At 45.3% G+C, this 288,358-nt stretch overlaps 2 protein-coding genes across 3 annotated transcripts; one reads left to right on the top strand and one right to left on the bottom strand.

The window, feature by feature from the left end:
• Positions 1–33,423: 33,423 nt before the first annotated feature.
• TMEM130 (transmembrane protein 130) lies at positions 33,424–66,727 on the bottom strand. The gene is made up of 8 exons (XM_066577836.1): positions 66,652–66,727; positions 63,876–64,181; positions 60,756–60,927; positions 59,174–59,334; positions 56,744–56,828; positions 54,390–54,592; positions 48,676–48,797; positions 33,424–34,249 (listed from the first exon to the last, which is right to left on the bottom strand). The coding sequence occupies exons 1-8, from the start codon at positions 66,725–66,727 to the stop codon at positions 34,058–34,060; spliced, it is 1,317 nt and encodes a 438-aa protein (XP_066433933.1). The 3' UTR covers positions 33,424–34,057.
• A 12,958-nt stretch (positions 66,728–79,685) lies between these two features.
• On the top strand, positions 79,686–236,703 carry TRRAP (transformation/transcription domain associated protein). 2 transcript variants are annotated; one of them, XM_066576375.1, is made up of 71 exons: positions 79,686–79,772; positions 88,045–88,206; positions 88,951–89,000; positions 89,196–89,306; positions 91,444–91,548; positions 91,633–91,716; positions 92,848–92,904; positions 93,297–93,422; positions 94,122–94,199; positions 95,627–95,715; positions 99,858–99,954; positions 100,045–100,183; positions 101,275–101,353; positions 102,198–102,432; positions 103,949–104,270; positions 104,352–104,449; positions 105,613–105,807; positions 108,874–109,065; positions 112,659–112,824; positions 112,901–113,157; positions 115,772–115,972; positions 121,942–122,093; positions 124,479–124,678; positions 125,247–125,464; positions 125,586–125,783; positions 126,525–126,785; positions 127,024–127,185; positions 129,073–129,169; positions 130,576–130,697; positions 131,239–131,409; positions 133,471–133,539; positions 137,560–137,679; positions 140,966–141,085; positions 141,314–141,484; positions 142,100–142,281; positions 142,367–142,565; positions 144,692–144,820; positions 144,924–145,190; positions 145,586–145,792; positions 147,109–147,264; positions 147,352–147,486; positions 147,615–147,725; positions 148,929–149,075; positions 151,900–152,113; positions 157,360–157,485; positions 159,824–159,970; positions 160,149–160,351; positions 163,337–163,458; positions 163,970–164,183; positions 165,887–166,066; positions 169,535–169,681; positions 169,796–169,915; positions 172,118–172,405; positions 174,641–174,778; positions 176,128–176,240; positions 178,547–178,682; positions 186,467–186,658; positions 190,301–190,496; positions 190,626–190,891; positions 192,999–193,099; positions 196,116–196,317; positions 198,499–198,663; positions 202,333–202,423; positions 205,283–205,482; positions 206,216–206,477; positions 210,113–210,338; positions 215,078–215,295; positions 226,502–226,686; positions 231,133–231,336; positions 234,132–234,326; positions 235,438–236,703. In XM_066576375.1, exons 2-71 carry the CDS (start codon positions 88,107–88,109, stop codon positions 235,720–235,722), a joined length of 11,511 nt encoding a protein of 3,836 aa, XP_066432472.1. In that variant the 5' UTR covers positions 79,686–79,772; positions 88,045–88,106; the 3' UTR covers positions 235,723–236,703. The 2 variants fall into 2 exon arrangements, with proteins under 2 accessions (XP_066432472.1, XP_066432471.1); XM_066576374.1 differs by having other exon boundaries at positions 130,576–130,712.
• Positions 236,704–288,358: the final 51,655 nt, after the last annotated feature.

Raw genomic sequence — 288,358 nt, 5'->3', positions numbered from 1 at the left:
AGTTATTTATACTATGGGACTTAAGAAAAAGTTTTTGGTAAGAAAAAGTTAAAACTTAACCATATCATGAAATGCCCTGACAACCATCCGCTATGCTGCCATGCTGGGAGTTGTAGTCTTAAAATGTCCACGCCGGCTGACTTTCTAGGGACTACAGGTTTGAGAATAAGCACAGGAGGAGCGGACATATATTCGGGGCTCTGCTCAACAGTATCAGGCCATGCATCAACTCGGGTTCAAAAGTATCAGGCCATGCATCAACTCAGGTTCAAAAGTATCAGGCCATGCATCAACTCAGGTTCAAAAGTATCAGGCCATGCATCAACTCAGGTTCAACAGTATCAGGCCATGCATCAACTCAGGTTCAACAGTATCAGGCCATGCATCAACTCAGGTTCAACAGTATCAGGCCATGCATCAACTCGGGTTCAACAGTATCAGGCCATGCATCAACTCAGGTTCAACAGTATCAGGCCATGCATCAACTCGGGTTCTGCCAGTATGGGCACCGTGGCGGCTGCAATGTGCCCGATCCCTGATAGGCTTTGTCACACGTAATCAGGACACCACTGCGTCCTCAAACTGGTTTAGTGAAGGAATCGGACAACTTGCCAATGCAGCAGACAGCGGTGAGTGAAGGTATACGGCACAGCGTCTCTCTACAAGTTCTTAAGGACCTCAGTCCCTGTAGGTGCAGGAGGATAAGCCAGTAATCAGTGTTTCAGCCTTAGGGCTTATTCAGATGAACGTATTTGCGCAAGTATTTCCGCACATTAAAAAGACGCACGTATAACGCGACCAAGCAATGCATTTGATTTAATGGCGAATGTGTTTTTTCCGCGCAAAATATTTGTGCGAGAAAAAATAGAGCCGTCTGTATCTTTTATACAAGCCGTGAAAAAGATAGGTCTTGCCTTATCTTTCACCGTATTACGTAGAAAGCTCCCATAGACTTCTATGGCAGCTGAAAAAAAAGGAGGGGGAGGGAGTTACCCTGTGTACAACACTGGGGTAAGAAGACAGCTGACCATTATTAGGCATTTTATTGCCATTCCGATGGTTTATTCCAATCGTTGCTTGCCATCACTTCAGCGTGTTTTTTTTACATGCGCGCTGCAGCACACAGTGGGCATGACTTTAAAAACGCCAATTTCGATCGTGACTCGAGCTTGGTAAAAAATTCATTCATGTGAATATACATTCCATATGGATGAAAGAATATACGCATACGCTCGTGTGAAGGAGCCCTTAGGCACGAAGTGACACCACACTGCACCATCAGTGCCCAATATGGCGTCAGGACTCTCACACTAGAGATAAAATCAGCGGATTCACGCAGCCCTAACCACGGTCAACATAAAACAGTGACCAGTGTCTCATTACCAAGAACGAGGGGGAAAATTTACTTACAACGTCACTTTATACCTGAAGAGTGCCTTGTGGTGAAGTACAACACAATTTTTAAGAGCGCACTCCTTTTTAAGAAATTTGGCGCATGTCTGTCCAGTGAGAATGAGACATCTATATCAGCTATCAGCTGGTGCAGATTTCCACTAAAATTTATGCCAGTTTCTCACATGAATTCTAGTAAATTTGATGGACCCTTTTTGAAAAGCCCAACTCACTTTTTGAAAAGTGTAGAGTGGCAGAAAATGGATCAAAAAGTCGAAAACTTTTTCACAAGCATAACTTTTTAATGCCAGAAATCTGGTGCAAAGAGGGGTATTCTGGGAGTTTTACACCTTGTACTATTGATGACGTAAAGTCTCCTGGTGCAAGCACAGAGTCATGACTGATTCCTGGGATGATGTCACATTGTGACATGTTCTTAGCAGACTGTTTTTGTGGGGTGGCAAACCACCCCACAGAAAAACAGTCTGCCAAGAAAACATCACACTATGACGTCACCCTAGGAGTTGGTTACGACTCTGTGCTTGCACCAGGGGACTTTACCTTTACCGTTACTATTGAAGACACAACCTGAGGATACAACAGTTGGTAGGTGGACATCCTGATCTCAGCTCCCACACTTCTGGTGTTCAAACTGGATGTTGACAGCTCCATTAACTTTGCAGTTGGAAGTGTAATAGAAGGCATAGCATCCGGCTCAGCTGCAATAAGTGCAGAGGCTGATCCAGAGGGGACCTGCGTTGATCAACTATCAGGATAGCTCATCAATAGTACAAGAGATAAAAGTTTCCAAAGTGCCCCTAAATTCCTCCTATGTGCTACTTTGAAACACTGCACCATTTTGGAGAAAATATCCCTTTGGAAACTCCCTACCATGGGGAGAACTGTCAGTTGAGTGGTTGCCCTTCAGGTTGACTCCCTGGCTTGGCTTGATTGGCAGTTCTCTCCTTATACTCTATGTAAATATTAAAGGAGCCTGTCAGTCAAGTAAAGCCAGGTGGGTAGAAGCTTCTCCAGGTGTCTGGCACCTTTTAAAGCTATCAGTCACATTTAAGTGATTCATGCCATGCAATGCTCATTTGACTAATATGTGCGCTAATGTATGCCAGTTGGCTGCCGATGGTTAGGGTAGCTTGTAGTGATGAGCAAACTTTACAAAAGTTTGGGCAAAAAGTTTGACCTGTCCATTATGCAGCCTATAGGTATATCTGGACCTGTTTGTTGCGCTGCCTATAATTCTGTTGATATTTTCAGCAGCCTACATGTGTCAGGACAGCTTCTCTGTCTTGGCAGAAATAAACAGAGAATCTCAAGACAGACTGAATGCGGTATCAAAGTTGAAGGCTGCTGTCATAGTTTTTATGTATTATGACAAGTAAAGTAAGAGAAACCTTCTCATTAAAACTCCTGGGAATGTTTAATTTAGTATTTATAGTCTTATTTTATTGCATATTTATAACATTATTTTTTTGCATAATAGCTTTAATTTTTTAGTAAGTTTGTTTTTGTAAACATTCCTGTATTAGTTCCAGCATGAATTAATGTCACCTCCACATTAAAAACTATTTACAGATATGATAGAAATTGTATAAATTATTTTGTTTCATTTTTCCATTGTTACTCAACTATTTGCTCATGCCGTTACTTTAGATTAGTGATTTCCAAGTCTTGCCCTACAGGTGTTGCGAAATGGCAACTCCCAGCATGACCTGGCAGTTTGCGGCTGTCAGAGTATGCCGGTGGTTGTAGATTCACAATGGTGGACAGCCATGGCTTTATAGGACCCACAATAAGATGCACGGCTTATTTATAAATAAGGCAGTATATTGTGCCTCTAGTTTGAAGACATGTCTGCAAGGAGTCCTGCAGGAATTTGAAATTCCAATGAGCCCCACAGTTCCTCTGTTATTCTTGCTGGAAATATATGAATAAACTGACAACTGGGCATTGCCATTCCTTTTGTCGAAGTCGTGTGTCCCTGTATATTCTCATACTATCCAATAGTTGTCAATATGAGACTGTGTAAGGGCACACCCAAACAACAAAGGCAATGCCCAGTATTCATATACTGTATTTCCAGGAAGGATATGGTACAATAAAGGGTTCCAATGCAAGTCCTGCCGAGCCCTTGAAATCGCTGTTTTTGCATGGCACATGTAGTATGTAAATTAAGAATAAGCTATCCAAAAGGTGGTCTCTCACTTGGACTAGTCCAGGCTCTCTCTCATTCGTTCAGCCATAACCCCACCCCTTGCCTAATGAATGACATCTCCATCTCCATAGGTGCCATATGTTCCACTCATTGCCCATGCGCCTATTCTGAAAAAGCATTACATGCACAATGTGTAGAATGCATGACATCTCCAACTCAAGAGTACTGGAGATGTCAATCATTGGCCAAACGAGGGTGGAGAGAGCTTGGACCAGTCCCAGCAAGTGAAACGCCCATCAGACAGTTTGCATTTAATATGCATTGTGCAAAAATGGCAACTTTGGAACCTTGGCAGCAATGTGAGGAGAACTAAAGGTATGGTTAGAGTTCTCTTCATATCGCCCACATATTGTTGATCCGGGGATTATTCCAATACCCAGATTGGGGTGGGGAAGGTTTTTTTTCCCCTTCAATGGGGAAAATTGGCTTCTACCTCATTTGGGAGGTTTTGCCTTCCTCTGGATCAACATTGGGGAGTAATAGGCCGAACTGGATGGACATGTGTATTTTTTCAGCCTTACATACTATGTTACTATGTTAAGATTTGTTTAAGGGGCATGAGTTACTAAGAGGCTTTCTTTTAATTAGATGTGTCAGTAGATCTTTTCCTATGGGCATCTCATTTGTTTTTGTATACCCTTTGTCTGCAGATAACAGTACTTTACTAGTGATTACTAATGCTGAGGATCTACTACCCAGGATCCCCGACAATCAGCTGATTGCCTGGCCTGCTGTCAGTGCGGACAGAACTGGAAGTGGAAAACTTGTAAAGGCTTGGGTAGGTAATGCAGGCACCACTCTTACTGAATTCAATTGGAGCCATGCCTGCATTACCAACCTGGACCACTGCAGTATTCACGTCCAGCTATTTGCTTCCCTCTCTGTCCACACTGACAGCGGGCCGGGAAAATAGCTTATCTGTGGGATACCCAAGCGGCAAACCCCTGTTGATCATCTACTTATGACCTATCCTAAGGATAGGTCATAAGTGATAAAATATTTTTAACTTAGCAGTCGCAAATACAAAGAAACAGTCTCTTATGGAGTGCGCACAGCTTAATGGTTATGGTCTCTTACCGGGCGCTTAGCTTATCAGTTACAGTCTTCACAGGGCACTCACATGAACAGAACAAAACAAAGGAACAGAATGCACCTAATGACTACTAGCCTACAGTGCCGACCTCCAGGTAGTGGTCCGGACCCTCCTCCCTTTACTAGGAACACCTACTGAAGAGGACCCTTTCCAGGCCACACTAAGCCATAGTACACAATCCAAGAGGCCAGGGCAAATGATCAACACCCACAGGATCACAGAATATTTGCCATGGCTCACTGATCCTACTCTAGTCTCACAGGAAAGTGCCCTTGACTCTCATATTCCAGTCTGTCCTAGGGCTCATTCACATGGGCATAAGTGCATTTCAGCTGCGTAAATACGCTGTATATTCATGCAACCAAAATGCCCTTACACTCCATGTCTTTTACCCGTTCCGGTGTGTTTTTGTGTTCGCAAATGCACTTCATATTAGTGCATACAAAAGAAAACGTGCAAAATCTCATTGATTTTATGTATAAATACGCAGCGAAAAGCAGGTTTCCTACATATTTATGCGTGCCCATTGATTTCAATTGGCTTGTACAGTGCGTAATACACACCACAGTATGCAGAACCAATGAAATCACTGGGTTCTATTCACTGCCTGATACGTGGCGCAAATACGCTCATGTGAATGGGCCATTAGTCTTATTAACACTGTTGCAATCACTGCCACTATGTCACACCTATATGCCACAAGGTGCACAAAGCAACCCAATAATAAACTCGGACTCCGTATTATTAGGTCTGTCTGCTTCTGATCCCGAGCGGCAGACCCTTGCTGATCAACTATTAACGAACTATCGTGTAAACTCTCAGGAAAGTCCCTTTAACGCGACTTCTTCTTCATTGCTGTCTACTCCTAGTAATGTTTTATTAAGTATTTTCTGGCTGTGATATAGCAAATGATTTAATGCTATTGCTTATGATGTTGTTGGATATCTTAAAATATTTCATTACAAAGCACTTTTCAAAAGAAATGAGCCTGCCATTACTGGGAATATGATCCCACCACCAGAGAATAAAACTTTGTTTAGTGGAGCAGCGGCGTCTGCCCCTGTGGCAAAAAGCGGTACTGAGAACAAAATAATTTAAAGCCATTTCAAATAGCTCTCATAAGGAAAAGAGAAGAAGACGTCACGTCTTACACACATCCAGCCTGCGGGAGCGTAAAATCATTACTTTTATATGTATAATATATGTTGTGTTTTAGGAGAGTAAGAGGGAGAATTAAAGAGCCACTGCACAATATAATAGGCAATGTCACCTTAAAATAAGCAATAAGAAAACTGATTATTTTATGGCGCCAGCAGCGGTTGCCAGAAGCATTTAAATTTTTTTTCCAGTCTGCAAGAGCTAAAAAACCACAGACACGGTGCAGTCTCTGTGGGACTCATTAGCAACATGCCGCTGCTGCATGAGCAAGTGGTAGTGCCAGCCTCTGGGTACACATGCAGAATTTAGCTGGAGCCCCGTCCGGGGAGAAGCCTGTGATGACAGGTGATTCAGTTAGGGGAAGCTCCAGAGACAATGCATTACAAAACAACTTGTTAGCATCTTGATCTTAAACTGGATGGTGACAATCACTCAATGCAAGGACGGAGGATTTGTTAGAGGAGGCCAGGCAAGCACAGCGGGTGAGAAGTATCAAATAAAGTGCCAGCGACAAGTAGTGGACTTGCCTATTGCAGATCATTGAACTGCTGATAAAAACTGCAATACCAGATCTGCCCATGGATATAGGTGGCGCTGTTTATGCGGAAAAAGAAGCAGACCCTTATTTATAATCTTAGGCAATCCCTTTAACCTGTCAGCAGTCTTGTCACTGTAAAGCTGCCCCCATAGGGCTATCCATCATGTTCTATGCAGTGTTCTGTGCCCAAAATCTGAGTAAGCATCAGCCCAAAATCTTAGGGCAACTTCAGATGAACGTATTTGCGCTGTGCATTGCACCCGTGTAATACGCGGGAAACAGAACCCATTGTTTTCAATAGGTTTATTCACAATCCAATTATTTTCATGACACATTTCTCGCACGCGTCAATCAGGCGGTGTTAAGAGCTCCCTAAGTTGCTGCATCATAAAAGCCTTAACTGCCCCTCAATCTCTTCCCTGGCTCCTGATGTCGGAGCTTGTAGCACTGAAATCCTGCGCATGTGCTGTGCGGCCCCTATGTCTTCCGGCGCATGCGCAGTTCAATACATCTGCTTCATCTCCAGGCTGGTGTGCACTGCAGCAGAAGACATGGAGAGCATGCCACATAGCGCATGCGCAGGATTTTAACACAGCATGTGCTGACATTAGGAGCCAGGGAGGTGGCAATTGAGAGGAAGGGGAGTGCAGACTGGCGACTAGGGGAGCTCTTGGTCCTGCCTAATTGACTCGAGACTCGGAATCTTCAAATCCAGCTGATCAATGTAATCAAGAGAGAGCAGAAAGGGTCCATAGTGAAGTACTGCAGAAAGTGAATATCCCATGCAAGGTTTCTATTATATTCAAAAGAGGTTAAAAATTGCAAGCAATGAAATATACAGTAGTATCGCCACAATGTGAAGATCCTGGAACTCGTTGTCCAACTCATACTGCTGCTTTCTCAAGAGGACTAATGAACATGCTTCAAGATAAGTGACTGATAAGAGCTTGGTTTACTAAAGGCCCTTGTACACGCAACGATTATCACTAAAGATTCGTTCAAACTGCCGAAAGTGAGTGATAATCGCTACGTGTAAATACGGACAGTCGTGCACTATTCGTTCACTTGTCGTTAGTTGCGGGTTTTTAGCCGGCATAAAAACCATATTTCAGCCACTTAAAAGGTGTTTCAATTGAATGGATTTCGTTCAGTCTTTTGAGCGTCTGCAGGATGATTTTGTTTGCCTTGCATACACAATGAGTACACTGTTTACTCATGCCGCAGGAAGACGTTGGAACCTGCTGGCCAGATAATCCCTCACATAAACACACGTCCACCTGAGCAAACAGCTGCTACTCAGTTTACTTTAGCTAATGAGGGAAAATGAGATGATTAAGTGCGAGTTATTGTATTCAAAAATATTATCAATTCGTTCAATCGTTCAGTCGTTTAAGCTATAATCGTTGCTTGTAAAAGGTAGTTTAAGGCTCCTTCATATAAGCATATTTGCACGTGTGAAATCTACGCACACGATATGCAGAAAATAAAAACCCTTTGATGGCAATGGGTTTGTACATGCTTCTCTATTTTGTGCAAACAAGTGCAGCATGCTCTACATTTGTGCGCATTTGCGCACCAAGGGCCCCAATAGAAGTCTATGGGAGGTGTACAGTACATTGCGCAATACCACTGGAAAGAGAATCAAATAGGAAAAAGGTTTGTTTGGCTTACCTTCTCAAACGGGACCTCCAGCTGCCTGATAAAGATCCTCCACGGAGCCCAGACTTAAGCCTCCAGCTTCGGCAGACCAAGGGATGTGCAACAAAAGTTTCAGTAAAAGTCGTCTATAAACCATGTCTGGCACCTTGGAGGTTGTCATGTTTCTGTTTTAAAAGTAATATTAACCCTTTTCAATCCACTGTCTGACATCTGAAGACATTATGATTTAAGGCTGTAGAGCTTCGATGTTGAAAGATGTCCGTCGTGGTTCTCTTACTGTATATTGCCAGCCTCTCTGCTGTCGGAGCCTAGCCAATGTGTCACCTCATGCAGTACTGGCTTTAGCCAGCATATAGCGCCATTGTATAACAGCAGAAAAAGAGTAAGCCCCCTAAGAAAACCAGGATGCAAATTGGATTGGAAAGGGTTAATAAAGAAGATTACCCCATGTGAAGCCAACTTTCACTAAAACTTTTGTTGCACACTGGAAAGAGAACACATCTGGAACTCATTAGACTCATTAGACTGTTTTATCACAACGATTTTGCCAGGATAAAACATCGACTAAAAATTGCGACCATCTGAAACATTGGTTTCCAATGCATTTAGTCAGAATTTAATCTTTTGCCAGAATACGCTGGCCGTTCCCATAGACTCCTATGGTAGCCTATGAGAGCCATCAGAAAAGGGAAGGGGAAGGGAATTTAGCAGCGGGTCACGTTGCTAAAGTTCCTCACCCTCCCCTTGCCGGCAGCTCCCAAAGGCTGGGGAGGGAGGGGAGGAAGTTTAGCACGACTATCTAAAATAAGCTCCTGCCCCATCTGCTCCCCTTGCCAGCAGTCGGCAAGGGGTGGTGAGAGGAAGGGAAGGGGAAGGAAGTTTAGCAGAGCTGAACTCTCTCCCCCCTCAGTCGGTGGTATTTTGGGCTGTGGCTTATATACGCCACACCCAGCCATCTGAATGGGTGAAAAAACAGGAGATGCAGCCGCAACTTGGTCGTGGCTGCCTCTTGTTCATGTGATTTTTGGTCGCGATTCGGGTAGCCGAAAATCGCAGCACCCGTGTTAAAGAGTCTAAGACCATTTAAATCAAGCCGTGTCTGTCTGTCACGCGCAAATAAACATGCCTTGTGGGTAAAAAAAGTACAGTAAAATTTCCGATATGGACTCAAAAAAGCATTGTTCGTTCCACAAAAAAGCAGGGCTGAGGTGCGCACAAATAGTATACGCCGGTTACCACTTTGAGATAAGGAGGCAGTGCAGATATATTTTATCTGACTTTTGTACTCGAGCCTATCCATCTTTTTTCAGTTCCTGCTGCCCTACTGAAAAGTGACAGGATTTTATACATTTGTATCAAAAGCCCCTACAATGATACAAGAGGAAGCAAAATACAATCTATTTTATTTTATAGCTATTTTGTGAAAAAAAAAATATATATATACATATATGTTACATAATCAATTGTCTAGTGGTAACCTATTGATGGTCATCAATAGTAAATTGGTGGGGGTCTGTCATGCAGCATGCCTGGGCTGCTGCATTGAGCTGATTTCTGCAGGAAGCAAACAGCTCTGTTCTCACTGCAGTGGCCAGGCTTGGTATTGCAGCAAAGTTCCCATTCATTTTAATGCCTGCAGTACCAAGCCTGGCCACTATAGTAGAACAAGGCTAATTGCTTCATGCAGAAATCAGCTCAAGCAGGAACGCATCGCACCTACAAACAGCTGATTAGTGGTGGTCTCCCACCGAGCTACTATTAAGGACCTAACAGTAGTTTACAACTGGACAACCCCTTTAAGCTCCTTACACTAAAGAAGAGAACCATGCGAAAACATTCCAACATTGCACATAACAGCTAATACATGAGAGTTGTAAAATCACTCACAGAAAATTAAAAGGGCCTTTTTAAGAAAATTAAAGCATAGGGAAGAAAGAGTGGATCTCACCACAACACAAGGAACATGACAGCGAGGCAGACAGCTTTCTTACTCTTCCATGGTGAAGACACAGGACGGTTTTACCTACTTTACTCAATTATTAATAGCAAATATGAAAGGATCCAGCAGCTGAGAAATAACCCAGGCCGTCACTCGGCAGAATGATGATGAAAGACTGAAAACAATTCTTAGAATTAAATGCTGTTTCTTGAAGAACAAACATCAGAACTGCCTGGCTGGGAAGCTGTGTCTTCTGTCGCTCCCCATCAAGCCACACACTGAGTAATTGGGATTGGAAAACTTCAGACTTGGCAAAAACTTTTAAGAAGATTGTGGAAGACGAAAAGAAAATTGTGAAATCCGATCAAATGAATTTACTTTTCTATTTGAAGCTGTATTACCTAAATATACATTAGGATTGGAAATCACCGTGATTAAGGATATCCTACAATTTGTGCCCACAGCTCATGTTTAAACCATGTGTCTCCATGGCTCAGAGACGTAACTTGAAGCTCCTGGGCCCCAATGCAAAACCTGTAACAGGGCCCCCAACTATAATGCTTTATTCATGGTACTGGGCTTCCTATATGGAGAAGAGAGACCTAATGGGCCCCCCAAGGCTCCTGGGCCGGGTGCAACCGCATCCCCTGCATCCTCTATAGTTACGCCCCTGCCATGGCTACAAAGCACAACTATGTGAGAGCAGAATATAATTACAAGGGTCCATTCACAAGTTGCTTGGAAGTTGTGTTTTTTTTTTTTTACAGCAATTCTCATGAGCCTACCCACTAGTGATATGTTTTCTTGCGATGCGAGAGCGAGTGAAAACGCATGATTATGAAACCACTGCTTTTCAATGGTTTCATACTCATTTGCAATTTTTCACACAAGTCTCACAGCACTAAGAAAAATCTGTGATATTGCTCGATGTTCTCAATGGGGCCGACGGGCTGGCCCCGTTGAACACATAGGGAGTACGTTGCGGACTTCTGCCACATCTGTGACAGCTGTGGCAGGGGATTCCTTCATCCCCGCGGGGATTGGGGACTATAAAGTAAAGAAATGGGTTTTTTTTTAGCTTTTTACCTCCATAAAACTAAAAAACAGGAGAAAACTATTTATGAAAAAAGTGTAAAAAGTAGTCCAAATGTCACAAAAAATTCAGCAACAATAATTTTGGTAGCTGAACAAAAAAAAACCAATAAGGCCGTAAAACCACCATATGGGTAAAATCCCTAAAAAGTGTCTGGTCCTTTAAGACCGAAACACCCTGGTCCTAATGGAGTTAAATTGTTAGATCCACACTGGGGAAAAAAATGACAGCCCGTGTGAATGGGTCTTATGCTGCAGAATTTCAGGAGGGGTTTAACCTTTTCAAGTTAGGAAGTTAAATTTGCATCAAAATCCGTGTACAAGGCCTCTGACACACTTGTCATGGTCCCATTTGCATAAATTTCCCAGAGATGCAAGCATGGGCTTATAAGCCTCCTCACACTTACTAGGTACTCTCCCTAAGGAGAAACTATTCCCTTCCAATACTTAAGCTTAAAGGAACGCGACTTCTTTCATTATTTAGGTGCATTTCGTGACAGGCAGAACTACTCCCAGCCAGCAGTATTAGTATTGTGCACAGGTACTAGCATCATCCTTCTCTTTGGTGTAAAATGTATTTACCGCAGTCCATAAATAGAGGTAAAGTTTATCTAGTTAACTGCGTGCCGCTTGCAGAACAAGTAATTATGCATAATTGATCATGTATGCCGCAATTTCTTCCATAGTGTTAAAAATGTCTCCTTACAGAGGAGGTAACTAAAAACAAGGACGAATTATTAATACTTTTCCACTTGGACAAAGGCCCAACCTGCTCAGATAAAATTATGTTCCTACCTTCTGGCTTAGAAAAGACTTCTGTAAACTTTGTTTCGAGCGGGCTTTGGCTTTACGCATCCTGTAAATTTGTAAAACAAATGAGCAAATATGTAGAGTTTATTTACTGCTTGTAGCTCTTTTGTGTATTAGAGTTTTATGTCTTTTCATAAGAAGCATACATCGGTGCAGAAAAGTAATAGCACAAGATGGAAAGTCTATTAGTCTTCATTCAGTAGAGAATTCAAGTCTGTTTGCTTGGATAGAAATTGTTTTGGTGCTGTCAAAAGAGGATACACACAATGGCCTAAGTAAACCCAGCGTCTGGCTACAAGCGCCAAATATATTACGAGGCGCTGTGCTTCTACATACATTTGTTTCATCTGGAAAACTTGCTTCGGCTAGGAGCTGCAGCATGTTTTTGCTAAGATTTAGTTTCAGTTTCAATGACTTTATGTATCAGGAGAATAGAATAAAAAAACTCTGGTCCTTAAAAGGTCTTAAAATTAGGTGAATACAAACTCAGATGAACAACAATACATGGCAAGTTACACTGTGTTACTATTTATTTAACAATAAGTAAACCAAAATGCAGAAGCAGTGTGTGAAAAATTAAGTACACTTTTACTGCTTCCATAGAAATTAAAAAGGTAAGTAACAGCCGGGTGCTGCTGAACAAAAGACCTTGATTAATTGATCATCAATAAGTGTGACCACCTTTATAAAAGCGGAAGTTTTGGCAGTTTGCTGGTGTGGAGTATTCAGGAATGTGTTAACACAATGCCAAGGGGGAAAGGCATCAGCAACAATCTTAGGGTGCATTCCCACGAACGTATATTGGCTCGGTTTTCACGCCGAGCCGATATACGTTGTCCTCGTGTGCAGGAGGGGGGGGATGGAAGAGCCAGGGGCAGGAACTGTGCTCCCGCCCCCTCTCTGCCTCCCCTCCGCCCCTCTGCACTATTTGCAAAGGGGAGAGGTGGGACGGGGGCGGGACTAATTCTCGGAACGTAGCCCCGCCCCACCTCCTTTCATTGCAAATAGTGCAGAGGGGTGGAGAGGAGGCAGAGAGGGGGTGGGAGCTCAGTTCCTGCTCCTGGCTCTTCCATCCCCCCCCCCCCTGCACATGAGGACGACGTATATCGGCTCGGCGTGAAAACCGAGCCGATATACATTCGTGGGAATGCAGCCTTAGAGAAGCAATTGTTGCTGCCTATCAATATGGGAATTGTTATAAGGCCATTTTCAAACAATTAGGAGTCCATCATTCTACAGTGAGAAAGACTATTCACAAGTGGAAAGCATTCAAGCCAGGGTGGACTGTGCAATGCTCAGAGAAATTGCAAAAAAAAACCAAGAGCTACATCTCAGACTCTTAGGCACTCAGTTAACCAAATATATTCGTAGGTTTATGTCAAAAACTGTACAAAATGTGTGTTGCAGCCGTTCGGAGGTTCCCACCTTGCTTTCAGGCCAGACCAGTGTTTAGCAGTATTCCTACCTCTTCTGGAGCTGAGGGGTGTGGTGGTTGCAAGAGTAATGTCAGTCATCACCTGGTGCTGAATAGCTCTGCTCCTATTTAAGCAGTGCTAGTATTGACTCCTGTGCTGGTCAACGCTTCAGTTGCCGCTGGACAGCTACTGAGGAAACACATTCTGCTTGAAGCTCCTCCGTGCTAGCTAAGTTCCTATATCTGTTTTGTTTGGTTATCTGTTTCCCTTTCTTTTGGTTCTAGGGCTCCCTGATAGGGACTTGTCAGTGGCCCAGGTACGAGTGCGGGTCCGCACCTACTGGAGCGATCGGCCCGCCGAGTAGGCAGGGCTCCCTCCCGGGTAAGGGGTTTATAGGGAGAGGTTTTCCCGTAGTTTTATGTTTCTTTTGCACAGGTGTGCTTTTTCGTTTGTTTTGGATATTGCATGTCCGGTTGGATGCAACAATGTGAACCGCATATTCAACCAGTGATGGCCACCAGCTATACAGGCCATGGTGAAGCTAGTGGTGGATTATATATGAAACCCAAGTGACAGCTGATATATATAAGCTACTTAAAAATTTATTGAGTCTCACTATTTACTTCTTAACTTTCTTTGCTGAATCAATTCTTCCTTCTATTTATGAAGCCACAAAAATCACAGTATTAAACATGCATGAGAGACTAGATAAACACTCATTAAATGAAAAAGAAGAATTTAGAACACTCAGTAAGGCAGATGGCGACTGGATTGCTGTATGCTGGTACAAGCTGGTATATTATGTACCATGTAGCATCTAAAGTGCATAGTTTATTTTTGTAGTCCACTTTAATTGGACTACAAAACTGTTGATTCAACCTAAAGGAGCTTGAATGAGTCCTCACAACTCCCCCATATCCATGCATGGTAGGTTCGGCAGAGTGTGCATGTGTTTTCAATGGGGAGATGGGAATAAAAGGTGTCTTCTAGCATCTTATTCCCTATGGAAATGAAGAATCTGGTGTGTTAAACCCAACATGCCCATCCTTCTTACCCTCTAAATCTGCTGTTGGGAAGAGTTGGAATGCCCTTATTAGATAGTCAACCTGTACTGACGAAATCGATGGGCTCAGATGACTTTTATCTAATGGCATGGACAGGGGCGTAACTAAAAGCTTAGGGGCCCTGATGCAAAATGTGAGCTGGCTTCCCCCCTCCTCTATCTGTATCTGTACCCGTACCCATACCTAAACCATGCTGCACAGAGACATAACTTGAAGCTTCTGGGCCCCAATGCAAAACCTGTAACAGAGCCCCCAACTATAATGCTTTATTCATAGTAATGGGCTCCCTATATGGAGAATAGAGGCCTTATGGGCCCCTAAGGCACCAGGGCCCGGGCGCAACCGCATCCCCTGCACCCTCTATAGTTACACCCCTGGGCATGGGTATCTCTAAAGAAGAAAGGAAACATCCAGTACAAAAAAAGTTTCCTAATATCTATTATGAAGGTCTTTGGCATCACTGATTAATATCTCTTGGAAGTGGTGATTTTTCTAGATTGCTCTCAAATAAATTTCAGATATTGTCCTCAACTGGCATCAGTGGTGGCAGGTAACATCTTCACTCACAGAAAGATCTGGCCTTGTCATCCAACTATCAAGAAGGACGTATGGTGGCACATATTGACCTGCCTCGTCAATGCTTCCACTCTTTTGCATTAAAATGGGAGGAATAAAGTGTGAGTGATATATTTTATTTAGTATCACGCGTTATTGAAGGGGGAGGCTGGAGATAAATAATCTGGGTACAATAAACAAAGCTGGCTAACAAAAAAGTGGCCTTATTGCCTTTCATTTTTATAGAACAGTTTAGTAAATGAAAGCTGAGCTCTGATTGGTTGTCATTACAACAAGGCCAGATTAGAAGATCAATGAAGTTGTCATATACACTACCGTTCAAAAGTTTGGGGTCACCCAAACAATTTTGTGTTTTCCATGAAAAGTCACACTTATTCACCACCATGCGTTGTGAAATGAATAGAAAATAGAGCCAAGACATTGACAAGGTTAGAAATAATGATTTGTGTTTGAAATAACATTGTTTTTACATCAAACTTTGCTTTCGTCAAAGAATCCTCCTTTTGCAGCAATTACAGCATTGCACACCTTTGACATTCTAGCTGTTAATTTGTTGAGGTAAGCTTGTGAAATTGCACCCCACGCTTCTAGAAGCATCTCCCACAAGTTGGATTGGTTGGATGGGCACTTCTGGCGTACCATACGGTCAAGCTGCTCCCACAACAGCTCAATGGGGTTCAGATCTGGTGACTGCGCTGGCCACTCCATTACCGATAGAATACCAGCTGCCTGCTTCTGCTGTAAATAGTTCTTGCACAATTTGGAGGTGTGTTTAGGGTCATTGTCCTGTTGTAGGATGAAATTGGTTCCAATCAAGCGCTGTCCACTGGGTATGGCATGGCGTTGCAAAATGGAGTGATAGCCTTCCTTATTCAGAATCCCTTTTACCCTGTACAAATCTCCCACCTTACCAGCACCAAAGCAACCCCAGACCATCACATTACCTCCACCATGCTTAACAGATGGCGTCAGGCATTCTTCCAGCATCTTTTCATTTGTTCTGCGTCTCACAAACGTTCTTCTTTGTGATCCAAACACCTCAAACTTGGATTCATCCGTCCACAACACTTTTTTCCAGTCTTCCTCTGTCCAATGTCTGTGTTCTTTTGCCCATCTTAATCTTTTTCTTTTATTGGCCAGTCTCAGATATGGCTTTTTCTTTGCCACTCTGCCCTGAAGCCCAAAATCCCGCAGCCGTCTCTTCACTGTAGATGTTGACACTGGTGTTTTGCGGGTACTATTTAATGAAGATGCCAGTTGGGTACCTGTGAGGCATCTGTTTCTCAAACTAGAGACTCTAATGTGCTTATCTTCTTGCTTAGTTGTGCAACGCGGCCTCCCACTTCTTTTTCTACTCTGGTTAGAGCCTGTTTGTGCTGTCCTCTGAAGGGAGTAGTACACACCGTTGTAAGAAATCTTCAATTTCTTAGCAATTTCTCGCATGGAATGGCCTTCATTTCTAAGAACAAGAATAGACTGTCGAGTTTCAGATGAAAGTTCTCTTTTTCTGGCCATTTTGAGCGTTTAATTGACCCCACAAATGTGATGCTCCAGAAACTCAATCTGCTCACAGGAAGGTCAGTTTTGTAGCTTCTGTAACGAGCTAGACTGTTTTCAGATGTGTGAACATGATTGCACAAGGGTTTTCTAATCATCAATTAGCCTTCTGAGCCAATGAGCAAACACATTGTACCATTAGAACACTGGAGTGATAGTTGCTGGAAATGGGCCTCTATTCACCTTTGTAGATTTTGCACAAAAAACAGGCATTTGCAGCTAGAATAGTCATTTACCACATTAGCAATGTATAGAGTGCATTTGTTTAAAGTTAGGACTAGTTTAAAGTTATCTTCATTGAAAAGTACAGTGCTTTTCCTTCAAAAATAAGGATATTTCAATGTGACCCCAAACTTTTGAACGGTAGTGTATATAGTATAGATAGGGCAGAAATGCAACAAAGGATGTATTTCCGGATAGCCCTGCAGTCTTATTATCGGAGAATTATGATAGCTTCGTATTTTAATGATATAATGAGGAGGTCTAATGCTGAGCTGCCCTCCAGTATTGACGTGTAGCTTTTCTTTGCCGTCAGTAGTGATTCACTTACATGCTTTAGTATTTCATGTTTTAGCTAAGTCTAATATTGTTTATTTAGCACAAAGATTTCCATCCCCACAGTACAGCCCACAGATTCTCTTTCAGGAGCCAACGTTTAGCTTGTATAGTTACAGTATGTTTTATCATGTTTCTCAGTATCTACACGGAACGCTAAATCTTGTTAGCGCCAACTTATTCCATAGCGCTTTCGAGTAATTTATTTATTACCCCCCACCGAGCTGGGTACTCATGGAAGGCTGAGTCAACCTTGAGCTGACTACCTGAAAAATGCGGGGATTGAACTCGCAACTTTCAGGTGGTAAGCAAGAGCTGATGCCAGCTGGCTGATATACGCTGTGATCTGATGCATTGGATTCCAATGCATCAGATCACATGGCCATATTCCTGAGACGTAAAAGCGCCCAGCCAGGCCAATATAGCGCGGGGGGGTTTTACGTTGGGCCCAAAAGATAGTCCTGGAACTATCTTTTAGACCGGAATATGTTGGCTGCTGCATGGGCCCCTATGGGAGCCCATGGCAATGGCTGAAAGTGGGAGGGAGTTTAGCAGCATGGCTGCTAAACTCCCTTCCTCTGCACTCCTTCTTCCCCCTTGCAGGCTCACCTCTGCTCTCCTCCCTGCTCGTTCTTTGCAATAGGAGGGGCGGGGGTGGAGCTAAGCACCGTCCCATCCTGCCTCCTCCCATTGCTGGCTGCGGGCAAGGGGCAGGACGTTGGCGGAGCTAAGCTCCCGCCCTCTCCCCGCCTCTTGTCCATAGCCATCAATAGAAGGAGGCGGGACAGGCTGGCGCTTAGCTCCGTCCCGCCCCCTCCAATTGCAAAGAATGAGCGGGAAGGAGAGCAGAGGTGAGTCTGCGATGGGAAAGGGGCGAAGGCATGGTAGTCTCAGCGTATATGCCCTGGGACCCGCAAACGTTTATCTCTCCCAACGTAGTGTATATTCACTGGTCGCGAAAACGGACGTGGCAAAGAGGCCTTATGCAGTGATTGTAAATTATTTCTCGTTTGAATGAGCCAACAATGTATCTGCCTTCATAAACAGACTGCACAAGCGAATGAGCAAACTCTGACATCATTCACTCATTGAAATGACCAATTGTCAGATCTAAACTGACCATTTGATAGTTATGTCCTGTGCAAGTCTGCCAGGCACAAGTCAATGTTCTCTGCGCTGCATGAGCGATTAGCTTGTATTTTGCCCACCGCTTGTCCAACACTCCATTAGTCTATGGACTTCTGGCATGTTGCCAGGAGGTTGATATTTCATCTGCGGGTTCTCAACCTCCAGGACACCTTTAAAGGGGCATTCCAATGAGAATTTTTTTTATTTCATTATGTAGCTAGTCCCTCAGTATATGTAAGTATGCTACTATTACCTTGATTAGTAATTCTTTTCTATCTGAAACTTCTCAGATGGTCATGTGATCTCATTCTGACCAATTCTTTGCATCTATGTGTTCGCAAATTAGTCAGTTTTGCAGTTTTGTATGAAATTAAATGGACCCTATCACAGGAGCTCTTAAGAGGGAAACACACTCTTATCACAGTTATCACTGATGATTACAGGCCCCTGTCATGCAGTTATAATAGAGAAGATCACAGCTCATCCTCCTGACTGTATACTTATGGTCTGTAGCTTATTTATGTGAATACTGAAGGTATTGGTACTGTCCTCTATGGAGGCGGAGATGGTACAGGCTATAGCTGGTCTTGATGCATCATGGGATTAATAGCACAGAATAGTGAAAGCAGGAAGAAATCTCAGCATCTCATGAGATTAGGATTACAGATGTATTGCAGTGTATTATCTGACCGACCATAGGTTTGTTTGTTCAAGTCCCTTTCAAGGACATAGAAAAAGTAAAAGTACTAAAAACTTAGCAACTACATATCAATAATGACCTGTAAAATAAACGGAACATGTTTTTTAACCCAGATAGTAAACATTGTAAAAGAAAACTGAGCCATCATGCTGATTTTGTTCATTTACCTCCCCAAAAAAATGCAATAAACGTTGTCAAAATGTCATGTGTACCTCCAAATAGTTCCAATAAAAACTATAGTTTGTCATGGAAAAAACAAGTCCTCACAAAGCTTTATCAATAGAAAGATAAAAAATTCTGGGTCTTTGGATGCAGCACTGCTAAAAACAAATTATTTTCCAAAAAGGGCTTTTATTGTGCAAAAATGGAAAAAACTGAAACAAAATATGTCATTTCATAATGACCCACAGAAAAAGGTTGCCATTGATACAACATGGTGAACATCGTCAAAAAAAAAGCATGGCAGAAATGAGGTATATTTTCACCCTGTCCCCCAAAAAATAAGTTATACAATACATTATATGTACTCCAAAATGGCACCAATAAAAACTACAGCTCAACACATAACGAAAAAATCCCCATATTTCTTCGTCAACGGAACAATAAAAAAGTTATAGCTTTTGAAAGTGGAGATGAAAAAAAAAATTTAAATCACCCCATCTTTAGGTACCAGGCTTGGTCATGCTATGAAGGGGTAATGTTGTCACCTTTGGACTATATATTTTCAATAGAAATATCCATGGCAATAAGATAACAAAAAGGTGTCTTGTTGCTGGGACTCTCAATGATCTACTGTAATCTACCTGTCAGGAAGTGTTCAATTTCCCTGCAGCACCCCCACAGGGAAGATGACGTATTACACCACCCCTATTAAAATTTTCTTTGTAACATACAGATATGCCAGGTCCCCTAGAACAAGAGATAATCTTTTTAGCCATTCTTCCCTCTTGCTACTAGTTAAGATGGATCTTTTCTATTAACTCAGAAGTACCAAATAAGGTATTTGAAAATGTTTTTTTTAAACGAGACAACCTCTTTGAATTACAATAGATTGTATTTAACTATACTGCATATAGAAATAAAACATCGACTATCTTCCGTTTATTTGAAGCATTCAACCTTTATTTACTTGGGAATTATAGAGGTTGTCCTATATACATGTGTTGCTATAAGTGGCCTATAGCCCCTTTATTAAAAATCTGTTTTTTGCCTCAAAGTCAGACTAAGAGTGAACTCTCGTTCTATAACCATAGTTAAACAATGCTTCATTTCTTTTTCCATGCATTCTTTTCTGTGCATGGTTTCCAATGGTAACCAACCTCATATTTCTCCTTTTTACTTCAGTTTGCTTTTGTTTTCTATCCACAAAGGACATTCATGAGATACGAGAGCAGCACATGGGAAGGTCTATGACAATATTTCAACAGCAGTATTCAACAGGAGCTGTAGCTCGATACACCCCGACACAACCTTTGAAGCTCTGCTCAATGCTTCTACAGAGATGCGCTCCGTTACTATGGCAGCTCTTGTGCTAAACCTTGAGAGATAAAACTAGTTATGTATGTTTATGGAATTCATATATCTGTGAAAGAAATAGACCATGACACAATGGGAATGTATGATGCACTCATTACATATGCTCAAAGCAAATAGCTTTATGAGCTCAACCTACAATGTAGCTCATAATGAGGCATCACTTCTGGGCCAACTTTTGCAAAAAAATGGGACTCAAAAGTTTGAAAGCAAAATACAGATTTGAAGAATGGCTGTGTTTTCAAGCTCTTGCATCCTGAAATGTTTTCTAACAGATCTGCTACAGTAACATTTGTCCTTATTAATAAGGAGGAAGGGCCGACTTAATTATTTATTCTTGTGATTTATGTATTAGATCTATTTTCACATGAAACTCATATTCAATCAGTATTTTAACTTTGATAAAACTGTATATATGGTTCATTTTTAAGGTTGCTTGTGGCAGTTGGGGTTGGGGTAAATTCCTGGTACCCATATCAGAAGTTGGTTCCCAGGAAGCAACACACATGGGCCTCTTGGCTTTTTTGAAGTCCACTATTGTTGTAATTTAATAGAGCTTGCTATATATGTAACTCCTAATAAACTCTATGGCTGCTGCAGGTTTCTTGGACCTTTATCAATGTCTAATCCATTTCTTGGGCCCATTGTAAAGAAATGCAGACCAACCACACATTATCATAGTCAGTAACAAGGAACATTTTACCAGTTGAGTACAACAATAAGCAACAGTAGAGGAAAAGGGGTTTAGAGGAGATTAGGGAATGGGGAGGCTAGTGTAGGTAATGTGGTGGGAAGGGAAGCTGGTGCGGACTAAGTTAGCTATTTCAAGCTTCTGCCTATGGCTTTTTATTTAAGAATGATGAAGGATACTAGGTCACTAGAAAAGTTTGGGGAAGTAGAGGGTTGGAGAAGGTTGTGTGGAAAGAATTGGAGAAGCTGGAGTGGAGAAGATTGGAGAAGGTTGAGTGGAGAAGATTGGGAAATGTTGAGCTGAAAAGATTGGGGAAGGTTGAGTGGAGAAGATTTCTACAATGGCTCCCATTGTGTTCCTCTAATGTATAATTACACACACTCCCTTTTTGCCACTTTAAAAGAACAGCGGAGCATATTTACTACTGGTGCTAAATCAGAATTATGGAGTAAGTTCCCTTTTTTTGGTACAAATCAATTTAGAAAAATGTACTATTTATTTGAACCAAATACAACAGATGTTTTGACTCTTGCTCTACTTTTCAAAAGTGTCTGAAAACGTGGACGTGCCTTATTGATGGACCAGGATTTAGAGACACTTGTGACATGCAACTTTTGGTCTCAATTGGTCTCAATCTCAGTCCAGGAGCTAAGTGCCATATAAAGTGACTCCACACCTCCAGACATATATAAAGATGCAACAGACTTATCAATATTGTGAGACATTTGATAAATTTATCACATTTTAAACTCGAGAAGAGAAAGAAAGCATGCTAGAAAAGCGGCATAAAAAATTCCCTGTTAACAAACTTCTCTCAGTAAATGCAAAGTCAGCAGCCAACAAACACTACTGATCAATATTTTAGAACACCTAAATTTTTCCAGCTTTTTATATTTATATTGTTAAATGTCTCAAATGGAAATGAGCAAGCGTACGCGTTAAGGCAAATTACTCGAGCGAGTATCGCCATTTTCGAGTACATGCCTGCTCGTCCGAAAAGATTCGGAGGCCGCCAGGGGTGAGCGGTGAGTTGCGGGAGTGAGCAGGGGGGAGCGTGGGGGAGAAAGAGAGAGAGAGAGAGATCTCCCACCCGTTCACCCCTGCTCTCCCCCGCTGGCCCCCAAATCTTTTCGGGCAAGCAGGCATGTACTCGAGAATGCCGATACCCACTTGAATAATTTGCCTTAGCGAGTACGCTCGCTCATCTCTAGTCTCAAATATACTTTGAAATTAAGGCATAGAACAAATATGCAAGTATAAAAATAACGGAATAATAGAGATGAGCGAGTATACCCGCTAAGGCACTTTACTCAAGCGAGTAGTGCCTTAGCCGAGTATCTCCCCGCTTGCCTCTAGAGATCTCTCTCCCCCCCGCTCCCCGCCGCAAATCACCTGTCACCGGCGCCGGCCCCCGAATCTTTAGAGACGAGCGGGGAGATACTCAGCTAAGGCACTACTCGCTCGAGTAATGTGCCTTAGCGAGTATACTCGCTCATCTTTACGGAATAACTAACTTTGCATCACCAAATTAAATCTAGATTTTTGACTCTTCAAAGTAGTCCCCTCTAGTCAGGCATTCTTTCTAAAACTGCATTCAGATATTGTTCAGAAATTTCTTCCCAACATTCCCACACTTATGTCTAGTTCATCCCAAATAAGCACAATGGGGTTAAGGCCTGGAGATGCACAGGCCATTCCACTGTTTGCAGTCTACTAGCTTCTTCTTGTCTTCTTAGGTAGTTTTGACATAACCTAAAAGTATGTTTTGAATCATTGTCTTGCTGTAATATGAACCCCTGACCAACTAGGTGTAGACCAGAGGGTATTGGATCAAAATGTTGTTATATACCGTTTTGTCCAGTTTAACAGTCACCCTGTGCATGTTGCCAACTCTGGATCCAGCAAAAGAGCCCCAGACCATCACACTTCCTCCCCCATGTTGGATAGTTGATGTCACACACTCAGGAACCATCCTTTCACTGACTCGATGGCCTACAAAAACCCTGCATAATGTAGCAAAGATGTCAAATTTTGATTCATCAGTCCATAACGCCTTCTTCTACTCTTCGGTAGGCCACTACAGCTGCTGCTTGGCTCAGGCAACTCTTGTTTTATTTTGCAATCTTAGCAGTGGCTTTCTTACTGATACTCTGCCTGACAAACCTGCAGATAGAAGTCTTCTCTTCACAGTTGAAATCGAAACGTGTTAATGTTTTGTTGCATTAAGCTGTTCTTAAAGAGTTTGGGCTGTAAGACACTGATCACGCAACTATTGACTCTCAAAAATGTGTCATCTAATCTTGTAGTGGCCTTTGGTCTGCCTCTTTCTGTCAGTTTTCTCCATTTTTCAAGTGCCTTTTGATGGCATAGGAAACTGTACTGACCGCACCTTGGCTTTCTTGGCAATTTCTCTATAGGGCAGACCCACACTTCTAAGAGTTATACTTGTCTGTCTGTCTTCTTTTTAATTGCCTTTTTCTAACCGTTATAATAGCAATTTGCTCTGTTCTGGAGAGCAAAACGATCCAAATCCTGCCTCAGAGGGAGTTGTAATGCAGTCTGTTCCAACACTGGTTATATAGAATCAGAGGGTTTGAAAGTAATCAACAAAGGTTGAGACACCTATAGGTTTAAATTGCATCCAATTTCAAACCATAAGTTGCTTTCTGTGTTGCACATCTGCCCTTGATATGTTCCCTGAAAAATGCTCTTTGGTTAAAATCATAAATTCAGATTGGCTTAAACCTTTGAACCATTTCATGTTATTTGCTGAACTTGAACTGTGTTAATGTCAAAAATAAGTGGAAAAATTGAGGTGTTCTAAAACTTCTGACCAGCACTGAAAGCAAAGCTCATAGGCAGAGCTGTTTCACACATCATTCACACATATGTATGTACATTTTTTGGGTGGTTCTCAAAACTGAAGGTATGTGCGATAAAGTAGTGACCGTGGGGACGCTTTAGTAAGCCTCTTCCCAGCTTGAAGTTGCTGTTTCCTTGTAATAAATAGCATTTTAAAATGTTACTGGACAGCATCCCTATAATAGAGCTACCTGCAGTGCAATAATAAACTGAGCTGTACTTACCAATCCGCTGCCATCGGGATCCAGTGCTACAGCCCCACTGTGATTCTGGAATTAGTTGTGACAGTTGCCATTACCGGAAGTCAGGTGATCACTGCAGCGCCACATTCCCAAACTCCTAGCATCATGGAGAACAAGCAGTGACCCTACAGCCTCTCATTGGCTGCTGCAGTCACCTGACTTCTGGTGATGGTAGCTATCACAACAAACACGAGGACCAGACCACAGCGGGTCTATAGCGTTGGATCCCGGCAGCGGTGGAGCGGTAAGTACAGATCAGTTTATTATTTACTACAGGCAGCCCTATTTAAAGGGTTGTTGTATAGTAACTGGACAACCCCTTTAACTGCACAGTAAATAGAGATACAATATATTGAAGGGCTAGTGTCCCTTTAAGAATAGTCCTTTTACCCATGTCATATCCCCTTGAAAAGACATTGCTTCTTACGTGTTCTAATTCTATTTATCCCAGACACAAATGGCGTTAATATCTGTTAAATATAGTTATTGTATTTGTCAGTCACTGATGTGACATCTGCTAATAGCTGACGGTGATTAGGTTCAATTAAACTGTGTCTAGACAGTATTGATGTGACAGATCGTACACTGTCATCCTCACAACTTACAAGGCGAAAACAGGATCAGAATGTAACAAAGTCAGGATGAAAGGGATATAGTCAACAAGTCTTGAAGATATTGGAACATTTTTGTTTACTGAAAACAGAGGAAGTTTCATACAAGTGAACAAGTAGGGTGTTCTGAAGGAAGGCATCATTCCCATCCACAAAGCTCTCCTCTGAGCTGCACCACCCTGTGTTTCCTCTCTCTCCAACATATAGGATAATAATATATATATATTATTTAATGAATGTTATCAATGTCTATGGAGCAAGTTGCGGAAGCCAGCCACCTCTTGATGATCCAAATGATCAGCTGATGGACGGGGATCCCGAATACGGGTTCCTGTACACGAACTGCTGATGACATATTCATAGAGTAGGTCATCAGTTGAAAAAAGGGAAGAAAACCATTTTAAGAACGCAGAAATAAAAATAAACAAGAGAATAATGATTGAGCAGTTGAATTTTTACTTTCAAATACTCGAGCGAGCATTGCCTTTAGCGAGTATCTCCCCACTCGAGACGGAAGGTTCGGGTGCTGGCAGCGGGCAGGGAGCTGCGGGGGAGAGCGGGGCGGAACGGAGGGGAGATCTCTTTCTCCCCCCTGCTCCCTCCTGCTGACAGACGCTACTCACCGCGCCGGCACCCGAGCCTTCCGTCTCGAGCGGGGAGATACTCGCTAAAGGCAATGCTCGCTCGAGCAATTGCCTTTAGCGAGTATACTCGCTCATCTCTAATTGTTACCTTGTGAACAATATCAGTAAAACTCTGTTAATATCGCTACTGTTTCACATAAATGCAGATCATGGAATATAACACTTTTTTTTAGGGGTTAACACTCCGCTACTATCAATATAGTCTATTAGAAATGAAGGTTACAGATTACACTCACAATGTTTCTTTGTTTAAGGCTTGTTTGCTACCCCAGGTACTGTTTAACTTTCAAATATCTCAGTCCGTAAACAGGGACTCGGGGATTGGAACCTTAGCAATAGTCTGATTTTGCAGTGTAATCTCTGTCTCTCCCTGCAGTAGGCTTGCTGGCTATCTTTTTTTAACTCTATTGGTCAGCACATCTATAGTCCTAAAGTCTGTTCAGAGGCTAACCTCACTTACAGCTTGTTGCGCAGGTGTTGCCGCTTCTACCAACCTCAATGATCCTACAGTGTTGTCTAAGGGTCAGAAGTGCTACTCTCCACTCTACTTTTTCCTCTTGCTGGTGCCTGTAGGTTCTACTTTTTTCCAGGCAGTAGCTTCATTGCTCCTCTGGCTGGTGCCTTCTTCCTTTTCAGAAGTTCATTCAGCAAATTTTCCAACCTTCCTTTCAGTCTCTGCTCTGCTACTACAGCAATCACTGTCCTTTTTATGGCAATCAGAAAGTGTCCATTGAGCATGCTCAGTTCCACTGCAGAAAACTTTGAGGTAAACTTTGGCGCACAAGGTGATTTTGACAGCATTTTTGGTACATCTCTCTAGTTTGTCTCCAAGACAACATTAACATCTATGGGGTGAGTACTAGAGATGAGCGAGCATGCTCGGATAAAGCAGTTACTTAAGCGAGCATCGCTTTTCTCGAGTAATTGGTTACTGGTCCGAGCGTGCTTGGGGGGGAGGCAGGGGTGAGGGGCTGGCGTTTGGGGATAGCGGGGGGAAGAGATAGAGATCTCTCTCACTCTCCCGCGCGCCGCTCACCTCCACCCCCCGCAGCCACCCCCCGAGCACGCTCGGACCAGTAACCAGTTACTCGAGAAGAGCGATGCTCGCTTGAGTAACTGCTTTATCCGAGCATGCTTGCTCATCTCTAGTAAGTACCTTACAACATAGGTAATGGCAGAGATGAACCCCTAGTTTCTAAAAATCTTATGGTCCTGTTTTTTTGGAGAAGTATTGTGTTACTTAAAGGGGTTTTGTAATTAAAAAAAAAACAATCTATACATACCTATTCCTCCCCCGTCAGTCTTTTTATCGCATCTTCTCCTGGCTCCTGCAGTCCCCCGGGTCAACTCCAGCCAGCTGATTCTTCTTCTTCCTGTGATGAAGTGTACATTACCTTCCAGCAGGTCAATGTATGCTATGTCACTAATGACATAGCGTTCACTGCCTAGCAGGAAATGCCGACTCCAATGCTGCGCTATTGCAGAGACTGTGTATGCAAATTGTCTTGTGATAATAGTATATGAACACTCGCGTCGAGACAGCGTCCTTGCACACTTGACAATAGCCTGCATTCCCTGCTGGGCAGTGAATGCTACGTCACTAGTGACCGGGTACACTGACTTGCCGGAAGGGCAATGCGGAGAATGGATGTTTCAAAACAGGAGGATCCGGCTGGCTGGAGGTGAGGTGACCTGGGGGACTGGAGGAGCCAGGAGAAGATCAGCAAGGAGAAGATGTGGTAAGAAGATTGCCTGGGGAGGAATAGGTAAGTATAGATTTTTTTTTCTAATGACAAAACTCCTTTACTACTTAGAAGTTAGTGCCCCAGCTATATACTGGCATCAGGGTCTCCCTTAAAAATCTTCTGGTAGTATGACTAATGATGGGTGCCTAAAGGTACATTTACTGTAGCGTGCATAAGCCCCAATAGCTATCCCACCAACTATCATTCCTGTGCTTTCACACAGAAGCAATAGTCATGCAGAGAACGCAATATAGAGCACTGAGTAATAAACTGGAATATGGCGCAAACTCCCACATGGTGGATGTGGTAAAATAGAATGCTTTTTAATTGAAATAATGCTAGCAATAAAATGTGTTTCGAGGCCAAGATGCCTCTTCATCAGTTGTGCTGAATGATAGACTAAATGAAATGTGTTAAAAAATAAGTTAAGAAGAGGAAGGGACCAGAATCCGTAAGAAAATTAGTGACAATATTTACAGAGGATTCTTGGATGAATGGCTGGGATTGGAGCATCCAGCGCTAGCTGTGATTGCCTGAGCGGGCTGTCACTCAGCCAATCAGAGCAATCTCTTGCTGGAGGCGGGGGATTTGAATCCCCGTCACTAGCAACAGATGCTCTGCCGGCTTGACAAGTGCCCAGCAGCCTGCCTGGAGCTCTGGAGACCAGCACCTGCAAGGTGAGTATTGACTTTTTTTTCTTCTCTCAGGTAGTGTAGCTAGGGTGTTTAGCGATCCCAAAAACGCAGTACCAAGTTGTGCCACGTTTTTGGCAGCGCTTACACCGCTGTTCATTCATTTCAATGGGTGACACAGGGACGAAAACGCTTGTGTGAACAGCCCCATTGAAATGAATGGGAGCGTTGTACAGCATTTAGCGCCGTGCTGAAAAAGCATACAAAAATGTGGTTTGGTGTGTTTTTTTGGAATGTATAGAATGAATGAATTGGATTTACATTGATTTCTATGGAAATAATTGCCTCGAGTTTCATTAATAGTTCAGTATAGGACTACTTAGGTCCCAGTTTGCTGAACTTTTTCCATTGATCTGGTTACTGGGACATAAAAGATTGCAAGTCCCAGGCAGTCTGGAGAGAACACAAGTCTGCTGTGAACTTCTGACTGCTTGCTGACAAAGGCTGTATGTTATTACCAGGTACGGTCCTGCCAGGTATTGCTAGGTGAGCAAAGTACTGTGTAGTTGGTGCCCAGCCGGGCAGGTGTTTTATTTCTGTCTATGTGGTGCAGGTGGCTGTTTCCCAATGATTTTCTGTTGCTGGAAGAAAATAAAGCAGGATGGACTTTATACAGACTATGTGAGCGACTGTGTCCTTGCCGATCCCCACTCTCAACCCAGACATTGCAACAATGCATATGTACAAATAAATACAATCAAACAGAGATCTAAGGCTGGGTTCACACAGGGCATAATTGAATTCTGCACAAGGCTCCTAATCCCGGAATTAGCAGGCAAAGTGGAAAAGATTTTGCAAAAATTTTATCCACACGCTGCGGTCAAGCGGCACGAAAACTGACATGCGGCGCAGAATTCAATTCAAGTGGAGGAGATTTTGCAAAAATTTCATCCACACGCTGCGGTCAAGCCGCACGAAAACTGACATGCGGCACAGAATTCAATTCTGCAGCATGTCAATTTATTTCTCATTTCCGCAGCGGCCTCTCTCCTCTCTATGGGAAGAGAAAGCCGCAGCGGAATGCCGATGGCGAAACCACTCCAAAACCTGCGTCTAGAGGCCGCAGGTTTTGAAGCTGCACTTATCCTGCCGAAATCTCGTGTTTTTTCGGTGCAGTCATTCTGTGAAAATTCCACTGAAATTCTGTCCCATGTGACCCCAGCCTAATAGGACTAGGAAATAATCCATAGTATTTAACATGCAACAAGTATAAATGGTACAATGTACAACAACTATATGTACAGAAGTAACAAGCGTAAAGGGTACAATACTTGCTGCGTGCTACGTGCTAGCGTGTTTTATTTAGTCTAGCATTCAGCACCACTAATGAAGAGGTGTTTTGTCTGGAAACACATTTTATTGCTATCATGTACCAAGTTTTTCCTCAGTGCTCTATATTGCATCTCATGCCCCCTTCGAGTGAGGCGATTACCTGGTTGGTAGCACCTCCCACCTACTTCCAACTACTTTTTCTACTCCAAGCAGGTACTTGGGCTTGCTTTACCTTCTTTCCATATCTGCTCTTCAGAGAATGGAGGTAGAGCATGCTGGACATCTATAACTGTTGCCTGCCTCCCTTCACTGCAAATAAGCAGTTATTTACCGATGAATGACTCTCTGTTTACTCAGGCCGATAGTAGAGAATCAGGCCCTCCCACGGACGGAGGGAGTTTGGGCATCCACATACCTATGGACGGAATGAACGGACAAGACAAGGCCCTAGCATCCGCCTACCAGCAGACGAGGGGGAACGAATAGGACGAGGCTTGGGTGTCTGCCCATCAACGGATGAGTAGGACAAACAAACATGGACCGGGTGTCCGACTACTAATCGGACAGGTGTATCAAACATACGAACAACTGAACTAAAAAGCAAGCAGACAAAATATGAGACAGACTAACGGACGACATGATGAAACAGCACAGCATGAAGGCATCAACGTGACAGACAGACTGGATCCAGAAAAACCAGACATAGGCAAAATGACCAGCGCTCCTGACGGGGCGCAGTTGGATTATATAGTGTTATGATATCTCTGCTTGGTCAACCAGAGAAACCACCTCCTAGACAACCAATCAGAACATGCACTACACGGGGCGATGCAGGAGGTAAGAAAAGAGGAGAACCCTAAGATATTCCCAACAGCTGACACAAGAAACCTCAGCAGCGACGGCACACTGCAACATTTCTCTTCTTCATCCTCGAGAACCTCTCTTACTAGACGGAAAGACGATTGACTGGTTGGACTATGACGAAACGGACGGACAGTCCAAATTGCCAGCCAAACACAACGTGACATAGGTTAGATTTCCTTTGTAAATGCATTGCATTATTTATACTTATCCTGAGTTATCTTACGCAAGTGAATACATAGTGGGAACTCATGGGGCTGCTTGGGGTAAGAGGGTCCAGTCCCTTGTTGTTGGGTGGTGAGATCCTATATGACTCCCATCTCCAGAGGAACTGCTTTATTAGCTCAGAAAAGTTTGGAGGGTGAAAGAACTACCTCGTTATTCTGTCCTGGGTGATCGAACTTCATATTTGCTATATACACCACTTAGAGTATCTGCCCAAGAAAACGCTATATGCCTTCCAGATGACAAAAATGAGAGCATTTTTATAGTGCACAAGGTATTATGTGATTCAGTATGAGAATGGGTTTTCTGCAAGTACAGAATAGAAGACTTCCATCCCAGTACACAGGGAGCCATCTGCTGGTCTATAGGGTAGTGCACATTTGTAAGCATCCAGCAGAAATCCCATTCTAACACGGCACAAATGACCTTCCCTCATTTTTAAAGGAGACTTCACTGGCAAATGTCTAACAGTGAATGGGGAAAGTGGGAATTTTTTTGCAGAATTCATTTTTAATTTATGGCAATTTTTGATAGAAATCAAACATAATTACAGCATCTGACTGTAGACTCTATATACAGTATCCACAACATGAGAAATACACAATAAAGGTTCACATTATGAGATGTTCATTTAGAAATGCATGGGTAAAGCTGAGGATGATAGTGCTGGGGCATCTTGGATTCCCTTGCTTAACCCAAACCTCAATAGAAGCTTCACATAAGCTTTGTTGAATTTCTCCCTAAAGAAGACGTGCTACGTGTAAGCAATAATGGTCTCCAAGACTGATGCTCTGGACCAGCATGATGGTTAGCACTACTGCTGCTCGTAGTACTGGGTTCAAATCAGGCCAGCGACATTGGACTATATCTACATGAAGTCGGCATGTTCTCCTTGTTTTTGCAGGGTTTTCATTCCAAAGACATATTGAAAAGTTAAAGGGAACCTATTGTATAATGATAATATTTCCTACCAAGTGATGCTTGGGGAGAAGTTTTCCTAGGGACCCTTTCCTGCAAGGCTCTAATTATGGTACAGCTGCACTTCCTACCTTCAATTAAAGGGCTTTTCCCAATATAACATTTATTACCTATGCACTGGATAGGGATAAATATCTGATGGCTGACGACTACTCGGACCTTCAGCGATAATGAGACCTGTTTGCCTTGAACCCTCCATGAGAATGGAGTGGGGGTGAACATGCATGACCACAGCTCCATCCACTCTATGGGATGGAGGAAGATTGACGAGTGCATCGATCTCCTTCCCTTCCGTAGCAGTGAATGAAGTGGACAGAGATCACCGAGCGGATTTAGCTCTGCCTATCCCATAGAAGTGAATGGAAAAGCGGTCAAGCATGCACACTACCTCTCCATTCGCAGGAGCATTTAGGTGCGCATTTTTTGGAATCACTGGGAGTTCCAACAGTGGAACCCTCAATGCCTAGATATTTATCCCCCTTCTTTAATAGGAAAATCCCCTTAAGGGCTCATTTACATGTCTGTATTTTTGGTCCATGTTTTGTCTGTGTATTCCGTAGAGAGCCCACTGACTCATGATAGCCAATTGGGCTATTTACACATTTTCACTAACAAAAGTAGGGCATGCAGTATGTGGCTGTCCGAGAAAATTAGACATTACACAGACGGCATCCATGAATTTTTGGACCAAAAACAGCAATGGCCCATGTGAATAAGCCCTAAGGGGGGATGATTATTGTATTCACCCTGCGGAAATCTGTACAAATGGCCCTATTATTCGTATGTGTGAGCAACAAAGGAAATCGGATTGTGAACCCCATGAGGGGCTGTGAGTGATGACAAACACTATACTGTGCTGCCAAATATGTTGGTGCTATATAACCAACAAGAAATAAAAAAATTCTACTTTGTTGGAGAGAATACAACAGAATTCTGTAGTAAGAAAAAAGAATGTAATCAATTATTATGTTTATGACGCTTTTGGCATCTACTTCACCAGTTGAAAACTGTCTAGAAAAAGAGGGTCGCTTGGGCAGAGTGGTAAAATGCATCAAAATTAATGTAAATGCACCCAGTCATGAAGAGGCCAAATAAAGACTAATTTCTAGCATGCCCAGAATATTGTGGTAAATTTCCCATGGGTGCTGACACCTATGCTATCAGGCTGGACCCATGGCATCATGGTCTTACATTCCTGTTAATCCAACGAGTGACTATTTTTGTAGCATGCTAGATCAGCAGGATATCTGTGCCAGATTAATGGAATTTGCATTATTTGTTCTCCCCTGGTTGTCATAGAATGTCATTGGCAGAGAAGATGGATATGTGAAGGCTGTGGTAGGAATAGAAGCAATGTTTCACCTCGTTGGAATATTTAATCTGCTTGACTGAGGTTGACAAGTGAACCGGGTGTGATCGTGGAATCCAAAAAAGTTTCTCGGTCAGCATTCTTCTCAGAATGCTGTGTGTCAAATAAGCCAACAGTCAGTATTAGTTGATTTCACTGTACTCCTAACTGCTATAATTGGTTGAGGGCTGCGGAAGGAGATGGCAGGACTCTTGTGGAGGGGCGTAGCACGAAAGGCTGCACAAATGTGCCATTAAAGGACGTTGCTCCATCATCTAGGGGTAGAGTTGATATAAGGATGTGTCCCTGAACAAGTTTAGCAAGGAGAATAGAGTGAGCCCTGGTAATTCTGCTAAAGCTGTTGTGGAGAACAGTTCCTGCGTTGGAAGCTGTGTTGGCAAGTTGCCGCTTTCTACTTCACCCAAGGGCTATCATCTACTTCAGCGTACTCAAAGTTGTAGTGTTCTAATTAGGAGCCGGAGTTGTCGTGTTTTAGGGCGCCCACCCACTGGCGTTTTTTTTTCCTTTGCGTTTTGCGTTTTTTCTCAAGAGCAATTAGTTTTGAATGTGTTCCTGTCCACTGGCGTTTTTTTTTCGGTCCGTTGCGTTTTTTAACATAGGAACTGTCAGTTGCATATGTGTCCTTATTTTTCTCATAATGCACCCATGAATGTCAATGGAAATGGCGCGAAAAAGCCGCGAAAATGCCGCAAAAATGCCGCGGAAAACGCGCCAAAAACGCGCCGAAAACGCTGCATTTTTCACGCACGGAAATCGCAAACGCCAGTGGGTGGGCGCCCTTAAAGACCCATTAAAGTTTGTTCAACAAGTGCTTTTGGTATGTCATAGTTCCTGCCTCGTTACACACCAGGATCGTCAAGCATCCTTGCAAAAATGGCCCTAAGGCCCCTACCTAGGACAGTGATCTCTACTGGATCTCTATCATCCCCTCCAGGTAAGCACACAATAAGACTTGTTGGAGGAACCTGCAGCGTCTCAGGCTCCAGTTACAGGTGGACGGTGTCTCTTTATGGACCCTTCTAGTATACTGAATTCTGCTATGTTAGCTGAGCCCATTCTGACCTTTTCCTACTGTACATTCTAATGTTTATGGCATTTTATGGATAACTTTTCTGTAAACATTAATTTGTAGTCAAGCATAGGCAATGCAGTTAGTGCATTAATCTCATTGGGAGGAAATTTATCAAAACTGGTGCAAAGGAAATATGGATATCAGATTTCAACCCTAAATAGTTGCTATAGGTACCCTCACCGCTCATCCTTTGCGCTAGTTTTGATAACTACCCCCCATTTTGTGCTCCTATGTATGTCTTATTGAATGCATTCAAAAACATACGGTTCCTGGAGTACAATACTGAGCTGTACAGCGAGCACCGAGCTTACAGTATTAAGGCAACACTATAGGCAGCACCATATTAAACCCAGATCACAGAGTGTAGCTCCTCGTGGGCGTGGATGATGGATGTAGGAGGGGCTGTGATTCTCCACTCTGTTCTCCTTCCTCAGAAGAACTTTCAGCAGTGCAGTAAGAGCAGCATAGGTTTCCAGCAGGAATTTCCTTGTACTCTGGGAGAGCTTCATACTTCTCACTAACTGGAGAGAAATCAAAGTCTGCCACCTAGAAAGAAAGAAAACAGAAATACCTTTTTAAATACAAAATAGCATAAACTTTGTTTTTTTGTTGACTCTATTCATGGTGAAAATCAGGACTGTTGCCAAGCTTGACCCACAATCTCTCCTTTATTAACACACAAAGCTAGTTCTGGGCAATTTTGACTAAAATTAAAATCTTGATTTCTTTCCCCGAAATTTTCAAAATTTTAAGCTCAATTTTTTGATTCTTTGCTAAACACGCTAAGGCTCTGTTCCCATCTGTGTCAGAGGATTCGTTTGGAGCCTCCAGTGTATATCTGGTACAAGCTCATGGAAAAACTAGTGCAGCATGCTGTGCTACTTTGTCCAGAAAAAAGATGGACGGCATGGCAGAAACCCACCAAAACTCACTATAGTTAAATTGGTCCGCTGGGCACTGTTCCGGTCAGTAGTGTGCCAAAACCAACACTTTAGTTATCTTTGTTATTTTTTGGCTGAGGCTCAGCCGATCAGTGCTATGCTTGATTCCAGCAAAAGTCCCGGCTTATTAGTGTGCCATCCTGCTTACTCTGCTGTACCCTATCTCCAGTGGGATGATATTAGCCCCACCCACAGTCACGGGGCTAACATTGATTTTAGGATTTTGAAGAAATTCAAATCTTACTTCAGTTAAACAGCAAATTAATAAAATCCATTTGACTGGGATTTGATGGGACAGAACGATAGGACACACACGATGGGATTTGAATTGCAGAATCCGTGATCGTCACCCGCACGGACAATCCGCGGTATTCCACACATTACAAAAATAGAACATTCACATGTTCGTTCACACGAGTGAGCAGTGATTGCAATTTCTGCAAATGGAAATAAAATGGCAGCATGATCTATTTTTGGCCAGATTCTACATAGACATCATCCTTTGACATTGTGGATAGGTTGCGAGTTACCAGCGTCATTGCCTATAAACGGTGCAGGAAAAACAAAGGTTTGAAAAAATCTGTACTGAGCATGACCGATGGCGAGCTGCCGCGGGCATCTGCAGTACAGAAAAATACAGGTACGCATGGTTTCCGGCCCGGGACAGGCAACTAGATGGTGGCAGTCATTTATACCGTTACATCTCTTAATGTACAGTATCTGGCTGTTAGGATACATGCTGTGCAGATCTGTGTTCTCTGTGTCTTGTTCTGTCCATCTCCTTTGTGGTATGTCTTCATGCGGTTCAGTTTGGTTTCCTTCCGTATTTCCATGTCTGAATTTCATCTGATGTTCTGTTTTGGTTTATGTCTGAATTATGTCCTATATGTGTTCCACCCATTCATTAGTTGTTGGACGCTCAATTCGTGTGTGTGTGTTTGTCCTACCGGTCGTTAGTGGGCAGGCGCCTAAGCCTTGTCCTATCCCTTTCGTACGTTGGTAAGTGGATGCTAGAGCCTTGTTTTGTCTGTCCGTCTCTAGGTGTGCAGCGCCTCTTGTGAACAAGGTCTTAATTGTGCTTTGCTGTCTTGTTTGTATTTGCTCTGTTCCTGCTTGATACTATTTTGGGCGAGACAGTGGCCCCTAGGTTCCAGTGTGAGGCCGTCCCTACTAGGACGATTGCCCCGCTTGTAGGCAGTGTTTCCTTCTGGGTTTCAGTTGTCTTGCTAGCGGAGGGACTCGAAAGACAACGAGGACCCTTGTGGTGGGTCCGGGAGTTATGTACCCGTGCCAAATTACTAATACCTTGTAGTTTAGGTGTTCCATTTGCTTATGTGTATTGGTAAGTGTTTAGGCGTTTGGTGGCGGTTTGCATGGACGTCCGTTTATCTGTTGTAGCATTACAGTTCGGATGTTGTTGGTTGTTTGCATGCACGTACAGTTTGCTGTTGTTGATATCCTGCGTGTATGCATGTCCCATTCTTTCTCCCCTTTCCTCTCTCCAGTCTTTGTTTGGGTTGCGTCTGTGTAGGTCATTGTTTCACGGTCTGCACGGATGTAACAAACATGAAAGAAAAGTTGGCTGAAGTGTCCAATTCTGACCATTTCGGGCAACCATCAGTTTAAATTTAATGCCAACGATCATTCAAAATGGCTAATGGCAGATCTTCATCTGCTGAAAATGTGATCGGCAATGTTGGAAAATTCCCTCACGGTCAGCCAAAAGTACATGTGTATGGCATGTTCAACTGAATCCAGTCAATCAATTGCTATTCATATTGTGTTATCCCCAGGGAGCCTGCATTTTTTTTTTTTAAACTGGCTCCCCAATTGTTCACTTTTAAGGAGTATTCCAGTTACACAGCATTTTTTGTCGTTTTTTCACATCCACTGGACGGGTGAAAACTGTTAGATCAGCAGGGGTCCGACTGCTGGAGCCCTTACCAATTCTGAGAATGGGGTCCCATTTCCCCCATCATCTTCATTTCCGGGTGGCTTCTCCAACTTTAATGAGGCTGACGGAAATAGTCGATTGCTTTGTACTCGGTCATCTACGTCGGTCCTGCTGAAAATGAATGGAGTGGCACAGCGCTTGCATGACCTGCACTCCATTGAGTCACCTTTTTGCTGCGCGGGTTGCAGTGAGGAGGACAGGGGAAATGGGACCCCTATTCTCGGGACTGTGGAGGTCCCAGCTGTTGGATCCAGACCAATTTCTAAGTTTTCGACCATCCAGTGGATTGGTGAAAACTTGACAAAACGTTCTGTAACTAGAATACCCCTTTAATTTCTAGTCTGGTGAGATGATTCAAACAAACAATACCCATTATGATAAAAGAATGACTGACTTTAGCACTCAATCTTTCAGAAGGGCGTTTAACTGTCCGTCACCCTCTGACGCCCCACAGCTCCATTGAACCACAATGTCAGTATCATAGCGAAATCCATGATATTTTATGTTTTGCAGCGTGTACTTTTAGGAACATACTGTACCATTTTACAGTAAAGCTTTGTTTCTGGCCTACTGGAACTGAGGCAGAAAAAGGAGTAGAGACACTTTCTGTAAAATGCCATCTTTATTGCCACCCACATGAGTTGTCATCTCCAACAGATCCAAGACAAAGGATGGAAATCTGCAAACACCTCCCCCAAACTTCCATCACTCTGCAAGGCTGAAGTTTGGAACTGCCTGTGCTCATTATAGAACAAGAGGTCCAAGCAGGCAGCTGGGAGATTTGTTATTTTAGCAAAATCTGACATATTGCTTCTCCATTCAACGCCTTCACAGATACTAACAATCCCTCTCCGTACTGCCAGCAGACTTACAGTCACACAGAATATAAAAAGCCTGTTCAGAGCCTGGGCTATGGCGGCCCTGTAAGAAACAAACTTATCAGTATAGTAGAACTTCAAGCTATGGGGGAGGCGACTTGTGTTACCCACTCTGTTAGTAAAGTACCATATGTTAAATGGATGACAGAAAATGACCAGGTCCGGAGAATGACAGGTTCCTGCAAAATCCTTCAGACATTGGTGTATAGAACATTGCGGAAACTTTTAGACTACATTTACAACTGTTTGCAGATCTGGCATAAAATCCCAGACAAAATAGAGCTATTTCATCTTGGACAATTTCTCCCCAAGTGCTAGACGCTAAACAAATGTCATTATGGCCAATGGGGTCCGTAAGGCGTCATCTAACTGTAATATGCTGAATACGGCACTTCTGGGTTACTACTGTCCAGCTCCAGGGACAGAGTCAAACAACAGAAAAAAAAGCTGGTAGTGTAAACCTAGCCTTATTTACACCAGTAGCAACTGGATACAGGGGTGATGTTGGATACTAGTCACTGGTCAGACCACACAAGGAATATTGTGGACAGTTTTGGGCACCGATGCTCAAGAAAGACATATCAGAGTTTGAGTGGGTTCAAACATGGGCACCCAAAGTAATAAATGGAATATGTGGACTGCAATACCCAGAGAAGATATCAGAATCAGGCTTAAATTAGTTTAGAAAAATGATGTCTGATTGGCAACCTAATCAACAATAGCAAATCTACTTGAGGACGGTAGGAGAGGCTGCCCAAGGCACCCATGGTCACATAAACCGCCCACTGGCACCCACTTCCAATACTGTAGCAGGTAAAACTTTCACTACATACATGCACAGACTGTTTCCCATCTGGTCTGTTGCTGTGTGCACGCTCTCACTCCATATTCTAGCTATAGCACTTGTACTTTGAGTGCTGGAACCAATGGAATGGAATGAGGTCATGTTGTAAGAGAGCATGCGCAATGTCAGAACAGACAGGAAACAGCAGTCTGTGTGTGTGTGTATGTAGTGAAAGTTCTATGCGCTGCAGTATTAGGGCGCCCACCCACTGGCGATTTTTTTTTCTTTGCGTTTTGCGTTTTTCCTGCAGAGCAATTAGAATTGAATGTACTCCTGTCCACTGGCGTTTTGCGTTGCGTTGCGTTGCGTTTTTTAACATAGGAACTGTCAGTTGCATATGTGTCCTTATTTTTCTCCTAATGCACCCATGAAAGTCAATGGAAAAGCCGCGAAAACGCCGCGAAAACGCGGCAAAAAACGCCGCGAAAACGCAGCGTTTTTCACGCACGAAAATCGCAAACGCCAGTGGGTGGGCGCCCTTAGGAGGCAAGAGAGGGGCTTTATACTGGAGTACAGAGGGGGTCACCATTACTTAGTGTGGCCACAAAGGTGTCCCCATTACCTAATGTGACCATATAATGGGTCATCATTACTTAGTGGACTCAGAGGAGTCACTATTACTTAGTAGGGCCACAGCAGGTGCCCTATTACTTAGAGGGACCACAAGTGGCATGTTGTTAGTATGGGAAGGCACTAATTAGAGGTTGTGGCAAAAGGAATGTGCAAAGGCAACTCTTGGCTGGAAATATTCTCATTGGTGGCCTTGGCCCAGGGAGAACAACGAATACAGACGACTCCAAACAGATTACATCATCTGTGATCACTGGAGGTAACTGCACTGTAATCACTATCACTGTGTGAAGCTGTTATTTGAGTACATTATGGTAACTGTATTATGTAAAGGTATACTAAAGCTGAACCACAGCACAGTATCTAAGCCGCCATGTTCTAAAAGTTGTCTTATTATATATAAATTCATTTTTTATTTATTTAGTTTTTTTGGAGGGGTGGGGGGTGAAGTCATGTGAACCGCCCCGAGCCCATGGTCTAGTTAATCTGCTACCACTCCTAATAAATAAGAATGTAAACGTCAATCAAGGGATCTATCTAATAATCCATTTACAGGGTTATGACTATAACAGGGGGCCATCTTCTACATCTAGAGGAAAGAATGTTTCTACGCCAACAAAGAAGGGGGCAGACCCCCACATATCCGCTTTTGATGACCGATCCTGTGGGTAGACCGTCAATAGTTCACCACTAGGCAACCCCTTTGAATTCTTCCATTTTAGTTGTGAGACGTTTTGGCTTCTGGTTTTCTCGATAACTCACGAACAGACCTGCCATCTCTCTAGTCCGATTAAGTAAATACATTTATCTATTGTTTCAGGCATTTCTCACAGAGGTCTAAAGCTAATACTATACAGAAATGGATAAAGTAGCTTTACTTGAATTGCCTTTGAACATAGCAGGAAATGATGTCTAGGATTTAGGAATAAACCGTTCCTTGCAGATAATAAAGACACCTCGGTCACAGCTTGTGTGGGAAGAGCACCATAATCTTCCACTGTCATCCCAGGATGTGATCTTTGATGACTATTCCCCATTATTTTCTGTAGGTGAGTTACAATCCTGAGAGGTGATTGTATTCTATTATACAACCTACTGTATACCACTGAAGACCATTCCTAGCAGTCAGAAGACTTGATACCAGGGGTATGCAACTTTTTTGGTCCGCAGTCTACATTGTCAGATTGGCCCACGTAAATTTAAAGGGGTCAAGATCAAGAAAAAAAGGGCCAAGGATGGAAGGGAGCGGGGAGGGGAGGGGGGCAGAATGAAATCATTAAAAAAAGTATTTTTATCAAGCACTGGCACTCCGGAGCTCCCCGCAGGTCCTTGTTTGCTGCACTGCATGGATGACTTCACATAAGCGCACTTGACCCCTGCAGCCAATAACTGATCGTGGTGTCCACCAAGGAACCACTGAGGAAGATAATTGGCTGCAGTCCTCCTGTGTGTCGACGTGATGTCATAGCACAGTGTATAAAGATTAGTGAAGAATATTGGAGCAGCGGGGATTTAACAGGATATTTCTTTTAATGTTGATTAAAAGTATATTTCTAGAGATGAGCGAACGTATTCGTTTAGGGCGATTTCGCAATCGAGCACCGCTTTTTTCGAGTAACTGACTACTCGGGCAAAAAGATTCTCTCTCTCCCCCCCCCCTCCCCCGTGCTCCCCTCTGCAACCCCCCGCTCACCCCCGGCGCCCCCTGAATCTTTTTGCCCAAGTAGTCAGTTACTCCAAAAAAGCGCTGCTCGATTGCGAAATCGCCCTAAACGATTCTCTATAATATTCATATAGAACTAGTGTACTTTTAATCAACATGACCATCTTCGGTCTCTTTCAGTTCACCAACTACCAACAGGCTACGCCAAAAGCTTAGTTCTCCTATAACTTCCATCACCTCAGCATTCTACGCTAATATGACCTTTGGTCTACCAACGTACTAGGCCGGCAGCACCTATATTTCATTGATTTCACTATGTCTTTTGAAAAACATGGCACATCTGTTTGCCATTTCTGCTCCATGGATTTCCCATTAGGGGTGCTCTGCCCAGCTGTGTCCTTTTCGCATGAAGTGCAGTAGAAAGTGGGACATAATATCTGGTTATATTATTTATTAACCAATAACTCTATCGTATAGACCTTAGCGTCAAATAATATGATCTGTCTAACAGGTAGGGAATGGCAGACAGAAGGTAGAGAATGTAACAGAGATTTAGGGTAATGATTGTGGAGAGGACCTTCATGGAGGAGGAAGGGTCCACAGTAAAATCTAAGTGCCCCATCCCATGCCAACTCCTGATTTGTGCCCTCCAACAGCCACAGGCTCTGTTTGTGCAAGGTAATCATCTCTTCTCTTAACCTTTTGGACAACTCTCTTGAACTAGCCATATTCATGCAGTCAAACCTCACAGTCAACAAAGCCCTAGCCAGTCCAGGTATGTGATATGTTTTATTCTAAGCACACCTGATGCAACTAATGAAACGCTTGATTTGTTGCATCAGATGTGCTTAAGACAATAATAATAATAATCATCTTTATTTATATAGTGCCAACATATTCTGCAGCACTGGGTTTTCAAATGTCTGCTTTTATGACGGATTCTATTCAGTAGGTTGAATAATTATGAGACTCCAGTAGTCATTAAAAATGGCATTTTGTGCTGAATATGGAGAAACCAATTGTTATATTACTTCTGTCGTGCTATTTAAATTGTTCTTGTTTGATTATTTTTTTGCAAACAGCTGAAAGTTTGTAAATTTGGCAAAGAAACCTAATTTGCAATGGGGGTTAAATAATTTTGTAGAGTATAGACCCTCGTTGGCTATATAATGTGACCACTGCAACAATACCATCACTTCATCGCCACTAACAATACTATGTAGCATGGCTTTGATTTCCTAGTTATACATTTTATCTTCTTTTTGTTTTCTTTGTCGCTTTGTGACCCAGGGGAGATTTGCGTCATTCCAGTTTATTTTCATTCCTGCTGCTTTTCTATATGTGCGTACAAAAGTCCATTCTTCGCGGATCCTGTCTTCTCTGTACATCACACTAGGAGTGTAAATTAGCTTCTGGTACTGTGAAATATCCTTCTCATTCATTTTTTCCCTGAAACGAATGATGCTGGGTATTATACCTGCCTTCATCTGTAGCCAAGAATATCAGGACACTGTTTCATGAAACATCATCTGTAATTATCGGTAAAACCAAAATGTTCTCACTCAACACAACATGTCCTGAACACAATCGAGGTACATCTGTGGGGCGCAACAAAGGACGGGGACAAATAACTAGCAATCAAATTCTATCCTACGCCAATACTTCTCCCAATGTATCTGTTCAACCTGAGTATAGTAGCTAATTTTGCATTATTTCCTGTAGTCAATAGTCTTTGTGTTGGCTGAATGGTGCCAACATACAGAGAAACAAAGAAAATGGGATTTACAGGTAATAGTGAGTCATAGCTGTAAATTGTATAGAGACGGTCAATGGCTTTTGAGTATAGCAAGTAAATAAATGATGCATCAGGACAAATATGCACTCTATTGAATTGTGTTGATAGCAAAGGGAATAAACAGGAGATGACGTCTTCTAGATTCATATCCAGAGGCCCCTTCACAATTTACTGAGTTACAGGTCGCATCTAAGTGCAAAGACACCATGTTCTGGAAGTACGGGAAAATCATAGGCACAATGAATAGGATTGATTTCTTTTTTGGCTCTTTGAAATACAGAGATAGGGTGATGGAGAGGATTTGTACATAGAGATATGATCTCTATGAGTTAATGGAGTGCCTTTACATGCAAGATGCCTTTACATGTAAGATGTGGCCTGTGATGTCATGCTCATTCATCACGTTGCGAAAGTGAAGGGAATAGAGCTGCAATACCGGCACAACTGCTGCAAAATGTACAGCAGTATTGTCGAATGAAGAGGCTACAGTGCTCAACAGAGTGCCATAGCCTCTTCAATTAGGTGATTGGCGGGAGGGTCGGACACCACTGATCTCAAATCAACGACCAATTCTGAGGCTGGGTCATCAATATGTAACGATAGGCTATGACTGCAGGATATGCAGTGACCGAGAACCAGGCCTTCAGCCAGGGAGACAGCGAGGGACAAGATGGCAGAGGTTCACAGTGGCTCCACTGTCTCCTTTCCCAAAAGGCTAAAGTATCGCCCAGCTCAGTTACTAGCAAAGGAGACAAGATTTTAGCAGACTTGGTTACCACAGATCAGTCCTAGATTATTGTCGTGACCACCACCTCCTAGGAAGCATCGTCTGCGCTCCAGTCCCCGAAGGTGACAAGTCTCCTAGCAGAAGAGACATAACTGCGGCTTAGCCCTGGCAGGAGCATCAGTCCGTCTCTCTGTAGTGCAAATCCAATATATCTATATTTTGGATAGTGGACATGTGTAGTGGACAGTGGACCTGTTTTTATATGTTAAGCATTCAGTATACCAAATGACAGTACTTTTCCATTGTTGTCTGTTCTCCTACGAATATAGATATATATTCTTTCATGTATCCAATATATCTACTTCCTCATATCATGAAACCTTCCGCTTACTAAACTCTGTAAACAAAGCTAGCAGTTAGTAACTCTAGAAGAAGTAAAATCAGACATAAATAACCGCAGTCTGAAACAGTACCGCTTTTAGATACCGCAATAATAACACAAGCAGTTTTACTGGAAACTTATGCAAATAACACAGGAAATTTATGCAATTAATAGTTCAAGCTGTAACATCCAATCATATTGAAGGAACCACACGTGGGTCCAAGACAACCCACTCATCTCGTCCTGCTACCACATAATGGCCAATAACAGTTGACCGGAGGATGGAAGAATTTCAAGATGCTTATCCAATAATTAAACAATACATTGTATCTATGTAATCTTTGACCTGTCCAGGTGGGCAGATATGTTAAACTCTTTAAAAGAGGCTGCGCGCCCAACAATAAAGCAGAATTGAGGAAGCTTATACATGCTGAACCTGTGTCAGTGTGAAATCTTCTTATGCGCATTATCAATTCATAATTAATCAGGAAAGGGTGCAAACATTCCTAGTTGAGTATGCCGTGGACGCAAAAGGAAATCCATGACATCTCCTGTGCACACCTCCTTCTCTGACCACCAACTACTCTCTTCTTCTCCACCTCTTTCTGAGCAAGTGATGCCAGATATACTAATTTGTATCCTAGTCCTGTGTGATGAGAATTTTTTGCCAGTGTCAATTTGTACTGTTATTCCCTTATTCAGTTCAGCTACATTTGTGTATCTTCTATCTAGTGTTTCCCTTTTGTTATTGAGTCTATCCCATTTGGCCATGCTAAAGTGCTATCTCTATCACTTATTCCATCTAGGGACATTTCAGGGAAGCCCAAGAATCCTATTGCAGGGTCACCCTTTTCAGAGTGGATGCTTCCCTTGTTAGGAGGATTCAGCCACTTGTACATTAGGGATAGGACCCAACCCCTCTGTGTTTCTTCCCCGCTTGTCTATCCCGTTTCCCAGTCTCATCTAGTCAAGTATGGACTCTAACGTTTTTGTCAGACATGATATTTGTGGTCTGTATTTATTTATAGGTCTGGTCATAGAATGGTAGAGTTGGAAGGGACCTCCAGGGTCATCTGGTCCAACCCCCTGCTCAGTGTAGGATTCACTAAGTCATCCCAGACAGATATTTGTTCAGCCTTTGTTTGAACATTTCCATTGAAGGAGAACTCACCACTTCCCATGGTAACCTGCTCCACTCATTGATCACCCTCACTGTCAGAAAGTTTTTCTAATATCTAATCTGTGTGTCCTCCCTTTCAGTTTCATCCCATTGCTTCTAGTCTTTCATTGTGCAAATGAGAATAGGGCTGATCCCTCTGCAGTGTAACAACCCTTCAGATATTTGTAGACAGCTATTAAGTCTCCTCTCAGTCTTTTTTTTGCAAGCTAAACATTCCCAGATCTTTTAATTGTTCCTCATAGGGCATGATTTGCAGACCGCTTACCATCTTGGGAACTCCTCTCTGAACTTGTTCCAGTTTGTCTATGTCTTTTTTAAAGTGGGGTGCCTAGAAGTGGACACAGTATTCCAGATGAGGTCTGACTAAGGAAGAGTAGAGGGGGATAATGACCTCATGTGATTTAGACTAATCTTCTCCTAATACATTCCAAAATTGTGTTTGCCTTTTTTTGCTGAGGCATCATTCAGTTGACTCATGTTCAGTCTGTGATTTATTAGTATACCCAATTCTTTTTCACATGTGCTGCTTAGCCCAATTCCTCCCATTCTGTATGTGCTCTTTTCATTATTCCTGCCCAGATGTAGGACTTTGCATTTTTGCATGGTAAATACCATTCTGTTAATCATCGCCTACTGTTAAAGCTTTTTTTTGATCATTTTAAATACTCCCGCTCTCTTCCCAAGTGTTAGCTATCCCTCATTGCTTTGTGTTGTCGGCAAATGTGATCAGTTTCCCATCAATTCCCTCCTCCAGATCATTTATAAAAATGTTGAACAACACTGTGCCTAGGACAAAGCCTTGTGGTACCCCACATGATACAGTCTTCCATTTGGATGTGCAGCCATTAATGACCACTCTGTGAATCCACCTAACAGTTGCCTTGTCAATCCCATATTTGGTCATTTTTTCAATAAGTATGGTATGAGATAATTTGTCAAATGCTTTACTCAAGTCAAGATATACCGTGTTTCCCTGAAAATAAGACACTGTCATATATATTTTTTGCCCCAAAAAGGGCACAGTGTCTTATTTTCGGGGGGGGGGGGGCTTATACTCACCTTGTCTGCGGCATCCCTATGGTCTCCGGCAGCGCTGCGGCAAGTGTCCTCCCCGTCTGCCTGCTTAGCTTCTTTCTGGCGACGGGGCTTTGAATACCCAGCCTCCAGCAAAGTGAGTGCTGTGATTGGCTAATCACAGTGCCAGCAGCCAATCATAGCCAGCGCTCGATGAGCCAATGACAGCCATTCAGTGATGTCATCCACTGAATGGCTGTGATTGGCTCATCAAGCATCGGCTGTGATTGGCAGATGGCGCTGAGATTAGCCAATCACAGGGCTCGCTCTACTGGAGGCGGGGTATATCCAAGTTCTTGCATACATGCTGTTTAATCATTTTTTTCAAAGATCTTTCCTGGTAGAGAAGTCGGGCTCACAGGCCTGTAATTTCCTGGATCCACCTTCTTCCCTTTTTTGAAGATATTCCAATCTTCTGGGGCTTCTCCTGTTCTCCAGGAATTTTCAAAGATTATGGCAAGTGGTTCAGCAATTACCTCCACTGCTTCCTTAAGTATCCTAGAATGTAATTAATCTGGACTTTGAGACTTGAATTCATTTAAGTTAGCTAAGTGTTCCCTCACCATCTCTCTGCTTATAGATTGCCTGCATTCTTTTATTCCCCCAATAGCACAGGGAAGATCAGTTGATGTTACTTCTACTTTTTGAGAGAAAACAGATACAAAATAGGAATTTAAAAGTTCGGCCTTCTCAACATCATTCTTAACCAATTCACCATTTTCATCTTGTAAGCATCCAATAGCATCTTTGACTTTTCTTTTGCTTTTGACATACCCCCCAAATCGTTTTTATTATTGCTTTTTGATTCTATTGCAAGCCTCAATTCATTATAGGCTTTTCTAATTGCCCTACAGTTTATGCAGGTCGCATTATATTCTTCTTTAGATATTCCCCCTCTTTCCATTTGATAAACATACTTTTCTTTGTTTTTAACATGTGTGCAAGTTCTGTGTTCATCCATCCTGGTCTCTTTAAATGCTTCCCATTCTTCCTTCTTTTAGGGATGGTTAATGATTGTGCTTTGAGAATCTTATTTTACAATATTTCCGAACCTTCTTGGACATTTCTGTCCGTACGAATATCCAGCCATTGGATACTTGCTATCCTCTTTCTGGTCTCCTGTCTTAATTTATTTGGGGTCAAGTCTGATGTCTAAATTCTTTCATTCTTCATTTTCGTACCTAGGTTCACTATGCAGAATAATGTATGCAACGTTTTGATATCCAGTTGATAGAAACTTTCTATAGTTTTACTGTATTTGTTTTTTTACTTACACAATATAGATATATTTCTAAGAAGAAAAAGCCCCTCACTCAAAAACATCCCGGAGGTTGGACCTTAAGCAGTTCTGCCTGCAATGAGGCAATTGCTAGGAGAAACCGATCCCCTATGGATACTGTATGCAGCATTGCACATTGCTGTTTAAAATCAATGGACAACAATATAATATTTGGTTGTTCTCGAGTCCTCCAGGTCAAGAGTTAACAAACACACACATGCCGGCCAATTGGATAGAAATCCAGTTATTACATCAGTACATTTCTCGGTTGTTTAAAGACTCCAGAGTACTCAAAAAAAAACTTAATGCAAACCTCTCAAACATTCGAAGTCTATATCTCCAGGTTGGATTGAAACCTAGGACACTGATGCTACAAGGTAATAGTGCTAACTTCTGAGCCATCATGCTGCCTGTCTTAGGAGGCTCACTGTATTATGTTCCACAGTGATAGGACTTTTTCCACTAAATGCATTTAATCACGCATCCACAAGATAGGTGATAAATGTATGATTGCTGGGGGTCTGCTTGCTGCCCCAAAGTTCCCTGTGTGAATGGAGCAGTAGAGCACATGCATGACCAATGCTCCAGTCACCTCTTTGGAACTAGCTGAGTACAGTTTTCAACTATCTTTTTTAGGGCTTATTTACAGGAGCGTATATTGGCCGCTGTTTTTACGGCTGGCTGATATACGCTACCATTTGAGCTGTCTTCCCCCTCCCCTTACAGGCTCTCTCCCCCTCTCCTCCCCTCCGACTGTTTTCAATTGGAAGGGGCGGGGTGGCGGCAGAGCTAAGCTCCTGCCCCCTGTCTGCAGCCAGCAATGGGAGGGGGTGAGACGGAGCCCCCAATCCCGCCTCCTCCCATTGCAAACATCTGGAGAGGAGGAGAGATGCAGAGAGCCAGTGAGGGGGAGGGAAGGGGGAAGACAGCTCAGATGGTAGTATATACCGACCAGCCGTGAAAACTGCGGCCAATATACGATCCTGTGAATAAGCCCGTAGTCCTATAGAAGTCATTTGAGCATTGGTCATGCACGTGCACTGGAGCTCCATCCATGCAGAGAACTCGGGGACTACTTTTTTCATGATCCCTAGGAGTGCTAGCAGTTAGACTCCCCACCAATTATACATTTATCACCTATATTTTTATAGCTAATCCATACATATTGCACCCTTTTTATTTGCACTTCTTTAATTTTTGTCTTCTTTTAGGTAAAATAAAGTAAGTTATCCTGTGCGGGCGGCTGAGGACTGTGTGAATCGTTCCGGGGCTCTGGAGAACAGGGGAAGGACCTGGACAGAGCCTGCTGGGTAATGTATTCTGCTTGACTTTACTTTCCCATAAACTGTAAGTAGGCCTTATCTTCGAATTAGGGCTTATGTCTTAAGCCTCCCCGAAAATCCTGAAAAATCAGGCTAAGGCTTATTTTCGGGAAAACACGGTACTATGACCATATGGTGCAAAATAATAGCTAGAGCTACCAACAACTGATGAGCCACTTACAGCTGGCTGTAAGCCATATGGGGTTCCTACATCATGCAAATAACAATGTATTATACATTGCAGTTTTCTGATGACAAGATAGCTCCACTTTATGTTGCTTTGTGGACAATGTAGATCCCATCATCTGACAGCGAGGACACAAAACAGAATAACTTGGTGCTAAAAATGACCCAGTAACCTACCTCCACCAATGACTTCTGATGAGGGCTGTGATTGCTTGCTCTGAATAACGTATAGAAGATGATGCCAATAGCGATGGCACTGAAAGCACAAGACGGCAGCACAAACCAGACTGGGTGCACCCCTGCAGGAAAAAACATGGAATTAGATCAGATAGTTCTTTGATATCCATGAAAATTAGACTCCATGCATGTGAACATCAATTTAGTACTACGGACAGGATCAAATGCCTTCCTATGAGACCAGAGAATTCTTTCTGGAAGCTTGCTTCGTTCTCACAGGATGGCATTCAGTCCTGTTCTTCGCACTATAGATATGGCACCTGCATGAAGCCATAATACCAAGGGCACAACTATAGAGGGCGTAGAAATTGAAGCCACACATAGGACCTGAGAAAATAGGAAAGGGCTCTTTGTCCTATCTGCGGAAACCAGTAATATAAATGCTGCGTGATGTTGGGGCATTGGGGCCCAGCAATTTCAAGTTACCCCTCTGAATACTATGGTCACATACTTCTCTCAAGCATCAAGCCCAATAGACCATTCTATGATCACCTGTACACTTAAGACAAAACTGCAATTGAGCTGAGTGATAGCAAAGTGAACACCCCAAAAGTCACTTAATACATTTTGTCATATAGACAGGAAACAGCCAGCTTCAGGGTTAGTTTATTGGGAGAGCAAATGGGGCATTGCCAAGGAGGGGTCCTTGACCCAAGGCTATGCGCCACCTGATTACCTGCAACTCTTTTCAGTTGAACGAAAAATAAGTTTTTGCACGAGTCTAAAGTGCTAATTTGCAACAGCTCGTACTAAAATGTATTACAGATACCCAGAGCTTTGATCTCATTGCACAGAGCTTCGATGCCCTATTCACCTGCACTGCTAACTAGAAGAAATGTAGTGTCTGAGTATGCACCTTTATTGTCATATGGAGAGAGAGATAAGCTTACGACTTGACCCATTTAAAAACCAACATACTAAGCCTTAGTTTCCCCATCGGGGACAATAAAGCCAACACCATACACATTAGATTAGTTGGGTTCTGTTCACATAGGCATCATCTACTTACAGCTATCTACTGTGCATGTCTGGTCATGTATTATACATGACAGTGTTGCTGGGGGAGCCCCCACCAAATCTTTTGCCTAAAGGCATCAACATAGCTTGAAACGGTCCTGGCCAGCTTTAATACCAAAAATAGCTATGGCTGCCCAATTTCTGTAGAAACTCTTAAGTGCAACAGATAGAAGGAAATTGCATTTGCTGAAACACGTTCTTACATTCTGATAATGTATAGTAGTAGTATCAATAATAAATAGCTAATGGTAAGATTACACATCACCATGGTAACTTGTAGAGCTCCCGGGGTGGACACACATGTTGCAGTATAACAGATTTACTGAATATACAACCCCAAATCCAAGAAAGTTGGCACATTGTGTAAAATGTAAAGAAATGTAAAGAAAAAAAGAAAGCAATGATTTGGAAATCTCCTAGAACCATATTTAATTCACAGTAGAATATAGAACAGACATCAGAAGGGGAAAGGCAGACATTTCATTTAGAAATTGATGGAAGCAACACATCTCACAAAAGTTGGAACAGGGGTAACATAAGGCTGGAAAAGGAAGTGGTACTAATGAAAAAAAGCTGGAGGTTAATTTTCCACTAAGGGCTCCCTCACACAGGTATTTGCAGAAACGCGTTTTTCAATGCTGCGTTCACTGCAGATTCCGCTCAGTTTCAGCAGCACTGGCGTGCGTTATGCCAGTGTTTTGGCTGCGTTTTCAGCACTGGTAAAAATTAAATTAATACTCATCCAGCAGGTGAAGCCGCTATCCCCAGCGACGCTGTCGGGACCTTGTGAAGGTGGCAGATTGCTGTGATTGGCTGAGTCACGGAGGGACAGTTGAGTCAGCCAATCAGAGCCAGCGCCTGATTTGTCCAATCACAGCCATTCAATGAATGAATGGCTAGGATTGGACGCATCCAGCGCTGGCTCTGATTGGCTCAGACAACTGTCACTCAGCCAATCAGAACAATCTCTCGCTGGAGGTGGGGATTTAGAATCTCTGTTACCAGCAAAAGTTCCTCTGCTAGCTGACAAGTCCAGAAAGCGCCACTGGGGACAACGACATCACCTGCAAGGTGAGTATTGATTTTTTTTTTGTCTCAGGCAGCATAGCTAGGGTGTTAGTGCTGCCAAAAGTGGGGTACCAAGTTGTGCCGCATTTTTTGCAGTACTGAAACCACTGACCATTCATTTCAATGGGCAACACAGGGCTGAAAACATCCAAAAATAGAACATGCAACGCTGTGAAAGCGCAGTGTTGAAGACGCTGAGTTTTCAGCCTTGTGTGAGCAGCCCCATTGAAATGAATGGGTGAGTTGTACAGTGTTTAGCGCAGCGCTAAACGCTGTACAAAAACGCCTGTGTGAGGGAGGCCTAAGTGTTGCGGCAGGTTGCAAGAACTATTTGGGATTTTCCTCTCAGCTTTTTCTAGCACTGGTTGGAGTGTCTATGGGAGTGTTCTGCTACCTGTTGCACCTGCCTAGCAATTAGGGAGGGCTTTTATTCCTGTCTTGGTTGTGGGCCTGCACTGATTATTCTCAGTCTTCATCTGATGGTTGTTGGAATTAGAGCTGAATCTTGGTCTGCTGTTTTTCCCTGCTCATCTCAACTAAGAATTGTGGTTATTGGTGGTAGCTGTATTCTTACTTAGTTGTTTACTTCTGTTGCTGATAGGGACAGTGAATGGTCGAGGATTGTGGGTCGAGTGTGTTTTTCTTTGGACGGGACATTCGTTATAGGCAGGTTTGGGCTCTCATTCTAAGTCATATAGGGAAAGTTCCTCTCTCCATCTGTTATATCACAGGTTTCCTGTGGTGCTTTATGTTGTTTGTTCCACTGTGTGAACATAGCCCAGGAACTGTTAAGGGGATCGGTTTTATTACATCCTCATCAGACGTGACACTAAGTCACATGATGGTGTATAAAAAGACACAAAAGGGGAAATATAAAAACATACAAACAATCACAGAAAATGGCCATAAACTTACTGACTAAGGAGGGCAGATAGCTGCATCCTCTCATCAGGCAGGTAGCAAACTACCAAATAAGGGAGCTAATTACACCTGTGAGGGACACCGATGAAACAGCCACTCACACAGCCTCTTAATATAGAGGGGGGTGGCTGCTTGGTGTATACTCCCACACAGAGTGGATACAAAGTGGCAGACCTTCTGATACATTTAGTGCACTATGCGGACCAGCAACCTATCAATGATGCCATAATAGTTCGGCGGGTTGCCCTGCACCCCAAAATTAACCCACATTGGTACTGCCACCCTGGGCTCCCCCTGGCGTTTTAAAGCCACACTGCATGTGAATAATAGATAATAAATGCCGAACTATTGTGGCATCATTAATAGGTTGCCTGTCTGCATGGTGCACTACATGTATCAGAAGGTCTGGCACTTTGTATCTACTCTGTGTGGGAGTATGCCACAAGCAGCTACCCCCCTCTATATTAAGAGGCTGTGTGAGTAGCTGTTTCATCGTTGTCCTGCACAGGTGTAATTAGCTCCCTCATTTGGTAGTCTGCTACCTGCATGATGAGAGGATGCATCTATATGCACTCCTTAGTCAGTAAGTATATGGCCATTTTCTGTCATTGTTTGTATAAAAAAAAAATGTTAGAGAAGCCGAGTCTCTCAGTAGCAAAGATGATCAGAGGTTCACCAATCTATGAAAAACTGCATCTAAAAATTGTGGAACAATTGCAGAAAAAAGTTTTTCTCAGAGTAAAATTGTGAAGACCTCAAAAGATCCAGAGAATCTGGAGAAATTCATGTGCACAAGGGACAGTGTCGATGGTCAAGATTCGAGATCTATGGGCCTTCAGGCATCACTGCATTAAAAAGAGTCATGTTTATGTAATGTAAATCACTGCATGGGGTCAGAGATACTTCCAGAAATCATTATCTGTGAACATAGTTCGCTGTGCAATCCACAAATGTATGTTAATGCTGCATCATGCAAAGGAGAAGCTGTATATCAACACAATCCAGAAATGCCAGCATCTTCTCTGGGCCAAAGCTCATTTAAAATGGACTGAGGCCAAATGGAAAACTGTTCTGTGGTCAGATGAATCAAAATGTGAAATTATTTTTGGAAACCACGGACGCCGTGTCCTGCGGACTCAAGAGGAGAGGGGCACAGTACAAAAGCCTGCATCTTTGATGATATGGGGTTACATTAGTGCCTATGGCATGGGCAGTTTACACATCATGAAAGACACTATCAATGCTGAGCAGTATGTAGAGGTTTTCGAACCACATATGCTCCCATTCAGACAATGTCTCTTTCTTGGAAGGCCTTGTATATTTCAGCAAGACAATGCTAAACCACATACCGCATCCATCAAAACAGCATGGCTTCCAGAAGAAGAGTCCGGTGGCTGAACTGTCTGCCTGCAGTCCAGACCTTCCACCAATAGAAAATGTTTGGCGTATTATGAAACAAAAAAATCCGACAAAGTCGCCCCAGGACTGCTGAGCTGCTAGAATCCTAGATCAGACAAGAATGGGACAACATTCATCTCCCAAAACCCCAGCAATTAATCTATTCCCTTCCCAGACGTTTACTGACTGTTGTAAAAAGAAAAGGGTATGCTACACAATGGTAGACATGGCCCTGCCCCAGCTTTTATGAGCTGTGATGCTGCCAACAATTTGTAAATTTTAGTTTTTTCTAATGAAATGTACAAATGTCTCCCTTTCACCTTCTGATATGTGTTCTATGCTCTAGTGTGAATACAATATGGTGAGTTGAGATTTCCAAATCATTACATTCTTTTATTCTTTACATAATTTTTGCGATAAAGTTTAATTTAAAAAAACTTGCACTGTTTGTCTTCTGCAGCTTCTACATATCAATTTATATAGACACTGCAGTCGAAGAAGAGATCTGTCAGGGAGGCTGATACAAAGTACAGGAAATGAGCTCTAAAGGCCAAAAACTAAGGGCCCTTTTAGATGGAACGATCAGTCAAATTCTCGCTGGAGCGTGCAAATCTGATCAATAATCGTTTAGTGTAAACGGTGCAAGCTACCTAACGACAAACAATAATCCGTTTGCTTATCGTTTGTCATTCAGTTTGTGCAGGTATAAAAATCAAATGCCACGAAGAGGGGAGACTTGCTGTGATGCACATATTCAATAGAGATGGTGATATTCTTCAAATAAAGTTCACTTGCAATCCACGATGTTGCGTCAGAAGTAATCTGCACCAGCGTATGATCCTGTGATACCCCTATCACAGATGGTTCCATACCAGGTGTCCAACTGTGATGCTGATACTGGGGCAAATGAATCTACACAAGCCAGTTATTATGCGTCCTCCAAGTCATGCTTATCATCACAGTACTGATCCCTTCACTGGCCCAGAGTCCCAAGAAAGCCCAATCCACTGTTGTGCCAGAACACCGAACCCTCCACCAATATCAAGTCCCTAAAAAGTTGCATCGGTACCGCACCCCCCATCAATACTGACCGCAACCACTTTGTATTGTTGTGACAGTCACTTTCGGACAGCAGACAGCATCGATGACCATGAGGATATCATTAATATAGTAATGGAGTCAGATATTAGCACACGTGTGAATGCATTGTTCGTTGATTCTTTAGTAATGACATGAAGTCCATTTGTTACCTGTAGAAGTGACGGTGATGCTCTGATGTGCTAATAGCTTGCTGACTTCATTCTGGGCTTTTACACTCAAGCAGTAATGTCCAGCCGATCTGAACCGATGTTTTATAGTGCTGGTAGTATCATTCATCACCAGCAGGTGGCATTCCTCTCCATCCAAAGACACACAGTCAGACTTGATAAGCCAGCAGACCGTAAGAGGGGGACTGGGAGAAGAAGGATCATGTCATAAATGTATTCTCAGACATATATCGCTTTAAATCTTCCTGTGCTCTTAGACATCATTGCTAGTGAATGGAGGCAGAGCGGGCCGGGGATCATTCATAGAGGAACGACTGCTTGTTTACTGGTGCTGATCCATCATTCAGTTTTTAAGTTTTTATACAGGCAGAATGACAAACAAATTTGTCAGATTTGTGGCAGAGTGTCCTGTGCGATGGGAGTTGTACCTGAGAATGTCTGGCGGCACTCATGCTCACCTGTGTGAATGAACCGTCGGTCAGATCTAAGGCTCCTTTTACACGGAGTGATAAATCGTTTATTTGTCCCATGGAGTACTTGGAGGGGAACGGAGTAATTAACCAGAGCCCCCATGGGTTTGTTACAAACAAGTCATGCTACGCTAAACTAATTTCCTTCTTTGTCGTGCATACATTTAGACTGAACGATAATCGCTCAGATTCTCGCTGCTTACGAGAATCTGGACGATTTCTTGGCCCATGAAAAGGGCCCAAAGGGCTCCTTCCCGCGCATTAGTGGAATAAGTTATGCTTTTTAGCATGTGTTACGGCATATTTTACTGTACGTTGCCCACCCACAGGGCATGTTCATCTGCTTGCGGCAAACAAGACAAGTGGCTTGAAATGGCTACTTAGTTCCAGATGTGTCTGTGGTACTGCGCAGCGTATCACGCATCTCCTTGCGTATTGAGCGCACATTTGCATACCCCCCATGGGGATCTTTAGTGAACGAACCCATTGAAATCAATGGATTCAATTCTCTGCATATTGTGCGTGTAAATTGTGCACACGCAAATACTCCTGTGCGAATCTGGTCTTAGGCCTCATTCACACAAGAGCTGTTTTTGCGCATTATAAGCACGTGAAAAGATCGCTTCTATTAGAACCAATGGTTTTCTATAGAGGCAATCACATGAAGAAATTTTAAATGCGCAAAAAGCTTGCAGCAATCAAAGATAGGACATGCGACTGCAATACTCGCATCTAAGGTCCGTGGTGCGAGAAAAGATAGGACCTGACCTATCTCCGCTGCATGCTTCCATAGACTCCTATGGGAGCTTGAAGATACACACCACGCTCCTCTGATTGTGTGAACGGGCTAATTAAATGAGGTGGAATTCACCCGTTCACGCGATATTTAGTTCAGTATAGCTGCGATCTTTTCACGTGCCTATACTGCGCTAAAACAGCCTCCTTCACACGGGCAATGTAGCATCGCCACGAGAAAATCACAGCGATATCCATCACTTGTCTACAAAGTCGCATGTGGCACTACGCATGACTTTGTAGCACCACATGGGAGGATTTTCGGGAAGGGGGGCTTGAATTATAAGCCCTGCCCTGAAAATAAGCCCTAACTGCAGAAGAAAAAGAAAAGAAGTATACTTCACCTAGAAGCATTGTCCGCTGCAGCTTCTACCCGGGTGTCCGGTAATGGTGTTCTTCATCTCTTATGGCCGGGGAGTGAAAAATCCCTGCCTTCTGGAAGCGCTGGCTGTGATTGGCTTAGGCTTAGCTAATCAGAGCCAGCGCTCAGTGAATGGCTGTGATTAGTTCATCAAGCGCTGGCTGTGATTGGCTAAGCGTCAGCCAATCAGAGGCAGCGCTTCCAGGGGGCGGGGATTTTTCAATCCCCAACCAGAAGAGAAGAAGAATAGTGCCGGGCACAAGATGCGGCAGGGCTGACAGCGCTTCCAAAGTGATGAATACTTTTTTTTCTCTGCAGCCAGGGCTTAGATTAGGGCTTTAACAGGAGGATTTCCTACTGTCAAAATTGCATTGCGTTTTTGTGCGATGCGATGCAACAGAGAAGAAGGCTCCATAGGGAAACATGGGCTACAAACCCTCACGAGTCGCGTGCATATCGCGAGACCCGTGAAGTTCTTATGTCGGGATGTCGCATGCTACAAAACATCGCATGTGTGAAGTAACCCATAGGAAAGCATGGGCTTCACATACATGCGAATTGTAGCAATGTGACAAAATCGTGCGACTTTGTCGCCTGTGTGAACGATGCCTTAGAGTGTGGTGCTGGTCTATTTTTCTGTGGCCCACCCAGTATTATGAAGTGGGTACCCCCAGAATTCACATATCATATATCATCCTTTTAATCCTTACCTTCCAACAATATGTAGAGACACACTGACTCTGTGCCCGGTGGTGGTCTCTCCAGGGCTGGTTATGGTGATGCTACTTATGACATCTAGAGACAAAAGAATACCCCTGGTAAATTTTCCTAATAGCAATCAACAAGAACCATGTAATGTTACATTCTTTTAATCCAGGATGGGGTAATCTGCAATTACACAAAACCAATCTAAGCAGAAGACTGGATAGAAGTAACCAATTCTGAGACTCTTCTAATTAATGAGTAAAGTGACAGTAATTTATTTAAAGGGGCTTTGCAAGTGTAAAAACATTGGAAGTGGAGAGATAATGGGCTAAGATAAAGAAAACACCTATACTTAACCTTATCAATGGCCCCACCAGTGCAGCACCGCCACTGTGGTCCCAGAAGAAATTGCACTGGTCAGGTGCTGTTCACCACTCATGTGCCGCTTAGCCGATTACTAGCCTCAGCAGTCAGGTGAGCGATAAGCAGCACTTGACTCCTCCAACCACTTCTGTGACTGGACAGGCAGGGACCACTGTGGCAGCGCCATTAGATAGGCAAGTATGAGTTTTTTGTTTTTCTCTTACTGAAATAAATCCCGCCTCCAAGAAGCAATCACTCTCAACTGGTTCTCAAGTGCTGCTCAGCCAATCAATGCAGTGCTCAATGAGCCAATGTGATGTCTGTGATTGGTTCATCAAGCGCTGCATTGATTGGCAGGGCATGGCATTGATTGGCCATATCATAAATCCTCCATAACGTGATGTCTGTGATTGGTTCTTCGACCGCTGCTCAGCCAATCACAGACATCACATTGTGGAGGATTCATGAATTGACCAATCAATGCCGCAGCTCAGACAAATTAATAAATCCTGCTTCCACACCATGATGGCTGTGATTGGTTCTTCAACCGCTGCTCTGCCAATCAATGCAGTGCTTGATGAATCAATTACAGCCATTGCATTGATTCATCGAGCACTGCATTGATTGGCTGGGCAGCGCTCGAGAACCAATCAGAGCCATAGCTTCCTAGAGGTGGGATTTATGAATTTCGTAACCAGGAAGTGATCTTCTGTAGGCGGCCGAGGACTGCAAGAAACGTGTCGGAGCTCTGGAGAGCAGCGAGAGGGACCTGGACCGTACCGGTTAGGTAATGTATTCCTTTTTTTATGTAATGCAGCTATGGCTTATTTTCAGGGTAGGACTTATTTTGGGGGAAACCGGGTAGTAGTAGTGTTAGCAATAACAGCAGTATTGCAGAGATAGAAGTAGATACAGAAAAAAATAGTCACAAAACCAGCCATTATCTTTTGCGGTCCTGACGCCATCGGCAAGGGGCAGAGAGTGGTCGGAGTTTAGCAAAGCCGCAGCCTCGGCTGTCTGAACGGGCATTAAAACGATGGTTGCAGCCGTGACTTGGTGACGGCTGCGTCTCATTCATGTGATTTTCGGCCGCGCTGTGGCCATGACCTGAAAAATCGTTGCACCCGTGTGAATGAAGGCTTACACTGCTGCTCAACTAATTCAGATTGGATGCACTTATATAACCACAAGTCCAGGACAAGCTCACCTGGTGGTTCCCACTATAAGGCCTCATTCACATTAGCATGGTTTTAGCGCAGTATAAGCGCACAAAAAAAATTGCGGCTATACTGCACTAAAAATCGCGCGAACAGATGATTTTTTACGCACAGAAAACCTGAACTTTATGCGCATGAAAATCGCCCATTCACTGGAGCAGCAGGTCGCTTTAAAAAAGTGCAGCTGCACCAGGAGGCGAGAAAGAAGAAGCTCCGCAGAGCTTCGGGATTTCCTCATAGCAAAGAGATAGCAGTGCTATGGGGAAGTCACCCATAGCCTCGATCTCTCTCTCTCCCTGCTATGGGTTAGTCCCCCATAGCCCTGCTCTCTCAACCTGCTATGGGGATCCCGAGGGATATCACCATAGTGCAGAAGAAGGGGGCGGGGCTAGAGAGAGGGCATGGCTAGAGGTCTACTCCCTGGGATTTCCCCATTGCAAGTTGAGAGGGGGCAGGGCTAGAGGGTAGTCTAGAGGGTAGAGTTTACAGCGGGACATTTAAAATGTGCTTCTGAGTTTAGGGGCGCCGCTGCTGTTTTGAAATCCCTCGATCAGCAGAAATACTCCAAATGACTTGTAATCTTCTTTTCCGAGCCTGGACACAGCTAAACTCCAGCTCCAGTCTATGAAGACTTCTGCGCAGCACGCATCAAAGATAGGTCAGGTCCTATCTTTTTACACGCATGTCCCATCTTTGATTGGTGTGAGTAAAATGCCTTCATCTGAACGTTTCTATAGGAAACTATTGGTTCTGATAGACGTGATTTTTTCACGCACCCACCACATTCCTCCACTGATGTATGGTACTAAAGAATATAAGAGAAGAGACAGACCAATAAACATGGCATAGTTGTACCTTGTAATGTCAACCTGGCCGTGAACTTCCCTGTTTTTTTCCCAGAATGCCTTTGGTACTTGGCATCATGGAGATGAGCAGTAACGTGAAGGGAAACTCTGAAGATTCCAGCTGAAGGATAGTTGTGATGAACAAAAGGATCAGATGTTGAAACTGTAGTCCTGGTAAAAACAAAAAAACTGGCACATTATATATAAAATGATGCAGGACTGTGCAAAAGTTTTAGGCAGTTGTGAAAAAGTGCTGCAAAGAAAGAATACTTCCAAAAATAGAAGGGTTAATAGATTCATATTATCAATTAACACAATGCAAAGTGACTGAACAAAAGAGAAATCTAAATCAAAGCAATAGTTGGTGTGAACATCGTTTGTCTTCAAAACAGCATCAACTGTTGTAGGCAGACTTGCACACAGTTTTTGAAGCAGCTCAGCAGTGAGGTTATTCTATACATCTTGGAGAACTGACCACCGATCTTCGGTGGATGTAGCTCGCTCAAATCCTTCTGTCTCTTCATGTAATCCCAGACAGAATGGTTAATGTTGCGTTCATGGGTCTGAGGGGCCACATCACTTCCAGGGCCCCCTTTATGCTGAAGATAGTGGTTAATGACATTGGCTGGATGTTGAATGGACACTTTATCAGAGAAACTGGCTCTCTCATCATTAAGACCCCATCATTAAGTCCCATGTTCCCTTTCCTCTTCACTACAGGTTTACTGCACCCCGTGCAGAGGGGATGAGATTGAAGGGGGCAGTTATGCATGAATAGCTGCCACTGCATTCACTTTCAATGGGACTGCCGGAGACAACCAAGTACAAGCGTTCTCCTATTTCCATCAGCCCCAGTGAAATGCATGTAGCAGCGGCTGTACCTGCATGGCCATCGCTACATTCATTCTGATGTCACTGCAGGTGGGAGATGCATGCCATAGGGACGAGATTCATAAATTCCACCTCCACAATGCGCTGGTTGTTGATTGGTTAATTCAGCGCTGCTCGCCAATCAGTGCAGCGCTGAATGAACCAATGCGATGGCTGTGATTGGTTTATCCAGCGCTGCATTGATTGGCTGAGCAGCACCGAAGAACCAATCAACAGCCAGCGTGTTGTGTAGGCAGGATTTATAAACTGGCCAATCAATGCCGTGGCTCAGCAAATTCATAAATCCCTCCTCCGCAACGCGTTGGCTGTTGATTACTTCTCTGACCACTGCTCAGCCAATCAATGCCTTGCTGGATGAACCAATCACAGCCATCGCATTGGTTCATCAAGCGCTGCATTGATTGGCCGAGCTGCGCTGGAGGAACCAATCAGAGCCATCGCTTCTTGGAGGTGGGATTTATAAATCGAGCAACCAGGAAGTGATCTATGGACGGTCGAGGACTGCAGGACGCCTAGTGGAACCCCGGAGAGCAGCGGGAGGACCCAGACTGAGCCTTTTAGGTAAGTATAGGGCTTTGTTTTGGGTAGGGCTTATTTTCTAATGATAATGTTGAATACTACAACACTCATTGTATTCTATGTTTTTATTGTATGTTTTTCAAAATACACTCCTCCCCCCCCCTTATTTTGTATTAACAAACCTGTTATGAAAGCTCCATCTGTAGGTGAACGCCGCCGTCTTAAAGAAGTCACTCGGGTCATGAATGAGGAACGATAATATCACATTGCTGTTTGTAGTCAAGAAGAAGCCATTTCTCCAACATGTGCTGTTAACATTTGCCTGTGACGCCGTGAGCTGTCCCACAACTCCTCCTGCAAACAGAAAGTATTGTTAGTAGATAACTAAACTTAACCCCTTAATGACCACTAATACTCCTTTTTACGGCGATCACTAATGGTCTCTAAACCTTCACATACAACTTTTTAAGGTGGTGACTTAACTGACTACTGACAGCCAGGCTCCTGCTCTAACAGCCAAGAATGGAGAAACCTCAGATCCTGACAGTTTAACTCCTTACATGCCACAATCAATAGCAACTGCAACATGTAAGCAGATAACAGGGGGCAGGGGCTCCTTCTGTCATCCATTGACACCCCCCAGTGCAATCGCAAAGTACCCATGGCAGCCTAAGACCTGCGTCACATGAACTACTTTGCACAGCGCAAAATTTGCACTCGCAATACGCAGTGAATAAAACCCATTGATTTCAATGGTTCATTCACATTAGTGTATTTTGCACACGCATTTCATTCGTGCAACAAAATACAAGGCATGCTCTATTGCAAATATTGAACTAATTACATTAATTGCCCTTTTCAATGAATGGGAGCATGGTTGCTCCCAGTTTCACACTGGCGAGAAAAACGTGCAAAATTTGGGCGTTGCGAAAAACACAAATCTCGCACAAATATGAAAGCCAGTCTTTTGAATGGGTTCATTCACAATAGCGATGTTTTCCCGCATGGCACCATGATGCGATGCTATGCGGCAAACACATTGCAGCATGTTCCATCTTCCTGTGATATCGCCCATTGTCTTCACAGCCAGGCCGGCCCCATTGAAAACAATGGGAGAACATCGCGATTCCTTCAGCCCCACGGGGAACTCCCTTCATCCCCATGGATGCGAGGCTGTCTTCACATAAGGGGCGAGGCTTTCATATGATGGAAAGTGCAATATCTGGTCGTGATTCACGGCCCGATATCATCAATACCCCGTGTGAAACTAGCCTTAGGCTTGAGAAAGGCCTTTGTGTCTGTCTAGTAACTCTGCCTATTAAGCCCTGCCTCTTGCGAGGTCTAATAGGCTGCTGTCGTAGGATTAGTAGAATGCACTGCATAAGTAATGTGACGCACTATACTAGCGATCAAACAATCCCATTTTTTAAGTCCTTTACAGGGACTTCAAAATGGCGTCTAAAGAGCTCAATAACATTTAATTTAAAGAAAAAAATCCAGTTAAAAAAAATAGTGATAACGAAAGTGGTAAAAAGAAAAGGAGGTGGAGCTACTCCGGTGTAGGAAAAAACAGCAGGGTGTTTTTGCTTTTCCTTTTCAGTTCTTTCAAGGGCTGGTTCTATGTGGTATGATAGAAGGAGGGGAGTGTATCAAAATTCTAGGTCCCGCCACATCAGAAACTGTGCAACCGATTACGGTTGGCCAGCAAAGAATTGTGCTGGTTTTTATCTATTTTTATGTGCACATTTTTCTAAAAAAGATTGCACCACTGTGTCAGTTTTTTGCCCTTTTTTCTTCACTCACTAGTTAAAAAAAATAGACATTTTCCCCACAAAAAGCCATTGTGTGAGTGCAGGTTGGAGAAATCAGCCAGGACTCTGGTCCAGCAGGAGGTTGGTGCAGCTGAGGGATCCATCTACTAAGGGATCTAGCAGCCAGGTTAGGATGTCTTTGGGTCTGCTACGTGTTCTCACCTTGGTGTAAGATTCTTGAATTGGTTTAAGGTTGGTCATACAGATGAGAAGCAGGTTGGCCAATACTGACTGCAAATCTTGTGTATTGGAGAACCTGGCAACTGGCCATGAAAGGGTTATGCCCACCACACAAATTGATTACAATAAACTAGGTTATGCCATCTTATTGTGACTTTCAGGACCCCCAGTGATCTTGAGAATGAAGGGGTCACACTGCTGGTTACACGCTGCACTTCTTCATAGTTTACATGGTGACGGCTGCATTCGCTTTAGGCTACAGTTGCTTCTGTATCCTAGGGGCCACATATGAAGACAGCCGCGGTATAAGGGCTCCCTCACACGAGCGGATTTGTGCGTGCCAAATTTGCGTGCACAATACTCATCAGAGAATAGAACCCACTGATAACAATGGGTTCGTACACTTCTGCGATCTTTGCAAGCACATTTCTCACACACGCAAAAAAGGACCTTCCCTATTTTGTGCGCAAATAGAAGTCTATGGGAGGTGTGCAGTTCACGCACAGATGCGTAGTAAGGTGCGCAATTCCGTAAAAAAAAACCACATCTGGAATTCATTACACTAAATAGCCATTTAAAATGGGGGCGTGTTCACCTGCTGCATACAAAAGAACATGCCCTCACGGTGCACAAAAGAATACAGTAAAATGCGCCAATGCACGCACAAACAATCCTTGTTCATAGCGCGTATACGTTGCGCTAAGGCAGGTGCAAAAATGCATACGCACAGATCTCGCGCAATTTTCTCAGCAGTGTGAAAGCGGCCTAAATGGCAAACCAACACGAAACCACACCTATTCACACGTTGTATCTTAGCTCACCTCCATAGCAGTGAGCGGAGCCAAGTTGCAATGCTGCGCACAACCCGTGAACAGGTGTGGCACTGTTTTTCAAAACAGCCCTGAGATAAGCGCTTCTGCCTGTTCATTTCCGCGATCGGTGGGGGTCTTAGCATCCAAACAGCCAACGATCAAAACTTCTGGCATGTCAGAAGTTTTTAAAAAGTTTAGTTACCCTTTAAATTGTCCTGAGGAGTGAAGGGCACCTAATATTGGTGGACGGGGAGAGAGAAGACATGAAAGTGTAGAGCTCAGTGGGTAAGAGCACATAGAGCGCTGATAGGCGAAGGCAGAAAGGAAGTCTTGCTATAGGACCCCAGGGTGACTTGTTATGCCACAAGCCAGGCCGAATTTGGATGTTGGATCTGGATCCAAGATCTTCATGATACCCAACTGTCTACACATGCCCCAAATATACTCCGCCACGTAATGTGGCCATCACTAGACACAGTATTGGACAGACATTGCCTACTTGTAATCTGGAGCTCTGTAGTGTTTCTTGCGATGGGTTCGCACGTTGAGCAGGATCTTTCGGTCACCTGGACAGATATAGGGTAGGACCCCGGAGATTCACCCCGCAGAGTAATAACGGAGCTGGATCCTCTCTGCGAGTGGTGCAGGAGCAGCAGAGGGCTGTAGACCCAATGGAAATGAAACAGTCCTGGATCCGCTATGAGACTCGTACTGTCATTTACTATCAGCAAGCTGGCATTCACAGTCGCCTGTGCACCCAAGGTTACGGGGCCATCCGAGGAAACCATCAGGAAGTACGATTCATCTAGAAGTCAATGGGGACACCAGTCATGATGGAGGATCACATTTGGTTGTCTAGTAATAATTGTAGTTTACCATGCACATAAGGTTGTTTCAGCCAGTAGTTACATCCCACCACCACCATCAGCTAAAATTCCATATTATTGCCTATCTGTGAGGAAAGCCTGAAATGGTTACAACAGCACTTTGGGGAACACAACTTGACTTTACAATGTACTAGACTGGACAGCATACAGACCCATAACAGCCAAACAGGCTATTAACTCTTTCCAATCCAATTTGTATCTTGGTTTTCCTGGGGGGCTTACTCTTTTTCTGACGTTATACAACGGCGCTATATGCTGGCTAAAGCCAGTACTGCATGAGGTGATACGTTGGATAGGCTCCGACAGCAGAGAGGCTGGCAATATACAGTAAGAGAACCCCGATGGATGTCTTCCAGCATTGGAGCTGTACAGCCTTAAATCATAATGTCTTCAGACGTCAGACAGTGGATTGGAAAGGGTTAACACATGCGATTTTCCACATGGAGTGATGACCGTCTGTGCTGTCCAATGTATTTGTGTCTGATTTTGCAGATATCACATAGGCACACTGTTGGGAATAAGGGTCCATTTAGATGAGCCGACTTCTCATTTGAATGAGCGAATGACGTCAGAATTCACTCGGGCAGCCCGTTTATACAGACAGATACATCGTTGGCTCATCCACACGAGAAATGATTCAGTCGTTCACATTCGCTGTATAAGTGACTGAGAACGACTGAGCGAGCGGGATTTAAACTAAACAATTAGTAAACGAGCCAACGATGATTTTTATGCCGGCATAAAATGCATGACAAATGAAAAGTGAACGATTTATCATACATTGTTTGTTTGCTGAGTTCCTTGTATATAGTGATATAGACCATGATGGTATAGGGCTGGGTATCTCCTGTATATAATTATGTATGTATACCCGCTATACCTACAAGATTATATGTGGTACATACCTGGTTGTACCGCATGGTCCATGGACTTCACTTTCCTCAGTCATGGCCGTCCGGCAGTGCAGCAACAGACTGCAGTTGAGACCAATCATAACTGCAGTCTCTCAGTGGAAGGGAGGAGCGCATGCTGTGTGTGTAATGTGTGGGAATCAAGATGGATGTAGTAGAGCTGTGTGTGTAATGTCCGGGAATCATAATAAATGTACAATGTAGCAGAGCTGTGTGTAATGTGTGGGAACCAAGAGGGATGTACTACAGCTGTGTGTGTAACGTGCTGTGCGTGTAATGTGTGGGGTCAGGATTAGAGATGAGCGAGTATACTCGCTAAAGGCAATTGCTCGAGCGAGCATTGCTTTTAGCGAGTATCTCCCCGCTCGAGACGGAAGGTTCGGGTGCCGGCGCAGGGGAGCGGTGAGTAGCGGCTGTCAGCAGGAGGGAGCAGGGGGAGAGAGGGAGAGAGAGATCTCCCCTCCGTTCCGCCCCGCTCTCCCCCGCAGCTCCCTGCCCACTGCCTGCACCCGAACCTTCCGTCTCGAGCGGGGAGATACTCGCTAAAGGCAATGCTCGCTCGAGCAATTGCCTTTAGCGAGTATACTCGCTCATCTCTAGTCAGGATGGATGTAGTAAAGCTGTGTGTGATGTGTGGGAATCATAATGGATGTACCATGTAGCACAGCTGTGTGGCGCATTGCAACACTAGAAACACTAGTACTATAATTTCCTAATAATTACTAGTGATACTATCATGAGCATGTGGATCGCAATTTTACAGCAGCCATGCTAGTTTGAATAAAAAACATTTTGCATCGCCATGAAAATCTCACGTTGGCGAGAGCGATATAGGCTGGAATTTCTTGGCCCGATATCACACTTGCCCATGTGAATGTAAGAAACTCGCTCCAATATTGCGCTTGCCAATATTGTGATTTTCATGGCGATACAAAGCGCTTTTGATTAAAAATCACATCGCATGTTTGGATCGCAAGTATTTCTCATTGACTTTAGCATATCGAACGGCAGGCGAGTGACTTGTGATGTCTTTAAAGATCCCATTGAAAACCAAGGGGCGAGGCGTTCCAAAGGAACATCCAAAGATAGACCGTGCTGCGATTTTCTTTTTTTTCCTCGCAGCATCACTTATGTGAATGAATCCATTCAAAAGAATCGATTTCATATGCGAGAATATCATTCGTGTGAATAAGCCCTTCCCTTTAAACCCTAGCATTAGGAAATAATCAATAAGAACTCAGGAACACAAGGGGCCAAAATGTTTTAGCAGGGGGACACTCCAGACTACTTCAGCCCTGAGTACCAGAAAATGTTGCATCATCACGCTTTATATCACTTCGATGTTACCCGCGTAAATATATGAATAGTATGACATGTCCGTTTTTACATTCCAGAGACGCACAGATTAGAGGTGACAGCCCCTACAACAGACCTGACCTGCAGCAAGCCATCCGGGGGATATCCATAGGCTACTTACATCCAGATGTGGAGATCCCAGCAGCTGTCAGGAAGAGAAGGCAGTGGATCGCAGGCGTGAAGCTGGAAGAGGCCATGACACCTCTATGTAGCAGCGAAGATGTAAGCAGCTTTGTGCAGTCACATAGTATGACAGCATCACCTTCCTATTTGTAGCAGGCTTTTATAGCCCTCTAGTGGTAGTAAGTGAAAGTGCAGGCACATTACCAAGTGCAAGAAGACTTGTAAGCCTCAGTTCACATCTTGTTTTCAGTGTAAGCACAACATGCACGCCTTTACATATAAAAATTGTATAATATAAATGGATTTCTAAGGACAAGACAGATACTTATATATTGTACTTTGTACATCTGTTTACAAGTGCTTATGTTGTACGCATAGGGGAGACATAGGGGTTTGGTCAGGGGCGGGTTTATCACGATGCATGATTATACCTCCGTCGCTATAAAAAGTACAGGGCCGGTTCAAAAAAGACAGGGAGCAAATTCAGCAGCATTTCTGCATCCAAAAAGCAGTCAAAATCTGTACCACTGGTGCGAATTTTGGCTAAAAATCAGCCGCGTACCCGCAGCTGATTATATACTATGTGGCGCTCCCCCTCACCTCCTCTGCAGGCTTCCCGCTGTCAGTGCTCCCCAGCTTCCGGTTCCCAGCAACCTGTAGTTGGTAAGGTGAGGCCACATCAGTCGACCAGCGGTACCGCACCTGATCGGGCCGCTGGGACCGGACGTTGGGGAACGTTGACAACGGGAAGTCCCTAAAAGAAGGAAGAATGGGAAGCATTTAAAGAGACCAGGATGGATGAACACAGAACTTGCACACATGTTAAAAACAAAGAAAAATGATATGTTTATCAAATGGAAAGAGGGGGGAATATCTAAAGAAGAATACAATGCCGTCTGCAGAAGCTGTAGTGCAAGTGTCAGAAAAGCTAAAGCTAATAATGAATTGAGGCTTGCAACAGAGGCCAAAAGCAATAAAAAAAGATTTTGGGAGTATGTCAAAAGCAAAAGAAAAGTCAAGGATACTATTGGATGCTTACAAGATGAAAACGGTGAATTGGTTAAGAATAGGGATGAGCGAACGTGTCCGTAACGGACACATCCGCACCCGGACACCGGCTTTGCCGAACACTGCAGTGTTCGCGCGTAAGTGTCCGGGTGCCGCCGGGGGGCGGGGAGATGCGCGGCGGCGCGGGCGGCAGTAGCGGGGAACAGGGGGGAGCCCTCTCTCTCTCCCTCTCCCCCCCACTCCCCGCCGCACCCCCCCGCGCTGCCACGGCGGCCCCCGAACTTTTTCGCCCGAACACTGAAGTGTTCGCAAAGTTCGGTGTTCGGGCGAAAAAGGGGCGGAGCCGAACGTGTTCGCTCATCTCTAGTTAAGAATGATGTTGAGAAGGCCAAACTTTTAAATTCCTATTTTGTATCTATTTTCTCTCAGAAAGTACATGGAACATCAACTGATCTTCCCTGTGCTATTGGACCAGAGAGATGGTGAGGGAACACATAGCTAACTTAAATGAATTCAAGTCTCAAGATCCAGATGAATTACATCCTAGGATACTAAAGGAAACAGCGGAGGTAAATGCTGAACCACTCGCCATAATCTTTGAAAATTCCTGGAGAACAGGAGAAGCCCCAGAAGATTGAAGATGGGCAAATGTTGTCCCTAACTTCAAAAAAGGGAAGAAGGTGGATCCAGGAAACTACAGGTCTGTGAGCCTGACTTCTATACCGGGAAAGATCTTTGAACAAATTAATAAACAGCATGTATGCAAGTACTTGGATGAGAATGGAGTAATTAGCCAGAGCCAGCATGGGTTTGTAACAAACAAAGGGAAATGTGGTGGATATAGTATATCTTGACTTTAGTAAAACATTTGACAAAGTATCTCATACCATACTTATTGAAAAAATGACCAAATATGGGATTGACAAGGCAACTGTTAGGTGGATTCACAACTGGCTGAGTGATCGTACTCAGAGAGTGGTCATAAATGCCTGCACATCTAAGTGGAAGAATATATCAAGTGGGGTACCACAAGGCTCTGTCCTAGGCCCTGTGTTGTTCAACATTTTTATAAATGATCTGGAGGATGGAATTGAGGGGAAACTGATCAAATTTGTTGACGACACAAAGCTAGGAGGGATAGCTAAAACTAGGGAAGAGAGAGAGTATTCAAAAAGATCTAAAAAATCTTGCACAATGGGCAGCAACCAACCGAATGGTATTTAACAAGGAGAAATGCAAAGTCCTACATCTGGGCAAGAAAAATGAAAAAAAAAAAAAAAACACATACATAATGGGAGGAATTGGGCTAAGCAGCACATGTGAAAAAGACATACTAGTAGATCATAGACTGAACATGAGTCAACAATGTGATGCAGCAGCCAAAAAGGCAAACACAATTCTGGGATGTATTAAGAGAAGCATAGAGTCTAGATCACGTGAGGTAATTATCCCCCTCTACTCTTCTTTAGTCAGACCTCATCTGGAATACTGTGTCCAGTTCTGGGCACCCCATTTTAAAAAAGACATAGACAAACTGTAACAAGTTCAGAGAAGAGTTACCAAGTTGGTAAGCTGTCTGCAAATCATGTCCTGGAATGTAATGCAGTTAATCCGCAGCACTCTTTTAAGGTTCGTAAGCCAAACAAGCGACCCTCTAGGTCCTTAATGCACGTCACATAAGGGAGTCTGAGCCATGGACCCACATGTACAATCCACCATTATCCAAAGGAAGTGACAGCATATCAGGCATATAAGTTCCATTGATCGTTTTATTCCTCCATAGTTCGCAACGTTTTGAGCCTCTTGGGGTCTTTGTCAAGCACTATACAGCACAGCTTCAGAACGGTTAAAGGGTCTAGGAATGTTTAGCTTGCAAAAAAGAAGGCTGAGAGGAGACTTAATAGCTGTCTACAAATATCTGAAGGACTGTCACAGTGCAGAGGGATCAGCCCTATTCTCATTTGCACAAGGAAAGACTAGAAGCAATGGGATGAAACTAAAAGGGTGGAGACACAGATTAGATATTAGAAAAAACTTTCTGACAGTGAGGGTGATCAATGAGTGGAACAGGTTACCACGGGAGGCGGTGAGTTCTCCTTCAATGGAAGTGTTCAAACAAAGGCTGGACAAATATCTGTCTGGGATGATTTAGTGAATCCTGCACGGAGCAGGGGGTTGGACCAGATGACCCTGAAGGTCCCTTCCAACTCTACCATTCTATAATTCTATGAGGTGAGAGGAAGCGCCACATAGTATGAAATCAGCTGTGGATATGCAGCTGATTTTCAGTTAAAATTCGCACCAATGGTATAGAGTTTGACTTTTTTTGGACGCAGAAATGGTACAGATTTTGGCACGGAAATTTCTGCTGTGGAGATTCCACCACATGTAAACATACCTTAAGTCAGCTTGAGGCATGCTGCCATGTGCAAAGGGGCCTCAATAGTAATAGTGTCCCTTTTATCTGCCCCAGTAATAATAGTGACCCCCCCCCACAGTGGCTTCAGTACTAATAGTGACCCCCACAGTGGTCCCAATAGTAATAGTGATCACCAGGGGCGTACCTAAAGTCCCAGGGGCCCGGGTGCCAAAGTTCAGCTTGAATTTTGTCTCGGATGCTCCGACTGGAGGTTCCAAAACAGACATGCAACCCTCCTTATGTTTTTTTTTCATTTTAGCTGCTGAATGGCTGCTGCGATGAGGCTCCCACCCGGTAATGGTGTCGTTCAGTTTTTAGAAATGATGCACATAATTGCATTTCAAATCGATTTTATTGATTGCCATATATAAAGTAATGACGTATGATAATAAATAGAGATGAGCGAACGCGTTCGTCCGAGCTTGATATTCGTGCGAATATTAGGGTGTTCGGGATGTTCGTTATTCGTAACGAACACCATGCGGTGTTCTGGTTAATTTAACTTTCTTCCCTGAGACGTTAGCGCTTTTTTTTGGCCAATATAAAGACAGGGAAGGCATTACAACTTCCCCCTGCAACGTTTAAGCCCTATACCACCCCCCTGCTGTGAGTGGCTGGGGAGATAAGGTGTCACCCGAGTATTGAAATCTGCCCCTCCCGCGGCTCGCTATGGATGCATTCTGACATGAGTTTAGGGAAAGCGCTATCGTGTTGGAGCTGCTATAGGGAGAGTGTTAGGAGTATTTTAGGTGTCAAGAACCCCAACGGTCCTTCTTAGGGCCATAAATCTTCTCTATATGCGCTCAATGGGGCCGGCGGCAGCAGCGCTGACCCCATTGAGAACATATAGAAGAGAAATCCTTCTTCTCTGGCACAGCTGTAACAGCTGTAGCAGAGAAGAACGATGTTTGCCCATTGAATTCAATGGAGCCAGCAATACAGCATGTTCCACTGAATGCAATGGGCTGCCGGCGATCGCAGGATGAATGGTCGGAAAGGGGTTAAATATATAACCCCTTTCCTGCAATTCATCCAGAAATGTGTTACACTAAAAATATATACCGGCGTATAAGGCGACCGGGCGTATAAGACGACCCCCCAACTGTCACCTTATACGCCGGTAATACAGTGGAGCAAAGAATAAAAAGCATTACTCACTTTTTCAGATGATCTGCGGCGCTCCTGCAGGCTGTCGCTCCCTCCTAATCCACGGCAGAGTATTCCTTTCTGCACGAAAGGCTTTAAATCCCTGCCTCCAGAAACACATGTGCCTTCAGCCAATCACAGCCAATGACAATGATGTCATTGAATGGCTGTGATTGGCTGTGTTTCTGGAGGCGGGGATTTCAAGCCAATCACAGCCATTCAATGACATCATTGTCATTGGCTGTGATTGGCTGTGTTTCCGGAGGCGGGGATTTCAAGCCTTTCGTGCAGAAAGGAATACTCTGCCGTGGATTAGGAGGGAGCGACAGCCTGCAGGAGCGCCGCAGATCATCTGAAAAAGTGAGTAATGCTTTTTATTCTTTGCTCCACTGTATTACCGGTGTATAAGGTGACAGTTGGGGGGTCGTCTTATACGCCCGGTCGCCTTATACGCCGGTATATATTTTTAGTGTAACACATTTCTGGATGAATTGCAGGAAAGGGGTTATATATTTAACCCCTTTCCGACCATTCATCCTGCGATCGCGGGCAGCCCATTGCACTCAGTGGAACCTGTTGTTTTGCTGGCTCCATTGAATTCAATGGGCAAACATCGTTCTTCTCTGCTACAGCTGTTACAGCTGTGGCAGAGGAGAACGATCTTTATGCTGACAGTGGGGGGGGGGGGCACTCTTGCCGCTATTGTGGCTTAATAGTGGGACCTGTGAACTTGAGATGCAGCCCACCATGTAGCCCCTCGCCTGCCCTATCCGTCACTGTGTCATTCCCATCACTTTCCTGAATTGCCCAGATTTTCACACATGAAAACCTTAGCGAGCATCGGCGAAATACAAAAATGTTCTGGTCGCCCATTGACTTCAATGGGGTTCGTTGTTCGAAACGAACCCTCGAGCATCACGGGAAGTTCGTTCCGAATAACGAACACCCGAACATTTTGGTGTTCGCTCATCTCTAATAATAAACCCTCGCAGGGGTGTAGCGGCACCACCAGTAGTACAGCATGCTGTGCTATCTCATCCAGGATTTAGTCATGCTGGATCTGTGTCAGAGGCTCTGAATGAAGTTCGACGCATTTGTGAACCTGGTCTATCATGGTTTCAAAGGACAGAATGCTGTAGTTGACGATCACAGTTAAAAAAAAATATGCAATATATTTTGTTGATTACCTCATCAAAAATTAAATGAAAAGTTGTATGAAGCCCAAAACGGTACCAATAAAAACTACAGATCAACCCACAACATACAAACACACAACTCCATCAACAGAAAAGCACAGAAGTAACAGGTGACAGAATGCAGAAACAAACCATTTATTTTTTCCAAGTATTGAAGCCTGTCCCTATTCTCTGGCCTACAGAGCGACTATACGATGTGCGCCCTTTTATGCGGGATCCATAGATGCCTTTATAACTTTGCCGCATGGCTCCACTGTCTAGATATCAGTCTTGAGATTTATCCTGCGCCACATGCAAATCAGCTTTGAACTGCAGCGTCCGAGGAGCAGGCCCACAGCCGAGGAGATGGTGGGGCAGATAAAGATCTCCGTCACGGGTGGCTCTACCATCTCCTCCCCTGGGCGTAGCTCGGGACCCGTCCAAGTTACTGCTGGAGAAGGTCACAGGGAAAGAGTAACTAACAGTTACTCTAAAGTTCGGTGTCACTCGTAACGCCACCATTCCGTCCTCTGCGGTGAATCCTGAAGTCGTAATGAATAGTCCACACACAGGGATAACTTTCTGGACAAACTGGGAATGGTTGGTAATGTCCATTTACTTAACTCCAATAAAATAACAGCAGTTCGGCACAAACTACACTTCTTGCAGGTAGTGTGACAGGGAGGATTCTTGGGGTAATCCAGACAATCCACAGTCCTAGTTATCTGTGTGATCCTGCTCCCGGCAACTGTCTTCCTCTCCTACTCTCTACTGGTCAACACTTACACTTCAGGTGCTTTCCTTCTCTCTCTGTGTTTTAGAGATGTCACCAGCATATCCTGGATAGGGTAGGCCCAGGCCAAGCTGAAGAATATCTCTCAGCTTCTTCCATTCTTCCCCACACAGACTGATGAAGGTCTGTAGGGTTCACTCTCTCGCAGACTTAGAATCTCTAGACTGACTCGCATTGCATCCTTACCAACACATATATAAACTACAGCCACATGGCATACAGCATGATACATTTCTTAGACATAACCCAGACATTTACCCATTCAGTGCTGCAAAGGTGCAATACACATCACAAATGCACACTACATATAAGACACTGACAATACAACTGCACAAGACAAATGTTTAACATAACGGAGGGGCCCTGCTAACTCTGGGCCACTACAGTACCATCCAATGGCGCCTACGCTGCTTGCGGTCTGGACTCTCTATTGTTTGAAAAACCCCATTAAATACTTAGTGATATCTGGCGACATTGTCATCATCAGTGCGGCGCAAGCAGCGAAGATGGAATAAATGACTACTTCAGCGGGGAAAGCTGCAAACGTCACTGGAATGGGGCGGTTCTTCAAACGATAGGGGAGGGAAAGAGCCCAGAACGGAGATAGCGATGGCCGCCATTAGACAGTTCAAAGCTAATTTGCATGTGGTGCGGGATAAATCTAAAGGCTAGTATCTGGAACGTGGAGCCATGTGACCAAGTTATGAGGGTATCTATGGATCCCGCATAACACCGCACATCATAGAGTCTGTCTGTAGGCCAGAAACTTCCTTTAACCCCTTTGTGACCGCCCCATAGACTTTTTACATCTAACTTTAGTGGGCTTTAATCCCCAGGGCCGTAAAAACACGCTTGCTCTGGGGATTAAAGCCCTGCAGGCTGTGGACGTGACAGCTCCATGCTGTCGGTTACCTGAGGTTGTGCACACGGACCAGGGAGGAGAACTGAGAGGTCTCCGCTGTGGGCCTATCTGATAGATAGGCTCACCTCAGAGAATCGCGGCAAATCGCAACATGCCGCGATGTGAATCCCATGAGCGGAGAATCACTATGATTCTCCACTTGTGGACAGTGGGCTGCGCTTTCCATAGTTAAGTCAATGGAAAGCGGTCACTGCGTTACCCGCGGTCGGATTATCGCCGCAAATAACGCAGTGACATATCGCCCGTGGACAGGAGCTTCTTAAGGGCTAATGCCCACGGACGGATTACTGCCGCAGTTCATGCGGCGTAAATCTGTTGCAGAAAAATGCTACTATTGGCTTCTATTGAACCTAATAGATCAGTGCCCACAAGCGTGATTCTGCCGCCGATTTAGGGCTCCTGTCCACGGGCGTAGGGATATCCCGCAGTAGATCGCCGGGGACCAGAGCAGGGGCTGACGGCTCTCCGCGCTGAGACTATTTGACAAATAGGCTCGCCGTGGAGAATCGCGGCAAATCGCAGCATACTGCGATTTAAATCCTGCAAGCGGAGAATCGCTATGATTCTCCGCCCATGGACAGCGGGGCTGCACTTTCCATAGTAGTCTATGAAAAGTGTTCACTGCGTTCCCCTGTATCTGGCACCCTGTTACCATGACAACCCAGTGACACAGAGGGAGCGTAAATCCGTGGCGGAAAAATGCTGCTATTGGGTTCTATTGAAGAGAATAGCTCAGTGCCCACAAGCGTGATTCTGCCACGGATTTAGGGCGCCTGTTCTTGGGCGTAGCGATATCCCATGGCAGATCGTCGCTGCGGGAGCCGCCGCCGGGGAGCAGGGCAGGAGCTGATGGCTCTCCGGGCTGAACCTATCTGACAGAGAGGCTCACCATGGAGAATTGTGGCAAATTGTAGCATGCTGCGATTTAAATCCCCCAAGTGGAGAATCACTGTGATTCTCTGCCCATGGACAGCAGGGCTGCGCTTTCCATAGTAGCCTATGGAAAGTGTTCACTGCGTTCCCCTGTATCTGGTGTCCTGTTGCCATGACAACCCAGCGACACAGAGGGAGCTCCCTCCCTCTGTGAAGCCTTTCCAATCCTCCCTCTGTGAAGTCTCTTCACCGAGCTGCTGGTCTCTGTAGCTCCCCGAAGGTGGCTGAACGTGTGTATAAAAGCGACCAATCAGCAGCTAGCACAGAGCTCTGGGTACAGCAGTGAGGGTGTGGATGTGGCTGCTGATAAGAAGCTCTGGGTGTTCCCTTCACCTCAGCCCGTCTCCACCCATCAGCCTGGTGGTGACAAGATACAAGAATACTAGTTGACACAGTGATTCCACATCCACAGTCGTTAGATAAAGTAAACAGATGAAAATATACAGCTTATCAAAAATGTGTACAGTTTGTTTGCATATATTTGACATATTGCAGTTGAAAATGTGAAAAAATGGTAATTTTTTTCAAAATGTTCCCAATTTTGGCGCTTTTAATAAATATACAGAAATTCTATTGGTCTATTTTTACCACCTAAATGAAGTACAACATGTGGCTAAAAACAATGTCAGAATCACTTGGTTATGCAGAACCTTTACGGAGTTATTCTATGTTAAAGTGACACATGTCAGTTTTCCAACATTTGGCTGGGTCATCAAGGCGTAAACAGGCTTGGTCACTAAGGGGTTAAAACTATACAAGTTTGATATCATCCACATAGTGAATGCCGTAAAAAAAAAAATCTACCCCCCAAAAATGGCACAATTGAATTTTGAGTTTTTAAATACATTATATGGTACATTAAAAAATACAGTTTGTCCTGCAAAAAAAACAACAAAAAACAACAACTCCTCATACGGATATTGAAGGAAAAATAGTCAAGTGTTGCAGCATCCCGTAGGGTGACCCCAGGCACAGGGCATATGTTGAGGAGCGGGGAGGTTAAGTTGCTGGCTTGTGGCACTTACCACGCTTCCTCCCGGAGGGACGCACGAAGCCATGGCCAGGGCAGCGCTGGGCCTCTTCCAGACACCCCTAGGAGAGGTATGCCGAATAAAAGGTAGAACAGGGATAGCAGTTGTCACAAGTGACGCCACCGTTCCGATACACACCATAATGACCATCGGCGAAGAATAAATGAGCCGCAGACAGATATAACATACCTCAGGTCCCTAGGAACGGTCAGGGCCTGGAACAACTTTATCACTTCTCTGGTGACGTCCATTCAGAAGAGGCACCTACCCCATGATTACATCACTGGGCATACCTTATAATATAGATGTCATTACTTATAGATTGTGATTCCGTGGGCGGTGTCTGGAATCTGATGCCATGTTCACACTTCTCACATGTACTGGGCTGTGACGGTTATAATGTATACACTTAATTCGTTTTTCTTTATTTGTCTGTTGGCATAGCAATGGCGGACAGTGGCTCTAAGAAGTCCAGGATGAGACCCTATTGCACCAATAAGTTACCATCCAAGTGGCGTCTGATTGAGGATCCTCCTGCGCCGTGCTGGCACCACAATCCTCTCCAAGACGCATTGTGCCGTACACACCCTCCAGCGAGGACAGACAAAAAAAGACTTCTTCAGAAGGTCAGTACTGAAATACAGGACTACAGGGTGCATTGTATGCTGTATCCACAGCGTTTTCTTACATGCCCTTCTCAGAAGCCGCTCTGGCTCCGATCCTAGCTCCAAAGTTTTTTTCTGACTGTTGAACTATAGTGCAAAGACATAACTGTTCATACTGAACTCTACAGATGAATGCACCATTTTAACTTTGCTTCAAACATTTCTTTGTAGATGAAAGCTGGAGTTTATTATAAACCACCACGTGTAGTCTTCTCCTGTATCTGCCATCTACTACATGGGCAAATTGAGAAGTAAGAAAAGGAACCAACACCATCTCCTTCCAGAGGAACCATAAAGGTGCTGGACAAGCTGTCTACTGCAGACAAAGATGATGACTCAGCCATGGATAGAAATATGGATCTATTTTCCAGGCGATGGAGACTTTGTGTTTTCAAGATCCTTAATATTATATTGCAGTTGAAAATGTGAAAAAATGATAATTTTTTTCAAAATGTTCCCAATTTTGGCGCTTTTAATAAATATACAGAAATTCTGTTGGTCTATTTTTACCACCTAAATGAAGTACAATATGTGGCTAAAAAACAATGTCAGAATCACTTGGATATGCAAAACCTTTACGGAGTTATTCTATGTTATAGTGACACATGTCAGTTTTCCAAAATTTGGCTGGGTCATTAAGGTGTAAACAGGCTTGGTCACTAAGGGGTTAAAACTATACAAGTTTGATATCATCCACATAGTGAATGCCGTAAAAAAAAAATCTACCCCCCAAAAATGGCACAATTGAATTTTCCCATCTCACCTCCTTAGAATTTTTTAAAGTTTTTCAATACATTATATGGTACATTAAAAAATACAGTTTGTCCTGCAGAAAAACAAAACAAAACAACAACTCCTCATACGGATATTGAAGGAAAAATAGCCAAGTGTTGCAGCATCCCGTAGGGTGACCCCAGGCACAGGGCATATGTTGAGGAGCGGGGAGGTTAAGATGCTGGCTGGTGGCACTTGCCACGCTCCCTCCCGGAGGGACGCACGAAGCCACGGCCAGGGCAGCACTGGGCCTCTTCCAGACACCCCTAGGAGAGGTATGCCGAATAAACGGTAGAACAGGGATAGCAGTTGTCACAGGTGACGCCACCGTTCCGATACACACCATAATGACCATCAGCGGAGAATAAATGAGCCGCAGACAGATATAACATACCTCAGGTCCCTAGGAACGGTCAGGGCCTGGAACAGCTTTACTTAAACAAACTCCAGCAGTACAAGACAAAGTAGACAATCTTCCAAGTGCAGCCACTTAGACAGACTTGAATAGGAGTACCTCCACACAGCGATCCCAGGCTTCAGGACGCCCATGTGTGAATTGAAGAAGAGTACCTCCACCCAGCGGTCCCAGACTTCAGAACGCTTGAGTGTGAACTATTGATGAGAGTACCTCTCCACTGGGCCTTGGGGAAAACTCCACTTACTTCTCTCTCATGCTCTCTCTCCAATTGGGGCTCACTCCTCTCTCATTCTAGATCAGGCAATCCAGGGAAGCTCTCCTCCTCTTCCATTCACTACATAGGTTAAAGGTACCGCCATGTAGCTGGCACTCTTTATTAGGAACCCAAAAAACATGGACTCCTTTCCCACTCTCACACACTCACATTTATAGCCTCACTTAGGCCTCATGTCCACGGGGAAAATCAGGCCGGCTACGGATTCTCCATGGAGAATCCGCAGCGGGCCCCTCCTGCCCCGCGGACATGAGGGATGAAAATAGCAATTACTCACCTCTCACACGCTCCGGATCTTCCCTTCTTCGCGGCTTCATCTTCTCTCCATCGCGGCAGGATCTTCTTTCTTTGGCTCGGCGGATGTGCACGGCACGTCGGTTGCGTGCCGCGCGCATGCGCCGGCCCGAAAAAAAAAGGTCCGGCCGCGACAGAGAGAAGATGAAGCTGCGAAGAAGGGAAGATCCGGAGCAGGTGAGTATTTTCTGATTTTGGTCTCCCGCGGATCCGGACGGCTTCCATAGGCTTCAATAGAAGCCCGCGGGAGCCGTCCCCGCGGGAGACCCACACCTAAATGGAGCATGGTCCGGATTTTTTCATGCTCCATTTTTAAAAAAATCACTTTTATTGACCTTCCGCGGGTATTTATCTACCCGCGGGTGGTCAATGCATCCCTATGGGGTGCGGATCCGTGTGCGGGTGATCCGCTGCGGATTTAAAATAATCTTTTGCCTGTGGACATGAGTCCTTAGACTACTGACAGGACATAGATTGATACATTCACAGGTAATCTGCAGGCTTTTGCAAACACTTAACCCATTACACGCTGCAGCTGTGCAATACACGTAACAGAATGACTAGACTGATTTGCACAGAGCATCCACATAAGACATGACATGTATGATATAATGGAGGGGGCCAGGAATGCTTATACTGGGTGACTACAGTGTCTTGGAAGATGAGGTTGAAACAATGAAAATTGCCCCAATTGTGTGGTGTATTTCCCAATGTATATGCCAAAAATAAGATTAAAACTGAGGCATAATGAAATTATTTTATTGCCTATACTTTTGCACTATTAATTATCTGATTATGACTAAAACCCGAGAAATCTTTACGAACTACTTCTAGAAACACAGCACTAATCAGCTCAACCAAGCTTTACTAAGGACTCAATGAACCAATGAGTTGAAAGAACGTATGATCACGCTGCCGTCGCATGCTGATGACGTCTGAAGACCATCTAAAGATATGGTCTTTTTGTAAATGTCCTTCCGCTCTACAATATAGTCCCTATCGTTACAGATCGCTATACCATAGCAGTTCCTTGTACCGGAAATGGACATGCTGATGATTTTCCTGCACGGCCGCAACTATTCCGTAATTATAATGTATCGGGTTGGAAGGTTTTAGTCGGAATGTACAGAAGGCCTCGTCGCTCGCGCAAAGGCTGCTGGGACGGGATGCTGGCCGTGTGCTGAGCGGGAGACGGCGGATGCAGCCGGTGTTCGGGGCTGGTGCTGGGGCAGTATGCCGGGCTGGTAACGACGGGGAGATCGTCAGGGTAAGATGTGATCGTGGAGGCTGCTGGAGGGCTACATGATGGGTATATATGTGCTGAGCAAGGGGGTAGGCCTGAACTCTGCCCATTACTGGGGGGCTGCGGGTATAACACTCCTGGGTTGTTGCCCTACAGGGCAGCATAAGGTATACAGCACTCCAATCAGATCTCAGGCTACAGCTGCAGATCACTGGGGGCTGCTGTTGAAGTCAGTGGGGTTGCAAAAATCCATTTTGCAACCCGTGAGTCACAATCGCAGCAACTTGCAACCCCATTGACTTCAATGGGAGTCTGAGGTTGCAGGGCTACACTGTAATCTGTGATTGCATGTCCAAAATCACCAAAGATCTGAGTGCTGTTCCCCTTATGGCAGGCGTAATCAGGCACATATTGATGGAGAGGAGTGGTGTGCAAGTAAAAGTAATGCATCCGTCGGAACCTACGGTCAGACGATCGGCATAAAATACCAAAAAAGCAAGCAGCACTTTTTCTTCCGCCCGGAATCCGGGCAGCTGAGCGGAAAGCGTCCGGAGCCGTTCGGCCACGGGGATTCCCCTTTACTGCTCCCCAAACTGAGCAGGAAAGTGGAACCCCCCCCAACGCAGGTGTGAAAGCACCATAATTTGCACCAATAGAATTTTCTGGCTACTTGTGAGGAGTTTGAGCAGTTAGCTATGCGGATGTCTTTTTATTGGTAGTACATGGCACATTAGGCCGGGCTCACATCTACATCGCCGCTTGTGTTCAGAGCCTCCGGCATAAAGTCCCCATGCGGTGTTTCATCTGGGAAAATGCTGGTCAGATGACGGATTCCGTTAGTCAGTGCAGTCGGATGAGCGCCATTCAGATCCAGCAAGTCCGGTTTCCTTGTGGGACTAGAGATGAACTGCGGTAATATACAAAGGTGCAGACGTGAATGCGCCCTTAAGGCCTTTTCACACGGGCTACAAAATCATGGCTACAAATCGCATGTGTGTGAAGCCCATGGTCTCCAACGGGTTCTTTTAGGCTACGAAACATCGATCATGTGAAAGAACCCGTTGGAAACCATGGGCTTCACATACATGTGTTTTGTATACCGTGTGAATGAGGCCTTAAGGGGTTGTACCATAATTACATGGTATCCCAATCCACAGCATAGGGGATCACTTGCTGATAGGTGGGGGTCTTACTGCTGAGACATCCACCAATCTTGAGAACGTGACGTAAGTGCCTTTTCTTGCAGTGACCTCACTGAATAGAGCATAGACTGAGCATAGTTGGAACGATGCTCATTTCAATGGTGCTGGCAGAAACGCCACTGTGTGTATCTACATGTGTTGGCAGAAGATAATGTTTAAAAACATATTAGTTAGGCCGCCTGCAGACGGGTGGGTCGGATCCGGCGGCGAGGATTCTCGCCGCGGGACCCGACCCGAGAGCCTGCAGAGAGCGGCGCGTACTTGCCCGCGGCTCCGGCTGTTCGATGTGCCGGCTGCCAGGCCGCTGGCGCATGCGCAGACCGGAGCCGGCGGCAGGTGAGTGGCGTTTCTGTGCGGGGCTCAGAAATAGGACATGCCGCGGTTTGTTTGCTGCACGAGATTTTGTGCGGCCAAACCTTGGCTGTCTGCATAGGATTGCGTTTGTTAACGCAATCCTATGCAGGCTTGCAGCGGCGTAAACCCCGCGGGAAATCCCGCTGCGGAATGTCCGCTCGTGTGCAGGCGGCCTTAGGCTGCCTTGAATAAGTGCACAAAAAAAGACGCATGCGCACCAAATACAAGAACAGTAAAAATGCTGCGCATTTCATGGACCAAAATTGCGCATGAGTCCTAATAATAAAGTGCATACTCCTCATGATAGGCCATGATCTGCTAAAACTACAACCACCATCATGCTCTGACAAAGGCCAGGCTCACATGAAAGGGTCGGATTCTGCATGCGGGAGGCCTGCATCGGTTTCGGTCTGTGACCCCCGCGTACCTGATTAAGTTGCCATGCATGACTGGTTTCAGACGGCTGTGTGCATGCTCTCCCATTCGTCGCTGGAAGAGAACATGCACGCGTATCGTTTAGATGGAGTTTGGTCTCTTAAGGAGAGCACCCAAAAAGTGTGCGGAGACGCCTAGGGGGTGTGTGGGTCGGGGGGGGGGGGGGGGTTGTCTCTCCACAAGGAGAGCACCCAGAAGGTGTGAGAAGACACCTGAGAGTTGAGTGAGGAGACTTATAAGGCCATGCATGCTCCTCTGGGTAATCTATGCAAATAAGGAAGATGGAGCAATACCTCTGCAGCGCCACCTATTGGATGGCAGCATTCCTTGGAATCGATGTACGACTCTTTACCAAGTCTGTAAAGCAATGATTGGGAATAGGAAACCAAGCCAGAATACCATACACAGACAGCTGTTTCTGTATGCTTTACTGGCTTGGTTTCCTATTCCTAATCATTGTTTTACAGACGTGTTACACAGTCGTACATTGATTTGAAGGAATGCTGCCATCCAATAGGTGGCGCTGCAGAGGTATTACTCCATCTTCCTTATTCCCATGTAGTTTATGAAGGCTCAAAGGTGATGACAGGTTCCCTTTAAAGGGGTTTTCTGGGATATTAAAAAAATCCCTTAAACTGGCTTAAAATCAAGAAAAAAATGAATCCCGTTGGCTTCCCATCTGGCACTGCAGCCCTGATTCCTGCCGCCAGTCATTGTACATGTGACTGCTCAGCCGCTCGTAGGCTTCAGAAGCTATAGAAGAACAACTGTTGAAGCCTGTGAGTGGCTGAGCGCTCGCATACACAATGACTGGCACGTGACCACCCGCCACTTCTGTGTGGTGGGCACTGGGGCCACACCGCTGGATGCGGAGCCGCCGGGATGGGCGATTAGTCTTTTTCTCTTCTTGATTTTTAAGTTCTTTTTAATGTTTTTTTTGACCCTCGTGTGTCAGTTATGTGATATCATTCAGGCTGGACAAAACCCAGGAGCCATTTACTTGCTTCTCACTTAGTTCAATGTTTTCTGCTGATCTGACTGTCCTCCGATGAAGGCCTCATGCACACGTCATGCGCGGATTCCGAATGTGGATGACCTGCGAGTCATTGCGTCAATAGGTTTGAAATGCTTGAGGGAGAGCCCAAATGATGCCTTCCCCCACCTTCCCGCCTGGTCTCCAAGCTACCTGTGAAGTATACGCCTACAAATCCGCAATGTAATTGCGGATCGAATGCTTCCATACAGGTCAATGGAGCCCGTCCGCTCGGCATCCGTGCTAAAATGGAGTATACCGCGATCTATTTTCCGCTCATGGAATCCGCATGTGTGCGTGAAGCTGAGGCCGCTCCATGCTATGGGCAACTTGAACAGTGGATCTACCGCGGATTCTGCAATTGAAATCCACCCGTGTGCATGAGGCCTAAGTAGGATTCACCCGGTTCCCACATAGTGGAAGTTGGGTTGTGGGAAGCCAAGATGTCCCTACTTCTTACATTGTGGCTGGCTAGGGTGTATTTCCGGGTTGGACTGTTTTTGCTTTGTTGGAGTTTGGATTGCGAATGTGTTACTAAGAGTCCTTTTTTTTTTTTTTGAACGAGTGACATCACTCCAGATTTGGCAGCATTAACCCTCCATAGCATGCAGAATCTGACCCAAATCTGAAAAAAAAAAAAAAAACCCGTTTCGGCGCGGACAACCCCTTTAATAAAGAAGTTAAGTTGTGATTGAATTGTTTTGTTTCTTTTATGAGCATTTGCAGTGGTATTGACCCAAAGTACAGTTTGACACATCTGTTGGCCTCCTCAAATCCCTTGTATCCTAATGAAGGGGTGTTGTGAATTACGTGAAGGGGTTTTCTAGGACTTAAAGTATAACTTTCAGAAAACTTTCAGACTGTCCTGGGGACATGCCAAAAGTTTTGATCGGAGGGGTCCAGGTGTTGAGATCACCGTTATTGGATTGATGGGGTCTCGGCAACCCAAACACCTCCGATCAAAACTTTGACACATCCTTCTGATGTACCAAGGGTTGAATAACCAAAAGAGTAACTGCAATTGGATCCAGGTGCTGCCACCCCCCCCCCCCCCACTGATCGCTCAAATGGAGGGTCTGCAGCACTCCCCTGATTGCCGTGGCCTTTTGGCTATCTTCGCTGCCTGTCAGCTCATCTCATACACTTAGATTCCTATAGACATTTACCCTTCCGTCTTCAGCTTACTGAGAGGAGCCAACTGGCGGCAAAGACAATTAAAGGGGCACATTTTGAGTGATCAGCAGTAGGACCCCATTGACATGTCAAAAAACTTCTAAAAAGTGCAGTTGCTCTTTCAAAAATTAAAATAAATAAATAAATCCGGCTCCCCTTGAGAAGAAATAATAAGGCTGCATTCACACAGGGCGGATTTGCCGCCCGCGGCCGCTAATCTCGGGATTAGCCAGCCATGTGGACGAGGTTTCTCAGAAACCTCGTCCACACGGGACGGTTAATCCGCTGCGGTAAATCCGGTTGAAAGCAGCATGTCTGTTTACTTTCGTTTTTTTGTTTATTTATGTTACAGCCGCGCTCTCCTCTATGGGAGAGCCGGCCGCAACGGAAAAGCATGCGGCCGGACCGCTTCAAAGCCGCCGCGGCTTAAACCGCGGCGGTTCTCCCGGCGGCAATCTCTCGGTTTTTGCTGCGGCCAAATCGCGAGATTTCCGACGAAAATACGCCCCGTGTGAACCCTGCCTAAGACTCTGGCCTCCCCCAGCTCCCTGCATGTCCTGCGCCGCAGCAGTGTTCTGGCTGCCAGGTCTGTGTCCTTGAAGGCTGTGGTCAGCCTGGATACGGGGACGTCGCAGACCTCGGCGTTTGAGTGCTGCAGCCTAGAAATGTTTTTTCGTCTGCTAGGCGCAGCATAGTTCATTTTTTAAGTTTTACTGCTGCAGCGCCTGGTATGCCGGCTCGTTTCCATGGACTATAGCCTTCCTATAGCAAACGCAGCCAACATGGCTAATGTGAATAGAGCATTACCTGTATGCCCATAGGAAAAAAGGATATTTAGTCAAACTTAGTATTTATTAGACTTTCAACGCATGGTGATTTTGTGGCTTGTTAAAGAAAAAATAAACTGCATGACTTTTAGGCCTCCTTCACATGGGCGACACCACATCGCTGCGATTCTCTCGCAGCAATCGTGCGACTTTGTAGCATCACGTGCGAGGATTTTCGGGGGGGGTTTGATATATAAGCTCTACCCCGAAAATAAGCTGTAACTAAAGGAGAAAAAAAAGTATACATCACCTCTTCAGCGCTGTCCGGGGCGCCGCCGCAGCTTCTCCCCAGGTCCCAGGACTGATCATCTTCTTCATCTTCTGGCCGGGGTTTGAAAAATCCCCGGCTGCTGGAAGTGCTGGCTGTGATTGGCTGACACTTAGCCTATCACAGCCAGTGCTCGAAGAATGGCTGTGATTGAACCAATCACTGCCATTCATCGAGCACTTGCTGTGATTGTCGCGGGCATATCGCCGGACCTGCGAGGTTTGTGTGTCGTTTTGTTGCATGCTACAAAACATCTCATGTCTGAAGGAACCCATAGAAAACCACGGGCTTCACATACGTGTGATTTGTAGCATCGTAGCAACGCTACAAAATCGCGCAACTTTGTCGCCCGTGTGAAGGAGGTCTTACACGGTTTTCATACTTCTATGACTTCTATGGGGACCTTTTGGTGCGCACATGCGTGTGTTTTTTTTTTTTTTTGTGTGTGACCAAAACGCATAGGAAAATACACCTGTGTAAATGAGCCCATTGAAGTCACTGATTTATCCTCTCGTGTATTCTGCACGTAAATTTTGTGCGCGCAAATACCTCCGTTATAATCTGTGGAAAGTGATTAAAATACAAATGCGTCCGTATTTCATCTACATTTATATCCATATTTACCTTCATTGGTATTATTTTCTGTTGGGGGGGGGGGGCAGATCTGGTTTTGGCCGTTTTCACATCTGCGTTGGATCCTCAGTTGGAGGTTCCGTCGCACATCCGGGTCAAAATACCGGAAGAAAAAGTGCTGCCTGCAGCGTTTTTTCTTCCATCCAAGAGCCGGCCAGCTGAGCGGAGACCAAACGGGTCCGGACCCCATTGTAGAAAATGCAAGAAGATCCATCCAATTGATGTCACTTTTTTTTTTTTCCCAAGAAACCCAGTTAATACGCATGTAGCATCCGTTTTTTTCACAATCATGTGAGATTTGTGCATTGCGAGACGCACAAATCGCGCGTGAATATAAGCCCAAAAGCAAAGATTCCCAAAAAAGGGGTTTTATTGGGGAAAAGTGGAAAAACCTAAAAAAAAAATTTAAGAATTTTTGGTATCGTTGTAACCGTACCGACCCTCAGAAAAAATGGATTGTGTCATTTATGCTGCATAATTAACGCGACTGTCCTGTGAATGGGTTTGCAGAAATCCACCAGCGCTGCAACAAATCTGTATAAAAGGTCATTTTACACGTCTTGATCTGAACTGCGCAACAAGCACCGGTCCTTGAGAGGCCCATTTATACCAGCCGATGATCGCTTAAAAAACTGCTCATCAGCGATCGTTTTAGCAATAATCAATGCGTGTAAAGCCACTGCTGGCTGATCATTAAATTCAGTCCAACATAAAAATCGTCCTTCACTTTTATCAGTGGTCCTCCACAGGGGAGTGCTGATAGCATTGTGTCCCCTGGAGAACAAAGGATCTGAGCGCAGACAATAGCTGCTTTCAGGGAAGGTTTCATTTGCACAACTAATTGGTATGTAAGTAGCTGAGTAGCTCTTAAAGGGGTTCTGACACTAAAAAAAAAAATTGTACTCCCCTTGCCTGGCCAGGACCGATCATCGGGCATGTCCCTTCCAGCCGGCATCTTCATCTGCGGCTTGTAGAAGCAGAGCAGGAGCGGTCAAAATGACCGCTTCCTGCTCTGCTCCGTCAGTCAGGCACTTCCGAGGTGAACGGATGGGCCGCCCACAGCAAGCACGTCACAAGCAGTGCTTGCTGTGGGTGGCCCGTCTGTCCTGGCTGAACTCCGAGATTCTGCACGTGCGCAGTGGAGACGCGGCCCGTCCTGACTCCTGTCAGAGGGCACCTCTCCACTGCGCATGCGCGCGATCCTGGAGCAAGAAGCAGAAGAACAGCGCCTGCCGGGAGATGACCCCCCTGATGTCAACAACAACAGGAGAAAAGGTAAGTATTATGTTTTTATGCTTTAACAGCCATTAAACCGTGGCTTCCCTTTGTCCATTAGGCAGACCAGGGAACAATGGCTGCTAAAGCATAAAAACATTATTCATGTCAGAACCCCTTTAATACTTTATGCAAAATGATCGCTCAAAGCTGTCACTCAAACTGTCGTTTAAGGATCATCGGCCCGTGTAAAGCGGCCTTAATACTGTTTCATCACAGTCGCTTCAGAACTCGTCCACACGTGATGTGCTGCCAAAAATGTTGATTCTTGGTGATGTATGAAAGGTGATCAATGATTGCGGTTGCTTGTTCATTGGGTGATGGCGGCACCTTTACAGGCCACATGATCAGGCAAACCAATGCTACTGCAACCATTCTTGCCCTATCGTCCGGCTGTGTAAAAGCCCCTTTACCTCTAAACACTAATGTACAGGGTAGGGGATAAATATTAGATTGTTCTAATGGTAAAGACAACTGTGGAAGGCAATGGCAAACCACTCCACAAAAACAGTCTGCCAGGAAAACGACACGATGTGACGTCACCTGAGGAGTCGGTCACGACTCGGTGCTTGCACCAGGGGCCTTTATTTTTTTTATATGTACGCAGTAAATGCAGATAATTTAGATGCAGGGTTTATAGTGTGGTCAGATGCCTCAGTTTATGTCAGTGAAGATGATGCAAGTTGCATAAAAACGGAACATGTAGGACAATATATTTAAGTAACAATGCAATAACGAAAAGGAAAAATAAATTCTCCTATAGTGTGTTGCCTATTAACCCTTTCCAATCCACTGTCTGACGTCTTCCAACATTCTGATTGAAGGCTGTACAGCTCCGATGTCAGAAGACGTCCGGCAGGGTATTCTTACTGTATATTACTGGCCGCTCCGTTGTCAGGGCCTCTCCAGCATGTCCCATACCGCAGTACTGGCTCTTGCAAGCAGATGGCGCTATTGTATAATGGCATAAAGAGAAACCCTAAATCCAAAATTGGATTGCAAAGTGTTAATAATAATGTAGCAAATTCAAATAGCTGTAGTGTGGACACATTGGTGGAAACAGATGTATTGACCTTTCATTGTCTTGCTTTGATAGGTGGGATGAATCAACTATTCTCACCGCATTACTAAAGACAACGAAAAAGATCAAGAAGAAAAATGGCGTTCGTTCCTCCGTCGGGGCCCACCGTGGTGGACCAGACTACATTGATGAAGAAATACCTCCAGTTTGTGGCCGCTCTTACGGATGTCAACACACGTATGTGTCCTGGGAAAGCAAGAGGAACTGCTAATATTATGGCCTCTCCCATCCTGTTGAGGATGGCCCACCTTATGGGACTGATCTAGAGTTGAGTGAACGTGCTCTGTCGAGCTTGATGCTCGTTCGAGTATTAGCATACTTGATGGTGCTCGTTACTCGAACGAGCATAAAATCGCGTTCGACCCCGCCCCAGCTTTTGGCTCCTCCCCGCTGTGACGTGCCTGTTTTGGCCCCTCCCTGCCACGACGCAGCGCGCGTCATTTGAAAATTTTTGGGAGGGGGAGAGGGGGAGGGAAAAAAAAAAAAAGCCCGGGACCCGGCGTCCCACATACAAAAATGTTCGAGTCTCCCATTGTAGTCAATGGGGTTCGTTACTCAAGTCGAGCTCTCGAATTTTACGAAAAGCCCGACTCTAATAACACGGACCCGAGCATTTGGGTGCTCGCTCATCTCTACACTGATCCAGTCAATTTTGTAATTATTGATCGCCAGCCCCTTGTCCCAGTACTCGGATCACAGATCTTTTGAGTGCCCAATTAGCAATGTTTTCTACTGAAATGTGAGGAAACTCCATCTTAAGGGTTTGTTCTCTATGGCCTATCTCCTTAGCAAAAGACTGGGTGCTGAGACTCTTAGCCATCAGCTCTTACCTCAAGAGGGAGATGGAAGTGGGGGGATATATATATTACAGGCCTCCAGTATTCTTCTCTATAACTTTTACTGTTTGTGTAAATGTTTCAGCCGATGAAACCAAGTTGAAAATGATGCAGGAAGTCAGCGAGAACTTTGAGGTAGGTGATACATACTTGCAAGTCACTGTATAGTTTTATACTTGAACTGTTTGGACTACAAGAAGTTCTTAAATGGCCCTAGACATCCCCTCCAGTTACCTGCTTCCTGGATGCTGTTAATTTGCTACTTTATCAGGAACAGTGATGCAAATTGCAATGAATTTTGTCAATTTTCATTTTTTCCCCCTCTCTCAGAATGTCACCACTTCCGCACAGTATTCCACATTCTTGGAGCACATCATCCCGCGATTTCTTACTTTCCTTCAAGACGGGGAGGTTCAATTCCTTCAGGAGAAACCAGCCCAGGTAATCATATTACTGGGGGCAATTGTTAGTAATAGATGGGCATCACTGGTTGGTAAATAATTGTGGGAGGGAACAAGTTCCTGTCCATCGCAGAAGAAGCGCTAGAATTTTAGGTTTCAAAGACCTTTTTTATACATATATTAGTACTAACTGATATACCCGGCTTCGCCCGAGTTAATTTGGTACTGGTGTTTATCTGGTGTTCACACAGAAAATCTTAGGAAGTCGTGGTTACTTTAGAGATACCGAGGAAAAACATATGTTCACCATTTTGCATAGCTCTCTGCGTTACCCAGGAAACACCACGGGGAGGTAACCATGCGACGTTTCCTTTATATAAAATGATCTCAGGAAGTGAGAGAATTAGATTACGTACGTAAATTTTGGACGCTAATTCTTTTGTGCTTAGAATTGAATAATCGAGTTGGGACCCATTAACTTTTTTCCTATTTATGACATAATCAATGCTCGTGCCAAATTTCATGTTTCTACGACATCGGGAAGTGAGAGAATTAGATTGCGTACGTAAAATTTGGACGCTAATTCTTTTGGTCTTAGAATTGAATAATCGAGTTGGGACCCATTAACTTTACCTATTTATGACATAATCAATGCTCGTGCCAAATTTCCATGACATCGGGAAGTGAGAGAATTAGATTCCGTACGTAAAATTTGGACGCTAATTCTTTTGCACTTAGAATTAAATAATCGAGTTGGGACCAATTAGCCTTTCCTATTTATAACATAATCAATGCTCGTGCCACATTTCAAGTTTCTATGACATCGGGAAGTTGGAGAATTAGATTCCGTACATAAAATTTGGATGCTAATTCTTTTGCGCTAGAATTGTATAATCGAGTTGGGACCCATTAGCTTTTCCTATTTATGACATAATCAATGCCCGTACCATATTTCAAATTTCTATGACATCGGGAAGTTGGAGAATTAGTAGTCAGTCAGTGAGGGCTTTCGCCTTTATATATAGATATACAAGCTTTTTAAGAAGATTTGGGATTTCACATCTTAATAGAATTGCAAAATGATGAGAGTATCAGTCTTGAGCCCATAAGATGTGGCGTATGTGTTTGGGTGTCTGACTAGTGTATGTTTGTGTGCGTGTATGTTGATAAATCACATCGGGCGCTGAGAGCTAAACTGATAAGATCTGATTACTGGAATGATGAAATTATCAGGTTTGAGCCCACTGGATGTGACGACTGCATGGACGTATGGAGTGACTTTGTGTGTGTGTGTGTGTGTATCTCACATCGGGCACTGAGAGTAAAACTGATAAGATCTGATTGCAGTTACTGTTCTGAAATTTTGTAGAATTGGTTTAGGAAATTCAAAAATTATTTGTCTGACTACCCATTATCCAGTGCTGAGTCCCAGTAGCCATCTTCCTGCCCCTAGTGGCCAGGAACAAAATTGTTGGAGGCGTATACAAGCATGCTGGTCCAATATCTCCACCATGGCCTATGCCAGATGATATTACGGTACTAAGCAGTCATCTGAATATATCTATGCTGATGCTTAGATACAGGTTTTGTTTTTTTTTGTTAAAACAAGCTTTCTCATGCCCCAAAATAATAAACCAGCTCATACTCCCCTTTCCCTTCTCCTTGCTGGTACCCCCTGGCGTCTCAGGTCTCCGCTCTGATGTTTTGTCTACAGGCTGCAGCAGCTTGTGTATGGGATGAGATGTCACTGGCTGCAGCAGTCAATGACCGAGCTTAGCGATTAATAGCGGAGTTATGTCATTGGCTGCAGCAGCCTGTGATGTCCTGTAAATGGGCTGCTGCAGACAGTAAACAGCACATGTGAGCAGAGACCAGAAGCAGCCAGTGGGGGAAATGCGGGAGAGGTGAGCATCAGCTGGTTTAGTATTTTGGGGCATGCGGAAGCTAGTGTTAAGAAAAAGCAGTAAGGGAATGCTAGTAGTGGGTGATCGGGTGACAGTAGTATGGCTTTTTTTAATGTTTTTTTTTTCCACCACAGTGAGCACTTTTCCACATTATAACTTGTATAGCCTCTTTAAGTTATGATTCTGTTTAGTTCTAGACCTCGCTGAGGACTATTTTGTTGATTTCAGATTGTACCAAGAAATGTTTTTATTCCCTTCTAATGTTTCGTGCAGCAATTGCGGAAACTAGTCCTGGAAATCATCCATCGGATCCCTACCAATGAACATCTGCGACCCCACACCAAAAATGTCCTGTCTGTCATGTTCCGTTTCCTGGAGGTAGAGTGATGCATTAAACTCTTCATTTCTAACTATGTTCAACCTACTTCTTGGCATGTAATGTTGGTTTATGTTTCCTTCTAGACTGAGAACGAGGAGAATGTTCTGATCTGTCTAAGAATCATCATTGAGCTCCACAAGCAGTTCCGACCACCAATCACTCAAGAGGTATGTTTGATATGGAAATATCAATTGCTCTGCCCTCAGCATTGTGAAAGTACAACTCCCAGCATGCACGAATGGGGCCTGCTTTGCTTTGATTCATTCAAAAACTGTTGGGTCAAAATACGCAGTACACCCCTTGATTAATGCGCTAAGAGGTCTAGTTTCCAAAATGAGGTAATTTGTGTTGGTCCTCCGCATTTTGGCCGCTCAAGGGGTCTACAAGTGCGTAATGGGGCCTAAAACGCCTTCAAGCAAAATGTCTGATCTGAAAGCCACCGGCTGCTCCTTTCAGTTTTGGCCCCGTTGTACATACGGACAGAAGATTAGGGCCACAATGGGTATATTTCTGAACACGGCACAAACGGGGGTATGCATTTTGAGGTGTAAATCCTCATTTTCATGTGCACTATAGAAAAAAATCCTCTGCTTAAAATTACGTATTTGCAAAAATATGAAATTTTATTTTTTTTCTACTCTAAATTCCATTAATTCCTGAAAAGAAACTGTGGGGTCAAAATACTCCTGACCCCCCCTCAGTGAATACACTAAGGGGTGCAGTTTTTAAAATGGGGTCATTTGTGGGGTTATCTATAATTCTGACACCTATGAGCCTTTGCAATCTTGGCTTGGTGTAGGAAAATAAAGTGTTCCTCAAAATGTTGATAATTAATGTTAAATTTGTATGTCTCCTAAATGGTTAAAAAAAAAAAAAAAAAAAAAAAAAAAGTTTTTCGAACGTGCATCCAGAATAAAGTAAACAGATGGAAATATATATCTGAGCAAAAATTTGTACAGTATGTTTGCACATATTTGAGATATTACAGTTGAAAATGTGAAAAAAATGACAATTTTTTCAACATTTTCCCAATATTGGCACTTTTAATAAATATACACATATTATATCGGTCTATTTTTACCCCCTAAATGAAGTACAACATGTGGCGAAAAAACAATATCAGAATCACTTGGATATGTAAAACCTTTACAGAGTTATGATACGTTGAACGACGCATGTCAGATTTCCAAAATTTGGCTCCGTCACTAAGGCGCAAACGGGCTTCGTCACTAAGGGGTTAATAGAATGGCTGCCTTATGCTGGCATGTATATGCTGATTTACCTTGTTTTTGCTTTAGATTCATCATTTTCTTGACTTTGTGAGACAGATTTATAAAGAGCTTCCTAAAGTTGTGGTAAGAGTTTTACTTTGTTTGGGTTGATTTTATTCTTTATGGGCCGGGTAGCTACTCTTTTGTCATTAAAAGGGCACTGTCAAAGGCAAGTGACATATCCATTTAATCATTCCGCCTTTTTTTTTTCCTTTCGCCCCCTTCTTTTCTTTGAACTTTCCTTTCCTCATCCCTTCGCTTTCCTTTCTTCTTTTCTTTCCATTTCTTTTTTTCTGCCATCCTTGCCTTCCCTGTGCACATATTTATGTCTGTGCTGCCTCACGTTAGGAGTTGGTGGGGGCAGCTCCACCTAGGACACGGCTCGTAGATCTTTGGCTTTTAGCGTAGGAGATCTGTTGGGCATGTGGGTTGATTTAGCTTTAGACTTCATTACATCGTTGCATCACTTATCCTAGAATCGCTACTTTGAGAATCCTCCAGTGATCCCAGAAAACACGGTTCCTGCTCCAGAAATGGTCGGCATGATTTCCACCATCGTGGTCAAAGTAAATCCAGAGAGAGAAGACAGTGAGACTAGGACGGTAAGTGGGGCAGTCAGAGTAATAATATAATGTTTATTTGTATAGTGCCATCATATCCCGCAGTCCTCCATGTTCCCCTCTTTATTATGTGATTTCATATAGAAAAAACTGAAAGGGGGAAAAAAAAATTGTGTAAAAATTGGTCTCTACCAGTTGCATTGGTCATCGGCATGGCAGTAAATGCTTATGTCCAAAGTAACTGGAAGAGACCGATCCACTTGTGGCTCCCACTTAACATTTTTGTTTTCCATTTGATGGGATTTAAAGGAAACCCGTCATGACCTTTGAGCCCACAAACTATGTTATGGAGCTCAAGGGTCAGAGAACAGTAGGTCTGGGGAGTTGTATTTTATATTCACTGGTCGCCACGCGCACACTGGTTGGCACGCGCACACAGTGACTCTTTTCAGCCCTCTCTGTTTGTGCGTCCTCCCATAGAGATGAATTGGAGAGTGTGTGCGCAGAGTGGGACGAAAAGAGAGTGGGTGTGTGTGTGGGTGGAGGGGGGGAACTTTGCACTGGAGGGGGCGCCTGGCGAGTACCAAACACTACTCCCCGTTCCTGGACCTTTTTAGCACCATAACATAGTTTATGGTGCTCAAAGTCATGCCAGCTTGCCTTTTAATAATAGCTCTGCCATTATGTATACAAGTCACTCATCTGCGATATACCTCAGCCCTATTGCTTTTCTTTTTGCAGCATACCATCATCCCGAAGGGCTCCCTTTCCCTAAAGGTGCTGGCAGAGCTGCCAATAATTGTTGTTCTGATGTACCAGGTAAGATGGACTCTCCAAGGAATATGAGGAGGCGCAGATAAGTTTATTATGTGGATGTTTAATTGTGTAAATAAATTTAAAGGGAAACGATCACTAGTATGTAGTGGTGTCTTTATATGATTTCTGGGGTTCAGCAATTTTGGTGCAACACATTCTTAACATTCGGTTGTCTACTGAAGGCTGTGTGATGTCAGGATGTTCATAAATTGCTGACCCAATATTGTTCAGCTGATACGTCTGTCTGTCTGTCTATATGAAACTTGGGTTGGCTGAGCGTTCGTCTGTTTGCAGTATGTAGAGTTGAGAAGGCAGCTGCCAGAAGCGCTGTCAGCAACTTATCCCCAAAGGGCACTAAAGGATTGGGTATTGAAATTCAGCACACCTGATCTTCCTTTCCCCAATATTATCTGTTGGTGGAGAGTCAGGAGAACCCCTTCCCAAACAATGGTCCTATTGAAATCTGAGGGTTTGGCCGACTGTTCCCTAATGTGTATGGTGGCATTTAGTCTTTGCATTTACACCACTGAATAGCTTCCAGATTCCTTACTAGAGGCAGGAACTAGTTGTGGCCACAAAAAATGCTAATGAGCATATCTTCACCCTCTTGACCAATCGGATGTATCTTTATGGTGGCAATAGATAGTAATTCATGTCTGAAAACGTCAATGCAGGTAGAATTTTCATTGTTTGAAAGACAGGGCTCCAGACGGAAACCAAAATGGTCACCATCTCCCAAGGTTTTGCAAATGGTAACAAGATTCTTAAGGTTTGTTGCCATTTACAATCAGCGCCGCCCACAGAGAGGATGTGCTAAGTCTTTTATTTTAACATTAATATAAATTAACATATATGTTTGTATATAATTTTGGTCACTGAATTCTTTATTTGGCTCCTCCATTTTTCAATTTAGGAGATGATGGTAATTCATTTATTTTTTTTAAGTTTGGAGCCCTTATATTTGTCCGCTTATAACATGACTTTCCAATTGAAAAACTGTCCGTGTTGCCCATGGTAAGCAGTCGCAATGTAACTTTCCACAACAGTTCAAGAAATGAAACTGAACTCTGGTTGCTATGGGCAACAAGGCCAGTTTTTCCTCCCTACATATTTGATAAATCAGGTGAATTTCGCGCTCAATGTGGAGTCTTTGCAGTGGCTCAGATGCATCTAAAAATACTGTAAGGGTCCATTCGGATGGTGTGATTCTTGCCCCCTGGTAAGCACTGCACCATGCGAGTAGACCTTAGTTATGCCCTAACGTCACAGGCTCATCAGTTGACAGATCACCTGTAAGCCGTGCATCTCTTGTAGGACACATTTTAATAGCGCTGTGAATAATTTATTGTATTTAACTTTGATGTCTTCTCTCCCTCATTTCAGAGTGTAGAATGTGTCTTGATGTGAAATCTGCTTTGATTTTCCTGCAGCTCTATAAATTAAACATTCACAACATGGTGTCCGAATTTGTACCGCTGATCATGAACACCATCGTCACCCAGGTGTCTACCAATGCTAGGTATGTATAACTCGTCATGCAGGCAAGCGGAGGTTAGTGAAGCCCGTAAGGTCATACGCTCATGGCAGAATAATGTAAGGTATAGTTCAACTGGCATCAGTTTAGTGTAGAGAAGTCCGAATTAATGAAAGGATTAATGTTCGTGTTCACCACCTGCTAACTACAAGTCGGGACTCCAGAGTCTAATGTCCTGATGTGAGCGGCCATGTTAGTTAAAAGCATAGAAAAAAATTACATTGAAATCTGCTCAAGGTGTGTAAAAACATTTTAACCCCTTCCTGCCACAGGATGTAAATGCATGTCCTGGCAAAGGGTTGCTTAACGGAACAGGACGTACACTTATGTCCTGGGGCATAGCGCGAGATCAGGACAGATCCAGCGCTATCCGGCAGCGGGAGCCGGTGTCACCGATAGCTGGCCTTCTCGGTTAACCCCTTCCCTGCCACGATCCATGTAGATTGCGGCATGTAAAGGGTTCATAGAGGGAGTGTGCCCCCTCTGTGACATAAATGGATTCTCACGATGAAATCGCGGAGAGCCCAACGGGTTGCCATGGCAACGGGACGCCAGCTACAAGTGTTCTGCATTGCCATTGCCTATGATCGCTATAACAAGTGATCATAGGCGTGATTGTACAAGTCCCCTATAGGGACATAAAAAGTTTAAAAAATAATGTAAAAAAAAAAAAAATGTAAAAAAAAAACACCTTTTTTGGGGTGCTTTTTCCTATATTAGCAAACATTTTTTTTAAAAATTAAAATCACATGTATTAAGTATCGTTATATTCGTAACGATGCATACAATTGAATACACTTTTTATCCTTCATGGCAAAAAGCATTAAAAAAAACCCTAAAAAAACTGAGGCAAAATGCTTATTTTTTTCATGTTGCCTCCCAAAAAATGCAATAAAAGTGATCAAAAAAGGCATATGTACCCTAAAATGGTACCAATGAAAACTACAGCTCGTCTTGCAAAAAAAATAAGCCCTCCCTGTGCTTCGTCCATGGAAACATAAAAAAGTTAGAGGTCTTTGAATGCAGTGATTTAGAAAAAAATAATTTCCAAAAAAAAGGGTTTTTATAGCGGAAAAGTGGAAAAACACACACACAAAAAAGAAAAATTTTGGTATCGTTGTAATCGTACCGACTCGTAGAAGAAATGTATTGCGTAATTTATGCTGCATGGTTCACGCTGTTAAAAAAAAAATCTATGGCAGAATTGATGTGTTTTCTCTCCCTGCTATCATAAAAAAAGTTGATAAAGGTTTTTTCAATATAGTCTCCGTACCCAAAAATGACACCAATAAAAACTACAGTTCGCCACGCAAAAAACAAGCTCTCATACGTCCGTGTCAACAGCAAATAAAAAAGTTACAGCTTTTTTAAAAATGGAGATGAAAATCCGCCAAAAATCGTTGCGTCCTTAAGCCCAGAATAGGCCATGTCCTTAAGGGATTAAAATAGTCCTAGTCTCCCCACTCAATCCTCTGCAGCAATCACTTCGACTGTCCCTGTTCCCTTCCCCCAGCGATGACGTCCCGTCACGGGGACATGTGACCACAGAACGGCTGTGCGTAACTCAGGATCGGCCTGTAATTAGCTGCAGCGCTCACACGTCCCTGTGACGGCTCATCATCATCACTGGAGCTGACACAAGAATGCAGCGGGGGTCCGGGGACCTGTGGGGGCTGCGGGTGTAGTGGCACTACAAAGAGGAAACGTGTTTACTGTTATGTATTCTTGCAGACAACCTGCAGCCTCTTTCTGATTGGCTGTCGGGAGCATTGTTTTGATTGGGCATTTCATCACCCAGCACCAGGTCTGTGATTGGTGGAGGAATTCCAGTCAGAGTAATTTGAAGCGTGTGTACGCTGTCAGTTGGCAGGGAGGAGGAGTTGAGACGTTGAAGGGAGAGCAGGAGGGAAACACTTTGTGTGGTAGTAGTGTGAGTACTAACAAAAGACCGCAAGAACCCCGATTAGCGCACAGATGTGGATCCTGCACTCATACATAAAATAATTTACCTCATGAAAAGCCGTAATATATTGAGGACCGCGCTCAAAGAAATAAACTCTGCTTTTGGTTTACGCTTATTCCTGGCGTCACAAGCTGATTGGTTGCCATCATACCCCGCCCGACCGACGGGCAGCATCATACTAAATTAGGACCGCCATACTAGCGACTTTACATATTTATTATTCTGTTGGTCGCTGCCGTCTTTGAGGTGGGAAAAGCCGCGGAGCCACCACCGCCGCCATTACCACAAAGCCTCGCGTCATGGGAGACTGGTTGAAGTATGGGTGTATTTCAATGTCATTTTTTCATCTCTCCTCATGTCCACGGGGAAATTCGGACCCGCACGGATTCCCCATGCAGAATCCCGCAGCGGGTCCCTCCTTTCCCGCAGACATGAGGCCAAGAAAATAGATTATACTCACCTGTCCGGACGCTGCAGGTCTCCCCTCCTTCGTGACGGATCTTCTTGCCTCTGCCCGGTGGATGTGCTCGCCACGCCGACAGCGTGCCACGCATCTTTTTTTGTAAACTCCTGCTTCCTGGTCCCAGCATAATAACAGCTGTGGGTGTGCTGCGGGACCGGACGGCTTCCATTGGCTTCAATGGAAGCCACAAGAGCCGTCCGTGCAGGAAAAACCACACAAAATGGAGCACGCTGCTGATGTTTTCCCGCACGTGCAATCTGCGCGCCAGAGAAAAATGACATCCGCAGGATTTAATTACCTGCAGGCGTCTAATGATTCCCTATGGGCGCGGATCATGCGTGCGGGAGACCCGCGCGGATTTAATAATTCTTTTTTGCCCGTGGACATTGGCCTACTTCTTTTAATAATTTCTCGTTTATTGTTCTTCAAAATATGATACAGAAATGGGTGGATTTTCGCCAGAACATCTGCAGAAGTAGATTGTTACAAGACGTTTTCACGCCTTCGACTGTAGAGACCAGTCGTCTTGCCCTTTAAACATTAAGGCTGGGTTCACACAAGGCGGATTTGCTGCGGATTGCCGTTGCATATCCGCACTGCGGCAAAACCGCTGCGTTTGCAGTGCAATGCAGCACAAATGAGTTTTGGAAAAAAGCTGTTCTCACAAGACGGATTTTTTTCTGCACTGCCGCAGTGCGGAAATGCAACTGCGGCGCGGTTTTAAAAGAAGCAGCATGTCCATTCTTCTGTCTTTTCCGCAGTGCTTTTTTGTCCATAGAACTCTATGGACGCAGGTAAATCCGCACCAAAATACGCTGCAAAATTTAAAAAAGCGCTGCAGAAAAAAACGCTTGCGGATTTTTCCGCAAGAAAATCCGCAAGCCAAAATTAACCTTTGAAGCGGTTTTGCCGCAGAAGCAGTTCTTCTGCGGCAAAACCGCAGCAAATCCGCCCTGTGTGAACCCAGGCTAAATAGTCATGCGGCATGGGATTTGGTCAGAGGTCTGTGTTACACGCGGATTTTGTCACAGTTTTGACCGTGGATTCAGCACTGACCTCGCCCTACTTCATTGTAGGTGAAATCCACTGTTAGCGCAAGAATGATCAGGATTTGAGCATTCACCCCAGCCATTAAGAAACCGATGCTTTGATACATTGAGCAACATGGATCAACACTAATTATGTGCTCTACTATCCAGGAACTAACCTGATATATATGCATAGACCTAGCACATGGGAAACCTACGACCTTATAACCAGTTTTGCTGCTTATTTCTCCTATTGCATTTCCCCAATTACACATGTTTCTATATTCATTTCAATAAGCTACAGACCAAAAGTATGTAGTCAGGAGGATGAGCTGTGATCTCCTCTATTATAGCCGTGTGCTCATTAGTAAGTATGATACAGATTGCCCGTGTCGTGTCCCCCTCTAAAGAGCTTCTGTGCTGGGGTCCATATAATAGTGTCATTTAAATATTATACAGACTGAAAACTGACTAGTTTAAGCACACACAAACCCAGGTGAATCTGAGCTGATCGGAATTGAGATCACATGACATCTGAGGACAAAGAGGCCAGGAATTTCTGATAGAAAGGTGTAACTAACTAATGTAGTAATAGCCGACTTGCTGGGGGCATAGTTACATAATGAATGAAAAAACTATTTACTGAAGTGACCCCTTTTAATCTTTGTTTCAGGCAGCACAAGTTGTACAACAAAGAACTTTATGCTGATTTCATCGCAGCCCAGATCAAAACGTTGTCCTTCTTGGCTTACATCATTCGAATCTATCAGGTAGGCTGCATGACTACAAGACCTCTGTTTTTGTCTGTATGTTTGCTATATCTTTGGAGCCCTTACGATACATTTACCTCTGTTGTATAGGATACAGTAGCAAAACATTCCCAACAAATGGTGAAAGGCATGCTGCAGCTCCTAACCAACTGCCCACCTGAAACTGCCCATCTTAGGAAAGAGTTGCTGATAGCCGCCAAGCACATTCTCAGCACGGACTTAAGGAGCCGTAAGTAGCTAATTCAATACCGCACTCTTCAGATTATTGGCGCACTCTTTCTTGAGGTTTTATTTAGTCTTATAGACCACAATCTTCTCTTTTAAGGCCTTTTCTGGGACTCCGATATTGGTGACCTGTTCCTAGGGTAGGTCATCCTTATCAGATAGGTGGATGTTTGATTTCAGGCATCCCTGCTGTTTGAAGGGACTGCAGTACTCGGGTGAGAGCAGCAGCCTCTTCGTTGACCTGTGAAGTCACTTCCATTGGTCAAATGACTTTTGTGCAGCTCCGTCCCATTCATGGGACTGAGATGCAGTACCAGATGCAGTCACAACAAAATGTACGGCACTGTGCCTGGTATACAACAAAGAGATTGTAGCCCCTTCAAACAGCTGATTGCCTCGGGGTTCTGGGAATTGAACCCCAATGATCCGATATTGATGACCTATCAACTAGATCGGTGCAGATTGATAGTTTGTGGGGTCTGAAATCTGGGACCTCCACCGATTCCCGAGAATGGAGGACCCGTGTCTCCCCCTATTTCACAGTTCAAGTTACAGTCTCCCATTTCTGTAGTGTATTGGGGAATGGAGCCGCTGGTCGCTCATGCACAACAGCGGCTCCATTCCTCTCAATGGTGGAGGCAGATTGCGCTGTGCTTGGCTAACTGCCTATGCCATTGAGAGAAATGGATCTGCTGCTATGCGTGTGCGACCAGCGGCTCCATTCCCCACTACACTACAGAAATGGGAGACTGTAACTTGAACTGCGAAATATGGGGGACATGTTTCCCCCAGTCTTGGGATTGGTGGGGGTCCCAGCGGTCAGACAGCACTGATTAATCAGTTTTCACCCATCCATTGGATGGGTGAGGGGAAAAAAAAAGAAAACTCCCATCGCCAGAGTACCCCCTTTTGAAAGAGGCAATGCTTTTTGTTTCTGTTAACTGTGGCTGGCACCTATAATCATAAGGTTCTTGGTTGGATGAGTTGGTGTATAAGCATATGACTTGCATTGGGCTTGGTGATATGGATGAGACTACGTTTTTTTCTGCTTGTTACAAATTAACCGATGACACATTGGCATATTTACCTTTTTAGAGTTCATCCCCTGCATGGACAAGTTGTTTGATGAATCTATCCTCATTGGTTCTGGGTACACGGCTCGAGAGACACTCCGGTATGAAGCAACATCCATTATCTTCAGTTGGGCATAGAAATGTTTTACAAATTCATAAAATCACCAGCAAATGTGAATCCTTCGCGTTTCTTCTTTTATCAACTTGTTAAAAATTCTGTTTTCTCTCCTCTTTGTGTTCACATCCAATATGGTTGACTTTCATTAAAGCTCTTAGTTTGGCAACCTTAAGCAGACCATATACTTCAGATACTTGTTGGCCAAAAAACCTTTCGACTGACTGCCCCTCCTTTGTACACATGCACACTGGGCTGAATAAGCTACTGTTAGATTCCTCTGGCGGCTACTTATCTACCATGAGAACAGAAGGATCAGGCATGTTGAAATTCAACATGCCTGATCCTTCTCTCATTGACATTGAGACTGACAAACAATACATATTGGATGGTTCGCCGGTCCCACCAAGATTGTGTTTGGTAGATTCTTCTAATGTCTCTGGGCACCTCTGGTCAGATTAGACATTACGAAGTTTGGTTATTTCAGAGCAGGGTATATTACAACTAGTGAGATTTTGTCTCAGGATTTTAGGAAATCTAGTTGTTTTGGAGATGTGGGCAGATACTAGCTATCACCAAACTTGGACAGCACCCTCACGGATGTTATTTCTTCTGGACAAATATCAGTAGTTCTTTTAAGATCATCTAAATAAGACAAACTTCCAAAAGTTGTACATTTCCTTTACTCTGACACAAAAACCAGACATTGTGATTAGCCAAGGAAGCCATCAAGGTCTGCTAACTCAACGTCTGATATTCCGGTATTTGTCCATTTTTGCAGGATTGTTGTTTTGAAAGTTTGTAGAATTGGATTCTTGTTTTCTCCACAGGCCTCTGGCATACAGTACATTAGCGGACCTCGTACACCACGTCCGTCAGCATCTGCCGCTGAATGACCTGTCCCTTGCAGTACAGCTCTTCGCTAAAAACATTGATGACGAGTCAATACCCAGCAGCATCCAGACTATGTCCTGTAAGCTTCTACTCAACCTGGTGGATTGCATCCGCTCCAAAAGTGAACAGGAAAACGGCAATGGGCGAGATATACTAATGAGAATGCTGGAGGTAAGGAATATTGTACTCCTTGGAGGCTCTCGTCATTCCTATGGCTGCAGAAATACTAAGAAAGCTGACATGGCCACTAAGATAAAATAATGGCGCAATTTAGGTTTTTTTTTAAAACTCTGATGTTTTTTGCATAATCAAAGTTATGCAATTTTCCAATATACTTTCTGTAACAATTCCCTGCTTGCTGTTAATCAATAGGAACTTTTCCTGGTTATTCGCAGTGGAGATGTGATGATCACATAGGTGCGCAGCTCGTTAGAAGATACAGCTCTCATAACTATTAAAACTTAAGCCGAGCAATAATTAACCTTCATTTGCTGGAAGAATCCCCCTTTAACACTAAAATATAGCCATAAATATCTAGTCAACTTAACCCTTTCCAATCCACTGTCTGACGTCTGAAGACATTATGATTTAAGGCTGTACAGCTCTGATGTTGGAAGACATCTGTCAGGGTTCTCTTACTGTATATTGCCAGCCTCTCTGCTGTTGGAGCCTATCCAATGTGTCACCTCATGCAGTACTAGCTTTAGCCAGCATATAGCGCTGTTGCATAATGGCAGAAAAAGAGTAAGCCCCCTAGGAAAACCAGGATACAAATTGGATTTGAAAGGGTTAATGCGTTTTTTCACTTTTTTTTGTAGATAAAGTTTAGTTATAGAATAATGAAATATTCTGCAACTTCCTACACTCTCATTTCTTTTGCTCACCATTTTAAAGATCTTTGCTTTCTTCTAGTGAATGACACAAAATAAAGATCTTGAAAATGTTGATGAATTTCAGTGCAAAGTGTGTTATAATGTGCCAAGTCTGTGAGCCTGTTATGGAGTAGCGTTATGCACAGCAGCCAATCTGATGACACAGAGCTACAGGGGAAGGGAGAGGCAGCAGCCGGAGCCAATAATAAGGCAATAGGCGTGTTTCAGACCACCGGAGACGCCCTGTAAGCACTGTGTACATACTTTAGCTCCAGAACCGAGCTCTGCCCAAATGGCGATGAGCTAAAAAGCAGCTTAGCAGCAAGATAAATGGCATCACTTTTATGTACTGACCTGCATACTAATTCTGAGCTTCTGACTATACAGTCACTGTCCTGGAAGGGACAAAGCTCTGGCTGTTGGGTTCCATAGACACATGGACTGGGAATAATGATACCAGGGCAACCATGACGTCCCTGGGAACATACTGGCTATTCTTTTTGGAACCAAATACCAACACATTAAAATTTTATAGCCCGGCTCTGTAATGGCTACGTTAATAGAGGGTTTTGCGGTAGCGATGGCTATTTTATGCCAGTCCGAGATTGACAATTCCTCGCCCAACTCCTCTTTCCACCTCCGCATATATCGGAGTTAATCCGAGGGTGCTGTAAAGTGAGAGTACAATTTGGCAGCTACTACTTTTTGCTAAACACCACTACTGAAAAAACCCTATAGTATTGCTTTGAAACTTTAAAATTTGCTATTCTTGGTGCGTTCTCATTTTAACACTTGACCTTGTCTTTCTCCCTCAGGTATTTGTTCTGAAGTTCCACACTATTGCCCGCTACCAGTTATCTGCCATCTTCAAGAAGTGCAAACCCCAGTCAGAGCTGTGTGCAGCTGATGCCATTCTAGCCGCCAGCGTTCCTGCAGCCACTCCCGCTAATGCTTTGCCCGCCGCTCCTTCCACTCCCCTGACCCAAGTCCCGCTTCTAGTGTTTGATAAGCAAGGCGAGAAAGACAAAGAAGACAAGCAAACCTTCCAAGTGACAGACTGCCGGAGCCTGGTCAAGACATTGGTGTGCGGTGTGAAGACGATTACCTGGGGAATCACATCATGCAAGGCACCCGGCGGTAATCTTGTTTTCTTTCAGTGATATATCTTTCGCTAAAGACCTTAAGCTTTGGTTTTTATAACTCTCCTTCTCTTTACAGAAGCACAGTTTGTCCCTAATAAGCAACTGCAACCTAAAGAAACCCAAATTTACATCAAACTTGTGAAGTATGCCATGCAAGCACTGGACATTTACCAGGTAGGAACACTAAACCTACAATCCATCAACGTCCATAATGTGGCCTTCAGGTCCTTTTACATGGGGCGAGTTGTTGAGCATATGATGCCCGACATTCGTCTCAGTGATGCTCACTCCTGTGCTGTTACACAGGAGTGAGTATCGTCGGCATCGCTCACAACATTGCCGGAATGGAGGTGGAGCGAACCGGGGAGTGTTCTCCCCTCTCCTGACTTCATTCACAGTAAGCAGAAAGTTGTTCAAAAGTGACACGTCGTCCAGTTTTCTACATGCAGAAACTGAACAATTCTCATTCAGCCGCTGCATGCATTTACATGGGACAATCATCGTTCAGATTCCCGCTGGAATCTGAAGGATTCTGAATGATGATCGGTTTGTGTAAAAGGGCCATGACTGTTAGTCTGTAGTATTTTCTGCTTGATCCTGAACCATTCTTATAGAAATTTTGCAGAGAACCAAGGGTTAATGTGCTAGTCTTTTGCATCTTGGGATGGTGGGCAGCTTAAGGGGTGGGTCAATACTTTTTTCTTACTGCATGTAGGGCAGAGGGGGGAGGTTCCTGCTGCAGCCAGTTGTCTTATAGCACAAGGCAGAAATTGGGGGAGATTTCAGGGACACATAGAGAAGGTTTCTTGATATATTTCTTAGTTTTAATTGTGATACGAGATTAAACAGGATCAGAGAAAAGGAGGAAATGTTTGGATATTATTTTATATGCAGTGTCTAGGTTTAGTATTCCTCTAAAAAAAAACAAAAAACACTGACTGTCATGGCGGATGGTCCTCTGCTTGGGGATCCTCTTTATCAGCCAGAAGAGCGTTGCCCTGTTGGAGCGCCTCCGGCTCTGGTGGACCAGCTTTTTCTATGCCTTACATGCATGAATGGGCTTCAATCGGCTAATAAGCATGGGTCTGGAGCTGCGGAACCCCACCAGTCAGATATTGATGGCCTATCCTAAGGCTAGGCCATCAATTTTAAAAGCCTGCCTAAGCCCTGAAATGGCATATCCCCTACCTTCTTCAGTAGGAGAAATTGCTAGGGACCAAATCTGAATAGATTGTGTACTGTGGCTTTAGTTTGGTTTGGTTGTTGCTCCTCTTCTGCTATAAAAGTTATAGTTTTTTATACTTGTGTTGTACTTCATGTATGTACTTCTTTTCCAGGTACAGATAGCGGGAAATGGGCAGACCTACATTCGTGTCGCCAACTGTCAGACCGTGCGGATGAAAGAGGAGAAAGAAGTTTTGGAGCATTTCGCTGGCGTTTTCACCATGATGAATCCTTTGACATTTAAGGAGATTTTTCAGACCACTGTTCCCTATATGGTAGAGAGAATCTCCAAAAACTATGCCCTCCAGGTAAGTGAATAGGCTGGCTCCTTTTAGTGTGTTACAAGGTACAGATGTAGCAGAGTTTAACTTGTCTGCGATCACTTTTTGCCATAAGTTATCTTTTCTTAAAGGGGTGGTCTCGCGAAACCAAGTGGGGTTATACACTTCCGTATGGCCATATTAATGCACTTTGTAATGTACATTGTGCATTAAATATGAGCCATACAGAAGTTATTCCACTTACCTGCTCCGTTGCTAGCGTCCTCGTCTCCATGGTTCCGTCTAAATTCGCTGGCAGCTTGCTTTTTTAGACGCGCTTGCGCAGTCCGGTCTTCTCCTCTCAGCACGAGCCGCTTCAGTGTGCTCCCCGCTACAGCTCTTCTGCGCATGCGCAGACGAGCTGTCACTGCTCGGGAGCGCGCTGGAGCGGCCATTCTGCACCATCCTCTGTTAGAGGAAGGTGCAGAAACTGGAGCTGCCCAGCGGAGAAGCCCAGCCCAGCCCAGCAGCCCCGAGAAGCCTCCCAGGTAAGTGATGGGTCGGGGGGGGGCTGCCGCTGCGCCGGGGGGGGCTGTCGCTGCGCCGGGGGGGGCTGCCGCTGCGCCGGGCTGCGCCGGGGGGGCTGTCGCTGCGATGGGGGAACTAGCGCTAGGCCGGGGGGGGCTGTCGCTGCGCCGGGGGGGCTGTCGCTAGGCCGGGGGGGCTGTCGCTAGGCCGGGGGGGGCTGTCGCTGCGATGGCGGGGCTGTCGCTAGGCCGGGGGGGCTGTCGCTGCGATGGGGGAACTAGCGCTAGGCCGGGGGGGGCTGTCGCTAGGCCGGGGGGGGGCTGTCGCTAGGCCGGGGGGGGGCTGTCGCTAGGCCGGGGGGGGCTGTCGCTAGGCCGGGGGGGCTGTCGCTAGGCCGGGGGGGGCTGTCGCTGCGATGGGGGGGCTGTCGCTAGGCCGGGGGGGCTGTCGCTGCGATGGGGGAACTAGCGCTAGGCCGGGGGGGGCTGTCGCTAGGCCGGGGGGGGGGCTGTCGCTAGGCCGGGGGGGCTGCCGCTGCGCCGGGCTGTCGCTAGGCCGGGGGGGGCTGCCGCTAGGCCGGGGGAACTAGCGCTGGGCTCCGGGGCCTTCACCTGGGCTGAGGGTCTAGCGCTGGGGAGCCGGGGGCTAGCGCCGCTTACCTGCTGCCTGGCGGTGGGCGTCTGGTCGGCGGCTGCGATGCGTCCGGTTGCCATGGAGACACAGCTGGCGGCGTCTCGGGAGCGCGCACGTCGGGCTGCAGCGAGCGACGGGGAAAGAGCCGGCGGCCATTTTGAGGAAACTTATATAAGTTGCTGAAACGCTGGAACGGTAAGTACGAACCAGCTAGAAATGTCATTTACAGGGGGGCTTAGTAATGTGTGTTTAATAGGGGGGACTGGGCAAAAAAAAAAATTGACTGCTTCCTCGAGACATCTCCTTTAAGAAGTTATAAAGCTGTTGCTATCTGATCTTAACAAAAGCTTTTGTAAGTTATCATAATGGTTAAAAGTCAAGTTAAACTCTGCTGTCTCTGTAGGTACTCTTATGCAAACATTGCTACCATATTTCAAGGGACAAAATTCATAATAGGGCTGCATGGGAACTTTCTACATAAAACGGTTTTGTTTTTACCAAGCCTTTGTGGCTCCAGTCTGATTCTTTGTTCCATGTTATCTACCTTCCCTTCTTAAGGCCCATTTAGACGGAACGAGTGTCGGGCAAACGATGCCCCACACTCGTCCCTGCACATACTAGCTCCCATGCACTTGCACGGGAGCTAGCATCGCTGGCTTACAGCAGGGTGGCAGGAGGAGATTTCTGAGTGATATCGTTGCGTCTATATGGGCCTTTAAAGGTTGTCTGTCATAAGGGTTTAACACCCATAGGCCCCTACAATGTGTATTCCACACTGAAATACATGTTGGTATCTGCACAATATGGGGGTCTTCACATGGCGTTATCCTATGTGGACCTGTACCAGATCTGCAAGTACTGGAGCCTTTATGTATCTGCGTAGTAACCACTCTCTGTACTGACATTGCACTACGGTCAGTCATTCGAGGGAGTTTCATGATCGAACGCCCCTATTTGCAATATGCCAATTATCTGAATTCTCTCTCTCAAAGTCAGCCATTTGGGATTACCGGCTTTATAACTTTTTAACTCCATAATTTGGCATAACTGGTGGCATAACTATCTATGGACAAAAAAGGACCTTCGTGCATAACATACTTTACAACTTATAAACTAACACAATGTAGCATCTTGCATTAGAAAGGGCGCCGTAATGTACATACTAATACACATACTCCATCCAACTTTATTTATTCGCTACTAGAGATGAGCGAGTATACTCGCTAAGGCACATTACTCGAGCGAGTAATGCCTTAGCCGAGTATCTCTCCGCTCGTCTCTAAAGATTCGGGGGTCGGCGCGAGTGACAGGTGAGCTGCGGCGGGGGGGGGGGAGAGAGGGAGAGAGAGATCTCCCCTCCGTTCCTCCCCGCTCTCCCCCGCCGCTCCCAGCCCCCCGCCGGCCCTCGAATCTGTAGAGACGAGCGGGGAGATACTTGGCTAAGGCACTACTCGCACGAGTAATGTGCCTTAGCGAGTATACTCGCTCATCTCTATTCGCTATCCTTCATATGGAGATACTTTGATTGAAGTTTCATAAATTTTCTGCAACTCTGTGTGTAACACATTCCATTTCCACCAGTGTACTTGGGAATAGTTTGGGGTGTTAAGTTCCTTTAATGACCTATACCCCTGCTGTTGGGTAATTGTAGTGTTATATGGGGCCACTGAAAAGATTGAGCTGCACTGTATAATATAGAGTCTTTTCTGTTTATTTTGTTTTTATATAAAACTTTCCTTAAGGCTTTTTTATGTTTCGTATCTTCGTAGATTTATTTCCGAAGATGGAAATCAGAATTAGTGACACTAATCAGCTTTGATTCTGACACAGAGCTGTTCCCTTGCCACAATTATCTTTGCTCTTTCTGGAATTTACTGTGGTAATCATAGGACACCGGGGAAACACGTCTTTGTTCAGGAATGTTGAAATTGAATGAATTTCTTGTGTTCTCAGATCGTTGCCAATTCCTTCTTGGCGAACCCCACCACGTCGGCTCTCTTCGCTACCATCCTGGTGGAGTATTTGCTGGAAAGGCTTCCGGAGATGGGTTCCAACGTGGAGCTGTCCAACTTGTACCTCAAGCTGTTCAAGCTGGTGTTTGGCTCGGTTTCCTTGTTTGCTGCAGATAACGAACAAATGCTTAAGGTGAAGAGATGAATCTCAGCACAGACCAGCCTTTTAATTAAGACTCCTGTTCTACACGTCAGGCCTGCTCTGAATAATGATTATGTTCATTTGGATAGTAGTGGAGGGATACGCAGCAGCTTGAGGAGTTTGGACTAAAATCAGAATTACAAACACAATAGAAGGATGAGTGTAATTGGTCAAGTTTAAAAGGGTTATTCCCATCTTTTAAAGTAATAGCCTATGACTAGGATATGTCATCACTTTATGATCGTGGGGAACCCCTACTCATCCTGTGAATGAAGGGGCCGCAGCTTTGCATGGTGGTGCTTCCGGCCAGCTGGTTGTGCAGGAACCTACAACACCGCCCCACTTAAATGGGATGCTTCTGCAGCTCCCCTGCACATTGGGTAGGCAAGGTGATGCTGTGCCAGGAGGACCAGTAAAGGGGATGCAGCACTATTCTCAGGACTGCTGGATGTCCTAGAGGTCTTAAACCCACCAATTATAAAGTGATGTCATTTATTCTAATATTTCTCCTGTCCTGATACTTTACTACATTGTACCAGACTGGTATAGGTCACAGAGAATTTGAGCTCACAGACATACTAGGAAAGGGGAGTTTTCAGCCTCTTTATATAAATAAGAATGTTTCTATTCACTGACAGTAAGCGAAGATCTTTGGAGAATGGAAAGGATTTGAAACTGGAATTGCAATTATTCTCATTATACAGTGATTACAGTTTAGTTATGTAATAGTAGAAATCAATCTTTGTCTGTGTGCCCTGCACTCTCTCTAGTCTTTCTCTCTGTGTCCTGCGCTCTCTCTAGTCTCCCTGTGTGCTTTGCACACTGTGTGTCCCGTGCGCTCCCTAGCATCTTTCTCTCTGTGGCCCATGCGTTGACCTCTCGCTCGCTCTCTCTCTCTCTCACTCTCTCTCGCGCTCGCTTCCTAGCCTCTTTTTCTCTCTCTCTCGTGTGCGCTCCCTAGTCTCTTTTTCTTTCTCTCTCTCTCGTGTGCGCTCCCTAGTCTCTTTTTCTCTCTCTCTCTCTCTCGTGCGCGCTCCCTAGCCTCTTTTTCTTTCTCTCTCTCGTGCGCGCTCCCTAGCCTCTTTTTCTTTCTCTCTCTCGTGCGCGCTCCCTAGCCTCTTTTTCTCTCTCTGTGTGTGGCCCACGTGCGCTCCCTAGCCTCTCTGTGTGTGGCCCGCGTGCGCTCCCTAGCCTCTCTGTGTGTGGCCCGCGTGCGCTCCCTAGCCTCTCTGTGTGTGGCCCGCGCGCGCTCCCTAGCCTCTCTGTGTGTGGCGCGCGCGCGCTCCCTAGCCTCTCTGTGTGTGGCGCGCGCGCGCTCCCTAGCCTCTCTGTGTGTGGCGCGCGCGCGCTCCCTAGCCTCTCTCTGTGTGGCCCGCGCGCGCTCCCTAGCCTCTCTGTGTGTGGCCCGCGCGCGCTCCCTAGCCTCTCTGTGTGTGGCCCGCGCGCGCTCCCTAGCCTCTCTGTGTGTGGCCCGCGCGCGCTCCCTAGCCTCTCTGTGTGTGGCCCGCGCGCGCTCCCTAGCCTCTCTGTGTGTGGCCCGCGCGCGCTCCCTAGCCTCTCTGTGTGTGGCCCGCGCGCGCTCCCTAGCCTCTCTGTGTGTGGCCCGCGCGCGCTCCCTAGCCTCTCTGTGTGTGGCCCGCGCGCGCTCCCTAGCCTCTCTGTGTGTGGCCCGCGCGCGCTCCCTAGCCTCTCTGTGTGTGGCCCGCGCGCGCTCCCTAGCCTCTCTGTGTGTGGCCCGCGCGCGCTCCCTAGCCTCTCTGTGTGTGGCCCGCGCGCGCTCCCTAGCCTCTCTGTGTGTGGCCCGCGCGCGCTCCCTAGCCTCTCTGTGTGTGGCCCGCGCGCGCTCCCTAGCCTCTCTGTGTGTGGCCCGCGCGCGCTCCCTAGCCTCTCTGTGTGTGGCCCGCGCGCGCTCCCTAGCCTCTCTGTGTGTGGCCCGCGCGCGCTCCCTAGCCTCTCTGTGTGTGGCCCGCGCGCGCTCCCTAGCCTCTCTGTGTGTGGCCCGCGCGCGCTCCCTAGCCTCTCTGTGTGTGGCCCGCGCGCGCTCCCTAGCCTCTCTGTGTGTGGCCCGCGCGCGCTCCCTAGCCTCTCTGTGTGTGGCCCGCGCGCGCTCCCTAGCCTCTCTGTGTGTGGCCCGCGCGCGCTCCCTAGCCTCTCTGTGTGTGGCCCGCGCGCGCTCCCTAGCCTCTCTGTGTGTGGCCCGCGCGCGCTCCCTAGCCTCTCTGTGTGTGGCCCGCGCGCGCTCCCTAGCCTCTCTGTGTGTGGCCCGCGCGCGCTCCCTAGCCTCTCTGTGTGTGGCCCGCGCGCGCTCCCTAGCCTCTCTGTGTGTGGCCCGCGCGCGCTCCCTAGCCTCTCTGTGTGTGGCCCGCGCGCGCTCCCTAGCCTCTCTGTGTGTGGCCCGCGCGCGCTCCCTAGCCTCTCTGTGTGTGGCCCGCGCGCGCTCCCTAGCCTCTCTGTGTGTGGCCCGCGCGCGCTCCCTAGCCTCTCTGTGTGTGGCCCGCGCGCGCTCCCTAGCCTCTCTGTGTGTGGCCCGCGCGCGCTCCCTAGCCTCTCTGTGTGTGGCCCGCGCGCGCTCCCTAGCCTCTCTGTGTGTGGCCCGCGCGCGCTCCCTAGCCTCTCTGTGTGTGGCCCGCGCGCGCTCCCTAGCCTCTCTGTGTGTGGCCCGCGCGCGCTCCCTAGCCTCTCTGTGTGTGGCCCGCGCGCGCTCCCTAGCCTCTCTGTGTGTGGCCCGCGCGCGCTCCCTAGCCTCTCTGTGTGTGGCCCGCGCGCGCTCCCTAGCCTCTCTGTGTGTGGCCCGCGCGCGCTCCCTAGCCTCTCTGTGTGTGGCCCGCGCGCGCTCCCTAGCCTCTCTGTGTGTGGCCCGCGCGCGCTCCCTAGCCTCTCTGTCTCTGTGTGGCCCGCGCGCGCTCCCTAGCCTCTCTGTCTCTGTGTGGCCCGCGCGCGCTCCCTAGCCTCTCTGTCTCTGTGTGGCCCGCGCGCGCTCCCTAGCCTCTCTGTCTCTGTGTGGCCCGCGCGCGCTCCCTAGCCTCTCTGTCTCTGTGTGGCCCATGCGCGCTCCCTAGCCTCTCTGTCTCTGTGTGGCCCATGCGCGCTCCCTAGCCTCTCTGTCTCTGTGTGGCCCATGCGCGCTCCCTAGCCTCTCTGTCTCTGTGTGGCCCGCGTGCGCTCCCTAGCCTCTCTGTCTCTGTGTGGCCCGCGCGCGCTCCCTAGCCTCTCTGTCTCTGTGTGGCCCATGCGCGCTCCCTAGCCTCTCTGTCTCTGTGTGGCCCATGCGCGCTCCCTAGCCTTTCTGTCTCTGTGTGGCCCATGCGCGCTCCCTAGCCTTTCTGTCTCTGTGTGGCCCATGCACGCTCCCTAGCCTCTCTGTGTGGCCCGCGTGCGCTCCCTAGCCTCTCTGTGTGGCCCGCGTGCGCTCCCTAGCCTCTCTGTCTCTGTGTGGCCCGCGTGCGCTCCCTAGCCTCTCTGTCTCTGTGTGGCCCATGCACGCTCCCTAGCCTCTCTGTGTTGCCCGCACGCTCCCTAGCTACAATTATAACGATAATGCTAGCAGTTTCAGTAATTCTTCTTGTCCCATTTCTCTTTTGCAGCCCCATTTGCACAAAATTGTGAACAGCTCCATGGAACTGGCCCAGACTGCTAAGGAGCCGTACAACTACTTCTTACTGCTGCGGGCTTTATTCCGCTCTATTGGGGGCGGCAGCCATGATCTTCTCTATCAGGAGTTTTTGCCTTTGTTACCAAATCTACTGCAAGGTCAGTGCCGTCCATATATTCTATTAATCCAGTTTACACTATTGACAGATGTCTGACCTTTCTTGTCATTTTTCAGGCCTGAACATGTTACAAAGCGGCCTGCACAAACAGCACATGAAGGACCTCTTTGTGGAGTTGTGTCTCACCGTCCCCGTTCGCCTGAGCTCCTTGCTGCCCTATCTCCCCATGCTGATGGATCCTTTAGTGTCTGCACTGAACGGCTCCCAGACCTTAGTAAGTCAGGGTCTGCGGACCCTGGAGCTGTGTGTGGACAATCTGCAGCCCGACTTCCTCTACGATCACATCCAGCCCGTCCGTGCTGAACTCATGCAGGTAAATCCCCTCTTCTATCACTAGGGGGCAGCAGAAGTGCACTTCATCCAGATGATTCATAGAAGATATTTACTCGTATCCCCAAGTGTAGCGACATTTCAGACTCATCTCCTGGGTGACTTTGGTGGCATTTTCTCTGCGCTTGTTTTCCATTCAACATAATCACTGTATAAAATATTTAGAGCGGAGACTTGTGAAAGGCAAACGACCCCAAATTCTTTTCTAATGGGAAGCAAGCAGTCTCGATTTGATCTTAAGTAGCTGTAATTCTTCCCATCCGGGGTTTCTAAAAGTTGTGTGTTTTTACGTTTTGGTACATTTCAGTTAATTCTTTTTGGGCTGTTTCTGCCTGACCTCCCAGAATTACACAGACCCCTGCCAATAACTAAAGCGATGTGGATGCTGTAGTGTTTACAACCTGTATGAGCATTCTACCCTTATTTTGTATAGCCTATACACTCTGTTACTCGGGAACTCACAGGGGTAGTCCTGTGAGTCCACACCAATGGTTCGAATTTTGATGCGGAGTGCTGTGGATTTATTCACCGTGCAAAACCCGCAGCATTTCCGCTACATGTAAACGTACACTTGAAAAGTTCTGAGGTTCTGATTTCTTGCTCTGGATCTACGAGGCGCACACAAGTGCTATGCAAAGTTTTCCATTGAGAATAATGGGATCACAACTGGACCAAGTGATGGGAAGTGTTCTTGACTTAAAAATGCTTCGTTGGTGAGCCCGATATCGGGCCGAGTATCAGTCGGATATTGCACTCGGCCGTGTGAAATCAGCCTAAAGGAGAAGAGCTTTCCGAGCTCCTGTTGCCACAAAATGCTGCTCCTGTTCCTGGCATCACGGAATTCAGTGTGATCTGGTGCTGAGTTTAGGGATCAGCTGAGGAAGACCAGTAGCGGGAGGAGTTTCTCGTTAGTGCGAGTGTAGAATCCGAGCTCTAGTCAATGTGCGACCAAAAACTGCAACAGCTGCTGGAGCTCATAACCTTTGATCAGCGACAATGCGGTCGATCACTCGTCAATGAGATCATTTATGCAAATGATCCCACCAGCAAGGGACACTGTTTGAAAAGAAGGGGGGGGGGGGGTTATTTCCATCCTTGAAGGAAGGCTGCCATGCAATAGGTGGCACTGCAGAGGTATTGTTCCATCTTCCTCCTTTGCATAAATTACCCAAAGGAGCGTGCATGGCTTTATAAGTCTTCTCACTCACCTCTCTGGTGTCTTCTCACACCCCTTTTGGGTGCTCTCCTTGTGGAGAAACTATGACCCTCTTCCTTCCCAAACCCACTCATCCCCTAGTTTTCTCCACATACTTTTTGGGTGCTCTCCTTAAGGGAAGACGACCCAGCTTTACTATAGCAAGTTTAAAAGTACGTATTAAACTTGCTATAGTAAATATCGGAGTGCATGTTCCTGGAGCGCGGATCCGTTTTTTTCTTTACACTATACTTCCAAGCGGCTCTCCTATTGAGGGACGGAGGATATATGCGGCTCTCCAGCTGTCTAGCCCAGCAGAATACGAGGGGACGACCGATACTCTTTTAAAGGATTATCCGGATATGGGGTGTCAGTGGAGATCATCCAGGAGGGATCTCCACTGAACCCCGGGTGAGTGCTTATCTCTAATTGAGAAGTGCATCTGTAAACGATATTTACCCGTAACTCTGGAGCGCTGACCTAATTTTGCACACTTTGATTTAAGGGAAGACGACACCACTCTTGATAAATGTCTAAAAAATGTGTGCCACCGTTGTACCCCACACGTACTGTGAGAATGTAGCTCTTCTAGAACAGTCCTGGCTCACCCCCTATACCTACCGGTGGTTGGGAGTCTGTTAACGAGCTAACTGGTTTTTCTGCAATGTTTCTGTAAAACCCCATTTACGCACAACGATTATGTTTGAATGAACGACTTTTTTTGCATAGAAATGCTGAGCATTTAAATGTACAGATAATCATGTGAAATCCTCTCCATTTCCGTCATTAGCTAAAGTAAACCCCGTATATGTCGTTTGCTCAGGTGGGTGTTTATGCAAGGAATCTCTGGCCTGCAGGTTTTTGATTAGTGTGAAGATAAGCCATTGTTTACCACTGCATGAGTAAACAAGTAATCATTGTGTTTAGCAAGGCAAACAAACACCCCTCCGCTCAAGTTGTGCAGCCTTTCAAAGACTGAACGAATGCCATTTTAATGAAGCTAAAAGCAAACGATCTAACGACCGTTTTTATGCAGGCTGATACTCAGCGATAAGCGCCACGTGAACGAATAGTGCACAATGGCTTCACATTTACACATAATGATTATCGGGCAAATTCGTTCGTTTGAATGAATTTTGAGCTATAATCGTTGCTTGTAAATGGGCCTTAACTCCTATACATTGTAAAACAGCCAATCTGTCCGTTTCTATAAACCCACTAAATGGCAGCATCAGGATGGCCATTTCCACCTCGGCCATGACTAGCTGCGCTAGAATATCCCTTTAAGTAATTCCTCTGCAATGCCATTTAGTATATGAACATCTTGAGCAGTTACCGGTGGCTATTTCTTCTAATAAGACACTAAATGCACTATATGTAGTAAAAATACTCTGTGTTCTAGGCCTTGTGGAGGACCCTTCGTAATCCGGCAGACAGCATTTCCCACGTGGCTTACAGAGTCCTTGGAAAGTTTGGTGGAAGTAATCGGAAAATGCTGAAGGAGTCACAAAAGCTTCAATATATTGTGACGGAAATCCAAGGGCCGAGCATTACCGTGGAGTTTGCAGACTGCAAGGCATCGCTTCAGCTGCCCATGGAAAAGGTAATACATCACTACTGCAGGTGCGCCAGCTAATGACCAACAGGGGTAATGCATGCATTGTGTGCACGGATCTCAGGGGCCACTTGTTCCTGTGCTGAACCATAGAGACATCTACATGAAGGTGGATATTTCGTAACCTGCTGGGACGGGTTGCATGCAAACTATGGCTATACCCTAAGAGAATGCTCCTTTATCCCCTTAAGGACATGGCCTATTTTGGGCATAAGGATGCAACAAATTTTGCGGGATTTTCATCTCCACTTTTCAAAAGCCATACATTTTGTTATTTTTCCATCAACGCGGCCATATGAGGGCTTGGTTTTTGCGCGGTGAACTGTAGTTTTTATTGGTGTCATTTTGGGGTAAATCTACTATATTGTAAAACTTTTTCTTTCTCTGTAAACCCTTTACATACAGCAATCTATATAGATCGCGGCATGTAGTAGGTTAAAAGCGGAGATCATTGTTCTCCTTGATCTCGGGTGTTGCAGCGGGAGGCCAGCTATCGATAACAGCCGGCTCCCGCTGCGGGATGGCGCAGGCTCACCTGCTGACCCGTGCCAGCCACGTGACGTAAGGTTACGTCCTGTCACAGTAAGCCCCATGCTGCCATGACGTAACCTCACGTCCCGTGGCGTTAAGGGGTTAAACATCAGCGATTATTTGCAAATAAGCAGATTTCTCGCCCTCCTGATTTTGGAGCCGCTCTTGTTTGTTCAGCTGCACCTTAACCATGAAAAGAAAATGTTAATTTCTGTGGAAATTGAAAGTTTATTTTAGTAATAATGCAGAAGGTTGTTTGTGTCTTGGTGTGGATCTACCCCAGAGGCACACACTGATATTTTGACTTGTGATCTTTAAAGGTCAGTTCCAATTTCATATTAATTAAGGTTTAATCGGGTATGAAATTCATGTTACAATCAGGTGAGCATCTAAATGTCTTATTCCAAAGTCTTTAAATAATGGGTTTTTTTCCCCAGCTGCTTTGGTTGAGGGATTGTATTTAGGAGCAAACGCAAGAGGAAACGTGAGGCTGGAAGAGATGCCGTCAGAATAAATGTGTATACACGTGTAATATCGTGCTAGCAAGCTGTATCATATGTAGCACAAATAGATGGTATTTAATATATCCAATATTTCATGCTAATTATTGAGGTGTTCCCAACTTCCGCTTTCAAATTTTTCTTCCCCCAAAGCTAGTTTTTAGTTGTTATACCCCTCGTTTTCTTACCTCCTCTCTCCACTAATTAACGGCACAGTCTCTGTTCCCTGCGTTTTTGTTTTTTTTTTAAATTTAGTTAGCGCTACTAATCCCATCCTGAATGCATTCAGCAGACGGTCTGCCATAGACTTGCATGAGTGCGTGCTCCCCATTTTGCTGCTTACATATACTGTTACATGCGGTATTGGAAAAAGAACCATACTTTTAAGAAAATTGCAAATACCTTGCTGGAGTCGATTTGCAGCTGATCTCTGCATGTCTATCCGTACAGAGTAGTGTAGCTGAATTTTTATCAGGGCTGTCGCAATGAACTTGAGTATCTTTTACACGGACAGTCTTTTTTTTTTCTTTTCCTCAGCTTCCAGAATTATTTTTACTGACCCTTTTTTTTTTTTTTAATTAATATATATATATATATATATATATATATCTTCTTTTTTTTTCATTTTATTAGGGGTAAAAAAAAGCTACAAAAAAATATTTTTTTTAAAGATGTTATTTATTTTTTAATTTATAGTTTATTCTTAAAATTAGTACATTTACGCTAAAATAATGTATGGGAACGAGTTCCTCATTTTGTTTTGGACGTTTTGATATATAAGGCTGGATTCACACGAACATATATCGGCTCGGTTTTCACGCTGAGCCGATATACGGTGTCCTCATCTGCAGGGGGAGGGGAGGATGGAAGAGCCAGGAGCAGGAACTAAGCTCCCGCCCCCTCTCTGCCCCTCTGCACTATTTGCAATGAAAGGAGGCGGGGTGAGGGCGGGGCTAAATTCTGAGAATTAGCCCCTCCCCCGCCTCTCCTCATTGCAAATAGTGCAGAGGGGCGGAGAGGAGGCAGAGAGGTGGCGAGAGCTCAGAGCACTGCTCCTGGCTCTTCCAGCCTCGCCACCCCCCCCCTACAGAGAGAGACGCCGTGTATCAGCTGGGCGTGAAAACCGAGCCGATATACGTTCGTGTGAATCCAGCCTAATATGTATGGTTTCGGATTACAGGGAGCATATTTTGACCGTTTTGGTTGGCTTTGAGTCTTTCTTTTTTTTATGTATATATTTTTATTTTACTCTGTGTTTTTATTTTTTTTTGTTAATTATTTTTTTTTACTTCTTTTTGTAACTATTTTTTTTAACATCTATATTCTCCATGACAACATATAAAACCTCTGAGGGGACCCTTCATATTGCCTTTTTTTTTTTTATGTGACATCTTTCCACTGTCACTGGGGCATCCATAGGAGCTGCATTCACAGGAGCCTGAGTTACAGGGGAAAACATCCCCCTTCAGTGACCTCAGTCACTAGAACAGAGCTGATCTGGGTCTGCTAGGACCCTGCAGCTCCGCTATGACAGGGGGCACCCGGCGGTCACGTGATTGTCGGGTTGCATGGTGGAAGTTATACTTCTGCTCTCACTCTCTAGTACATAGCACTCAGTGAGTACTATGTACCAGGGAAAGGAGAAGGCAGAAGTGGTTAAAAACCGATTCTCCCTTCTCCTCCCTTCTCAGCTGTGACTAACTTGACCCGACCTGATCCTGCTTGATTGCAGGAGGAGAGGCTTTAATCCCGCGCCGTACTTTTGCTATCGGCCGGGATTGAAGCCCAGGACTAAGCGCCGTATATTTACAGCGCCTGGTCCTTAAGGGGTTAAACAAGTGCCAGTCTGCTTGTTATATTTTTGATAGGTGTTCATCATCGGCCCGAGTATAAAGGCCTTTTCTCCAAGATCACTCCGTTATCTAATATTTTTCACGATATAACAGATTCAATTATTTTTGGTTTCTATTGGTTTTTCTGGAGAATTCTCGGCTGCGGATTGGCATCTGATGATATGTGCTGCTTTTTTATCCTGGCTGTGTCCATGCAGAATAATGGTCATGCGAGTAGAGCAGTTTATTATTACAGCGTCTTGCTGCCATATTGGCCTAGGATATCATATGGAGATTGTGAATTTGTTCTTATGCAGAGATCCAAATATCTTGTTTCCATTCACACATCCATAAAGATGATTTTTTTGATCATTTCTCACTGCGGTACCTGGCACTGCGATATCCGTATGTGTGTGACGTTGTCTGGTACTGCAGATCAGTCCCATTTACTGGAATGGGCTCAGCTAAGAACCATTCTGCTGCCCCTTCCATCTACAGATCATTGGGCTCTGCTGGTCAGACCACACCCATCATACATGAACTCTTTCCCCTTGCAACCAATTTTGGCCTTCCTGACCAGACCCCATTTCCAAGTCTCATATGTGTCACTATAAGTGGTAATAACTTTGGAATGCTTTTACTTTTGAAAGGATTCTGAAATATATTTTTCATGGCAAATTGTACTTTACGATATTAGTGAATTTTGGTTGATACCTTTAGTGTTCACTAAAAACAAACCCAAAATTCACAGAAAATTTAGAAAATTTTTAATTTTCGAACTTGAAATTTTTCTACTTGCAAGGCCAGTTTTACTGTGAAAATGCAAAATTATAAAAACCCATGGTTTTCTTCACATTTGCATGTCTTCACTCATGCGATGTTATGTGAAAAAAATTGCGGCATGTCCTATCTTTCTGCGTTTTGCTCTTTTTTATCGCCCATGTTTCCCTATGGCGCCTTAATTTTATCGCATCGCAGGAACTTGCAGTTTTTGTGCAATGCGTTTTTAAGATTAGAAGGTCCTATGGCCTTTCTCGCGAGAAAATCACAAGCGGCAACAATGTTTTTGTTAAGGAAAAGCAGCGCTAAATCGAGTGAGCAAAGACTCAATTTTGCTGCAACGTCGCGATCGCCGTGTCAAACGGCCCCGAGGCATATAATCATTCCACACAAATGGCTAATAAATACCATTTACCATATGTGCACTGTATGTCGGCTTCATTTTGTAAGCAGGCTTTTATTTATTTCGGAAGTCAGTAAGCGTGTGAGTATAGGGGCAATTTTTTCGAACTTTGAAGGAAATCTCTAAAACCTATTTTTTTAAGGGACCAATTTATTTCTGAAGTGACTTTCAGAGCCTTATATATTAGAAACCCCCATAAATCGCCCCTTCTTATAAACTGGCAGAGCCACGATCCCACTTTAGTTATGGGAGGCTCAGCTTAGTAATTAGCACCATGCATGTACGGCACAATATGGGAAGTCCTGACCCGTTGTCCGTACGTTTACCTCATGTGTTCCGGAAGGGGTTAACGGCTTCTACCAAAAACCGGCATCAATGTAAAAACCAGCAAAACCAATTTAAAGAGGACCTGTCACATCTTCCGACACGGGGAATGGGCTGCATACGTTGACAGCTGTGTCCTCGCTGGCTCCTGCCCTATTTTTGTCTACAACGGCTTCCTGCGTCATTCCACAGTAATTTTTTTGTCACGGACGTGACATCTGTCATGAAAACTATCTCGGAGCACCCATGGCCCAGAAAGATGCGAAGCCGAATGTCACAAACTTCCTGCATAGCAACTGTGCATACATGCTTAAAGGGGATCTGTCACCTACTTTTAGCTCTATAAGATGAGTTTATGGGCTGAAAGTAGGTGACCCGCGGAGTCCGAGGATGTAAGTGTTCTACTTACCCGTTGTTCCCCTTTCATCAGCGCTGAGAGACACTACTCAATGCATTGAGCGGTGCGCTAAGTAGTCCACCCACTCTTAATTATATAATGGGAGGACTACTTACCAGTGTTGCTCAACGCATTGAGCAATGGCTTCCAGCGCTGAAAAAGGAGGAACAGGGGAGGTAAGTATACAATGTAGATTCCCAGACTCAGTAGATCACCTACTTTCAGCCCATAAGCTAAGCTTAGCTCATAGGGCTAAAAGTAGGCGACAAAGTCTGTTGGCCTATAGTTCGAAAAATCGTTCAAACGAGCAAAAATTAATAATCATTCAATGTAAACGCAGTCAATAACCGAATGACGATTGATAAATCGCTTTTCATTCACATTATGCCGGAATAGGAATTTATCGAGGCTCATTCACTAATCGTTCGGTTTAAATGCCAATCGTTCAGTCGTTCTCACTTATACAATGAATGTGAACGGCTGAACGATTTTTAGCTTGAACGAGCCAACGATGTATCTGCCCGTATAAACTCTGACACTGTTTGCTCCTTCAAACAATAAATCGTTTGGTGTAAGCTGTCGCTATAGGCCCATCTAGACTCAGCGATTATCGCTCAAAAGCCATCTTTTGAGTGATAATCGTTGTGTCTAAATGCGCTGCAATCATTCACTGTTTGTGCACTATTTGTTCATCGGTGATTTCTAGCAAGCTAGAAATCACTGATGACTCTTATCAGCGCTGCACACTGATTTTCTCAGCAGGCGGCGCTGATAGTATTCTTTCAGTTGGTATCCCACTGGCAGTTCTCAGCAGTACACCAGCTGAAAGCTCAGAGAACGAAGCAGCTGTTTGCATATACAAAACAGCTGCTTTGTTCTCTGAGCTATCGCGTCGGTATCCTGCTCTGCCTGCATTAACTCTTAAGTAGCTAAAGTGTCATTTGAGCGATTTATCTTTAAGTGTAAATGGGGCTTTAAGTCTGTTTTCAAAAACTCCTCTTAACAATTAGAAGAGGGGATTCCTTGTAAAACCACATTGGCTTTCTACTTCTCTGCACATCTGATCTTGTAATCCAATTCTGTTTTTGTAGGAAGTTGTAAGCAGTCTTGTAATCAAGCAGATTTCCTAGGAGACCCCAGCGGCACCGCGTGTGTTTTGGAAGAGGTTTAATCACTGTTTGCTCTTTTAGGCCATCGAGACGGCGTTGGATTGTTTGAAGAGCGCAAACACTGAGCCCTACTATCGGAGACAGGCCTGGGAAGTGATCAAATGTTTCCTAGTGGCGATGATGAGCTTGGATGATAATAAACATGCATTGTACCAGCTGCTGGCACATCCCAAGTAAGAAATCCAGGCTGTTTGCATACAGGTTGTTAAAGTGGTTGATTCTGGCCTTCGATGAGTGTCTTGGAGGTTTATTGGCATTATGTCTTGCTGCAGATGAACAGATAGAGGCAATCGCCAAATTTAGACTCAAGGAGCAAAACTTTAAAGCAATCCTCCTCTGATCCCGGTGACGTAAGTTTGTCCCAGGAACGGTGTGTGACATTACCTGCAAATTCTGCTGCGACTACGCTGGTTCCTGATTCCCCTCTTCGGTCCTTTAAAATGGCGGCAGCATTCATGTTTTTACTTGGTGCACAGTGTACATTGGTAGTCTGAAACACGTCATGCTGATTTCACAACAGCAATGGCCTATCAGAGAGCAGTGTAGTGTATTTGACTACTGATCTACTACCAATGCACAATGTACTTCAAGTAGTCTTCGGGGCTCTGCGACCGTCTCAGAAGACCAAAGAGGCATTAGAATAAGACGGATCTAGGGCAAAATGGTGCAAATGGAGGTAATATTACTCTTCATTCTCCAGGAAGGTCACTTTAAATGCAGTACATTCAATTAAAGTCTTGATGCAATCAGTGAGTACCTATGTCATAGTGCAGGCTACAGCCCAGCTCCACATGTATTGTACACGGAGCCAGGAGCAAAGTTTTATGACACTTTAAAGGGGCTGTACGATGTTTTAAACTTATCCTCTATCCATAGGATAGAGAATAAGTGTCTGACTTGTGGGGTCCAGTGCAACTGATTGCAGTAATTGGGGTCTCGTGTCCCTCTGTGTGAATGGAACGCAGGGCAAGCATGTGCGCTGTTGCTTCAATTATCTATATGACAGTGCCAAAGAGAGGCTGAGTGCAAACACTTCTTGGCCGCTGCCCTATTCATATGGAGGGACACAGGACCCCTGTTCTTGTGATCAGTGGGGGTCCCAGTGGTCAGATCCCCACTAATCAGACATTTATTCCCTATCCACATAATGGGGATAAGTTTAATCCTTGGTACAACCCCTTTAACTCTGGACTTTCAGTGATTCTAGATGAAAAAACTTCTTTAAGTTTGATTGGCTACATTGCTAACTTACCTAGAACAGGAGGTAACCATCCATTTTGCTTTAAAGGGGTTGTCCAGTTGTAAACTATTGGTGGCCCATCAGCAGATTGGACCATCAATTGAAAAAAATGTAAATGTAAATTTGGTATCTGCGTAATCATACTGACCACCAAATAAAGTTATGTCATTTTTCCTGCAATACGTACACCATAAAAACAAGTCCCGCCCAAAGATGGCAGATCACCCTTCACCCCACATTTCACTCCACTTTAAAATAGTGCAGATTTTCTGCTGGGGACAGTCTGTACCATTGCCGGTACAAGTGAACGCACACCTTAGTCATGAATAACCCCTTCTTGGCATGTCGCTACTACATTAGCCCCACATTACTCTGGAATCAGTTCAGTCGACATACCCGAACCCTGCTGGCTGCCAAGAAAGTTGTCTTTGTGAACCAGCCCTATTGGTCATCCAGAGGGAGAAGCCAGATTGGGACTGGTGCCTTCTGAGTGTTACACCCTGTCATGCAAAAACTCGCCAGACTTCTCTGCGCCGGTCCTACTCTGATTTCGTGGACATCCGTTCCTTCATTCACTTGTGGTAGGGCATCAAAGATGGAGTGCCCTGTTTGGGACCCCCCCACTCTGAGCTAGAATGAAGAGGCGCTCTGTAGGACTCAAGCCTTACTTGTCCTCTAATGGACACCGTATCCAAGAAATGCCTGGCTGGTTGTGGCTGTTTGCCAGGAGTTGGGACCCTAGATGATTAGCTGATTGCCCCTGGGGCTGCATTTCGGTAGGGGCTGTCTCTGACGAAATGACCCCTTGAATTACTTGCTGCTATGGGCTTGTCTGCAGTGCTTTGTGTAGTCTGTGCAAAGGTTCTAATATACAAGTTCATTGCGGCCTCCCAGCAGGATAATTACCAGGTTTATTGTGTAAATGCTATACAGATGGAAAGGTCAGACAAGCACGAGAGCGAAGAGTTTAGTGGTTAAAATGTTAGTGCTAATCATACCCCACCATTACAAATCAATATTGGCCCTCCCCTCGGAAAGGCCAGGCTGATTATAGGCTTTCCCCTGTGCTGCCTGCTCAGTGTATATGAGAGTATTTCCTCTCTGCGCTGCTGCCTTCAAATGCTGCTTGTCAGATTGAGCCATCCGTCATGTTTTAGCCTAATAGGTGACAAAATGAAAATGCGATAGATGAGTTGGATCAGACCTGTTCCAGTGTGGAAGATGTATGGGCTGGGAAGCCGGGTGATAAACAGAATTTATGGCTTCCAGCACTGCTGCTAATGGTTGTTTTCTCCTTTTCTCTTTTCCCCCCCCACAGTTTTACTGAAAAATCCATCCCCAACGTCATAATCTCACATCGCTATAAAGCTCAGGACACTCCAGCCCGCAAGACCTTTGAGCAGGCGCTAACGGGAGCCTTCATGTCCGCTGTCATCAAGGACCTAAGGCCTAGCGCCCTTCCGTTTGTTGCTAGCCTGATCCGCCATTACACAATGGTAGCTGTTGCCCAGCAATGTGGTGAGTTGGCATTTGATATCCATTTCTACCCAATATTCAAGTGGTGTTGAAAGGGAAACCGCTAATGGGGTTGTTCCAACTGGAGCTTGATGGCCCCTACCTACAGGTAGGAAGAGACTGTCGGTCTTCTTGAGCTGGACGGCGGCGAATATGAAGAGGAGCCAATCAAAGGGGCACTTCTTCCTAAACCTAGCACTTAACACTAACATATAATGAGATGTCAGAAGTTTCAATATATTGGGGTACAGGTGCTGTGACTCCCAGCAATCACTAAAATGAACCGGCAGAAGCTCTCAGATGAATGCTGCGCCCTTCGGCTGTGATTGCCAAACGGAATATGGATTCATAGACTTTCTGTTAAGCCGTATGCTGCTCCAAAAAAAGTCGAATGGGCACAGCATCACATGCCAATTACTGCCTGTTCTTTGTGAAGATCGATGGGGGTCTGAGCACCTGGACTCCGACTAACCAGTACTATGGACAGGTCAGAAGTTTTTAAAAAGTTTAGTTACACTTAAAATTAAAAAAATGTATAAAAAGTTGTACTATTTTCTTTCTCTTTATCCAGGCCCATTCCTCTTACAATGCTACCAGGTTGGTAGTCAGCCGAGCACAGCCATGTTTCACAGTGAAGAGAATGGCTCGAAAGGCATGGATCCTCTTGTGTTGATTGACGCTATAGCAATCTGCATGGCCTACGAAGAGAAGGAGTTGTGCAAGATAGGAGAGGTCGCTTTGGCTGTGATATTTGATGTCGCCAGTATTATCCTCGGATCAAAAGAAAGGGTAACAACTTTAAGTTTGCATTTGCACCATCTCGTATGACCATTAGCGACCTATAACAAATCTGACCTTTTTTTTTTCCCTAAATATGCATCTTCGTTAATTTGCTTACGTTCTCTTTCAGGCATGCCAACTTCCATTGTTCTCTTACATTGTGGAACGCTTATGTGCATGCTGCTATGAACAAGCCTGGTATGCGAAGCTTGGCGGAGTGGTTTCCATTAAATTCCTCATGGAACGACTTCCTCTGATTTGGGTGCTTCAGAATCAGCAGACATTTCTGAAGGCCCTTCTCTTCGTCATGATGGACTTGACCGGAGAGGTATTTATTATTTAAGTGCTCAGGGCACTTTCCAGACATTTGTAATCTCTCTACTCAGGGGACGCACGCAAAGGGAATGTTGTCGTTGAGCAACCACTAATCAGATTGAAAGAATTGAATCTGTTTTACTTAATTGTATAAGAAGCACATTACAGATACAAATACAGTTTTTCTAGATGATTTTTATTATTAGTTTGCTATTAGTTTGGTCACTTTGCTGCTGGGTCTTGGTGATCTTTTGACTCCTTATTAGAGATGAGCGACCATACTCGCTAAGGGCAATTGCTCGAGCGAGCATTGCCCTTAGCAAGTACCTACCCGCTCAAGAGACAAGGTTCGGGTGTCGGCGCGGGGGTTCGGTGAGTTGCGGCAGTCAGCAGGGGGGAGCGGGGGGGAAGAGGGAGAGAGAGATCTCCCTGCTCTCCCCTGCACCTCCCTGCCCGCCGCCGGCACCCGAACCTTGTCTCTCGAGCGGGCAGGTACTCGCTAAGGGCAATGCTCGCTCGAGCAATTGCCCTTAGCGAGTATGCTCGCTCATCACTACTCCTTATACAAATTCATGATATGTTTTTGTGATTTTCAAAGGGGTTATCCCAGAATCTAATGTTGTTCTCTATCCACGGGAAAAAGCTGTTTCCTAAAGGTCATACATGAGTCAAGCTACATAAATATACTATTTTGAATCACGTCTTTAGATGCTTTTGTCCTCCTTCGGGAAATAATTTGCTTGCTACTTCCTAGGTTTCTAATGGAGCTGTTGCTATGGCAAAGACTACTCTGGAGCAACTTTTGATCAGATGTGCCACTCCACTAAAGGATGAGGAGAAGACGGAGGAGATAGTAAGTGCACAAGAGAAGTCTTTCCACCTGGTAACGCATGATCTTGTGCGCGAAGTGACGTCACCCAATCCAACTGTGAGGAAGCAGGCCATGCACTCTCTGCAAGTCCTGGCCCAAGTGACTGGCAAAGGTGTCACTATGATCATGGAACCCCATAAAGAGGTAAATCCTTATAAATGACAGATTTTACCTAGTGTTTGAGCAGGCGGGACATACCTGGCCTAAAGTTATAATTTGTTTTCTGTTATCCTGCATAGTCATAATTGTTATATTGTTCTACTTTTAGCTGGACTTTCCAGGTTGATTATGACCGCGCTTGTAAAGTCTCATATGTGACTGGAGAGGACTAAAATGCTGCATGGTTGGGTTTCCTATTACATTCCTATTGATCTCTATATAGGTACTACAAGACATGGTTCCTCCTAAGAAGCACCTCTTGCGTCACCAGCCAGCAAATGCTCAGATCGGCCTGATGGAGGGGAACACCTTCTGCACAACGCTACAGCCCAGGCTCTTCACAATGGATCTCAATGTCGTAGAACACAAAGTCTTTTATTCTGAGGTAATTTCTTGTTATGGTTTTAAATATTAAAGGGGTTGTCCAGGGTTAGGAAAACATGGCTGCTTTCTTTCAAACACAGTGCCACCCTTATCCATGGGGTTGTGTCCGCTATTGCAGCTCAGCTCCATTGAAGTGAATGGGAGCTGAACTGCAATACTAGACACAAACCACGCAGAAGGGTGGCCCTGTGTTTGGAAGAAAGGAAACGGTGTTTTTCTAACACTGGACAACCCCCTTTAACCCTTGGGAAAATGCGTTGTGGATTCCTTGGAATTACTCAACAGAAACATGCAAAAATTAACTGTCATAATGATTTTATTCGCAATTTTTTGAAAATTAAACATGAATTATGAGTGTTTTACATCCGGAAGATCATTTGTAATAATCCTGTAAATATATGTATTTTGATATAACACTTATATAATAAGACTCTATTAATTTTTAGTTTCTCTAATGTCTGTCTATCTTTCTCTGTAATACAGTGCCATATAAAGGCTCCCTATAGCTGCATATAATGTATATAGCACATGTTTCTAACACTATGCAGGACAGAGCTCCGATGTCGGAGAGCTGTTCTGCATAGTGTTAGAAACAGGTGTCTGACCTCGCCCAACATTGGAGCTATGCAGGGAAATCTCAATATCGGACGGGGTCCGACACTAGTTTGGAAAGGGTTAATCTCATGGACTACTTTAGGAGGATACATTGCTTTTCCTTTAGAAAACCCAATATAAGAGCATTGTTTTAAAGGGGTATACCCATCTTGGACTTTTATGAGTTATCCACAGTATATGCCATAAAAGTCTGATGTGAATCCAAACTCTGGGACTGGCACCTACCTTGAGATCTGACTTCCTGGGCCTGGTTATAGCGGTGGCTGGAGATGGTTGGCGTTATGGAAGCTGCCGAGTGGCTCTCTTATGCTGTTTCTGTAACTCCTATATAGATGAATAGTGATATGGAAACAGCATAGCACAGTGAGTCACTCTGTTTTTGCAGTTCCCAGAATCGCATGTCTTGCTGTGCTTTGCTCTTTCTGTAACTCCTATTCACGTCTGTGGGAGTTATGGAACCAATTTAGCACAACTGTCTCCACTGATCACGGTCAATGCACTCCTTGCAGCAGGCCGGACATCCGCATTCGTGTCGGAGCTGGAAAGGCCATGGAAGGTATAGCTCCCATTGATTTCAATAAGAGTTACACCTTCTATAGCACTTCTGGCTCTGACCCCAATGTGGATGGAGCTGCCAACAATGAGTCCAGAGGCTGTGATCAGCTGATCGCCGGGGGTCTCAAGCAGCAGACCCCTGTCAAGTCAATTACTGATGACCTGTCCCCAGAATAAGGTTAATGCCCAGAAAACCCTGGGTAACAAAGCTGGATCACGGGATCGGGTGAGTATAAAAAATACATTACCCGGCTTCTTCTTACCTCCCCTAATCGCACCACAGCTTAGTTTATGGTCCCTTAGGGAATATGAGGGATTCCCTCTAATAAATGTCTAGGAGGACTAACAAAAGAACAGCGAAACAGAGTTCAGAAATGTTATCTAATGAGGAATACAAGTATTTTAAAGAGCCAGTGATGGTGGCCCAGCAGCTGTACTCTCCCCCCGAACCAATGTCTTTTGTTGCCAAATATTTAAAGAGACCCTCTGATGCCAGGGGCAAAATTTGTCCAATACCCGGAGGGGTGGGGAAGTATTGACTTTCCAGAGCTTGACTTGTTGGTCAGTACAAGTTGTTAAGTTCTGGATTGAAGTTGCAGAACTTGTCAGTAGGGGGGATTTTATGGAGTTCTTGAATAAGGCTATCCTGTAGTTTGTACTTTTCCCCAGATGTTGTTTAATTCTTTGTGCTCTTTGAAACTTTTCTTTTTGCTTTCAGCTCCTAAATTTGTGTGAAGCCGAAGATGCAACACTCATGAAGCTACCGTGTTATAAAAGCCTTTCTTCCCTCGTGCCGCTGAGAATTGCTGCTCTAAGTAAGTCTGTTGGATTTCAGTGTGAACTGCTGCAAGTAACTTCCTAGAAAACTTTGGGTTTAACTATTTATATGTTGTTGTGTTTCATTTAAAAGCGTTGCTGTCTTGACGACCCTCTTTCATAGGTCCACAGAGTGTAGAGGCACTAACTAAGCAGGAAGCTCGGTCATACATGATCTGCTCACGTGTGAAAGGATGGTCATTCGTTTCAGTGCATGTGATACTACAATTACCCTGTAGAGGTTGCCACAGAGGAAACGTAGAGCTGGCTTCATTTATTTCTGGCATGGCCAGGGTGCTGATGGAACTGGTCATTAAATGGGTTGTCCATTTGTAAACTGTTGATGGCCTTAGGATAGGATCACTAGTAAATTGGCAGGGTTTCATCTCCTGGGATCACTACCAGGCCAGTGCACTTATGCAGTGAGCTTTTTTTTCTGCAGGAAGCAGACAGCTTCATTTCCACTGCAGTGGCCAGGCTTGGTATTGTAGGCCGAGTTCTCGTTCAATTCAGTGGGACCGGTCATCAATATCTGGGCCATAGAAAACGTAAGCCTGTCATTGCATATGAAGCTGCTCTAGCAACCCCAGCATTAGATAGGCACCAAGGAGAAAAGTATGGTTGTTCCTAATATTTACATAATAATGCAGTTTTCAGTGAGAAATCACAGATTTTCCGCTAGCTATATGCATATAAGCTGCAAACTGTCCGATGTGCGATCTTGCGGCTCGTGATGGTCGTGGCTTTCTCCTAAGTCCTCTTTATCCCCTCCCCTTGTCTAATCAGTGATGTTTACAGATGTAGCAAAGTCTTTCTTGACCATTTATAATCCTTTGATAATTTTCAGCAAGGCGTTATCTTAAACCATTGAAAAGCCATTATTTTAACCCAACAGAGTCATTGTAAAGTTATTGAAAGAGCAAATAAACTGTGGCACAAAGCATTTTCTTAAGAGTCAAGTTAAACTTTGCTAGATCTGTACAAACTGGAGAAAATGGAGAAGAGAGGCAATATGAGTTGCAAGACCGCCCATCTGTCTGCACACGGGACGCAAAAAATGGGTCATATCTCCGTGAAGGCTGCTTTTACTCCTTAGCGCCGATCGCTTGTTGTGGCAGCTTTAGAGGCTTCATAAGCAATGACAGACTTCTTTTTCAGTTGGTTGTGCTGAAAAGGCTACCCCTGTTCAAACATGTTATTTGGGCATATGAGAGGGCAGCCATGTGAATAGCCAACAGGCTGTTTGCCAGGGGGTAACAGGAGCGGGAACAAAGCGGTTTGCATGAGAACCGCATTGTGAATGTCAAACTCCCTTTAACTTTTCATCTTTTTTTCTTAATGTTTTCAGTATGTATGTAACTTTTTGGAATATCCTAGTCCTAAGTTTTTGGTTTTATCTCCACAGATGCTTTAGCTGCCTGCAACTATTTGCCGCAGTCAAGAGAGAAAATCATCGCTGCGCTGTTCAAGGCTCTTAACTCCACAAACAATGAGCTTCAAGAGGCCGGAGAAGCTTGTATGAGGAAGGTGAGGCGAACACCAGTATGTCTGCATTCATTTTCCTTCTTGCTTCCAGATGCTTAGAATACATGTTTAAGACCGGTGCATGCTTATTATACTCTACCGATGACTGTCTGACTACCGGCTAGACGACCAGAGAAAAAAAACGTATTTAGAGCAGAGCTATGACATGTACCCAGGATTAATGGTGATTCTTCAGCAATGGCCCTGAGAGCTGTCAGGTTGTCATGGTGATCCCAGGTTCTTCCGGCTAAAAGGAATAAGGAGTCAGGCTGGTGATCAAGCTGTGTAATTGAAGACACTGCATAGAAGTCCATTAAAATTCCAATAATCTGGCATATGAGAATTCACCATTTCTAATAGTCTAACACTTTATTTCCCCTCTTTTTAGCGGATTTGTCAGGGTAATGCTTTAGCTAAATGCCGCATATTATTAGCACAGATCCAAAGGGTTATTCGGAAGCGCAACACAAAAAATGTCGCATTTTGCTTAATAACCTCCTTACAAAACATACACCAAAGTGGATGTTTATATTTTTCTGTGTAGTTTCTAGAGGGAGCCACTATAGAAGTGGACCAGATACATACGCACATGAGGCCTCTTCTGATGATGCTTGGAGACTACCGAAGCCTGACCCTCAATGTCGTCAATCGCCTGACCTCTGTGACCCGTCTCTTCCCCAACTCCTTCAATGATAAGTTCTGTGATCAGATGATGGTAAGAGACATGTAGTGAAGTGCACATACACCATGCACACCTTCAGCTTTAATTTAAAGGGGTTTTCCAAGACACTTTTTTTTTTCTTTAATTTTTTATACATGACCTGTCCTTAGGATATGTCATCAATATCAGATTTGGTGGGGAACCGGAACCCCTGCTGATCAGCTGTTTGTTGGAGCCATTAGGTATTAGGACTAGCACAAACCTATATGTTGTGGAGTGGCCATGAGCAGTACTGCAAGCTTGGTCCCTTTCAAGGACTGAGCTAGGGGTATCATTCTGGGCCGCAGTGCTAGTTCTGATGCACAGGAGCTCCAACTAACAGCTGATAGAAGGGCGGAAGGGGTTAGACCCCATCCAAACTTAAGCCCAATGTCCACGGGCGGGTTTGATGTGCGTGGAAGATCCGCAAATCAAGCCGCCCATAGGGAAACATGGGCGTCCGCAAATGAAATAAAGCATGCTGATTTGATTTGCAGACCTTTTGGTCCAGAAAAAATATCGCAGCATGCTCTATTTCAGTGCGGATCTCGCACGGGCAGCTTCCATTGATCTCAATGGAAGCTGTCCGATCCGCGGCCTGTTTAAAAAAAAAAAGTACTGCGCATGCACACTGGCCGGTGCTTCCGCATGCATCCACAGACCAGGAAATAGAGGACCCGGACAGGTAACGCAGTGTCATCGATCGTGGGCAGGGTGAGATTCTGCTGCAGGCTCCCGCATGCGGATTCCGATCCGCCCGTGGACATGAGGCCTTAGGGTTGTCTTGCTAGATCTCCCATCCAGTGCACCTGTTGAGACCTTAATTTGCACCTGTCCAGGTGGCCTTCATTCATAATCACTTATGCATCCTAGATGGACAGATTGTTTGATTAAAATCTCTGAAGTGTAAGTGACTTGGGGTTATACTGTGACGCTTCAGATGCTTTTTTTTTTTTTTTTGTAGCAGTCTATAATGGCCAAAAATAGTGTTAATCCTCATATACTTTTTAAGCTTATAAAGAAAAGTCATGTGAAAGTGTTGGATACACTTGGGGGCTGCATTCAGACGAACGTATATCGGCTCGGTTTTCACGCCGAGCCGATATACGTTGTCCTCGTGTGCAGGGGGGAGGATGGAAGAGCCAGGAGCAGGAACTGAGCTCCCGCCCCCTCTCTGCCTCCTCTATGCACCCCTCCACTATTTGCAATGGGTAGAGGCAGGGCGGGGGCGAGGCTACGTTACGAGAATTAGCCCCACCCCCACTCCGCCTCTCCCCATTGCAAATAGTGCAGGGGGGTGGAGAGGAGGCAGAGAGGGGGCAGGAGCTTAGAGCACTGCTCCCGGCTCTTCAATTCCCCCCCCCCCCCTCCTGCACATGAGGACGACGTATATCGGCTCGGCGTGAAAACCGAGCCGATATACGTTTGTCTGAATGCAGCCTAAGGGTGCATTCAGACAACCGTATATCAGCTGGGTTTTCATGCCCAGCCGATATACGGCGTCTCTCTCTGCAGGGGGAGGAGGATGGAAGAGCCGGGAGCAGTGCTCTAAGCTCCCGCCCCCTCTCTGCCTCCTCTCCACCCCCCTGCACTATTTTCAATGAGTAGAGGTGGGACGGGGGCGGAGCTAATTCCCGGAACTTAGCCCCGCTCCCGTTCAGCCTTCTCTCATTGCAAATAGTGCAGGGGGGTGGAGAGGAGGCAGAGAGGGGGCGGGAGCTCAGAGCACTGCTCCCAGCTCTTCCATCCTCCTCCCCCTGCAGAGAGAAACGCCGTATATCGGCTTGGCGTGAAATCCCCAGCCGATATACAGTCGTCTGAATGCTCCCTAAGATCTAGAAAGTCACAAGAATTTCAGGATACAGCTCCCCCTACAGATTGATTCTAAGTCTACATGCTGTTCCCACACACTGAGTCTGTCACACATCGTAAATAATCACATAATTCAATAATGGTCCGGCTGCCTGAGGATAACTTCTAATTTAAATAATGCAGGACTTCCTGAAGAGTTTTAATGTAACTAATCAGGTCCTTGACTATTCCTCTAATCTGTTAAATTGATCATTGTCCCCATAGCAACACTTGCGGAAATGGATGGAAGTTGTGGTCATCACCCACAAAGGAGGACAAAGAAGCGAGGGAAATGTAAGTATTGTTCGCTCTGACTTTCAGGATACTTTTTTATTCTTCTTCACCATTCTCGGCATTACAGTAAGATAACTTATTGGCGATCCAATTAAGCAGGTTAAATGTGTCCTAGACGGACAGGAAATCCCTTACCTAGAGAAAAATGGAATGAGAATAAATGTGTAATTGATTTTTTGAGAGTTTTGAACATGTCCATCGTTAGTGATGTTTGGTTTGCGGCACTGGGATAAATGAATGACCCTGCCAGCTATTATCCGCTGTCCTGAGAGATGACACTGATGTCTTGACCTAGTCTCCTGTATCCTTGTAGATGTGCCACCTGTCTGCATATTAACTATAAGATGTCGCTGTGTGTCTCTGAGCCGGTTTATATTATGACTGTAATGTATTCTGTGCTCTTTGTCATGCTTCTTGGGTTTATGGGTGTACTTGATAAATGCAGTTTTCATATATTATTGGGGTTTGTCATGAGTTGATGTTTATTGTAGTATTGATGTCACTGTGTCCTCTATGCAAAGTGCAAGCAGCTGCTTGGCAGGAGTGATGGGAGTACCCTAGAGTCTCATTGATAGCCTATCTTAAAGAGTAGTTGCACTTCAATTTTTTAATGTACCCCTCTTTAGCTTTGAAGATGAGGCTCAGAAGTCCGTCTTCACCTAACTGCATTGCAGAACAGAAAGCTCCAGCTGTGCCTGCACTGTTCTCTCTAGTGCAGACACAGCTGCTCCGTATATAACTGTTTATTAATAAATGTCTGCCTTATATTTTATTGATTATCAAACATTCTTGGTCTTCCTGTGCTCCGCTTTTCTGTCCCACGGTGTTGGTTTTATTAATCCCTGTCTCCTCTCCTTCCGCCGTGCACCGACGCTGTGTAAAGAAAAGCCGGTCTGTGCTGCAAACGACTTCTCCCTTTTACAGTGCCTGTTCCCCAACAGACCTGATGCACTGTCTGTGTCTCAGTGCACAGTATTGTACACTTGATGCATTGAGGCCCTGACTGTGCATCAGATTGAGTGGAGAACAGGAATGCTCTGAGGAGGAGAAGCCATCTGCAGGACAGAACGGCTTCTCCTTATGCAGTGCATGGAATAGTGGTAGGAGAGGAGATGGGCTAATAAAACCAGCCTCGGGATACGACAGAGCAGCGAGGCACAGGAGGAACAAGTATGTTTGATCAATAAAATTTAAAGCAAACATTTATTAAAAAACTGTTATTTAGAACAGCTGTGTCTGCACAAGAATAAACAGCAAAGTAATAGGCGAAAAGCAGCACTCCAGGGAATTTCTTCAAATAGTTTGCTTTATTGTGCCAACACAGACAACGTTTCGACCAGAAAACAGAACAGGTCTTTGTCAAGTCCTGACAAGAATAAACCGTGCAGGCACAACTGGAAGTCCTTGTTCTGCTATGCAGTTAGGTGAAGATGGCTTTCTTAGCACGGTCTTCACATAGAGAGGTTTTGTATAAATAAAATGTATAGAAATAGGCTGCTAAAACCTATTGCAAAAGTTTTTAAAATCACCTATTCTGTACATAAATTACTTACAGTTACACTTTAAGGAAAGGCTGTTAGTTTTGTAGAGCTGGAGAACCCCTTTAAATACTCTGACTGTCTCATGCTAGTCTTTTTCTTTGTTTGACTGGCATGTGGCATACTTACTGGCATCACCTCTGAGCCCCGTGACAGCACAGTACAACACAGTCTACGCACACTCAAATGTTTTCAGTCCCACACTAGTGTATATTCAAAGTCCAGAAGCCCATTCAGACCATACAACGTATAGTAATTAAAATGCATCTAGGTAGGTGCAAAATAGTCCATCAACTGTAGTACTCCAACATAGAAAAACAGCAATGTTTAGTCTCTCACTGGGATCTTTCTTAAGACTCCTGTGAGGATTAAAATGTTGCACCTTTCCCCCTCCTCTTGTCATTGTGGGGACGCTTCTGGATGCTCCTCCCACCTGCAGGGACGTCACATTGAATGGAGCGATGGCCGAGGATGTGCCTTCGCTGCTCCACTAATTTCAATAGGGCTGCTTGTACTCGGCTATCTACGGCAGTCCTGTCAAAAATGAATGGAGCAACACCACATATTTGTAAATGGCACTCCATTCAATCTGCTATTCACTACGGGGGGTGTAGTAAGCTTGCAATGAGGAGGGCAGGGGAAATGGAACCCCCGTTCTTGGGATTGGTGGGATCTCACAAGTGAGACCTCCACGGATCGGACCTTTCCTGTGGATTGGTGATAAGTTAATAACAACCCCTTTAAAGTTACTTCAAAGGTGCAGCTGCAACCTGGTTTGTTGTACATACTAACAAAATTGGAAGGGGTCTTAAAGGGATTACACGGGGTCCTTTTTTTTCAATATAATTTCTCAGAAATAACACCACTTGTGTATAGAGTAAGCTGAGTATTGTTTTACACCTGAGCCCCATTCTAATGAATTGTTCCTGCAGTACCAAACGCAGTCCATCGGTAGGAGTGATGCTGTTCTTGGGGGGAAAAAAATCAGACCTCTTTTCTATTTTCGTACAAATCGTTTCGAGGGGTCCCGTTACATTGGAAATGCTGTTCCGTCTGAAGGCGGCATGTTATAGAGGAGCTGAGCAAATGGATATATTCGGCATAACCTCTAATTTATTCTTAGAAATGCCTGCTCTGTCTGTACTGTGGGCGGGCCTACTCAATGACTGACCGCTTTCAATCACTGAGGAGACCGCCCACTGGACTCCTAATGTATAGTAAGTGCAGGGAGTTATATAACTAAGTTACAAGTTTCTCCATTAAACTATATACAATCTGCTCAGCTCCTCCTGCTCTATAACATGATGCCTGCACGTAAAACTGCATGTCTAATGTGACCGGTTCCCTTTAAATGACATGTACAGACTACTACAAAGCTGACTCCCTCCGCTTTTGGTCCTCCCACTCCTGAAATTCTCACTGTCCTCTTTTTTTGGTCCAGCCTGCCGTGGAAGGGGTAGAGGTGAGAATTGGAGTTGTCGAGCAGTCGTTGTTGTCCTGGTTTCTTGTATATTGTATTTCTTTCCCTTTCTATGACATTGAGTAAAACTGTGTAGTCCTCAAACCTGTCTTCGTACAATCCGGCAGCGCATGTGTCCATGTCTCTAACGCTCATCCTATGTGGCGATATGGGAGGTCTTGCTCCGTTGCGGGTTCCTCGGGACAGATGTGAGAACCACGTGTTGTATTTTGTAAGAGGTCTTGTGCTTTTGTACCTTCAAGTGTCGTGTGCAGTCATTTTTATGTTTGTTTGTGGCGCCCGTCGTACAGGCAGTAGCTGTACACTTCCTGCATGGCTTAACTGTATGGTTAGGATTCTAAGAGCTGGTGTAAATGACGCTTAATCAATGACCAGCAGTTCTGAAGCTTCTTATATGTCAGTTTTCAAGATCACTTATTCTTGTCAGTGACTGGAAAACTTCTTGTTTACCTAACTTTACTACTCAAGCCTGGCTAATGGTCTTCAGCTGCAACAAGAATGTTTACTTCTCTTCTCAACAAGCAGTGATCTTGAAAATGGTGAAGCATTGAAGAAAAAAGTTTCTTAAAAAGTTTTTAAAAGTTTTTCGTTAAATGTTTGAGCTTTACTTGCATATATAATCAGTAAAACAACATCTGCTAAATAGCGTGGGGGATGGCGAATACACCTAATAATTCCCCCACTTTTTATATGGGAAACTCGCTGTCTTGTAATTTGTTTTTTTAATCCATACCCCCACCCCTTTATTCCTTCAGTAACCGTTCATGCATTTTTGTCATGTTCTGATAATGTTCAGCTCCCATAGCGCCAGGACTATTTAGCAAAATCCAATTTTGGGCTGTAGAAAATCTATATCCCCTTATCCCAGCATCAGCAGCAAGATTTCGTAAAAGGAATAAGAACATCTACAGCCGAGGGGTTTGCATGAGCAAAGTGTCCGCCAGTTTTTCTATATCCCTGATGATTACCCTTGTGACTTTGTGTCCCTTTCTGTTCTTGTAGGAAATGAAGATTTGTTCTGCAATTATAAATCTCTTTCACCTGATTCCGGCTGCTCCTCAGACCTTAGTAAAGCCCTTACTGGAGGTGGTTATGAAAACTGAGCGAGCCATGCTCATAGAGGTATGTCCACACTTTTATCTTGTAACTACAGGGGAAGCTTCTGTTGCACACCACAGGATAGGAGATAACTTGATGATCGTCGGGGTCTTACCTCCTAAAACTCCGATCTTGTCCCCCAATACCTCTCACTGCAGGGTCACTTCTTCCCCTGCAATGACATCAGAATGAATGGAGTGCTGTCCGAGCATACATGATTGGCCTCCATTCATTTCAGTGGGGCTGATGGAAATACCCAAGCTCTTGCTGAAAATAATTGAAACGCTAATGTGACTAGTGCTCTATTCGGTCAACAGGCAAAATGGGACCCCTGTTCTCAGGATCGGTGTGAGTCTGCCTGGTGAGACCCCCACTGATCAGCGAGGTATTCCCTATTCTATGGATAAGGGGATATCTTGCGATTCTATTACAACCACTTTAAAGTTAATCCCTATCCACAAGATAGTGGACAGACATCCACCATTCATGAGAACAGGTCCTGAAGATTCCTGAATGAATGGAGCTGTGGCCGAGCATGTGCAATGGTGCTCCATTTATTCTCTTGCCCTACCTGAGATAGTCATGTTCAAGCGCTTAAAGGGGTTGTCTCGCGAAACAAAGTGGGGTTATACACTTCCGTATGGCCATATTAATGCACTTTGTAATGTACATCGTGCATTAAATATGAGCCATACAGAAGTTATTCCACTTACCTGTTCCGTTGCTAGCGTCCCCGTCTCCATGGTTCCGTCTAAAATCGCTGGCAGCTTGCTTTTTTAGACGCGCTTGCACAGTCCGGTCTTCTCCTTTCAGCACGAGCCGCTTCAGTGTGCTCCCCGCTACAGCTCTTCTGCGCATGCGCAGACGAGCTGTCACTGCTCGGGAGCGCGCTGGAGCGGCCATTCTGTACCATCCTCTGTTAGAGGAAGGTGCAGAAACTGGAGCTGCCGTCCTGAGAAGCCGCCCAGGTGTCCAGCTGTCCCGAGAAGCCGCCCAGGTAAGTGATGGGTCGGGGGTGATGTTCACTGACAGGTGAAGGCCCCGGAGCCCAGCGCTGGGCTCCGGGGCCTTCACCTGGGCTCCGGAACCTAGCGCTGAGCTCCGGGGCCTTCACCTGGGCTCCGGAACCTAGCGCTAGGCTCCGGAACCTAGCGCTGGGCTCCGGGGCCTTCACCTGGGCTCCGGAACCTAGCGCTGGGCTCCGGAACCTAGCGCTGGGCTCCGGGGCCTTCACCTGGGCTCCGGAACCTAGCGCTGGGCTCCGGGGCCTAGCGCTGGGCTCCGGGGCCTAGCGCTGGGCTCCGGGGCCTAGCGCTGGGCTCCGGGGCCTAGCGCTGGGCTCCGGGGCCTAGCGCTGGGCTCCGGGGCCTAGCGCTGGGCTCCGGAACCTAGCGCTGGGCTCCGGAACCTAGCGCTGGGCTCCGGAACCTAGCGCTGGGCTCCGGAACCTAGCGCTGGGCTCCGGAACCTAGCGCTGGGCTCCGGAACCTAGCGCTGGGCTCCGGAACCTAGCGCTGGGCTCCGGAACCTAGCGCTGGGCTCCGGAACCTAGCGCTGGGCTCCGGAACCTAGCGCTGGGCTCCGGAACCTAGCGCTGGGCTCCGGAACCTAGCGCTGGGCTCCGGAACCTAGCGCTGGGCTCCGGAACCTAGCGCTGGGCTCCGGAACCTAGCGCTGGGCTCCGGAACCTAGCGCTGGGCTCCGGAACCTAGCGCTGGGCTCCGGAACCTAGCGCTGGGCTCCGGAACCTAGCGCTGGGCTCCGGAACCTAGCGCTGGGCTCCGGGGCCTTCACCTGGGCTCCGGAGCCTAGCGCTGGGCTCCTGAACCTAGCGCTGGGCTCCTGAACCTAGCGCTGGGCTCCTGAACCTAGCGCTGGGCTCCTGAACCTAGCGCTGGGCTCCGGGGCCTAGCGCTGGGCTCCGGGGCCTAGCGCTGGGCTCCGGGGCCTAGCGCTGGGCTCTGGGGCCTAGCGCTGGGCTCTGGGGCCTAGCGCTGGGCTCTGGGGCCTAGCGCTGGGCTCTGGGGCCTAGCGCTGGGCTCTGGGGCCTAGCGCTGGGCTGAGGGTCTAGTGCTGGGGAGCCGGGAGCGTAGCGCTGGGGAGCCGGGGGCTAGCGCCGGTTACCTGCTGCCTGGCGGTGGGTGACTGGTCGGCGGCTGCGGTGGGTCCGGTCGGCGGCTGCGGGGCGTCGTGTTGTCATGGAGACACAGCTGGCAGCGTCTCGGGAGCGCGCACGTCGGGCTGCAGCGAGCGACGGGAAAAGAGCCGGCGGCCATCTTGGGGAAACTTTTATAAGTTGCTGAAACGCTGGAACGGTAAGTACAAACCAGCTAGAAATGTCATTTACAGGGGGGCTTAGTAATGTATGCTTAATGGGGGGGACTGGGCAAAAAAAAAAATTCACTGCTTCCTCGAGACATCTCCTTTAACTACTTTTGGCAGTCCTGTTGAAATGATTGGAGTGGCTGCATACATTCTTGACCACTGCTGCATACACACAAGAGGACATTGGACCCCCCGTTCTTGTGATCGGTCGGTGTCTCAGCAGTAGTACTATACCACCACTGATCAGACGGTTATCCCCTATCTTCTGGATAAGAATAATGTTTAGGGGTATGAAGTATGGGTGAGTGACAGCATGCTTCAAAACAGAGCAGAACCACAACTGGGAAATCCTTTCTCTACAAGTGACATTTCACAGAACTCTTGGGCTGTATATGCCTGTATGTGAAATGGTGTATAACAGAAGTGGAACATTTAAAATTCACCTCCTGTTTCTTTGCACCCTTATCAGAAATGTATCTCCATTTAAGGGGTTGTTCAAGATTAATAAACATGGCTGCTTTTTTTCCCCCAGAAACCGCTCCACATCTGTCCTCAGGTTTTGCGTGGTATTGCAGCTCAGCCCCATTCACTTAAATAGAACCGAGCTGCAATACCAAACCAGGCATCTAGGGGGCAGACAGTACAACGGCAGAACAATTCTGTTTTAATCTAAAGATTTAAAGCAACCCCCTGGCCCTGGAAAAACAAAGATGGCCGCACCAGATTTTCTGTCTACCTGATACAAACTGTACATTAGTATGCATCATTATTAGTCTAAGGCACTATGTACTGCTTCGACGGACCAGTGCTGGCCAGTAAGAGCAGCATGAACTGTCTTAGACTACCGTTGCGTACTAATGCACATCATACATCAGGCAGTCAGAGAAGCGGCGCAGCCATCATTGTTTGTCCAGGGCCAGGAGGTTGCTTTAAGATTTATTGTGTATGGTAAATAGTCTGTTGTAAAAACTCTGGTTATCCGTAGGCTGGAAGTCCCTTCAGGGAGCCTTTGATAAAATTTTTAACCCGCCATCCATCTCAGACTGTGGAGCTTTTCATGATGGAAGCGACACTGAACGATCCTCAGTGGAGTCGAATGTTCATGGTAAGTTTTTATTGTACCGTGTCTTGTATGTTCTTTTGGGGGGACATGAAGAACTTGTGCCAATCTACATGTCACCTTCATAGTGCTGGCTACACTTATTGTCACAGGCCGCCAGCCGAGGAGCAGAAGTAAGATGGTTGTTGCTCTCCAGATATGATGAAACTTTAGTTGTAAGTGTAGGGAAAACTTTCTTTGTAATAAGTATCTGCACATACATTTTATTTCCAGAGCTTTTTAAAACACAAGGATGCCAAGCCATTAAGAGACGTCCTGGCTGCCAACCCTAACCGGTTCATTACACTCCTGCTGCCTGGAGTTACCCAAACCACTGTGCGACCAGGCTCTCCCAGCACCAGTACTACCACAATGCGACTAGATTTGCAGTTCCAGGCTATTAAGGTAATTTTGTAAAGTACGGATAAAACTGATCTACAATAGTGGTTGTAGGTCTGCTGTACAATGTCTCATTGTTAGGCCGCATGCACATGGGCGGGTCGGAGGCCGCAATGGAATCCGACCGTGTGTCCAGCCGGCATCCGTGCATGCCTTTATTTCTGTATTGTGGATGGTCCACATTTCTCGCCGTCTGACATGCACAGTATAGATTTTTTTTTTTATACTCCTGCTTTTCCCGCGGGCCATCTGCAATGTCTGCAGGTCGGATGGCTTCCATGAACTTCAATGGAAGCCGCCCATGCGGAATCCGCAGAAAAATGGAGCATGCTGCAACTTTCATCCGCAAACGGAAACCGCAATTGGTTTCCGCTTGTGTGCATGAAGAGTCATTTTTGCATGGTATGCTGTGGGTGGTATTTGCTGCGGAATTCGGAAGCGGTCACCCGTTCCGGATTCCGCAATTCAAATCCGCCCCTGTGCAGCCGGCCTTAAGCTGACCAGTGTGCATGCACTTGATTCCTTTTTGTCTCCATTTAGAAGGACCTTCCTATTGCTTTTGCATTGGAAGCTGAAGAGGCGCGACTATTCACCTGCGATCTCAATCTTTATCTCTTCTAGATAATCAGTATTATAGTGAAGAATGATGAGAACTGGCTGGCCAATCAGCATTCGCTGGTAAGCCACTTACGCCGCGTCTGGGTCAGTGATGCTTTCCAGGAACGCCATCGGAAGGACAACATGGTGGCAACGAATTGGAAGGAGCCTAAGCTACTTGCCTTCTGCCTCCTCAACTACTGCAAGTGAGTCCTATTGTAATCTGAAAAGAAGTGACTTTTTATGCCGTTTGCTCTACTCTTATGTGATTTCTTCTTATGGCTTCTCTAGGCGCAATTTCGGGGACATTGAATTGCTCTTCCAACTGCTTCGAGCTTTTACTGGGCGCTTCCTGTGTAACATGACTTTTCTGAAGGAGTACATGGAGGAGGAAATTCCAAAGACCTATAGTATTGCCCAGAAGAGAGCACTATTCTTCAGATTTGTCGAGTTCAGTGATTCTAACTTTGGAGATGAACTCAAGGCTAAGGTGATTGTTATGATAGTAGATACACTCCCTCTTCCTACTATACTGTTGATAGATTACTGCCTAAGTGGCTTGCCAAATCGGGAGTAGAGGAAGAACTTACCTGTTTTCAAATGTCCAAATTTCTTTTCCTCGCCTGTGACATTGAGGGATACAGCAAGTCCTTGGGTATAGCTGCTGCCAATAGGAGGCGACACTGAATACTAGATATATTTTTATTACATATAGAAAATTCATACAAAGAAAAAACATAAAAATACACACAAATATAAAAACGCATTAAAGCTAAAAAATCCCCACATAATGATATACAACCCCTGAGAGCATAATAAAAATCATAATAGATGTATATATCACTAGTTATGTCCAAGGCAATAGCCATCAATGCAACCCCAGTATAACCCCCATCCAGGAGGAAAAGGCAAAGTGCATGTTAAAAATGGTGCAGAGAGTTTTAAATACCTATTAATGGTATAAGGATCCCCAGGGTTCCACCATAATGTGGGGAATAGACCCCTGACGCACGTTTCCGACAACCTCCTTCAGTGGGGTACTTTTTTCCGCCACTACATAAATTAAAATCCAACTCTGTGTGATCCCTAAAAATCTGGTCAAACTTAGAGGACCAGGACTCATCTTGAGCTTTTAGGTCCATATGTTACAAATGACCTGCAAAAACTGTGGGGAAAAAACGCACAGATAAATATAAGTGGTTTAAGGCCTCATGTCCACGGGGAAAATCAGGCCCGCTACGGATTCTCCATGGAGAATCCGTAGCTGGTCCCTCCTGCCCCGCGGACATGAGTGCTTAAAATAAGAATAACTTGCCCGCAGCGGACCGGGCAGATCTTTTCTTCTTCATGGCCGGATCTTCTTTCTTCGGCCGATGGATGTGCTCGGCACGCCGGGCCGAAGTAAAAAGATCCGGCCGTGAAGAAGAGAAGAACTGCCCGGTCCGCTGCGGGTAAGTTATTCTTATTTTAGGTCTCCCGCGGATCCGGACGGTTTCCATAGGCTTCAATAGAAGCCTGCGGGAGCCGTCCGCGTGGGAGACCCGCACGAAAATGGAGCATGTCCATTTTTTTTCATGCTCCCATTTAAAAAAAAAAAAAGACTTTTATTGACCATCCGTGGGTATTTATCTACCCGCGGGTGGTCAATGCATCCCTATGGGGTGCGGATCCGCGTGCGGGTGATCCGCTGCGGATTTTAAATGCTATTTTGCCCGTGGACATGAGGCCTAACAAAAGCTGCAGGGCATCACAAATCACATATCAGGGGGTAGCGAATATCTGTTTCATACAACCCATATAAATAACAAAAAGTCCCTCCCATAATACATAGCAAACAGAAGAAAATCAAACTGGAGTGCAGGACTTATGAAAAAAATAATAAAAAGAAAAATAGATAATATACGGCCGCTCCGTACTCCTATGTGTTGTGGCGCTGACAGCAGCTGCCCAATCAGCTGATTGTCCAGAGTCCTGAGCGGTGGACCCCAGCTAAATAACTGTTGACCTATGTTGAGGACAGATCCTTAGTAGTATTTGCCTGGAAAACCCTTTTAAAATTTTGTGCTGATAAAGTGCTGGCCATTAGGGGTCAAGTGAAGTCTGTTGGTAGAGACAGAGAGAAGACGAAAAACAGGAAGTGGGGGTGGTTCATGCTGCCTATAGAAGTTTATGGGGAGGGAAGGGGGATAGAGGAGTAAGGAGACTAAGCAGAGAGACTCACAAAGACATACTCCTATAGCTAATAGTGTTTTCTGTCTTATGGCTGCTGAAGTCACATCTACACTGCTCAGTACTTCTCTATATAGTGTCCTCCAGGATAATGATGTTTATGGGGGGGGGGGGGGGGGGGGATGCTGCAGAGAGATGGAGAAAATGTCTTGCTTTCCTACATATGCAGTTTGCGGGAGATATCATAGCAGCTAGTCTATACTCAACAACTCAGGGAAGACTGGGATTTTGAGATCCAGCCAGCTGTAGGGAAAACTGGTGAAAGTTATATATAATGCCCAGATACAGTGTCATTTCTCATGCACACACGGCAGCTTATTCCGAAAAGTCCTCAAAGTGCAGGTACACTTTTAGTGTTTTTAATTTATTGCCAATCCATTTCTTCAGGTTTTGCAGCACATTCTGAACCCGGCATTTTTATACAGCTTTGAGAAAAATGAAGGAGAGCAGCTCTTGGGGCCACCAAACCCCGAAGGAGACAACCAAGAAAGCATCACCAGTGTGTTTATTACTAAGGTAGTACTTTCTATTGACTCTAGTTTATGGGGGGGGGGGGGGGGGGGGGGTGTCAAGCCCAGCCTGCATTTCAGTGATGTCTATGTGCTTTGTCTCTTTACAGGTGTTAGACCCTGAAAAACAGACGGACATGCTGGACTCGCTCCGAATTTACCTCTTGCAGTTTGCGACACTCCTGGTAGAACATGCTCCGCATCACATCCATGACAATAACAAAAACCGCAATAGCAAACTGAGACGTCTCATGACATTCGCCTGGCCGTGTCTGCTGTCTAAAGCTTGCGTGGACCCTGCCTGCAAGTACAGCGGTCATCTTCTTCTGGCTCACATCATCTCAAAATTCGCTATACACAAGAAGATTGTTTTACAGGTGAGGCACCTTTTCAGATTTTGACTATTTGGTTGGTCACTAAGTTCTTAATAGAGATGGGCGAGTATACTCGCTAAGGCACATTACTCGAGCGAGTAGTGCCTTAGCCAAGTATCTTCCCGCTCGTCTCTAAAGATTCGGGGGCCGGCGGCGGTGACAGATGAGTTGCGGGGGAGAGAGAGGGAGAGAGAGTGAGAGAGATCTCCCCTCCGTTCCTCCCCGCTCTCCCCCGCCGCTCGCCGGCCCCCGAATCTTTAGAGACGAGCGGGGAGATACTCGGCTAAGGCACTACTCGCTCGAGTAATGTGCCTTAGCGAGTATACTCGCTCATCTCTAGTTCTTAAGTCTCAATGGTGATTGCTGTCAAATGTTATGTCTCTTGTCTTGTTTGCTAGGTCTTCCACAGTCTCTTAAAAGCACATGCAATGGAAGCTCGAGCCATTGTCCGCCAAGCTATGGCTATCCTCACTCCTGCGGTCCCTGCACGCATGGAAGATGGCCACCAGATGCTGACTCATTGGACACGGAAAATAATTGTAGAGGAAGGGCACACCGTCCCACAGCTCGTCCATATCCTACATTTAATAGTACAGCATTTTAAGGTTTGTTGCATATTAATTCAACGAGTCAACTGATCTACAAGTTGAGTGAATTGTACGTATGGTTTTAAGGAACTCGACTCATATATAAGATATCTGCACTTCCCAATTACGTATGAGTAGACTTCAGATATGGTCCAAAATCTCAGCTATTCAAATTAAATTCCCTCTGGGTATCCATAGAGCCTCTAGGCAACCCGTAGCTCTCCAGGTGTTGTGACACTACAACCCTCAGCGTCCCCTGACAGCCTGCGGCTGATACAGAATATAATCCCATGTATTTAATACAACAAGTCCTTAGCAAATCATTTGGGAACTTGAGTATTCTACCGTATAATAGAATTGGATCGCCTTTATCAAAAGGTTTTCAGAAAAGATTGAGCATGGTAAATTTGTGACAGCTATTCCAGACATTTGAAGTTTCAGACTTTTCTTTCTAAGTGCAGTTTGTCTATTATATAGATCTGCATACCATATAAATAAAAAAAAATATATATTAATAATATTTATTTGTATAGCGCCAACTTATTCCGCAGCATGGGGAACACAAAAATTACAAAAGTTACATGTGGTATTCAGTTATTTGCAAACAAAGGGGTTGGGGGTGATACAGAAGGTGGAGCAACACAGCAATGCAACAATAATGTGCGATATACAGATTTCATGACACAAATGGGGTGGGGGTAGTGGTCACACCAAATATTGAAGTGATTTAGGGCTAATGCCCGCGGACGGATTTCTGCCGCGTTTCATGCAGCGGAAATCTGCAGCGTTATCCCGCAGCTATTAGGTTCTATTGAACCTAATAGCTCCATGTTCATGCTGCGGAATTCAACCGTGGAATTCCGCAGCTTGAGAGAAACCGCGGCATGCTCTAATTGTCGCGGGAAAAAACGCGGCCAGCTTCCAGTGTAGTCAATGGAAGCCGTCCATCACGCAATACTTCCGCTGTGAGCACAGCTGAAGTATCGCGAGATAACGCAGCACTGCCCACCGTCACTGTACTGTGCATATGCATCGGCTCGCCAGACGGGAATCGCGGAGCCGGAGAGGTGAGTAGGGGGCCTTTGGGGGAGCGCCGTGTCAAACTCCGCTGCAATATTCTGCTGACTGAGTCCGACATGGCCGTGGGCACGAGGCCTTAAATTTCTCTTCTGTTCAGTCACTTTGTATTTTGTTAATAAACTATTAACATTTCTATTTTTGAAAGCATTTTTACTTTGCAACATTTTTTTCCTCACCTGCCTAAAACTTTTGCACAGTGCTATAAGTGTAGACTTAATAATAATAATAATAATAATAATAATGTGTAATTTCAGGTTTACTATCCCGTACGGCATAACCTGGTGCAGCACATGGTTAGCGCAATGCAGCGATTGGGGTTCACTCCAAGCGTCACTATCGAACAGAGAAAATTGGCTGTCGACTTGGCAGAAGTTGTCATCAAGTGGGAATTGCAAAGGATAAAAGACCAGGTAAAAGGACGCTGCCGTGATCTGATGCAGGTGGGTTCTTGGCCTGTACAATGTAATCATTTAATCTTGCTTTGCCGCTTCCCTTAGCCTGATTCTGACATGGATGCAAATGGTAGCGGCGACGCTGGCAGCTCCAGTGCAGGAGGAGTGAAGAGGAGCATGACGGTAGATGCCAGCCAGGAAGTGAAGCGTTTCCGAACGGCCACGGGGGGAATCAGCACAGTAAGCTTGTTTACCATCAGCTTTTCTTGTATTGGTCTCCCACCTCCAGTTGGATTCACCTGAAGTATCGTTGGCTCTTTTTCATGCTCACAAACCAGAAATTCAGGACTTGATCTTTCTCATTGCAGGTTTTCGGTCGGAGCCAGACACTCCCAGGGGCAGATGCCGTTATTACAAAGCCTATTGAGAAGCAGCACACTGATACTGTGGTGAATTTCCTCATTAGGATAGCGTGCCAGGTACAAATGTTGAAGCATCTTATCAAGTTCTGCAACATTTCTGTTTAATGCTTTCTTAGGGAAGTTATCCTTTTCCTTCTACGTCTGTAGTGTTCTTATATTTACAATCAGTTGGATGATCAGGCGTTGGTACCCTTATTTCACATACAGTATCAAGCATCCCAATCAATAATGTAAATCATCAGTTATCATGGTTGAAGCCAGGGCTACATAATTTCTAGGATATGATGAGCAGTGGATGTCTGGAGTATGGCGTTTACAGCTACTGCAGCTCTGCTGTTTTCCTTCATTGCTTTTACTTGCACAGCCAACCACCATGCAGAACAACTGCAGCACCGTTCATGGGAATTGGAGGCAGCTGCAGTCCCCTGCACAGCCAGGGGGCGGAGCGCTGAGTCAGGATTGATGGGGGTCTCTGAGATTAGGCTGCCATCAATCATAAAGTGATGTTATCTCCTAGGGATATGATATGAGTTTGATCTGTCAATTCCTTTTTTTATGCTGTATCAGATAGCAGAGAGCACTTCTACACAGGACAACTTGTTCCCGTCCGTCACTCACTGGGTTGACGATAGTCCTAGAAGTCAGACTCGCACCGATTCATAATGTTATGTCAATTCTTAGCGATGTGTTGTAATATTACAAGATGATCGTAGTTTTTAAATGCAAATTTAGGTAGTATGAAATACATATGTACATAGGAGTATCGACTCTTTCCCCGTACCTTTTTATCTCTCCCAGTTTACAGTCCTAACAGTACGGATACCTTATGAACAAAACTATTCGCATATATAGAGATTATACACTATATGCAACCGATAGCGGCGACATCGAGTGTATCACTCCGTTTGTGGTTGACCACCTATGACAAATGTCCCCGCTCCCGATCATGTGACCATCTCTATTGATCGAAGGAGAGGCGCTGGCTATCGGCTCACTCCATTAACCTGCTATCAGCTGCGTTCTCTTTGTGAGACAGACTATAGTCAAGTTGCTCTTTCTGCATTATTGTGGGTTCTCTTTGCTGTTAATGATCATTGTCTTTCTGTCTATACTGAGAAACATTAGGATGGCGTTATTCAGTGGGATTTGTCTGTCCATCATTCTGTAATGTCACATTGCTTCCTTTACCTCGTCCATAAAATGCTATGGAGTATGTTTCTTGTCAGCAGTCTATGATGCCTGTCGATTCCTGTTGTGTAGGTGAATGACAACTCAAATACGGCTGGTTCTCCAGGAGAGCTGCTATCTCGACGTTGCGTCAACCTGCTGAAGACCGCCCTGCGTGCCGACATGTGGCCCAAATCTGAGCTGAAACTGCAGTGGTTCGATAAGCTGCTAATGACTGTGGTGAGTCTACCCGGTGTCATACTGCTGCCATGTCCATAAATGAGTACACTGTCCTATGGGGGTATCTTTGTTCTCCTGTAGCATTTTTAGGGTTTGATCTACATATTTTACCTCTACTTGGACACATACTTGGAGCATAGTAGATGGAGGGGCACAATGCTCAGCCAAACGCTTCTGCCCCTTTGTGTTGATGAGTTAATAGGTGGCCAAGGGTAATACCCCTTCCTTAAATCTAGGGGGTTATAGGAGTTGTCTGGTTACTTCGTGAAATTAAATGTTAGTTACAATTGGCCTAAAATAACAAATTAAGTAGTACTTGCCCATCTTTGTCCCTAACGATCCAGCGCTGCATCCCCATCTGGTCTCTGTTGACTGTAGAAGTTAGGTAACCGCTACCTGTCAAGCAGAGGCCACAGCATCACTGTTCAGAACTCCTGCCTAAAGGGGTTGCATTTATGACCCATTGTCCAAAACTAGCAAAATCAGGAGTGTTTGCAATTACAATGTTTTTAAACATTTGGGGATGGCAATGGCAAACCACTGCGCAAAAACAGTCTGCCAAGAAAACGTCACGATTCGACGTCACCCGAGGAGTCGGTTATGACTCGGTGCTTGAACCAGGGAACTTTACCTTAAAAGTGAAGCAGTCCCCAGTTTTCACCCTCTGTGCTTTGCAATAGTTTTTTTTTTTGCCTGTGAACATGTTTTGCAGTATTTTTTATGGGAAGCGGTCCATTCTCTGATGTTCCTGGCTTCCGGTATGTGTCTTCTCTCTCTGCAGTGTAATCCCTCATGCACACTCATGCCATTTGCACTGCAATGGACACTGGCCCAAGGGGCTCATGGGACATGTAGTGTAGATGATATCACTGTTGGTTAGATGTCTCTATAAGATGCATATTCTTCTACGTAAGTGTATTTTCTAGTCCTGAAAAGACATTTTTTCAGACCGTTTCTGCAGTGAAATAACAGCCTCATATTCTTGGTTGTTCCATTTGTTCATCCACTGATTCTCCTACATAACAAGCTCTCCATAATTAGCTGCCTAAATCCCAAGTCTGATGTAACCAGCAAATGCAATTTATTAATAGGGAAATGTTCTGCGCTCGACGAACAGCTGATACGATTTCATGTATTCTTGTCATTTTAGGGGGAAATCAGTGTATGTCATAATTGCAGTGTTCAACAAACCTACTGGCAAATGCCATTTATCTATGTGCTGAAATACTTAGCTGCCACTCATCTGACGCTGATTAATTAAGCTCCGATACATTAATAGCCACACATCGGGGCCTAAAGCCTTAAACACGGGCGATGAGCTTTTATCTCAGCGGGCCATCCCAGGGTCTCACCAGAGAAGAAGCGGATTACTTATTTAAAGAGGATGTTTTGACATCTCCATCTATATAGTGGTGCCCTTACTGGCAACGTTCACCACTTAGAGAGTGGCATCTGACAAGAGGGACTCAACAGGTTCCAAAACAATTGCAAATGCCCCCTACCATCTAAAAGCAATGATCAGGACATTGTACATGTCAAACCGCTATAATAATATTGCCTGATGTAGTTAACTCCATTCTCTTATACTTTGCTTCTTTTTTTTTCACAGGGCACTGAACACGATCTTTATATTTAAATGTCATTCACAAGTTTTTTTTTCCCATGATCTGTCACTTTTTATTGCTACCTTGAGTGACTGTAATGTAATAAACACTTCTGCAGTTTCACAGCGCAATTTCAACAATAGCAAAAAACTTTAATTCCTCTAAAATGTCAAAAAAATAAATTCTGAAGTTGTTAGACATTCTCAAGAATATACGGAGTTGTTTCTTAAAGGCTATGGTCACCTTTAGGGCTCCTGCACACTTGCGTTTTTCTTGCGCGTTTTTTTTTTTTACGCGATTGTCAATGGGACTTTCTAATGTTAAAAATGCATCTCACAAAAATCGCAAAGCACCAACTTGCGATGCGTTTTTAACATTAGAAAGTCCCATTCGAGGGAAAAAAATGCGCAAGAAAAACGCAAGTGTGCAGGAGCCCCTAGGGGCATTTTCTTTACTTAAATGCATGTTTTTTGTCTGAAATGAATTTTCACAATAGAGTATTATTAAAAAACCTTGGACTATTTGGGTCCTGCAGCTTCTATACATCAGGGTATACATCAAGCTGCAGAGAGCCTTTCACTAGCTGACCCATCAGTCCCCTGCCCTTTTACTCACCTGGGAGATTGGGGCTGGAGACTGAACCATCAGTCAAGCACACTGATAAATTTGTTAGTGAAGAGCTTTCTGCAGCTTGCCATATACTATGGTATGTAGAAGCTGCAGAAGTCAAGCGGTGCAAATTTTTTAATTAAATACTATTGCAAACACGCTTTTTGTACGAAAATATATGCATTTTAAGTACCAAAAGTTCCCTCAAAGGTGACCGTAACCTTTATATTATTTTCACATTACCATCATGGCTACCTTTCATCATCACTATGCTGAATCCATTTCCTAATGAATCCTAATAGATCGCTTTCACGAATAATGGGATTCTTGTACAATATGGGCCTGTTCTTGCTCCCACTGGGGCATTCTCACCAATATTTGAAAACCAAATTTTGGGCTATGTTAAACCCTTCTTCTCTCCTATTACGAAATGCCCTCAAAACACCTAGAAGCACCCCTTTTTAAAGCGAATTCACTCAAATCCTGCTTTCTTGCCGAACACATTAAATTGGAATTTCACAGTATATGATTGGTTGTGTTGGGTATTGCTGTACATTTGCATGTAGTATGATGTTAAATGTGTTTGTCTTGATGTGTTTGCCCCTTTGCAGGAACAACCTGCCCAAGCCAATTTTGCCAACATCTGTACTGGTCTGGAGGTGCTGAGTTTCCTCCTTACTGTGCTCCAGAACCCGGCTATACTCAGCAGCTTTAAACCTCTCCAAAGGGGAATCTCCGCCTGCATGACCTGTGGAAACACTAAAGTCCTCCGAGCCATCCATACTCTGCTTTCTCGACTGATGAGCATTTTCCCCACGGAGCCCAGTAAGTTCTATGGTCGGGTTAAAAAAGTAGTTTGCCACCTTGACATACTCCTATTCACAGAATCTAAACTCCTAATCTCAGGCAGGTACTTGCAGCACAGTTTATTAGGAAGCCAATTATATAAGCGTGTCTTAAGGAAACTCAGAAGAAAACTTTCAGAAATACAAGGAGAACATGGAGATGCGGATCAGAGTTGTATAGATACTAATGACTGATTTACTAAGCATACGTTTCTTTCTATGTGGCAAAGTTTTGTAGCTTTTTTATGTGTATTGTGCACCAAAAATCTGCAATAGAGAACAGTGTAATATAAGGGAATTATTCTCCAAATCTCCATTCACACGTGACGGTAAAAATCTGCAGATTTTCAAATCAACAGCATGCTCCGGATTTCTTGTGATTTTGCACTGCAATGGTAAAATTTTCCACCAAGTCTAAAAGTAGCCTAGGGGTAAAATATAAGAGTGCTGCTTCTTAAAAAGGTATTCAAAGCTCAGTCCAAAATTCCAGAGATAGGAATAGCGTCTGTATGTTGCAGCTACTGGCGGCTGGGGTTACGGATCAGCCATAATGGGAGCTAGGGAAATGGAGCAGCACAGCAAACTGCACTGTTTCTGTAACTTTTAACCCTTTTCAATCCACTGTCTGACGTCTAAAGACATTCTGATTGGAAGCTGTACAGCTTCTGATGTTGGAAGACATCCGGCAGGGTATTCTTAGTGTATATTTCTGGCCGCTCTGTTGTCGGAGGCCTCTCCAGTATGTCCAATACCGCAGTACTGGCTCTAGGCAGCAGGTGGCACCATTGTATAATGGTAGAAGGAGAAAACCCCTCTAGGAAAACCCTGAATCCAAAATTGGATTGCAAAGGGTTAAGATGCAAAAAAAAAAAAGGCATAGCTCGCTGTTCTTCTCTGTTTTCAGAACTCTAATTAATTTCTATTTGAGTTACAGAAACAGTGTAGAACAGCCAGTTTCCGTAATCCCACCATCTCAGGCAGTGCACACGTCAGGTTGGGGGCAGAGGACTCCTGTTCTGGCAATTTATGTCCTAAATGTCTTTAGTAGGAATAACCCTTTAATGGTCCTTTTACACTGGCTGATGATCAATAACAGCTGTATGGTGGAGATTAATGATCAGTCGGCTCCATAGAGCAGATAATCTGCCTGTGTTCACAGGTAACGAGCGCTGACCGATATGCTCGTTATCAGTCAGTGGGCGTTAGCACGGCATATGATCTCCTGGTGTGAGAGGACCAGAAGTGTCGGGACATAGGTTAAATGGGTTTTCAAAAATTGCTTCTTTTGGTCATGTTTCCACTGTCAAACCAATTAGGCCTTAATTGGTTAAAGAGACTTTCCAGGCAGAAACTATTGATGGCCTTTCCTCAGGATAGGTCATTATTAGGTAATGACTAGGGACCTGCCACTTGGGGAAGTTATCGCGATTGGGGACAGAAGCCTGGTTACTCCCACTGAAATGAATGGGAGCTGATGTACATGTGTTATAGGAGGCTTCAGCTCCCATTGATTTCAGTGATAGTGAAGTCGATTAGGGCACTTCCGCGCCTGACGTTGATGAGAACGTTTGTCCCACTGTGCTGGCAGTGGGCCGGGCGATCAGCTGACTGTCGGGGATGCTGTACGGCGGGTCCTCGGTAATTAACAATTGATGACCTATCCTGAGAATAGATTTTATCCAGAAGACCCCTTTAAGTCCCATACTGGTCGTCTGTAGTAGCATAGACTATAGAGAGACATTACAGCTGTTCAACATGGAAATATCAGCATAGACTGGAATCTCTGGAATCAGAGGTAACCGATCCCTTTTCAGCGTCTTACTCTCCCATATGAGTCACCCCTAAACTTATTGAGTCCCCCCTCATTCCAAAAAGCAGGTAGCCCTCCAGCCTTAATGACGGTACTGAGTCTGTCAATGGCTGTATTGTAACATGCCTCATCTGTAAGTGTATACCGCTTGATCTCTTGTTTATCAAGCTGGGCCATTAAAACCGTAAGAAGCCCAGTTAATTCTCAGTGATGACTTAATACGCAGACAGTCCCTCATTGTCAGCTGTGAAGGGGATATGATATTTCTCTGGTAGGACAAGGGCCCCTTTCAGAAAGAACTCATTGTCCTCCTTTGTTGTACGGCTCACTTTGTGATTGCATTTTTGTGTGTCTAATCCTCTTATAGGCAGCGATGTCATTGACCGCGCACCACGATCGCGGGCACCGCTAGCAGGATTACGAATCCTTTAATTTTTGCAAAAATGAACATTTGTTTTACCTTGTTAACCCCTCTGACCTTAAATGGGAGTGAGATTAATCGTGAAGTGTGTATTACTGGTCGGTCTGTGTGGTTTTAGCTGTAGAAAACTGCTAGACCGTATCGTATCCTTAATTACGTCTCCTTGAATCTCCATTTTTCTCTTTTGGCTGTAGGATATTTACAAATGAAGCTTCCCCCTGGGACGGAGGTTTCATGGGCTCCTGGGTATAGTGCTTGAAATAAAGTTACTAGTGGAAACCAGGATTGTAGCACATACATTTTCTGTAGTGGTGGTCTTTGGGTTGAAGGATTTTGCTTGGGGTCTATTTTCTATAGTAGGACTGTGCTGGTTGTGGTCACTTTGGTCTACTAGATGTCGTCTTCAGGTTTGGGTAAGAAAACATTTTGATCCACTTGCTGTAGTATGGAGAACTCAAATGTGACACCTTATTTCATCACAGGGCTGTACATCACATTTGACCAGAGTTAGGACATGAGGTAGGCACACAAGAACAGTTCGCGGACTCCCCTTCACCTCCTCAGCCCTATTTAACAGTGGCAGCTGCATTGCACCCCCATATAACTGTAACGACCACAATGCACCCCCATATAACTAATGACCGCAATGCACCCCCATATAACTGTAGCGACCGCAATGCACCCCCATGTAACTGTAGCGACCGCAATGCACCCCCATGTAACTGTAGCGACTGCAATGCACCCCTATATAACTATGACGGCCGCAATGCACCCCTATGTAACTGTGACGGCCGCAATACACCCCTATGTAACTGTGACGGCCGCAATGCACCCCCATGTAACTGTGACGGCCGCAATGCACCCCCATGTAACTGTAGCGACCGCAATGCACCCCCATGTAACTGTGACGGCCGCAATGCACCCCCATGTAACTGTGACGGCCGCAATACACCCCCATGTAACTGTGACGGCCGCAATACACCCCCATGTAACTGTGACGGCCGCAATGCACCCCCATGTAACTGTGACGGCCGCAATGCACCCCCATGTAACTGTGACGGCCGCAATGCACCCCCATGTAACTGTGACGGCCACAATGCACCCCCATGTAACTGTGACGGCCGCAATGCACCCCCATGCAACTGTAACGACCACGATGCACCCCCATGCAACTGTAACGACCGCAATGCACCCCCATGCAACTGTAACGACCGCAATGCAACTGTAACGACCGCAATGCACCCCCATGCAACTGTGACGACCGCAATGCACCCCCATGCAACTGTGACGGCCGCAATGCACCCCCATGCAACTGTGACGGCCGCAATGCACCCCCATGCAACTGTGACGGCCGCAATGCGCCCCCATGCAACTGCGACGGCCGCAATGCACCCCATGCAACTGTAACGGCCGCAATGCACCCCATGCAACTGTGACGGCCGCAATGCACCCCCATGCAACTGTGACGGCCGCAATGCACCCCCATGCAACTGTGACGGCCGCAATGCACCCCCATGCAACTGTGACGGCCGCAATGCACCCCCATGCAACTGTGACGGCCGCAATGCACCCCCATGCAACTGTGACGGCCGCAATGCACCCCCATGCAACTGTGACGGCCGCAATGCACCCCCATGCAACTGTGACGGCCGCAATGCACCCCCATGCAACTGTGACGGCCGCAATGCACCCCCATGCAACTGTGGCGGCCGCAATGCACCCCCATGCAACTGTGGCGGCCGCAATGCGCCCGCATGCAACTGTGACGGCCGCAATGCGCCCGCATGCAACTGTGGCGGCCGCAATGCGCCCGCATGCAACTGTGGCGGCCGCAATGCGCCCCCATGCAACTGTGACGGCCGCAATGCGCCCCCATGCAACTGTGACGGCCGCAATGCGCCCCCATGCAACTGTGACGGCCGCAATGCGCCCCCATGCAACTGTGACGGCCGCAATGCGCCCCCATGCAACTGTGACGGCCGCCATGCGCCCCCATGCAACTGTGACGGCCGCCATGCGCCCCCATGCAACTGTGACGGCCGCCATGCGCCCCCATGCAACTGTGACGGCCGCCATGCGCCCCCATGCAACTGTGACGGCCGCCATGCGCCCCCATGCAACTGTGACGGCCGCAATGCACCCTCTCCGATATAACTGTGACAAGTGTTCCCTCCCCATACAAGTCTGATAGCCGCAGGCCCCCCCCCACACACACACACACCATCCTCCATTGAAGCATGACAGTTGCAGTACCCCTATAACCGACTGCACACCTTTCTTCCATAACAGGATGACTTAATTGATTCCTCACATTAGCTGTTGCTTTAGTGCAGGAGGGTAAGCTTGAAGGAGCCATCAGATTACAGCTCTTCTCCGAGATCAGGCTGCACATAAGTGCACAGGGATGCCCCTTTTAGACCAGCTGATTCTCCTTTGAACGAGCTGGTGACGTCACCGCTAGCTCATTGGCGCTCGTGCGACCTGCTTAGACAGGCAGATCATCGTTGAGAATCGCTCACTTCTTCATTAGTGTTTAACATTCCTACACGAAACACCGAGTGTTCAACTCAACGATAAGTGAACGAGCCAACGATGATTCTTATGCTGACTGAAACTGAACGAAAAGCGACCAATTCTCTTTCGGTTGTTGACGTGCATTTAAACCGAGTGATCATTCACTTTTGCTTGTTTGAATGATAATCATTCCGCCTAAATGCAGCATAAGTCTCCTGCCTGTTCATTATTTTGGCACCTGGTTGTAGATCACGTACTTAGCAAAGTATAATAGAGTGAAATCTGTGTATTGCAGTGCTACCTCCATAGAAGTGCATGTCAGTACAGTATGCTACCTCATATAAACTCTCCCATTGTTGCTAGTCATGGAACGTACTCCAAATCCTTGATGTTGGATGATGCCCATAGCACAGAACAAGAACAATACACGCTGTGATTGGATGCATCCTGTGATACTAATTCTCTGTGAATTCTGTCCTAGGTACCTCAAGTGTCGCTTCCAAGTATGAGGAGCTCGAATGCTTATACGCTGCTGTGGGCAAAGTCATTTATGAAGGGCTTACTAATTATGAAAAAGCTACAAACGCAAACCCGTCTCAGCTTTTCGGTAAGTGCTGGACGCACTGTGACTGCCTTTGAAACTTGTCAGTAGGGCTACATCTCTGAAGATGCACCCTCCGACTCCGGTCAATTATGTCACAGCTTGATGGATCTTGTTACCCACAATCCAGTGCGCTGAATGTTCTTAAAGCATCCTGTAGAAATTTGGAAGACTAGCGGTTCTTAGAGTCGCTAGTAAAGAGTTGTTTTCCCTCTCCCTATATGAATAATACATAAACACACATTTGCGCTACTTCGAGGGACACATTTAGTTGAGAAGTTTAGTGTGTACATTTTTATATAATAGCAAAACCTGCTATAAAATAAGCTCATACATTGGATTTATTCACTTTCTTGTACCCAGGAGGGCATTTTAACATTGCGCTCAGTTTTTTTTTTCCCTCCAGAACAATACCTTTCTATCTGACTGCTACCGTGAATTGGTTCTGTCAGTAATACCGCAAAAGAACCTGGGCTGTGCAAAATGTAAATGCTAGCTGTCCCTCACTGCCCTCCCCTGTGATCTCTGCCGACAGGTGTAATTTTACTTAAAGAATTGCCTGCTTGTCAGGTGTCATTGTGCATTTTGCAAAACACTTAGAAAGAACGGAGTTTAATTTAATCAGTTGCTTGCAAAGTGCTTCAAGGTCAAAAGCTAAAGAATATGCCTGGTGCCGACGATGGAGGTGTAATCTACTTATGTGTAGCAGGCGCTTGACACTGGTTTTGCCTTCGTCTTTACAAAATAAAGGTCCGCCCGCACTGCTTTTTACAGCATCTGTCTAGCGTTTGGCTTCAGAAGTGTGATAAAGAATAAGTGGAAGTGTCTGATCGCTGGGATCCTCACCGATCACAAGAATTGGGAGTCTTATGTACCCCCGAATGAATAGAGTGGTGGATGTGAATGCACACTGCCGATCCATTCATTTCCATGGGTCTGTCCTGTTTCCACATGCTTCTACTCTTCGCCTTAGTCTGCTCATTGAAATGAGCAGAGCTGTGTTGCATATTCATTCGAAGAACTTCGATACCCCATTCTTGCGATCAGTAGGGATCTCTCAGAGTAAACGGAATACCCCTTTAACTTGGCATATTTTCTTTGAAGGAATTTTTTAAATATTTTTGCGCACAAGGGGCGGGGAGGAATGGAGGGAAGATCTCTCTCCCCCCCGCCGCAACTCACCTGTCACCCGCGCCAGCCCCCGAATCTTTAGAGGCGAGCGGGGAGATACTCGGCTAAGGCACTACTCGCTCGAGTAATGTGCCTTAGCGAGTATACTCGCTCATCTCTACTGAGAACCCATATAGACCTAATGTCGGTTCACAGTGAATGGGGACGGTGGCTGGAAGAGGTCTCCGGCGTGCTCCGCCTCCATTTACGGACCTGTGAAAGGACAAGAGTGATAGTGGTCCCATGTAAAAGTACCCTTAGAATTTGCTACAATGTGTCATATAGGTATCAAGAGATCACATTGTGTTATATATGGGTTTCTACAGAATTATAGGCAAAGTTTTAAAGGATCGTTCCAGAAAGTGAACTTCTTAGCATGATGGGGTATAAGTATCAGTGGGGGTCTAATCATGAAAATGGGAGTCCTAAGTTTTCTCAAATGAATGGATGGGCATGAGGAGTGCATTTACCACTGCATTCATTTCACTGGGACTGCTGAGATCTCCAGCAGTCCCACAGAGATCATTGCAGTAATAGTGCACATGTGTAAGCGTTAATCACTTAATTCATTCAGGGTCACTCAGAACCCCCATTCTCATGATCCGTTGGGGCTCCAGTGGTCGGACCACCTCTGATCAGCTATTTATCATCTATCCCTTTAATGTGTTGTCTAGGATTTTTCTTTTCTCCAGAAACTCCACTCTTGTCCATTAGTTATATCTAATAAAGTACTGCCATGTTTAATTCACTTGCAATACCAGACACAACCCATAGACAAGAGTGGCGCTGTTTGGGAAGGAGGGGTGCAAGCCCATTTCATTTAACCCTAGACGGCCCCTTTAAATCAGTGAGCTAACATCATACACAGAACAAATAGGAAGATAGCAAATTCATGCCGGCTACATCTGCTTTGTATTAGCAAGTGTTTTGCCTTTAATCTTACCTAATTAAGAATCTTCTAATCAATATTCTCAGTAGTACAAAGGGACAAAACATAAAATGTATTAAGAGTTTACTCCAAGGGTTAAACACTCCGGTAATAAAACGTATACAGCAGCCTGGTGCCTTTTTAATATACCGGGGATTAGATTTTGGCTTGTAACCTCAATTACTACATAAAGGGGCCAAAAATTGGAGGAAATGACAGCTAATAACTTGTGTTTGCCTTGGTCAGGTACCCTGATGATCCTGAAGTCGGCCTGCAGCAACAACCCCAGTTACATAGACCGACTGATCTCCGTCTTCATGCGCTCCCTGCAGAAGATGGTGCGAGAGCACCTGAACCCACAAGCTGCCGCTGGCACCGCCGAAGCCAATCCAGGTATTTAATGTGCAGGAAGTGGCACACAAGTCACCGGCTCCTGCACAGAAAGAATTCCCCCCAGCTTTAATTATTTCCGTTCGTCTTCGTGATGGATGGCGGGGCACTGTGCCAGCTCCTGGGGTGCGGTGTCTGATATTTTTGCTTTAAACTGGCTCCTTATTCTTTTGCTCTGCAGCGGGCACCAGTGAGCTGGTAATGCTTAGTTTGGACCTGGTGAAAACACGTCTGGCAGTCATGAGCATGGAAATGAGGAAAAACTTTATTCAGAACATCCTAACTTCTCTTATTGAAAAGTCCAGCGATGCCAAGATCCTCAGGGCCGTGGTAAAAATAGTAGAGGAGTGGCTGAAGAATAACACCCCTATGGCCGCAAATCAGGTGAGCTCTGCAATAAAAAAAACCAAAAAAAACAACTTCATTATGGTACAGTCCAGCACTACAACTCCCAGCATGCACTGTGAGGCCGCAAACTGCAAAGCATTAAAAGCTGCATTTCTGCCCATCCCCTTGTATCGTATGCTGTGGTATTTTTCTACAATTTACCAATGAGCAGGTAATTTTGCGGCAAGGATCTTCAGTTTTCTAATCTCAAGTGGCTTAGGTTGCCATAGTAACCTGTGACTGCCTTGGGCTCTATACAAGCTTTTCAGCATTTCCCCACATTGCTCCTGTCGCTGACATCAGGATGCATTAACATGGCGAGTAGATCATTGAAGAGGGCACTGTGGAAGGAAATCACAGACCACGCAAAAGCTGAAATTCTGCATTATGCTACCAATACTAATGGCACATCGTTATTTAGAATTGCAGCGGAATCCGACGCGGCCAAGTACACTGCTCACCCGTCCGGGTCTTCTGCTCACCCGTCCGGGTCTTCTGCTCACCCGTCCGGGTCTTCTGCTCACCCGTCCGGGTCTTCTGCTCACCCGTCCGGGTCTTCTGCTCACCCGTCCGGGTCTTCTGCTCACCCGTCCGGGTCTTCTGCTCACCCGTCCGGGTCTTCTGCTCACCCGCCCGGGTCTTCTGCTCACCCGCCCGGGTCTTCTGCTCACCCGCCCGGGTCTTCTGCTCACCCGCCCGGGTCTTCTGCTCACCCGCCCGGGTCTTCTGCTCACCCGCCCGGGTCTTCTGCTCACCCGCCCGGGTCTTCTGCTCACCCGCCCGGGTCTTCTGCTCACCCGCCCGGGTCTTCTGCTCACCCGCCCGGGTCTTCTGCTCACCCGCCCGGGTCTTCTGCTCACCCGCCCGGGTCTTCTGCTCACCCGCCCGGGTCTTCTGCTCACCCGCCCGGGTCTTCTGCTCACCCGCCCGGGTCTTCTGCTCACCCGCCCGGGTCTTCTGCTCACCCGCCCGGGTCTTCTGCTCACCCGCCCGGGTCTTCTGCTCACCCGCCCGGGTCTTCTGCTCACCCGCCCGGGTCTTCTGCTCACCCGCCCGGGTCTTCTGCTCACCCGCCCGGGTCTTCTGCTCACCCGCCCGGGTCTTCTGCTCACCCGCCCGGGTCTTCTGCTCACCCGCCCGGGTCTTCTGCTCACCCGCCCGGGTCTTCTGCTCACCCGCCCGGGTCTTCTGCTCACCCGCCCGGGTCTTCTGCTCACCCGCCCGGGTCTTCTGCTCACCCGCCCGGGTCTTCTGCTCACCCGCCCGGGTCTTCTGCTCACCCGCCCGGGTCTTCTGCTCACCCGCCCGGGTCTTCTGCTCACCCGCCCGGGTCTTCTGCTCACCCGCCCGGGTCTTCTGCTCACCCGCCCGGGTCTTCTGCTCACCCGCCCGGGTCTTCTGCTCACCCGCCCGGGTCTTCTGCTCACCCGCCCGGGTCTTCTGCTCACCCGCCCGGGTCTTCTGCTCACCCGCCCGGGTCTTCTGCTCACCCGCCCGGGTCTTCTGCTCACCCGCCCGGGTCTTCTGCTCACCCGCCCGGGTCTTCTGCTCACCCGCCCGGGTCTTCTGCTCACCCGCCCGGGTCTTCTGCTCACCCGCCCGGGTCTTCTGCTCACCCGCCCGGGTCTTCTGCTCACCCGCCCGGGTCTTCTGCTCACCCGCCCGGGTCTTCTGCTCACCCGCCCGGGTCTTCTGCTCACCCGCCCGGGTCTTCTGCTCACCCGCCCGGGTCTTCTGCTCACCCGCCCGGGTCTTCTGCTCACCCGCCCGGGTCTTCTGCTCACCCGCCCGGGTCTTCTATGTTCTTCACTGAGGATGTGTGCAAAAGCCGTAGATGCGCAGTGGCAGTATTTTTTTTAAAACTCCTGCTTTCCCGTGGAATCAGGAAGAATTGTGGACCGATCCGTGCAGGAACCGCACTGAAATGGAGCATGCTGTGATTTGTTTTATGGACCAAAAGCTCCGCTAAACAAATCCGCATTCTTTAATTCATGTGCAGACACCCACGCTTCCCTAGGGGCGGCTTGATTTGCCGATCTTCCGCAAATCAGATCCACCCGTGGACATTGGGTTTTGATGCTTAGGGGTGCCTGGCCGATCCAGTATTTACATGAAGCATCCTTCCATTTCCTAAGAGCGGTAGTCCTGGTTTAGGACGACTACTAAAGTAGAGCTGCAACAACATGCTGTATTCAATTGCACGTAAAATTGAGTTAAGATAAACCTTTAGGTTTAGCACACCTCCAAATGGCTATAGGGTATCCATCATCCTATTATGGCAAATTTATTAACCCCTTCTTTATGTGTGTTGGGTGTTTTTGCATGGTGCGGGCTTGGGTGCCACGTCCGCTACATACGCCATGGGCTTCAGCCATCTTTGATAGCTGATTTCCACCTGCAGCAACCACAATTTGAGATAACACTCGTCACAGCTGTTAACTCTTTAAATGCCAACGTCAACTCTGACAGCAGCATTTAAAGGCAGCAGTCGGCCTTTGGATGCCTGTAAACTCCAATCAGAATGCAGTATAATGCAAGTTCAAAGTCCTCTACAAAGTACGTTTTGGCATGTCAGACTCAGAAGTGTAATAGCCGTTTCAGCTCTCATTGATTTCAATGGGAGTGAAGCCAGCCAGGCAACTTCTGCTCCAGTCTCCCATGACACATGTCTGGCCCACTACACTGGCAGTGGGTTGGGCAATCAGGTGATCACCAGGGATCCTGATGTGGTGGGTCCCTAGCGATTCACTATTGATGACCAATTCTGAGGACAGGTCATCAACCGTTTTTGCTTGGAAAGCCCCTTTAAGCCGCAGTGTGTGAGATGCTCTGCATCTCAACATGAAGAGTTACATGTGAGGCGCTTTGCCGGGACAGAACAGCAGCAATGGGGAATAAGTAAGCTGGATCCTGATAATGTGTGTATATAAAATGTTTATAGTCATGTATTCTATGTATGCTACAACCTTTCTTATCATGCAGACTCCCACACTTCGAGAAAAATCCATTTTGTTGGTGAAGATGATGACTTACATAGAGAAGCGCTTTCCGGAGGACCTGGAGTTAAATGCACAGTTCCTGGAGCTTGTTAATTATGTTTACAGGTATGTAAAATGATGGGCGTATGCATAATCTCAGCAAGCTAATATGTAAAGATTAGAGATGAGCGAATGTACTCTTTTCGGGTGTTTTTGGACTCGAGCACCGCTTTTTCCGAGTAACTGACTACTCGGACGAAAAGATGCGGGGGGTTGCAGAGGGGAGTGGGTGGGGGGAGAAAGAGCTCCCCCCTGTTCCCCACTGCTACCCCCCACTCCATCACACCGCCCCCCGAATCTTTTCGTCCGAGTAGTCAGTTACTTGGAAAATCCGGTGCTCGAGTGCAAAAACACCCGAACCGAGTACGCTCGCTCATCTCTAGTAAAGATGTCTATTAGTGTGTGTGATCTGTATGATGGAGAAGAAATCAAATTACAAGACGTGAGCATGCCTTGATTTATACAGTACTGGAGGACCCTTTTATATATGGTTCTCTATGATACCCCTGCAATGACCCTAACTCTTTGTACTTGGTTGTTAATGACAGATATATAACTTTTGTGTTACCTATTGCAGAGATGAGAACCTTTCTGGGAGCGAACTTACTGCCAAACTGGAGCCTGCTTTTTTGTCCGGACTACGCTGCTCTCAGCCCCATATTCGGGCTAAATTCTTTGAGGCCTTTGACACATCCATGAAGCGCCGGGTGTATGACCGACTCCTGTATGTCACTTGTTCTCAGAATTGGGAAGCAATGGGCAATCATTTTTGGATTAAACAGTGTATAGAGGTAAGCTGGAGTGCTGAGGCACAACACCATCCATCACAAAAGTGACAGTTGCCCTTTGATTACCTCTAAAAGCACACATCAGCCTTCCTGACATGTCTATTCTGAGAGAACTTGTGTTCTTCATGAAGTAACAGTTTTGGAACACCTTTCATCAGTGTGCAGTAGGTTTCTGTCTTGGCTAGTGAGAGGCCTGCAACATGGGTCAAGAGGGGTGTCGTCTCTCCTCAAGGAGAGCATCCAAAATGTGTGTGCAGACATCTAGGGGGTGAATAGGTCAGGGGGATGGCATCGTCTTTCCCCAAGAAGAGAACACCTAGAAGGGGTGTGAGAAGACACCTGAGAGGGGAGTGAGGAGACTTATAAGGCCATGCATGCTCCCCAGGTAACTTGTGCAAATAAGGAAGATGAAACAATACCTCTGCAGCGCCACCTATTGGATGGCAGCATTTCTTCAAATCAATGTACAACTCTTTAACAAGTCTGTAAGCCAATGATTGGGAATAGGAAATGCACACTCTGATACTGTCCAATCAGTACTGGCAGTAGAGAAATGCTCTTTTGAAAAAGTAAATGGCAACACCCAGATTTCATTTTATTAATACATTTCTAGGAGGAGTCATAGAGGAACATACTTCTGACACAAAGAAGGAATGTTCCAGAATCATTATGTAATGGAGAATACAGGTATTTACTAGAACAGACATGTCAGGAGTGCGGACTGATTCTCTTTAAATGCATTTTAAAAAGTTCTAAAACTTTTGCAGCCCCCCCATGTAAAGAGTCAGTGTAAAAGTGCCCAGCGTTTAAATGACAAACAATAAAATGTTCTTTTGACATTCTGTCTCATCTTTTAAAAAATTGTTTGTCGGCAGCACCTCCCTTGTCTTAAGGGGATGTGATGCTAACGTTAATGTTGACTGGTTCATATGAACAATGCTCCACACAACCACATGATGAGTGCACAATTGTGAAACCAACAAAGGCTGATTGACTTACTGTATTGCCAAACTGTGCTCATTACAGGCATTAATCTCTTGTTTTTAAAGGGGTTGTCCAGTTGTAAACTATTGATGGCCTATTCTTTAAATAGGCCATCAATAGTAGATTGGCGGTGTTCCATCACCCAGGACCTCTACTGATCATCTGTTTGCTGGGACGGTGTGCTCATGCACTGCGTTGATTTCTGCAGAAAGGCTTGGTACTGCAGGCCGATCAATTCAATGGGACCTTTTGCTTGTAATACCAAGACTGGCCACTGCAGTGGGAACAGAGCTGTCTGCTTCCTGCATAAATTAACTTGTACACAAGCACACTGACCTAGCAAGCAACTGATTGTCAGACTTCCTGGGCAGCAGCCTGTCGATCTACTATTGATAAACCTATCTGTAGATAGCCCAGCAATAGTTTTAAAGCTGTAGAACATCTTTAAGTCAGCCACAAACCTTGTACATATATTCTTCACTGTGCAATAGATCAGGAATACGAGTCATTTCTATATGAACTCGCCCAGCCTTGCAAGAGTAGAGAATGAAGCATTTGACAACATTTTGCATTTTTGTTTGTGGCGTTTTCCATCATCTCAGCCCTGTCTGATTAATCGGCGCTCCCTTTCAGCTTCTCCCTATTTTGTACATGGGCTCGTTTCACAAAGATAAACCCTCGTCCTATTAACCCTTTGATCCCCCTGACTTTGATCTGTGCAGCTCCTGCTGGCCGTCTGCGAGAAGAACACTACAATTGGCACAAGCTGCCAGGGCGCCATGCTCCCATCTATCACTAATGTCATCAATCTAGCAGACAGTCACGATCGGGCAGCGTTCGCTATGGTAACCCACGTCAAGCAAGAGCCGAGGGAGAGGGAGAACAGCGAATCCAAGGAAGAGGTATTATTATTATTTTTGTTAAGAATTCAAATCGCCTTCAAAGCCGCAGTTTTTAATGGCCGCAGTTTGGTTATGAGACTCGTGTTCTTTGTTTGCGGTCATCGGGGTTAAATGTATACAGTTCCGATATGCTCCAGCTTTCCCGTGGGATGAAAGAGCTTTTCTGAAACCTTTTGTTTCTCCGGCGCCTCGGTACGACTTTTCCTAACAGTTGTTTCATTGTTCCACGTGTGAAAGCAGATCTATCAAAATCTCAGTTTCCTCGGAACGCAAGGCATGACAGATAGCAGAGAGACTAAAGCCCTCTCTATCTGCCCATGTAAGATCCTAAAGGCTAGATCCAATTTGCAGTTAACCTTTTCACTATGTAGTATGAAATCGCATTTTTTGCAAATCCCTAAAATAGTTAAATTGGGAGATTTACACAGTTATGTAGTAGTGGAGCGCTGAGCAGGCCGCTGCAGGGATTGACATATCCTATGCCTGCTGGTAGAAATTTTCCGACTCCGGCTTATAAAACATATATATATATTATAAATCTAGTATAATTAATTCAATCCAGACCCTTCAGGATGTCAATACATCAATGAGAATATTTCCATATAGTATTTACTTCAACAAGGGGCCACTGAAGATCAGAAGTCCCCTATCCTTGCTTGAAAGAAGCACAAACAATGTCAGGTAAGCAAGAGAATTATTTAGGCCAGGGTTTATTCAAAGCAATGTACAATAGGTGGATTTCCCAAAATGCAATGCGTTTCGCTACCTACGTTTTTGGATCTGGTAAGTTCTAATTTATTCTACTTTACCACTTTGGAGCACTGACCACCTTGTCTAATACACTGCAGTGTTGATCATGACGTATAGGAGGTTAACACGGAGTGGACTCCCTCTGTGATGTCATCGGCCCTCCATCATGAAATTGCAGAGAGCCATTGGGCTGCCATGGCCTGTGGTAAGCAACGATAGTGATAATATACTGCAGTACAGAAGTACTGCAGTGTATTAAGTGAGCGATCTTGAGCCACGTTTGGTATTGTCACATTGATAAAAACCCGTACAATAGATTGAATACACTTTTTTATCCATCATGACAAACACTGTAACAAAAAAACACAGCAAAAAGCAGAGCCAAGATGCACTTTTTGTTCACTTCGCCTCCCAAAAAATACAATGAAAGTGATCAGAAAAGTTACATGTACCCCAAAATGGTAGCAATGAAAACTGCAGCAAATCAAGCAAAAAAAGCCCTCGTACAGCTCCAGCCACGGAAGATGAAAAAAAAACCCTACAAAATATATACTTTTTTAAAATTATTTTTAAAGGATCTTTAAAGGTCTAGTCACCTAAGACAAACCCCCCAGTAATCAGCACATATCTGGGGGGCTGCCAATAGCAGTCTATTATGGCCAGCCCTTCATTAGCATAGTGATTGGTGCATGCAGATCTGTTCATCTCAGTATTTAGCAATATGGTTGCTTTTTATGCAAGGGCTGAAGGGCTACCCAATAGTTAAATCTGCTGGCGCTTCCTTGTACCACATTTTTCATTCTCCTGGCCTTTTCCGTTGGGCAGCTGCTTTCCCCGTATAATACATATAATGTACTTGATCTTGCTGCTTTTTGCACAGATTATCATAGCACCTTTTGGTTTTTCCTGTTTTTATATGAACATTCTGAATTTTTAATGGAGTTCATGTCTTGATGGGGAGTTTAGTCGGAGATCCTCGCCATCTCTTCCAATTTGTCAAACGTCCACCATTGCCAGAGGCTCTAATATAATTGAAAAGCCTGAGAGACCCGAGCAGCCGTCATACATTATAAAAATAACAGTGTCCACTGCCAAAGTATTAATAGAAGTGATGACTCCCCTGAACAGCCCTAGGACAAGGCTTCCTCCATTTAAAGCACACCTTCAGCGTCCGACAGTTTACAAGCAAGTCAGGTTATCCTCACAATAGTCAATCAGCCCAGGGCTTTATCATGTAGGTATAGCCGCTGAGTCTCCTGCTGCTTGGCTGCTGTCTGTACACTTTCCCAGAGCATCCTCAACCTCCTTAGTTATGAGCTATCTGTACATCAAGCAACCTTTTAACTTCATCGTCAATACTGTAACTTAAGACAGTGAGCGAGTCGATAAAGACTTATGCAGACCGCAGTTGGGTTCAGAAAGATCTACTTATGTATCTGAATTGAAAAGAAAAGCTCAGTTGAGCGTGTGCAAGTCAGCTGTCATCAAATTGCATGGAAACTAACTTTTCGCACAACTTCTGCGCACCTAACAACCTGTGTGTATCATCAATCTTGTAATATACTTGAATTATATTTTCGTTGGTTTTACCACTGAAATTAAGTTGAAAGTGGCTGCCACTAGCGGTCTCCCTTCCAGCTGCTTTGCAATCCACTGCCTGTCGTTAGGCATTTGGCTTCTCTAGTAGCAGCGACACGGAGACACTGCTAGTTACTACATCGAACAGAGGGGCAGGCATTCAGATGCTGTCTTGCAGCTGATTGGAGCAGGGCTTTAAAAGGTAGCATGGGGAAGTGTGGGAGAGGAAGTCCTGGCCAGTACAATACTGGCAAAGTGACTGGCTTAGGGCATGCCCCCATCTTGTAAGTAGATTGCAAACAGCAGGAAAATCTGCATGAAAAACTGAATTGTTAGAGCTCAACCTGGGTGCAAAGCAACAGTCAATGAAGACCTGGGCTGCTTGTGTTTTTTTTTTGTTTTTTTTTTGAAAACTTGGGTGCTCTTTAAAAATGCCCAATTTATTGCACTAGCTATTATAGCGCCACCTAGTAGATATTTTCTTTATAGGCAGGAATTATGAACATGAGAGCTTTAGGCCTCATGTCCACAGGGAAAATCAGGCCCGCTACGGATTCTCCATGGAGAATCCGTAGCGGGTCCCTCCTGCCCCGCGGACATGAGGGCTGAAAATAAGAATTAACTCACCTCTCGCCCGCTCCGGATCTTCCCTTCGCCGCGGCGTCATCTTCTCTGCGTCGCGGCCGAATCTTCTTTCTTCGGTCCGGCGGATGCGCAGGATAACGACGGTGACGTGCCCCGCGCATGCGCCAGCCCAAAGAAAAAAGATCTGGCCGCGACGGAGAGAAGATGGAGCCGCGGCGAAGGGAAGATCCGGAGCGGGTGAGTAAATTCCGATTTTTGTCTCCCGCGGATCCGGACGGCTTCCATAGGCTTCAATAGAAGCCCGCGGGAGCCGACCCCGCGGTAGCCCGGCACGAAAATGGAGCATGGTCCAGATTTTTTCATGCTCAATTTTTTTTTAAATCACTTTTATTGACCATCCGCAGGTATTTATCTACCCGCGGGTGGTCAATGCATCCCTATGGGATGCGGATCCGCGGGCAGGAGAAGAGTTAAAATCCGCTGTGGATTTTAATTCTTCTTTTGCCCGTGGACAGGAGGCCTTAAGGCTATTAAAACCATTTGTCTTTTATTCAGGATGTTGAAATTGATATTGAGCTTGCACCAGGGGACCAAAGCACCAACCCCAAAACTAAAGAGCAGTCCGAAAAGGACATTGGGAATCAGCTTCATATGTTAACCAACAGACACGACAAATTTCTGGACTCTCTACGAGAAGTAAAGGTCAGTGCTGCTGATCCTCGGCTTGTTTGCTGTACAATAGTCTGCATATTAGAATAACATGGTTAAAGCCATAATATCCCTTTATGATCGGGTGTCCTGTTTTCTCCACTGCAGACTGGAGCCCTTTTAATTGCCTTTGTTCAGCTGTGTCACATCGCAACCCCCTTGGCTGAAAAGATTTGGATCCAGCTTTTCCCAAGATTATGGAAAATACTTTCTGACCGGCAACAACATGTAAGTTACTCTTGTAGTGAAATTTTTGTTTTTGACAGTTGGGTGTGCATCTCACCACTAGGAGGCAGCAGAGTGAAATAATACTGAAAATTGCGCTCCAGGCTAAACTTTAGGAAAATATCCTAAAATATTTTTGTATCTTATAGTCTTAAGATGAAAACTTGGTGCATCTTTCACTGCTTTTTATATGTATCCATTGGAATAAAGTGACCCAGTAGGTGCGTCTTACCAAATTATTTGAGTTAAAGGGGCTCTACAGGAGGTTAAAAAAAATTGGCCAACTGCAAAGTAAGCCACCACTGCTCACAAAGTGAAGGCATGGCCTGTCATATCCTAAACACTAGAACGAGGGGACACAATCTGAGGTTAGTTGGGAAGAAGATGAGTAGCATTGTCAGAAAAGTAGTAGAAGCGTGGAGCAAACTTCCAGCAGACTTGTGAAATCCTCCACAAATGAATGTAAATATGGGATAATTTTACCTCTATCTTTACGGTGTGTTCACACATAGTGGATTTGGTGCAGATTTTGACACAGATCTGCAGCAGATTTCACCCACATGGATTTGCCCATTGACAAGGGCTAAATTTGCATTTGGGTACGCAGCCAAATATTTGCATAGCTGCTAGAGGAGTCCTCGGCTCAGCTGCAGGCTCGTGCTGTAGTTTTTAGAGGTGGAATCCACTTGGAAAGATCTGCATTGAATTCCCCCTTATGAGCATAGCTTAATGGGGATAATCTGGCTTCCGTCATGTTTTCCAGCATTTTCCTGGATAGAATAGTGCAGCCTGCTGTGCTATTCCTTCTGGCACTTCATGTCGGCGCTGGGGACTCTGAACGGTGCTCTGATGTAGAGGGGAACAAAGCCTAAGAGAGAAATAAAAAGGACGTAAAAAAGTTTTAAAAAAGCTGATTCAGCACTATATCTCAGTGGGGGCATGGCGATGGTATTGCGTACGGGACCCTGGGGGCAATGGAACATGCATTTCAATTTTGTGTTCTGGCCTCTAAGAGAGAAAGTAAAACCCAAATGCAAAGTTGAAGAGTAACATGTGAGAAGCAGAAATCATCTTTCCAATCTCTTAATCCCGTGGGACTGCAGCTATGACTGAAGTAAGGGCCCATTTAGATATCACGATTATCGCTCAAAATTCACTCAAAAGCCATGTTTTGAGCAATAATCGTTGTGTCTAAATGTGCTGCCATTGTGCATCATTCATTCATCGTTGATTTCTAGCAAGTCACTGATGACTGTTATCAGCGCCGCACGCTGATTTTTATTCAGTGGGCGGTGCTGATAGTATTCTTTCAGCTGGTATCCCACTGGCAATTCTCAGTGGGACACCAGCTGAAAGCTCTTGAGAGCAATACTACTGTTTGCATATAAAAAAAACAGCTGCTTTGTTATCGGAGCTATCGCGGTGGTATCCTGTGCGCTTGCATAATAACTAATAGAGTTATGCAAAGATGATCGCTCAAAACTGTCACTCAAACTGTCGTTTGAGCGAATTTTGAGCGATAATCGTTCCGCGTAAATGGGCCTTAAGGAAAGTGTACTATCTCTTACAGGGGGCCCAACAGAAAATTGAAATTTATTTTCTGGGCCCATAGTGTAGCGCATCCATGCCTTCCTATTCAAGTACACTATTGTTTCACTATAGGACACCAGTATTGTAATCTAGCGCTGGATACATCTTTATGCCTACACCCTGTATAAGGGCAAACTAGATGGACCATGTGGTCTTTTTCTACCGTCCGTATATATGTTTATAGGATTGGAATACTAGATGAGTTGTGCATTTATTTCACAAGTCTATTAGATATTATGAGGTTTATATAGGAGGAATTGTCTGGTGCAGTCTTCTTGACTCCAGTACTTGCTACTACTTCCATACCGGATATTGTTCTTCCACGTCAGATCTATGGATATTTGTTTGTCGGGGAATGATATATGATTGTGCACAATTAAAATATCATGTTTTCCTGTAAATCCTCTACTCGTGCAGCCAGGCAGTTTATGTATATTCCTTATGGGAAATGTGAAGATGCTTTGTGATAGTGGTAGAGTGCGGCGTTGCGGCAGGTATTGCTGTTTATCATTCACCAAGCCTTCCTTGTACACATGAGTTATGTACTGATACAGGTGCTCTGGAGATCCCAGTTCATTGGAGCTTGCAATCTTTGCTATTTCTTTTTGTTCCCAGGCGCTGGCTGGGGAAATCAGTCCGTTCCTGTGCAGCGGGAGCCACCAGGTGCAGAGAGATTGTCAGCCGAGCGCCTTGAACTGCTTCGTGGAGGCCATGTCTCAGTGCGTCCCCCCAATCCCCATCAGGCCTTGTGTACTCAAGTACCTGGGAAAGACGCACAATTTGTGGTTCCGCTCCACGCTCATGCTGGAGCATCAAGCGTTCGAGAAAGGGCTCAGCCTACAGATCAAACCCAAGCAGACAACGGAGTTTTATGAACAAGAAAGCATCACCCCACCCCAGCAAGTAAGTGTCATTTCTTCTGCCTCAGCACTTTTGGAGAAGGTATTTATATAGATTCTGGCCGGCAGACAGGAAGAAAGTAATAATCTTTTACTGGGCTGATAATGTTCCATGTTCTTTGTTTTTCCTGCCAAATGCACTATGAACACGTATTCCCAGCCGTTAGAACTTCATTCGATTTTCTTTTTCCTGTGGACAGAGATGTTCAAATAATAAAGTCCCAATGAAAAACTGCTCTTAAGGACAATTAATAAAGCGCCGACACTAATACAAGAGGGTGCCATGAAAATGAGATGGCATAGCATGCAGAAATGAAAACCCACAAAAGCAGACTATTAAAACTTGATAATAAAGTAGCCTAAACTGCAGCGGGCAGCTGTCAACTAGCAAGAGGAGGCGGCGATGAGCCGCTTGTGCCTACTGATGGCCATAGAATGGGTTATATGTCTTTTTTATGCCCTGCTATCCACTTTATCTAAAAATTGCCGGTGAAAGAGGTTGCATGCTTTATTCTGCTGCTATCCGTCTGGCCCGATCAATGTCTTGGTTGTATGCTTCTAGGTAAATCTCACATATACACTTTCAAAGTACGTGACTCACGTGCAATCACCAGGGGCTGATCTATCACAACCACTTAATGTTGTGTACACTTTCCATTCAGGCTGCCATAGAACACAAACCCTCGCTGCCACCACTCCTGGAGAAAGTCAAGCGACCTACATACACCTACCCACCCTGTTCTCCAGCGATCAAAGGGTTAACACCACCAAAGGCTTAAAGGGGTTCTGTCATTAGAAAAAAAAAAAATCTATCCTTGCCTTATTCCTCACCGGGCAGTCTTCTTACCGCGTCTTCTCCTGGCTCATCCAGTACCCCGAGTCACCTGACCTCCAGCTGTCCGGATCCTCTTCTTTCTGTTATGAAGCGTCCATACACAGGCATTCTGCTTCCCGCAGGGCGATGTACCTGGTCACTAGTGACATAAAGTGCACAGGCACGGGCTGTTGCTGTGACTGTACATATGTGGTGTCTCGACGCTAGTGTTCATATACTATATAAATACTAGCAACGAGACTCCGCAATAAAGCAGGCTGCCGAGCATTCGGCATTCCCTGCTAGGCAGCGAACGCCACGTCACTAGTGACCGGGTATACTGACCTGCAGAATGCCAAGAATGTACACAACGTCACAAGAAGAAGAGGTTCCGTCCGGTTGGAGGTGACGTGTCCCTGGGGATTGGAGGAGCCAGGAGAAGATCGGGGAGCAGAAGATGTGGTAAGAAGGCTGCCTGGGGAGGAATAGAGAAGTACAGAATCAGGAGGCTGGAAGTGGCATATGTGACGGGGGCGGAGCTACGCAATGACGCGTGCAAGGGGGCGGAGCCAGAACGCCGCTGCTGCCGGACCGAGCCGAAGGGAAAAGACCCATCTGCGCAAGCGCATCTAATCGGGCGATTAGACGCTGAAATTAGACGGCACCATGGCGACGGGGACGCTAGCAACGGAGCAGGTAAGTGAATAACTTCTGTATGGTTCATATTTAATGCACGATGTACATTACAAAGTGCATTAATATGGCCATACAGAAGTGTATAACCCCACTTGCTGCCGCGGGACAACCCCTTTAAGTCAATTCCTGAGTCAGGATTGGTCAGTGGGGGAATAAGGGAATATTAAACAGTCCATCCTCCTGTACTTTCTCCCCCCAAGTTGGCCGTTGGGGTTGTTGGATTTGAATTTTCCCGTTTGAAATTTGACCAATCTGCAGATCTCTTCCTATGAAACCTGCTTTTGGTGACAGATATGCTGATATGGCACCCTTTCCAAAGATGAAAGCATCCCCATAGAGCTCTTTTGCAGCAGTTTGAGCTCTTAGCCAGTGTGAAGAACTCACCAAGTTAACTGTGTGGGTATGAAATCTATAGACATGTATACAGTCATCACACATATCCATCACAGTAAGATCTATGCATTTAAACGCTATATGATATCCTTTTATATTCAACGGCTATATTCACCATGTAATGGTGCTACATGTATCCAAGGGAGAGCAGGTTTGGTTACTATATATTAAGTAGTAGGCCTTTATCAAATGGCCTACTACCTAATATATTCTTTCTCATCTGACGGTGCGATGTCAGAAAGGCTGCTTGAGTTGGTTAATTTAATTGGGGATATTGTGTACCCAAACAATATTGTCCTCCCTCTGTAAAAAAGTGGCTGTCTCCGTCTCTTCCAGGAGATTTTAGATTCCCTTGCCGAATTATATTCCCTTCTACAAGAAGAAGACATGTGGGCCGGTTTGTGGCAGAAGCGATGCAAGTTCCCAGAGACCGCTACGGCCATTGCGTATGAACAGCACGGCTTTTTTGAACAGGTACGATGCGTTACACTTTCCATAGATGGCCTGATACAAATCATCTTGACTTCGGGACACCCCATTTCCTGATCTGCCAGAAAAAGAATGCATGCGGTAAATCTGTGGAGCAACACTGAGCACCTCTGAGTGTCCAGCGCTCTATACACTCGGGCTGCATGTACGTGGTCAGATTTGCATTGCAGAATCTGGAGCAGGCGTCCGCCTGTGTATTCCGCAGCAAATACCGCCTATAGCATGCTATGACAAAGCGATTCTTTGCACACATGCGGAAACCCATTGAAGTCAATAGGTTGACCAGAGGATGCAGGGTGTGCCACTAAAACATTCCTCACACCATCAGCTTGAAGTGTTAACGCCTGGCAGGATGGTTTCATCGATTCATGCTGCTTGTGCCAAATTCTGACCTCCCATCAGCACAGTGCAACAGGAATTTGGATGCATCTGACCACGCGATGTTCTTCCACTGCTCAGTGATCCAATTTTTTGTCCTTTGGTCTGGACTTGTTAGTTGGAGCTCCAGCGTTATATTCAGCTGCAATTTGCTTGACTGTGCAGCATCTGTTTGTCAGAACAGTTCTTGATATCCTACTCTGACCCCTTTCCTCGATGAGTTCTGTTCATCGGATACTCTGCTGCTTGAGATCTTTGCTTGATCATATATTCCTCGGTATACACTCCACACCGTTTCATGAAAAAAACCTTACAAGGTGGACCCGTGTATTCCTGGTCCACCTGACCATTAAGCAGGCTTCGTTCAAAGACACCCAGATCACTGGATTCTAATGTGGATTCATGCTGAAACTAATCCACGGAAAACAGGATTTTACGCTGCACTCCAGGGCCAGGGGTCTAATTTCCATATAGGGAAGCTGTAATCGTTAAAAGGCTGGAGCCCCTAATAAAGCCGCCATTCCCGTAGAGCTTAATGGGATGGCACTCGCACAGCCTTCTAAAAAAGAGTCATGTTTGCACTGCGTTCGCTGGGGACACCGCTGGGACAAGGGGATTTGTTATGTAGGAAAAGTGGCTTCTCTGACTGTGTCACCTAAGCTATAAGTATGGTAACTTAGTTTAACACTTACCCCAACACCCCTGATGTCCCTGAACTGAAAAGCGGTAGTGTAGTGGAAATGTATGGTGGATTTGCCGCTATGTTTCCAGAAAAGACGAAAGGGTCCGCAGACAAATCTGAACTATTTTCTAAAACTTTCCAGGTCTGATGCAGTTCTGTTCTTCACGTGTCGATAGATGTGTGAACATATTGATCCGTCTCCGGGTGCAGAATGTTCACGTACGGATCCTGTAGATGAAAAGCTATTGATTCTTTTGAGCTTTTGTTCTTTTAGGCTCAAGAAACATATGAAAAAGCAATGGAAAAAGCCAAAAAAGAACATGAAAGAAGCAACGCATCTCCAGCTGTTTTTCCAGAATATCAGTTGTGGGAGGATCATTGGATTCGGTAAGTGTGAATTATGTCTATTCTTTTTAAAGTTTTGTGTTGTCCTTTTATTTTTCATTTCCTCCTTGGTTTCCAGGGCTTGGTATATATTTTTTTGTAAGACGATGGATTCTAGGAGTTTAAAAAAAAAAGGGGTTTCATGTTTGTAAGGGTTTAACAAACTTTTTTTCTCATTCGTGTCTTTTGGGGATATGGCTGAAGAGCCAAGGGTATAGCTACTGCCACTAGGAGGTGGACACTAACCAAAAGAGTGCTAGCTCCTTCTATCAGCTGTACCCCTCCTGCAGGCACCAAGCTAATCAGTCCGTGGGAGGCAGGCCTTTTCCTTCGCAGGTCTTCAGCTGGTGTCCATTTAAATTATGTGGTATATTAAATGGTACTATTGAAAAATATAACTCATCCCACAAAATACAAGCCCAGGTTCCTGAGTGGCAGACCACTGCTGATCTACTATTGATGGCCTGTCCCAAGAATAGGCCATTAATCGTTTACAACTGGACAACCGCTTTTAAAAATACTGTTGTCACGTTTTCCCTTATAAAGTTTATCGAGCTTTTAACTATTGATAACCTATCCTCAGGATAAGTCATGAATAGTTGATTTTGGGGTCTGCTGCTCGGGTCCATTACTGATCAGCTAGTCGCCAGGTTGTTGTGTCACAGAAGCAGGCAGCTCTGTACACTTTGTTGTGGCAAGGGTCGGTATTGCAGGTACTGTTCCCATTGACATCACACCTATGGAAACCTCCTATGTTGGTGAAACGTCTAACCATGTACGACTAACTTTAGTGTCTTGCAACTGCCAGCAGGTAGTATAATGCTGAGTCTAAATGTTGTGGGTTTGTGGTGCATATACGAGGTGGGTTCAAAAAGTATCCAACCTTAATTCCTAAAAAATATGTGTATTCAGATACAACAATCTTACACTAATCTCCTTTAGTCCCCTTGGGTAGCCACACACTTCTCCCAACGCTTCTGCCACTGTCGGAAGCACTGCTGAAACGGCTCTTTTGAGGTGGAGTGTAGCGGGTCCATCGCATTCTGCATGATGTCTTCTCTGGACTGAAAACTGGTTTCTTTCAGGACATTTTCAGCTTGGGAAAAAGCCAGAAGTCACATGGAGAATATTGAGAGAGTAGGGAGTCTGATGTACGCCCATCTGTGAAGTGGTTGTACCACTCCTTTATCTGTGTGATGCCCATTGCTTCGTCCCCGAAGGCCTTTTGAGTCTTGCGGATTGTTTCTACTTAGGAATCACCACGCTTTACAAAATTTTTACGCCGTAACGTTGAGCAAGTTTTTCTGTCATTTTGTCAAAAGTGAAAATTAGACGACGCTCACTTACACTTCCTCACTCATCGGCTGTCTGCCGGTGACTGACAGCTTCTGCGGGAAGAAAAAAAATCCAAGCATGCGCATTAGAGTCGCCTAAATCCGTGCACCAAACCACGCCGCCCGAGCTGCATTTGTTTACGGACCAAAAAATTAAGGTTGGATACTTTTTAAACGCACCTCGCTAGTGCGCAGCATTCTACAGTACAGAACAAGTGGATGACACGGATCCGCAGCAGATCTCACACTTGTAATTGAAAGTGCGACATCTGCTGCAGATCTGCGTCAACATGTGGACTTTGATGTGGTTTTGGATGGGGGATTTTAGTATGGATTTTCGGCTTCAGAAAATCCACACTAATGGCCTAAGGCCTCATGTCCACAGGCGGATCAGATTCTGCATGCAGGAACCCACAGCGAAATCCGACCCTACCCGTGGCAGAGGACACTGCGGGTCCTCTAGTTGCCTATCCGGGTCTTCATTTGCTCCTCTGCGGAGCGCCACCGCACATTTTTATTTTTTTTTAAATCTCCTGGTTCTCATGGAATTCACAGCCCGTTTGCAATTCAATTACGGACGGGCCGCGGTTCGGACGGCTTCCATTGACTTCTATGGAAGCCGTTCGTGCGGGATCCGCAGCAAAATGGAGCATGCTAAGATTTTGTTTTCCGGACTAGAAGGTCTGCAAAGCAAGTCTGCATACTTAAATTGAGCTGCGGACACCCATATCTCCCTATGGGCAGCTTGAATTGCGGATCGTCTGCGCGGATTCCGCAATTCAAATCCGCCCATGGACATGAGGCTTTAAACTTTTCCTTGGAGATATGGACGCTCACGGGTTAAAGAGTCCTTTTTTCTGAGTATGGACACCTGTGTAAGTGCTACATGATGGCGTTAATAAGAGAAGTGCGTGGTGGTGTGGTCCCCTCACTCATCCCCCTCATTACCATTGTGTGCCTTGTCTCCTTTCCTAGATGCTCGAAGGAACTGAATCAGTGGGAAGCATTGACGGACTATGGCCAATCAAAGGGCCACATCAATCCATACCTCGTCCTTGAGTGTTCTTGGCGAGTCTCTAATTGGACGGCCATGAAAGAAGCCCTCGTGCAGGTCGGAGTCCTCTCCTTTCACTCTTGATTTTGATAATGCGTTCCCTCGGTCTTACTTACAATGTTTGCACAAAGTCAGCATTACAGCTCATTTCACTGAGGCAATAAAGCACTCTTTAGGGAATCCGTTTGATTTAGAACACAGCTGCGCTTTCTGGCAAGTAAGGAATATTGCAAATAAATGTTTTTGTGTGTTTTAATACAATCCTGTTGCTTTAGAGAAATATTATTAACTGTTTTTAGTCGGGGCTTGAGTTGGTTTATGGTTCATTTCGTCATACTTGCTTTACATTAACCCCTTAGTGACGGCCAATACGCCTTTTTACTGACCTCACTAATGGACCTTTAAACCTGCACATATATCTATATAAGGCAGTGGCTTGGCTGACCAACTGACAACCAGACTCCTGCTCTAACTGCCAGGACCGGGGAAACTAAAGATCCTGGCAGTTTAACCTCTCACATGCCCCAATAATTAGTAGCAATGACAGGGTGAGGGGCTCCTCCTGTCACCCATCAGCACCTTGCAATGCAATTGCAAAGTAGCCATGGGCTTTCATGGCAACCGTAGGCCTGACAAAGGCTTCTGTGTCTGCCAGGTCGCTCATTCTATTAGGCCCTAGAATGAGTCTAAAGGCCCTTTTACACGTTCCTGCACTCTTTCATAGATGAATAATGGCCTGTTTACACAGGCTATGCAGCGGGCAGCCCAACAGTGATTTTATGGTCTGCATGAAAGATACAATCAGTGATTTATCATTCTTTTACTGCATGCGCAATTATGCAAACCGCTCGATCTAACAAACCTTTTGCACAATAGTCTGCCCATGTAAAAGGGCCTTAATAGGTTGATTTTAGAAGGCATAGTAGAATGCACTACATAAGTAATGCAGTGTACTGCTGGAAAAACCCCTCTGAAATTCCTCCATTGTTTCTAGGCTTTGTGCATACGGTGTTCACCATTCAGTAAAAATAACATGATCGCTTTCTTACATGGATCAGCACAATTATTATTGTTATTTTTCAGGCAGCGGAGCTCTCTGAGGTCTTGTTTTTTGCAGGAAGGCTTGTAGTTTTTATTAGTACCATTCTGAGGTACAGGTGACTTTTGGATTGCTTTTTATTGTGTTATTTGGGAGGCACACAAAAGACAGATAGGATAGGTTATCAATAGTGGATCCGCTGGGGTCCGCCACTCTGGCTGATCAGCTATTCAGGCATCCACTGTCACCGGCAAAACACTGTGTGGAGTGGAAGTAGATTGCTCTGACCCTGTGTACTGGCTGGCACTGATAACTGCAGGTACAGCTCCCATTGACTTAATGAGAACTGCACCTGCAATTACCAGTGCTGGCCACTACACCGGGCTTGGAGTGATCTGCTTTCACTCTGTAACCTGTGTGTTTTGGCGCTGGTAGCGGGCGCCCAAGTAACTGATCAGCCATGGTCCAAATGGTCGGACCCCAAGTGATCCACTGTTGATAACCTATGCTGAGATATGTCATTAATACAAATTGCCAGAAAGCCCCTTTAAATTAACGTCCATCTATAAACTTTATTTTACTTTTATATCTAAAATTCTGTGCCAATTGATGTCATAGGAAATCTTTATAGGGGTCGGAGCTCTGATTTTATGTTACAGAGCTTCAAATCTCAGATTTATGCAGTTCCCGTTGCACTTGACAATAAATCCATATGCAGTAAGCTCCCTCGGCTGCCATAATTGTATTGTTTAACGATGGCTGTGTAAAGGGAAGTCTGGGATTTAGAGCTCTGCAGCCAGAGAAAAAAATGGCTTCAGCCGTTATGAAGACTTAAAATGACCCTCAAGTCAGAAGCTCAAAATTGCTATGTAAGTGTGCTCAATAGAGAGCCGTTGTATCGTGGGATCATGTTTATACTAATCCACCACTCGCTGTAGTACGAAGCCTGATAATAGCGTTTCAAGTCAGGCAAGCCTACACCCCCCTGCGATTTACGGAGGTAGAGAATTGAGCAAGTTAATTTCTCCGGTTTATTGGCCCATATAAATTTGATCAAAGCCGAGTAAAGGCATCTGAAAAAACTTCCCGGGATGTTAATTGGGAGGGTTTGAAAGTCCCCCTCACCGCCCTCTCTGACCATATGGACACAAGTAGAAGAAATTCAGTGGATGGAGGAACTCACTGTATGATAAACATGACTCTTGGGATCATATTTGGGCCCCTTGGGTTAGTTTCCAATGCATACAAGATTATCGGAATATCCTGGGATCTAATTAGGTCATCAGTTGAGCGGAATAGGCGTGGCGTAACAGCATCAACAGAGATGCTCCAGAGTGTTGGGTGTGACAGACAGGCGCCTGGCCGGTTCTGCCTCCCCCCCGCCCTTTTTTCCCCCTTTTCTTCTTTCCTTTATTTATCCTTGCCTTTTCTTTCTCTTTATACCTAGACAGTATTTTATTTCCATTTCAATTGTTTAAATGTTAAAAGGTTCTATGCCAACCAGTGGTACCCTGAATAACCTTGAGTATACACACAATTTCTGTAAGCGAGCTCCATTCCCAGAGACTTAAAGCCATATGGTAACCAAGTTTAAATGGTTAGGCCAAGGTCTAGGGCAACCCGCCTTGAGAGGTGCGCCATCCTTTTGCTCGAGGAATGAAGCATACTACGATCGGCATTCTCTAAGCTGTCTGTAATGGTACTGATTGCACTGCCCTCTCAGAGGGTCCGGTTCCTTTGTTTTTTTTTTGTTTTTTTTAAATTTATAAAAACCTTGAATAAAGAATTTATATATATAAAAAATTGATATGTAAGTCAGTACTTATAAGGGATGATTACCTGTTCTCTTTTCTCCGTTCTTGTTTCTTAGCTGCTTTACTAGGTCACATCTGTGACTATATTTTACCTACAGTGCCTGATCTGAAGCAGTCTGGGACACACCCCCGTGTAATCATTGGTTCAGACTGCAGACAAAAGGGGTGTTTCCCAGTCTACTTCAGACTAGGCACTGTAGGTAAACCATAGCCACAGATCACAGCACTGTCCTAATAGACCACTAAAAAAGACAGCCAAGGAACACAATTTTAAGGGGCAAAAAACAGTATTCTTTCCCCGTAGGTACAGAATTCTATTCTAATTTTGTTTTGCTCACTGGACGGTTACTTTAAATGTAGCTTTACTTTATAGTGAAAAGTATTTATAAAGTCCTTTGTGGGATTTTTTTCTACAAGATCTCCTTGGATGATGATTTCCTAATAGCTGTCATGTGTTCCCACTTCTTTGGAATAACCCACTAAGAAAAGCATGTTTTTTTTCACACAGACGAAGGCTCTTTGGGTCTGTTTAATCCTTACAGTCTGCTCTAGGAATTCATATATCTATTGCGGAAAAAGTAATAATACATTGAGTGAGTTCGCTAGTTAGATAGAATTCACACTGAATAATCGTCAATTGTAATCCAGAGACAAATGAAGTGATTTGTATCTGACATCTTCCACGCGTCTATTATAAGAACATGTCTACCCATCGAATGCCGCCTCTAATTATAAACAGGAGGGAAACCATCAATTATAGAAACCCATTCCTAATGAATTCTGATTCATATACTGGACCTGTCATTCACTTAACCTTCATCGTGCCCTTCACGAAATCTCCGCCCGCTAGGATACACAGTAGGCACAATGGTTCGTCCTGATAAATGAATACTTCAGGAAGGCTAGGAGTGATGGAGAGCAGCTGGTGGTAGGCGGTGTGACAGCTGTCTTAAACAAATGACATGGTCTGCAAGGTCCCTGGCTTGAAAGGCGCAGAGCCTCAGTTATCTTATAGAATAGTGGCCAAGGGGTCATATTTTCTATTAATTGACCAAATTGCCTTGCATGAAAGCTCAATGAGCAGGTTATGACACCATGAGAGATTTAGTGTATTACCAGCCCAATTTATTAGGCGTTCAGATGCCATACTGGTGAAGAAACAGCTGAATTATCGTCAGATCTCTGTAGTACTAAATAAGTAGGATGAGCGCCATGGGTTTTAGTCCCTCTAGCCTTAGGCCCAATTGTTGTGTTTGTAAGCCCAAGGCCTAGTCTAGACAGTGACTACCAGTGATCATCTATACATTTCTAGAGCTGCCGTCCAGTGTCGCTACTATGTGCCACTTAATGCAAAGCAGCAGACGCCCTCGTCGGTATTGCAGGTGCATCTCCTGTTGAATTCAATGGGAGCAGTACTAATCTGGACCGCTGCACTACGGTCACACTGACTGCAGTGACAGCGGTCCCGTGAATCGGCTGATTGGCGAATATCGCTGATCATCAATTAATGACCTGTCTGTCATCAATAAAAAAAAATATTGTATAAATTCCCAGATCGCCAATTTAAAGTGGACCCTGTCACGAACTGCAGCTCCAGCTCCCTTTTATAGCCGCTGCTTCCACAGATTTTGTCGTCTTTTATTTCTTTCCTAGTCCTACCCCTCCATTCCCAAGCAATTACTGCTATTAGGCTCTCTTTTTTCCGATATGTAAAACAATGAATTGACTGAATGGCTGTGATTGGTTCATCGAGCGACGGCTCTGATTGGATGAGCCACGGTGATCCTAAACCAATCACAGCCAGTCCTTCCTGGAGGCGGTGAATTTGATCCTCCAATCCAGGAAGGGTTGGCAGAAGACTTAAGATAAGTGCTGGAGACGACGGTGCTTCTTAGGTGAGGTAAGCTAGGGCTTCTTTTCGGGGTAGGGCTTATATTTCAAGCTTCCCCCACCCAAAATAGTGAAGACTAGGTGAATATTATAAGAGGAGTAGCTGGATTTTTTTCAAATTCATCGAGGAGAGCAGAAGCAAGTAAAACAAATCCGAATGTCCCCATGGCTGGTCTCTAGCACTCCAATTATTCCAGCTGGTAAAAGGGTTGTTTTGATGGCTCTTTGTTAGGGATTTGCAGTGAATTCCCTACTATATTTAAGGGGGCTCCAGAGGAGGTTGTAGAGTCATTTGTGTTGTACCTAACTGATGTTCTTACAGACTGCATTTTTCATTCAGCTAAGGGTAGGTAGATTGTACAGTCAGTATTTAATCCCCGAGATGAAACTCCAAGAATTGATCATGTCTGACAGGACTAGGTTGTGATGCCTTGAAAGTTAACTGGAGGTGACAGCCACCGGTGACTGCAGGCACAGCCCTGGATAGGAAGATCTTTTCTGTAATGAGGCATGTACTAATTTACTAAAGGAAAATGCTAAAGCCACGCATTGTGATTCTGCTGCCGTGTTCCTGTCTGTTCGCTGGCCGATCCCTTTATTTTTTAGAACCACCGTCCATGTCCACTAAATAATGGTAGATCTCTATCGGTGTCTTGTTCCATTTTCGTGCTCGCCTATGTATCACTTTCCCTCCTAAACGCTGGGATTTAGTTTACAAAGTATTTCTTGTAGAAGTCATGACTACCTCTCCCTATGAACAGTGACTCTGCTGTTCTCTCAAGAGGAGAACGTGGCACTCGTATATCAAATACTCCTAAATTACAATACCTGCGGCAAGAAGAGGAGGTTAACCCATTAAGGGCCATGCGTGGTCTTAGGGGACGTCATAGGGACATAGATGGTAAAAAAAAAAAAGTTAGAAAAATAAGTATAAAAAAATTTACAGAATAAAATTATATACAGAAAAAAAAAAAAAAAAACGGTCCACCGCCGATTCCAACCAAATCCGTCACTAAATGCACCCTGTAATCCCAAACTATACATATTATATAGCTAAATGTCTGAAACAAAATGAGGGACCCATTCCTGTATTTTATTTTAGCGTTCCACCAGTAGAGAAGATTGTCTGATCATCTGACAAACAGGAGCGGCTCCAGTTGTTTCATTGCCCACTGTATAGTGACAGGTGGCGCCATTGTTACACCCATGTGTCTTGGAACCATTTCCAGGCACTTGGCTGAAGGACATTTGGTCTAATGGCGCCCATTACGTGTTCTACCTTTGACACTCACCCACTGTTGCCTCTGTTTGCAGTGGGGTCATCAACAATGAAATTGGACTGCTTTGAAGTGCAACTGGGTTGTCTTTGGCAATAAACCCAGATTTAGTTTGGGTGCTGACGACAGACATATTAGTGTCTGGAGATCTAGTGGGGAGCTCCTCAATCCTGCCTTTGCTGTGGAGCGGCACACCATAGTGAAGAGGAGCTTGGTTAGAGCAGTAGTCATCCATGTGCTATGCAGCTCCATTCAATGGCTATGAGACGGAGGTAGCTGAGCACGGCACTTGACTATTTCTAACGGGCCCAAAGACACTAATTGGAGAGGCACCATGCTTTGGTTAGTACTGCACCACTCATGAAGTGAGCAGGCATGGGTGGCTTGGGACCCCTGTCATAGTGATCAGTGGGGCCGCCAGCATTCAGACATGCTGCAGTGGCAACTTAATGGCCACACACACTAATATATAACTTTTCTTCCTTACTTTTGACTTTTTCCTGCTCCAGAAGACAAATGGCTGTTCTATCCTGTGTAGAGTTCAGGCTCTGACGTTCCCGGCCATACGTTGAGTTATAAAGACATCAATCCCTTTGTTTTCCCTGATTTAATGTTCCGTCGCAGTTGTTTGACTTTGGTTGTTTTGTGCATCGTTCCTTGGTTGCCAGAGGACGTCATTGTCATCCCCACGGGGAGGACGGTGGCAGGCAGGGTTTTTTCTTTTCCTTTTATTCACCTTTTACCATTAGCATCTGCTATTGTCTAGCAAGCAGGATAGACATTCAAAGCCTTTATCCCCTGTAACCCTGTGCTCCGTTCCGGCTCTGCTTCCCTTTCATTTGATCTTTAGCAATGTCATGGCTTCCTGAAATAGATCGCATTAAAGAAGCGAGGTTCGGCATGTTTACCCGATTCTGAGTAAACCTTGAGGAATGGAAACGGCTGTTAATATTTTATTAGGTCTCGTCGAAGGCAAAGAATTGTTGGGAGAGGTGAAATCGCGCCATTCGCATCTAGTAATCGGTTTTATGTTGGGTGGTAACGGCTGGTTGACAGTAGGATGCAGTTTGTTCTTCCTAAGGGTATACTCACCATGGCATTTTTTATTTATTTTTTTCTGTGCCTGTTCCCAGTGAGTGGAGGCTGGCGGACGGAAGAGATTTTCGGCACGTTCGCCTCCATTCACTGAACAACTCTCTCTCCTCTGTGACAGCACAGGAACCATAGCTGTTGGGCGCTCAAGTGCCTGACAGTCGTCCCATGTAAAAGCACCCTTCTTGTCACATCACTGAGTGCACCTGGCGCCTGTAAAAGGATAACGTAAAATGTAGTTGCAACATTTTCACTGTATAAACTATACTTTACTGAAGGTATTTTCATGGTGTGAATGGGATTTATTCTAGCTTTGGGTTCTAAAAGGAGTTTTCTTGCACTCAGATAGTGATTGATGATCTGTAAGATCAGCTGACATAAGGTTATGGCGCTTCATCAAGTGGGTTGTCTCCTTCATTGCTTACCAGGTACAGCACCGTACATTTAGTAGTGGCTGCTCATGGTATTACAGTTCAGTGTCATTGTCTTGAATGGGACTGAACTTACAGAACTGCATCAGGCACAGTCACTATAAAATGTATGGCACTGTGCTTGGTAAGCAACGAAGGGGACAAAGCTTGTTCTGTTTCCTTCTTTCAGGTAACATATAGAATACTTTGTAGGTGCTATGAACAGTGACACAAACTCATTGAAGCCATTAGCTCACGTTACCGCAGTTGAATGTCCCTGGTGTCAGCCATGATTTGACTCCTTTCAACTTTTTTTCAGGTGGAGTTGAGTTGTCCAAAAGAGATGGCATGGAAGGTCAACATGTATCGTGGCTACTTGGCTATTTGCCATCCAGAAGAGCAGCAGTTGAACTTCATCGAACGACTAGTAGAGATGGCCAGCAGTTTGGCAATACGGGAATGGAGGAGGCTTCCATATGTTGTCTCTCACGTTCACACACCTTTATTACAGGTAATAAACCAGCGCTAGAATTTTCTATGTGGTTTAACCATTATCAGGTAAATTGGAATTCAGGTGTCAATATCGGCACAATACAACTCAGAAGCACAAGAAAATATTTGGCCCTCACCAATGTTGTTGAAGACCTTGGATGGAGATCATGTAAGGGCCATCTCCTTCCCAGTTGATCATTGAGATCTAAGCAGTTGGTCTAAGTTGTTCGCCCTCCATATATGAACATAAGACTGTCCAGAACTTGCTAGGCATAGAGTGAATTCTCCCACTATATCACTACTCAGTGGTAACTCGCTCTTCAGAGAGGGTCTCTTCGGATTGTCCAATTAGAGCACAAGCAGTATAATATTAAGCCGTCCCCTGCATATATACGCACACGTCTCCTCACTCACATCTCAACATAAGGATTAAAGACATTGAATGACAAAAGTACAAACTGAAGCTCGAGTTTGCAGCTGCAGTAATTACTTTTTTTTTTTTAATATCAGATAGCGTGTGATTAAATACCTGCAAGAAAATTAAATTTACATGATGAATGGTAGAAGAAAGGAGGTTAAGGTATTGTGCGAGCTGATACGGCGATAATTGTGAAAAATATTACTTTGCTTAATTTATTTTGTTTCAGGAGATTTGACTTTGTAAATGTGAGCCGAGTCCTCAGGCATTTATCTTATTTAGTTGATTAGCAGCAAATACAACCGTTATCTTCCTCTTGTCTTTCGGACGCTCGGAGAGGTTTATTTAATGGTTATGTTAATGGAATGTGCAGGAAAGTGTCGCCCAAATGGAGTCTCTTTTCGTTTGTTTGCATCTAGCGTTTGTGAAAACGTTTAAAAAGGAAAATGAAAAATTCTGTGGTAAACAATTTTCACAGGTTTTTTTTTCCCACACACTGAAGGGCATTATATATATGTGTATATATATATACACTGTATGTTTATGTATTACACACCATATATTAGTAGAATGCACATCTCAGGATGGTGTGTGTGTGTGTGTGTGTGTGTGTGTGTGTGCGCGCGTGCGTGCGTGCGTGCGCGTGCGTGTGTATATGTATGTATGTGCGTGTGTGTGTGTATATAATGTATGTATGTAATATAGGTGTGTGTGTGTATGTATGTGTGTGTGTGTGTGTGTATATAATGTATGTATGTAATATAGGTGTGTTTGTATGTGTGTGTGTGTATATATATATATATATATATATATTTATTACACCATCCTGGGAAGGGCTTTCTGCTATATTACATGCTGAGGGAAATTATCCAGTGGAATTGGGAATATTTATTACAAGGCATCAGTAATTTAGAGTACACAAAATACTTAAAGCAAACCAACATGGTTGTTGTCCACAGCAACCAATCCCAGCACAGCTTTCATTTTACCTCAGTAGTGTAAGACATACACTCTGATTGGTTGCTATTAGGGATGAGCGAGTATACTCGCTAAGGCACTACTCGCTCGAGTAATGTGCCTTAGCCGAGTATCTCCCCGCTCGTCCCGAAAGATTCGGGTGCCGCCGCGGGGCGGGGAGCTGCGGGGGAGAGCAGGGAGGAACGGAGGGGAGATCTCTCTCTCCCGCCTGCTCTGCCCCGCTCCCCGCCGCAACTCACCTGTCAGCTGCGGCGGCCCCCGAATCTTTCGGGACGAGCGGGGAGATACTCTTCTAAAGCACATTACTCGAGCGAGTAGTGCCTTAGCCAGTATACTCGCTCATCTCTAGTTGCTATGGGTAACAAATACATTTTCTTTTAGACAGAAGAGTGGGGTGAGGGCTGCTTTTCCGTGGCCCACCCTGTAGATGCTATGGTGATGATGAGCGAGTGTAAGGCACAGTGTCTTGTCACATAATGCATACATATTAGGGCAGACTTTGATGACAAACCGCACCACGTCAGAAACTAAAATAAAAAATTATATATACATTAAAACACAATTATATATAAATATATGATTTTTTGCGGTGAAATCTGACATAAATCCACATAACTTAATCTTATTTTCCAGCGGATTTACCTCACAAATTCGCATCTCGTGTGGATACCCTAAGGCCACTCACACACACCATCGGCAAAGCGCAGTGATTTCGGACACATGTTCATAAGGCCAACAGCGTGTTTTAGCGCACCCCATCATTGTGATGGGCGATGAGGTGCGCTAAACGCTGAAAAATAGAGCAGACGGCTCGAAAATCGCCGCAATAGTCTGCGAGGCCCCATTGAAAATGAGAGCATTATACTGCGATTAATCACAGTAAAAAGCGCCTGCTTGAGAGCGGCCTACAGTTCTGCCTGCAGTGGGGACCTGGTCAGCAGTGGGGCTCGCTCATTTTGCGGATGTTCTCCCACCCCTCCTTTCCCTGCAGAAGATGGAGACGAGCCGTTTTCTCAGAGATAGATTTAGGCCTCATGTCCACGGGGAAAATAAGATCCGCTGCAGATTCTCCATGTAGAATCTGCAGCGGGTCCCTCCTGCCCCGCGGACATGAGCGCCGAAAATAAGAATTTAAAAGCATTTACCTATCCGGCGCGGGCGGGGAAGGTCAGCTGTTCCTCACGGCCGGATCTTCATTTTCGGCCGGCGGATGAATTCCTGACGCCGGCGGCACGTCGCCGGTACGTCGTCGACGTGCCGCGCGCATGCGCCGGGCACATCCGCCGAGCCGAAGCAAGGAAGATGCGGCCGTGAGGAAGAGGAGACCTTCCCGGTCCGCTACGGATGGTAAATACTTTAAATTCCTATTTTAGGTCTCCCGCGGATCCGGACAGCTTCCATAGGCTTCAATAGAAGCCCGCGGGAGCCGTCCCCGCGGGAGACCCGCACGAAAATGGAGCATGGTCCGGATTTTTCCATGCTCCATTTTTTTTAAAATCCCTTTTATTGACGATCCGCGGGTATTTATCTACCCGCGGGTGGTCAATGCATCCCTATGGGATGCGGATCCGCATGCGGGAGATCCGCTGCGGATCTTAAATCATATTTTGCCCGTGGACATGAGCCCTTAATGTTGTTTAAAGGGAATGTGTCGCCCTTTTCTTTTATTCTTGATTTTTACAATGAAATTTGCATAGTTAAATAAAATTACATTTTTCGAATCTGTTTTTATTTTTTGATCCTATTTTTCTTTTATCATATTGTCTGTAAATGACCATGGGGCGGTCATCTTGCCTGAGCTGAATTTAACAGCATTTAGAGCTACGTTTTACAGCAGCCTCATGGGCGATAAACAAAATGCACGTGAGAGAACTCATTGACTTCCATGGGAGAATGTATTGGGCATGATTGTGCATAGGTCATTATGCAAGGAGGGGGAGGAGGTGAGCTGTGATCATCACTTTTTTTGTGAATGGTGGATCCTGTATTTTATAATTTATAGGTGTCACCTGTCGTTGTAATCCTGCCTGTGACGATAATGAGCTGACTGCTGAAATGTTTCCCCTACACAACAGGAAGTGTCAGACTAGTATGAGGCTTCGAAGCCAGAGTGAAAAATGCAGGATTTTTTTTTTAACAGATCAAAAAATTTTATAAAATGTTGAATATAAATCTTGACTTTCTGATGTCACCTCACATTAATTTCTGCAGTCCCCTTTTAACTCCTGCCCCGTATTTTAAGATTTGCCTTACTTTGTATTTCAGGCAGCCCAACAGATCATTGAACTTCAAGAGGCCGCTCAGATTAACGCAGGACTGCAGCCGACCAATTTAGGAAGGAGCAACAGCCTCCACGATATGAAAACCGTAGTGAAAACCTGGAGGAACAGACTGCCCATTGTGTCTGATGACCTGTCTCACTGGAGCAGTATCTTCATGTGGCGGCAGCACCATTACCAGGGTGGGTACTGTGTGCGGGGTTCTGCACCACCAATCATTGCATTAGCCTATGTAAAGTCATCTTGATGTGTAAGAATTCCCTTCTCCTACTATAATAACTGATAATTATAATTACTACTTCTTTTCATAGCTATAGTGAATGCCTATGACAACAGCACCCAACACGACCCAAGCTCCAACAATGCAATGCTCGGTGTACATGCTTCAGCTTCTGCAATCATCCAATATGGCAAGATCGCCAGAAAGCAAGGACTCGTGAACGTTGCACTGGATATCCTAAGCCGCATCCATACCATCCCAACGGTTCCTATTGTGGACTGCTTCCAGAAGATCCGACAGCAGGTCAAATGCTACCTACAGCTCGCTGGAGTCATGGGAAAGAATGAATGCATGCAGGTAAGGCTGAGTTGGAAACGCAAGTGCTTGGGCATAAATCTGGTAACTCCATACCCATTTAGCTGCATGCTGCTCCTTATAGAAATGTAGGTCCGTGTAGGAGGGTCAGTCATCTATTCATGTCTAGTCCTAATCCTACTAGTTTAAAGGGGTTTTGCCAAGTTTGAAAGTTATTCCCTATGAACAGGATAGAGAATAACTATGTGATAGTTGGTGGTGTGACTGCTGGGAACCCCACTGATCACAAAAACTGTTTCTGTGCCCTCTGCACAATGGAATTGCAGCTGAGCATGCGCCCTACTGCGCCATTCATTTCTATGCGACTGACCGAGTACAAGCATTCAGATATCTCGTTTTAACATTGCTGTTGAAATGAATGGAGCAACAGCACGCTCGCTCGACTGCTACTCTATTTAGGGACACTCCGGACTCCTGTTTCCCTGATTGGTGCGAGTGACAACAGATGGACAACCTATCAATCATATAGTTATTCCCTTTCGTATGAATATGGAATAACTTTCAAGCTTGGCACAATCCCTTTAACTGTGGGTGAAACATACAGTATATCTGCATGTATGTTTAAAGGGGTATTCCAGGAATACCCTATTGATAACCTATCCTCAAGACAAGTCATCAGTAGTTGATCAGCTGGGGTCTGCTGCTCTTGATCCCCGCCGATCAGCTGATTGAAATTAGAGCACCGCTCAGTGCTGGCGTCATTTCAGTCCATACCACTCACAGAACCATACATTGTGTAGCAGTGGTGCCTGGTATTACTTCTCACTTCAGTGGGATGAGTGGCTTTCAGGCCGTGTAACCAACGAATGTGATATTACATACCTGGGAATAGGCGGCACTCACCTGAGCACCATGGCCTCTTTAATCAGCTGACTGGTGGGGATCCCGAATGGCGGACCTATCAGCTATTGATGACTTATCCTGAGGTTAGGTCATCAATATTATAGTCCCAGAAAACCTCTTTAAGAACAGTTCTACCTAGACTCCAAGATGGCTGACCATGGTTGCAGTAGGAGAACATTCCTGACCATTATAACACATTGAACAGCAGGGCTGGCTCATATGCGACTAGTTAATAACCTTTGCTGCTTCATATACATAACCCAATATTTGCTTTTCACCCTCATATGTTCCTTATTAGCACAGTGTAATCTTAGTGAATGACTGTCATTTTATTGCATGAGATGGGTAAAGAATCGCTTTATTTTCTATCATACACCTGTAAAACATTCAGCAGATAGAATGATCTTGATCTGCGGCAGAAGTTGTTCGTGCCTGATCATCCCTGAAAGATAAAAGCGAAGAACAGCGGTACATCTTTGATATCCTGCCATTATAAGATTAGCTTAAGTGGATAAACCACTCAAGAGTTTAGTGGTTTCAGCGATAGACAATAGCCCGGTCTGGGTCAGACGATGGAGCAAGAAGAACCAGTGGGGAACATCTCATAAATACCCAATTACAAGAGCCTGAAGTGTTAATTGGACGAGCCTGGTTTAACCTTGTACAAGGACCCATTAGCTGCAGTGTTTTCTCCATAGGACTCTGTCCCATTTCATGGTAATATTCCCAGGGAGGTTTGGAAATACGGCTTTACGTTCTGCTTGGTTGAGACGCTGCATCCTCTAAATGTTTATTTAGGGCTGCAGACGTCTGATCAATCGTCTCATTCAAAAATTCGATGTTTGGTACTACTAATATATATCCAATGGCCCTCCGGTGTGTGCTGGGGTGAATATGGGACCTGAAAGCTAAAAAAAAACTTGTCTTGCAGATATGTATCAGGCAGATATGGAAATGATTACAGTTGTGCTCTGATTAGACATGGGGTCTTATCACCTGAGGTTGTAAAAGTGCTTCCTCCATCGCTGTATATAAAGGCTCTCGGAGGATACTTCTGTGTAGTAGACCTCTTGTTGAGCGATCGTTGACCACTAGACGCCTCTACGACACACTCAGACATTTTGCCCAGTTTACAGACTTCGAGAGGGGCACATTACAGACAGGTCCCCCTGTGTGAGCCACTATGAAACAGCAGGTCTTTTGTGACTCGTCTGTCCATTGATTTGATTTTTTTTTACTTCTCTAGGGTTTGGAGGTGATTGAATCCACCAACTTAAAATACTTCACCAAGGAGATGACCGCCGAGTTCTACGCTCTCAAAGGAATGTTCCTCGCTCAGATTAACAAGTAAGTTTACATCATTTTCACAGTTGATAGCCATCACTTTGTTATTAAAACCACATTGACCTGATGTCCGCTACATGAATATTAAATGTTTGGGGAAATGGTTGTAAATGTTCCTCGAGCCGAGGATTCGCCTTGAACTGTTCGCCGTCCATAGCTCGGTCTTCCACGTTTTGGGGGCATGGCAGCAGTCAAACTGGTAAGCACCTGATATGAACGTTGCTTTGCCATCCTTGACTCTCCCTAGCGGTGCTGTTGGCTGAAACACAACCGTGCCGCTAGACTTAAGATAGGAACTTTGACCTGGCTTGACGGGTCGCTCAATGTATCAAACTCAAATTTTATGATTTTACGGCGGTGGTGAGGATGTCACAAATCTAATGACACCAAAGTCACCCACCAAAGGTCAGGCAAAAGGAGCAAAGAGCAGTGCAAGAAAAAGCCTGTAGGCTTTATTATATTAGATGGGTAGCTGATGAATATAAATACCCAGAACATTCCCCCTCATCATCTTCCAGTATTTAGGTTAGGAACTGCTTGTAATCCTTCACCTACTGGCAATTTTTTGAAACGATAATACTTGATACTCAAAGTCTTTTATTCTGAGACTACTGTGAGATTCTGGGGACAACTTGGCCTCTTCTGTCTTTTTATGAAGATCTGATATGACTCCAATTCATCATCCATCATCTCCGTCCTAACTGGCTTGAATAGTGGCGAATACATGTAAAAATTGATGTGCTTGATGATACGGAATCACATAGTGTCTATTCCAATACTGCAGGAGTCTGGAGGCGGTGTGTCATCAGAATGCGTCCGTTACTTCAAGTGATCACATCTCTGGGTAGAATACATTAAAAGCCCCCATACACTTACAACTCTCATCAACCCACCCCCCTTCCCAATTCCTTATCACTTCACCCTCACTTTCTCCGATTTTCAAATCTATGCTTAGAAAGTTGAAAAATGTTGGCTTATTTTATCTACAGACTGTAATGGTTTAATATGTGAACCTCTGTGCACTTATGACTACCATTGTATCGTATATGTCTTTAATTTCAATTTAAAAAAATCGTTGAACAAAAAAAAAAAAAAAAAGCCCCCATACCCGTTAAGTAAACAATCACACAAGCCCGCCAGTTTCTGTCCTCTCGACTCTTCCTCAAGTGATAATGTTGGGGGAAGAAAGGATTAGGCACGTTAAATTTCATTGCCTGATCTTTTTGCGCTTCCTCAAGATAAGCCACCGCCAGACTTGTGTGAAAGTGACTTTCCCAACTTTTTCCATGGAGAACACATGAACGCTCAGCCGAACCAAGCGCTCATGTATGGAGGCATCGGTAAAAGTAGCGGTTTGGCCTACAGCTTTCTATGTGATGCACAAATGGTTTGCCATTAGGCCCCTTTAAAACCTGAGTTCTGTGGGTCCCAAGGGTAATCTTTCCTCTCGTGAGACTAATCCTACCCCTCTGTGTGCTCATGCCATACCGTAGGGGTTATAATTTTAAAGTCTCCTTCCCCCACACAACAGATCGCAGTGAATGTCCACACGCCAGTCCTCTCTAAAGGTCAGCCATGGCCACACATCTCTCTCTGCCTCCTAGTATGTGAACAAGGTGATAGCACGAGTATGAAGAAAGTCATCAGAGGTGTCAGCGTGATAGATCGCTCAGGCGAGGAGAAAGAAAAGGAAGGGCTTGTGACAAATCTGGTTAGAGAGAGAAAGTGTTGATAAAGTGAGTCATTTATCAGCGTGCTCCCTCAGTAATAGCGTTCCTGGCTACGCCGTCCACCAGGCTGGATGATACGCTTCTGTGTTTTATTTTTTTTCTCCTCCAACTTCCCCCTCTTACTAAAGCAAGGAACAAAATTGGTTCTGCTATATTAGGGCTAATTAGCTTTTTAATAGACTCGCTGTCAGGTGCAGTTATTAGCTTATGCATCATGCTTTCTTAAGTATTAGTAGTAGTGCAGAGGGGGAAATACTTCTGTGTCCTGTAATGCTCTCGTTATACCTCCTCAGTCAGGGAAACAATGGGAATTGTGTCCGAATACTGCAGGGATGGTATTAATTGTAGCTTTGGATGGTTTATTGATATGAAGAATGGATAGCATTAAACGTAATCAGGATCTGGTTCAATTCATGTCGGGGGCACTACTCTTATTTGGGAACAGAGGTTCCCATGGTTTATATAGTTACCGACGCTTGTACTGGGGTGCCGGGCCAATAATCCACAGTGGGGTTGAGCATTAAGTGCGCTACCTGAGTATACACGGACAAGCCATGTCCTTCAGAGTTCTACTCTGGCTTATAGAAGTTGCTTGAGCCAAGGACCTTGTTTACAAGGATATTGCCTCTTTTATATGACACCTGTATTTGCTAATGGTGCCTACAGGACTGCAGCAAGGACTTTGATTTTCCCACCGCTCTTCGACTTTCTTCTTGGTGTTACCTCCATTCATAATAAACATTATATTAGTCATAACTTTCTGTTAGGAAATGTCTCCTAATGCAGTCCCCTAACATATAAAACTCTGAGCTGACTCCAAACCTGAGTTTCCTTTGATGAACATTTGGGGGCCCGTAATGTCGTACTGGTATTAATAATTCGGAATCCTTTTATTACAAGACATTTGTACTTTCCCCAATGTATTTGTTTACTGCCATTCAGCTTCTAATAATCCTTCATTTAGTGAACAAATATGCTTATACATATTTGGGGAAATAATTAGTCAGGATTCATAAACGAGCTTGTAATGGTCCAATTAATCAGATGTAAATGTGGACAAACCACAAGGAACATTAAAACACTTCTAAGCCTTTCCGGCCTTATGTGTAGCCGAGAGCCAATTAGTAATGCAGCTTTGTAATGATCTTTAAATGAGCTAGTAGGCCTCCAACGAGCTTGTGTGGGTTTTTATATATAACAAGATCCTTCAAGTTTTGTCAGATTTTTATAATTATGTGTTACTTGTCTCTTTGACCATAACGGATCATTTTCTTCCCCCCACCCCCAAGGTCGGAAGATGCAAATAAAGCCTTTTCTGCTGCGGTTCAGATGCATGATGTTCTTGTCAAGGCCTGGGCCATGTGGGGTGACTACTTGGAGACTATCTTCGTCAAGGAGCGTCAGCTGCATTTGGGTGTCTCAGCCATTACCTGCTATCTCCATGCCTGCCGTCACCAAAACGAAAGCAAGTCAAGGAAATATTTGGCAAAAGTAAGTTTTGGTTCCAGATAAACTCTAGAAAGCAGTCTAAGGCTGGGTTCACACAGGGCGGAATTGCCGTTGACTTTCCGCATGGCAATCTTAAGCCCGAGACTAACCAGCAAAGTGGATGAGATTTGCAGAAATCTCGCCCACACGCTCTAGAGAAGCTAACATGCCGTGCGTAAATCCAAGCCGCGGCATGTCAACTGTATCAGCGCTTCCACGGCGGCTTCTCTCCTCTCTGAGGGGAGAGATGGCTGCAACAGAATACAGGCGGCAAAGCCGCTTTAAAACCCCTCGCCGAACACTTGTACCTTGTGACAATCCCATTCCGCATTAATATGTGTTCCCTAGGAAGTACCACAGCAAAAACAAGCGTCAAACTCAGAAGCACCCATTCTCTGTAGTCTATAAAGCCTATAGAGAAATGGGTATTGTATAAGCGTATGCCGAGCTAGCACTGGCTACTGAAGATAGGGAGCGGAACTTTCTACCACTGATTATTCTGCAAATTCCGGGAGATCCACCTTCTATTTAGGGAGGTGGGGAAGACTGTTGAGTACATGAAAATTTGTCTCAAATATTTAAATCCCCAATATGACCAAAACTTGGCCGCAGGGGGATCAATTATGAGTCAGGTTGTGAATATTCCAGAGTGGTGCAGGAGGAGAGTAGTTAGCAGTGACTGCCCACACACTCTGTTCTTAATTCACAGAGACTTATCTCCCCTATAATAAAAGGACCCCATTGAGGACCACTAGATGTAAAGGGTTAAACAGTGGGGATAGGTGGTTTCTCCAGTCACCGCTGTTAGAGCAGGTGCCAGTCTGTCATGTGACAAACGAGCACCTGCACCCCCACTCCCCCACCCCCAGCATGGGAGACCCATGTCTGGCTTTATAATGCAGTGTTGTGAAAAGACCCCGTAACGACTGCCATTAAAAAGGAGTATAGGCAGTCGTTAAGGTGTTAAAGGGATTATCAGGAAATTAAGCCCCATTTACACGCAACAATTGAACGAACAAATTAACTTTTTAACTTTTTTGCTTTCTAATGCTGAGTATTTACACTTAAAGATAATTGTTTGAAATCCTCGCCATTTTCGTAATTAGCTAAGTAAACTCTATATGTTCTTTACTCAAGTCAGAGTGCGTTTATGCGAGCAATCTCTGGCCTGCAGGTTTTTAATTAGTGTGAAGATAAGCCATTGTCTTCTCCCAGCATGAGTAAACAAGTAGTCATTGTGTTTAGCATGGCAAACAATCACCCCTTCCCTCAAGTCATTTAAAGACTAAAAAACTGAATAAATGTAATTTAAACCAAACTAAAGCCCCATTTACACGGGACGACTGTCGGGCAAACAACCTCCGACACTTGTCCCCGCACATACTCACTCCCGGTATCGTTGGCTCACAGCAGGGCGGCTGGAGGAGATTTCACTCCTCGCGCTCCCCCACCCCTCTCCATTCACTTAACATAGAGGCCGTTCAATACTGAATGGCTGCTGTTAACACGCATCGTTCAGGATTTTATGCAGCTTAAATGATGAGCGATGATCCTGAACGATGATCGTTCAGTATAAATAGCAGCCGCTCAGTACTGAACGGCCGCTGTGTTAAGTGAATGGAAAGGGGCGGGGGAGAGCGAGTAGTGAAATCTCCTCCAGCCATCGCAGTGATACTCGCTCCTGTGTGACAGCACGAGAGCGAGTATGTGCAGGGACGAGTGTCGGGCATCGTTTGCCCGACATTCGCCCCGTGTAAATGGAGCTTAAAAGTGAACGAACCAACGTCTATTTTTATACAGACTGAAACTCAGTGATAAATGAACAAATAGTGCACGATGGCTTTGCATTTACATGTAACGATTATCTCTAGTTTGAACGAGTGATTAATTGCGTGTAAATGGGCCTTTTAGTTATTGATGACTAGAGATGAGCAAGTACCAAAATGCTCGGGTGCTCGTTATTCGAGTCGAGCTTTTCGTAATATTCAAGAGCTGTATTCGAGTAACGAACCCCATTGAAGTCAATAGGGGACTCGAGCATTTTTGTATTGGACCCGCCGTGTGCCGAACTTTTTTTTTTTCTCAATGTGGCTGTGATCTGTTAATTGTGCAGTTAACACGGAGCTGAAGATGAGAATAGACATTTTATTAGCTTATTTCTTAGTACATTTTCTTTGCTTCCAGGTTCTGTGGCTCCTGAGCTTCGATGATGATAAGAACACCCTGGCGGACGCTGTAGATAAATATTGTATTGGGGTCCCCCCTATACAGTGGTTGGCTTGGATCCCTCAACTTCTCACCTGCTTAGTGGGCTCCGAAGGCAAACTACTCCTGAATCTCATTAGCCAAGTAAGTTCTCGCTTTTATTGCATTTTTGCAGCCTTTTAGCATTATTCAGCTATTCATACCCTGCTTCTAAGTAAGGTCTATAGAAAGCATCCTGATCTCCATCCGACGGTTACAATCAGCGGGCCGAGACCCTATTAAAGTCAATAGTCTGTCAACCCAATTAAAGGAGTTTGCTAATTGTTCCTTTAATGGTCCTCAAACAGAAATCAAACCTCGATCTTCTATATGGGCAGTACCATATTCTATGCAGCGTTTTATGTATGTGACCGTATATTTGTTTGCAGCTCATATGATCATTTTTATACATCCCTCCATTGAACCCAACGGCTTTGTGTGACTCCTTTGTGTTGGAGGCAATTTGAGTGGGCTGGGGATTTTCTTTTTTTTTTAATGTAGCCTAAGTAAAGTGGTGATTTCCTGTAAAGCCTGCTGTAAATCTAGTTAAGTTGTAGGTTATACCTTATTATTGGATGTAAGTGCTCGCTAATTATTTTATAAAGTCGAGTGGAAACGAGCCGAAATTGCCTCATGTTTCACAGTAATTGTTCTGCGCCTTGTGCAGATTACTGGAGGCACGAAAATCATTTCTCAAATTCCATTAAACCAATTCAGTTAATGTATATGTGTGTGTCTAACTATAAGGTAAGGTAATAGTCTGCTACGTATTGTTTGAGACTATAAATATAACTCGGATCGCCAAGTATAGATCTACTTAAAGGGGCTTTTCAGGACGAAGGATATTGATGACCCATTCTAAGATTAGGTCATTAATATCAGATTGGTGGGGGCTTCTCCTCTCAAGGCCCCCCTGATCATTCGTCACATGACCTTTCAAGTGAATAGGACTGAGCTGCGATACCAGGTAAAGTCACTAGAAAGTATATAGCACTGTGACTAGTATGCAGCAAAGCATTCAAAAAGTGCCTCAGGGTGTACATTGGGCTTAGTAACAATAACTAAAACCAAAGTTGCAAGGAGGGCTGATGGGTTGTTCTCAGGACTCCTATAGTCATTGGTGGGGGTTCTAGATTGGGATATGTAATAAGTTAATTTTGTTGGACTATCCCTTTAATGCCCCCTTTGAAAAAAACAAATCTGCATTCTAACATGTCCCAACAGCATGGTCGTCTCCCCCCACCCCCCCCCTCATTAACTGACTGCACAGCCTCCATTAGCTCTATGCCCTTTGTATTTAAAGAGGTTGTACCAGGATCACAGGATCGGCGATGATCTCAGCGCGCTCCTTTTATTTCAGTGGGTTGATGGAAATATCTGAGCCTTACCGCTTGGCTATTTCCGCGGTCCCAGTGAAAGTGAATGGGACGTCAGCGCACTTGTATGACCAGCACTCCATTCAGTCTCCTCCTTACTGTGAAGGGTGCAGTAAGCCCGCAGTGAGGAAGACAGGGGGGCACGGGAATTGGTGGGGGTCTCAGACTCCCACTGATCAGCACGTTTTCACCTATCCTGCGGATAGGGGATAACTAATAACTCTGCTATAACCCCTTTAATATATTAACCCTTACAGCATGCTGCACTTTCTCGATCTCCCTTTGTTTTTAAGCAATACTTCGGTAGAGCACAGCGACACATTTCTCACGAGCCATCTGCAATCTACCATTTTCATGGCGACTGTTTGTTCCTTCCCCACAGTGAAATACGGAAAAGTTGCAATGAGTGAGAATCCTGGCGGTTTCATTATATGACCGGTTTCCATGGCAACCCTGCCCTTGTTATAAATTACATTCTCGCGTCCTGCCTCACAAGTGACACAATTTGTGCATATTTTATGAAGCCTTGTTAGGAGAATAGCACTTATGACAAAACGTTCCGCCACAAGATAGCTCACCTTCATCAGTATGCCGACGAGCCGCCTTAACCCTCTCGCTGCCTCGCTGGCTTTCATGTATTTGCATGACTGCTAATAAGATGCTTTCATGGGCATTGTGCCCATATACAATGGCGTATGTAATGTACGGCGGCTGAAGACCTCCATCTACCGACCTCGCTGTGGTTGAGGGGTCTCTGCTTTCACGCAGGATATTTTTGCCTTTAGGGCATGAATTCTGTAAGATTACTCTCTGATGGGCACTGCCAGTGTGTGCCATTGGGTACTTTTGGGAATTGTGGCCTCATTTTATAGACCTGCTGGCTGGTGTCATTCTGCCTGCTGTCTTTCCCCCCCCTCTATCTAGTACTGTACCTAGCTGGTAGCTCGCAGCCCTGATCATATTCTGCTGCGTCTTGGCTTTATACAGAAAGATGATCGAAAGGACGCTCTTTAATTGACCCTTAGCATGAGGTGTTGGGAGGAAGTGCTGAGGTGGCACATTTGCAAGCATCGCCTGTTGCTTTTTCATCATGGCATTGGCAGAGACGCAGCAGCACTTCTCATATTTAACATCATCATCTTCATTTATCTTGCACTATGGCTGCAGAGCGGTGCACTGATTTCGGTATTTAAGCGTTACCCAAGACTTTTTTTTAATTTTCCTATTATGGATGACAAGCCATGGCCAGTGTCCGCCGCTTGGATCTTGGCCAATCTGCTGATTACCAATGTTGCTCTGGAAAGGGCAGGAAGCGCATTACGCTGACCATAGCACAATACCAACCTGGGCTGTTGCACTGTGGTCCGTGGGATGTACTTTCTGCGCATTTCATAGTGACATCAGCAGTGGTTATCAGCTGAACGGCGGGGATCTGAATGGCGGACCTGAGAACAGGTCATCAATAGAAGAAAATCAAAAGTGTCCTGGAAAACCCCTTTAATCGTTCAAGAGAAATGTCAATTCCCCGATAGAATGAGAAAAATGAAGTTGATCATATAACTTTTCTATGTAAGTTTTTCATCACATGTATGAAGATGGTGTTTGTGGTCAAGCACATGTTATCATTCAGACAGTAATTGTCTGAAAAACTGATATATTTATGTAGAGTTTGCACTATGCCCCCTAGCAATCAGCTGTAATATAGCAGCAGGTGTGAGTGACTGCAGCTCCTCCACAGGGGAAATGAAGCATTGCATAATGATAATGGGCCTTATGTGCTGAGTCCTCCAGACAGAGAGAGGCTCTTCATAGCCACTCTCTGCTCCTGCTAACAGGTGAGGATCCTGAATGGAACGGCCTTATGGATAATTTAAAAATGCTTTCTAAGCCGAACATCCTCCTTGCAAATAATTTTTTAAAAATGGTGCGAGTCCATAGAGATGATTCCATTGGTTTTATATTCTAGTTTATTTCCAGCCCTTAAAGAGGTGTATTACCAATAGATAACTATCTAATGAATGGGGGTCCGATCACTGGGATCTTCACCGATCATGAAAACAAAGGTCCCCAACATGAATGGAGCGTGGTCACGTGTGCGCTCCACCGCTTCATTCATTTCAATGGGAGTACCAGAAATGGCGTAGTACAAGCGCTCTACCGTCTCCAGCCAGTCCCAATTCCAGTGAATAGCAGTTTCTTTCATTCGGGGACCTTCAGGACCCCCTGTTATCATGATCGTTGGAGGTTTCAGCATTTGGTTCGCCATTGATCAGACACTTTATCACTTATCCGATGGTTTGAGATCATTTCTATGGGTGGTTCAACCCCCATAAATGCCTGTTCTCATTTCCCCCACATTGGAAACGACCACAAGGTCTAACCGGTTTGCCTTTCGCAGGTTGGCAGAGTATATCCTCAAGCCGTGTATTTTCCTATCCGGACCCTGTATTTAACGCTGAAGATTGAGCAGAGGGAGCGTTACAAAAGCGGTGAGTTTCAGGCTTCCGAAAAGCAAATCTCTTGATTTTACACATATATTACATTGGGAGAGGAAATCATTTCATGCTCCCTTTTTGTGTGCTGATACAGCGTAAAGATGGTAAAAAAGACTGGAAAATGTATTTTCCTTCTCGCTAAACGTTTTTCTCCTGAATCTTGTGAACAGGTTTTTATATGAGATATCTCCGCTTTCTACTTCACATCTCAAATTGATTCCATATCGCCCTATGCGTCTCCGTACTGGTCTTGTACCATTGAGGGAAGATGGAATAGATCCTGGCAGTCATGCATTTAGATTAGGGTCTGGCCGTCTGTAACAGCATCAGAACTAAATTCCCCTAAATGCTTCCAGACAATGTCCCTCTTATGTATTTCTATGTGTCTGATGGCTAAACACCCTACGAAAGGGATTGTCCTAAGATTTTAACCCTTTCCAATCCACTGTCTGAAGACATTATGATTTAAGGCTGTACAGCTCTGATGTTTGAAGACGTCCAGCGGGGTTCTCTTACTGTATATTCCCAGCCTCTCTGCTGTTGGAGCCTATCCAACGTGTCACCTCTTGCAGTACTGGCTTTAGCCAGCAGATAGCGGCGTTGTATAATGGCAGAAAAAGAGTGAGCCCCCTAGGAAAACCAGGATACAAATTGGATTGGAAAGGGTTAACTAATCCCTGACCCGCAGGATAGGGTACGTTTCCGATGGGTAGAGTTCTGACCACTGGGACCCCCACCGATCACAATCACATGATCTTATATGACTATAGCTGTTGAGTATTTTCACAGCCACTCTGTTCATCTTTATGGGTCTGATGGATATTGCCAAGCGCTGTACTTGATTACCTGTCAGCAGTCCTCTAGAGATGAATGGTGCGGCAGCGCACATGCTCAACCACTGCTCCATTTATACGGCAGGTCATGGAAACTCTGGTTTTGAGATCCCACCTGATCCAATCAGGCACTTAATTGCTTTCCTTTGGAGAAGGGGATAAGTTAAAATCTTGGGATAATCCCAATCTAATTAAAATGATTTAAAGCGACTCTCAGCCTTTTAACATCAGATCATTTTTCAGTTCCAACATCCTGTGTGGATTAAATTTTTTTTTTGTACATCTTCATGTAATGGCTCAGTTTTTGTAATACAGAGCTGAGAACTCCAAAACAATAAACAGATAACATTTTGTCTACCTGCTGCCACCATACATACTGTTTTATTATATATTACCTATTTGGCTCCCCCTAGTGGTGACTGCCGACATCTGGAATTTTATTTTTCATCTCTTTGCTGGGCTCTACGCTACAAAATTCAAAAATTTGGATGCAAGTCCCATTTGCGCAGAACATTTGCAACTTTTCAGCTTTCTTCACTGCCTTCACCACTTTTGTTTAAAAAAAGGGGGGGCAGGCTTGTCAGGAGGGGGCATCACAGCTTTGGACCGACACATTTATTTTTAATTTACACAAGAAACTGGCGTAAATTATACCAGAAATCTAATTCAGCGCCTAGACGTGTAGATTCCTGTGCCAGCGCACAGAGAGGAATATATTAGTGATATCGTGCCCTGGAGGAAATTATATTAGGACCAGGCAAGTGCCAGTCTTGGTAAATTTCCTCCTTTGAGTTTTCCTTATTAGTCAAGTTCTCAAATTCCAATCATTCATTTGTAAGTCATATCTCTCTTTTTGAAAGATGGGTGACCTCCGATATCCCCTGTACTTAAAGGGGTTGTACCAGAATCACAAGTTATCCATAATCATGGGGTATAACTTGCTGATTGGTGGGGGTCTCACTGCTGTGACCCCTGTCAATCTCAAGAAGGGTTGCTTTTTACGTCGCAGTGACGTCATAATGAATGGAGCACCAGCCAAAAGCAGTCAGGGCTTAATTCATGATTTCAGTGGGGCTGATGGAAATACCAAAGTGCTTGCCGCTCGGCTATCTTCGGCAGCTACATTATAAATGAGGGGAGTGCTAGTTTGGCCAACTCTCCATTCAGTCTCCTCCTCACTGTGGAGGGTGCAGTAAGCCTACAGTGGGGGAAACGGGACCCTCGGTCTTGGGATCGATGGGGATCTCAGTGGTAAGACTCCCAGCAATCAGTAAGTTATTCCCTATCCTGTGGATAGGGAATAACTTGTTATTCTAGGACAACCCCTTAAAGAGGCATCACAAAGCATATCATATCCACGTTTTCATGCATTGCTATCTACAATTGGGGGGGACTCTGGGAAAGATAAATGCCATCTTTTGAGCATGCTTTAATGGCACCTCTAGTCTTTATCAGGGCTGTGGAGTCTGTCTCAGATTGTGGATGGTTAGAAATGTTCCGACGTCAGATTTAAAATAATGTAGAATTTATTAATTCTAATGTTGCCAATTCTTTCTTACTAATGAGCCATTTATAAAGGAGTCAACGTATGGAAACATGAGAAGTTTGGTTACCAACTCCACCGCCTGCACTGTACCCAAATATATAACTATCAGGCAGCGGGACGGAGTTCTTGGCAGAAGTGCTTTCTAATACAGTATATCCGGGCAGGTATCACAGTGACTTACAACACACACTTATTGTTTCAGTGCTTATACTTGAAGCAGTATAAACCAATATAACATTTTCTTGTTGCAGTATAAATTTGCTCTAGTTCTTTATATGAACAGAACACGGGCTCAGTACCGCAGGTCTGCTGCTAAATCAGTGGGCCCCCTTTGTTAAAGGGACTGATCATTTTTGCATAGCGGCTTATCCCTTTTTTTCTGAACTCCATTGGAATTGGCAATCTGCTGGAATACATTGTAGCTTTTTCTACCCATAGAATCTGGGAATATATACGATTGTATCTGTATTGCAGATTCCGGACAGCACCAACCAAGCTCGGTGGGCACCCAGTCTCATTCTGCCTCAGACCCAGGACCTATCCGTGCCACAGCACCCATGTGGAGGTGCAGCCGGATTATGCACATGCAGAGAGAGTTACATCCCACCCTGCTGTCATCATTGGAAGGCATTGTAGACCAGATGGTTTGGTTCAGAGAGAACTGGCATGAAGAGGTAAGTGCTGAGTGCACTATTAAATGTAAACCCAAAGCTGCCCATACAGTCAGTGGGTGGCTGCTAGACATTTTTGGTAACTATTTAAATGCGTTTTTCAGGCTATTTTTATTGATATCTGCAGAATATGTCAGCAATTGTTGATTGGCTGACGTGCACCGCTCAGGACCCTGACTGATCAGCTGTCTGCGTGCCCGCTGTGACCGACAAAATACACAGGGTGCGGAGCGGAAGCAGATCACTGCAATTCCTGTGTAGAGGCCGGCGCTGGTAATGGCAGATATAGCGGTTCTTGATTTTAATGCGATTACCAGCACTGGCCTATACACTGGACTGGAGCTGTCCACTTTCGTTCCGTACCCTGCATGTTTTGCCGGTGATGGTGGGCGCCCAAACAGCTGATCCCTTCATGTAGTTATGGGTGGCTACATAGTGCATCGATATTTCTCTGTATGCTTATACAGTATCCTGAAATTACTTAGAGGGGCATAGCTATAAGGGGTGCAGAGGGGATCGGTTGCACTGGGCGCTGGTGTCTGAAGGGACCCAAAGACGCTTGTGCCACCAGCATTGTAAATCACACATGGTAAGAGGGGCCCTTCTACAGCTTTTGTATTGGGCCCAGGAGCCTGATTTATAGAAACTGTGATAGTGCTCTGGAGAGAAGTGTTTTTACAAATTGTAGTATGTATTTGGAAAGCTGACATAGTGACTGCTGATTTCCTTGTTTCAGGTCCTCAGACAGTTGCAGCAGGGACTGGCAAAGTGCTACTCCGTGGCCTTTGAGAAAAGTGGAGCGGTTTCCGATGCCAAAATCACCCCTCATACTCTAAACTTTGTCAAGAAGCTGGTCAGCACTTTTGGTGTGGGGCTGGAGAATGTTTCCAATGTCTCTACTATGTTCTCCAGCGCAGCCTCCGAGTCATTGGCACGAAGAGCTCAAGCTACAGCACAGGATCCAGTCTTCCAGAAGCTGAAAAGCCAGTTTACTACAGGTGATTTCTTCATGTTCCACTTTCCTTCACTACCTAATAGTCTACAGGTACTACTCTGGTTTACGGGCTTGGTATAATTACACTAAAAGTCCACTTTGTTAGAGACCCCTAATCTAGTAGTTGAACCTCCTTGGGCCTTCAGAACTGACTAGATGATGTCTTCTACTGCTCAATGATCCTATTTGTTGGCCTTTTGACCACTGAAATCTTGCCTTTCTGGCAGCGGCCCTTGAACTGGTCATCTGATGTTGTAGTCCACCTGTACTAAGGAACGACAAGTTATATGTTCGTGCACGTTATCTGGAGCACCAACCTTGTGTTTGGCTGCAATTTGCTTGACCGTGCCTGTTCGTCAGAACAATTCTTGACGTCCTACTCTGATGACTTTCATTGGCAAGTTGTTTACGTCCACAGGATCCACTTTTGTTGGATGTTTTTCCTTGATTACACCGTTCTCAGTATATATTCCACACCATTGCATGAGAAAACCCCACAAGGTTGGTGGTGTTGGAAATCCTTGCCCCGGCTAGTCTAGTACTGATGACCAGGCCTTAGTGGAAGCCCTCAGATCACTGGATTCTAATGTGGATTCACACTTAATTTTAGTTTGCACTCCGGGGTCTAATGTCCATACAGAGAAGCTCCAATTGTGAAGGAACGGGGTCTTTAATAAAGTAGGCATTCAGTGTATATTTAAGTGGCCACAATGCTTCTCTTACTACCCAGTGCATACTGTGCATCGGCAGTCAGGCCCTACATCCTGCTTTCGGATTGGCCAGTGCTGCTCGGGAGAGCAATCAGAGAGCAGGTGTAGTACATCCCTAACAGAATACCAATGCACAGTGTGCATTGTATAGTCAGAAAAGTGCAGCAGCCATCTTGGAAGACCACAGAGGAGGGGTCCCAAGGACCATCAGATCCGCAGCAAATTTTCAAGAACTGAGAGCGGCCTCTAATTTTACTCGCTCATACTCCTACCCCTTTTCCTTGTCCAAGGACTGGAGGGTCGCTTTAAAGCATAAATCCCAATACAGTATTTTATCTTGATACATAGGACTTGACTCCGGCCTGTTTGACCCCACATTTTGTCTGCCCCTTTAAACCCTACTGTTTAACCTCTCGGTACATAATACAAATTATATTGGGCGCCCAAAGGTTAGCACTTTAGCCCTTCCGTGACTCGCAAGCCATCTGACGGCATGCTAATTTTGCAAGCATCGTACAGCCACTGTGATATGAAAATTGGCTGATGGGATTCACTTTAACGTAGCTTCCAGCTTTAAATATGACCTACATATCTGGAGCCCATTAAGTTTTTCATGATGCAGGCTGTGTGGCACAACAGTTGCATGACAGTAGATAATGGAAGACGTGAACCATGTGATTAAATTTAATGGATGAAGGCCAGCAGGCTAAAAGGCAGCCGTGTGTTCTCCTCTAGTCCCAGTGATTGTTTGCACACTATCAGAAATTCAATTGCGGTTAATGCTCTGAAATGTTGCCTTCCTTCTGTTTAATGGGTCTGCGTTGCTTCCAGAAATGCAGTTTTGAATAGAAAAAAACCCTTTCAGAGGACGACGTGCTTGATTAACCTTTAAAGATCTATTCATATCTATAGATTGTAAAATATTTCCTGGCTGGTGGAGGTTGAGGAAAGCTTCTTGCTCCGCGCTGTGAAGAATGGGCACATCTCGTACATCAGGGACTGGGATTCCTCTCGGGGATTTATCGCAGCAGATGTTTTTTTTCTTTTTTAATAGTCTAACTTCATTCAGTCCGTTGCTGGTCTGGTTTAATGAGCGCTGTGCAGCTGTGTACGGAAGCCTTCCTAATAAAACCCACTTTGGTATGTGCTGCAGTGCAGCTGCTCGCTGGGTCTTTACATAGTGATTGCATCATTAGAGATGGGAACAGATGAATAACGCCCTTTAAATGCATTGGATCACTTTTGCATGCGGCTCAGAGTTGTCTACTCTCAGGGATCCCTGCAGGAGACCCCGTGATGACGGCATTGTAAAATGTGCACTTAAAGGGGTATTCTGACCTAAAACATATATTGCCTATCTAGTACATAAGTCGATGCCTCACTTCTGGGATACAACGCTCAACTTTTTTTACATCAGTGCTTTAGACTTTGGAGCAGCAGTGCCTATGCTCAACCTACTTTTTCTCACAAGTTCAGTCCGATACATTGTTTTGTCCCATGAATAGAACTTATTCCCTATTCATAGGATAGGGGATAAGTATCTGATTGGTGGGGGGTCCAACTGCCGAGACCCCCACCGATCACAAGAAAGAGACTCCTGAGTGTCCATGAACGAATGAAGTGGTGGTTATGCATCCACATTACTACTCTATTCATTTCATTGGGACTGTTAGAGATAGCAGAGTAGAAGCACTCCACTATTTCCCACTATTCCATTGAAATGAAAGGAGTGACAGTGCGTACATGTGACCACAACTCTAATTGGGCACACCCAGGAGCCCCATTCTTATGATCATTGGGGTTTCCAGCAGGCAGACCCCACTGCTCAGATACTTATCCCTTATCTTTTGGATAGGAGATATGTTCTTTATGTCAGACAACGCCATTAAAGTCTACGCAAACCTTTGTGCATGAAAAATCAATACATACATCTTAAAGCCCCTCAGAAAAAAAAATGATTCACTTTTGTTTTCTGCATTGAGTTTTCCTTCTCATGCATTTAGAAAGCCTTATACTTGGTGTGCAAGTTCTCATACATCCAGGTTTCTGGCTCAGGGGTGTTCCCAGCACTAATCAGCTGGTCTCTCTCATGAATAAACAGAAGCTCACTTTCCTCTTTCAGAGGTTGTGTAGCATAACCACGGAGATGAGGTTCTTTTAAACTCACCTGGTCCCCATAGTCTGCAAATTTGACTCTTCAGACAGCTGTGCTCAGTGCTCTTCCATAGTGTTCTATAGGAGCACAGTGTCCTGAAAAGAGCCAAGTTTTCAGACCACGTGCGGACTTCACAGGACATCTCAGGAATGTAGGAGCATGTGGGTATAAAAGATAAATCCCCCGGCACCACGTTGCCTTCCAGAATAGCACCATAATTAGTTTTTGGTGCTGTTCTTTGGTGAAAGTGTCCATTTAATCACCTTTCCAAATGTATGATTCCTTGGGGTCCAACCAGGTGGGATACTCAGGGATCATAAGTACAGCCTACCTCAAGTGAATGGAGTGACGGTGGACAGTCATGACCACTGCTTAGCTCAGTGCCTATGGAGATTGTCAAACGTTGCACTTGGCTGTCTGTCAGTCCCACAATAGTGAATGGAGTGGTGGTCATGCATGCCCAACATGCTCCATTCACTGGCGACTGGTGCTCTGTGCTCGTAATCCCTGTGGGTCACTCGGATTGGACCCCCAGCCATTATACATTTAGTATCTATTCTGTGTTTTTAGAGGTCCCCTTTCAGCTTAAACTGAACTCAATACCCTTTTAGCTAAAGGTAAACCTTTATATACAGTGCAGAGAGGACTTGATACTGCGTATTGTTACACCTGCAATTTAGAATTGTCTCCGCTGTTGAGTCTGTGGGGTCTTTGACCTGGATGATAGTCACATTTCGGTCCACACTTACATTTTCTGTTCCTTCTGCCCTTCAGACTTTGATTTCAGTGTCCCCGGCTCCATGAAACTGCACAATCTCATCTCCAAGCTCAAGAAATGGATCAAGATCCTGGAGGCCAAAACCAAACAGCTGCCCAAGTTCTTCCTTATCGAGGAGAAATGTCGCTTCCTCAGCAATTTCTCCGCTCAGACGGCAGAAGTCGAGATTCCTGGTGAATTCCTCATGCCGAAGCCAACGCATTATTACATCAAGATCGCCAGGTAAATGAACACTTCCTCTGCTCGCCGCACTCGGCACATCACTAGTTTGATGATGTCTTTGAAGCAAGTTTTGCTTGCAACTTTGTGAACTTCCAGCTGTCAGAGCATGATGAATTGTTTATTAACATTGCCATTTTGGGTACCACTCTTAGCGTTACCTTGCTACCTGATTGTTCTGGAAATGTGTTCTCATTTCTCTCGTTGCTATGACAGTTCTGGGGCATTGTCCTTTCTTGATGGTAAAATTCTAGAATAGAAAGAAAAATTGAATGCGGACAACTAATGGCTTCCCAAGTGAAGTCCTTGACCGATACCAGCAGACTAGGTCGGAATGATAGTTTAAAGGGATGTTGTAGAAGATGAATCTTCTTCAAGCAGACATAAATATGCCTTTTCTTAATCGCATGAGGGAAAGGGTTAGACATGTACATGCACTTAGACAAACTTACATCACTTCCAGCACGTGTGTGTATAGGGATATAGAATATATATATCTGTTGTCATAAAATCTTTAAAAAGGGTTTGATAAGATTATATTAATGGGTGTACTTTTTAACAATGCCACATTTGTCCATAAGCTGTTTTTGGTATTGCAGCTTTGCAGATCAGACACTTTGAAGTAAATGGAGCTGAGCATTAACCCCTTCCCGCTCCATGACGTAGCGGTACGTCATGGAGCAGCGGGGTATGTATGAAGAGAGGTTGCGTGGCAACCTCTCTTCATACAGTGCGGGCGTCAGCTGTTTATCGGCCGTTCGGCCGATCACGGCTATTAACCATTTAAATGCCGCTGTCAATTCTGACTGCAGCATTTAAATCCCCCGAACATCGTTCGCGGTGAGATTGGGGGAGCCGTGCAGGTGTCATGGCAGCCCGGGGGCCTAATGAAAGGCCCCAGGGCTGCCTTACCAGACTGCCTATAAAGCCACCCCCGTAGGGTGGCTTGATAGACTGCCTGTTTAAATTGCAGTATGACGTAATGCAATAGCACTACGTCATACTGCAGGAGCGATCAAAGCATCGCATGTTAAATTCCCCCAGGGGGACTTCAAAGTAAAGTTTAAAAAAAAAAATAATAAAGTTTTTTTAATTGTAAAAAAAAAAGTTATAAAAGTTGCCATATCTATTATTAAAAATCTAAATCATAAAATAAAAATATGTATTTGGTATTGCCGCGTCTGTAAAAGTCCGATCTATCAAAGTAGTGCATTATTTTTCCCGCATGGTGAACGTCGGCCAAAGAAAAAAAATAAAGGACGCCAGAAATGCACTTTTTTAGTTACCCTGTCTCTCAGAAAAAGCGCAATAAAAAGTTGTATGTATTCCAGATTGATATTATCGGAAACTACAGGACATACCGCAAAAAATTAGCCCTTGCTCAACTACGTCGACGGAAAAATAAAAAAGTTATTGCGTGCAGAAGATGACCGCAGAAAGTAATTGAAAAAAATTAAATGTCTTTGGAAAAAAAAAAAGAGTAGCATAGTAAGAAAAAATCTATACAAGTTTGGTATCGTAGTAATCGTACTGACTAGAGATGAGCGAGCGTACTCGGATAAGCACTACTCGCTCGAATAATTTGCCTTATCCGAGTATCGCTGTGCTCGGGTCTGAAGATTCGGGTGCCGCTGCGGCTGACAGGTGAGTCGCAGCGGGGAGCAGGGGAGAGCGGGCGGGAGAGAAGGAGAGAAAGATCTTACCTCCGTTCCTCCCCGCTCTCCCCTGCAGCTCCCCGCTCCGTGCCGGCACCCGAATCTTCAGGGACGAGCACAGCGATACTCGGATAAAGCAAATTACTCGAGCGAGTAGTGCTTATCCGAGTACGCTCGCTCATCTCTAGTACTGACCCATAGAATAAAGTTATCATGTCGCTTTTGCTGCCGTTTGTGCACCGTAGAAACGACGCACTAAAAGATGGCGAAATGTCGTGGTTTTTTTTTCATTTTACTCCACTTAGATTTTTTTTTTTTAGTTTTTCAGTACATTATATGGCACTTTAACCCCTTGAGTGGCACGCCCGGAAAATTTCCGGGGACGAGCTCCACTGCTCATAGCAACATAGCACGGAAGATTTCCGGGCTATGTATCACTATGGGAGCTGCAGAGCACAATGCCACAAGCTGTGACTGTGTGCTCTGCCTGCACAGACCCACACAGAGCAGTGCAAGGGCTTTGAAAAACCAGCAGAAGATATTGCCGACATGTCGGCAATGTCCTGCTTTGTTTACAGGTTGCCATAGAGACCATCGGCTTGTCAGAAGCAAGCCGATGGTCTCTGTGGCAGGGAGAGCTGGTTGTTAGCTGTCAGAGGACAGCTAGGTACCTGCTCTTACAGCAGAGATCAGAGAAAACCTCTGATCTCTGCTGTGTTAACCCTTTACATGCTGCAGTCTATGTGACTGCAGCATGTAAAAGGCTGTCACTGCAGCATGTGAAGGGCTGTCACCATCGGACCCCCGGAATGTGATCAGGGGTCCTAATGGGTCCCTGTGGAAGTCTCCTAAAGGGACAAAAAAAAAAATAATTTTAAAAAATAAAAAAAACACTTGTCTCCCTTTACTTTGTAAAAAATCAAGAATACAATCACACATGTGGTATCCGTGTGCGTCGTAATGACCCAGAGAAGGAAGTTAATACTTATTTAATCCCTTAATGACATGGCCCCTTTTTTTCTTTTTTCCCCATTTCTTTTTTTCCTCCCCCCTGTTTAAAAAATCACAACTTGTCCCGCAAAAAACAAGCCCTCATATGGCCATGTCAATGGAAAAATGAAAAAGTTATGGCTCTTGAGACGCAACTGCAAAACTAGTTGAAATTCAATGATTAGACCATTTTAAAAAACCTGCCCTGGTGGGCACGACAGGGTGGTAGGAAACCTGCCACTCAAGGGGTTAAATAGCACCATTGAAAAATACAACTCGTCCCGCAAAAAACAAGCCCTCATACAGTGACATCTTACTTTTTAGACAGTTTATGCTTTTGTAATAGCCTGTGTGTCTGATCTATCTTATCTTAAGAAGTTGGTTTTACCACTGTAAATCGAGCTTGAAGTGGCTGCCATTAGGGGTTCTCCCTTCCAGCCTTTCTGCAAATCCACTGCCTGTTTTTAGGTACTGAGTTTCTGTAGTTGCTGAGATGCTAAAACATGGGAGTGGGGGTGTCTTTACAGGCTGTCAGATCTGCAGATGCTATGATAAGGATATCCACAATCTCTGTCTCCTGCTGTTACAGCACGTGTGTGTGTGTGTGTGTGTGTGTGTGTGTGTGTGTACATTACTTTGGATTTAATTAGCAATTGGACGGATTGTATCTGATTGCCCAATTCCTACAATCCTCCTGGGACAGCAGAGGGGTGGGCATTCAGATACTGCCTTCCTGATGATTGGACTATAGACAATCAATACAGCAGGGGAAATGAGGGAAAGGATGTACAGAACAGTGAACTACTGGCAGAATGATATGCTTGTGACATTCCCCCTGCTTGAGAGTGGATTGCAAACAGCAGGATAGCAGAAAAATGGGTAAGACGACTTGAAAATCAGAACTTAGAAAAATAAACTGTGCAAACTATGGCAAGTGAGACGGTAAGGAGAACCTGGTGTGCTTTAGAAAACTTGTTAAAAATTCGGGTATGCTTTAAAGGGGATTTCCCATTAAGGACACTTTTATCCTATCTACAATGTGGAAGATAAATGATCATTGGGGGTCTGACTGTTGGAACCCCCAGCAATCCAGAGACTGGCACATCTAAATGCCCCCATGTAAATGGAGCAGTTGTGCTTGATACTTCATTCACATTTATGAAATGGGGGAAGATTGCCAAGTGTGTCAATCTCCATCTGTCCCATAGAAGTGACAAATCCACACCAGATCATTAAGATTTTGGTGCAGATTTGCTGCTGTGCAAAAAGAAAGAGAAAAAATATTCTTTGGAAATTTGCTGCAAGATTTCCTGATGTCTTGTGCATCTTGTAGGTTTTCAAAGGATACCAGATTGTCTTCATATGGGAGGGTAGGCCCAAGTATTGCATCTCTTCCAGTAGGTCAGTAATGAACTTTGGCTAATTCTGAGACCATTTACAGACTAGTACAGTTTGATACATAAAGGACTTCCAGCAACCACAATCCATCTATGAAGCCGCTGTCAGCCTCTATCTATGGGTGTCCTAATACTGGCCGGCTCCCAGATCTCACTTAGAGTATCGGCGCTTACAGATAATAGGGGCCTGACGTAAAATAAGAAATAGCAGCATTGGAGATGGTATTTATCTGAAGTTAAGACCAAGGAAGAGATTTAAGCTGGAACGTTTTTCAGCTGCGGCATCACTTTCCCCATCACGCTGATTACCAGCGAGCATACATTTACAACTTGGCAGAGCGTCAGTCTTCCAAGCACCTTCCCCTTCACAGAGAACAAGAGCTTCTCCTCATTTTGCTGATTGGACTCTGAAACCAAGAAAACTAAACCTGTCATCCCTGCTGTTTCATCACCAGTCTGGCACTTTAACCCTTTAAGATGCAAATCCGCACTTCTAGGAAGTTAGCCTTGATCTAAAGGGAGGCACCTTCCTTACTGGTGTTTTTTGGATAATGCTGAAAAAGTTGCAATCCTTGCACAAATTAAATTGCCTCCAGGAAAACTGCAACATAGATGCACTTTTAAGATGTTCTGGATCTCCTCTGAGATCTCCATCCTGTTGGCCATATTGATAATAATATCTACTTGTCGTCTTCTAAAGGTTCATGCCTAGAGTGGAAATCGTCCAGAAGCACAATACTGCGGCCAGAAGACTCTACATCCGAGGCCACAATGGAAAGATTTACCCCTACCTGGTCATGAACGATGCCTGTCTGACAGAGTCGCGGAGAGAGGAGCGGGTCTTACAGCTGCTGCGCCTCCTCAATCCTTGTCTAGAAAAGAGAAAAGAGACCACAAAGCGCCATCTCTTCTTTACTGGTGAGTAGATACTTCCTATTTGAAGAATGTATGAATGGTTGTTTTCTTGACTCTTCAGATGTACCGCGACCCCCAGAAAGGGTTGTTTTCTAGTACCTCCCTTCTCCAAACCCATGCATAGGTAATAAATTCTTGATTTGCTAGGGTCTGACTGCCGACACCTCGGAGATTACGAGACTGGAAGTCCTGTAGTCTTGCTAGTCAATGTAGTGGCGGTGCACATGTGTGACCACTGCTGCGTTCGCTGTCTATAGGTATAGCGGAGCGCTGCTCTTCGCGATCTGTCAGTCCCACAGAAGTGAATGCTGCAGTGATCACAGGTGTGCACCACTGCTCCTTTGACCCCAAGGACTTGGAAGCCCGTCATGAAAGCGTATGAACCCAGCCTTTTATGCCATATGCCCAGTCACATGGTTCATTACATCACTCATGTATGCTAGTTAGGTGGGAAAAAAAGGGGGAGCATCTCACATGCTTTCCAGGAAGCCCTCATCATACGACTCCCCAACAGCTATATTTCATCCACTTGACACTTTGAGGGAGCCGTTTAGTTGGTCCACTAGTATAACTCCATTAGGGTGCTAGTACACGTGCCGCTAAGGCTCACAATTCACCATTAATTGTCAGGCTTCCAACTTCAGCTCGACAATTAGCGGTATATTGCAAGTGTCAGCTAGGAGGATCTCACCGATCGTCTTATTTTAACCCTTTCCAATTCACTGTCTGACGTCTAAAGACATTCTGATTGAAGGCTATACAGCTTCGATGTCGGAAGACATCCGGCAGGGTATTGTTACTGTAGATTATTGGCAGCTCTGTTGTTGGGGCGCCTCTCCAGCATGTCCCATACTGCAGTACTCGCTCTAGCCAGCAGATGGCACCATTGTATAATGGCAGAAAGAGAAAGCTCCCTAGGAAACCTTGAATCCAAAATTGGATTGCAAAGGTTTAATGTCTGTCATACATAGAGTGCAGTTACTGGTATCAATCATCTCTTGGGCAAGTCAGTTTAGTCCTACCCAGCAGATCCTATTGTATTGCTTTAGCAGATAAGAGTAATCTTTAGATGTGGCAGCAAGCAGGAAGAATTGCTCTACTAATGAGTTTAACCCCTTATCACCCCGGGACATATATATGTATATCCTGTGTGCGCAGGGTTTGTATGAAGCAGGACCGTGAGCCGAGCCCACTCCATACATGGCCAGTGTAATCAGTCTTTGACAGCTGACACCCAGCCACAGTAGCAGCGATCAGCGCTCACTCTGATCACCGCTGTTAACCCTTTAAATTCCACTAACCATTCATATAATAATAACCCCCAAGTAGATTTGAGCTGGTCAGAATCGAGATCACATGTCCACCAGAGGAGGACGACGCCAGGAGCTTCAGACAAAAGGAATAAGTAGCCAATTATCAACATTGGGAGGATGATGGCTACATAATGAATGAATGGAAAAAAAGAGTCCTGGAGTGGCCCTTTTAAAGGGCGGGAGGGGGGAATATAACTGCATCCTTAAGGGGTTAATAGAGCAGGGGCACGAACAGCAGCCTGGCGCACCACACAAGTCTGCTTGATCAGTGACACATCTCCCGCTGCCATTGACGGAGATGGCGTCACAACATGTTTTTGCGGCACGGAGTGAAGTGTGTAGCCGGAGATGCACATAACAGCCTCTTCTCCCAACGTCTCCTCGTCTGCATTTATTGTTAATAAATTATGGATGGTGCTCGAGCTCATGTGGGGTTATTTATTCCATTATGAGCCCGAGCCCATCTACAGACATGCTTATTTTCAAACCCCCTGCTCGAGTTAACTGGAAAGAGAATGCGAGATCCGGCTGACTAATGAAGAGACGGCACGTGACACACATTGTGCTAATGAGCCTGTAATTATCAGAGAGATAGCACATCTCCAGCCATTTAATCAAGACTTTCTCCTCTCATCTCCCAACAACTGCGTTTTGGATTAGAGCCCTTAATTAACCCCTTTTATTCTTACTGTGTCACATTTGCCGTCATTGCTTGGCCCTTAACCTGTGTGTCCGCCATTGCGGCACTTTGAAATCATGACGCCCCTTAAGGTACTACGTGTAATGAAGGGACAGATATTTAATGTTCACAATTAGAATTAAGAAGGAACCTTGCTGGTTTTCATTGGATTGCATCCGCAGTGTGTAGTTACACAGAGGTCACACTACAAGTATCAGCAGCCCCTCCATGGTGTGCCCTTTAAAAGCCTCTCTGGGAGGTTTATCGCATGTCCTCGGCACTTTGGAACATGTGAACATAAGACGTTTATGAAAGTGAATGGGTTAGGTGATAAGTCTGCCTGGCGGGGGTTTTCGCCACTGATGCCTGTCGATTCCTAGAACAGGGAGCCCGTGTTCCCCTTATTTTCCTCATTGGACCCCCCAGAGTGAGATGGGAGCATGTGCACGGCTGCTCCATTCATTTAATTGGGACTGTTGGGGATGGCAGAGTACAAGCACTTAACTATCCCCCGCAGCCTCGTAGAGTTGAATGAAGTAGCACCTCGCGTAGTTAGCTGCTATCCCATTAATGCTCCTCTTTATTGGAAGGGGTGCAGTAAGAAAACAGAGCAACAAGAGCTCCCTGTTCTCAGGATCAATGGGGGTTCTAGCAATGCAACCCTCTCCGAGCAGGTTTTTATGCCCTATCCTGTGTAGGTGATAAGTCAATTTAGGGAATGTCTCTTTAAAATTGTCTATACACATGGTGATTTTTTTGCTGAATTGTCTCTGCTTTGCTTTGTTTTCAACCAAGCGGCTAGTACAGGCGAAGCGGCCAAATTTATGGCAATTTGATTCGAAACCACGTGCCGTTCCTGGCCACATTGCACAAACCACGTGTATGGGCTTCATAATGGGCAGGTCCTACTTTAACACCAATTTACGTATTGAAATAATCTGCATGATATTTCAGCCATACATACACAGTAAGTGCTTCCAACCCACAGAGCAAACTCCTGTTTCAGACCCACCCTATGAACGTAGGGTACTTGTAGACAGGAAAACTGTTGGACACTTAAGGGCCCAACCACCGCCCCAATGTGTATTGCTCCAGTGCGTTCACACTGGAGCACTGATTGTTCACTGGATGCAGACCGAGCGCTCCAGAGATCTCTTTCGCTTCCATTCAGAGTCATCAGGCAGTTTCATAGATGAGCGACTGCCTGTTTAAACAGAGGACAGTTGCTTGGTTTTTAGGTGAGCCAAAAACCAAGTGACTGCCAAGTGATCATTTCTCGCTCACCTGTCAGGTCTCATGTTTGTCTGGGACGACAGTCGCCTGTGATTGCTCTTTGGAATGATTGCTTGGGCAATTATTGGCCTGTGTAAAGTCCCCTTAGTTGGGCTTCCATACAGTGCAGTGCTTCAGTGATCCCTTATTCGCATGGACCAGTGTGATGTTGGACAGTGACGTGCGGACCGATTTCACTGCAGGTGTATGTGCATTGTAGATCTGCTTTTGTTCAGTTCTTGCGTTTGTGCAAGTGTCATCCGAGCGCAATCTATTTTTCACGCAGCTGAGAAAAAATGGAAGGTGGCCAAAATTGCTGTAATTTCAAATTACCATTGAAGTCAATGGGTGCGTGAAATAAGAAACTGAACGCACGCGCATGGCATACAAGTGCATTCCTTTTTATTTCACACACCCATTCACTTGAATGGGTGATTCTGGTCTGAGAATCTCATCATAATAGGACATGCAGTATTTTTTTTTTTGGTTTTGCACATGTGAATGGACACATTGACTTTAACCCCTTAATGACATGGCCTATTTTGGGCGTAAGAACACAACGATTTTTGGCTGATTTTCATCTAAACTTTTCATAAGCCATAACTTTTTTTATTTTTCCGGACGTATAAGGGCTTGTCTTTTGCGTGGCGAACTGTAGTTTTGATGGTGCCGTCTTTGGGTACTGCCATACATTTTTTTTACAGTGTTAACCATGCAGCATAAATGACACAATATATTTTTTTCTGTGGGCCGGTACAATAACGATGATACTAAAATTCTTATATTTTTTTTTAGGTTTTTCCACGTTTCTGCAATAAAAACCTTTTTTTTGGAAATCTTTTTTTTTTCTAAATCACTGCATTGAAAGTCCTGTAACTTTTTTATGTTTCCTTGGACCGAGCTCTGTGAGGGCTTATTTTTTGCTATAGTTTTTATCGGTACCATTTTGGGGTACATACTGCTTTTTTGATCACTTTTATTGTGTTTTTTGGGAGGCAAAATGCAGTTGTTTAGCGTTTTTTTTTACGCTTTTTGCCGTGCAGGATAAAAAGCATGTGCAACCTATTGTACCCATAGTTACGGACACGACAATGCCAAATATGTGGGATTTAATTTTTTTTATGCCAATATGAGAAAAAACACCTAAAAAAGGTTTTTTTTAAAACATTATTTTGATCTTTTTGTTTACACTATTTGTGTTCCTCTGGGGGACTTAACACCATACCATCGATGATCGCTGTGATAAGGCATTGCAGGGCTTCTCTCCTGCAATGCCTGATCGCTTATTACAACAATAATGGGCAAGGGCAATACAGGACGCTGATATCCGTCAACCAGCGAGAGCCCGGCAACAGCACAGAGGGAGTGTGCGCACCCTCTGTGAACCCTTATCTACATAGACCGCGGCAGGGAAGGGGTTAACAGCTGTTGCAGCGGGAGACCGGCTTATGATCTCATGATCGCTTATGATCTCGCGCTATCCCCAGGACATAAGTTTGCGCCCTGTTGCTGGAAGTACCCCACTGCCAGGGCGTAAACTTACGCCCAGGAGCGGGAAAGGGTTAATGGGTCTGAGTTCTGTCAGTTTCAACCTTGGATGCAAAAGTCATCCATGTGAATAAGCCCGTAGTCTTCCTGTGTCAGATTACCGTACAGCAACTGGATTAGAGGCTCCTCTACACGGAACGGTTTGTTATTCACAGGAGCCATTAGAGTTCATTCATTCGCTCTGACAGCCTGTTTATACAGCTAGATGATTTGTTCATTTGTAAGTCAATCAGTCTTTCACTGTAGCGATGAGTACAAACGACTAAACGATCGCCTTTCATGATCAACGACGTGCTAACGATTATTTTTACATCTGCATAAAACGAACGAGAAGCGAAGAAATTCATCGTTCATTTGTTGGCCTAGTTTACACTGAACGATTATCGTTCAAATTTACACAATCCAATGATTTTTTAAAATCATTTAGTGTAAAAGGGCCCTAAGGCTATACTTCCCAGAATGCAAATCGCTAGAGCAAACTGTGCAGGCCGAGAGGAGGAAGCAAAAAATTTGGGTGAGTTCAGCTCTGAAGCCTTTAGGCCTCATGTCCACGGGGAAAATCGGGCCCGCTACGGATTCTACATGTAGAATCTGCAGCGGGTCCCGCCTGCCCCGCGGACATGAGCGCTGAAAATAACAATAAATAAGAATTTACCTATCCGTAGCGGGCGGCGAAGCTCTGCTCTTCCTCACGGCCGGATCTTCTTTTTCGGCCGTCGGATGAATTCCTTACGCCGGCGGCACGTCGCCGGCACGTCGTCGACGTGCCGCGCGCATGCGCCGGGCACATCCGCCGAGCCGAAGCAAGGGAGATGCGGCCGTGAGGAAGAGAAGAGCTTCCCGGTCCGCTGCGGGTGAGTAAATTCTTTAAATTCCTATTTTAGGTCTCCCGCGGATCCGGACGGCTTCCATAGGCTTCAATAGAAGCCCGCGGGAGCCGTCCCCGCGGGAGACCCGCATGAAAATGGAGCATGGTCCAGATTTTTTCATGCTCCATTTTTTTTTAAATCCCTTTTATTGACGATCCGCGGGTATTTATCTACCCGCGGGTGGTCAATGCATCCCTATGGGGTGCGGATCCGCGTGCGGGAGATCCGCTGCGGATTTTAAATCTCATTTTGCCCGTGGACATGAGCCCTTAGGCCTCATGTCCACGGGGAAAATCAGATCCGCTGCAGATTCTACATGTAGAATCTGCAGCGGGTCCCTCCTGCCCCGCGGACATGAGCGCTGAAAATAGCAATTTAAAAGCATTTACCTTTCCGTAGCGGGCGGCGAAGCTCTGCTCTTCCTCCCGGCCGGATCTTCATTTTCGGCCGGCGGATGAATTCCTGACGCCGGCGGCACGTCGTCGACGTGCCGCGCGCATGCGCCGGGCACATCCGCCGAGCCGAAGCAAGGGAGATGCGGCCGTGAGGAAGAGAAGACCTTCAGCGCCCGCTCCGGGTGAGTAATTCTTTTAAATTCCTATTTTTGGTCTCCCGCGGATCCGGACGGCTTCCATAGGCTTCAATAGAAGCCCGCGGGAGCCGTCCCCGCGGGAGACCCGCATGAAAATGGAGCATGGTCCAGATTTTTTCATGCTCCATTTTTTTTTAAATCACTTTTATTGACGATCCGCGGGTATTTATGTACCCGCGGGTGGTCAATGCATCCCTATGGGGTGCGGATCCGTGCGCGGGAGATCCGCTGCGGATTTTAAATCTCATTTTGCCCGTGGACATGAGCCCTTAGAGTTGCAAGTGCAGCTCTGAGCTATAATGCAGCCTGGAACTCGGAACAAGGAGAGTAATGTCTTGTATCTGCAGAGTTCTACAAATGATTTCCTTGTATAAACTGTATAACAGATGCCCAATCGTTGACCCCAGAGTGGTTAATGAAATCCTCTGGAAGCCGGTTATGCCCTTGGATGCTTATTAAAGGGAAGGAGCGCTGTATAGTACTGGATATTAGTTGTGTCCCTGGAAGTTGTTGATGAACTCGGCTGCACATTCATTGTTCTGTCTGCTCGGTAAGCCCGCTCCAGGTAAATATTTATCATGGATTATGTGAGACGATGGAACGGCACCTCTAATCTCCTAATGCCAGCAGTAATCTCCTGATGACCGTCTGTACCTGCTCAGCCCCAGCTGCACTTCATTCTCCAGCCAAGGTGTTTGGTGGTCCCTTAAGGCGGCCGGCCGGGCTGTGTAATGTCACACCCTGTCTGACGCTTCGGATAAGCCATTACATGCCACATCTTTTGGGATACCAGATACCTGGAGTGTGTCACCACCATAGGAATCATCGGTACAAACTTCACTTTTAGTGCAGAGACTCCCGTCGGGGGATTAGAGGATTTTCGCTATCTAAAGAACCTCATCCACAGTAGATGAATGTCAGATGAACGCACCAGTTTTGGCGGCACTGGGCATCCATCTGTGGGGACTTCCAACTGATGGCAGATATTGGGGGTAAGAAGTATCGGGTATGTTTCACTTCTCGCAGGAGCTAAGCTACAGCCAAAAGTTTATTGGTGGTTTATACCCATACATGTCCGGTGAGCGTGCATGGGGAGCGGTGAGGAGGAATAATTGTCGGACGAACAAGCGTTCAGCTGGCAATATACTTAAAGGGGTATACCGGACATTTACTATTGATGAACCATCCTCAGAATAGGTCATAAGCAGGGGATCCACCAATCAGCTGATCCTTCGGCTCTTTATTAGTGTGGTCAAAGCAACAAGTGTAAAAAAAGGCTTCTCTCCCATTGAAATCAATGTGAGTGATTCCTCCTATTACACTTCTAGCTCTGACCACAACGAGAAGCCGGAAGTGTAATAGGAGGAATCGCTCCCATTGATTTTGATAAGAGCAAAGTCTTTATTCCACTTCCATCCCTGACCACTGATGACAACGTTCGTCCTCGCTGTACTGACAGCGGGCTGAAGAATCAGCGGGCATCCTGAGTGGCGGACTCCTGCCAATCAACTATTGATGGCCTATCCTGAGGATGGTTAATCCATTGCAAGAGTCCAGAATACCCTTTTAAAATGTTCAGCTATTCCTTCCCCACATATGTGCACTCAGCTTGATTGGAGGGGGAATAAAGCATTACTCAGTTCCCATAGAAGTCAATGGACTATCCATGTCATGCACAGGCAAATTAAGTCCTTCAGAGCAAGAAATTTGCATTGTAGTCCATCTCCACTGAGTCACTAATAGTAGGTAATCTCATGTAATTAACTTATCACTTGTCGACAGAATAGATAAGTATCTAATCGGGGGAGTAAAGGCCTATTTACAACCAACGATTATCACTCAAAATTTGTTCAAACGATGGTATATGAGTGATAATTGTTGTGTGTAAACACTTCTATCGTTCACTCTTCGACTTAACGATGATTTTTAGGTGAGCTTAAAATTCATAGTTCAGCCGGAGAGAGATAACAGGGACCGCATGCACTCTTGTGTTCTGCACGGGAGTCAGAGATTACATCGATTACACCATAGCGAGAACGATGGAGCTGCGTGCAGAGCTCAGACCACATGTTGTGCTCTCCAAACAGTTCCCGGAGGCTCTTTTACATGCTAGTGAAGCTGATAAAGTGTTAATGGACATTAGTGACCATTAACACTTTATGCAAAACGATCGCTAAAACTTTAAGTCGTATGAAAGATTATCTTTGCATGTAAATAGGTGTTTAGAACGCTGGGACCTACACTGATTACGATAACAGGGGTCCTGAAGGTCCCAAAATGAATGCAGCGGTGGTCACGCCTGCACACTATTTATCTCCAACAAACCCCTTGAAATGAGCGGCGGGGCAGCCATACCCCCACTAATCAGATGCTTCTCCCTTATCCTGTACATAGGGACAACTTCATTTAGTGGGACACCCCCTGTAACTGAGGACGCGTCCCCATTAGATCGCAGTTTCCTGATAGACTAATTGGAAATGGGTTTTCTAATCCATTCAACCAAAATGCTTTTTCAGCAATGCTTGTGGAGCTACACGGCCATCACCCTCCTCCTAGACTCCACATTGCTCCGTAGCACATAGTGTCCCATCAGTGTATGTAGCGCCACGTGCTCATTATGTGCAGGTGACTTACACGCCTAACGAGGATTTTCATGCAAAACGGCCAAGAAAGCTGCTGTTCTGGAAATGTTAGGCTGTTTAGCAGCAATTCCACTTTTCTCTCCTTTTCAACTGATTTCCATAATGATTCCGCGGTGGCGATGCCCTGTGCGATGCTCTGTAGTTTGATGTATTTGGAATGCTGAATAAGCAAAATATAATTTCTGCCATCCCTGCAAGGGGCATGGCGCAGGGCTAGTGTGCTGGAAGTAGTAAATTGGAGCTGTCAGCTCACCTGCCATGTCTGTTTTACTAAATACTTGAATTCCCCAAGAAATAACAATTCTGGGGCACTTTTATTTTTTAGTGTAGGTTTTTGAAGTAGCTGACTTGCTGCGGATTTTTCGATGCACCAAATGATGCGGATCTGCAGCAGATTTCATCCCTTCGATTCAGTTCAGTAGTAAACAGTGATATTTTTTTTCTACTGCAGAATACACGTCATGTGAAATACCCTTACAGTTATGCATTGCACAATTCCTCTGTTATTCCTCCTGGAAATGTATGAAAAAATTAACAACTGGGTGCTTCCATCCTCCTTGTCAATTTGTTGCTTCCCTACACAGTCTGATACTGTCAGCACTAAGTATGTAAGGTCATGGCCCACCTTCATTAAAGGGGTTTTCCAGGGAACACGCTTGATGACCTCTACGTTGGACTGGTCATCAATAGCGGGTCAGTGGGGTTCTGCTACTCGGTATTCCTGCCGATGAGCTGCTGTCGGCCAGCTAGAAAGCTCATAGCGCTATCCATTCAGCAGTGGCCCGCTTTTGGAATTGCACCTCTTTCCCATAGAAGTGAATGAAAGAGAGACGCAATACCAAACCAGGTCACTGCCGAACTGACAGCATTGTGAGTCTTCCTGTCCTCTGACAGCAGCTCTTATCAGCTGATTGGCCGGCCCCTGCCGTTATGCTATTGATGACCTTTCCAAGCTTCAGCATTCTAATTTCAGAAAGAATAAAGGAGTATTTACTGAAATAGATACTTAAGTCATTCCTCTGTTGGTCTTCCTGGAAATGTATGAATACATGCACCTTATCATTCCCCTTTTTCAATAGGGCACAATCTTTACAGTTTAACACTATCCAATTAGTGGTAACAATGTCAGTGTTTAGGGCGTTGACAAGGGTAATCTGTTTACACTCTATATGCTATTGTCCGTCTTACATATGGGCCTTTCCTTTTGTTGTTCTTCCTGGAAATGTATGAATAAATTGACAGCAGAATATTTTCATTCTCCTGGTAAGGGGCATTTACATGGGTGTATTTGTGGGCGAGTGCCGTATCAGTATGATATCACAATGCAAATTTGATACGTTTTGCAGGAAAAATATGGAAAATTGTCTATTATTTTCTATGAGACCAAAAACGCATCACACTCACATGAAACTCACACATACATGTGAGCGCAGTGTTTTGTGGTTTTTTTTTGCTGCTATGTTAGAGAAAAATCGCCCAAAAATAGGACACGCTACAGATTTCTGCATCTCGCCACACACAGAAATCATGCAGGAATATCAATAAATTCCTCAATAGGTTGTGTTCCATAGACTGCCCAAATTAGTGCTGCCAATATTAGACTGGAGACAAGCCCTATTGACAAGGGGAATAGTCATATACAGTAGGTAATTTATTTCCAGGAGGAGTAACAGAGGGGCCTAATGTAGAGTTTTAAGAATAAATGTATTCTATAGGACATAACCATTTGTGTCAGGAGTGATGGCTGAACCTCTTCATGCTGGCTGGCTACAATGTAATTTCAACTAGTAGGGAATGTCACCCTGCTTTTGATGGCTGATAGATGGCTGCATGCTAGTGTAGTATTACTAAAGTAGTATTAATTGGTACTAATGATACGTCATGTTGATCTCAAAAAAACTAAATACATTTCCCATGATGCATAGCTGATGTCAGAGGCTGGTCATTGGTTTAGCTAATGCTGCTGTCACCCCTGCGTTAGGGTCAGTTCAGGGTTTCCGTGTCTCTGCATCACTTTTGAAGGCAAGAAACTGATCTTTTTTTTCCACATTGAAGTCAATGGGGGGAAAAAAGGATTAGTTTTGTTCAGTTTCATTTCAGCTTCTCTCCTCCAAAAACGGAGCAGACAGACGGAAACCCTGAACTGACCCTAACGCAGGTGTGAAAGCAGCCTCATTTCTCGGCCCTGCTGAGATATTTACAAAATGTTGCTTGCTGCTCCACGTCTGCATTACTATCGTGTTGCATTAATCAAATTTCTCCCCCTCTCTCCCTCTCCTAACAATAATTTCCAGTCCCCCGTGTCGTGGCCGTCTCACCGCAGATGCGTCTGGTTGAAGATAATCCCTCTTCTCTCTCCTTGGTGGAGATCTATAAGCAGCGCTGTGCCAAGAAAGGCATCGAGCATGACAACCCTATTTCACGTTACTATGACAGATTGGCCACAGTTCAAGCACGAGGGACTCAGGCCAGTCATCAGGTACGGGATCTGTGATTAATGAATTTGGAAGCCGCACTGTCGAACCATTCTGCACCCTGCTCCGACTTAATCACCCTGTGGTATGCGCTGCCGTGCAACTATGTCATTTCACTGGAAATGAGCTCCACGGAAAATGATAATAAGCTTAGTCTTCGCAGCAGCTGGACCGGGCTTTATGATGTTCATATGGTCATTTGTTCCAAGATACGATACATATGTGCAGGACATTTCTTTAACTCCTTCAGATTAATGGAAGTGTGTGTGTGTGTGTGTGTGTGTGTATATGTATGTATATATATATATATATATATATATATATATATATATAAATAAAAGGGGACACGTAGGGCTCCTGCAATGCTTCTGAAACGTCCTGGATGCAAGGCGTTTTCAAAAAGAAGCAGCCTCGCATCCCTGTTGGGCTGGAGGAATCCCCATAGCGAGGAGAGAGGTAGGTGGAGCTACAGGGGATCTCCTAGAGATCTCCGCATATTTGGAGATATAGTCAGCGGGACTAGAGGGCTTCCACCAACAGTGGGGGGTGACAGGAGGTGGGGCTAGAGAGGGTTCTCATATTGATTCATCTCTAGCCTCGCTCCACCCCCCTATCTCTCCAAATATGGGGATATCTCTAGGAGATCCTCTGTGGCTCCGCCTCCCTCTTTCTCCTTGCTGTGGGGGATTCCTTCAGCCCCGCAGGCTGTTTTACGATCTTCTCCCATTGATTTCAATGGGGCTAGCGCAGCTGCCACCGGCACCATTGAAAACAATGGGCGATATAGCAAAAAGGTAGAACATGCTGTGATGTGTTTCCTGTATCGCATCACAACGCGCTGCTATGCAGGGAAACATCGCAAGTGTTATAGAATCCATTTAAAGGAATGGGTTTCATATTTGTACGAGATTTGTGTGTCTCGCAACGCACACATCTCGCACAATTTTCTCACCAGTGTGAAGGAACCCTTAGGTTACATTTACATGGGACTGTATGGATGTGGTACACACTGCAGCCAAAACATATCAAGAAAACCATGTTCGGTTTTGCTGTGGTTTTGCATTGCATGCAATTTTTGCAGGGATGCTGCCTTCCAATAGGTGGCGCTGCAGAGGTATTGCTCCGTCTCCCTTTTTTGTCACAAGCACAGCAAAAATGAATGTTATTTTTTTCTATGCAGTTTTATGTGTGATTATTACCGCATTCAGTTCCCAATACGAATGCCCCCTTAAACATCACAGTATAACCCCAGGTCACTTAATCTTCAGGAATGTCGGGAAGCATAAGCAATCATGAATCAATTTTATCAGCTAGGGTCCAACCACTGGGACCCCCACCAATCCGATAGTTATCTCCTATCCTGTCACCTGTGAATAACTTTGTTTTGTGGGGGGGGAAACCTTTTAATCTGTCAATCCAAAATTTGTTATGACTCCCCCCCCCCCCCCCCCCCCCCCCGCCACGCCAATCAAATATTGGTGACCTATACTTGAGATGGGTCATCAGTACTTGATCAGTGTCCGTGTGACCCCCAGGATCTTCATCAGTCAACACAGTGAAAGGGCTGTTTCACTTTCTCAACCATATTAATTTCAATGGAACTAAGCTGCAGTACCGGGCACAGACACAGATATATGTTTGGCGCTGTGGCCCTATTACTCTGCTGATTATCTGAGCTTGTATTACAATGGAGACTGCCTGAGGCCAGGTAAAGATCGCTAGGGCGGTGCACAGTATACATCTGCTTCGGTCACCGCTACCGTAAGCGGATATGAGAGTAATTGGTGTAGAGGTCTTCCCGGCTGAGCAACGTCGCACCAGGATCAAGCTGCTGTTTGAAGGATGATCATTCTGCAGCACGCCTGGTCCGAGCGCCCCACACACAGCAGATTAATGCACGGCCCCCAGTGAGTTATGAGACCTTCGAGTTTAATATGACAGAAGTGTTAATATCCAATAAAGAAAGCAATTTCTCTAATTGAAGCAAATGGATTGTATAATAAAAAAGGAAAAAATGGCTTCCAGTGCACAAGGTTTTATTCTCTAATTATCTCGAGGAGGTTGCCTTGCCCGCTTTGAACATTTTAAGGAACAGTCGGTCTGTATATCTCGGCTATAACCTACTTTCTGCGGCTAATAATTCCCCTGCAGTTTATGAACCCTCTATAAATAATGTGGTAGGCAGCTGGTCGAGGCTTCGGCGCGCTTCACAAGTTGGATTTGAAAGATCTATCAAATTGAGCACAGTTAGATCAATCTAAGTAATGTGGCATCCTCACCGGTGAGGACAGAAGGTCCCTACCATGGTAGATGGATCGTTAGAGGATAAAATGTTCTTTTTGGCTATTGAAGAGCAGTTTCTCATCTTTCTTGACCTCTTACAGGCTCCTAGATTTGATTGACTTATTGTGCACATCAGTTTGTCCACCCTTCAGTTAGATGTAATATCCAAATGGCTTAAACGGGGAACCCGACTCCAGTGAAAGCCACTTTGAGGCTTCCAGATACAGCTTTAAGATACAGATGTGCTAATGAGTCTATTTGTTGGCTCCACTCAATGCCAATTAGCTATGCCAAAAGGTCCCTTGTCAAAATTTTTTCTGGCCAATGGAATACTTTAACAGGTCACTTCAGGCATATCATGAGAACCCTCTTCGAGATGCCGGATGGCTCAGAGGACAAGACTTTTTGGAGCTTGGGCAGGTTTCCACCTTAGCGGTGAGAGCTTCGTTCTTATAGCTCTTTTGGGAAAAGGATATGACTGTTGGACCACCCCTCAAACATTGCTGTCAAGTAATGAGTAAGCAAGGTGCATTCACGTTCTAAGGTCTCCTAATTTTTTTTCTTGGGAACAGGAGCAAATCGGAACCTGGGCCATATTTTAGAAGATGCGTACATCCTACAGGGATGAGTGAGGCAGTGGCTGAAGTGGGAAGCATTTTCAGTACATTAAACCTCCACTTTCCAAGAGCAGTTTGTAATCATCCTTTTACTTGACCCGCATGGAATGATACCCATCGATATTAGTTAGTTGAGTGAGATGTGGTGAAGCTGTAATGAAGGTGAAAAATGTGCGTTCATGGGTGTGATAGTTCTAAGAAGGCTGAACGTCGTGCAGGAACTAACTGAATGAACCTCGGCCACACACCATGATTGTGTGAGTGGAACAAGTACTGCCAATTGAAGAGATTACCTGCGAAGTTGGCATTTCTATAGAATCCTTGCACACCGTCCTGTGTGAAGACCTGAAGATGTGGAAAGGTTTCTCCAGGCGGGTGCCACGAATCTATCAAGACAACACTACTGCTCATCGGGTGGCCCTTATTCTGGGGGTTTCTTCATGACAACCATTTTGAAATGGTTCCTCATGCTCCGTACTCTCCTTACCTTGCACCTGGTGATTTTTGGCCTTTTCCGATGATGGAGGACGCACTCTATGTTCATACATTTTTTTTTTCAGTGGGTTAAACAGACCCCTAACGAAGCACTCACAGCGGCCATGTAATCATGACATCAACGTGAAAAATGTGTACTTTCAAGAGAAGAATAATAAGTAGTGACAATACTTTCAACTTTCTGGAATAAGTCATTTTGTTTAGAAAAAAAATTGGAAACCTTAGTACTTGAATGCACCTCGTATTGGTTCCACTCAATGTCAATAAGCTGCATCAAAAAATCTATGATGTCAGCATTTTCCAATCGAGTTGAAGACTTTGAAGTAACAAAAGTTCCTAGGAGTTAACAACCCTATCATATAAACCCTTCATATAGATGTTGTATGGCCAAGTTGACCAGACTTTTTTGGCGCTTGGATGAGTAGCCACTTTAGCTGTTAAAACGAAGCACCCCTCCCACCACCAGCTGTTTAGGGAAAGGGATACGACAACCGCCATCCCTCAACCTTTACTGACAACGTATGGAGCAGATCTGGCAGTTTCTGTGAGAACATACAAGTCAACATTTGTCTCTTCAGGAGATGTTTGTGCCTTGACCCCATGTGAAGCGAGTCAACAACGATGAGTATCACTCGCTCTAGCAGGTACAGCCGGGTCATGTATTACACGGTCGGCCATTCCTTTGTGAGGTCTGCCATTACCGCCGCTGTTCGCGAGTCACAATTTGTAGCCGATGTCTGGTTTCTGCCAGTACCCATCTATATTCTGTTTATTTCCCACCTCTTTCGTCTCTAGTTCCGGTCCACCACACATAAAGCACAAGAGCTTTCATTCCATGTATAAAGCAATAAGTAGGAACATCCGCCGTGTGATATTTCTGATAACGTAACTTTTTTTCCCAGCGAAGGCATTTCTCACAAGCACATCACATAGCCAATCTCCATCATTCGCTCTCAAGGTAGCAGCTATAAAGCCATCAATCATCTTCTGAAGCATCTAGATTATACCCAAGGCTGTAGCCTGAAATAATGGGAATCCTCTTTTGATTTGTTCTAGGTCTTGCGTGACATCCTGAAGGAAGTGCAGGGTAACATGGTGCCGCGCAGCATGCTGAAGGAATGGGCTCTTCACACCTTCCCCAACGCCACCGACTACTGGACCTTCCGGAAGATGTTTACCATTCAGCTGGCTTTGATCGGCTTTGCCGAATTTGTCTTTCATTTGAACAGGCTGAATCCCGAGATGCTGCAGATTGCACAGGTGTGTGGAGTATTTGAAGAAGCAGCACATTTTATACCGTTCATCAAACCGCTCGAGCAGGACACGACCATACAAATCCTCCTTTAATTGCATGCCGGGCTTCACCCTTTCAGTGCCAGCTACTGGCCGACTGTATCAGCAGTTTCTTTTTACTGTGTGCTTTGGATTAGATTGATGTTTGCTTTGCACATCGCATCAGATGAACATACAATGACTTAGTGTAGCGGAATGATACGATGACAGGGTAGCATTTTCATATACAACCCAACATTTTTTTTTGAGGTTCAAATGACCTGAAATCATCGTAAAATCTGCTTATTCAGGCAGATTGCTCTTGTGCTGTCTGGCAGCTCAGTAAATGATAATGCCAGCCGCCTGTCACTACACCCAAGTTATGAAGACGTAGACAAGCTCTAATTAAGGACACGGACGAATTTGGACCTATAGGATGGGATGAGTTTTGGGAGATTTTAATCCCACTTTTCAAAAGTCATAAGTTTAGTTTTCTCTCGACAGGGCCTCATGAGCGTGTGCTCTGTGTGGGGAGCTGTAGTTTTTACTGCTACAATTTTGGCGTGCATATCATTTATTGTATAGCTTTTATTAATTTTGGGTCGGGGGCTGGGTAAATGAGCACATAATTCTTTTTAGGCCATCTATCATGCAGTATAACTGACACAGTAACATTTTTCTGCAAGTCGGTACGACTACAATGATGTCAGCACTTAGATTTTTTAAGGTTTTTCAACTTTTACACAATGAAAACCTTTTTTAGGATTATTTTATTTTGCATTGCTGCATTCAAAGACCCAGAATTTGTATATGTTCACATTCTTCTTTTTTTTGCGTGATGAGCGGTCATTTTTATTGTTCCATGTAGGGGTACATATGACTTTTTATTATCACTTTTATTGTGTTTTTAAGTGGATTAGAAAAGCATTCTTTTTGGCTCAGTTGTGTAACTTTTTTTTCTTAAATAACGTTTGTTGAGCGGGATAAAAAGTATGTTCGATTTATTGGATGGTCATTATGTGGCAAGATCAAATGTGCTTTGTTTAGTTTTTTTTAAGCAAAAACTGAAAATGTGTACAAAAAAGTGAGTTTTGTTACTATTTTGAACTTGTTGTTTTTTTACCTTTTTTTTTTTTTTCCTGGATGCCATTGACTATCAGAAGGGAATGCCCTTCCTCTGTTAACCTCGTAAATGCCACAGTCAACATTGATTGTGGTATGCAAGGGGCTATTAGCAGGGAACGGTGTTTTCACCAATCCCAACCATTGCGGCAGGACTCCCACTGTCAGTCACACCTGGTTCCCGCTGCGGCTGGCGCAGTCTGAGTGTCTACCACGTGCCATAAATATACAGTATTTCGCCTTAACCTTGATGTACATGTACGTCGTGGAGTGCAAAGGGATTAAAGTGCAATCTGTGCAAAACTTGTTACACTGTATTGTGTCTAGTGTAGGGTACAGGGATAATCTTTTTGTTGTTGTTTAAATTCCTGTGTCCTGCATCCCGCCTAACGCCTCATGCCCACGGGCACGAGTGGATTCCAAGTGCCCGCAACCATGGACATTTCCTCACCTGTCCAGATACGGTGCGGGTCTTCTCTGTCCTGGCCGTATCTTATTTTCTTCTGCGCCGTGGAGTGTGCACAGTGCTTTTTTTAAAAATCTCCTGCTTTCCCGTGGATCTGCAGCACGTCCGCAGTGTCAGCTGCGGGTGTGCCGCGGATCGGATGGCTTCCATTGACTTCAATGGAAGCCGTCCGTGTGGCATTCCGCAGAAAATGGAGCATGCTGTGATTTTTATCTCGCACGTAAGTTCCACACCACACACCGGGATAAAATGGCATCCGCAAGTATTTAATTACCTGCGGATGTCAAATGATTGTCTATGGGCATACTGAACTGCGGATCGTCTGCGCGGGCAACCCGTGGAGATTCTGCAATTCAATTTTGCCCGTGGACATGAGGCCTAAAGCCCACAGCTAGATGTAGTATGGACAGGAAGCTGTGCCTGGATTATCCCTGCTGATGGCTTCTACAATCTACCCTTGCATTGTAGTGTTCCTACAGAAGCTTATTCTCCTAGAAAAGAGCAGCCTGTCCAAAATCTATCCAGTACCTCTCAGCATGTTCCTGCTATGGTTCAACCCCATGTCTGGATAGGAATAAGCAAAATGCTTAAAGAGGACCTATCTTCAGATGTGACGGCGGAGACCACCCACTTGACAGTAGAGTAGTATCGGGAGCCAAGGTGCTTTTTCTTCTCCTAGACCTTCTCCTGGTCTAGAAGAAGAAAAGGATGGAGTTGGCTGTTGGAAAAGGGGATGTAGCTGTAAAGGCAGCTGCTGGGCAGAAGACCCGACAAGGTTCCCCTTAAGTCCATGTTCCTTCCTTGATATTCCAAACTGTTGCTGGCTTTCTTAGTGGGCAATGAAGCAAAGGGATTGGTTTAATTCCATATGCACTTTGTATTACATATGGGCCTTTCCTCTTATTCCTCCTGTCAGTGTATGAATAAATTGACAATGGAACTGCAAAGTTGTATCCCTACACACTGACACGTTCCAATCAGTGCTGACATGGACTGACACCTTATCCATAAGGGCAATGGTAACAGAGTTGTCAGTTTATTCATACATTTCCAGGAGGAATAACTGAGGAATATAAATGTCTGGGAATTTATTTTTTATATTGTGACCACAAGTATTCAATAAAACCTACATGTCAGGAAAACGGACAGACCCTCAGAATGTTCTGTTCTTAATTTCTTTCTCGTTTACTTGCAGGACACTGGAAAGCTGAATGTTGCGTACTTTCGGTTTGATATCAACGACGCCACTGGAGACTTGGATGCTAATCGCCCTGTCCCATTCAGACTCACTCCGAATATTTCAGAGTTTCTAACAACCATCGGAGTGTCGGGTCCACTGACTGCTTCCATGATCGCAGTTGCTCGTTGCTTTGCACAACCAAATTTCAAGGTACTATAAAATTTGCATAATTCTGAATTCTTTTACATGTTTGGGACTTAACTGTCAAACTTCGCAAGAAGCAGAAATATCGTCCCCCAGTGATGTTAGCGTTGATTTCTATGATGGCAATGGAGGATAAAAACTTAGTTCATGTTGCTGAAGAATGACTATACCACTGTTGGCTTCTAGAACACTGCCCCCTATGGGCAAAAACTTGGACCTAATTCTAAACTAGTGGGACTTTTTTTATTTTTAATTCCAATGTCTTTGGACTGTTGATTTGGCATCCTTTGTCTATCAGTTTCCCAAGTTTTACAAATTTGTTAGAGCTAAAGAATGGATAGGTGGTCCCTGCAGGGTGGAATTTATTCACGAGAGGCAGCCATTATAATTTTCTTGTACATTATCTTGTTTCTACCCAAATTCCTTCCTGATGAATGCTTCTGTACGAACAAGTCTGGTCCGATTAGCAGAGCCGTCCAGTCATAGCAGCTGCTAACGCTTCCTGCCAAATCCATTGAAGCCGCTTTACAATTCAGAGGCATTGGCTCATATATTTTATTACGGAGGGTAGAACATAAGATGCAGAACTCTGTGCACAGTAGATTAAGTATCGCACCAGGTCTTCTTGAAGTAAACCCCAATACTCCTATTAATATTGCATGCTGGGAGTAGCTGTAGGCTAGCTCATACTGTTGCAAGGCTCGCTGCCTGTTTTCCTGCTAAGTGGAGTTTCTTTTGCACATGAGCCTCTTTGCATTTATATTGCATGTTACAGTCATTCGAATCTTACAAAAGGCACACTTAAGCCCATTTCATTTTCCTTAGGAGATAATTGGATGCCAGATCGAATCCTGTTCCTTCTCTGACATCCACTACTAATTATTTAGAGATGGAAATAAAATGAATGGCGGTTTGGATTGCATTGAAAGGTTACTGTCTCTTTAAGGGCACCTTTCAGTGCCTATAGTAATTCCAATATTCATTTTTATGCGGCTGCTCTGGTTGTCAGGAAATGGTTAGCAGAACTCGGCCTCCGTTCAGCACGCCAAATCTTCATCTCCCTTACCTGTTATTCTCAGCCAAATGTAATTATCCCTTTTTCCCCCCTCATGCTCAGGTTGACGGCATCCTGAAGACCGTTCTAAGGGATGAAATCATTGCCTGGCACAAGAAGACACAAGAGGACACTTCTTCCCCACTATCGCCGGCTGGGCAACCCGAGAACATGGACAGCCAGCAGCTGGTCTCACTGGTTCAGAAAGCCGTCACGGCCATCGTGACCCGGCTACACAATCTGGCCCAATTCGACGGAGGCGAGAGTAAAGTCAACACATTAGTAGCTGCCGCCAACAGTCTGGATAACCTGTGCCGTATGGACCCTGCATGGCATCCCTGGCTCTAACTTGGACTTTGTGTTTTGAATTAACCCCTGTGAGATAATAAAGGGGTTTTAAAACTGTGAAAAACGTTTTTCTTACTTTTTGTACAACTTTTTGGGGTTGTGCCACGTCCTTAACCAACCGTAATGTAGATTAGAAAACCGTCCCGGACAGGCCGTCTCCGGCTTGGTCAATTCCACAATTACAGCACATATGATGGGCTTTTTAGGGACAGCCTGCTGATCTCTAAGGAAGCTAATCGTGTTTACAGAACACTTCTTTCTCATGTCATTAAGCTCTATGCTTTTTACAAAGAGAATATTGATTTTCTTCAAGTTCAAACACATTTCAAAGCTTATAAAATAGCAGCTATTGAGGATGAAAAACACAAAGGGACCCTGTACAGACACATAATGATTTTTTTTCCCCTTCCCTCGCTTATTATGCTCTTGCTTTATACGAACCGAGAAAGAAAGAAAAAAAAAAAATCCAAGGGAGTTGTAATATTTTATATTTTATAATAGCGGTGAGGCCACAATGGCACCTTGGTTTGGTGCCATGTAACTTTCATAGGCTAGGGGCAATATTCATCTGAATGGTTCTTTTAATAAGACTGGACTGTACAAAATAATGTATTATATATAGATTTTTTTTTCCCTTGTTACATAAAGTTCTTAAACAAAAGCTGCGTTCTGCAAGCAAAGAGTCTCTGAGCTCACCAAGCCATTTGTCATGTGAATGTACATTGTACCCAAGCGGGAACATACACAGTACGGAGTCTTACAAAGGACCCCTGGACTGGTTTGCTCTTTTTGGTGTTGCCTTTTTTTTTGGGCTGTTTTAAGAAATAATTTGTCAGCAATGACTCTTACTGGTTTGTACTCTAGAAGGACTGGTTAAGCTTCTGTCATTCTTTGCTACGAGCTGTTTTATAAATGCCCCTAGACTTCGTTCTTACAAGTATTTGTACATCCGTTTTCAAAATAAATATTTTGAAAAATTTATCTTAAGGCTTCGTTTTTGTTACTTTAATGAAAGTTTATGGTTTTCTTTACACTGAAGTGAAAAAAAAGTTAGTTGACAGAGAAATGTCGTCGATATGGTCTCCTTGAGATAAAGTGCAACACTCACACTCTAGAGATTCACCCATTGCAATCCAATTTTGGATTTAGGGTTTCCTAGGGGGCTTTCTCTTTCTGCCATTATACAATGGCACCATCTGCTGGCTAGAGCCAGTAATGCAATATGGGACATGCTGGAGAGGCCCCCAACAACAGAGCGGCCAGTAATATACAGTAAGAATACCCTGCCGGACGTCTGCTGACATCGGAGCTGTACAGCCTTCAATCAGAATGTCTTCAGTTGTCAGACAGTGGATTGGAAAGGGTTAAGGAGTGAAAGAGTTGCTGCATAAAGAGCCTTATTTGTATACAGTTGCAATCAAAATTATCCAACCCCTATTGCAGATTAGGTTTATTTGCCAAATGTAGAAACTTTCGGCTGTTTGCCAAAAACTAATCAAACAAGAACTGTTTAAGTAGCTCAACGCAACTGATATAACAAATGGTTTCTCCAGATTTAGTTCAAAATACCACTTTTAATGACTACTGCAGTCTCAGAATTATTTTAACCCCTTGAATAGAATGCATCATAAGAACACACAATTGCAAAGCAGGTGTTGTCTCGAGCATACCTGATTCAACTATTCAAGGGCTTCATTAGTTGCATCGGGTGTGCTTGAGATAAAACATATAACCTATCTGAACTGGCTAGGGCTTTGTTGACTATCATTTGATTGCATGTTATAGAAATGGGTGAGGGAAGTGAGAGGTCCAAAGAGTTAACAGATCAGTCCTTGCACAAAGAAGGAAAAGAATACAAAAAGATGGCACAGGCACTGAAAGTTTTTAGAGACACAATTGGAAGCTCAGTTCCAATTTAAAGGGGTTTTCTGGTTACAAATTGAGTTTTTCAAAATTAGAGCCAGTAATAAACAGTACTAGCCTGTTGTGAGCCAGCACTACAGCCCCACAATTCTCCTGGTCTATATTGACACTAGAAGGCCACAGTGTCATTGTTCCAAACTCTTGGCATCATGGTGCCCAGGATGTTAGGGCTGATGCCAGGAAAATGGGTGATGATGATGCTGCTGCTTCTGATTGGTATACAGCGGTCACCTGACTTCCGCTGTCAATACAGATCAGGAGACTCATGGGGCTGCATAATTGGATTACTGGGGCTGTTTATTTTATTGTTTTGACTCATTTGCTTCTAATTTTAAAAACTCAATTTGTAACAGGATACCCCCTTTAAAGGAACACTGGCATAAAAAGGAAGGTATCACCGGCTGCCACCACATTCTTAAAGAGGCAGGTAGTCAAAAAACATTTAAAAGTCTACAAAAGACCTGCAGCAAGATTAGGTGGCAACAGGCACTGAGGTTTCCGCACAATAATCCACATACTAAATGCTGAAGGTCTTCATGCTCGAACTCCAAGACATTTGCCTCTACTGACCCAAAAGCAGAAGAAAAGTCAGCTCTTAACATGCTCAAATGAGCTTCTTTAATCAATGAGTCAAAATCAGTGGGATGCTTCTACTACACTTCCGGCTCCTCATCGCGGTCAGAGCCCAGAAGTGTAATAGAAGGTATCGCTCCTATTGATTTCAATGGGAGTAAAGCCATCAATTTCCCTTTCAGCCTTGACCACCGATGACGAGTCCTGCAGTACTGACAGCAGGCCGATGGATCAGTTGATCGGCGGGGAATCCTGAATGGTGGACCTCTGTTGATCAACTATTAATGATCTATCCCGAGGATAGGTCATCGATTAGTAAAATCCCGGAATACCCATTTTACATGATCTGAAACAGTCATAAATGTCAAATAATCCAAAAAATCTGTTAATCCTACATCGATCACGTTCCATTGTTGCCAAATTAAAGGAATTGTACTGTACTCTGTAGAACATTGTCCATACCTCACCACCCCCCACCCTAGCATTGTGCACACACAATCTGACTCCCTGCTAGGCAGATGTGGCTATTAATATTTGATAACCCTACGTGGAGACATGGCTGCGGACTGAAACGGTGTACAGATACAGCTGCCCGGAGCAGCGGGCTATGTGTGGTGACAGTAGGAATCTGTGGCCTGCCGCAGATGAAGGGTTCAGAAGCAGGTTTAATAATACATGGTGTGTCTTCTGGTTCTACCTGGATCACAATAGATGGATTAACTACTACTGCCCTGAAAAATCACTGCAGTAATGCAGTCTGCACAGAGAAATAACCTTTGCTTCAATATTTGATAGCGTCTATCACACAAGGGCTCCGCAGTGTATTGTGTTTGATACAGATGTGTGTCAAATTGATCACGTAGCTTATATCGGCTCAGGGCAACGTATTCTCTCTGCATAGTCTATAATTGGGCAATATAAGGGCAATGCACTTGTGCTATGGTTTTAACCCCTAAGGCTGCCTGTCCATGGGCGTTGTGATATGCAGCATAAAAGATGAGCGATGAAGCTAATCGCTCATCATGCAGTTTAAACAGCGGCTGTTCCATAGTGAACAGCCGCTGTGTATCTCCATGGAGAGGAGCGAGAGGAGAGAAATCTCCTGCACTGCCCCGGCCCCCCTGCTGGCCGCTCTGTGTCCGAGCTAGCTCTGCTAGCTACCGTGCAGGAGCGCGGGGATACAGGGATGTGTCGGGCATCGTTTGCCCGACACTCGTCCTGTGTAAATGGGCCTTAACAGAGCAAAGTAATCTAGTAACATAGTTCGTAAGGCTGAATGAAGACATTGTCCATCTAGTCCAGCCTGTCTAGCCTCCTATTTTGTTGATCCAGAGGAAGGCAAAAAAAAACCAAGAGCAGAAGCGCCAATTAGCCCTTTTGGGGGAAAACTTCCTTCCCGACTCCCTAATGGCAATCAGACTGTTCCCTGGATCAACCCCTAATAGTTCCTACCTGCCTATATACCCAGATTAACAAATAATCTTAGATTTATAGCCTATAATATCCTTCTTCTCCAGAAAGACATCAAGTCCTCTTTTAAACTCCTCTACGGATTTTGCCATCAGCACATCCTCAGGCAGAGAGTTCCACAGTCTAACTGCTCTTACAGTAAAGAACCCCTTCTATGTTGGTGATGAAACCTGCTTTCCTCTAATTGTAGCGGATGCCCTCTTGTTACCGTCGCAGTCCTGGGTATAAACAGATCATGCGAGAGATCCTTGTATTGTCCCCTCATGTACTTATACATGGTTATTTGGTTGCCTCTTAACCTTTTTTCTAGAGTAAATAATCCCAATTTTGATAGCCTCTCTGGGTATTCCAGTCCCGTCATTCCATGTATTAGTTTAGTTGCCCATCTTTGAACCCCCTCCAATACCGTAACATCTTTCCTGAGCCCTGGTGACCAGAACTATACACAGTATTCCATGTGGGGCCTGACAAGTGCCTTATATAATGGAAGGATAATGTTCTCGTCCTTCGCCTCTATACCTCTTTTAATGCATCCCAAAACTTTATTTGCCTTTGCAGCAGCTGATTGGCATTGGTTACTCCAGTTTAGTCTATAGTCCATTAGTACCCCCAGGTCTTTTTCCATATCACTTTTCCCTAGCGGTACCCAGAAAATGCCTGTTTTTTTTTCCTAGAAAGATGACGTGATGTCATGTGTTTCTGTTTGACTCCTACTTGAAGCAATACATTTAACCCTTTGAAATCCAATTTTGGATTCAGGGTTTCCTAGGGGGCTTTCTCTTTCTGCCATTATACAATGTTGCCATCTGCTGGCTAGAGCCAGCAGTGCGGTATAGGACATGCTGGAGAGGCCCCCAACAACAGAGCAGCCAGTAATATACAGTAAGAATACCCTGCCGGACGTCTTCCGACATCAGAAGCTGTACAACGTTCAATCAGAATGTCTTTAGACAGCGGATTGGAAAGAGTTAAGAGCTTGCAGTTACCACTAAAGGGAGTTTAAAGGGAATCTCCTAAGGAGTAGGACGACAAGGCTGACCGGTCGCTCAGTGAATGGAGGCGGAGCGGGCCAGGAATCGTAACCATCTGCCTGCTTCCATTCAAAATAACTGGGCAGTCGTTCAGCCGGGTCATGCATTTACATTGAACGGGAATCCGAATGATTTATTGGCCCGTGTAAAAGGACCTTAAGGTGTTAAGGGGGGAAAAGTGGAGTACAGCACACCCGTCTTCAGATCAATGGATCCCAGTCTTCATAAAAACTTAAGTCCGGTGCCCAAAGTGCTTGTGAGACAAGAGGCTCAGCCACGAGTATGAGCAGGACAGCTCAAAACCTGTAGGCTATTTGCAGACCGTCATTTTTAACATGCTAAAGTCAAGTTTTAATTCTCCGATTACTGGACTTCTTGTCTACATTCTTGGACTTAACGGGAGTCTATCAGCACTCTAATAACACTATAAAACTCCTAACAGCTCCATGCATGGATTGGGGAACACGTCTACACCAAATAAGGCTTTAATTTTCAGCACCCTGCAGCCTCATTTGTGTGCAGAACAACTTTGTGAAGGGTCCGTGGCGCTCTACATGGAGCTGCAAATAAGGGAGCTGGAATAATACCACCACAGTGCCACCTATTGAAAAGCAGCATTCCTTCAAGTCAAAGTCAGACTTTTTATACAAGCCTTGTTACAATGACTGGGAATTAAAAGCAAAGCCAGACTCCATGTACATACAGCTGTTTCAGGGTTATTGCCCTTCATCAGTGTACAGTAGGAGTCTCACTTTGCTAGTGAGAGGCCTGGGACGGGGGTCAGAAACGCTCTTTTCTCCTTAGGGAGAACAACTATATACTATAAACTAAGTGAGGAGACTCAAATGGCCATGCACGCTCCTCTGGGTAATATGCAAATAAGGGAGATGGAATAAATCCTCCACAGTGCCACCTATTGAAAGGCAGCATTCCTTCAAGTCAAAGTCAGACTTTTTATACAAGCCTTGTTAGGATTTATTCCATCTCCCTTATTTGCATATTACCCAGAGGAGAGTGCGTGGCCATTTGAGTCTCCTCACTTAGTTTATAGTATATAGTTGCTCTCCCTAAGGAGAAAAGAGCGTTTCTAACATTGAGCTGCGGCACAGATTTTATTGACAGCCGTAGCATCTAATCAGGAGACCACCAGAGCTTCGGTGCTGAATTGATGGAGGAAACAAGGTGACTATTGGGTGTTTTTTGCTTTATACCAATGGCAGCTGTTTAATATAAAGACTATGTGAAAAGCTCCATCCAGTGGTGGTGCACAAAGACATCATTTCATCCTCTAGGTTTAGGCAGAGGATTTTGAGCTTTGTATAAGTAAAAACAAAAATCTCACATAAGCAAAAGCGGGATGATTTATTTTATTTCCCCTAAGTATATACTATTTTAGGTAACCGTTAAAAAGAAACAAAAAACAACAGGAGAGGAAAACTTGTATTATCGCTGCATCTCAGCTGTGTATATAAGTGAAATGTAATTTGGAAACTTTATGATTTTCTAAAACCTTCAAGTTATTTCCTTGGACTGAATTCTTTCTAGACTTCAGGTGCTCGCTCGGTAAGATTATTAATTCCGAATACAGCCTTGAAGACACCTTGTCATTCACAATAGGAAGACATCTCCTGGGTATAGCTAGCCTCCTAAAGCTGCCTGTCCATTAACCAGTTCCTGTACTTGTAGCTTCGTTGTGAGGATCTGTAAACTGTAACATTATTATGATACTGAAAGAAATTGTAGCTTATTTTTTTCCTGCAGTGCAGAAATTATTTTGGAAGTGAAGGCATAAGCTTAAAGGAGTTTACCTACAACTTTAATAAATAATGCAGGAGAAATCATAGAAGATGATGGAAAGGTGAATCTATTAAATAGTTTTTCAAGTGGATTCACAAAGGAAAAAGAAATGTCACACGAGATGCAGGAGGATAAAACGAACCCCCGACCCCCTCCTCCCCGCAAAATATCACCTGCCTAACTCAAGAGGAAGTGCAGAGTCGGTTAAGAAAGATTAAAATTGACGGTCCCAGATGGAATACACCCAAGGGTTCTAAGGGAACTAAGTGACGCTATAGATAGATTGCTATTTCTTATATTTAGGGACTCTGTTGAGACCAGGGTTGGCATATTCCCAGTGTGGTTCCAATATACAAAAAGGGGTCAAGAAGAGAGCCTGGTAACTACAGGCCGGTAAGTCTCACTTCAATAATTGGAAACATATTCAAGGGGTTTCTGAGAGATACCATCCTAGATTACCTCAAGGAAAACAACGGAATAACTCCTCATCAGCATGGGTTCATGAGGGGTCGATCATATCAGACCAATTTGATCAGCTTCTATGATAAAGTAAGCTCTAGGCTGGACATGGGAGAGTCTATTGATCTCGTATATCTGGATTTTTCTGAAGGATTTGACACTGCTGCATAATAGGCTGATTTTAAAAAAAGGCAGCTCGGTTTGGGCGAAAATGCTGTGTAGCTGAGTAAAGAACTGGCTCAGGGATAGAAAGCGGAGGGTGGTAATAAATGGATCGTACTCTGATTGGGCCACCGTCACTAGTGGGGTGCCACAGGGTTCAGTATTAGGGCCCATTCTGTTCAATATATTTATCAACGACCTGATAGAGGGATTGCAAAGTAAAATATCAATATTTGTAGACCATACGAAATTATACAAGGTAATTAATACAACAGAGGGCAATGTGCGGCTGCAAATGGACCTAGATAAGCTGGGGGCTTGGGCAGAAAAATGGTAAATGAATCACATTCAATATTGATAAATGTAAGGTTTTGCACATGGGCAGGAGAAATGGATGTCACCAATATACACTAAATGGGGTACTGCTAGGGAAAAGTGATATGGAAAAAAAACCTGCTGGTACTAGTGGATTGTAGACTTAACTGGAGCAATCAATGTCAGTCAGCTGCTGCAAAGGCAAACAGAGTCTTGGGGTGCATTAAAAGAGGCATAGGGGTGAGGGACGAGAAGATTATTCTTCCACTAGATAAGGCACTTGTCAGGTCTCACATGGAATACTGCGTACAGTTCTGGACACCAGTGCTCAGGAAAGATTTTGCAGTGCTTGAGAGGGTGCGAAGAAGGGCAACTAAATTAACCCTTTCCAATCCAATGTCGGGCCTAACCCGACATCATAATTTCCCTCCACAGCTCCGATGTCGGGGCAGGCCCGACACTGCAGTGCAGGAGTGCATCTGCACCTGATCGTCAGACACATCGGGTGCAGATACACTCCTGCACTGGTCCTCATCGAGGACGCCTGAGGAGTAGGCAGAAAGGGGTTTTAACCCTTTCTACCTTCTCCTTTACACATTACATAGCGCTCAATTAGCGCTATGTAATGCACGGAGATTCCAGCCGGCGATCATGTGACTGCCGTTGTCACCAGACCCCCAGCTGTTACATGAACGCCGAGTTGGGAGCTTGCACCGTGGGGGGGCCTGCTTACCTGTGCGGCGTCTTCCGCATTCTCCCTTCTGTCTCCCGGCTCGGCGATCATGTGACCGCTGGGTGCCACCTGACCCCAGTGGTCACATGATCGCCGAGGCGGGAGGCAGAGGAAGAATGCGGAAGACGCCGGACAGGTAAGCAGGCCCCCACACGGTGAAATGAGCATCTGCACCCTCCTGAACTCTGTCAGTTCAGGAGGGTGCAGGGAAATGTATTTTTTCTCATACATTCTCACCAGCTCCGATTTATTTGGAGCTAGGGAGTATGAATGAGAAAAAAATGATTGGATTGGAAAGGTTTAATAAACGGAATGGGAGGACTGGAATACCCAGGGATTGGGATTATTTATCCTGGAAAAAAGACAGTTAAGGGGCGACCAAATAACCATGTATAAATACATGAGGGGACAATACAAGGATCTCTCCCATGATCTGTTTATTCCCAGGACTGCAACGGTAACAAGAGGGCATCCTCTACGTCTAGAGAATCGAAGGTCTCATCACCAACATAGAAGGGGATTCTTTACTGTAAGAGCAGTGAGACTGCGAAACGCTCTGCCTGAGGACTTGGTGATGGCAAAATCCATAGAGGAGTTTAAAAGGGGGCTTGATGCGTTTCTACAGCGCTGTGATATTACTGGATATAAACATTAAATAACCAGCGGGGTTGTTGATACGGGTCTTGCAGTCAAGTAGGAATTTTCAAACGTTGATCCAGGGATTGTTCTGATTGCCATTATGAAGTTGGGAAGGAATTTTTTTTCCCCAAAAAAGTATATTTGGCTTCTGCCTCATTGGGATCAACAAGGGGGAATGCAAACAGGCTGAATTAGATGGACCTTGTCTCCCTTCAGCCTAACATACTATGTAGATAATGATGGTATACACCATCACTTTATGACCCCCCCACTAATTCAGAGAATGAAGAGTTTGCAGTGTTAGATTTAGGTTTCTATGTGCAGGAGGCTGTAGTCGGCACATTCACTTGAATGAGACCACGTTGCAGTACCCTGCACAACTGGCGGCTGGGCACAACTGTGCTGGGAAAAAACAGTGAAGGGGTGCAGTGCTAAACTGACAATAAAGCACTTTATTCTCAGGATTGGTGGCTATGGTGATAAATTATCTTGGTGATATTCCATCACCTTGTAAGATGGGAAAATCCATTTAAAGGTATGGTTCACTTTGAGCAAATCTACAATGTTCTACATAGAACCTATAATACTATATTGGACAATTGAATAAGTAACAACTTACTTACAGCCTTTATATTTAAACCACTCCCAGTATAATCAGGATCAGTCTTATAATACTTTGTCCACATTTGCTTTAATGCATGCGTCCTGATTAAATATTTATCATTCTGTGTCTACAGCTTCTACGCTAAACTGTGTGTCTCCATAGCTATAGACTACAAACAAACATCTTCTGTAGTCTGATACTGTCATCATACTCTCTTCCAGCTGTCTCCCACTTCTGGCTAATATACATTCAGTATGCTGTGATGGGTAATGTCACTTATAGGGAAATGCTGAAAAAACATACCAGATGAAATGCAAAGTGACAAAGTAAACTCTATTAAATGTCACCAGTTCTAATCCAGTAAGAAGTGCATTCCTGGGTTCTAAGGGAATCAAGTAATGTGATAGACAGACCGTTTTTTTAATTTTAAGACTCTATAGTGACGGGGTATGTTCCAGTGGATTGGCGCATAGCAAATGTGGTACCGTTATTCGAAAAGAGGTCAAGAGAGTGAACCTGAAAACTACAGGCAGGTAAGTCTTACTTCTATTGTACGTAAAATGTTTGAAGGGTTTCTAAGAGATGCTATCTTGGAGTACCTTAAGGAAAATAGCTGTATAACTCCATATCAGCTTAGGTTTGTGAGAAATCACTTCTGTCAAACCAATCTGATCAGCTTCTACGAGAAGGTAAGTTCTAGACTGGACCGGGGTGAGTCATTTGGATCTTGTGTATCTGGACTTTTCCAAAGCCTTTGATAATGTGCTGCATAAAAGGTTGGTATATAAAATCAGAATGCCTGGTCTGGGTGAGAATGTGTGTAAGTGGGTAAGTAACTGGTCAGTAATAGAAAGCAGAGGTTGGTTATAAATAGTACATACTCTGATTAGGTCACCATTATTAGTGGGGTACAACACGGGCCTTATTCTTTTAAATATATTTATTAATGACTTGGTAGAAGGATGGTGCAGTAAAATATCAATATTTGCAGATGATACAAAACTATGTAAAGTAATTAGCAAGAGAGGGCACTATGTGAGTATACAGACTTTTTTGGTTGCAAATGTATCTGGATAAACTGGGGGCTTGGGCAGAAAAGTGGCAAATGAGGTTTTACACTGATAAATGTAAAGTTATGCACATGGGCAGAGGAAATACATGTCACCATTACATACTAAATGGCAAACCACTGGGTAACACTGACATTGAAAAGGACTTGGGGATTTTCGTTACCTGTAAAATTTAACTGGAGCAACCAGTGTCAGGCAGCTGCTGCCAAGGCAAATAGGATCGTGGGGTGTATCAAAAAAAGTCTTGGGTCTTGGGACACATGACGAGAACGCATGACAAGAACATTGTTCTTCCCCTTTACAAGGTCATATCACACATGGAATATTGTAGACAGTTTTGGGCACTGGAACTCAAGAAGGACATATCAGAGCTTGATCGGGTACAAAGGTGGGCAACTAAAGTAATAAACGGTATGCGTGGACTACAATACCTAGGGAGGTTATTAAAATTCGGGGTTATTTACTTTAGAAAATAGACAGCTGAGGGGCGACCTAATAACTATGTATACATATGTCAAGGGACAATACAGAGATCTCTCCCATCATCTACTTATACCCAGGACTGTGACTTTAACAAGGGGCATCCTCTACGTCTAGAGGAAAGAAGGGATAGTGTTAGAAGTCGACACAATTGTACAGATATCAAACACTACAACTCATGGCTAAGCAGCAAGTATCACAGGTAATGCCTTCTACAGGTCTGCCAACTGCCTCAGAAAAGGCTTGAAAAAGACTGAGCAAGATCACTTGCTGAACTAGAGTGGAGACAAGTCTTATTGATATTTATAGTTCAAATATGCTATTTTTATTTTAGAACACATAACTAACTGTAAATGAACAATAGTATGATGTCAAGGAAACAAATCAACTTTTTCGGTAACATTATCAGATACTAACTATGGCATTCTAAGATTTTGGAATATTACTATGTTCCAGCTCAACTTCAGGTACTGTCCCAATAATAGTTCACTCTTAACCAGTTGGCTCTCGTTAGATCCCTAATGCCCAGGTAAATAGTGCTGAAAGCCTCCTATGCTCATAGAAGGCCTGCTGGCTTACTAGCAAGTTCTTACTGGTGTGCACATTTATCAACATTTTATGAGGCCGGCCTCACTTACATATGTTGAGTGGGAGTACTGACCTCAACTGACTCCGACTAATTTGGAATTCAAAGCATTCCTCTACCACAATTTCAAGAACTCTGGGTGGATGTCTAGACATCCTCCTGGCTTTGGAGAGTCGTCTCTGACTCCCTTTCTCTGGCAGACTGTTGCACCCTGGATGGCAGCACCACTGAGCCGTGGCTCCTCTGTGGCTTCCAGCAGTCTCTATTCCTCACTCAGTGGCCCCCTACGTCCTTCAGAACAGATCCTGCTACTCCTTTCACCACAATTATGAACCAGTGTGGATCAGTTGTATGTGAAGGCCATAACGTTTCATCATCCTTGTAGAAAAGGCTTCTTTACAGTAAAAGCAAGCATAGATTTGAATGCCAAAATAATGGCATTAATGCTTATTTAGATTTTTGCCAAAGGCCTCCACTCCTCAGTGTATGCCCCTGTATACCTGTCAGGTAGTAGGTACTGTAGGTGGATATATATTCACATCTCTGCAGGATGTACCATGTAATTAAATAAACCTTAATATCTTTCACAGCTTATCATCTACACTGAGTGAGTTGTAAGACGCTACTATCTCATTTTAAGCCATTTCCTTTTATAATTTGTCATTTTTTCCCCTCATCAGAGATGCCAGGCACATGTGTAATTGCCTTCCCTATAAAAAGCCTGTGTGGGACGGCTGGATGAGTGTATCTGTTGGATTTGGATAGCAATTATTTCCGAGCCTCAATATTCTCCTTGAATCAGTGACTAGGAACCGCTCTTCTAACACATGACATGGCCCTTAACATTTTCTCTCGGATATTTCAATATCAGGTAAAACACCAGCATTTTAAGTACACTATTGTATGCATCAATGCTTAAAAAGTCCCTCAACTTAAATTGTTTTTCATGCTCTTCTAAAGGGCCTTTTAAATCTGTTCCCTTCCAGCTAATGGAAAATCCAGGATAGACTTCAAAAGGCTTGTGAATGTCACTTTGTAAATGTTATCAAACTCTGCCAGATATTCAAAATGTGCTTCAACTATTAGACTGCTATCTTATATATAGGTTGTGGGAAAAGGATATTGCTGAAGTGTGTTAGGCGCATCTACTCAAGTCAAGACTGGCCAACCAGAGTTGGTGGGTTTAGGCTCTGACACAATAATAGGCTCATAGGATCAAACAAAAGACAACCCTATTTGGAACACATCGCTAGTCACTAGGGCTCACTTCTTATGGAATGATTCACAAATAACCTTATTAGACCGGCGACACTCCAGCACCATAGATGTTAACCAAACAATTGTGCCAGCATCTAACAGATGTGTTTAGCTGTGGCATATGACGAACCTTAATAAAGTGATTCTATCTATATCAGTCTAGTTGGTGCCAACTCTCGGACACGTTATGGATAGAGATGAGCGAGCACCAAAATGCTCGGGTGCTCGTTACTCGGGACAAAATTTTCGCGACGCTCGAGGGTTCGTTTTGAGTAACGAACCCCATTGAAGTCAATGGGCGACCCGAGCATTTTTGTATATCGCCGATGCTCGCTAAGGTTTCCATTTGTGAAAATCTGGGCAATTCAAGAAAGTGATGGGAACGACACAGCAACGGATAGGGCAGGGATGGGGCTACATGTTGGGCTGCATCTCAAGTTCCCTGGTCCCACTATTAAGCTACAATAGCGGCAAGAGTGCCCCCCCTCCTCCCAACAATTTTTACTTCTGAAAGCCCATATTAGCAATGCATACCTTAGCTAAGCACCACACTACCTCCAACAAAGCACAATCACTGCCTGCATGACACTCTGCTGCCACTCCTCCTGGGTTACATGCTGCCCAACCCCCCCCCCCCCCCCGCACGACCCAGTGTCCACAGCGCGCACCAAAGTGTCCCTGCGCAGCCTTCAGCTGCCCTCATGCCACACCACCCTCATGTCTATTTATACGTACATCTGCCATGAAGAGGAACCGCAGGCACACACTGCAGAGGGCTGGCACGGCTAGGCAGCGACCCTCTTTAAAAGGGGCGGGGCGATAGCCCACAATGCTGTACAGAAGCAATGAGAAATATAATCCTGTGCCACCGCCATCAGGAGCTGTACACGTGGGCATAGCAATGGGGAACCTATGTGCCACACACTATTCATTCTGTCAAGGTGTCTGCATGCCCCAGTCAGACCGCGTTTTTTTATAAATAGTCACAGGCAGGTACAACTCCACAATGGGAATTCCGTGTGCACCCACAGCATGGGTGGCTCCCTGGAACCCACCGGCTGTACATAAATGTATCCCATTACAGTGCCCTGGACAGCAGAGCTAACGTCAGATTAAATGCAGGTGGGCTTCGGCCCACACTGCATACCCCAACCTGACCGGGGTTTTTAATTCATAGACACAAGCAGGTACAACTCCCTATTGTGAAGTCCCTGTGGACCGACAGCATGGGTGGCTCCCTGGAACCCACCGGCGGTACATAAATCTATCCCATCGCATTGCCCATCACAGCTGAGGTAATGTCATCTTTAATGCAGGTGGGCTTCGGCCCACACTGCATGCCCCAGTCAAACTGGGGTTCTTTAGAAGTGGACACATGTAGTTACAACTCCGTGTGGACCGACAGCATGGGTGGCTCCCTGGAACCCACCGGCGGTACATAAATATATCCCATTGCAGTGCCCAGCACAGCTGATGTAACGTCAGCTTTAATGCAGGTGGGCAAAAAATTAATTGGATTACACTGTAGGCGAGGGCCCCAAAAAATTGGTGTACCAACAGTACTAATGTACCTCAGAAAAATTGCCCATGCCCAACCAAGAGGGCAGGTGAAACCCATTAATCGCTTTGGTTAATGTGGCTTAATTTGTAACTAGGCCTGGAGGCAGCCCAGTTAAAATTAATATTGGTTCAGGTGAAAGTTTCAACGCTTTAATGAGCATTGAAACGTATAAAAATTGTTTACAAAAATTATATGACTAAGCCTTGTGGGCCTAAGAAAAATTGCCCGTTCGGCGTGATTACATGAGGTTTCAGGAGGAGGAGCAGGAGGAGGAGGATGAATATTATACACAGATTGATGAAGCTAAAAGGTCCACGTTTTTGATGGTGATAGAGAACAATGCTTCCATCCGCGGGTGCAGCCTACGTATTGTTTAGGTATCGCTGCTGTCCGCTGGTGGAGAAGAGAAGTCTGGGGAAATCCAGGCTTTGTTCATCTTGATGAGTGTAAGCCTGTCGGCACTGTCGGTTGACAGGTGGGTACGCTTATCTGTGATGATTCCCCCAGCCGCACTAAACACCCTCCCTGACAAGACGCTAGCCGCAGGACAAGCAAGCACCTCCAGGGCATACAGCGCGAGTTCAGGCCACGTGTCCAGCTTCGACACCCAGTAGTTGTAGGGGGCAGAGGCGTCACAGAGGACGGTCGTGCGATCGGCTACGTACTCCCTCACCATCCTTTTACAGTGCTCCCGCCGACTCAGCCGTGACTGGGGAGCGGTGACACAGTCTTGCTGGGGAGCCAGAAAGCTGTCAAAGGCCTTAGAGAGTGTTCCCCTGCCTGTGCTGTACATGCTGCCTGATCTCCGCGCCTCCCCTGCTACCTGGCCCTCGGAACTGCGCCTTCGGCCACTAGTGCTGTCGGATGGGAATTTTACCATCAGTTTGTCCGCCAGGGTCCTGTGGTATAGCATCACTCTCGAACCCCTTTCCTCTTCGGGTATGAGAGTGGAAAGGTTCTCCTTATACCGTGGGTCGAGCAGTGTGTACACCCAGTAATCCGTAGTGGCCAGAATGCGTGTAACGCGAGGGCCACGAGAAAGGCATCCTAACATGAAGTCAGCCATGTGTGCCAGGGTACCTGTACGCAACACATGGCTGTCCTCACTAGGAAGATCACTTTCAGGATTCTCCTCCTCCTCCTCAGGTCATACACGCTGAAAGGATGACAGGCAAGCAGCATGGGTACCCTCAGCAGTGGGTCACGCTGTCTCTTCCCCCTCCTCCTCATCCTCCTCATGCTCCTCCTCCTCCTCAACGCGCTGAGATATGGACAGGAGGGTGCTCTGACTATCCAGCGACATACTGTCTTCCCCCGCCTCTGTTTCCGAGCGCAAAGCGTCTGCCTTTCTGCTTTGCAGGGAACTTCTCAAGAGGCATAGCAGAGGAATGGTGACGCTAATGATTGCAGCATCCCCGCTCACCATCTGGGTAGACTCCTCAAAGTTTCCAAGGACCTGGCAGATGTCTGCCAACCAGGCCCACTCTTCTGTAAAGAATTGAGGAGGCTGACTCCCACTGCGCCGCCCATGTTGGAGTTGGTATTCCACTATAGCTCTACGCTGCTCATAGAGCCTGGCCAACATGTGGAGCATAGAGTTCCACCGTGTGGGCACGTCGCACAGCAGTCGGTGCACTGGCAGATGAAACTGATGTTGCAGGGTGCGCAGGGTGGCAGCGTCCGTGTGGGACTTGCGGAAATGTGCGTAGAGCCGGCGCACCTTTCTGAGCAGGTCTGACAAGCGTGGGTAGCTTTTCAGAAAGCGCTGAACCACCAAATTAAAGACGTGGGCCAGGCATGGCACATGCGTGAGGCTGCCGAGCTGCAGAGCCGCCACCAGGTTACGGCCGTTGTCACACACGACCATGCCCGGTTGGAGGCTCAGCGGCGCAAGCCAGCGGTCGGTCTGCTCTGTCAGACCCTGCAGCAGTTCGTGGGCCGTGTGCCTCTTCTCTCCTAAGCTGAGTAGTTTCAGCACGGCCTGCTGACGCTTGCCCACCGCTGTGCTGCCGTGCTGCGTGACACCGACTGCTGGCGACGTGCTGCTGCTGACACATCTTGATTGCGAGACAGAGGTTGCGTTGGAGGAAGAGGAGGAGGGTGGTTTAGTGGAGGAAGCATACACCGCCGCAGATACCACCACCGAGCTGGGGCCCGCAATTCTGGGGGTGGGTAGGACGTGAGTGGTCCCAGGCTCTGACTCTGTCCCAGCCTCCACTAAATTCACCCAATGTGCCGTCATGGAGATATAGTGGCCCTGCCCGCCTGTGCTTGTCCACGTGTCCGTTGTTAAGTCGACCTTGGCAGTAACCGCGTTGGTGAGGGCGCGTACAATGTTGCGGGAGACGTGGTCGTGCAGAGCTGGGACGGCACATCGGGAAAAGTAGTGGCGACTGGGAACTGAGCAGCACGGGGCCGCCGCCGCCATCATACCTTTGAAAGCCTCGGTTTCCACAACCCTATACGGCAGCATCTCCAGGCTGATAAATTTGGCTATGTGCACGTTTAACGCTTGAGCGTGCGGGTGCGTGGCGGCGTACTTGCGCTTGTGCTCCAACACTTGCGCTAGTGACGGCTGGACGGTGCGCTGAGAGACAAAGGTGGATGGGGCCGAGGTCAGCGGAGTTGAGGGTGTGGGTGCAGGCCAGGAGACGGTAGTGCCTGTGTCCTGAGAGGGGGGTTGGATCTCAGTGGCAGGTTGGGGCACAGGAGGAGAGGCAGCGGTGCAAACCGGAGGCGGTGAACGGCCTTCGTCCCACCTTGTGGGATGCTTGGCCATCATATGTCTGTGCATGCTGGTGGTGGTGAGGCTGGTGGTGGTGGCTCCCCGGCTGATCTTGGCGCGACAAAGGTTGCACACCACTGTTCGTCGGTCGTCTGCACTCTCAGTGAAAAACTGCCAGACCTTTAAGCACCTCGGCCTCTGCAGGGTGGCATGGCGCGAGGGGGCGCTTTGGGAAACAGTTGGTGGATTATTCGGTCTGGCCCTGCCTCTACCCCTGGCCACCGCACTGCCTCTTCCAACCTGCCCTGCTGCTGCCCTTGCCTCCCCCTCTGAAGACCTGTCCTCAGTAGGCGTAGCAAACCAGGTGGGGTCAGTCACCTCATCGTCCTGCTGCTCTTCCTCCGAATTCTCTGTGCGCTCCTCCCTCGGACTTACTCCAATTACTACTACCTGATTGATAGACAACTGTGTCTCATCGTCATCGTCCTCCTCACCCACTGAAAGCTCTTGAGTCAGTTGCCGGAAGTCCCCAGCCTCATCCCCCGGACCCCGGGAACTTTCCAAAGGTTGGGCATCGGTCAAGACAAACTCCTCCAGTGGGAGAGGATTCAGAACCATTGCTGCCCATTCTGGGCAGGGGCCCGAGTACAGTTCCTGGGAGTCTGCCTGCTCCTCAGAATGTGTCATTGTAATGGAGTGAGGAGGCTGAGAGGAAGGAGGAGCAGCAGCCAGAGGATTCAGAGTTGCAGCAGTGGACGGCGCAGAATTCTGGGTGGTCGATAGATTGCTGGATGCACTTTCTGCCATCCACGACAGGGCCTGCTCACACTGCTCATTTTCTAATAAAGGTCTACCGCGTGGAGCCATTAATTGTGAGATGAATGTGGGGACGCCAGAAACGTGCCTCTCTCCTAATCCCACAGCAGTCGGCTGCGATACACCTGGATCAGGAGTTCGGCTTGTGCCCATACCCTGACTTGGGCCTCAGCGTCCTCGCCCGCGTCCACGTCCTCTAGGCCTACCCCTACCCCTCAGCATGCTGTATTACCAGTAGTGCAGAAACAGAACGCTGTAATTAAATGTGCCGCTTATTGGCCTGTGGTTGGAGGCTGACTTCCCTTACGGAACGCACAGCAGAGCCAGGAAACAATTTTGCGCACGCCTGTAGTGAGACATAGGTGCGTATGACTGAGGTAGTGGAATTCAAAGCACAGAAGCAGTCAAGTGGCCAAAGGCCAGTAGTAGGCCTTAAGTATTTTGCTTCTATTTTTTTTAAATGCTGAGCTGATACAGCAGACAGATACTGTAGGCAGCATATAATATTATGTATACTGTTTTCCTCTGGCGGGATGACGGCGGTGATGTAACGGAGACAGCAGAGCCAGGAAACAATTTTGTGCAAGCCTGCTGTAACGCTTAGCTGCATATTAATTAGGACTACTACCCCCAGCAGATAGATACTGTAGGCAGCGTATAATATTATGTATACTGTTTCCCTCTGGCGGGATGACGGCGGTGATGTAACGGAGACAGCAGAGCCAGGAAACAATTTTGCGCAAGCCTGCTGTAACGCTTAGCTGCGTATTAATTAGGACTACTACCCCCAGCAGACAGATACAGTAGGCAGCGTATAATATTATGTATACTGTTTCCCTCTGCCGGGATGACGGCGGTGATGTAACGGAGACAGCAGAGCCAGGAAACAATTTTGCGCAAGCCTGCTGTAACGCTTAGCTGCATATTAATTAGGACTACTACCCCCAGCAGACACGCAGTAAGCTGAAGACGGTCACAGGCAGCCCAAATATAGTATTTTTCCCCAATTTTTTGAAAAAGCCCACTGCCTATATAGCCTGTATATCTCTTTCCCTGCCTCACCAGTACTGGCCCTATACTCTGTACAATGACTGCAGACTGAGGACGCAATGCTCTGCACGCCCGATATACAAAAAAAAAATTGTGCAACACTGCTAAAAGCAGCCTCAACAGTACTGCACACAGTCAGATGTGGCCCTAAGAAGGACCGTTGGGGTTCTTGAAGCCTAAAATCACTCCTAACGCTCTCCCTATAGCAGCTCCGGCATCAGCAGCATTTTCCCTGATCTCTGTCAGAATGCATCTGTGGCGAGCCGCGGGAGGGGCTGATTTATATACTCAGTTGACACCTGATCTCGCCAGCCACTCACTGCAGGGGGGTGGTATAGGGCTTGAACGTCGCAGGGGGAAGTTGTAATGCCTTCCCTGTCTTTCTATTGGCCAGAAAAGCGCGCTAACGTCTCAGAGAAGAAAGTGAAAGTAACTCGAACATCGCGTGGTGCTCGGACGAGTACGTTCGCTCATCTCTAGTTATGGATCATCCTCTCCATGCGGTTCTGTTTTGTGCTGCTTCTTTCAGTTTAACCATTTGCATGTTGGTGTTGGCTTTGATAGTGCCAAGCCTGCGTGTTCTTTAGCACAAGGTTCTCTTTTGCCGCTGACCCTTCCAAGCATTGCTGATGTTTGTAATGAATTAGCTCGAATTATGCGGCCGAAGTATGAGAGTCTCTGTTTCATAATTTTGCACTCCAATGAAAACTTTTTTTTGATGCGGTCTAGGACTGTTTTGTTTGTGATCTTGGCGGTTTAAGTAATTCGTGGGAGTTTCCTCCACCCCCAAGGTTTGAAAGCATCAACCTTCCTTCAGTCCCTTTTCTCAGGTGTCAAACTTTCACAGCCGTAAATTGTGATTGGAAGATGATTGCATTGACTGTTAAAGTGAATACCCTCCTGTCATTTTTAGATCTAACATTTTCTGTTGAGTAACATCTAAATGCATCTTTAGATTGGTCAGAATTCAGTTAGCTGTAGTTAGTGTTAAGTAAATCTACGATTAAAGTTAAATTGCTTAATTGTTGTTATCACATTACTCACTTTCGTTCCTTAGCTCATTAACCCAGGGACTGGCCTGTTTTGTACCTTAAGGACCAAACACCTTTTAGGGATTTTACTAGAGATGAGCGAACGTACTCGTCCGAGCTTGATACTCGTTCGAGAATTAGCGTGTTCGAGATGCTCGTTATTCGAAACGAGCACCACGCGATGTTCGAGTTACTTTCACTTTCATCTCTGAGACGTTAGCACGTCTTTCTGGCCAATAGAAAGACAGGGAAGGCATTACAACTTCCCCCTGCGACGTTCAAGCCCTATACCACCCCCCTGCAGTGAGTGGCTGGCGAGATCAGGTGTCACCCGAGTATATAAATCGGCCCCTCCCGCGGCTCGCGACAGATGCGTTCTGACATAGCTCAGGGAAAGTGCTGTTGGTACCGGAGCTGCTATAGGGAGACTGTTAGGAGTATTTTAGGCTTCAAGAACCCCAACGGTCCTTCTTAGGGCCACATCTAACCGTATGCAGTAGCGTGGAGGCTGCTTTTTGCAGTGTTGCACATTTTTTTTTTTTGTATATCGGCCGTGCAGAGCATTGCGCCCTGCAGTAATTATACATAGTCCAGGGCCAGTAGTGGTGGTGAGGCAGGGACAGAAGACATATTTATTGAATATAGGCAGTGGGCCTTTCCAAAAACATTTGGGGAAAAAAAATCTATTTCGGCTGCCTGTGACTGTCCTCAGTGTACTGGGTCTGTGCTGGGGGTAGTTGTCCTGATTCATACGCAGCCAGCTAAGTGTTACAGCAGGCTTGCGCAAAATTATTTCCTGGCTCTGTGTTGGCTGTTACATCACCGCTGTATTCCAGTCCACAGTGCAACAGTCTGCAGTTATTTTACATACTCCAGGGCCAGTAGTGGTGACGCAGAGAGAGAAGACATATACAGTGTATATAGGCAGTGGGCCTTTCCAAAACCATTTGGGAAAAAAAATCTATTTGGGCTGCCTGTGACCGTCCTCAGTGTACTGGGTCTGTGCTGGGGGTAGTTGTCCTAATTCATAAGCAGCCAGCTAAGTGTTACAGCAGGCTTGCGCAAAATTATTTCCTGGCTCTGTGTTGGCTGTTACATCACCGCTGTATTCCAGTCCACAGTGCAACAGTCTGCAGTTATTTTACATACTCCAGGGCCAGTAGTGGTGACGCAGAGACAGAAGATATATACAGTGTATATAGGCAGTGGGCCTTTCCAAAAACACTTGGGAAAAAAAATCTATTTGGGCTGCCTGTGACCGTCCTCAGTGTACTGGGTCTGTGCTGGGGGTAGTTGTCCTAATTCATACGCAGCCAGCTAAGTGTTACAGCAGGCTTGTGCAAAATTATTTCCTGGCTCTGCTGTGCGTTCCGTAAGCGAAGTCAGCCTCCAACCACAGGCCAATAAGCGGCACATTTAATTACAGCGTTCTGTTTCTGCACTACTGGTAATACACCATGCTGAGGGGTAGGGGTAGGCCTAGAGGACGTGCACGTGGACGCGGGCGAGGACGCGGAGGCCCAAGTCAGGGTGTGGGCACAGGCCGAGCTCCTGATCCAGGTGTATCGCAGCCGATTGCTGCGGGATTAGAAGAGAGGCACGTTTCTGGCATCCCCACATTCATCTCACAATTAATGGCTCCACGCGGTAGACCTTTATTAGAAAATGAGCAGTGTGAGCAGGTCCTGTCGTGGATGGCAGAAAGTGCATCCAGCAATCTATCGAACACCCAGAGTTCTGCGCCGTCCACTGCTGCAACTCTGAATCCTCTAGCTGCTGCTCCTCCTTCCTCCCAGCCTCCTCACTCCATTACAATGGCACATTCTGAGGAGCAGGCAGACTCCCAGGAACAGTTCTCGGGCCCCTGCCCAGAATGGGCAGCAAGGGTTCCGAATCCTCTCCCACTGAAGGAGTTTGTCGTGACCGATGCCCAACCTTTGGAAAGTTCCCGGGGTCCGGGGGATGAGGCTGGGGACTTCCGGCAACTGTCTCAAGACCTTTCAGTGGGTGAGGAGGACGATGACGATGAGACACACTTGTCTATCAGTGAGGTAGTAGTAAGTGCAGTAAGTCCGAGGGAGGAGCGCACAGAGGATTCGGAGGAAGAGCAGCAGGACGATGAGGTGACTGACCCCACCTGGTTTGCTACGCCTACTGAGGACAGGTCTTCAGAGGGGGAGGCAAGGGCAGCAGCAGGGCAGGTTGCAAGAGGCAGTGTGGTGTCCAGGGGTAGAGGCAGGGCCAGACCGAATAATCCACCAACTGTTTCCCAAAGCTCAGCCGGGGAGCCACCACCATCAGCCTCACCACCACCAGCATGCGCAGACATATGATGGCCAAGCACCCCACAAGGTGGGACGAAGGCCGTTTACCGCCTCCGGTTTGCACCGCTGCCTCTCCCCCTGTGCCCAAACCTGCCACTGAGATCCAACCCCCCTCTCAGGACACATGCACTACCGTCTCCTGGCCTGCACCCACACCCTCACCTCCGCTGTCCTTGGCCCCATCCACCAATGTCTGTCAGCGCACCGTCCAGCCGTCGCTAGCGCAAGTGTTGGAGCGCAAGAGTTAAACGTGCATATAGCCAAATTTATCAGCCTGGAGATGCTGCCGTATAGGGTTGTGGAAACGGAGGCTTTCAAAAGTATGATGGCGGCGGCGGCCCCGCGCTACTCAGTTCCCAGTCGCCACTACTTTTCCCGATGTGCCGTCCCAGCCCTGCACGACCACGTCTCCCGCAACATTGTACGCGCCCTCACCAACGCGGTTACTGCCAAGGTCCACTTAACAACAGACGTGGACAAGCACAGGCGGGCAGGGCCACTTTATCTCCCTGACGGCACATTGGGTGAATTTAGTGGAGGCTGGGACAGAGTCAGAGCCTGGGACTGCTCACGTCCTACCCACCCCCAGAATTGCGGGCCCCAGCTCGGTGGTGGTATCTGCGGCGGTGTATGCTTCCTCCACTAAACCACCCTCCTCCTCCTCCACAACCTCTGTCTTGCAATCAAGATGTGTCAGCAGCAGAACGTCGGCAGCAGTCGGTATCGCGCGGCGTGGCAGCACAGCGGTGGGCAAGCGTCAGCAGGCCGTGCTGAAACTACTCAGCTTAGGAGAGAAGAGGCACACGGCCCACGAACTGCTGCAGGGTCTGACACAGCAGACCGACCGCTGGCTAGTGCCGCTGAGCCTCCAACCGGGCATGGTCGTGTGTGACAACGGCCGTAACCTGGTGGCGGCTCTGCAGCTCGGAGCCTGATGCACGTGCCATGCTTTGCCCACGTCTTTAATTTGGTGGTTCAGCGCTTTCTGAAAAGCCACCCACGCTTGTCAGACCTGCTCGGAAAGGTGCGCCGGCTCTGCGCACATTTCCGCAAGTCCCACATGGACGCTGCCACCCTGCGCACCCTGCAACATCGGTTTCATCTGCCAGTGCACCGACTGCTGTGCGACGTGCCCACACGGTGGAACTCTACGCTCCACATGTTGGCCAGGCTCTATGAGCAGCGTAGAGCTATAGTGGAATACCAACTCCAACATGGGTGGCGCAGTGGGAGTCAGCCTCCTCAATTCTTTACAGAAGAGTGGGCCTGGTTGGCAGACATCTGCCAGGTCCTTGGAAACTTTGAGGAGTCTACCCAGATGGTGAGCGGCGATGCTTCAATCATTAGCGTCACCATTCCTCTGCTATGCCTCTTGAGATGTTCCCTGCAAAGCATAAAGGCAGACGCTTTGCGCTCGGAAACAGAGCCGGGGGAAGACAGTATGTCGCTGGATAGTCAGAGCACCCTCCTGTCTATATCTCAGCGCGTTGAGGAGGAGGAGGAGCATGAGGAGGATGAGGAGGAGGGGGAAGAGACAGCTTGGCCCACTGCTGAGGGTACCCATGCTGCTTGCCGGTCATCCTTTCAGCGTGTATGGCCTGAGGAGGAGGAGGATCCTGAAAGTGATCTTGCTAGTGAGGACAGCCATGTGTTGCGTACAGGTACTCTGGCACACATGGCAGACTTCATGTTAAGATGCCTTTCTCGTGACCCTCGCGTTACACGCATTCTGGCCACTACGGATTACTGGGTGTACACATTGCTCGACCCACGGTATAAGGAGAACTTTTCCACTCTCATACCCGAAGAGAAAAGGGGTTCGAGAGTGATGCTATACCACAGGACCCTGACGGACAAGTTGATGGTAAAATTCCCATCCGACAGCGCTAGTGGCAGAAGGCGCAGTTCCGAGGGCCAGGTAGCAGGGGAGGCGCGGAGATCAGGCAGCATGTACAGCACAGGCAGGGGAACACTCTCTAAGGCCTTTGACAGCTTTCTGGCTCCCCAGCAAGACTGTGTCACCGCTCCCCAGTCAAGGCTGAGTCGGCGGGAGCACTGTAAAAGGATGGTGAGGGAGTACGTAGCCGATCGCACGACCGTCCTCCGTGACGCCTCTGCCCCCTACAACTACTGGGTGTCGAAGCTGGACACGTGGCCTGAACTCGCGCTGTATGCCCTGGAGGTCCTTGCTTGTCCTGCGGCTAGCGTCTTCTCAGAGAGGGTGTTTAGTGCGGCTGGGGGAATCATCACAGATAAGCGTACCCACCTGTCAACCGACAGTGCCGACAGGCTTACACTCATCAAGATGAACAAAGCCTGGATTTCCCCAGACTTCTCTTCTCCACCAGCGGACAGCAGCGATACCTAAGCAATACGTAGGCTGCACCCGCGGATGGAAGCATCGTTCTCTATCACCATCAAAAACGGGGACATTTTTGCTTCATCAATCTGTGTATAATATTCCTCCTCCTCCTCCTGCTCCTCCTCCTGAAACCTCATGTAATCACGCCGAACGGGCAATTTTTCTTAGGCCCACAAGGCTCAGTCATATAATTTTTCTAAACAATTTTTATACGTTTCAATGCTCATTAAAGCGTTGAAACTTTCACCTGAACCAATTTGTATTTTAACTGGGCTGCCTCCAGGCCTAGTTACCAATTAAGCCACATTAACCAAAGCGATTAATGGGTTTCACCTGCCCTCTTGTTTGGGCATGGGCAATTTTTCTGAGGTACATTAGTACTGTTGGTACACCAATTTTTTGGGGCCCACGCCTACAGTGGAATCCAATTAATTTTTTGCCCACCTGCATTAAAGCTGACGTTACATCAGCTGTGCTGGGCACTGCAATGGGATATATTTATGTACCGCCGGTGGGTTCCAGGGAGCCACCCATGCTGTCGGTCCACACGGAGTTGTAACTACATGTGTCCACTTCTAAAGAACCCCAGTTTGACTGGGGCATGCAGTGTGGGCCGAAGCCCACCTGCATTAAAGATGACATTACCTCAGCTGTGATGGGCAATGCGATGGGATAGATTTATGTACCGCAATAGGGAGTTGTACCTGCCTGTGTCTATGAATTAAAAAGCCTGGTCAGGTTGGGGCATGCAGTGTGGGCCGAAGCCCACCTGCATTTAATCTGACGTTAGCTCTGCTGTCCAGGGCACTGCAATGGGATACATTTATGTACAGCCGGTGGGTTCCAGGGAGCCACCCATGCTGTGGGTGCACATGGAATTCCCATTGTGGAGTTGGGGATTCCCAGTTGTACCTGCCTGTGACTATTTATAAAAAAACGCGGTCTGACTGGGGCATGCAGACACCTTGACAGAGTGAATAGTGTGTGGCACATAGGTTCCCCATTGCTATGCCCACGTGTGCAGCTCCTGATGGCGGTGGCACAGGATTCTATTTCTCATTGCTTCTGTACAGCATTGTGGGCTATCGCCCCGTCCCTTTTAAAGAGGGCCGCTGCCTAGCCATGCCAACCCTCTGCAGTGTGTGCCTGCGGTTCCTCCTCATGGCAGACGCACTTCTAAATAGACATGAGGGTGGTGTGGCATGAGGGCAGCTGAAGGCTGCGTAGGGACACTTTGGTGTGCGCTGTGGGGGGGAGGGGGGGGGGGTTGGGCAGCATGTAACCCAGGAGAAGTGGCAGCGGAGTGTCATGCAGGCAGTGATTGTGCTTTGTTGGAGGTAGTGTGGTGCTTAGCTAAGGTATGCCATGCTAATGAGGGCTTTTCAGAAGTAAAAATAGTTGGGAGGGGGGGGCCCACTCTTGCCGCTATTGTGGCTTAATAGTGGGACCTGTGAACTTGAGATGCAGCCCAACATGTAGCCCCTCGCCTGCCCTATCCGTTGCTGTGTCATTCCCATCACTTTCTTGAATTGCCCAGATTTTCACAACTGGAAACCTTAGCGAGCATCGGCGATATACAAAAATGCTTGTGTCGCCCATTGACTTCAATGGGGTTCATTATTCGAAACGAACCCTCGAGCGTCGCGAAATTTTCGCCCCGAGTAACGAGCACCCGAGCATTTTGGTGCTCGCTCATCCCTAGATTTTACCCATGTGGCCGTTTTACTGCCCTATTTTGTTTCCTTTAGCTACCAAAATTATTTTTACTGCGTTTTTCCCCCCCCGTGACATATAGGGCGATTTTTTAAATATCTTTATCACTGACTTTTTTTTCAGTTTTTTAGTTTTATTGGTGGTAAAATGCTAAAAAAATGATTTTTTTTTAATACTTATAGTAATTTTTTTAAATTTAGTATACTTATGCTAAAATAAAGTATGGGAACGGGTTCCTCTATTTGCTTCGGACGGTTTGATATATAGTATGTATGATTTTGGTGTACAAGCCGCATACGGTGACTGTTTTGGTTGGTGCCAGCTTTGTGTTATTTTCTTTCTTATTTATATATTGTTGTTTTATTATGTAATTGTGTTTTATTTGTGTATGTAATCATGTTTTGTTTTACTATCTATGTTCCCCATGAGGTCATATAAGACCTCCTGGGGGACATTTACATTTTTTTTTTTACTTGACACTTTCCCACTGTAGCTGGGGCATCCATAGAAGCCCTAGTTACAGGGGAAAGCAACCCCTGTAGTGACATTAGTCACTGGCAGAGCTGGCCAGGGTCTAGTATGACCCTCCAGCTTTACTGTAGTAGGGATCCCCGACTATCACATGACCCCCCCCCCCCCCGACTCCCGAAGTGAAAGTTACACTTTACTTTCACTTTCTAGTACTCAGTGCTCATTGAGCGCTGTGTACTCAGGGACGGAGAAGGGAGAAAGGGTTAAATAGCCCTCCTGCCTTCTTCTCTGGGTTATCAGCTGTCACTAACAGCTGATAACCCGTCCTGCCTCTCATTGATTGCAAAGGCAGGAGGCTAAAAGCGCCGCCGTAATTTTACTATCGGCGGTGCTTTAAGCCCAGGACCAGGCGGCGTATATTTACCGCGCCTGGTCCTTAATGGGTTAATAAATATTGCATATTTTTATAACTCCTTCTGCTACATCATATCCTGAATCTGTGTGGCGATACCACCCACCTGTTACACAACAGTATTCAGGTAGTTGAATTAAGTCTTATATACTGTATAAAACACTGCTGCTACCCAGAGATGAAGGAACTTGAAGATGAATTAGGTGATCACTCAGTTGCTTTAGTTTCCTCAGATCTCTCATCTCGCTTCCACTTTTGTAATTTGTATTTAAAAAAAAAAAATGCATTTAAAAAAAAATAATAAATATATATATATATGGTATTCATATCAAATGACTGTATTTGTACGACATGTAAAAGTCTACGTCACAAGTCCAGATTGGGGTAAAACTGCATTAAAATCCTCCACTAATGTGTCAGATGAATTGGGATTTTTTGTTTGATCTGCCAGTCTCGTTGTTAGAACTCCCAGTTGTCTGCAGATGTGCAGAGACTCCTTTGGGCACCGTGCGAACCGGCTATCGCATGAAAACAATGCTCTATTCTTTGGGGTTAGTGCTCATAGAAAATTAAAGTGTTATCTCAATACCGTGGAGCAAAGAGACTGCCAAGGCACGATAAAAATGAGAAACAGCCAGTCCAGGTATATTCCTTATGGAGGTCTAAAATTGCTTTCACCTTTTGATGCAAATCTCTTTTTGAAGGTGAAAATAGCGCAGCTTGGAAATGGAAAAAGGTTTCAAACAATTACATTGGTGAATATGTTATTTGGACAAAGATCCATTGAGAAAAAAAATCTACTTTTCGGTGAAGAAAGACAAGACGTTCTCTGCCGTTATTTAAGATCTCTTCAGTTCTGAGAAAATGGTCTTTTGTATAAATCCGAAGGCCGATTCAATGGCTCTGAACGCAGTAATAGATACATTTAGCGAGCTGCAGTTAAGCTTTCTTTCAAAGCAAATGTTTTACAATGGCTGTCAAGTGATAAGGAAGACAAAACGTAATCTTAATCTCAATAGGTGACATCAAATATTGAGATTTAATCTACAGGTGCCAAAAAAAAAAAAGCTTCAGAGCCACGCGGATCTGAGATGATTTCATTTCAAAGGATAGCTTTAGCGCTCATTCCTAATTGTCAGGTGTTGAATGTTTCGTATCTTAACAAATTTACTGATTGGCTAGCAGGGGGCATCAGAGTCGTACTGTGATTATCTGCCAATCACAATTAACTATTCGAGGGAAACAATTTCTGCTTCGCGGTTGTGTAAATACTGAGTTGAGTACATTTTACATATAAAGTGATTAGTAGGGTAACATTGAGACTGTACAGGATATATAAGCCAGCCCTGGTTGGTTTTATCACTGTGTGTCGAGAAACTATGCAAGACCCCTCTTCTTCAGAGGTTCTAGATTGTTAGTGGACATGGGATTCACACCTTGAGTGCACGACCATTTTTCTTGTTTTTTTTCACTTTTCTTTTCTCTTCTCCGCCTTAAAAAAATCATCACTTTTTAATTTTTCCATCGATGTAACTGATGGCTTGTTTTTTGTGAGGCAACTTGTATTTTTCAAAGGAACCATGTAAGATCCCATATAAGGTACTAAAAAAGTTTTAAAACTTTCTAAGGGGAGTGAAATGGAAGAATGTGCAATTTGTGCAGGGGGGCTTGTTTTTATGGTGTATGTACCACAACATACACTACCGTTCAAAAGTTTGGGGTCACCCAAACAATTTTGTGTTTTCCATGAAAAGTCACACTTATTCACCACCATGCGTTGTGAAATGAATAGAAAATAGAGTCAAGACATTGACAAGGTTAGAAATAATGATTTGTATTTGAAATAACATTGTTTTTACATCAAACTTTGCTTTCGTCAAAGAATCCTCCTTTTGCAGCAATTACAGCATTGCACACCTTTGACATTCTAGCTGTTAATTTGTTGAGGTAAGCTTGTGAAATTGCACCCCACGCTTCTAGAAGCATCTCCCACAAGTTGGATTGGTTGGATGGGCACTTCTGGCGTACCATACGGTCAAGCTGCTCCCACAACAGCTCAATGGGGTTCAGATCTGGTGACTGCGCTGGCCACTCCATTACCGATAGAATACCAGCTGCCTGCTTCTGCTGTAAATAGTTCTTGCACAATTTGGAGGTGTGTTTAGGGTCATTGTCCTGTTGTAGGATGAAATTGGTTCCAATCAAGCGCTGTCCACTGGGTATGGCATGGCGTTGCAAAATGGAGTGATAGCCTTCCTTATTCAGAATCCCTTTTACCCTGTACAAATCTCCCACCTTACCAGCACCAAAGCAACCCCAGACCATCACATTACCTCCACCATGCTTAACAGATGGCGTCAGGCATTCTTCCAGCATCTTTTCATTTGTTCTGCGTCTCACAAACGTTCTTCTTTGTGATCCAAACACCTCAAACTTGGATTCATCCATCCACAACACTTTTTTCCAGTCTTCCTCTGTCCAATGTCTGTGTTCTTTTGCCCATCTTAATCTTTTTCTTTTATTGGCCAGTCTCAGATATGGCTTTTTCTTTGCCACTCTGCCCTGAAGCCCAAAATCCTGCAGCCGCCTCTTCACTGTAGATGTTGACACTGGTGTTTTGCGGGTACTATTTAATGAAGATGCCAGTTGGGTACCTGTGAGGCGTCTGTTTCTCAAACTAGAGACTCTAATGTGCTTATCTTCTTGCTTAGTTGTGCAACGCGGCCTCCCACTTCTTTTTCTACTCTGGTTAGAGCCTGTTTGTGCTGTCCTCTGAAGGGAGTAGTACACACCGTTGTAGGATATCTTCAATTTCTTAGCAATTTCTCGCATGGAATAGCCTTCATTTCTAAGAACAAGAATAGACTGTCGAGTTTCAGATGAAAGTTCTCTTTTTCTGGCCATTTTGAGCGTTTAATTGACCCCACAAATGTGATGCTCCAGAAACTCAATCTGCTCACAGGAAGGTCAGTTTTGTAGCTTCTGTAACGAGCTAGACTGTTTTCAGATGTGTGAACATGATTGCACAAGGGTTTTCTAATCATCAATTAGCCTTCTGAGCCAATGAGCAAACACACTGTACCATTAGAACACTGGAGTGATAGTTGCTGGAAATGGGCCTCTATTCACCTTTGTAGATATTGCACAAAAAAACAGGCATTTGCAGCTAGAATAGTCATTTACCACATTAGCAATGTATAGAGTGCATTTGTTTAAAGTTAGGACTAGTTTAAAGTTATCTTCATTGAAAAGTACAGTGCTTTTCCTTCAAAAATAAGGACATTTCAATGTGACCCCAAACTTTTGAACGGTAGTGTAAATGGCACAATAACTTTCTTATGTGGGAAAGTACAATCACGGTGATACCAAAATTATATATATATATTTTTGTTGTACTTCTAAGACGTATATATATTTTCTGTCACCATCATCGGACAGCCATAACGTTTTAATTTTTCCTCTGATGCAGCTGTCTGATGGCTTGTTTTTTTTGTAGGACGACCTGTGGTTTCTATTGATACTGTTTTGGGTTGCATATGACTTTTTTGATCAGCTTGTAATAAAAATTTTCCTGGAGGCAGGAGTGCTCAAAAAAGCATATTTGTTTCTTTTTTTTTCTGATGGTGTTTACCATAAGGGCTCCTACCCACTTGCATTTTTTTAACGCTGCTGTCAATGGGACTTTCTAATGCTAAAAACGCATCACACAAAAATCATAAAGCACAAACTTGCGATGCGTTTTTAACAGTTTTTAAAGTTCCATTGACAATCTTGTTAAAAAGAAACGCAGCGATATCACAACGTTAAAAAAACGTAAGTGGGTAAGAGCCCTAAGGCATATATAATGCATTTTTTTTCTAGATTAGACTTTTACGGTCGCAGTCACCCAAATATTTTTTTGGCTTTGATTTTTTTTTATTATAAATAAGGAATTTTTTTCTAATTTTAATATTTTTTGCAATTATTACAAAAACATTGTTTTACTTTTTGTTTCTAATTCCTTAAGAGGATTTGAATTTGCAATTGTTGATCACTTATACAATATACTGCAATATTTTAGTATGCTATACTTTAGTATTGCAGTATGTGGTATTTCTGCAGGCATTCTATTAAGATGTGCCACAGGCATGTCTTAGTAGACAGAAATACATGGCCGCCCTGGGGGCCCCAGTCTGCTACGTAACATCAGCAGGTCATCCGGAACCACATGATGCTCTGAGCAATGCATGCGAATTGTCATTTAGCACTGGACACTGAAGAAGTAACATCTTCCCCTGGTGCCAGTGTTAAATGGCAATGTGCATGCATTGCTTAGAGCATTGGACACTGAAGGAGTAACATCTTCTCCTGATGGGCTAACTGGGTTATCTTTTAACTCAGTTAGCTTATCAGACATTACTATACTGTATATAAACCAGCCCCTTAGTTCAAAGGGCGCCAGTAATACTATTTGTGTGCGGGCCTCTTGCTAGGCTGGAAAGCTCAGTAGTAACATTTTCTGTGCTTCTAGTGTCAGTTAATAGAGTTTCATTCAGTTTTAAACTTCTGGTTACTTAGGCTCAGTAGTTTAGGTTTCAGTGTAGTAGTTGGCAGTGACTCTCAGATTAGTCTCTCGTATCTCTCCTGTAGTGGGGTTGCCCTTGTCAAGGTTGATACTCTGCTTTACAGACTGGTCTGGTTTGGCTAGTTCTGGCAAATTTATCTTTTTAGTTCTCCATACTTCGTCATACTTTTTCCTTTGCTATTAGCCACTGCTAGCCAGACCAATCACGCGGCTGGCAGTGACTGACAGACTGCAGTTATGATAAAGCACAACTGCAGTCTCTCAGTGGTAAGAGAGATTCACAAGTCGGAGAAGTCTGCAGCGTGGAATTGGCTTCCATCTGCCCTGGGTGATGGCCCCTCCCCTCCATGAGCGCTACCTAGAGACGTTCTGTGAGCTGTGGTGGTAGAGCAGTGTATAGCGGGGGGCCTCATGGGCCCCCCTAGCTAACGGGCCAGGTCACAATTTCGGCCCCTGGTGGTATACCAGTGGCCATAGGGACTGGTGATCCCACCAAGAACTCTAAATATTCTACAGTATGTCTACTTTTCGCTCGGTATGCATCTACATCACAACTCCTGAGTAGAGATGAGCGAGCATCAAAATGCTCGGGTGCTCGTTACTCGAGACGAACTTTTCGCGATGCTCGAGGGTTCGTTTCGAGTAACGAACCCCATTGAAGTCAATGGGCGACCCGAGCATTTTTGTATATCGCCGATGCTCGCTAAGGTTTTCATTTGTGAAAATCTGGGCAATTCAAGAAAGTGATGGGAACGACACAGCAACGGATAGGGCAGGTGAGGGGCTACATGTTGGGCTGCATCTCAAGTTCCCAGGTCCCACTATTAAGCCACAATAGCGGCAAGAGTGGGCCCCCCCCAACAACTTTTACTTCTGAAAAGCCCTCATTAGCAATGCATACCTTAGCTAAGCACCACACTACCTCCAACAAAGCACAATCACTGCCTGCATGACACCTTGCTGCCACTTCTCCTGGGTTACATGCTGCCCAACCCCCCCGCACGACCCAGTGTCCACAGCGCACACCAAATTGTCCTTGCGCAGCCTTCAGCTGCCCTCATGCCACGCCACACTCATGTCTATTTATAAGTGCGTCTGCCAGAGGAACCGCAGGCACACACTGCAGAGGGTTGGCATGGCTAGGCAGCGACCCTCTTTAAAAGGGGCAGGGCGATAGTCCACAATGCTGTACAGAAGCAATGAGAAATCCAATCCTGTGCCACCTCCATCTGGAGCTGCACACGTGGGTATAGCAATGGGGAACCTATGTGCCACACACTATTCATTCTGTCAAGGTGTCTGCATGCCCCAGTCAGACCGCGGTTTTTTATAAATAGTCACAGGCAGGTACAACTCCGCAATGGGAATTCCGTGTGCACCCACAGCATGGATGGCTCCCTGGAACCCACCGGCGGTACATAAAAATATCCCATTGCATTGCCCATCACAGCTGAGGTAATAATGTCATGTTTAATGCAGGTGGGCTTCGGCCCACACTGCATGCCCCAGTCAGACTGTGGTTCTTTAGAAGTGGAAACAGATGCATTTACAACTCCGTGTGGACCCACAGCATGGGTGGCTCCCTGGAACCCACCGGCGGTACATAAAAATATCCCATTGCATTGCCCATCACAGCTGAGGTAATAATGTCATGTTTAATGCAGGTGGGCTTCGGCCCACACTGCATGCCCAGTCAGACTGGGGTTCTTTAGAAGTGGACACAGATGCATTTACAACTCCCTGTGGACCCACAGCATGGGTGGGTGCCAGGAAGCCACCGGCGGTACATAAAAATATCCCATTGCATTGCCCATCACAGCTGAGGTAATAATGTCATGTTTAATGCAGGTGGGCTTCGGCCCACACTGCATGCCCCAGTCAGACTGGGGTTCTTTAGAAGTGGACACAGATGCATTTACAACTCCCTGTGGACCCACAGCATGGGTGGCTCCCTGGAACCCACCGGCGGTACATAAAAATATCCCATTGCATTGCCCATCACAGCTGATGTTATGTCAGCTGTAATGCAGGTGGGCAAAAAATTAATTGGATTACACTGTAGGCGAGGGCCCACAAAAATTGGTGTACCAACAGTACTAATGTACCTGAGAAAAATTGCCCATGCCCAACCGAGAGGGCAGGTGAAACCCATTAATCGCTTTGGTTTATGTGGCTTAATTGGTAACTAGGCCTGGAGGCAGCCCAGTTAAAATAAAAATTGGTTGAGGTGAAAGTTTCAACGCTTTAATGAGCATTGAAACGTATAAAAATTGTTTAGAAAAATTATATGACTGAGCCTTGTGGGCCTAAGAAAAATTGCATGTTCGGCGTGATTACGTCAGGTTTCAGGAGGAGGAGCAGGAGGAGGAGGATGAATATTATACATAGATTGATGAAGCAAAAAGGTCCCCGTTTTGGATGGTGATAGAGAACGATGCTTCCATCCGCGAGTGCAGCCTACGTATAGTTTATGTATCGCTGCTGTCCGCTGGTGGAGAAGAGAAGTCTGGGGAAATCCAGGCTTTGTTCATCTTGATGAGTGTAAGCCTGTCGGCACTGTCGGTTGACAGGTGGGTACGCTTATCCGTGATGATTCCCCCAGCCACACTAAACACACTCTCTGACAAGACGCTAGCCGCAGGACAAGCAAGCACCTCCAGGGCATACAGCGCGAGTTCAGGCCACGTGTCCAGCTTCAAGACCCAGTAGTTGTAGGGGGCAGAGGCGTCACGGAGGACGGTCGTGCGATCGGCTACGTACTCCCTCACCATCCTTTTACAGTGCTCCCGCCGACTCAGCCTTGACTGGGGAGCGGTGACACAGTCTTGCTGGGGAGCCATAAAGCTGTCAAAGGCCTTAGAGAGTGTTCCCCTGCCTGCCCTGTACATGCTGCCTGATGTCTGCGCCTCCCCTGCTACCTGGGCCGCGGAAATGCGCCTTCGGCCACTAGCGCTGTCGGATGGGAAGTTTACCATCAGTTTGTCCACCAGCGCCCTGTGGTATAGCATCATTTTCGAACCCCTTTCCTCTTCGGGAATGAGAGTGGAAAGGCTCTCCTTATACCGTGGGTTGAGCAGTGTGTACACCCAGTAATCCGTAGTGGCCAGAATGCGTGTAACGCGAGGGTCACGAGAAAGGCATCCTAACATGAAGTCAGCCATGTGTGCCAGGGTACCTGTACGCAACACATGGCTGTCCTCACTAGGAAGATCACTTTCCGGATCCTCCTCCTCCTCCTCCTCCTCCTCCTCAGGCCATACACGCTGAAAGGATGACAGGCAATCAGCCGGTGTACCGTCAGCAGCGGCCCAAGCTGTCTCTTCCCCCTCCTCCTCATCCTCTTCATGCTCCTCCTCCTCCTCCTGTACGCGCTGAGAAATAGACAGGAGGGTGCCCTGACTATCCAGCGACATACTATCTTCCCCCGCCTCCGTTTCTGATTCAAAAGCGTCTGCCTTTATGCTTTGCAGGGAACTTCTCAAGGTTGTGACACATGGCTGTCCTCACTAGGAAGATCACTTTCCGGATCCTCCTCCTCCTCCTCTGGCCATACACGCTAAAAGGATGACAGGCAAGCAGCATCTGTACCCTCAGCAGTGGGCCAAGCTGTCTCTTCCCCCTCCTCCTCATGCTCCTCCCCCTCCTCCTCCTCCTCTGGCCATACACGCTGAAAGGATGACAGGCAAGCAGCAACTGTCCCCTCAGCAGTGGGCCAAGCTGTCTCTTCCCCCTCCTCCTCATGCTCCTCCCCCTCCTCCTCAACGCGCTGAGATATAGACATGAGGTTGCTCTGACTATCCAGCGACATACTATCTTCCCCCGCCTCCGTTTCTGATTCAAAAGCGTCTGCCTTTATGCTTTGCAGGGAACTTCTCAAGAGGCATAGCAGAGGAATGGTGACGCTAATGATTGCAGCATCCCCGCTCACCATCTGCGTAGACTCCTCAAAGTTTCCAAGGACCTGGCAGATGGCTGCCAACTAGGCCCACTCTTCTGTAAATAATTGAGGAGGCTGACTCCCACTGCGCCGCCCATGTTGGAGTTGGTATTCCACTATTGCTCTACGCTGCTCATAGAGTCTGGCCAACATGTGGAGCGTAGAGTTCCACTGTGTGGGCAAGTCGCACAGCAGTCGGTGCACTGGCAGATTAAACTGATGTTGCAGTGTCCGCAGGGTGGCAGCGTGCGTGTGGGATTTGCGGAAATGTGCGCAGAGCTGGCGCACCTTTCCGAGCAGGTATGACAAGTGGGGGTAGCTTTTCAGAAAGCGCTGAACCACCAAATTAAAGACATGGGCCAGGCATGGCACGTGCGTGAGGCTGCCGAGCTGCCGAGCCGCCACCAGGTTACGGCCGTGCCCGGTTGGAGGCTCAGCGGCGCAAGCCAGCGGTCGGTCTGCTCTGTCAGACCCTGCAGCAGTTCGTGGGCCGTGTGGCTCTTCTCTCCTAAGCTGAGTAGTTTCAGCACGGCCTGCTGACGCTTGCCCACCGCTGTGCTGCCACGCCGCGTGACACCGACTGCTGGCGACGTGCTGCTGCTGCTGACACATCTTGATTGCGAGACAGAGGTTGCGTAGGAGGAGGAGGAGGGTGGTTTAGTGGAGGAAGCATACACCCCCGCAGATACCACCACCGAGCTGGGGCACGCAATTCTGGGGGTGGGTAGGACGTGAGCGGTCCCAGGCTCTGACTCTGTCCCAGCCTCCGAGTCTGTCCCTGCCTCCACTAAATTCACTCAATGTGCCGTCAGGGAGATATAGTGGCCCTGCCCGCCTGTGCTTGTCCACGTGTCTGTTGTTAAGTGGACCTTGGCAGTAACCGCGTTGGTGAGTGCGCGTACAATGTTGCGGGAGACGTGGTCGTGCATGCCTGGCACGGCACATCGGGAAAAGTAGTGCCGACTGGGAACCGAGCAGCGCGGGGCCGCCGCCGCCATCATGCTTTTGAAAGCCTCCGTTTCCACAAGCCTATACGGCAGCATCTCTAGGCTGATCAATTTTGCAATGTGCACGTTTAACGCTTGAGCGTGCGGGTGCGTGGCGTCATACTTGCGCTTGCGCTCAAACAATGGCTCTAGCGACGTCTGGACGCTACGCTGAGAGACATTGCTGGATGGGGCCGAGGACAGCGGAGGTGAGGGTGTGGGTGCAGGCCAGGAGACAGTACTGCCTGTGTCCTCAGAGGGGGGTTGGATCTCAGTGGCAGGTTGGGGCACAGGGGGAGAGGCAGTGGTGCAAACCGGAGGCGGTGAACGGGCATCGTCCCACCTTGTGGGGTGCTTGGCCATCATATGCTTGCGCATGCTGGTGGTGGTGCCTCCCCAGCTGATCTTGGCGCGACAAAGGTTGCACACCACTGTTCGTCGGTCGTCAGGCGTCTCTGTGAAAAACTGCCACACCGTAGAGCACCTTGACCTCTGCAGGGTGGCATGGCGCGAGGGGGCGCTTTGGGAACCAGTTGGTGGATTATTCGGTCTGGCCCTGCCTCTACCCCTGGCCACCGCACTGGCTCGGCCTGTGCCCACACCCTGACTTGGGCCTCCGCGTCCTCGCCCGCGTCCACGTCCTATAGGCCTACCCCTACCCCTCAGCATGGTGTATTAGCAGTAGTGCAGAAACAGAACGCTGTAATTAAATGTGCCGCTTATTGGCCTGTGGTTGGAGGCTGACTTCGTTTACGGAACGCCAGGAAATAATTTGGCGCACGCCTGCTGTAACACTTAGCTGGCTGCGTATTTATTTGTAGAACTACTACACCCAGCACACACAGACCCAGAACACTGAGCACAGTGACAGGCAGGCCAAATAGATTTTTTGCCCAATATTTTTCGGAAAAGGACCACTGCGTATATTCAATCAATAATATATGTCTTCTGGCCCTGCCTACACAATTCTGTCCCTGGAGTATTATTGCAGGGCGCAATGCTCTGCACGGTCGATATACCAAAAAAAAAAAAAAGTGCAACACTGCAAAAAGCAGCCTCCACACTACTGCACACGGTTAGATGTGGCCCTAAGAAGGACCGTTGGGGTTCTTGAAGCCTACAATAACTCCTAATGCTCTCCCTGCCTCCACACTTCTGTCCCTGGAGTATTACTGCAGGGCGCAATGCTCTGCACGGCCGATATACCAAAAAAAAAAAAATGTGCAACACTGCAAAAAGCAGCCTCCACACTACTGCACACGGTTAGATGTGGCCCTAAGAAGGACTGTTGGGGTTCTTGAAGCCTACAATAACTCCTAACGCTCTCCCTGCCTACAAAATTCTGTCCCCGGAGTATTACTGCAGGGCGCAATGCTCTGCACGGCCGATATACCCCCCCCCCAAAAAAGTGCAACACTGCAAAAAGCAGCCTCCACACTACTGCACACGGTTAGATGTGGCCCTAAGAAGGACCGTTGGGGTTCTTGAAGCCTACACTAACTCCTAACACTCTCCCTATAGCAGCTCCGGCACCAACAGCACTGTCCCTCAGCTATGTCACAACGCATCTCTGGCGAGCCGCGGGAGGGGCCGATTTTTATACTCGGGTGACACCTGATCTCGCCAGCCACTCACAGCAGGGGGGTGGTATAGGGCTTGAACGTCGCAGGGGGAAGTTGTAATGGCTTCCCTGTCTTTCAATTGGCCAGAAAAGCGCGCTAACGTCTCAGAGATGAAAGTGAAAGTAACCCGAACATCGCGTGGTGCTCGTTACGAGTAACGAGCATCCCGAACACGCTAATACTCGAACGAGTATCAAGCTCGGACGAGTACGTTCGCTCATCTCTACTCCTGAGCCTTTCAAGTGTATACTCTCCATAAGTCAGTGTCAGCTCTTAATTAATCATCTAAAGAGCATAACAAAATACATCAAAACGCTAATAACCAAGCAATAAAACTCACACATGTCCATTATTAGAAATAATGACTCATCTGATGTATCTATAGAAAGACACAAGACGAAAATAAAAGTGACGCAACACCGTGCTAAGAAATGAAAAGATTAAGGCAAGACAGCAGACAACATGTTATGGGGAGAGAACATAATTAGATTTCTATCAGTCTGGCTTAGGTGCGCAGCTTTTTATTGTAATTGACCAGAATTTGTTCCTACTTGTCTCTCTTGTTAAAAATCTACAGCATACAGCACCTGTGTTAATGGGTTTTGTTTCCATCAAGACATAATGAGGACTGGCAGATCTGCATGGTCTCCATGAGAATTGGGAAGGAGACAAATACCCAATTTTTATTACCGTTTGACAGAGACATAATGACTGCTGAGAAACTCATTATCATTATATTATACAATGATTTAACTTTAAATCTGTGCATTGCTGAAGCAGAACGGAACCGCGTACTGGCAAATAAAACATCAGACTAATCGAATCGCGTTAATTCTACAGGAGAAGTTATCATCATCCTACTTGTCTAGTTACCTAGTCCAAAAACTCAACATTTCGAAGTAAAGAAGAAAAATACTATAAAAATCTTTCTGGAAACTTTTTATTGCAATTCACTAATGTGAACAAGCCCTTAAAGTACAACATTGATACATTTCAGTCATACTGGACTTTTTAATCACAAGAAGGAAGAATCGGCATGTTGGATGTCAACACAGCTGAAGTTGCTGCCAGAGGTGTCTGATGAATCTTGGCAAGACAAGGGGTGCTATCTGCTGTAGAATATCCAAGATAATCAAGAAAAACAAGGGTAAAACAACAGATAGGTAATGCTTTCACTTGGTCTGGTCAGGGCTGCCTTCATATTTATGCAGGCCCTTGCGCTACAGAGTCTAAGTGAGTCGACTTGCAGTGTACCATGACACATGTGGCAGTAAATCTGCAGCAGCGCATACAGTGACCATCTCTACCAGCTCTAGACAGGTGTTTTATAGACCATATAAGTGATTACAGTATATATTTAGTGATCACAGATGACGTCCTCTCTGACTGGGGTCATTGTTTCCCTTTTCTTCTGTATCCGGCTCAGACTGCCATGACAACTTCTCCTGCCACAACTTGAATCTGCAGAATTTGACACACAGGCATCTTTTGCTCCTTGCTATTTATAACCCTTTCTACGTTATCTACACCTTTATACAATCTTCCCTTCTACCCAATATAGTAGTAATCCCACCTGTGGTACCCACATAGTAGTACTGGCCCCTATTTTTGTTCCCCCTGTATGTGCCACACAATAAATGCTGCTTATAGTGTCCCTCACAGAATAAAAGTGCCCCCACTTAACAATAATGCCTTTTTACCCACTCAGTAATACCCCATTTTGCCTCCCCTCAGAAATACTGCCCCTTTTGTCCCCTTTCACTAATAATGCCCCCTTTTAAAAGCAATACTTCCATTTTTTCCTCTTTTAGAAATAATGCCCTATTTTCCCCCTTTTAAAAATAATGCTCTAATTTGCCCCATTTTAGATATAATGCCCCCATTTGGCTTCTTTTAAAAATGCTGCACCCTATGGCCCCTTGTATGTAATTACAAAAAAAACAGTCCGTGTTCACTTCCCGTCTTGCTTCTGGTAACTGTAATGGACGCGTTGTCCGCTGCTAACTTGCACATTGTGTGGTCATTTGACAATCACATGATCATTTTGGACATGAGAACTCCATTATAAGTCAATGGAAGACGTTAAGACTAGAGATGAGCGAGCATACTCGTCCGAGCTTGATGCTCGCTCGAGTATTAGGGTGCTCGAGATGCTCATTACTCGAGACGAGCACCACGCGGTACTCGTCTTGATTAAACGAGCACTGACCATTGAATTCAATGGAGCCGGCAATACAGCCGGCTCCATTGAAAGCAATGGGCTGCCGGCGATCTCAGGATGATTTTTCGGGAAGGGCTTAAAAATATAAGCCCTTACCTGAAAATCATCCTAAAATGTGTAAAAAAAAAAAAATGTCAGTATAAAGATCGTTCCCCTCTGCCATAGCTGTAACAGCTGTGGAAGAGAAGAACGATGTTAGCCCATTGAATTCAATGGAGCCGGCAATACAGCTGGCTCCATTGAAAGCAATGGGCTGCCGGCGAGCGAGGGATGAATTTTTGGGAAGTGCTTAAAAATATAAGCCCTTACCTGAAAATCATCCTAAAATGTGTAAAAATAAAAAAAAATTTATACTCACCTTTCCGCTGCAGCCGGAGTTCAGCCGCATCTGGCCGGCAGTTCTCCTGAACTGCTCTCTGTAGTATTCAGTAGCCGGGGATTTAAAATCCCCGCCTGCTGAATGAGCTGCCTCTGATTGGTCACAGCCTCACCAATCAGAGGCAGCTCTCACTCACACCCATTCATGAATTCATGAATGGGTGAGTGAGTGCTGCCTCTGATTGACAGCTGAGAGCTGCCCCTGATTGGGATATTGCAATGGGATATTTTTATGTACCACCGGTGGGTTACAGGGAGCCACCCATGCTGTGGGTCCACACGGAGTTGTAACTACATGTGTCCACTTCTAAAGAACCCCAGTCTGACTGGGGCATGCAGTGTGGGCCGAAGCCCACCTGCATTTAATTTGACGTTAGCTCTGCTGTCCAGGGCACTGCAATGGGATACATTTATGTACAGCCGATGGGTTCCAGGGAGCCACTTATGCTGTGGGTGCACACGGAATTCCCATTGCGGAGTTGTACCTGCCTGTGACTATTTATAAAAAACCGCGGTCTGACTGGGGCATGCAGACACCTTGACAGAATGAATAGTGTGTGGCACATAGGCAGCATGTAACCCAGGAGAAGTGGCAGCGGAGTGTCATGCAGGCAGTGATTGTGCTTTGTTGGAGGTAGTGTGGTGCTTAGCTAAGGTATGCATTGCTAGTGAGGGCTTTTCAGAAGTAAAAATTGTTGGGAGGGGGGGGGGGCACTCTTGCCACTATTGTGGCTTAATAGTGGGACCTGGGAACTTGAGATGCAGCCCAACATGTAGCCCCTCACCTGCCCTATCCGTTTCTGTGTTGTTCCCATCACTTTCGTGAATTTCCCAGATTTTCACAAATGAAAACCTTAGCGAGCATCGGCGATATACAAAAATGCTCGAGTCGCCCATTGACTTTAATGGGGTTCGTTACTCGAAACGAACCCTCGAGCATCGCGAAAAGTTCGACTCGAGTAACGAGCACTCGAGCATTTTGGTGCTCGCTCATCTCTAGTTAAGACCAATTTAAAACTGATCAGTCATAACTGTCATGGTTCTGTTAAGAACACTTAGTGTGACTAGAGTCTTAGGCTGCCTATACACATTCGATAGCTGTCCACTGAAAGTTCACCTGATCCATTCATACAAATTCAAGCAGAAAGGGAAAAAAGACCATACCAAACACTTAGAATCATAGAATCATAAAATGGTAGACTTGGAAGGGACCTTCAGGGTCATCTGGTTCAACCCCCTGCTCAGTGCAGGAGTCACTAAATCATCCCAATCATCCCACTTCTGGTTAATGGCTTATGTCCTATTACCAGTTGGAAGTCAGATGGCTGTTATACACATTAGATGATCAGTCGGACCCACTGAAATCAGTAGGTTTGGCCAATCTACATCTAATATATATGGCAGCCTTAGAGAGGAAGTGGCCCACAGTGCAGAACCCTCTTCTCTCCATCAAGGTTGACATAAGCAATTGCTTGGCTCTGCTGTCCAGTTAAGGAGGACAAGGAATAATGAGGACATCAACATTATAAGTATACACTCCAGGTGGCATACATAGAGAAAATGAGCCCCTCAATACATTGCCAGAATGGCCTTGTGTTTGTTTTCTTTTCATACCCTCCCATGACCCTTGGTTCTCAATAATTACCTTTTTTTTCTTATCAAAAATGCAGTTCTTCCAAAGAGCGAAGTCATACACAGTTGGCCTGACGAAGAAGTCGATCTGGCCCGGAATCACGTAGTCCAACAAAGAATTCTATATTACTATCTAGTTTCTATCTCCCAATCAGCAGTCCTGATCTTCTCCCTTTGGTCTTCCATTTGATACACTTGTTACCCAATAGGTAACGACCCAAGGCTGGGCCCCTAGCCCTGAAGACTATATATCAGTCATATGATGTCCCTTTATGGTACATACGCTCTTGTACACCCCTTCATGCAAGCTTTTATTGAGAAGACACACTATATTTGTTTTATTGAGAACATATTTCGTAGTTGCAAGAAAGGAATATTACGTCGAGCTGCTACCTAGTGATTTTGGAAATTTTGGTTTCAGACCTATATGACACATCCAGATCCCACAAGCATAAATGTTTGAAAGTGCTGTAGCGCTCGAGAGTAGCGAGTACGGTAGCTATAATTTTCCTCTCATAATAAATAAAACCTTGACATTCCTGAAATAAAAATATTGAGCGCTGTGAAGGCCACCTCGCCGCAGTTTGTAAACACAAAAGGTTTGATGTGGTGACAATCAAGACAATTACTGCAAAGTGCTTGTTGCACTTTTTCCTTGGGGCCTCATAATTATCACAGTGTGGGTTAGGTGTAAATCATATTACTCTGATGGTAGAATTTGTTTAGTGCTAAGAAATACTTCCACTATACACTGAGAGAAAAACGGTTGCATTAGACGAAAGGTTACAAAAAAAAAACAATAGAAACTAAGCAAATAAATTGTACTTCCACTGACCTAAACAACGAGTCTATGAAACGAGAAGCTGAGGTTCCTCTATTGCCTAATGGTTTCTGTTACCAGGTCAACAAGGATTTCCATGCAGACAGCTCTGAAGAATGCTGTGGGAACATATAGCAATAGGGTCCTGGTTAAAGTGAGCTTCCAGTACCAAGACAAGATTTAGTCCCAGGACTAGAAGGGGAGGTTATACCGTGTTTCTCAGAAAATAAGACAGTGTCTTATATTAATTTTTGTTCAAAAAGGTTTAACTTTTTTACACGTATAGCTGCCTGGACACTATTTAAATTGACTTTTTAAATTAACTGTTAGCAGGGCTTAATTTTGGAGTAGGGCTTATATTTCAAGCATCCTCAAAAAGCCTGAAAAATCATTTTGCATCCTCAAAAATTCTGGAAAATCATGCTATGCCTTATTTTCAGGGTATGTCTTATTTTCAGGGAAACAGGGTATTACCTGCTATTTGTCCCCTACACCATTGTCTCTCAGATATACCGATTTTAGGTCCAATTTCCTTCTTCCGTGATGGCCGCCACAATCTTTTATGGTGGATATAAAAAAAGTCTACACACCCCTGTTAAAATGCCATGCTTGGTCATATTAAAAAAAATCTGACAAAGATAAATGATTTCAGATTTATTTCCACTTCCGATGTGACCCGTTATCTGTGCAATTCCATTGAAAAACAAGTGAAATCTTTTAGGGTGGAAAATTCGGAAAGAAAACTTAAATAATGTGGTTGCATAAATATGCACACCCTACAACTAATACTTTGTTGATGTACCTATTTGACTTCAGTACATATTTGACTTTATTCAGTTTTTTTGGGTAGGTGTCTATCAGCATGGCACATCTTGACTTGGCAATCTTTGCACACTCTTCCTTGGAAAAGCACTCCAAATGTGTCAGATTGCAAGGGCATCTTGTATGTAGCGCCCTCTTTAGGTCAACCCACAGATATCAATGGGATTTAGGTCTCGGGTCTGGCTGGGCCATTTTGAAAACTTTATCTTTTGGTGAAGCCATTCTTTTATTGATTTGGAGGCATGTTTTGGGTTGTTGTTGTGTTGAAAGGTGAAATTCATCTTTTGTGCCAAAATGGACTGATATTTTGGACTGTTCATAATTCCCTTCACCAAAGCCCCAGTTCCAGCAGCAGAATAACAGCCCCAAAGCGTAATGATGCCTCCACCATCTTCACTGTAGGTATGGTGTTCTACGTGTTGGCTTTGCACCAAACATATCTTTTAGAATCACTGTATGGCCAAAAAGTTCCCCCTTGGTCTCATCAGGCCATAACACGTTCTCCCACATACTTTTGGCAAGCTGGTTGTTGGTTTTGGCAAACATAGCCGGGCTTGGAGGTTTTTCTTTGTTAGAAAAGGCTTCCGTCTTGCCCCCTGACCTTACAGCTCAGACATATGAAGAATCCGGGAGATGGTTGTCACATGCACTACACAACCAGAAATTGCCAGAAATTGCTGCAGCTCCTTTACTGTTGCTGTAGGCCTATTAGCAGCCTCCTGAACCAATGTTCTTCTAGTCTTTTCACCAATTTTTGAGGGCCGTCCAGTTCTTGATGATTTCCCTTTTGTACCAAATATAATCCACTTCTTAATGACCGTCTTTACCGTGTTCCATAGTATATGTAACCCCTTGGAAATGTTTTGCTCCCCTTCTCCTGATTGAACCTTCCAACAATCGGATCCCTTTAATGTGTTGTAAGCCCTTTAGGCCTCATGTCCAGGGGGAAAATCAGGCCCGCTACGGATTCTACATGGAGAATCTGCAGCGCGTCCCTCCTGCCCCGCGGACATGAGCGCTGAAAATAGGAATTTAAAAGAATTTACCCATCCGGAGCGGTTCGGGAAAGTCTTCTCTTCCTCACGGCCGGATCTTCTTTTTCAGCCGGCGGATGAACTCGTCACGGCTGCGGCACGTCGCCGACGTGCCGCGCGCATGCGCCGGGCACATCCGCCGAGCCGAAGCAAGAAAGACGCGGCCGTGAGGAAGAGAAGACCTTCCCGGTCCGCTCCGGATGGGTAAATTCTTTTAAATTCCTATTTTAGGTCTCCCGCGGATCCGGACGGCTTCCATAGAATCTTCCAGAATCACTGTAAATAATGGCAGCGGAGTATTTACTACTACTTAACTTAGGTGTAAATGTAATTCTGAACACAACCCCATCCCCAAATATAACAGGGTGTTTACGCTTATCCAACCACATTATCTCAGTTTTAAAAAGTTTTAGTTTTTCTCCCCATTCTTCCATTCCCACACCATCCACTACACCATGCTGATCACATTCCACTTAAAACCTTTCCAAATGACATTACTTTAGGCCCAGTGTCCATGGGCAGGTTTGATTTGTGGAATCCGCGCAGGTCACCCACAAATCAAGCCGTCCATAGGAATGCATGGGTGTCCACAAATTAATTAAAGCATGCAGGTTGGTTTTGCGGACCTTTTGGTGCATGCTCCATTTCTGTGTGGTTCCCACATGGACAGTTTGCATATAAGCTGACACTGCGGACGGGCCGCAGATCCCACGGGAAAGCAGGAGATTTAAAAAAAAAAAAAAATCTGTATTGCTCATGTCCTACGGCAAGTCATGCGGACCATTCAGTGAATGAAGGCAGAGTGCGCTGGAGATCTATTCTGGCCGCCCGCCTCCATTCTGTTCGCACTGAGCGAGTAACCACTTTAGTGAGCTGAAATGAAGCCAGTAGTGAACGATTTCTTCTTCTTTGGTGCCCTATTGGTGACTGTGTGTACATGGCAAAAAAGGGAAATTGGCAGAATATAAGGATACAGTAAAAATACTTTCATTGCCCCATCACAATCAGAAGCAACATTTCGACCCTGTGGCCTTCTTCAAGCTTCATTCCTCGGCCTGACCCAGTGTGTGGTAACTATTGGTGCTGCTAGTACAACTTTTTTCTTATTCGGGGCTGTGTGTACATGGTGTGACTAGTGCTCAAAATCTCTGTTTCAAGTGATTCTTTGGGCGATAATCTCCCATGTAAAGGTACCTTAACACTACCAAGGCGCAGTGTGCATTAGGTAGTCAGAAAATTGGGGCATTCAACTTGGACAATGAAAAACGAGGCCTAGAACCAGCAGATTCCGTGGGACAACAGAGCAGAGTGCCAACAGTAAGTAATAGAACTTTCTCTTCTGGTCCTTAGACATAATTTTGTTCTGGGACTGGAAGACCTCCTTAAGGCTGGCTCCACCGCTTTTTTTTAATGAGCTTGAGTAAACCACCACCTCCTTTCTCTGACACCATAATGTAGTGAATGGAGAAGGGGCCCAAGTGTGAAGTAAAGAAACAACAGATTGGGTAGTATGAAGCGCTATCTTCAATTAGTCCCTTTCACAAACAGTATAGTGTAATTGAAGGGAACCTGTCACCATGTTGTTACAGCCCTCACTGATGGCACCATAAGGTAGTGCCCATCACACTGATTGCAGTGATAAGTCTGCTGCGTGGCTCTGTGCAGGAGTTTTGGAGAAAGTTGCATTTTATTAGCAGCACCCAGACACAGAAGTAGTCCTCCATATTCATGAGCTGCAGGCTAGCCACACCCACCCAGCCTCCAACCAATGATTGGCCGCTCTCTATGAACAGTAATAGCCAGACAGCATGGCTGGAGGGTAGGGTGCGAGTAACGAGCTTGCAGCTTATAAACCCTTTCCAATCCACTGTCTGACGTCTGAAGACATTATGATTTAAGGCTGTACAGCTCTGATGTTGGAAGACGCCCGTCGAGGTTCTCTTACTGTACATTGCCAGCCTCTCTGCTGTCGGAGCCTATCCAACGTGTCCGCTCATGCAGTGCTGGCTTTAGCCAGCATATAGCGCCGTTGTATAACAGCAGAAAAAGAGTAAGCCCCCTAGGAAAACCAGGATACAAATTGGATTGGAAATGGTTAATATCCAGGACTACTTTAAGAAGTCCTCTATGCATGTGCTGTTACTGACGAAGGGCAAGTTTCTCCAAAACTACTGCACAGAACTTTACAGCAAATATATCCCTGTAATCAGTGTGCACTGTCTTATGTTGCTTTCAGATAGGGGTGCAAAAAGTTGCCCAGAGCATTGCTTTCACCAGTGGTCTCCAACTTTTGTCTTTTATGCTGTTGCAAAACTACAAGGTGCACCCGGGGGCTGTCATGGCATGCTGGGAGTTGTGATTTCTCCACAGCTAGAGCACTGCCAGTCAGGGACCAGTGGCCTATACTGACACATTGTTACGTTGCACCACCACTGGCTTCAGACGCCAACCGTTCCGATTTTTTCCTGTTTCTAACCATGTCATATAATTAGCTGTTAACGTTTTATGACACTTTTGCTTATTAATATTCCCATCAAACATTTTACATGTGTTCTGCTTTTTTATTACTTCTTGTCAGGAGCCGGAAAAAAAAAGAAAACCAAGGCATTTGGCTGCCGGTAATTTCATAAGCTTTCTCCTTTCATGAATTCGGAAGCTCGATAACTGAATGGAAACAATGGAACATTTAATTATGGTTGTCTGTGTGTGAAGTGGGAGATACATTGCAGGAAATTAACTAAACAGGACAGTGATGGGGAGGGGTAATATGAATGGATTACACAAAGAGACAACTCATTTCAAATAAAAGAAACGTTTCATTTCGTGATAAGCGTAAAACTTGCTGCGGCCCCTCCCCCTCCTATTAGTTTTTGCATTTCCTTATATAAGAGGCTATTTTTCAGTGTCTCCGTTGTACAGAATGTTCATGGCAACTAGGAAAATTATTGTTATTAAAGTGTATGGAAAACTGTTGGGGCCGAGTTACCTCCATTCAAGTCTTCGAAATTCTCTGCTTCTATGTATTAGAAGAGTTAGAAATTATTGCAAAAAATTGCGCAAAAAGTCATTTACCAACTTTAATATATTTAATTTTCTTTCGAATAACAACTCAGAGGAAAGGCTTTTTGTGAAATTGTGTGTCCAAGTCTCCACTTTTATAATGCTATTCTGGAGATACATGGATGGATATGGGGGAGGGCGGTGATTGAGCTACACCTTATGTTCCATACGGGGTGGTTGTTAGTAGACTCATAGAACCCTACGTGCTGATTGCTCCTGTTGCCTTCCGCCAGTGTAAGTAAGAAAAGTAGAAGAGGGACTGGCCGAGTGCCGGGAGTGCCAAGCACCTGTTGGCGCAGTGAAAAAGCCTCGGTTCGAGCCCCCTTGCTCCCGTGCCAGAGAAAGCAGAGGCAGGGAGCAGGGAAAAGAAGCGCCACATTCTTGTACCCTCATAAAGGCTAATAGTAGGAAGTTCTGCCCCCTTGATGATGCAGCGCTGACGTGGCTAGCTGCTGTGAAGATCTGGCCCTGCAGTAAGGATAAGGTATGAGGGAGGAGGCTAGTAGTCATCTTGTTCATAAAAAGACTGCTTAGTAGAAGCTCCACAGACACAACAGAGGAGATGTGGTGGCTATTGCTGAATTAGAAGTTAACAGAGCGCTGTCTCCGTGCTTACAGAGAGGCCACAGAGGAACCCTGATGGCTCAATGGCGAAGATGAGTGCCAAAAGGGCCTGATGACCAGGGGCCGAACATGTCAACCTATGTGGAAGGAGACAACAGTGATGTGGATCTGGAACAGCTGCAGAGCTGCTAGACATGTAAGATGGGTGCAATGACAGTTAGTATGTGCACACTATAGAGACTATGTTGGACAAATTCGAACTGGGGGAGTATGTGATTCACAGGATGTGACAGGGTTACCGTTTGCCTGTAAGTTAGTGAGTGACGCTAGGTGTAGTTCAGTTATGGAGCAATGTCATGATTCATGATGTAAAGTGTATTGTGATGGAAGAACAAGGTATTCTAGGTGGCTGCATTATGCACAGGTAAAAGGGATGTGAGATGAAGGTGTACATAAGATGAGTCTGCAGTCAGGCGAATCTCCAAAATTCTGGAGATATTCAGACACCTACAGTGAAATGCCACAGACTTTCACGGAAATAGTATGGAGTATGATGCTGAGTACTGAGTGCTATAACAACAGTGGTTAGCGATGAGTACTAGATGTGCCTTTTTGCCCCATGTGAAGGGGAAATGTACCCTGCACATATTGTGGAGCTCTGAAAATGTAATGTGGAGATAGCTGTTAGGTGTGACTTCCGGTTAAACATTATGTTATGTTAAAAGTACAATTTCCCTTGTATTGAGTATAACCAGTTATAGTCCATTCATTAAAGTTCATAAAAATAAAATAAAAAATACTTCCTCCGCCTCTGTCTACACTGCCGAGCCATATACATGACACCACCATCTGCTTCATGTTGTCCTGCGGCATATTTAGCCACAGATGATGCAACTGGGCCTCCAGATTCTGCATATGCATAGGTTGCCAAAGTTGTCATACTAGTGGGTCCCATAAGTGCTCGATCGGTGATAAATCTGCCTACTGGGCGGGGTTGTAGATACAGGTTTTCAGACCTTCTGGTACATGTAGTGCACCATGCAGGCTTTCAACCTATTAATGACACCATATTTAAATACAGGGGGCTGCCCTGCACTCCAAAGGTGAACCACATCAGTACTGGCACCCCGGGCTCTCTCGGCGTTTCAAAGCCGCACTGAATGTATCTGATAAATGTGAAGTATTAGATGATATTTTGGCCAAAATACTTGAGCTCACAAGCCAACGTCAAGGCTCCTCGCTTATTGTGAGTTCCTAACGATCACTGAAAACATCAAGAAGGTCTGAAAACACTGTATCTACTACTCCATGTAGGAGTGTACACTAGGCAGCCACCCCCCTCTATTTTAGGAGGTTGTGGGAGCTGGCTTTCTCATCTGTGTCCTCCACAGATGTAATTTGCTCTCTTATTTGTCATTTTGGCTGTCTGCATGTTGAGGGATAGGTGGTGTACATGCCTGCCCTGCTGTATTAGTAAGTATATGACCGTTTTCAGTGATCGTTTGCTTACTGGGCAGGCCAAGGAAATGTGACAACCTGGCAGAGGCATTCCTGGGAAACGGGAAACCCTTGCTATGTGTGTGTGGGCATAATCCTCCTGCAAAACCCATGTTGGAAGCCCGGCCATGAGAGACAAAACAAGTGACTGCAGGATTTGCACATTTGAGCTGTGCCTATTGTACCACTATTAAGGGTGACCAACTGTCATATGGAATGGCTGCTTAGATCATCACACCAGCAGTTGGGGCAGTACGCCGCTCCACAGCAAAGGCACGATTGCAATTCTCATCACAAAGCCTGCATATTGAACACAACCATTTTCGGCTCCCAAACACAACTTAAATTTGTTGCTAAAGATAACATGGCTCTAGTCCATAGCAGACCAGGCTTCTCATTCATGACACCACTGAAAACAAAGGCAACGGTCTTGGGGTGTTAATGGCAGGATACATAATGGGTACCGTGACACCAAATTTCTTTCTGCTAAGCACCTGGAAATGGTCCAGAGACAGGGCTCAGTAATGCAGGTGCCAAAAAACACAAAAAATGACCAAATACCTACTGTTGTGTAATATAGGGGCGCAGATAATGCACCATATCCCTCAGCATGCAGACAGTAATGAACGTGTCACCTGTGTCTGGATGTTGGACAAAAAAAACGTGGGATCTGCTCATGCTGTCAACAGATCAAGTGATCCTCTCTACTGGTGATCTGTCTGGGACTTCCAGAGACTGTTCACTCTATGTGCCTTCCCTCACATAACCACTGCTTCCAAATACCTTCTAACACCTTGGTCAGAATGGCCTAGATGGCAGGCAATTAGTCGACACAACCATCCAGCTTCTCTCATTCCAATGATGTGCCCAACTCAAAGGCTGTTAACTTGGTAAAATGTCTGAGTGTGTCGTAGAGGCGTCTAGTGGTCAACAATCGCTCAACAAGAGGTCCACTACGTAAAAGTAGCCTCAGAGAGCCTTTATATAGGGCAATGGGGGAAGAACTTTTACAACCTCTGGTGATAAGACCCCATGTCTAATCAGACCACAACTGTAATCATTTACATATCTAACATAACTGCATGCAAGGGTATGTAGCAACCCAACATTTCGATTTCCATATTCTCTGCTTGCTGCTAATAAATGGAAACATTCTTGTTTACATTCACAGGCGTAAAACTTGTTCTGACATAGTTTTGCTCAGAGTTTCTAGGACTGTACAATGCTGCATTGTTGGTAATATTGAAATTTATTCATGTTCAACTTTGGCTTTCCCCAATAGATGGGGTGAAGGCATATAAAAAAAAATCTTGTACCCACTCTGCCCACCACTTCCCTCCCTAAAATAAGTTAGTTTTTTTTTATCTTATCTAGTTCTCATATTACATCTAGACTAGAGATGAGCGAGTATACTGGCTAAGGCACATTACTCGAGTGAGTAGTGCCTTAGCCGAGTATCTCCCCGCTTGTCTCTAAAGATTCGGCTGCCGGCGCGGGTAACAGTTGAGTTGCGGCAGGGGGAAGCGGGGGGAGAGAGGGAGAGAGAGATCTCCCCTCCGTTCCTCCCCGCCCCCCGCCGGCCCCCGAATCTTTAGAGACGAGCGGGAGGATACTCGGCTAAGGCACTACTCGCTTGAGTAATGTGCCTTAGCCAGTATACTCGCTCATCTCTAATCTAGACCAATACAAAGGTGATTAAATAGTACGGCATAGGAATTGTATGGCCGCATTAGCAGGTACACAAATGGAAAGCGTTGATTGCAGCAGTATTTTTGTATCAGGCACCAGCTTTTCGAATGGGATAGATTTATCTAAACTGCTCCACAAAAAATAAAACTGGACTTATTGCCTAGAGCGACCTACTGGAGCTCAGCTTGTAGGATTTCAGAAAAGTTCTTTAATAATACATTAGCAGAGCTGTAGCATTTCAGCGAC

Source organism: Eleutherodactylus coqui, chromosome 8 (assembly GCF_035609145.1).
Source record: "Eleutherodactylus coqui strain aEleCoq1 chromosome 8, aEleCoq1.hap1, whole genome shotgun sequence".
Taxonomy (NCBI): domain Eukaryota; kingdom Metazoa; phylum Chordata; class Amphibia; order Anura; family Eleutherodactylidae; genus Eleutherodactylus; species Eleutherodactylus coqui.
This window is presented reverse-complemented; position numbering and strand designations above follow the sequence as displayed.

Bases quoted from the DNA above. Each gene is read 5' to 3' on its own strand.
- TMEM130 (XM_066577836.1), bottom strand. From the start codon at position 66,727: ATGGCCTCTTCCAGCTTCACGCCTGCGATCCACTGCCTTCTCTTCCTG. The intron at 59,335-60,755 runs GTTTGTTAATAC...TGTTTTTACCAG, and splicing joins AGATGGAGCTTTCATAACAG to GACTACAGTTTCAACATCTG. The intron at 56,829-59,173 runs GTACAACTATGC...TTTTGTCTCTAG, and splicing joins GGCCAGGTTGACATTACAAG to ATGTCATAAGTAGCATCACC.
- TRRAP (XM_066576374.1), top strand. From the start codon at position 88,107: ATGGCGTTCGTTCCTCCGTCGGGGCCCACCGTGGTGGACCAGACTACA. The intron at 137,680-140,965 runs GTATGTCCACAC...GGTTATCCGTAG, and splicing joins AGCGAGCCATGCTCATAGAG to GCTGGAAGTCCCTTCAGGGA. The intron at 176,241-178,546 runs GTAAGTGTGAAT...CTCCTTTCCTAG, and splicing joins TGGGAGGATCATTGGATTCG to ATGCTCGAAGGAACTGAATC.